Consider the following 237,717-nt stretch of genomic DNA (forward strand, 5'->3'; position numbering starts at 1 on the left):
ACTGTATATTGAAACTCAAGTGTGTTACAAGCTATGTGTTTACTGTTGTCGTGTTTTATTTTGTAATAACCCATAGCTTCTTATTCAATTGAACCTCATTTGCTAGATATTCAATCCTGTTAACTCGGCTCAGGAACATGGATTCAATTTGTGATTTTCTTTATTCAGATTCACCTGATCCATTTGTTTCATGGAGAAGGCCCAAATATTTTGGGTAACGTCATTCTGTACTGAAAACTTCTCAACTTACATGTTGATAGTGAAGTATTTTGCCCATGTTTACCTATATCTTAATTAATCAGCCGTTGCGTTAAAGTCCTTTAATGTGTATCATTAACGCCAGTACGATTCTTGAGATTTTTTTTAACATTTAGTGTCTTTTCAGGAAAGTTTTAGCACGTTAAGGTTGTGAAGTGTAGCTTCGTGATCAAATCATTCCAGAGTCGGTAAAATTATTGTGCTTTATTTTATCTTAATCAAAATGCCCACAAGTCTTTATTTTCTTGGAGAGTAGCAGAAAAAAAAAAGTTAAACCATATACTGTAAACATTCACATTATTTGTTTTTTTTAGAAATGTATTCTTCAGTAAACTCAGCGCAAAATAACACATTTCATATAGTAAACAGAAGAAAAAACAACATTTATAGGCATCACTCCAAACCATTGGCTTAGATTGTGTTTTGAGGTTGATCTGCACGGTGTATCCATCAGCTCAAATTGCACGTAGTAAGTGAAAATTAACTCTAAGACAAGAAGAAGTGCCACCTCAAAGCACACAGGTTGGCAAGAAGTTCCCATCAAACAGCCCTATCCATTGATCTCTTTAGCAAATAAAGACATGTGTTATCATCACCATCCACCAAAGTGTTTGGCAGTGTTACCGAAATGGACCGATAACTAAGAAATCAAGACAAAACACATGCGATAATTTAGCCAAAGAGGGACAATTTCCAGTAAACTGGCCTCCTGCTCCAGTAACCTCCCTTATGGCAAGAGTCTGAAAACATCTGTTGCCCATGAGAAAGATGTCATAAAATTGAATGTCAAGGCACTTCCCCATGTGAGGATCTTGTCTTTGAGTGACATGTTTGTGAGGCAACAAAGTAATCCAACTTAAAACACAATACATAAAAGTATTTAATACTTGGCAACTCCAATTTTAGCCAACAGAAACGTTCTCGTAAAACACAGTTTATGTGGTAGCTTTGGTGTTGCTGCTCACCTGGCAAGACCCCAGCACCTATTTCAATCTGAAGTTGATTTCATATTGCATGTGAGCTTTTTAAAGTAAAAAATCTTGAAGGATGATGCGCAGACAACTCTTCCTGCTGTCAAAAAAGATCACTCACAAATTACGGATTATTTTACCGGTCTGTAATTTGTAGAACAATCTCTTGACTGACCCCAAAATCAGGACCCAATTACCGAAACGTCCTAGAAATCATTAGGCAATTACAGACCGATAAAATAAAACCAAATGTCAGCATTTTCTCTAAATGGCTTAATACATCTTGACTTCACCAGAGAACTTCAATATAATCTGTACGTGTCAATTTTCTGTATTGGCAATAAATATCAATAAATAAAAAATACTTTATCTGGCAAATAGAAGGTTCTAATGTCACTCTGTTAAAACTATATTAGATATACGAGATGCATTGAGTAAATACATTATAAATAGTCTTCGATCATTAAATTTGAGTTTCTTGAGAACATAAATTGCACACCGTGACAAGAGCCATCTTCCCTTTCTGTTACGGCAGTTTCAACCACGCACACTTTTCTACACTAACTGGAGTTGCCAAGTCGCTGTCACAGGTACCAAAGTGTGAGGTTAGGTAACAAAACAGGGTAAAACCAAGGTAAAATCATTAATACCCCACAAAGCTGCCTGCAAGTAGAGCTAACACGTAGCCTTTGACTTGAGCTTTGATTTTCATACGCAGTAAATAGATCCAGGCGTCTCTACATAAAATACCCACAATTCCATTTTTACTATTTACAAACTCATAAATATATAGTCTACAGTAGGAATCATTTTCCCCCCAAAACAATCATACAAAAAAACAACAGACCATAAAAAACTCTGAACACAAATAAAATAGATTATTTCTATCAAAAGAAAGAAACGGAAACAAAATGTATTCATATTCCTTTGGAGTGTTTTGCTATGTTGATCTGTAGCAGTACTTGTGATGTCAAGCCCTCGGGAGATTTTGAGACCTGAGTGTCGTCGGTCAGGTGCAGATCACAATAGCGCTGAGTTCCCTGGGAGGGGCCAGGCCCGAGGCCCGGGTCATGTAATCCTACACTGAACATACAAAGAACATTTTTTAAAAGGGAATAAGGATCGGGGGGAATGAGGGGGGTAAAGAGAGTTAAAATATCACAGGTCATCACCACCCTAAGATTCGGGGGACTGCTCTGACAGAGTGTTGAGCAGGTTTTTGTAGGTTGGGGAGTTCATGTAGCGAGGATACGAGTCTCTTTGCATTAGGGTGTAGATCTGCAACTGGGCATCTTCAAACGTTTGCAAGTTGGGTTCCTGTATGTTCCTGTTGATCGTTTCACGCACACGGGAGTCAAGGCTCACCTGGGAGTCAAGAACAGAGGTGTAAATTAGAGAGAACTGCATGTGCACATCCTCAGTGGCAGTCTCTTAACGAGAACAATGGCATTTTAATGAATAGCTTATTTGTTCTCTTACTGAGACATTTATTAAATTGATATCACTATATCTGTCCAGTAAATATGAAGCTTCTGCCAACATGTGGTTAGCTTGGATAGCACATGGATAGAAAATGAAGTAAACAGCTAGGCTGACACTGTGTACAGATAACAAAATGCACCTACCGGCCCCTCTACACCTTAACACGTAATATCTCATCTGTTTTTGTCACTTCCAGTTGTCTATGCTGGTTTCCTGGAAACCCAGAAATAATCCAAGGCTTATTTAGCATAACATAGCATAGACTTTGGTTTTTGTACAGCTTAAGGAGTGCTGGTTGGTGGATATTATTAGCTGTGGAGAGAGCCATGCTAGCTATTCCCATATGTTTTCCTTCTTTATGCCAAGCTAAGACAACCATCTGTAGCTTCATATTTACCATAAAGACATGATAGTGGTTACAATCTTCAACATATTCAAAAAAGGTTAAATTGCCTTTTATCTATTTGTATGATTGTGCTTTAAATTCTCTTTTTATTTTACCTTTGCATGTTATTACTATAATTATTATTACGAGGCGTAGCTTTGTATATTACTGATAAGTATGTCACTAATCTATATTTATTTGAAAAGAAATTATGTGAGCTGGTGGACTCATGAATTCCCCCCAGAGGTGAATACAGTGTATTAAATCTTCTTTGAAATCAGCACATTTTTACCGTAACAGTGATATCAAGAGCTGCCATACCTCTTTAGGCGAAAGAATGGAGATGTAGTCATCATAGATGGCCTGAGCTCTTTCCTCTACTGGAGTCTTATTGGCATCTTTGCTGAACTCCTCACAGGCTAACCAGAAGAGCATGTTCTCCTCACTGAACTCGGTGCGAAGAAACTGTCGGAAGGAGTTCCTCCCCGCTGGGCAACACATTAGCTTGTCAAAGGACTGCCCCCACGAGCGCACTTCCTCCAGCGTGGGCATCGGGCTGCAGGGAGCATGGACAACGTGTGATCGTGAGTGAGGGATTTCAACATTTACTTACTTAGGCATTTTTTGTGCAGTGAAATCAACAGACCAGTCTTCACAGTCTGCGGTCCCCTCCTTGACGTCATAAGAAGTCTTTCGGTTCCTTTCATCACGGTCTTCATTCCTAATAGTGAGAAGGAAGAATGTTCATTTATTGGGTGACTTACCTAAGAATTATCTTAGTGTATGTGTAATATAAACATTCTATACATGCACATAAAACTACCTCTGTAAATAAAGTAATTTATATTTATCCCAGCAGTCTTGCTTAATTATTGCATTATTTTACGAATGCAGTAATGTTGAAAATGGAAATATCCAAAAATGGTTGCTGTTTTTAGTTTCTGAAATATCATTTTTTGCTAGATTACTTTAATGGTAAACTGTTGATCTCTAGGTTTTAGATTGTTGGTCAGATGTGATAATGAATATTTGTATTATATACTGTATATAAAGCAGATAGATACTGGTATTTCAAGGGCTCCCATTTCTCCCATTTGCTGCAGATAACTAACAGATTGCAGTGCAATAAGGTTACTGCAGGACCAGAGTCCACAGATGACATGCAAAAATATTGAGAAAATATAGACACAAGCCCGAGCCTGCTGCCGAGACACAGTTTATCAGGCTGTGATTTTCTGTGTGCAGGCATGTCGGCCATGCTGCACCACAACCAGTGAGTTCTCCGGTATGGAAGACCTACCAGGAGCAGCTACAGCAGCAGCACCAGCAGAAGCAACATGCATTTGATCCCCGTGGGTTAGCCTGGCCCGGCTGGCCTTGCTGGCCCTGCTGGCCCTGCTCGGCTGGTGCAGTTTCCCCCGCTGCCGACTCCTGCTGCACCGACATCTGCCTCTTTCGCATCTCCATCCGCTCTGATCCCATGGGCTACAGACACAGGGGAGAGGCGTTGTGTTAAAGGTTGAAAAATGTCAGGAACAGCATTAAACTGGGATTTTGTTCTATCAAATTTGATTTCTATGATACAAATCAGTGCCAGTGCAATAAGCAAGGACAGCGCAGTAGTAGTTGTAGGGTGGGACACTGATATCCATTTACCAGCATTTTGATCATTTTCAGCAGGTTAATTAGATTTATTTAATGTACCACTCACCAGTTGACACCTATGTATTTGTTATGCGTGCAGGAAGTGAAGTGCTGCTGACGCTCTCTAGCAGGAGCTTGTGCAGACATGCCCACAGGCCACACTGTTAAGGAATGCTCTAATCAGGGGGAAGGTATGGAAGAATAATTTGCCGATTTTGTCTTTCATGCTGCCAAATATGCACCGGCCAAGCCCATTTCAGTCCCACTAATCTCAAACCGGCTGTATGTTACCCGAAACACTCAAAATGCATGTGTAAAATGCAAAGCTTGTTGACCATTGGCTCAATGTTTGTAATCCAAAATTTGAATCATCCCATTTGTGAAAGCTTTGCAGCATTGCATTAAAGGATTTGCAGAGCTCACTGGGCCCAAGTGGAGAAATAAATTAAATACACTGTAAAATAATGTAAATATCTGTCCCTTTTCTCAGGATTACTTACTTGTCAAGTGTCAATGTGTCTTGCACCTTTAGGCTACCAGTTCCTTGGGAAACCACTGTGTTATAATTTTGACTCTGTAGCTATATCAACACAAACCCCATTAAGGGATGTAGGCCTATAGATACAGACAGGCTCACAGAATGACTTCTTGTCTGATTTTAACAAATGTGTCATCACCAGGTCACACCTGCCAAATCCTGTCAGATCATTTACGTAACAATGCTGTCGCTCCTAACACACGGCATCATCCAGCTACTACCTGACTCAAGAAACGATGGTTTAAAAAAAAAAAAAAAAAAATGTCAGGAGATTTTGTACATGGGAGGGGGGCCCGGAGGCGCAGCTTGCAAATCTATAACCGCAGCATCGCTCTATCACAGCCTTTCGGTGAATACAATACCATTTGGTCATTTCTAAAATGGATCCGCGCCGTTTCACTCAGATTCAGAGCAGGCTTCAGCTGCAGATTCCGTGCGTCCTGCCAAATGGCATATTTTACGCGTTGGGTACTTCAAAGCTGACACAATTGCAGTACGCTATGGCTTGACTATAGACGATGAAATGGGGGGTGGGGGTGGTTGTATCCATTCAAAAGCATAAATCATGATAACACAAAATACAGCGCTATTCCTTTTCAATCTTACCGTAGCAGACATTTGTACGACACTGGGACGTAATGGTTCCTGAACGATTTTATCTGCAGAAACCATTGCTTTAGCCGCTTGCACAACACATCAATGGAAAGTGCCACCATGAAGAACCGTAGAGCTTCTTCGCCCTGGACAACCACCGAAAAGACACTGCCTAGATCTGTTAAAAGCCCACTGTACAGCAAGATAGTGACATGCCATTTAAAATAACCGGGAAACGGACTCAAATGCTCCGCTTACGAAATATCCGTGCAATGATACACCAGTTTGCTACCAGTACTTACAATTTCACCATGTATGCACAGCGAGAAGAAGTAATTCTTTGCCTTGATTACATCCGATGGCACATAAGGCTTTTTTTCCCGACCGGCTGCTTCAAGTCAGTACGCATGCGTCTTCTCTCCAGCTCGTAGTAGCCCAGTGAAGAGCGTAAACCCCAACAGTATGGCATTGGTTTTTACAGTGCAGATCCTTTACCCTGCCTTGTACGCGAAATGATCTAAAACAGGACCATTTAAGCAACATAGCATAGTCAGTTTGTAATAAAGAAAAGGCGGTAAAACAAATAGAGGTAGAAAAGCACCAATTAACTTAATTTAATATTACATTAAAGATATTTACAAAACCAAACATATTCAGAAATACATGCACCATGCATGAAGTCGCTGTCTATGGTGCTGAACAGCCAGCAGCTGATAGACTGCAGCAGCACCTCTTTTAACTCAACCTGAAGGATAGCATGACTTTGGCAGCATGTTAGATCATTTGTGAAGTTTAGTCTTACATTTGTCCTGGGAGTTAAGTGCTTCCACATTATTGACTGATCCATCCACAAACAGTATCAAATATATTTTTATTTTTGAACAATGGCTTTTAATGTTTTAGATTGGATTTGTTTTAGTTCAAATGTACTTTATTGATCCGATAGGGGGAAATTGTTTTGTAAGAGCAGCATGTTCACAAGGCATTGCACATGAGATTAAAATAAAATTAAGCAAATGCAATGCAGTTTCCTTCTCTTGTTACATGCATACACTCACACACAACCGTTATGTTAATGCATACACAGTTGTGCATCATACAGACACATAGACACATGCATTTACACATTCACTCTTTTCATATATATGGTTTAATCCTAAATCTGCAACATCTGTTGTTTTCACCTCAGGAATGGCAGTTTCAATTTAGCTCAACGTTAGTACACATTACATCTGTGGCATTGCTGCAACCATGTTTATACAATTAATCATACGTTGCCATTTCCATGCAGGTTATACACAGCATGTCGCATTTAATCATTCAGTAATCAACTCTTTTACAGATGATTGCCTGGCTACTATGTGCCTTGTTTAATACAGAACAGGCCTAAAACCAGTAATGATGTAGAAGACAACACTGCCATCTGAAGGCAGCTGAAGCTGCAGCACCGACACAATATCCTCTATGCACATGATAGTAAAGCGCAGGCTGACTCATACAGCCTTGATGGTCATGTGAAAAAAAGGAAAGGCACGGAGACGTTTGCAACATTTTTCTCTTTCATGTTCCCTAACATTTTACATGCTTAACATTTTACTGTTGATGTCTATTATATATCTGATGCCAAACCAAGCTATAATGGATGTACAATTTTACAAATACATTGTATTAAAATCTACTCTATGCTTTTCATTTTGATGCACATCCTGATTTGCTTTGTACAAACACCAGATGGCACTCTGCCTATTCTGCAAATGTGAAGCATATCATATTTTATTTTATCTCATTATCTTAATTTACACCAACACCTTTGTGCTGGTTGGGTCACATTGTTAGTTAAGAGGCTCATTGATTGCATGGAAATGTATGTCATTTCCAAATAGTATCAAGAAGTGCTGCCAAATGTGAGCGTCCTGTAATACAAAACTGGGTGGAGAACTCACAGCATCCATGCAGACCTAGTACAGTTAGATACTGCCAATTGAACTAATTGACGATTAGGCATTCATCTGCTCGGTTATCGTGTTCAAAACAAGATAAAAATGGAAGAGATTTCCTATCTATCCAGAGTCATTTCTGTGCTGAACTGGGGCATGCCCTGAGCATCCACACATCTTTTATTCCCCTCTAGAGAAATGATCATGTGACTTTCTCCACAACACTTAATTTAACACCTTCCTCTGCATTCATGTTATGCAACACAGACCCACAAATAGCCATGATAGATTGATACATACACACGCAAGCAACGAATGATACAACACGCGGGTGAGATCTTGCCGAACGCACAGACTTTTCCCTCTGATGGCCCAAGGACAAATTCTGAACACACAAGGTCATATGCACTCCAGAGAGCTATTAGCAGTGCGAAAATACAATACAGGGACAAGGTGGAATCTAACTACAAGGGCTCCAACGCCAGAATGTGGTCTGGACTAAAAACTATAACAGACTACAAAAGGACAACGAGTGGTGCTGAGGAAGTGTCTGCATCTCTCCCAGATGAACTGAACACATTTTATGCACGCTTTGAGAAGCCCCCGGCTGTGGAGGCACAGAAGGCCCAGGATCCCTGCTCACTGGTTTTAACCAGTGCAGATGTGTGTAGATCTCTGAAAAGGATCAATGCACATCAGGGCTCCTGGACCTGATGGCATCCCTGGCCGTGCTCTCAAGGTGTGTGCAGTTCAGCTGGCAGATGTGTTCACAGACATTTTCAATAGGTCACTGCTCCAGTCTGTAGTCCCCACATGTTTTAAAGAGTCCATCATTGTCCCTGTCCCCAAAAAGACAAAACCCATCTGCCTCAATGACTACCGCCCAGTTGCACTCACCTCCATCATCATGAAGTGCTTTGAGCGGTTAGTCAAAACTTTTATCACCTCCTCCCTCCCTGACTCACTGACCCCCTGCAGTTTGCCTACAGAGCAAACAGGTCCACGGATGATGCCATCTCCCTCCCCCTCCACACTGCCCTCTCCCACCTGGACCAGAGGAACACTTATGTGAGAATGCTGTTCATTGACTACAGTTCAGCATTCAACACCATTGTGCCCTCCAAGCTCATCATTAAGCTCAGGGACCTTGGGCTCAACAGCGCCCTCTGTGACTGGATCATGAGCTTCCTAACGGGCAGATCCCAGGCAGTGCGGATGGGGAACATCACATCCTCCACCTTGACTCTCAACACCGGAGCCCCTCAGGGTTCTGTGCTCAGCCCTCTCCTCTACTCCCTGTTCACGCACGACTGCGTGGCCACACACAGCTCCAACACCATCATCAAGTTTGCTGACGACACGACCGTCATCGGCCTGATCACAGACGGCGACGAGACGGCGTACAGAGAGGAGGTCAGAGCCCTGACATCTTGGTGCCAGGACATCAACCTCCATCTCAACGTCAGCAAAACAAAGGAGCTGATTGTGGACTACAGGAAGAGGCAGAGAGAGGCACACACACCCATCACCATCGACGGGACTCCTGTGGAGAGAGTCAGCAGCTTCAGGTTCCTCGGGGTAAACATCAGTAAGGACCTGACATGGACACATCACACCAGGGTCATATCCAAGACGGCTCGACAGCGGCTTTTCTTCCTCCGCAGGCTGCGGAAGTTCAACATGGACTCTAGGATACTCTGCAACTTCTACAGGTGCACCATCGAGAGTATCCTGACTGGCTGCATCACCGCCTGGTATGGCAGTTGCACCGCCCTCAACCGTCAGACTCTACAGAGGGTGGTGAAAACTGCTCAGCACATCACCAGGACAGAGCTGCCATCCATGGAGGACCTCTACACCCAGCGGTGTAGGAAGAAGGCCAGTAGGATAATAAAGGACCCCCATCACCCCAGCAACAATCTGATCTGTCTGCTGCCGTCTGGCAGACGGTACCGCAGCATCCGGACCAAGACCACCAGACTCAGGGACAGTTTTATACCACAGGCTATAAGACTGCTGAACTCCTGAGCTCTGTGAATGTCTACTCACATCTGTTTATAGTACATACATATATATATATATATATATATATATATATATATATATATATATATATATATACAGTATATATATATTATACACATTTGCCATACATATCTGTTTATAATACACATATCTATATATTATACATATCTGCCATATACATCATAATGTATGCATCTGTCCATACCTCCTTATTCAACAGTGTAAAGTATTTAAATACTTTCAATGTATTCCACATATGTATATATTTCACATCCTTAAATCTTTATTGTTGTTATTGTAAATATTCTTCTCTCTTTTTGCACTATTTTATTTATCTTATTTGCACCATGTATGTTGAGTGGTTGGAGGAGCATGGGACATAAGATTTTCATTGCCAACATATACGTTGTATATGCTGTGCATATGACCAATAAAACCTTGAAACCTTGAATACAGTACATAGGATACTGGAGGGGGACAGGATGAATAAAGTCTTTTCAGGGTGTGTTTAAAAAGGATTTAAATGATTATAAAGCTTAGAGTGAAAACAATCTAACTGTAAATTCAATAACTGGAGCTACACATGCACTAGAGAGGAAGTGTGGTTATCAACTTGACACTTCAGGCGATCATGCATGGCATCTGCGAGCATTTTGAATGTGAAGATGAGTCTTCCAATTAGAAGTTGGCCACTGAATATAGGAAACACAAATTGTTTCCATTTAATTTTTATTTCCTGCTAACATTATTGTTCTTGTAATGAATTTACCCCAGGTGTTTCATCGAGTCGCTCTGGTACATCAAATGTCAGGATCAATTTAATAAAATGCAATCAGTTTGTTGATCCTCGTAACCAAGTTATGCTGTCATCTGTTCTTTTGTTTTTCACTTTACCATTACATTATCAACCTAACTCTAAGCGATATGTCTCCATGCAAGCTGATTGTCTAAATTACCACCCTCAGGTCCAGGTAAACACAATTATGTTGGGCTTATTTAGAGACATTTGTGAGCCTTACAGGAAGAAAACATGAATGTAGTTTTGTGCATCAAGTATGTTGCTGTGATTCTGACCTTTTCCTTTAAAGTCATCATTCCAAATGTTGAAGGAAGTCATTTGTGGTGTAATGCTATGTCATATAAAGTTTATCTATTTTTGGTCTGACAAAAGGAAATTCAGTTTGCAGCATGATAGTTGAAAAAAAAAATATAAATGAAATAATTAACTCAAATGATTTCTAATGGTGGCAACATCCAAAATGCCATCACTGGTCTCTGATTTAAGTTTCAAAAATAATAATAATTAGAGTTAATCATATCCCTTTCATTAGAAACACCTCTACACATAGGCAATTCAGCTGTCTGCTTCAAAAGTGCATCAGCTTTTGAGGCCTTCCCAAAGGGGAGGGAAACCTCAGTTGGCCATCCATCCATCCATCCATCTTCTCCCGCTTGTCCGTCAGGGTTGCGGAGGTAACAGCTCCAGCAGAGAGCCCCAAACTTTCCTTTCCCTGGCCACATCAACCAGCTCTGACTGGGGGATTCCAAGGCGCTCCCAGGCCAGCGAAGAGATATAATCCCTCCACCTGGTCCTAGGTCTACCCCTCGGTCTCTTCCCAGCTTGAAGTGCCTGGAACACTTCCCTAGGGAGGCGCCCAGGTGGCATCCTCACTAGTTGCCCAAACCACCTCAACTGGCTCCTTTCAACGCGAAGGAGCAGCGGTTCTACTCTGAGTCCCTCCCGGATGACTGAACTTCTCACCTTATCCCTAAGGGAGATGCCAGCCACCCTGCGGAGAAATCCCATTTCGGCCGCTTGTATCCGCGATCTCGTTCTTTCAGTCATGACACCTCAGTTGGCTCTTCTGACAAAAAACTCTCAAATTAAGAGAAATCTTCTTCATCAGGTTATCATTTCTGTTGTTTGTAAAGTATAATAACACATTGATCACATTAAAAAGGTCATAAAATTACAATTGGACCTCTTTTGCTACAATATATTCTCTATTGGCTATCAATATAATATGTCAGTTAGTCTAAACTCAGTTTCAGTTGTTTTCAAAATGAATATACGTAGGTTACATGGACCCAGAGGTAAATGATGCTGACCATGTTCCAAATAACTTCACAGCAAATGTTTAAAGAAATTCTAGAAACACTTCTGCTTTTGAGTAGCAGTCAAGATGAAAATATGTTGACTGTAAATTCAACAAAACACATCGAGGTTTGTGTAATGTATATGTGATGACCTGAACTGACACCATTCTCCTGTCTTACCACTCTCTTACACTTCCCTTCTCCTCTGTGGTATTTGTCATTCAAAATGTGTATGAATAAACTTGAGTTATTCTTACTACAGAGAGCCTTAAAGAATATCAATTCATCCATTTACCAAGCATGATTCGGTTGCCAAGCAATATAACGTTTTAAAACTATTGTTAGAAACAACTGCATGTATTCACAACTCACCTGACACAGCACTGGGATGTTTGTACTGTTTGTCTGTGAGTCTGTGTGTATGTGTGTCTGTGTGTCTGTGTGTCTGTCCAACTGTCTGTGTTCGGTGTGTGACTGACTTTGCAACTTAATTTAGATTTCCAATGACTAGTATCATACTATTTAAAGAAACACTATCTTCCTATAATCTTCTTAGCTTCTTTCAGACAGGAAGTGCTTCTCTAAATATAAGTCTTGGGCTCTTGATGCTCTGTGTAATCTAGTAACAGCAACAACAACAAACAACTACGAAACATGTTGAAGACTTATTTTGTTATTTGTGGCTGAACTGATAAGCAACACAACACACCCTTATTAGAATTGTTTCTAAAATATGTTCTCATGGAGCAGAAAAAAGCTCAACTTAATTTGACAGCTGCATGAATTTGCTCTATGAAAATTAGCTCCAAATGACCAATCAGTGGTGCGTTTGGGATAATGAGGCGTTCATCAAAAATGGGAATACTCATGAGGGTAAGGGTCATACCTCAAGGCAAACCATCTCCTGTTCCTCTGCTGCCGGGTCATTGTAGTTCACTGGGTATCTCCCACCATGCCGGAGGGACCGGACCAGTCCCTGTATCCGGAGCCACATGAGGGCCCTGGAGCGCCTGATCCCCCGCAGAGCAGACGTGGGTCTGATCTCCCACTGCCTCAACGCCCTAGCACATGGCATGCTCTGACCATGAGGCCTCACTCGCCACGTGAGGCACACGTCTCTTTGAGATCATAAGAAATCCAGACTCCTAACTTGTTTCCTCTATGCTTTCCTGCCGTCTGTTCTGAAGCAGCTTGTGACAGAGAGAACGAGAGAGAGAGGCAAAAAAAACATGAGCACGAGCAACCCGGACCAAGTAAAGAGTGTTTACAAAGGAGGGGCAGAAGGGGATTAGGAGAATGTCCTCACAGGATCCTGATTCCTCTGTGCTTTACTGTGTCTCACCAGCTTAGGTCAGATTAAGACAGGAGGTTTTAGTCTCTGAGTGAGATGGACGTAGAGGAAGAATAGTGACAGACGTGGATTCATTTGTGATTGTATATGTTCCTTGATGAACTCCCATGTAAGAGAATGGATTAAAACACATTGCACTTTGTAAATGAAACATATGGCCTTAGGGTACATGCAGCACAGTTTATATATTAGAGATATACACTCTTTGGTGCACATGTGTTTTACTGAGGAGCTTATGCCGTGTTGCAGTTGGACTTGTCGCTCATTACAGACTCACAACGATGAACACTGATCAAAGCTGTTGATCGTGAACAATCAATAGATTTCCGCTATCTGTCATCCTCACAAAGCCTCAAAGTTAAAGTCATAAACTGATAACAGCTGATTGTATTTGATTAGCTGGATTAACATTTGGTTGTCAATATAGCTTATTTTCCAGCCCCATCTGGATGTTGGATGTGATATGATTTGCTTTGATTTCAGGGGATGTTTGCAGCCCTGTCAGGGATTTGGTAGCAAGGGAATGAAAGTCCCTTTGGTTGTATCGATATCATATATCATTGCAGCAGCCTTCACTTTTTTTCTGTGTGTTTTTGTTCAAAGCTAGTGAATTTATTAAAAAACACAATCAGGGTGTAAAGTTTATGAATGACAAGCTAACCAGAAGCATATATATTAATTAAAAATAGACCCGCCTTTACCAGATGTTGCATTAAAATGATGTTTACACAACATATAAACAAACAAATTACTGGATTATAATTAGTGACACATTAATGTGTTCATTACTTTAAGGTTATTGCTAGGTGAAGCTAATCTGAATTACTGGAGTGCTATGAGTTCATCATAATTAATTAGTTGATTTAAAATGTAATAACTAAACATGCATAACAGCTTACTGACAGTGTCATACATGTAGAGAATTAATAAAACATGTTTTACCACTGAAATGTAGCCTACTAAAATAGAGGTATAAAGTAGCATTAAATGTAAATACCCAAGTAAACTACATGTAGGATACTGCAAAAATATATACAGTGCTTGTGCACATGTAGGCATACATAAAACATTATATCCCACCACTGTTTGTCAGAAACAGTTCTGCTGTCTAAATGGTATACTAAGGAATTATAGGGATGATCCCTGATATTAAGATTTCCACCTGCATTTAGTTGGATGTTAGTTCTGATGTTAAAGTAGAAAACTTCTCCTTCTTCTCTCATGCTGCTGGGTCACGTGGTCTGCGGTGCATGTGATTGTCACATGATAGAAGTGACGCCGTGTTGTAGTCAGTCAGCTGTTCGCACAAGACAGCAACTAGGTGAGTCAAATAAACACGTTATTCATTACCAGAAATATATTAAACTATTCTTTTTATGATTTGTCAGTTTTTTTTATTCCCAATGTTTTTACCTGTGTGCTATTGTCAGTCTGATATATTGACAGAATGGATGCGAAGCTACGTTAGCTAAGCTAGCTTTGGTTAGCATCCTCAGCTTATTTTGCTAGGTAACGCTTAGCTAACGCTGTCACCCGTGATGCCATTGACGGTACAATTACACTATTATATATATATATACGTACTCATTGTTTTACAACCGTGACATAGTTTAATGATGCAGAATATGTACCGCGTAGTTTATTTCGGAAACACACTCATGACATGTCGTGACATTGGGTTAAGCTAGTTATGTTGGATGACCTGCTAGCAGTTTTAGCTTCAGCTGATGGGTAGCTTGGTCTGACTTAGTCAAACTATGAAGATAAAATATGTTGGGTTAATGTCTGTGACACACCTCGAAACATTCACTGCGTTATTGGCGAATTATGTGCATCTCTAACACTCCGTACGTAATAGCCTTTTCCCTGGTAAGGTTCTGTAACACCTTACCAAACTAGCTCACTGATGTACCATCTTTAATTCACTGTCATCATCAGGTGGTGCCTGGCTATAAGTGCTTAATGTGCACTATCTGCAGTGTGCAAGTTGTACACACAACCAGGCCAACGCATCAACTCTGATGTTGAGTCACTGTGCTCAATATGAATTATTGTGTTTCCATCCAGGTGGAGCTGGATTTCTTTCTCTATATAGTGTAGTAGATAAATTCCAGGATGGATATCCGCGGGGCAGTGGATGCTGCAGTGCCCACCAACATCATCGCTGCAAAGGCAGCAGAGGTGCGGGCCAATCTGGTCAACTGGCAGTCCTACCTGCAGTAAGTACACACAGTACATCTTATTAATATACACTTACTGGATATTTACTACCTACTGATGCAGTTCAACCGAAACAGCTCTGCCACTAATTCTACTTTTCTACCGTGCTGACACATTTAGTTGTTTAATTCGTTTAATACATACATTAAATTAATGCTCCAGAGGGTTTCAGTGCTTTACTTGTTAGGACAGCAGACACATCTGTTTTCGGAATAATGTGTGCATTTATCTTATTTTGTTATTTCTTGAAGTCGCTTCATGGCAGTCCATTCTTAGACAAATTAAGATCTCCCCACATCAATCTTTGAGTGCCATTTGTCAATCCAAATTCAGCTCTAGTTCCTGTATTGTGATTCACTGTCTTGAATGATACTTCCTCTTTAATACGGTGCATTTTAATATGGCAGTTCCAACTTGTCGCACATTATAGTTTCTAAAAAAATGATCTGATGACTTGATTCCTTCTTTTATTTATCCTGGATATACAGTACTTTAATCATCGTTTTACTATGGCTACGTACATGTACAATCCATGCAGTGGGTTTTGGCTTAGCTAGAACATGTGGTATTTGTGGTTGATTGCCATTATTGTGCTAGCGGCTGCTCTAGCAATTAGAAGCTGCATGCTAGTGACAAAACAAAGCCCAATTCTTCAGTGAAAGGATCAGCAGCAACATGTACGTTGTATCTTACTCCGATGGTAAAGAAATGCTTTGAATGTCTCATGATTACTAAAACTATTAATTGTCCCGTGCATTTTATTGATTGCATCCTTTAGTAGCATTGTGCTAAAAGGGCCATGTCTTGATGAATTCTCTCCTAGGAGTCAGATGATCTCAGCGGAGGACTGTGAATTCATCAAGAAATTTGAGGTGGCCAACTCTGAGGAGAAACAGGTCATTCTGACCAATGAAGGACATCAGGTATTGAGCACTTTACATAATCTGGTTATAATGGTTTTGCAACAAGAGCACAGAGCTGGTGCCTATATGTAAAATTACTCATACTAAGGAAGAAGTGGTCATTTTGGGTATTGTAGTACAGGAGAGCAACATATTGTCTTATATGTGTGCTTATATGTTAAATTGTGTATTACGAGTGTTGTACAATTCTACTTAGCTTTTCCAACACGTTTAAACTGGACTTCCTGGTTAATATTTTATTTTCAGTACTCACATGCTGACCATATTGCAGCCTCCTAAATTGTTTTACTGTAGTACTGTTATTCTGAAACTAGTCCTATGCTGTATCATAAGCATGTTTTGTTAAGTTCTTCTCTGGGCTGTTTTAAGAGGTGTGAGGCAGAAATAAAGCAGTTTCAATTTGTGAATCGGTACATGGGTGGCATGTAATTCTGACTTTGTATGTTTCTATTTTGTTTTCCTTGCACAGTGTGCTAAGACCTTTCTGAACCTGATGGCACACATCTCCAAGGAGCAGACTGTCCAGTACATCCTGACTCTGATTGATGACACTCTGCAGGTACACAGACAGACCCACATACAGCCACAGGAAAAATTAAGAGACCACTTCAGCATTATCATTTTCTCTTGTTTTATTATTTATAGGTATGTCTTTGAGTTAAATGATTTTTTTATTATTGTATTCTATAAACTACTGACAATTTTTCTCTGTGTTGAAATTCAACAGACACTGGAATGACTGCAATACATGTAGAGACCAAGATTTAAGAAACATTTGGAGTGGTCTCTTAATTTCTTCCGGAGCTGTATGTAGATATTTTAAGAAGACAGTGGTCGGAAAATCATTTCTCTTTGGCTCAAATATTTAACCTGAAGTTCTTGCTTGTGTTTGAATTGTATGCACATCTGGGGGAGGGTTTAATAAGGATTGCACATATAAATCACGGCATGTCATTTTAAACATATTAATCATAAAGCGGTGGATTTGCAGACTTGCAAGATTTGGAGGAAACGTGGGATTTTCGTATCAATTAAGCCCTTTTTTTTGTTATTTTATCCTCCCATAAATAGAATATATAAAATGACAACAGTTTTTTACCTTGAACTATCATAAATAAACCATTTACAGTCATTTGAACTATATGGTTGACTTAATCTGTAATACTGCATTTTCCCAGCAGCTATTGCCGTAACAGATAAATAAATGGCACTAATGGACTTTAGTACAGATTACTAGTTACTGTCTGGAGCCAGAGGATGATTTATTTTAATTTATCTTTATTGATGAAGACATCAGACTCTGTCATCCCTGTTTGAACATCCTGTTTTATTTTGGAACCACTTCCATAATACCTTCTTATTCTCTTTGAAATCAAAATAATAATTTGTTGGTTACACACAGTGAGTAATAACAATCCAAGAGCTGATCTACGAACTTAATTGATTTGTGTCTCAGGAGAACCATCAACGGGTCAGCATCTTCTTTGACTACGCCAAAAAGACGAAGAACACCGCCTGGTCTTACTTTCTTCCCATGCTGAATCGTCAGGATCTTTTTACTGTCCACATGGTGAGTGAAGTCATGTTGATACGAAGGGTTTTTCAAGTCACAATTCAGGTTTCCCCTGCAAAATAAGGGGAGTTATTGTATATGTAGTGCAGAGTAGAAAAATCAGAGATTATTCAAATAAGATGATGGATTATATTTCCACAGACATGAATGTTCTACAGATGTGGCCGTGCTTCTTATCATAGCAAGGCATCAATCATTCCTGACCGAGCAACCTTCCGCTTTTCCACAAAAACAAGCAATTAATGTAATGATTTCTAGCTTCCACCCTTTCCACATAAAGGATGGCCAGCCAACGACAAACTGATTGCTATGATAGGGCACCCATATATTAATTATAAATAGCAGCCAGATGGCATACAGCAGGTGGGCTTAATGTGACCCCGAGTCTGCAGCACAGCACTTCAACTCAATTCCACTCTCTTGCTGACTCTTGCTTTTTAAATTAGAGCCACAATATTTCTACACCTTCTCTCCTGCCAAGAGGGAAATTGGAGAACAGAATTTGTAACTGTCTCATCACAGGGCTCAGGAAGCACTTTACAACCCGAAATTGTTTATTAGGTAGTAGATTTTCCCCTCAGTCATTTTCTTCATTTAGCGGTGGCTGTACATCATGTTTTGTGTTTAGTCATTATTTTGGGATTATAAATTAGAGTACTTGTTATCTCCAGCCTTCACCCAATCACTTTTCTTTATGTATCCCTGTTCCTGGAATTTGAATAAAAAATGCTCCAATGCATCATAGGAGACCTGATCCTGTAGCAGTTGTTGCATTTTTTGCACTCCTTTTTACCTGAGGACTAAACAAAAGCTGCAACATAATCATTATTGTTGCTGAAAGTATGTATTTACTGTATGTATACTTTATAAATGTTACATTAAAAGGAAGCATTGTCAAATACATGTTTTTCAAGTCTAAATGATTGCCATTTCTACCTTTTTTAGTAATGAGTAACAGCTTCTGTACAGAGATCTTGTGCAGTTTAATATGGCCTATGTTTCTGCAGCTGAATGAGTCTACGTTTCTTTCTCTTTCAGGCGGCGAGGATCATTGCTAAGCTGGCTGCCTGGGGCCGTGATCTGATGGAGGGAAGTGATCTGAACTACTACTTCAACTGGATCAAAAGCCAACTCAGTTCACAGGTATGCACATCAGAATACTAACATATCTTGTGATGTATAAAAGTCTCTCTATCTTAATATCGGGATTAGTGAGGTGGTTTCAATGCTTTTCATCATGGATTTTTCAGACGACCAAATAGTAATTAACTGCATGTGTTACCGAGATGTTGCCATATAAGCTTTTCACTTGTTTATTAACTTAGCTATTGTGACATTTAAGCTTCCAGAGACAGGCTTGTTATTTTCTCATGAAGATGTTCACATATTTTCACCTTTTTTTTCAAAGACTTGAATCGTCTTTTAAAGAGCTTGAATACTTTTGTTCGGCCTCACAGTGAAAACTTAGTCCGACTGAATGTGATGCCTTCATTCGTTCCGAGTTTGCGAAGGCCACTTAGACCTTGACACAGTTTGATGAAAGCTGCACTGTAGGGCCGGCTTTGCCTTAGCAGGTGTATGCACTAATGAGTGGGCTGACACAGTACCTCCATATTGATTCCCAGCTGCCTTTGTGCTTCTGAATTGCAGACCAGTATTTTCGAAAACATCCGTAGGTGTTGTTCAATTCAGAAATAGTCAGCTCTTTCAAAAGCTTTTCAATCTCTTTTGTTTTAAACAATGTGTGTATTTGCAAATGTGTCCGCTAACTATACTTGTTTCTTGAAACTGCATTAAATAATACACTTTTCTCCTCAGCAGCAAATCAACAAATGATCAAGCATCCACTGTCACTGAAAAGCAAATATGGTCAAGCGTGCATCATGTACTGCGTAGTCCAGTGCCACTGTCACTGGGCTCACTGCGATGGGTTATGAACAACTGTGCACCTGTTTTGTTTATCTCTCATTAGAACCTACATGGTACAGGTCCAGAATCAGGCTCTGGAGCAGGAACTATTTCCCCCAGTGAAGTGAGTATGAGTGAAGTGCATCTCCAATCAGGCGCTTCTCAAAAATAAAAATGGCAGGGCTTTTGCAAGCTGGCATCTGTCAGGTGTCACCGGACTCTCACATATTTTCTTCCTCCCTCTTTAACTCTCCCATCCTCTTATTGCATTCAAGTTTCTCATGAGTAATTGCAGATAGCTGGAGTCCTGACTCTCCATTCAGACGGCATGATGTTTGCTGCCACTGATTGGTTCTAACTTTAGACATTGCATGCACTCCTCTTTAATGCTGAAGTGCATGACAAACAGCTTTACATCAATATACAAATTGGGATAACATTTGCACAGCAGCAGCATCCTACCACTTAATACCCCGTACTGTGCAGAGCATAGTGTGATTATCCTGAGACGTGTGCTCAGAAATCAATTTACATGAGCACTTTTTAATAATCGAACGTCATATTTTCCTGTGCATTTTCAACCAGGTAACCTCCGCTCTTCTGTCCTCACTGCTGCCTGCTCCTCTTGCTGGACTTGTTTTCTTTTTCTTCAATCTTTGTCAATTAACAGATGTATTTTTCTCCACTCTAATCTCAATTTCCATTATTCTGCTCAGGTGTGATGGGACACCTTTCCCTGCTCTTGCTTTGTTCTGTACTATTGGGTGTGTGATCTGGCATGTGTTGATGTATAACACTATAGACTGCATGTGCAATGCCTCAGGGTTGACTGGTGGTGGTAATGCAAGTATTTGGACTGGCCTTCTTCTGTGTGTTGTATCTGCTTGTCAACTACTCCCATGTGTCAGAACTGCACTAATTGAACCTGAGCTTCTAACATGTTGTCGGTTTTCCTAACGACACAGCTGAGGCGCATACTTCCGTTTGAGTAAATGTTCGTTTCTGTCCTTTGCAGAGCTCTCAGTATGTCCAGTGTGTGGCTGGCTGCCTTCAGCTGATGCTGAGGGTGAATGAGTATAGGTTTGCATGGGTGGAGGCTGATGGAGTCAACTGGTGAGTGATAACTCCTCTTAATCTGGGTTCATCCAGTTTTTCACAATCTAGAAATGTAGTTTGTCTTTTAAAGGGGCCCTTTTGAGCTATTTTTCAGGTTCATATTTGCATTATGTGCCTCTACTGTGACAGGTTTACATGCTTTTATGTCCAAAAAGGTCTTTATTTTTCTCATTCTGCCTGTGCTGCAGCACCCTCTGTCTGACACCAGAGCCCAGTCTGCTCTGATTGGCTAGCTGGCTGGTTCCTTTGTGATTGGTCATCAACTTAGAGATGTCCGGCCTTTAGCCTATCAAGTACAATGTGATTCAACCTTAGTGTCATTGCACACAGTAGTGCAGTCTGCATCCAACCAGAAAGAGCAAAGAGTAGAAAAGGTGCAGATGAGGGTACAGTATGCAGTTTGTAGTGGATGTGATATATGTTTGTGTAGTTATTGACATCTTTTTAAATGTATACAAAAGCAAAGACGATGTGTTTGGTTGCCTGGATGGAGGCAGATGGAGTCAACTGCGTGATAACTCCTCTTCAACAAGGTTTCTCCAGTTGTTCACAGTCTAGAACAGTTTTCTTTTGAAGCTGTAGAAAGATGACAGAGAGAGCATCTTGGCTTAAAAGTAGCCGTCACTTTAGAATGGATTTCAATGAAAGAAATATGTAAAAGCAACGCCATTATTGTGATGATCATTACTCCTAAAACCCATCATTAGAAAGCAGCAAGAATAAGAGGACCATCCTGTCAGATCCGTAGCTATTAACAGTCTGACTTGCATGTTCTTTAAAAAGGCAATTACTGATAAGAGAAAAGACCTCTTGTGTCTGTGAGTGCCATCTCCAGAGGTGAATGTCTGCTGTGGTGGAAGCAAATTAAGCCTCTCCTTGTAAAGGGTGCCGGGAATCCAGCAGGATGAGTGGAGCTCTCTCTGTGGCTCTGATGTGACGCAGGTTGACCTTTGTGTGACGCTCTTAAGCTTCCTGCATGAATCTATTTGTATGACATTTTCAAAAGCCAACCTTTCAGCAAGTGTTTCATGTTTTTGACTTTGTGTCTCATTGTTGATGCAGCTGGAAAAATAAACCTTCCTAAAGAAGACCAAAAAAAATCATGGTGCTAGAGAGCTAAAGATTTTTTGCTAAGGTCCTTTTTTATTTTGCAATTCGGGGGGGAAAAAAAACCTGTGATGTTAATAGACAGGTTCATACAATATACTTAATCTGTGGGATTGATGCATTATATGCTAATAGCATACTTCTAAGGGGAGTATGATATAGTGAGTGAATAAAAAGTATGGTGCTAAACGCTGATTATTCCTATGTCAATATTTTCTATCGTACAAGTTAGAGATGCATTTTTTTCCTTTCATAACTGCATTGTAAAACCAGCCCAGCTGCTTCATACGTTTTCGACAATTATTGCTCACCTGTGAGCGCCACATCTATGCACTTACCGGCTATTTTGTCAGATGTACTTCTTTGCTGTAGACATAAGAACTCTGTATTTTTAAGCAATTCTTCCTAAAGACTGTCAGAACCTTTCACTTCCCTTTCCCGCTATTAAAAGAGATAATGGATGAGTAGCATACAGGCGCGCAGCTGTGAGAGCCCCTCTTTTAGTAAACAGATGGTAGATATACATGGGGTCCTTTCACCAGAGTGTTTTTTTGTTATCCATGTTATTTTTTTTATTCATTCATATTATGTTTTTCTTTTGCAGCATCACAGCGGTGCTGAGCAACAAGTGTGGCTTCCAGCTCCAGTACCAGATGATCTTCTGCGTCTGGCTCCTGGCCTTCAGCCCTCAGCTCTGTGAGCAGCTGAGACGCTACAACGTAGTGCCGGCCCTGTCCGACATCCTACAGGAGTCTGTCAAGGAGAAGGTCACTCGAATCATTCTGGCTGCTTTCAGGGTAAGTGGAGGGATCTAAAAAGCACACTAGCTGAATGTATTCCCCATGTCATGGTCTGCTAAATTGATTTTCTTTACCATGTTTTTACCGTAAGCTGAAACACTGATAAAGGGTTTTAATAGAGATGGAGTGGATGAGTACTTTGGCTGTTTATCAGATAACTTCAATCTTTGAAAATAATAATAAATTAAACTCTATCTGAATATAAGAAGCCAATATCTTTGGGATCTCAAAGTATAACATTTTCTATTCAACAAAAAAAGATAACAATAGCATTAGCTTCATTTCATTTTACATTGTCTCTGGTATCAAACTGATTAAATAACCAATGAGCGCGATTGTAATCCCCACATAAAGTCAGGATCAAATGTAAAATATTATTCTAAACATTGTTTTCAGCAGACATGTTTTTGTTTTTTTACCAATCTTTTTATTGCAAACAAGTCATAATCCAGACCATGACGAGAAGTAAGAACAGTAATAGTCAATACTAAACAGTACAGGTGCATACAAATGAGAAAATTAATACAAATGATAAAAAAAAGGAGTGTATCATTTCAAGGGACCTCATTGAAAATAAAACAAAAAGGCTTTATGCTCTATAATCACTTCAGGGTCTGTAGAGAGTCCTTGTTTGCAGTTTTATTTTTATGTTTTTAGCAGACGTGTTTTCCGGGTCCAGATCTTTCAGAGAAGGCACCTGTCAGAGCAGCTGATGGACATATCTGTCTGTTAAGGGACATGAAAGCAGGGCAATGTTTGATAAAGTTTTTACCACAGATGTCACGGTACTTTTAGTTTTTTAACTCAGCTTGGAGCTTTGAAATGTTTGTTTTTTTCAACTTAAATTGCTTGCAAAAGGTTTCAGGTCACAGTTTAGTGCCAGCCTTTTAATATTGATATAGAACAGCCTGTCTGCATTTTCCAACACAGCACTACACATGTTTAATCACAACAGGAGCAAACTTCCAATTTATCGTTGTGCAGTAAACGCTACAATCTGGACTTGCTCTGTTGTTTCTTGTTGGGTAATGAATTCCCCAAGCTAACTCTGACAAAATCAAATTAAACAGCAGAGGCTCCATTTATCTGCTGGAGGAACTCAGTGAGTCTGACACGGCACCGGCACGGGTCTGGACATTTGGGGATAATGCATTTAAATTCTGTGTGATAACCAGGGGTGGGAAGTAACTAAGTATATTTATTAAAGTATTGGACTACATACTTTTTTTGACACATTTGTACATTTCAGTGGCAAATATTACACTTTTTACTCGATTTAACACTCACAGTAGTACATATAAAAACACGTGATTTGTTCAAATGAAGCAATGTACCTCTCATCTACGCAGTATTTCAAGTATCTTCATTTGGTCCACATTGACAAACTACAATACTGAAATACTCTTAAGGGACAATATAATAACCATAATAATAAAATACTGGGAAAAGACGAGTACTTTTAATACTTAAGGTACATTTAGCTGACGATACTTCTGCACTTTATGTTCTGAAATGAGCTTTTGTGCAGAATGAGCACTTTGACTTTCTGTACATTTTGATGCTTTTGTACTTTTAAGTCACATTTCTAAATCTGGACTTTAACTTGTGGTGGAGTATTTTGACACCTTGCACTTTCACTTAAGGAAAGGATCTGAGTATTTCTTACCACACTCGGGATAACTTCCAGATCTTCAGATGGTTCAGTATTGGAGTATATCAACGTTTGCTTGGTTCCAAAGTCTAGATATTACAGATTACCATTCCTCTCTTACACATCTGACTGTATAAGTACTTTCATATTCTGTGAGCTGTGATTTATAGCCCTTCAATAGTGTTTTATTTGTCAGATAATGTACAGATTTACATCTTCACGGTCAACTTTTATATTTTCACTCTTTTAATTCTGCTTCATCTTTTATTTGGAGATGTTTATATTGTTTTGGGGTTTTTTTTTCTGATTATGTGCAATACTTTGTTTTACATGCTGCTGCAACAAAATGTCCCAATTTGGGATTAATAAAATAGATCTTATCTAACAGCCTGCTATACCTGGTCACCCTTTATCATATGGTACACCAAGTCAACAAATGACAGCACTTAAGAAAGGCTTTAACGATACTCTCGCTCTGTGCTACACCAGGCAGCTCAGTGACCTCGCTCACGGCAAAGTGGTGTAGCAAATGATGATTACATGATTCAAGGAGCTCACACACTCGCAGAGGAAAGTTCTAGCTCATTTTAAATACCATCTTCTGAGAAGGTATTTAAGGTTGCTTGTTTTTACTCAAGCCGTCATTGTAACCTCAGTAAATGGGCTTCTGTGATACTGATGGAATATCTTTCAAGTGTCTTTTGTTTACTCACAGAAATCGCTTTGAGACCAGATTTCCGAGTTGTACTGTATTATGTTCGCCCCAATGCGCCGCATATGTTCCTGCTCACATTCTTCCCCGAAGCTCATTCATCACACCTCCCGCTGCAGAGCTGTCACATCAGTCGTCTGTGAGTGCACCCATTAAAAACAAAGGGAGCTCGCTTTTTAATTGGTAGAAGAAGTTTGAAGTATAATTCGACTGATATATAATACAGCTAATTAAAAGCAATTCTGTGCATTGAAGGGAAACCCTGACACGTCTTGGAGTTGAGCGGGTTTTCCCGAGAGTCGTCAAATTTACCTTGCAGTGAGTGTGTGTGACATTACAACGTTATTCCTCACCAACAAACACATTTTGTTGAAGCTCGCTGATTATTTTAGATTATAACAGGCACTAGGAATTGTTTCTACAGAGTCCTTTCACAAACATTTTCCACATTTTTCTGCATTTAGCCGTTTTCCCTAATGTACTCATTATGCTAATTCCTCCTCCCACATGGGGACTATCAATGTGACTTAAATTATCCAAACCATCTGGGAGTCCTTGAACACAACTTTAGAGGCAGCACTGCTGTGTCTGTGATGTGTCCCCTTAACTTAACCATGGTGCTATTTTTGACAAACATCCTATAAGTGTTCCAGAAAACATAATCTTAGCCGTATGCAAATAGGCAACAGGCTCTATACAGTTGATGTGACTTTTGGACCTACCAGAGAGAGATGTTGTGAAATAAATCGCCATTTGTAGATGTGTCCTCAATGCTTGGTTAAGGGTTCAATGAAGTATGGTGTGGGTTTATGAGTCCAACAGCTGAAGCCACTTTTATTCTCTCCATGTAGCTGGAGTTTCTTTGACCAGATTTAGAAATATTTTTTTTACAAACAATGTGTTCTTGTTGCAGTGCAGCTCTGCAATCATCAGCTCCACCCCTCACTCAACAATACCTAGAATCAAATCCTTCTTTAAGAGGTTTCTGAATGCAGTGTCTAGATTGGTGGAAATTCATACCCAAAATCGTGTTATTTGATATGGTTGGTGATTTGGATGAAACCCTCCATCCCACTGTATTTAATATCATGAGCACTTCTTCCCACTGTTTTTTCTCTGACAGAATCTCCTGGAGAAGTCGGCAGAGAAGGAGACTCGTCAGGAGTACGCCCTGGCCATGATTCAGTGCAAAGTGCTTAAGCAGCTGGAGAACCTCGAGCAGCAGAAATACGACGATGAGGACATCACTGAGGACATTAAGTTCCTGCTGGAGAGGCTGGGAGAGAGCGTTCAGGATCTCAGGTATGCATTCATTAACAAGAACCCAGACATTTTCAGACATGAGAGGCTCAGCTGCACACCATCCGAAACCTCTCAAACCGCTGCTCTTCACAGCATGGGTTGAAAGAAAGCCGCTGATGGACAAATAAAAGGTGATCCTTGGCCTGTCCTCTTAACAAGCTTTTTTTATTTTCCACAGCTCGTTTGATGAGTACAGCTCTGAACTCAAGTCCGGCCGCCTGGAATGGAGTCCTGTCCACAAGTCTGAGAAGTTCTGGCGTGAGAACGCTGTCCGCCTGAACGAGAAAAACTACGAGCTCCTAAAGTAAGATGAAGCATGTGATATAGGGAAACGCACAATATGCACTCATACACTCAATCCCACAAATCCTGAGGTTAATAGTCCAAAGGTGTAGAACAAAGCGGTATAAAAACAGGCTCACGGCGAACAGATGCTTGGGAAGCAACGCCTATTGATTGATTTAATTGTTGGTGTGTGTTGAAGTGGTTTTCAATGTGTAAAACCATGGGGTACTCATTTACACGTTTGCCTGTTGTCTGTGTTGTTTGAAATGTGTGTCTTAATGGATACCTTGTCCTTTAACTGCAAACCAAATCGACCTAAATAAAAAAAATAAAGCCTTCAGTCACTATAAAATGTCCCCGGCCACATGTCCCGGTGTTCAGATGTTCAAAACACTTCACTGAAAGGTCGTTGTTTTAGCAGCTGCGGAAACGCCATGCACTCAGCATCATGTCTGATTATTACACAGCCTCTTAACATCGTTTTCCTTTCTTGTTGTGTTCGTGTCGAATGGAAGGACACAGATCACAAGAGATAAGACTTTAATTCATGTTCTTTGTTATTCAGTAGCACACTCTGGGACTGCTGATGTTCAGTACAGACCCTGATCTACACTTCTCATTGTCCTCTCCCTCTCTGTAATCAGCTCAGGCATCATCTTGGCTTAAATTACTCTCACCCTCTCTTTGTCTCACTCTGACCCCAGAGGTGTTCCTTATTCAGATGCCTTATGTCCTTGGGTTTAGATTGGAGGGTTTCTCGGTTTAACGGTTACATTAACCTTGGCTTTTCAGAGAAACCAGTTCTTTAATACGTGGAACACTTCCTCAGGGAAAATAATTTGAGCCAATTTATTTCTCTGAAAAGTCTTTGCCTAAAAGCATCTGAGGAGTGATTTAGGTGTGATGGAATTTGCCTTTTGAATGCAAGACAGTCCTTTCCTGACAAATACCTTTCCTTTTTTTCTGCCTTTCTTTAAAAGGATCTTAACAAGGCTGTTGGAGGTGTCTGATGATCCTCAAGTCATAGCAGTGGCAGCGCACGATGTCGGAGAGTACGTGCGGCATTACCCCCGCGGCAAACGGTAAGGCACATGCAATGCATATAAAAGCTTAAAGCCACTAAAACACTTTAAAGTAGCCAATGTGACTCATCATTACGTCTGTTTATTTCCAAACACACTGACTAGCCTGCTCACATTAAGCTCATCCCACCTCCTCACAACCTCCAGGAAATAAGTGTCAGATATTGAACAGGATGTTTATCATTTGTATCTTCTGAAATCCTCCGAAGTGTTAGCTTCCTAATCACATGATTGACAGATCAATAATGGGCTTTTTCTTGTCTCCCAGATTAACTTTATACTCTGTTGTCAGGTCTCAGCGTTGATACACTCCTTTTATAAATAGAGTATTCCGATACAGATTATTTAAGCATAAATTCAGATTGACATTCAATTCATTCCAAGTGGATATGTGCCAGAGTTTAGTTTCTTCCTGGTCACACCATGTACCGTTATCACATGCATTATGTCTGTTTTCCTCCCCCAAAAAACGACATCATTTTATAAGGCTGCCGACCTTTCATTAGATGCAGTGCAAATTCAGTGAGGCAGCGTTCAGTTACCTGGGGATGGACCTCTGAGCGACCTCAAACATTACCTGTAAAATTGCACCTGTTTTCAGTGTGGATAAAGCCTCTCTCCCATTATTCCCTTTTTTTCCTGCTATTTCAGGGTGATTGAGCAGCTGGGCGGGAAACAGCTGGTGATGAATCACATGCACCACGAGGACCAACTCGTCCGCTACAACGCCCTGCTAGCTGTGCAGAAGCTCATGGTCCACAACTGGTATGAACACATTCATAATAGCGTTCACATGTTATCATTTTGAAATTGAACAATTTCAATTGTATTGAAAACAGGCTTTCTGACTTGCAACACATTTGCATACAAATGATAAAAGGCCTTTCACACAATCAAAGGCCTTTTCTGCTTATGTTGAAGTTGGGCGGGGAAACACTGGGATAAGATGAGTACAACTATCATTTTCTCAAACAAAAGATGTCTCTCAAGCTCTGTCTGCACACGGCCGCTCAGTCCTAAAGGGAAAAAATCTAATCAAGATAAATAATGAAATCACCTGCGTTGGTGGGAAATGCCAAGGCCTTTAAAGATGATCTTGAAATCTAAGTTTTATTTCATCAGTGTTCATATGTTAGTCTTTATGTGTTGCTCTTGTTCAACAGGTTATGACCCACATCCTGGCTCATTCAAAGTGAAAAGCATAGAAGACAGAAAGTTGTTTATATAATGTTTTATTCTTCACATGCCAAGGGAAAGAAGATTTAAGCTGTAACCCGTAAATCTGATTTACAGATTTTCTGGATCTGCTGATCCATTTGTATGTTATTTTGGTGCCTGATTTATGTAGGCTTCAATCATTTTATATATATATATATATAGTAGTACAATGTTTTTGTTTCTGATAAAATGTATATAAAATACTTTAAAATAATGACTGTGCTGCGGAGATATCCCAGACTTAAAAAAACATGTGTTTTGGTACAGAGCTCTTAAAAAATGTGCATCTCAAGCATTTTAATATGTTATTTTAATGAACATAATAATGATGTAACAAGGAGCTAATATCAGTACTGTATCTTCATATTGCCATTGGAAAAGCAGCTCAAATAATCACAGAAATCGATCAGACCTTGTCAAGGTTTTCTCCTGCTCGATGCACATTCAACATTTAATGAAAAAATCTTGGAGAATATCGTTTTTCCAGATGAGAGCCCTACAGAGTATAAAAGATTAAACCTTTTTTTCTTTGTGATTCGGCATCATAACCGAGGCTTATTGTCAGTGTCAGAGTGGCAGCGTTTTAAAGCTGTATGAGCTGGCGGTCTTTAAAGGTTCCCTATTATACTCTTTTTCAACAATATATTATAGGTAGAGACGGCAGAGACCGCTTTGTTTTTACGGAGCTCTGAATAAATAGGGGATGGATGTCCGGTGGGTCTGCCGGTGGACGAGTGGCAGGCAGCAGCTTACACTGGAACTGTAATTTCTGAATAAGTTCCTTTTACTCAGTTTTTTCTGCAGACGAAGTAAAAAAAAGCATTACTCTGTATTTATTAGTTGTTTGAGGTGCAATATATGAATCAGCAGCCTTAAGACATGAAGGAACTATTATTTTCTGCTTGTGTACCAAGTATGTTAGCCAGAAAGTAAGCGGGGCCGGAATTTTGTCCAGAAGTGACGTTTGCACGAGCATAATCTATTATTTTATTTTACTTTTCCAATAGTGCTGATTCTGTGTCTGTAGCTGTAAATGCTAATGAGCTGCTGCTGGCCACGCCAAGTGATTGGTTTGAAAAAACACAATGGAGCTCTAGGAGGAGATTCAGGTGATGAGGTGGGGGGATTACCTCGGTTGGTTATTGTCTAATGGTTGACCAACCCAAGAAGACATTGTGACATCACTGAGTGACTAAAATCTGATCAGCACATTTTTTTTAAAGTTATTTTTTGGGGGCTTTTTGCCTTTAATCGGACAGGACAGTGGAGAGTGACAGGAAAGTGGGAGAGAGAGTCGGGGTGGGATCCGGAAAGGACCACGGGTCGCCGGCGTACGGTGCAGGTGCCCCAGCCAGTCGCGCCACGGCCGGGCCCTGATCAGCTCATTTTGAGACAGGATTTGATATAAATGGATCAGGACAAAAAGTTTCTGGAAACCTCCGAAGATTAGACATTTTAGCAGACTTTTTTTCTGTCTTATTCCCCCCCCCCCCATCAGATTCTTAAAAAAATCTGAATTCAAATTTCTCACCAGCAGCATTACAAACTCTATATGCTTTATTTTCCTTCACCATTCAAACACTCATCATGGCCATGTTTTCTCTACTGGATTGCTTGGAAACACTGAAAATGATCAAACAGCGAAGTGAAAATGTGTTTGTTTTGCAGCCGCTATCTGAAGCACATTGTGCTCCCAGAGTCACTGTGGACAGAGGTATTGTGTTTTTATATAAGAGCGCTGTTTTCCCATCTAAGTGACCCCTAATGTTTTAAGCACGCGGTTTGTTCCCTGAAGTGTAGCACAAAGGGTTTCAGTCTTGTTTCAGTAACCATGGAACAAAAGCAGATTCCCATTATCACATCTACAATTCAACGGGTGTTTTTTTCATCCTGAATACTATAGCTTTCAATGTAGGATAAAAAACATGTTGTAATTATATCTTAAAATCAGGTAACAATTTGCAGGAACCAATTCTTAATGACATGTTTTCAAAGTTTGGAGGAAGTTTTGTTTAATCCAAAAGCTCACATAGATAGAAAATTGGCTTTTTGTTGAATCCCCAGAAATCACATCTCATGTTCTTATGTTAATCTGCCATAAGGAGTAGAAGGAAAATAAAACCCTCCTATAGAAGTCCGTGTTCGCCCTCTGACGAATCCAGCTTCATATGGGAACGCAGCAGCACCATGATTGATAGCGTTTGAAGGGGACAATGGTGTGAATATTTCCTGCTTTGTTGTCGTGTCAGTTTTGTCGATTATGTGCATGCGGCTTTTCTCGACAGAACTTCTGTGATAGGGGGAGGTTTATATTTCAAGGTTGTTTCATCCCAATGGGTATAAGCTTGTGAATGCTGCTGCAGGGTGAGAGAAATACTGCGACTCCTGGAGAAGGTGAGATGTGCTGCAGGATATTTTCAAAGCAGCGCACCACACCTTGAGTGGGTTGCCTTGCCAGTGTTTCCACTAGAAGAGTTTCTCCTCCTTACTGAAGGTCCCTGCTGTCATGACAACAGCACAGTTGAATGTGTAAACTGGGAAAGAAAAAAACCCCCTCTTATTTATCATTTCGCCCTTCAAACTGCTTTGAAAAGTAATTTTATTTAACATGATTGTGGAACTTTCGTGAAATGTCATTGGTTTAAGTCTGTCGGCTATTGAGCGTGGCTTTGTCCTTGCGCTGTACTGCCTCCAGGATGAGTCACAGCTCCTTCTGTAGAAGTTTTCATGTGAATCTCAGGGTATTTTATTTGATGACAGATGCCATTAACCTGGCAGAATAGGGGCAGCAAAATATCCAGCTATCATTTCAAGACCACTGTGCACAAAATCAAAAAATCTGACCTTGGTGGGACTTTATCTCTCCAGTGTTACTGAAAACATCTCCGAACACAATCTGTCGATTTCTTTTGCAGTTAGTACATGTTTCATTTAACTTGTAGACCGGAGCATTGTCTGTCCCTCAATATCATTGTAATTCGATAGTCCAAACGTTGCATTTTGAGTTGTATTACCTTATAATATCGCCTTAGTATAAAGTATGACCATTGCGTCAGAATGGACCATTCACATTTACGCTAATTCACATTACGCTTCGGTCTTACAAAGCTCTGTGGATGCAGACAGATGAGCTTGTCGTTCACTCCCAGATGAGCTCTGCCTTTTTTTAACTCCCTGGAGATATTCTGGATATTTGACACCTTAGGTGTGGAGATTTCTCATGGTAGATTATTTATTTTCATCTTGCGAGTGAGTTCTTATAGGAAACTGGGGATGGTTCAGTGAAGCTCAGTGGATTTAAAACCTGTTGCTTTTGGTAGATTTTTGAATGAATATTTAGCAGCTGTGAACAAGGATCCTTGGAGAGTCCGCAGATTTTAATTAAATGCATTTTGAACTGCTAACTACCCGAGTGTAGAGGCAGATTTTTGGTCCCTTGAAACAGTGTATACCTTCTTGATTTGTTCAGAAGACACGTGAAGTGAAGTCAACAATGAGAGTAAACTTTGCAGACTATGTAAAATCCCAAAGTTCCACACACTGCTGGGACATCTCTAAGAGGTTTACCAACCACAACAGAGCTGGCCAGCTAACCAATCAGAGCAGACTGGGCTCTGGTTTCAGATAGAGGGTGAAAGAGTTGCTGCAGAACAATTATGATTAATAAAGACCCTTTAAAGCATGGAGACATGTCAACGTAGAGGCATGAAATACAAATGTATACCTGAAAATGAGCAGAATAGGGCCCCTTTAAAGCACAGGTAAGAATGCTTTGATTGTAGAAGAGATTTGTTTCACCTGAAACAAGCAAAAGGTTCTTGAAATCTCTAGGAATCATTAAGGCTTTATTATTTTAAAGTTTGTTGAAGACCATGAGGGGAAGGGGAATTAAAATACATTTTTTCTCCTTTAAGTTGGTTTGTGTTGGAAGCGCTGAGGTATAACGAATTGTCCTTTTTTTCACAGGGAGTACCTGGGAAGACAGCTGCAGTCGTCCGATCAGCAACAAACTCCAGCCGTGGCAGCCCGCTGAACACTTCCTGTGCACGTGTGCGCTTGTGTCTCACTGTGTGGATGAGTGTGTCCTGTATGTACGTTGTTCCATTCCATTTTAATATCCTGCTTTTCGTTTTGTGTAATGACTTCAAACGGTGTGGTCTCCTCCTTCGATCTGCACCCGGAATGATCCTCGATGTAACTTGATTTGACTGTTGTGCTGTGAGTGTCGTGAACTCTGTGACGTGTGGCGATTGAAGTCGCACTTTATGTCCGTGATAATGTACAAAACTGCAACTTATTTAAGTCTTACCTGTAAAACACATCGTCTGTATTCCAATAAAGATGCTATCTATAGTGATTCTGTGTTATTGTGTATTTCTTCTGCTTATTTACGCAGAGATTTGCTGTGATGAACTTGATAGGACCATATTCGAAAAGCTTTCGAATCGTGAAAGCATGCGAAGGCTGAGTTATGGTTTTGTTGTTGTATTTACTCATCAGGCTCAAGTGAAATGTAACCTTCAAACTTTTTCTGTAGTGAGTAAATACATGTGTTACAATATAGAATGAACCATTTGTACTGACACTGTAGGTGTGAAGTGAGTAAAGGAATAAATGCAAGGGTTTGCATCTCGTAAATTGCTATTCAGTGTTCTATTTTATTTTCATGTTCAACACCAGTGCTGTAAATTAGAAACGAAAATATAACACCCTATCTCCTGTTGGATGTACACAAACATTACTCCTGCGTGGAAATCAATGTGCATCCACCTATTCATTAAAATGTGCAGTTCTATAGGAAATAAGCACTTAATGGTCACTGTATTAGGTACACCCGTGTAGTCATACAATTCAATGCAACAGCTGTATTTTACGAGTTGGAATTATGATGTTTTTTCTGAAATCGAAGTATGTTATTGAAATAATGTATAATTCATCTGAGTTACAGTGCAAGCTGATGTAGTGGACTGCATTGCATACAATGAGTTGATCTATGTTTTGGTCCTATTGACTGCATAATATAATGCTGTCCAGTGCAATGCCATCATAAACTAAAACATATTTTCTTTGATTAACCGCTAAATGGCATTAGATCGGACATGTCTCTGTTTTGTTATTGCGGTGGCCGGCTCGAGCAAACTCGTTACAATGCCCAAAGCTTTATTCTCCCCGAAGGTCAACAAGCGCTCCATCCCCAGCTGTGTGCGCCATCTTTTATTGTCGCCATTTCCGTTGTGTCTTGAGCTTCTTGCAGTGTTTTGTTTTTGCGTCGCTGATCGCTTTTAGAAATTGGTGCGCATGTTTCGTGCTGTTGGTGAATGGTTTCTAAATGCTGCGCATGTGTTGTCAAAATAGTGACGATTAATTGGGTTTTTTTTTAATGTCAGCGCGTTTCTGAAATTCTTTGACATACTGTAGAGCTGCAACTCTGTACTTAAAGATATTTTGCAACCATTTTGACAGATTGATCACTTTAAGTCATAGGCTCCAGCTTCTCTACTCTGAGGATTTGCTTTGTTGATGCACTATTGGATTGCGCTATTAGATTTCGGACCGATTCACAGACCTTTTAAGGACTCGACCTCTGGCTTTGAAAAATTGTGATGGCCATCTATCACCATTTTCTGTTATTTGAAAACAGATTGATATCATCAGTGGCAGCCCTACTTTCATAAGCAGCAGCTTTTCCGAACAACGTTTTCTTCATCTATCAGTGCCGGAGGAAAATATGCCTTCCAATCATGGATCTCAGTGCAATCCTTCCATGATTGCAATGAAGCACATAAAACAATCTAAGTCTTTCACAGAATACCATCAACACGTCAGGGAATCTTCAGCCAAAAGTTTAGAAATATGCTCAGGTTATTAAATGGTGATTAAATATAGGATGCTTTTTATTTTTGGTTGTTATGCAAGCCTCCTGTGAAACATTCAAGACAGAACCATTTATAAAAACGTGTATCTTGCAGGAAATCTGTCTCACTGCAGAGCTTTCTCAAACCGTCTCGCAGAAAGGCCAACACCTTTTCTCCCGTGTAACCTTATACTCTGCTTCTATCTACAATCTCGCCTTAAATTACAATAACCCGTGTGTTGGCGGTGAGAGGCTCTTTAAAAAGGAAATATATTTGGGACAGTCTTATGCAGTAAGATAGGTTTTAGAGCCGGCTGTGAGATTCGGTGTTCTGCCGTCCAAATTTAGATTGAATCTGAGGCGTTTGACCTGTTTTCATACGACCTTGACTGCACACTGTTTTCAGAGGTGGTTTCAATCTGTTTTAACACAACATATTATTTCTATAGGGAGGAAGAGGCAGCTGTTTGAAAGTAATTTGCCTTTTATAATAGCATGTGTTGATAAGGGACTGAGTCTTGAGTTTTGATTATGACTAAGAAACAGCACCCAAGGCTTTTTGTTTTGTGAGTTCAAGGTCTCTATTTATTTTAATTTCTTAATTAATCCCTTAATGGCATTACCATTTAAACAACATAAACACATTTGTATGGAGAGCCAGTATAATATAACTCCAATAATTCTTTGTTAGCCTGACAAAACTAACTTGATTTTCCTTTTTCTCTCATATTTTTCTGATATTAGAAACAGTTTGCTGTGACATAAAAATGATCACAATTTGATTCCTTTGAAGAATAATGAAAATGCATATTGAATAACATCTCCACCCTATCTTTATTACCTGGATTTTGATACTGAATATGTACAAGTAATCATGAAAATGTCTTCTTTAGAAATTATTTGGGAGTATTTACAGCAGCTACTGTGTTCCACACCCATCTAATGTGCCTCCAGATGCCTTCAGTGATAAAGTGAGACTCTAGGAGGAGATTAAAGATGTTTTTCATCTCTGCAGAAATCATATTATCTTATTAAAGAAGTCTTTTCAGAATTTCCCACACACACCTCCACGTTCACCTCTAAGCTGCTTCTTTTACCTTGGTAGATAAAGACTCATTCAGTATTCCCACATGCAATGTTTGAAGCATCTAAATGTCCTTCAACTTCGTCAGCAAGCATTCAATTCAGGCTTCAGTCTTTCAAACTCTGATTCCCTCATCCCTCGTGCTTTGTGGTCTGAAAGGTGTGAGAGCGGGATGAACACAGAGTCAATATTTATGTAGAGGCTCAGTCTGCAGTGGCCTGGCCCGGCTTTGCTCTCCGAACACTATTTACAGTGGCTGGCACTCTGTGCTCCCTCTGCATGCTCACCTGCAACAACTGAATGAACTCTGGACCCTGAAACAGATGGTTGTTTCCCCCCCCCCCCAGCCCCACTGCATTATTTTTATTATGCTGCCCACATTTGTTGTTCTGGGTGAAGGCAGAGGGTGAATCTGGCTGTGTCTGTCTCTGGGGTCACGATTATATAATTATCCCCTGAGGAGGTGCTTGTTTTCTATCTTGTCTCTCCTTTCAAAGTCAGACTATTCCTTTAAACCCAGAAAGGTGTTTCATGCCAAGGTTTTACATTTGATGCATTCATGTTACAAAAATCTTGCTTCCAAATCGTGTGTGTTTGACATCTTTATGAAAATATTCTGAGGCAATGCTTGTTTCTATCTTCTCTTAACTTTCAAAATCAGTCGCTCACTCCCAGAAAGGTGTTTTACGCAGCGGTTTTTCATTTGATATATTCAAGGTATGAGTCCTGCTTCCAAATTGTTTGTTTTGGTCCTATTCATGTGTCGAGCCTGCACTGTGTTGTATTATCTCACTGAGAGAGGAGTGTTGCTACCCTGCTTCATCGATCTTCTGTAACCAGCAGTCAGAAACAGTCTGTTCCCATAGTGACCAATAAAACAAGCCTCTGCCGACAGACTCTGCATCTAAGGAAAAACACAAATACCAGAGTATTTACAGTTCGCTCTGACTCACAGAAAATGCTCCTGTGTTAACATTAAGATGTGTTATCTCGTGCTGTGAAGTCAACTGTGCTGCTTTCAGAGCTGGACCTCCTTTCAGCTCATACTAGAGTGCAGGTGCACGGAAATCTTTTTCCCACTGGGCCGTGTGCAGTCCCACCACGTTGTGCTGAACCGCCTTGGTAAAATAACAACGTGTTCTTAAGTGCCTGTTTAAACACAATCAGTCATGTTTTTATCATGCTCCAAGGATTTTGTTTCTGAGGTGCTACTGGATCTCTGTCTTTTGAAAGCAAATCCAAACCCATGTGGTACACAGTCATATATTTACTTAATGCTACACCTGACTGTTGGCACTGTTTTCATAGATAAGGTCTGCTCACTTCCCAATATGTATTATTTAACAAAACCAAACAGTAATTTCATTCTGAAATCCATAGTTATTATTTAAGAATGGGTAATTTACTTATATTGTATAAAAAATACAATGAAACTTGCTTATGTTTTTTTAAATTGTGTTCATACAGTGACATCTACCTATGTATATATGTGTATATGCCACAATATTGCTATTTTGGTTCACTTTCATCCACATTTTTCAAGCAGCTGATTTAATTAAAGAGAAATATAATATTTAAAGACTCTACCTGCTCATCTCAAAGCAGAAGTCAGACCAGTTTGTGTATCTATCTTCTGAACGTAGTGGAACATTTAGGGGCTAAGGAGAAATATATTTCCTCCCTGAGTTAGTAGAGACCGTAACAGGTAATATTAAACTCAAGATGTGTGCAGGGACGTGACTCAAATGACTAAAAATGTTGCCAACGTTTGCCGATGTAGCAGTTGTTTTTTAATATTTTAAAAGGTCATAATATATATTCAACTAATGTGTAGCTTGTTGTGTCCAGAAAAAAAGTGGATTAATGCAGCTATAATAAATACATGTAGTATAAATTACAAGTTAATGTTACAATAATGTGCCATTATTTAAAAACGACTAATAGATCCCTGGTTCAGAGGCTTATTGAGTTAAATGTATGTAAATGAGTAATGCAAGAAAACACCACGTTTGCAAACACAAACAGTGTTATCCTATGGTCGACACACAAAAAGATTTAGATTGCTTTTCTCGTGCAACATTTTGAAAAGAAAATGTTTCTGAAAACTGTGATTCAGGCACAAAGCCACTAAAAGACAAAGTAAGTCTTTCATTTACTGCTATACAATGTTCTATTGTCTTCACTGCTGTAATGTCACCACTAGTACTGCTTGTCTAAACAACTCCACCAAAAGCAGAGAACATTTTGTACCCAATCCTTGTCCTTGTTGTTGAGGAAATGGGACACCAGCGCCAAACTGCAGCTGAATCCTCTACAGGGGCGATACAACACAGGCCCATTATATTTACACAAACCAACTCATTTTCATCCAGAGCAGACACAGGCACACCTGAAGTGACCACGCCATCTGGATACCTGTGAAGAGGGTGATGATCTCTGAGAGGCAACACAGCGTCTGCATACAAAGCTAGGGTGTCATTATGCTGCTGAAGTGTTTATTTTGTTCATCTGATGGTCTCCACATGCATGATCTGACACACAAATAAGACGATGGCTGGGTATCGATCACAGATAGTCTTCTCTGTGATTCAAGCCTTTCACCGTTGTTCTTTTTTTCCAATTTCATACCGGGTAACCAATTCTAGAAGCTGCTTTTCTGGTTCAAAATCTGATATCAAATCAAAGTGTTTGAAAATAGTGAAATTATCGGATGTTAGACCAACTTATTTTACTGATGTAGACACGTTTTGTTTAAAGCTTATGGGAAAAGCCACCCTAACAAAGACACTCTTTTCAGTTTATTGAAAATAAAACAAATAAATCTACTCCTCCATGTATCTCCAAATGATGTACATTAAAAAAAACATAATTATTTCCCTCTCTCCTTATCCTCACACTTGAAATCAAACAAAGCTTGAAACAAGCCTTTTTTTCTTGGCTTATGAGAAGTTGACATTTTAAAGCTGTGTGGTGTTCACTGGACTGTGATGAACAAATAGCCATTTCACCTATTTTTTCTTCCCTCTCTCTGGAGATTTCTAAAAGGAGCTGTAAAATGTATAGAAATCTGGGGAAGGAGACATTGTTACGAGCTGCACAGTGATTACTTATGGATCTTCAGCTAGAGTAATATAATTAAAATGACACATCTCATCAATAGGGACAGATTACTAAATCCCCGACATTATGGTGATTTTAGATATCTCTTAAAAAATTATGCAAACAGCTCCGAACCCTTTAAAAAGTAGCGTTTAAAAATGAATAAATTATCAAAGATCGTTTGTCTGGTGCAGACTGTGATGAAAATGATGGTGGTTAACGCGTAACACTGCGTATCGTAACACTGCGTATCGTAACACTGCGTATCGTAACACTGCGTATCGTAACACTGCGTATCGTAACACTGCGTATCGTAACACTGCGTATCGTAACACTGCGTATCGTAACACTGCGTATCGTAACACTGCGTATCGTAACACTGCGTATCGTAACACTGCGTATCGTAACACTGCGTATCGTAACACTGCGTATCGTAACACTGCGTATCGTAACACTGCGTATCGTAACACTGCGTATCGTATGACTGCGTATCGTATGACTGCGTATCGTATGACTGCGTATCGTATGACTGCGTATCGTATGACTGCGTATCGTAACACTGCGTATCGTATGACTGCGTATCGTATGACTGCGTATCGTATGACTGCGTATCGTAACACTGCGTATCGTAACACTGCGTATCGTAACACTGCGTATCGTAACACTGCGTATCGTAACACTGCGTATCGTAACACTGCGTATCGTAACACTGCGTATCGTAACACTGAGTATTGTATCACATCATATCACTCTGTATCACTTTGAATATCGTATCACATCGTATGACTTTGAATCACTTTGTATCGTGTCACATCATATCACTTTGAATCACTTTGTATCGTGTCACATCGTATCACTTTGTATCACTTTGTATCGTATCACATCGTATGACTTTGAATCACTTTGTATCGTGTCACATCATATCACTTTGAATCACTTTGTATCGTGTCACATCATATCACTTGCATCATATCACATCGTATCACTTTGAATCACTTTGTATCGTATCACATCGTATCACTTTGCATCATATCACATCGTATCACTTTGTATCACTTTGTATCGTATCACATCGTATCACTTTGCATCATATCACATCGTATCACTTTGTATCACTTTGTATCGTATCACATCGTATCACTTTGCATCATATCACATCGTATCACTTTGTATCACTTTGTATCGTATCACATCGTATCACTTTGAATCACTTTGTATCATATCACATCGTATCACTTTGAATCACTTTGTATCGTATCACATCGTATCACTTTGTATCATATCACATCGTATCACTTTGCATCATATCACATCGTATCACTTTGTATCGTATCACATCGTATCACTTTGCATCATATCACATCGTATCACTTTGTATCACTTTGTATCGTATCACATCGTATCACTTTGCATCATATCACATCGTATCACTTTGCATCATATCACATCGTATCACTTTGAATCACTTTGTATCGTATCACATCGTGTCACATCATATCACTTGCATCATATCACATCGTATCACTTTGAATCACTTTGTATCGTATCACATCGTATCACTTTGCATCATATCACATCGTATCACTTTGTATCACTTTGTATCGTATCACTTTGCATCATATCACATCGTATCACTTTGCATCATATCACATCGTATCACTTTGAATGACTTTGTATCGTATAACATCATATCACTTTGCATCATATCACATCGTATCACTTTGAATCACTTTGTATCATATAACATCATATCACTTTGCATCATATCACATCGTATCACTTTGAATCGTATCACATCGTATCGTATCACATCCTATCAAAAGCAGGCTTTGATAGTGAGGGAATATAGATGTACTATAAAATGAAAAGGCTGCATATTGGTCCAGGGTCCTCTACCACTCCTGTTTTACAGTCAGAGTCAGGCTCCTTCCTGCTGTTGATTTTTATTTTATTATTTTCTCCCTGACTAACATGGACTAATATTTTCTGCCCACTTTTTCTTCCTTGTGTAACAGGTCCGTCTGAGCGTGGGAGGGGAGGCAGATATTTTGAGATGTAATCAATAGTATTGCAGCTTCAAAAGAGTATTGCATTGCGGATACAGAGGGGTTTCCGTCTGTGAAACGCACATGTTGCTGCTGTGGAGGAGAGCTTCCTTCATCGCTGAAATTGAGATGGCTCCTTCTGTTGTGGATGTAATAAGGCAATGGATTTCAGAGGAAGCTCACAATGCATGTAGAGTGCCGAGACAATTTTCAAGTCGTAAATGAAAACGACCAGAGTGATGTGCTGGTGAAGCACACTTGAAAACCCAGGCTTTTTAGAAAATCATTTGGGATGACTTCAACAAAAACATAGCTTCTTTCTTCATGGTTACTAATTATTCTTCCAAAGGTGAAGCTCTTCTGTGTTTGAGTTGAATACCTGAATTCATCATAAAACTATTAATTGAAGCATTTCACTGAATAGACATCCCCTTAGGGCATTATGAATAGGCCATTAAAATGCAAAAATGATTTCGTTTTTGACCTTGTCTACCGGATGTTATATAACAACGATTTTTTTCTCCTGCCCTGGATCTCAAATGAAACAACCTTTCAAGTGCCAGATGAAGAGGAGCAGATTGTATCTTGACACAAACGGACCTTCAGCTCCGAGTTATTAGGGTTAAAGATTAATGACGTTTCATTTGGCCGAAGCTTTTATCCAAAGCGACTCACAATAAGTGCAATCATCCATGGAGATACAAACTCAGAACAGCAATTATCCTACAAGTTCATTAGCTTTCATTAAACCAAACACATTTCAGTGCATTATACAGAAATGAGAGGCTGGCTTCAGTGTTGTTTGGAATTGGAATTTCTGATTTAAAATAGGGAGCGAGAGTTACTTTAAAAGGCTTGGGACTTACATACAAGTTATTTTACTCTGAAATGCACTTTATTTGCATTTGTTATGTTTAGACTGAGGAAATCAATGTTTTGGGATCATTCATTACTTAGGTTTTAATTAGTTTATATCTAAAGGTATTTGGCTAGGTGTTTTGTGGGTCGTAAACATTTCTGTTGAAACTCTTTCAATTCTAAATTTGAACTTATTCTGAAACTCTTTTGGATACCTTATCAGGGTGTCCCATTTCAAATGTCTCTATTATTTTTTTATGATTGTACTTTTAAAGGGGGCCTGTTATGCTCATTTCGAGATTCATATTTGTATTTCGTGCCTCTACAGTGACATGTTTACTTGCTTTAATGTTCAAAAAGGTCTTTATTTTGCTCATACTGACTGTGCTGCTGCATCTTTTTTGAACAAAATGAATTCAATTGTTTTTGTTTTAAGATTTGAATTGCCAGGGTGCCGTCAAAACATGTGGGTTTTTCTGTCTGAGATGGAGGTTACGTAGAATTTCTGCAGTCCTGATATCAATTAGGTAGTCCTTTTCAACATGTTGGAGCCAGGATAGCAGCCGGCTAATTTCAGTTAAGAGATAACTGGGTAATGCCATGACTATTTTTTTTCCATGATCAGAGCTCTATAAAGAGGGAAGATGTGATTCATACTTTAACAAAAGTCCAAGGCTGAGGAACTTGGTGAAGGTGTGCCTAATATTATATGCATCTCGCAGTCAGTCCTGCACAGTTAGTAACAATAGAAACTAACTTTGAAAAAGGCTCTGTCACTCATGACACCTGGCCCTGATGGGTCTCTAAGCAACAAGTGCAACAAATGAATGAAATGAAAGACAGGAAATAGCATACACTTAATTACTTGCAGGTGGAAATTTGCCTCCTATCTGTTGGGCGAAAAAAGAAAAAAGAGAGACTTGTTAGAGAAGATTAACCCATGATTTGTGTCAACACGTAATCTTTATTTGCTGCTACATTTCTGTTTGTTTTGAGCTCTCAGTGCTGCGTTTGTTTGTGTCTCTGTGCAGATGATTACTAGGTTCACATTTTATGGCAGTGGGAAAGATTTAATAGCAGAAATGATACACAGAGCTCCGAGATGCATTCATCTGAAGGTGTCTCTGACTTCATGCCTCTTCAACATCTGACAGGACTCTTCGTGTTTGCATCGCAGGCATTGTTCTCTCAGGAGTTGCTAGGGAACATCTAACAGCAGCAATGATGGGAATTTAAAACATTTTCAGAAAGATGTGCAAATCATATTGTAGTTTTACTTTTCCAACAGGCAACTTGTGAACTCATCAAAAATACTTTTAAAAAGATACATCTAGACATATGGTCAATTTGGCCGAAAGATGTAATGGTGACATCAGCTTTTGAGCATATAATAATTCTAGTAATAATAATAATAAAGCTGTATTTATATAGCACTTTTCATACACCAGGTGCAGCTCAAAGTACTCACATTACAAATTAAAAACTGAGAACAAGAAATTCACCTCAGATCAGATGGTAAGACCCTTTTGAAAACATGCAGCAGAGCCACATAATATAAAAGTTTAACAGTTTAAGCGACACAAGGAGGTAAACTATGGGTTAAACTAAGGCTACAAAACACAACAAATCTAAACACATCGTATGTTGGTGAATGCTAAATATATGTTCAGCTGGGTGTAATGCATGTTTTTCTGCTGGCTGGATGCTGTCTATCAGTTGGCTCATCCTCTGATGTCACTGAATGAGCAGTGCGGGCTTGCAGTGCGCACCTCCGGGGACGCAGCGGTGGCACAGGCAGTGGATTTTCTGCTCGTCCACACTTCTACCCAGAAACCTTTTGTTTCTGCCATATTCCCAGCATCCGGATTTCAATCAGTGTCTGAGCTTCTTATAAGAAAACTCTGTATAGTTGCATTTGCATTAACTTTATTTGGAGCAGAGATTAAGGTAAGGTGGTGTTTCACTTGTGCACTGATGTCCTTGAGCGCAGGCTGTTGCGCTCTGTTTCGTTGGAGATATTCTGTGCTAATAGAGAAATTTGCTCTCTTTTTTTTGGTAACGATCATCTGAAATTCAGCTTGTTTTCGAACAATTTCTGTTTAAGTAGATCAGCCCGGGTGCAGGCACCATGGAGAGCAGTGTGGTGCACATCTTCAAAGAGGACAGGTGTCCCTCCGAGGACTGTTTTCCAAACTTCACCGATCAACCCGGCTCCTCAGACGTCTTCAACTACACCCCCAACGGCACCTGGGACGCTGAACCCGAGCCAATGTCGCCAATCATCCCCATCATAGTCGCGGTGTACTCCGTGGTGTTTGTGGTGGGCTTGGCGGGCAATTGTTTGGTGATGTATGTCATAATTAGGTGAGTTTTTCTCTCTGAGATATGCCAGTTTTTCAAATCACGCCAAAAGCAATGCGAGTAATCTGGTGAAGTGTGAATTAGCGTGCGTTTCCGTGCCCTGCTCATATCGCAATTGGAAATTCAGTGTATTTATTTTTGAGCAGCAAAATAATAGCAGTGTGTGTGTTTTGAATTTTTGGATCACTTGCATCCTCTGAAGGGTGACCAATGGAAATGATCTGATATAAAAGGGAAGATATAGTTACATCTGTTTGAATGTATCGCCATATTTGTTTGTGTGCATTTAAATGGGGTTTTTTTTCTTTTCGAAAACTGATCTCATTTTGTTCTATTCACCAATGAAAACAATACCTTAAAGATTGTCAAAGCTTTCAGCAGTCAATATATCCTCTCACAGGTCTTCATCATTTTAAGTGTTCTTTGTCAACCTTTTAATGATTACAGTTCAAAGACTCAATTAGGCAAGACATGATGACCACCTTTAAGTTCCCTTTGTGTTGTATATTCAGCATTTTGAATGCAATCTGTTTTATAGGATAATGGCTGAGCACCAAACTCCATCTCAGAGATTGATTTAACTAACCTTGTTCACCGTTAAAGGGTTTAGCAACACAAGAATGAGCCAAACGACTACCAAATCCTTTCAACCTCTTCATGTTTCCCTCTCACAACAGATACACCAAAATGAAAACAGCCACCAACATCTACATCTTCAACCTGGCTGTGGCCGACGCTCTGGTCACCACCACCATGCCTTTCCAGAGCACCGACTACCTGCTCAGCTCATGGCCGTTTGGCGAAGTGGCGTGCAAAGTCTTCATCTCCATCGATTATTACAACATGTTCACCAGCATCTTCACCCTGACCATGATGAGCGTGGACCGCTACGTGGCAGTGTGCCACCCCGTCAAGGCCCTGGACTTCCGCACGCCCGTAAAGGCCAAGATCATCAACGTGATCATCTGGCTGCTGTCGTCCGCTGCCGGGATCCCCGCCATGATACTGGGCAGCACGAAGACCAATAACGGTACCTTGACCTTTCATACATTCACACTGGTAGCAATTCACCTTTGATGTTTTAAAGGTGGATCATTTCTTCATTCAAATGTCCAGAGAAGACTAGAGCCTTTCATGTATGATATTGAATTGTGTTCTTGCATTATAACAATAATTTTCAAACCTAAAGGTATCTAAACTCAGATTCAAGGTAGCAATTCAATGCATTTTGGTCGCATGTAATGGCGCCACATTCCCTATCCACGTGCATCATTGATGTATCGAGTTTAAATCAACATTTGTAAACTTTTTTAAGTCAACCTGGAAAAGCTATCAGAGGAACAAACTGCACAAATGTTAGCAATAGCCTAGCATAGCAAGGGAAGACACAGATGAAAGAGCTTGAAAGCTTATAACTGTTACTGATTTGAACCCGGTTACATTTGTTTCAGAGAGGAGACCTCTTTGGATAATTTGCTATTAATGTTAAAAAATCACAAATGTCCATATCTTAAATAATCAGAGGAACGAGCTGAGCAAACATAAGCGGTTTGCTAGCTGCCAATAGATCCAATGTGTGCAGTTCCATTATTAGGGGAATACTGATATTTAACATGAAACCGCTTTAAATTGTGTTGTAATGGTTACAATCATCATTCATCTTTGAACAAACGTATCTTCCTGTAAAAACCTCCCTGACTGCTATGGTGTGCTGATGCCTTTAAGATTACAAACCCTATGATCCCCAGCTACTTCACCATACCACCAATCCCCCTAGCCTCTTATGGGCAGATAATTACATAATGTGCGTTTATAGAAGATATAAGCCTTTCTGCTCATCTCTCTGGTTCAGTCCATCCCTGATAAGTAGACACAATATCTATCAGCTGCAAATGGGCTCTATCAGGCAATTTCAAATTTCAAGCCCTACTTCACAGCAGAAACTTATCCTTGAAATATTTCAATTAGCTGCAACAAGCGTCCGTCTTTCCTGAAGAAGATGTTCTGTAGGTTTAATGAGATCCTGCATTGCAGCTTTCCAGATAGATGAAGCTATTATAGACATAATGGGTCCTTCTAGTTGATAGAGATTAAAGGAGTCTTTCTTTTTCAACAAAAGTTCCATAGATTGTACACGATAATAACGTAAATGCACTATGAGACTAGCTGAGTACTCTTTGTCTTTTTGGTTTCCTCTGAATTTAGGGTTAGAGTAAGGTTAATTATGGCTTTTCCTTTTGTTTGACTGGTAAACTCTGTTATTCTGAAACAGGGACTACAGAGTGTGCCCTGCAGTTCCCTGAACCCTATAGCTACTGGGACACCCTGATGAAGATCTGCGTCTTCATCTTTGCCTTTGTGGCACCCGTCATCATCATCACCGTCTGTTACACGCTGATGGTATTGCGTCTGAAGAGCGTGCGCCTGCTGTCGGGCTCACGAGAGAAGGACCGTAACCTCCGCCGAATCACCCGCCTGGTTCTGGTGGTGGTCGCCGTCTTCGTGGTGTGCTGGACGCCCATCCACATTTTCATTTTGGTCAAAGCGCTGTCTGGCAACGTTCCCGAGACCACCGCCGTCATGGCCGCGTACTTCTTCTGCGTGGCGCTGGGCTACACCAACAGCAGCCTCAACCCCATCCTCTACGCCTTCCTGGATGAGAACTTCAAGAGGTGCTTCAGGGACTTTTGCTGCCCCGGAGCCAAAGGACACAGAGACCCTTATGGGGTGAGCCGGGTGAGGAGCACCCTGCGTGACCACTCATGTCCCACAGAAGCCCGGGGAGACGGGAGGCAGGCCAGGCCCGTATGACTAGCCATGGACAAGTCCTCCATGCCCTGTCAGGGCTGGGAGGACTCCAACGACCTGCTGACTCAAGTCACCACTGCCATCTGACGGAGGGGCTCAAGCGAGGGCTAGCTTTTATTTATTTATCCAGGATGCTTAGAGAATCCACAGCCAGGTTAACGTAAAGGTCCAGTGTGTATGTTTTAGTGTCATCTAGTGGGGGGGTTAAAACCATCTGAATAGATAAGTGCATGAATGAGTCCTTAAACCCAAAAATGGGTTAGTATTTTGGCACTTCTGGTTCCATCATCTTGTGGCTTCTTGCAATTGCATTTACGCTTCAACAAATGTGGCGTTACCGCAGGTCCACTGCTGATAGTTTATTACATTTACTGTTTACTACATGATAGCAATTCTTATTACTGTATATGTTACCTGTTTTTACAGGTCTGTGTATCTGATGTGCTTGGGGCTAAGGGCTACACACAGGGTGGAGGAGTGAGAACATATTGAGAAATTGTAGTTTGTAGAAGTTTGTTTTTCCATGGGATTTGTTGACATTTATAAAAACAGAAATTGTTGGAATAATCATTTAGAATGAACGTTAGGTTTAAGCCTATGAGACCATGATTGTGAAGTGTAAATATGCCTCTGGAGTCACAACCCAGCTACATAATAAATCAAATATTTTGAAATGTACAAAGCTGAAATCCTTCACAAAAAAAAAAGTGTTATTATTGTTCACATTGTTAGTATGAACAATGACAATATGATTAAGATGTCAAGAAGAGACAAACCAAAAATGAATTATTACCATGTAGCTTGACCAGATTTAGTCAACTCGTATTTTGTGAACAAAATGACAAGAAGAAATCAGCCCTAATTATTTCGGGAACAAACTGCATTATGAGCATTGTTTTTAACTGATTGTGTATTTTTGTGAATTGTATTTTTGATGCTGTAAAAAACGTGTGAATAGTCTATATCATTGGCATTAAACCTATGTAAAATATGTAGTAATCTCTCAGGGATCATCCTGTGTAATTCACCGCAAGAACGTACTACGTTTAGTATTTTTTTCTTAACCAGATGGCTGACTTTAATGAGGTTTTGTTGTCAAGACCGCGTGTGCAGTTTGTTCTTTGAAGCTGTTTTAAGAAACTATAAATACATCTGACATGGCTCCACACCTTTTATTTCAGGACGTAGGTGTTGGATTCTACACATTGTTTTGGCAACCTGCCATTTTTGCACCTTGTCTGAAATACTAGTTAATGTAAAGACTGGGTTACAGCGCTCACATGACAACATACAGTATCTATACAACATGCCTTTTTGGTGTTTAGTGCAATTCAATGTTAATACTGTAAATAACAATGAACTCATTTGTTTATTGTCTTGGAAATTGGGGTTTCCCATGTAACTGATTACTGTCTTTGTTTCCTGAATTATTTTAGCTTTCACAGGAGTCACCAGATCAAATCAAATCATGCTTGTGATGGTTCTTAATGTAGAGCAACCAGTTAATGTATTTATCCGTCTAAATCTGATACAGTAGTTATAGCAGAACATTTTTTGTTGTGCCTTCTTATGTGTGCCTTATCTTAATGGCCTATGAACTCAGCTATTTTGCTTATTTTAAAAGATCAGCAAATAGCCATATCCATTTTTGTGATGCCTTTCTTTCCCTTTAATGATATGAAAATATATGTGTGGTATAAACGTACTGCTTTTAATTATTGTAGATTTATCTTTAAGAAACTAGAAGTCCTACTGAGGACCCCTGTTGGTTACAGTATGTGTTTCTTGTGTATTCCTCAAATACTGTATTTTAAACAATGGAAAAGATTGTTCTCGTAATCAAATGATCAGCCCAGGTCTGAGCACCACATACTCGATGTATAATGTGCTGCTGCATTATAAATGTACTGTATCTGTTCGATATGTTGCTGTATCTTTTAGCTTTGAATATCAAAACATGCTTCATGTGTCACATTAAAGCGGTGAAAAGCGACTTTGCTTCATTTAAATATCAATATCAAAGTGGATGCTCTGTGTCCACTTCAATTCAAGTAAGTGTTTTCTTTTTTTTCATTGGTGGCCTTGTGTTAAATTGTGTTGTGACCAAGCAATGTGTATGACCTTATAGATGTGTTGCTTCCCATTTGGATTAATAATTGTTATTGCTGTGATTCAAGAATATTTTAATGATCCAGGCACAGGTTGCAATTAAGTCTATTCTGGTATAAAATGGGATATAATTACAACCATTGTCTCCTAATTAGGCTTTTATTGGTCCATGTTGATAGCATTAAATCTCCGGTTACAGAATAATTTGGTAGTAACGGAATCATAGCGTATAATTAAAGAATATTTTCAATCTAATACAGACATCGTGTTTGATTTCTAATTATTTTGTAACAGTTTCTAAAGTTTATTCTCCAGCTGAAATACTAATCATGCATTATATTTGACTCATACTGTATTTACAACACTTGTGCTAACCAGTAATGCTATCTTGCTTCTCCTGCTGCTACTTTCACTTTTTAATTGTGTATTTAATTTGCAAAAATGATGTTGAAAAAATAAATACCATTTCATGTTGACAATATGCAGACTAACGTCTCTTTCATGAAATGTTATAGGTTAAATAAAATACAGCAACATGTTTAAATTCACAGTTATAATTAGTGTAAGTTACATGTTAGTATATACTAATTTCAGCATAGCACTTTTAACTCAACTATAGAAAAGGTACTTTAAAGAGGTACAAATCCAATGAAATGTCTAACTGTACATTCACCAGGTGGCCAGGATCATAAGTGGAAAGGACAAAGGTTTTTCCTAATGTGGTGCGGGGATTCTCAAAGATTTGAGAGGCAAATTAATTCAGTCAGTTCCTGTGTGCATTGATTATGCTATTAGCCATAATGACCTAGAATGTTCTACTCTCTGTCTGTCCAGGTCTGTGTGCATTGACAAGCCATTACATACAGCCAGGTTCAGAAATAGACTTGTGTGCCTAATAAGGCTCTAATAGATGTCATTTTTCAGAGGGGAAACCGTCAATCACTGCAGCTGCATAAAGCACATGGTAAAAGAGCGATGGAGATTAAGATAATTTAAACATGCATGTGCTATTACCTTCATATTTATTTACTGGCTTTTAAAAAACATAAATTGAGAATGAGTCTAGGGTTGCCAGTTTGTGAAAAATCCCTTTAGCTTGTGTTAATACTTTTGCATTTCTAAATAGATTATTCATAAATAAATTAAATTATCCATAATACACAGTGAAGTCTATGCACAACCCTCTTCATCATGAAACTTTTTTTTTTTTTTTTAAAGCACTAGTACTTCTGTGATTACATTTGTTTGGTACCAAATATTTTTTACCTACAGATGGTTTTATATTTCTATAGATTTAAGAAGTACTCAGACCTTTCACTTAAAATGAACAGTACCGAAGTGTAGAAATATTGTCTTACACGTAAGAGTCCTGCGTTTAAATATCTTATTTAAACTTATTTAAACTACTTTGTACTTTAAAAGTACAAAGGTATTGGTATCAGTACATACTAGAGTACCAAAAGTAAATGAACTAATTATGTGCCCATTTCAGAATAATCTAAATCAAAGTACTGGATTATGAATATTGATGCATTATTGAGTTTATCACTGCTGGTAAATGGGGAGTTAATTTAAATTACTTTGTACACTGATGCTGGAAATAGTTACCAATAATGTTGTGTCAATGTTAATTCATCAGTTGATTTTATTATTTGTATTGCTAATAATCCAAGTCTATACAGTCACATAAGCTTTCAGATAAATGTAATGGAGTAGAAAGTACAATATTAGCTTCCAAAATGTGGTGAAAAAAGCATAAACCTTGCAGGGAGTCAAGTCAGAAAAATAAGTAAAAGTTGCATTCAATTCTACGGTTCAACAAAGACTGGAAATTAATGCATCTGCAGGGACAATAGGTTTTCACTACAGCTGCACTTCTTCTACTCGCCACACGGGGCAGGCATGTATTGAGAAAATACCTCATCTCATTGGCCACAACTGTTTACACCGACCAATAGGAACCGTTTGCGTCTGAACCGTTACTTCCGGGAGTCTCAATAAGCAAGTATTTTTTCATTCGATGTTTCTTTGTATTTCATTTAAACAAAGCTAACAAATAAAGCTACGTGGACACAAAACGTTTAGAAAATGAACCGTATATTTGGACGCGGAAAGCCCAAATCGCCTGCTCCAAATCTGTCGGACTGTATCGGAAATGTGAGTCTTTGTTTTGTTGTTTATGACCTAAAGGTGCCATTAATGAGCTAGCACTGCTAACAAGCAAAGGCAGTGCAAGGAACATTTATTTATATAATGCAAGCATATATAAAGACAACGAATAATAATAACAACAAATACAGTGAAATACATTTCAATCAATGGATAACCAAACAAGTGAATACAAATATTAGTTGTTACAATAAACGAGATAATAACATCAGTAAATAAATACATTAAAATAAATATATATGCATTTATTTTTTGGTCGTGGTAATGTCTAAAGTTAAGCAATAATGGTCTTGCCCACAACTTTGAGGTGTTTTCAAGGTATGTGTCATAATAAGCTACGGGTTGTAGGTGTTTGTATTATATTAACCTAGAGAAAAATACATTCAACATAAAAAATACAAATAAAACATTGCTGAAAACATACAACTCTTTGAAAGGTCTTCTTGATGTGCCAGATCAAAATATAATGCAGCTGGGGAAAATGCTGTTTATCTTTCTGTCCCCCTTACTGTTTTCCACATGCAGCACACACAGGCTGGGTTTTTAGGCCGTGCGTTTGGATCTGCAAGGAGGCTGAAAATCAATGCTCCTCTAATCAACCCCCTCTTTCACTGCAGGTGGATGCAAGATCAGAGTCCATAGAAAAGAAGATTGGCAGACTAGATTCTGAGCTTGTGAAGTACAAAGATCAGATGAAGAAGATGAGAGATGGGCCCTCGAAGGTATCACACTCACAACAAGTAAACCACAGGACTTGTGAAGATTACAAGATTGTGTTTGCAAATAATGCAACATTATTCTGTTTTTTTTATTGCAGAACATGGTCAAACAGAAGGCTTTGAGAGTCCTGAAGCAGAAGAGAATGTGAGTCCGCTTCATAATTTATACCTTTTAGATATACATATATATACTAAGTACTGTATCAAGATGTTTCTGTATGGAAATGCCATATGGTATTACATATATGTCAATAATATCATTAATAACAAGCTGTGCCACCATTACATATCTTGTGAATCAGAGAGCACTAACAGGTTTATTTATTTATGTTTTGATTCATGATTCATGATCAATACAATTTAGGGCTTCATACTTCATTGTGCATGTCTTACAAATATTAGTCAATGTATTGTCACTCAAATTACCATTTATGTCAGCCTTAACAAATCCTGTATTGGTATGGCTCTTCTTAGAACTGAGCTTTACAGAAAATATGAAGTGCTCGTTGTTTTAAATATCAACTGTATTTGTTTTACGCAGGTACGAAGGTCAAAGAGAGCAGCTGGCTCAGCAGTCTTTCAACATGGAGCAGACAAACTACACCATCCAGACATTAAAGGACACCAAAACCACTGTAAGAGCCACACCACTTCATAAGCAAACGTATTAATATGTGGTAATGTTAGTGAACGTTGTCAAAGGAGTGATTTCTTCAACGTACGAGATACAAGTAGCTGAGAATGGAAATCTTAACATATTCAGATTCAGACTCGTCTTTTTCCAACTGTCTCTACCTGAAAAATACACGTAACTGATTATTTTCCAGTGCTAATGGAGTCCTTTTTAACAATGACAAAATACAGTGGTATGCAAAAGTTTGGGCACCCCTCTGAGATTTCATGACAATTTGCTTTTCCTTTATAATAGAAGATCACAGCAACAACATTTGTTTTCCTACAAAGATGTAGACGTTTTAGTGTTTTCCAGACCAAAATTCTTAGGGTAGCATTACATAGTTTTATTATAATAAAATAAAATGCAAAAAATGGGATGTGCAAAAGTTTGGGCACCCTTATAAATAGCATTCATTTCAACACCTGTACGGATTTATAGCTGACAGGTTGCTGCCAAAATTGCTTTGATTAGCTCATTAGACCTTCAATTACAAAGACAGGTGGAACCAATCATGAAAAAGGCTATTTAACATAGGTAATAGCGGGCTGTGCCTGGCCTAGGTTCTTTCTTAGGGAGTGGCAAGATGGGGACCTCAAAACAACTCTCCACTGACCTGAAAGCTAAGATAATCCAACATTATAAATTAGGAGAAGGGTACAAAAAATTATCTGACAGGTTTAAAACTGTCTGTCTCCACAGTCGAAACGTTAGTTGTGAAATGGAAGGCCAAGAACATGTCCGTGGAAGTGAAAGAATGTGGTAGCCGACAAAATAGGTGGAAAGGCACGGCGTAGGTGTGAATATGTACAGAGAAAACAGACACTAGAAAATACAAATAAAACATTGCTGAAAACACTCTTGTAGTTTCGAGCCAGATCAAATATAGCAGCGGAAGTTATCTTTTGTCACCAGCTATGTAGTCCATGTAGCACAAAGGCTGTTTAGCCGTGGTTGGTATCAGCAAGGAGGCTGATAATCAATGCCCATCTGACAACCAACCATTTTATGCAGATGTGGTCAGATGAGATCCATAGAAGAAGATTGGCGATAATCTGACTGTGAAGTCAAGCAGAGAAAAGAAATGGCCCGAGTATCACTTCACAAAGTAAACAGGACTTGTGAATTACAAATTTGTGAAATCTAACATTATTTGTTTTGTATTGCAGACTGGTCAAACTGAAAGGCTTGAGAGCCTCTGAAGTCCTAAAGTAGAATGTGAGTCCGCTAATAATGTATCCTTAGATATACAAATATACTAAGTACCGTGTCAAGATGTTTTCGTATGGAAATGCCTATGGATTACGATATATTCACAATATTCATAATAACAAGCGTGACACCATTCTATTGGCATCAGCCAGACTTAACAGGTTATTTATTATGTTTGATTTCATGATTCATGATCAATACAATTCGAGGCTCAACTTCATGTGAATGTCTACAATATTTGTAAGTAATTGTCACTCCAAAATACCATTTGCAGCTTAAGAAACGTATTGGTTGGCTCATTGCTTGCACTGAGCCGTTTACAGCAAAATTGAGGCATCGTGTTAAATATCAATGTATTGTTTTACGCGTTACGAGGTAAAGGGCAGTGCTCAGAGTCTTCAACATGGAAGCAACTCATCTTTTCAGACATTAATGGCACCAAAACACTGTAAGGCACCCCTTCATAACAAAGTATTAATAGTGTATGTTATGAACTTGAGATGATTTCTTAAGTTACATACAAGTAGTGAGAAATGAAATTTAACATTGAGATTCGCTGTCTTTCCAATGTCTCTACTGAAAATACACTAACTGATTATTTTCCAGTGGTAATGGAGGCCATTTTACATGACCAACTGATATAAACTTTGTGGATGTATTTTGTGTTTGCAGGTGGAGGCCATGAAGATCGGTGCAAAGGAAATGAAAAGAGCTTACAAGGACGTCAAAGTTGATCAAATTGATGTATGTTTGTTTTATACCGCTACACTTTTTGTGTTATCATTTAGCAACTTTATGATTCCATGCATTAGGCTACACTGGACATCAATACTAACAGAGGATCATATATTATCTCTATTTGTGCCTCATATTAAGTGATCATTTATATTTGATATTTCAGGATTTACAGGATCAACTGGAGGACATGATGGAGGACGCCAACGAGGTACAAGAGGCGCTGAGCCGCAGCTACGGCACTCCAGATATAGACGAGGATGACCTTGAAGCAGGTATAAAATTGATCCTATTTAGCCTTTATCCAATATGTGCAGTATGGTGTTGACGGTGTGAATGTGTTTTAGAGCTGGACGCACTGGGGGACGAGCTGCTGCTGGACGACGACAGCTCGTACCTGGACGAGGCCTCAGCCTCCCCATCTATCCCCGAGGGAATCCCAAGCGACGCCAAGACAAACAAGGTAGCAGTATTCAGAGCAACGAGGTCACTGAAACCTTATAAGGAATAGTGAATTATCTACGTATTATTAGCTCTTATTAAAGAAGAAAAAGGATGCCTTTTTAATATCTCTTTCTTAAAAAACACGCATTAGAAGGAAATCCAGCCAATTATTTTTTACTATAACCCAATTTATGACTAGATGCATGCCACATTTTGACTTTGAGCAAACAAGGTGAACTTGCTTATTAGATTACCATATGGTTGGTCTTTTAAGCAGTTTATAAGCGACTCTGTTATCCTCTGTCTGAATCCGGACATTACCACTTAATTCAAAGAGTAATGACATGTTTAAGTGTGTTTTTAAGGGTGTGTTTGCTTGTGATTGCGGTCATTTAAGTGTTTTGTTTATGTTTTTTCAGGACGGCGTTTTGGTGGATGAGTTTGGCCTGCCACAGATCCCTGCCTCGTAAACAAGGGATGGATTCAAGCAACTGCACTTCAACTGAAAACACTTTTATAAGAGTAACATTTGTACATGCAAAACATTTGACCTGAGAACACTACAATTTTGAAGCTGTCCATGTGTTGGGTTGTGTATTGATACCACTACCGTGCTAGTATGCGGCTTTGTAACGTACAACACCTTTTTATTTATTCAACATGATTTCCTTTTCGTTCCTTTCCTTCCTCATGTCTAGCACTTCTCCATCAGTCTCGTCCATCGCCAGAATTACAAAGCTTGTATTTATTTGTCTTAATTGTGTTCTAGTTTTGTGTCTTGTTCGGTCATCACTGTTACGTTTTCTTTGGAGATTATTCTGAATCTGTAGGTAATTTTAAACATGCAAAAATAAATTATGTGTTTTAACTTACCACTGCATTCTTTGGTTCATTATTTTACACCCAGAACCAGATTCACCTGCCACTGTACTTAAGTTTTAGGAAGTTGTACTTAACCAAAGTATTTCAACTTTACGTTACTTCATTCTTCTACTCGACTACATTTAGGAAGCAAATGTTGTACATTTTACTCCACTATATTTCTTTTACAGATTTATAAATGATCTATCGATTAAGATTTTGACTTTTGCTTTGAAAATATTGTTCAATTATTTAAATAATTGTTTTAGTTTTTTCTGAAATGACTACTTACACTACTAACCCTTTAAATACATTTTTCAAATCATATTTAAGTATCATATTCTTACACTGGTGTTTCAGTAAAGAGTAGTTTTTACATCACTGACCACTGTTAATGTAAGACAGAACAACGTCATGTTTTAAGTGCAACACTTTCACGTAATACATGAAACTAAACCTAGAAATACAGTAAATGGCAAAATGAAAATAAGTTATGGAGTCCCAGGCTGATGTTTCTGGGCCGTTCTTCGTGAAACAGAATAAAAGAAATGTTGTTGTCAAAAGTGTCAAGCATCTTTCCACCAGTGTTTTATTTGGGAGGAAAGCTAATGATTTTTCAGAGAGAACTTGCATGTGGAGAGCAAGATGGCTAGCTTACTCCGCTATGTGGGAATTTGCAAACGCATACAAGCCTTTTTTTCTTTCTGTTTTGCGACTGAAAGCAACTTTTGTGAAAACAGTTTTGATTCCTTTCATTTGACATGATAACACTTCAAGCTAGAAGCATGAATGAATGTTTGACATATGCAGTACGACATGTATCATGGAAACCGTTCAGTCTGTATTGCTAATTAAGTGCTTTTAAAAACAATCATATAGCTGAAATAAAGTTCTACATGAACCACGGGACATTAGAAGGGCTGTTGGTTTCTCTAGCTTCTACCGCTTTGTCATTCGCTTGTTTTTTCTTTTCTTTCCACGTTGAGCTCAGATGTAGTTAGCTTTTTTATAAGAAGGAAATTAGGATTTTGTAGCTTTTCTCCTGCTGTGCAGCGTCTGCCTCACAGAGGAGACAGGGTGGCAGAGATGGGAGGTGTGAGGTAATTGGAAATACTAACACCTAATAATGACCCAGCACCAGCGTGTGATAGGTCAGCTATGCTAATCAAAGAAGAGTTAAAGAAAACCCCAGGAAAGATGAGAAACACCCAAATAGAGCAATGCATATTCTCCAGTGAGCAGTGACAACCCCTCTCTCATCTCGAGAAATTATGACCAAAGGCCGCTTATGTTCTCGTTCATTGACTAGTCCATTCATAACCTGGACATCTATGGGCGGCTCACGTGCAGCAGCAGTTTGCAGTCGCTCATAGCAATACATCCATCAGTGGCTCAGTCTGTAGGGACCACGACTTTGAACCGAAGGGTTGCCGGTTCGATTCCCGAGTGGAACAAAAAAATACGGAGCGTGGACTGGTGGTGGAGAGGTATCAGTTCACCTCCTGGGCCCTGCTGAGGTGCCCTTGAGCAAGGCACCAAACCCCCAACTGCTGTGCAACCTACAAAAGTCTATAGTGTGTCAAACTGTGTGTGTGCCCCTACCTGTGTGCTTAATGTATATATATGCATGTAAAACAGAGTGAAAACTGAATTTCCCCTAGGGGGATTGATAAAGGTTCATCTTCTATCTCGCTCCGTCAGTGACTGCAGGGGAGACTCTGACACCTTCTTATTTCTTCTCAGATCTCTGCAACTTGGCACACTAGGCTGTGGTCTGGTGTTATGTCTACGGTGTCATTTTAAAGTCAAATACCTGTTTTTAAAACAATGTGTTTACCTGTTACAGTAATAGACAGGGAAGTGAACGGCAGCTGCTGCTGGATCTTTGTGACCAAAAATGTAGACAGTCGCTTAAACGTGTTTCAAATTTCGCTCAAGAGAAAAATTGTTACTATTCAATGATATACTGTTTTTGGTTGTTTGATATAAGACTGCCTAATTTGACCAATTTGTTAAATATGTGTGCTTAACTGTTGGAAATGTCCATGTTTTTGTTTGATAACTAAATCTATTTACATGGACCTCAATTACTCACTACTTAACACTTCAAATCTGTTTCTGTTTTATTTCAAAAAGTTTGCTTTTTATTTTGAATGAGGTCATGAACCTTTCTTGGCCTACAAGCCAAGTGTTTCAAATTAGTTTGACTTTTACAAAAATGTGCCGTGAGACAATTATCCTTACATTTGGACCAACTTAAAATCTTGAAAAGTTGGGTATACTTTTGTTCAGGTCAATGCTTTTACACTGATTTCAAATGTAATGTACACGTGACTGAAATGCAATTCAAACTGTATGTTCAACATCAACCGACAAAAACACCTAACATGCTGTTTGCAATTTATTAATGCTGAAGGTTTTGCTCTGGCCTTATAGACCCAGCACAAACATTTGCAGGATTTTAGAATTAGAAGAAGCCCTTAAACCAGGGTTTCTCCTTCTTCTTCTTGGAGATCTGGCTTTGAAGGTCTGTCAGCTGGGACTTCAAGGAGGATTCTGCTCTCTGCCATTCCTGTTCTTTCATCTGAAGATGAGATTTCAGCATGTCTGTGGTCTGAAGCAGATGTAATTTCTCCTCTTGGCACTCTTGCTCCTTCTCCTGCATATGCCTTTCAAGCCTCAGTGAGGCCTGGAGGAGGGTTGACTTGCAGCTATCCCACTGCTGCTCTTTCTTTTGCAGGGTCTGCAATACGTGGTTTGAGGGCTGGGGGAGGGTTGTCCTGTCCTGCTGCCACTTGAACCAGTGCTTCTTTTGCTTCTTTGGGAGGACTTGGCTTTCAATCTGAGACTTTAGGTCACTCTCAGCTTTCTGCCACTCCTGCCTTTTTTTCAGCTGATCATATTTAAGCCTGTTTTTGTCCCGCAGGATGGTCAACCTTTCCTCGTCCAGCTGGGTGCAATAACTCTGCATATTCTGAACAGCCTCTTTCAGATTGTCCATACACTTTGTAGTAGCCTGTTTCTGCTCCTCGAGCTGAGCCATGTAGGAGGTCTTGGTTTTCACAGCCTTCTCCAGCAAGGATTCTTTCTCCTGCTGCCAAAGAAAACGATCACTCTTAAGCTGATCTTCAGCTTTCTTCTGAAGCGCAGAGATGATTGTCTCATTTTCAGATTCTTGAACCTTGAGCTGGGCAAGATGGATCACATGCGATACCTCCAGCTTTGCAGTGAGAAAAGTTTTCTCCTCCTGCCACTGGAGATTATTGGTCTGCAGATCCTGCTCAGCATCATTCAGAGCGTCCATGAGCTTAATAGATTTTGCTTCCAGTTGAGCCAGAGAGGTCAATTTAGACTTCTCGGTCTCCTGGAGGTCAGTGATCTCTCGCTCGAATCTGAGGCGCTCAGTCTGCAGGTTATCTTCTGCCTTTTTTTGAGCTGCTGAAATCTTCCTGGTCTCTGCGAGATGGCTCTCCAACTCTAACTCCAGGTTGGCTTTTGACAAAGCCAGCATAGGTTTAATAGCACTGAGCTCACATTGAAGGGCCTCTTTGTCTGCCTTCTGCTGGTCTCTGTTCATGGAGGTCTGCCGCACAAGATCCTGGAGGGTCTTGGTCTCTTTCTGGAATTTGAGGCGCTCAGTCGCCAGGAGATCTTCTGCCTTTTCAAGGGCTGTGGTTATCGTCCTGGTCTCTGTGAGATGGCTCTCCAACTCTAACTCCAGGTTGCTTTTTGACAAAGCCAGCAAAGGTTTAATAGCACTGAGCTCACATTGAAGGGCCTCTTTGTCTGCCTTCAGCTGGTCTCTGTTCATGGAGGTCTGCCGCACAAGATCCTGGAGGGTCGTGGTGTCTTTCTGGAATTTGAGGCATTCAGTTGCCAGGAGATCTTCTGCCTTTTCAAGGGCTGTGGTTATCTTCCTGGTCTCTGTGAGATGGCTCTCCAACTCTAACTCCAGGTTGCTTTTTGACAAAGCCAGCAAAGGTTTAATAGCACTGAGCTCACATTGAAGGGCCTCTTTGTCTGCCTTCAGCTGGTCGCTGTTCATGGAGGTCTGCCGCACAAGATCCTGGAGGGTCGTGGTGTCTTTCTGGAATTTGAGGCATTCAGTTGCCAGGAGATCTTCTGCCTTTTCAAGGGCTGTGGTTATCTTCCTGGTCTCTGTGAGATGGCTTTCCAACTCTAACTCCAGGTTGGTTTTGGACAGAGCCAGCATAGGTTTAATAGCACTGAGCTCACATTGAAGGGCCTCTTTGTCTGCCTTCTGCTGGTCTCTGTTCATGGAGGTCTGCCGCACAAGATCCTGGAGGGTCGTGGTGTCTTTCTCGAATTTGAAGCATTCAGTCAACAGGAGATCTTCTACCTTTTTCAGGGCTGTGGTTATCTTCCTGGTCTCGGCTCTCTCCGATTCAAGATGGCTCTCCAACTCCAGCTTGGTCTTTGATAAATAAGACAAGATAAGATACAGTACGGTTTCACACAGAAAAATACAATTAAATACAATGAAAATGATGTACAGGTAATTAACTGTTAAAACAAACTGTTAAGACGAAATACGTCATTAATGAACATATATATATATATATATATACCTTTTTGTGCATCTGTCTTAGAGCCTGGAGCTCCCTTTGAAGGGCATAATTTTCTGCCTTCTCTTGCTTCAATTTCAGTTGCTGGTCTCTCTTTATTGAGGACTGCTTCACGAGATCCTGGAGGGTGTTGATCTCTTGCTGGAATCTGAGGCGCTCATTCGCCAGGAGATCTTCCGCCTTTTTGAGGGCTGCTGAGATCTGCCCGGTATCCGCTCTCTCCAATTCAAGAAGACTCTCCAACTCCAACTCCACGTTCGTTTTGTACAAACCCACCATTGGTTTTATTATTTGGAGCTCACTTTGAAGGGCCTCTTTGTCTGCCTTCATGCTCTCAAATGCAATCTGCTGATTTGTGATGGTGGAGGTCTGCTCCACGAGATCTTTCTGTGCGTTACGCAACATTGGGCAGATCTTTGTCAGCTTGTTGTTGAGAAATTTCACCTCACTGACACTTGTAGTCAGCTGAGCCTTTAGGCTACATATCTCCTGCTGCAAGCGCTGATGCTCGGGTCTGCATTTGACATCCTCTCTACGCTCTTGAAGACCATCGAGGAAGTTTGCCAGCAAGTCCTCTTGTATTTCGAGGAGGACTCTGCCCTCAGACTTACTCTGGGTGAGCTTTGCATCGAGGTCCTTCAGTTCAACATGGATTTGCTCCTCAAGGGAACTCAGGAAGAAATTAACAGGAGGCTCGTCCTCACTAGAGTTGAAATCAATCAATTCCATATTTGTTTCTTGCTGGAAATGATGTTTTAACTGATGTTTTAACTGATGTTTTAACTGCTGTTGTTCTGTCTTGCTCTTTGAAAGGCTGGTTGGGAACTGGGATCAAAGCAGCTTCTGAGTGATTTATCTCTGTATTCTGAGGTTCTAGAATATCCATGTTTTCTTGGAAGTTCCACTGAAAATTCCGCTGAAAGTTCCTCCATTCCATTTATACATGCGCACGCACACATAATATTTGTATTAGTTTTTTCTTGATTTTCTTGATTAAACCCTGATCTTTTTCCTCATCATCCAACATTCGCCAACATGGTCCTTTTTATATCCATGCCACTAGAGCGCTGCAGGAATGAGACCTGCATTACCGTATAATGTTTTTTTCTTTTAACGGCACGAGAGGACAAGGACATAGCGCGTTGGTAATGTTACCATACTGCTGGGTAGGTTGTGAACAAAATAAATGGATCAAAAAAGTTCTTAACTAAAAATTCATAATTCATTCATTGTTTATATTATTATACTTTGTAACAGAATCAAAATCTTCAAAGTAACTCACGGTATCAAATCAAGGAAGTGAATTAAGAGTTTGAGAGTAATATTTGCCTCTGAAATGTAGTGAAGTTGAAGTGTTAAGGAGTATGCAATTAAGTACAAAATCGTACAGTACTTCTATAGATGTACTTAATATAGAATAGTAGCCTACTTAGTAATAATGAAAGTGAAATATAATGATGAAAAAACAAAACAGAAATATATATTTTTATACTTATTTTTATATTTAAAACAACAACAACAATTATTAAAATATTTATATTAAAGTTTCAAATTACAAACGGTGCAATAAACAGTGCAAAATATAACTCAATGAAAATGTAGTAAATAATTAACAAATATTATAAAGAAGTTAATACACAGAAACATTCACAACAAATGTATAACGACGACGACAACAACAACAACAACAACAACAACAACAACAACCGTGTTCCATAAATAACGTAAGGCATAACTAACTAAATAGTGCAATAAATTGTAAATAAATAAACTATAGGCTAGTAATTAAGAAAATGAACCCCCTCCCCCCACTCACAAAATGTTATCATTTAAGGGGCATCTCTTCTGTTGTTTTTCCCATACCTTCTTTGCTCCAGCATAGCCCTCCATTCCTCATAGGACTGGTTCTCTGATGCTTCACAGAGCCAGGTCCTAAATTGGGATTCGTGCACACTAAAAGAAATGTTCATGTTTTAAGCACAATGTGTAACTCCACAACTTACTTTAAGTTACATGTATTGATAGATCTTTAAATGTAGCACCAAAGATAGGTGGTTCAACATTTATTTTGGAAAACTCATAATGTGTTTTGTTTAATATCGGTATGCATGCGCTTAAATAATCAAAAATAAATAAGTCACAGTTTTTTAAAATGTATTTTATGTACACTTGTTGTCTGTATGTAAGCTATTATAACGTTGGCAAAAAAAAAAATAAACTAAAAAAACTAAAATAAAGAAATGAGATGAATTGTTTCCTGCCTCTACCGGAAGTAGTTATTTAGCGGCAGTTAGCAACAGCTAGTGGTGTGATTTATGTTGCGCTTATTTAAAGGACGCTAAAAACAACATGTCAGGGCAAACGTTAACAGTGACAGTTGCATACGGTAATACTATCTTTGCATGATGTTAATCTATGGTTATCAGGTGATAGATACGAGTATCTAAGTTTAATAACCCGCTAGTAAGTGGTAATATAATGTGCTAATGTAACGTTAGCTACAGTTAGCTCATACCATGCAATTGACTTTTGTAGCTTTAGATCCTGACTCAACAGTGCATGCAAATTAACCGTGTCTTTGTATGTCTTATATCTGAATAGTTGTTTCACAGCTACATAACATGGAGTACCAAAAAAGCGTTTATTTGTAAATGAATGCATTTTCTTCACACACACCAAACATTTGGGATATAAATAACAACAACATCACTTATCTCTGAAATGTGCGGGTTGAGTTATTGGTTTAATTAATACATGGTTATACTATAAATGATGTAAATCTGTAGTATGCTTTGCCATCGTAACTTCACAAGTCTTAAATGTATGTTAATACATGTGTTTATTGTTGGGTTTCTTTTAAATTACATTCAGTTTGACAATATTAAAGGTATATATATTTGGAAACCTTATTGTCTACTTGTGGAAAAGTGTATTTGTCCAGAGGTGGGAGAAGTACTCAGATTTTGTACTTTAGTAAAAGCAGAAATACCAAAGTGTAGGCATACTGTTGTAAGTAAAATTCCTATATTCAAAATGTTACTCAAGAACGAAAGTATGAGCACCAACATATACTTAAAGTACCAAAAGTAAAAGTGGCCGATTTCAGAATAATATATCAGGTGTATTGATTATAATTATTAATGAGGAGGAACCATAAGACAAATGTGCAAAAACGCAGTGAGGGATGACTCACTGACTGTAGTTAAAAATGTAACTGAGCTTGGGACAAATTATTTCTTGCAGACTCTTTTTTTGTGTTTCTGAGGGACGGTGGATGGCACTGCTTGCTTGTTATGTCAAAAGATTTCTTTAGAGGTCATTGTTCCAGAAAAGTAATCTCCCACAATTTAAATAATAATTGCTGCTCATGATTGTGCCAATTCTCCCACACTAGGATCTGCTAAGCACAGCATAACATTAACTGGCCAGGATGAGGGCAAAGGCCCCATTGTCAAAGACCTCTCAGATGCTCTTACCCAAGCCACTGGAGTTCCTCAAACGTCACAGAAGCTCATCTTCAAAGGTAGACTGTCAGTCTCTCTTTTCTTCCACATCCTTAATTATCTTATTTTTTGTCCAGCTCTAATGGTGCCTTTTTTCTTCTTTGTGAAATTCCAGGAAAATCCCTGAAGGATGTGGAGGAGAGTCTGTCCAGCTATGGAGTAAAAGAAGGCTGCAAACTCATGCTGATTGGAAAGCGGGTAGGGCCTTTACATGTGTGATTTCTCTAATGTTTGACTGTATCTTTTAATAAATACTGACAATGATCTACCAACAGAATAGTCCTGAGGAAGAATCTGAACTGAAGAAGCTGAAAGACATTGAGAAATCTGTAGAACAGACCGCTAAAAAGCTGGAGAAGGTAGACGGAGAGTTGACTGGACTCAAGAACGTAAGCAATCAATTTTGCTTTGTAAGATTCATCACTTTCCTGTGTTGGTTTATTCTGTTCTTTAATATATGTGTTGTAATTACTGTTCAAAATGTTGACTCTCTATTTCTCCCACAGGGCTTTCTTGCCAAAGACCTGCAGGCAGAGGCGTTGGGTAAACTAGACCACCGAGTGAAAATAGCAGCTGAACAATTCATGAAAATTCTCGAGCAGATTGATGCTATGGTGAACCATTTTATTGGTATTAATCTATAAGCATTTAGTTTCTGACAAATGTCACATAAAACCTAAAGTGTTTCTTCTGTTAACAGAATATCCCGGATAATTTCAATGACTGCAGACTGAAGAAAAAGGGACTTGTAAAGATCGTGCAGGTAAACCCTTTTTTTTTAGCATCACCAGAAGGTTGTACTGTAGTTGAAAATCACTGTCAATAAGTGTGATTATTTTCCGTCAAAAGGATTTCCTGGCACAGTGTGACAAGATCGAAGCTTGTATAGCGGACCACCTATCAAAGATTCAGTCGAAAAATCTCGCCCTGGCGGAGTAGAGCCGCAACGTGTCCCATATCATGTGCTAATCATTGCTCTGTGAGCAGCTGCAAAGTGTACAGAAAGCGTCACGTGTGGATGCTATCTTTGTCTATTTATTGTTGGGTTGATGTGTACGAGAGAGCTTTCATCACAGTGGGTCCTGTGAACAGAAGGAGGCTGATTATTGGCTCGATGCTAGGTGCCAGGGATATGTCCTCTGGATTAAAGACACATTAAGAGCTCCTCATGAAATTGTAAACACAGAACCACTGTGCAAGTGTTTTGATTTGTGGCATATGTTGTTGGTCAGAGGTTTTCTAAATGGCACACCAAACTATTAAAGAAAGCTTAATGAAAAATATAACATTAGTTGTTTTTAGATAAAAGACAATCGCATGGTTAAAGCATTTCCGGAATTGTGCTGTTCATTCCACTTTCCAACAGTCAGAAACAATATGTGGCCATGTCACCTCAATTGTTAAGTGGGTATTGTATGAAATATTATTAAGATTGGCATCCAGGATTTGAGCAAAACCAAGCTAATCAACAAAGCAAAGGAAGGGCCTTTCCCAAACTGTGACTTTGAAAACCTCTGATCCCTCTTTAAAGCCTCCAAAAAAAACTACCATGGCCAAATCAAATAAGTCCTTCACCATGATGTCAGAAATGTGTTTAAAAACGTCATCAGGTTATCATCAAGTATCTCAAACGGTCCATAAGACAGGGAACATGATTTTCTTCTCATTGTGGAGTGCAAACTTTGGCGTTTCTCGATGTATCAGTTTGTTCACACGTGGCCAAAAATATGTGGACATTAATGAGCATAAATATGCCTCAGTCTTTTGGAAAATGGGTCTTTCATCAACTTTTATCTTATCTACTTCTATATGGTAACTTGAAACTAAACGACTGCTCAAACCATTTGTAGGTCGAAAGCAGAGCAGCTATTTTGATCATAGACTTGCTGCTTTTCATCACGTGCTAGTACACTGAATATTTTTGAGCTTTCAGACAAAGGGAAAAATTTGACGGGCATTTTTCAAAACATTTTGAAGTTGCTACACTATTTTAATAAAAAGAACAAGAAGTACATACTGCTGTCCACCAACCTTTGGCCATGTTGTGTATTTATACTTCTACATTGATTCAGCCCCTTTAGTTCAATCCAGTGACTGATCCTGTGAACTTGCGTACCTTTGAATTTAAGTGTTCACTGTTGAATTGTTATCATCATTAAAACTGACACATCACATGTATTTTCCTTTGTTTTAAAATAAAATATTTGAAAATGTCATAGTGTCTTGATGATTCATCTCTGAACACAATCTTAAAACTTTGATTTCATACAAAAAAAAGACTCAAAAGACTTTTTTTATCAGTTTATTTCCAGCTTTATCCATGATGGTCTTTTAATACGTTTTGCTAGCTTATACAGACCCTTCAGTTTTCACAGATGTGCAAATGAGCTTTGAGAGTAGTGGTTGAGGAGTTAGCGGGGGGTCCAGAGGTACACTGTTTTCCCACAAGCAGCTTAAACAAATGACCTTCAGTGATCTATACAATAGTGATGCTTGTTATGAGCCAAGTAACAGGATCTAGCTGTTCAAACCCATAATAATAACAACCATGTACATCTGTCACTAATCATCTTTGTCCTTAGCGCCGTGCTTCAGTATGCGTGTGAATGCTACATAGTTGAAGTTGCCTTTCTTGTCAATGGGCGCCTCTCGGAAGAGCTCGTCCACGTCTTCATCCGTAAACCTGTCGCCCATGGTGGTGAGCAGCTCCCGCAGGTTGTCCTCTTGGATTATACCTGAGGGAGAAGTCGATCCATCTGTTAGTGGATTTACAAAAGAAATTAATCAACAAATAAAATACAGTCATATAGTTGGACATAAAACTGAAATAGCATTTTGCATCATCATTCACCAAATGTTATAGAAAGCATAAATACCAAACTCCAATTCCATTTATGGAGCTATAAAAATAAAACCTCTGTGTAATATTCATTATAAATGTGCCCTTAAATGCTTAGAATAAATGGATATATTCCTATTAAATGCTCAAATTAAAATGTCTCATTGCTGTAAAAAAATACAGATATTCCTTTAAAGGTTCCTTCCAATAGTGATGGCAAAGCTGTCATCACTATTGGACCATATACTGTATCCTACCCCACCGTTCTTCCTGCAGCAGTCAGGCTCTACAACCACCACGGCCCCTGGTAGACCCCCACACAATAGAGACCCTTGCAACCCTGTGCAATAAAACTACAATGTGTATAACACTATCTGCAATTTGTACGCATTACTGTACGTGTAATTATGTAAAGTAATTATCCTAGATAATGATTTAAAAAATGTTCAATTTGTGAATTTAGGTTACAGAAAAGTGTTGCTATTTTTCTACTGTTTTAACATTGGGACACAGAACAACTATTATGTATAGAAAAACTCACCAGTGGCCTCTTCATCAAAGCAGGCAAAAGCATTACGGATCACATCCTCGGGATCTGTGCCGTTCAGCTTCTCTCCGAACATGGTCAGAAACATGGTGAAGTTGATCGGTCCGGGCGCTTCGTTCATCATCGCCTCCAGGTACTCATCTGTGGGGTTCTTACCTGAGACACAATCAGAGTAAAGAGAATTTATCGTACATCTCACCCAGTACCCATTCTCAAAGCTTTACAAAAACACAGATGTTAACATATTTCTCTTTGCGGATGGAATTCCTTCATCTGTAATTTAAAAGGCTTATTGTAACTTGAACAAACAGAATTTAGGACAGCTATAAAAGCTGGACATGAATCTATGACATCTTTAACATCACTGTCTCAATGTGTTCAAGTACATTGTTAAGTTTACCTAAGGAGGCCAGCATGTCATGAAGGTCTTCTTTGTCAATAAAACCATCCCGGTTTTGGTCGATCATGTTGAAGGCCTCCTTGAACTCCTGAATTTGAGACTGGTCAAACATGGCAAACACATTGGAGGTGGCACGCTGAGGACGCTTCTTGGTGTTCTTTCCCTTGGCCCTTTTGCTCGACATGTTGGCGGTTGGTTAGTTTCGCCCTCCTGTAATACAGATCAAATGACTAGAGCTTGAATAGGATCTGATATGTATATCACTATTGTGACATTTGTCTAAAAAAAATACAAGTTACAACAGTATTTGTATTCTATCTTGTTCTCACTTGTGCATTTGCCTGGATACATTGCATTAAACGTATAGCCATGGCCCAATATTTATCCAGGACAGGATTATGTAAACAAGACAATCGTGTAATTCTAGCCAAACTTACTTTGTTCTGTGAATGCAGTTAAAAAGAAACATACTGACACATTTCCAGCAAAACTTCAGGAATTATTTACAGTATAAAGTTAATATTAGCTTTTCATTTGTGAAAATTACCAAAATTTCACTTAACCCACATGATTGTTTAAAACATGTATATAATTTTAGGACACAAATTCTGGTTTAAATCCAGGCTGACATGTTTTTCTGTGCACTATATCAACTCATTTCACTGGTTTTGAATCCAAATCAATGTCTGTTTTACCTTGTTGTCCAAAACACTAGCTAGTGCTAGCTATTACAGCTTTATTGCATGATTTATGTTTAAAGAATATGTACATAGCTCCTCAGTATGTGGTGTAAGTGCATGTTGATATGCGTGTACCTACTGTATATATGTAGTATTGTGTGTTATTTTCGGTTGTTTACTGGCATGTAAAGAGTAGAGAGACTCTGTTTAGTGTCCTCTTATAAACTGAGGTGGAAGGTCTTCTCATGTTATTAGGTGACAGCTAAAACATGTTTTGAAATGCACCTTAAAAAGGTATGAATTATGAATGAGCCTGCACTTTTACAGGTTTGACCAAAAGAAAAGGACAGATTCGAATAACCCTGTTTAAGATGTGGACCCCCGGATTGGCCCTTTTATTACATAATAGTTTAATGTTAGTTGGTATTCTCATTTGAGTTTAATAGGATTCTGATTTATTTGATCTGCGAGAAGGAAATTTAACATAGCAACAGAACCACAATGTTGGATTGAGTTCACTGTCTGATGATATACCGTAAACCCACCACACATTAGCCAACACAAATAATCGATTAGAGAAAGCAATTTCCTATGATTTATTTATAAGAATACATTTTTGCTACCTACGTACTTCAGAAATCCCATTTAATGTTGACTAAACATTTCATATATAAGCTAACAGCTAGCCCAATGTTGACCTAAATAACTGACCAGACGAGCATTAACGAGCGAACCGAAATCATTTCACAGGACAACAATAATAGCGTAATGTTGCCTTAATGTGCACAAGATTCAGAGGCTAAATGAAATCACCCACCTCAAAAAATACAAGCGTTATTGCCAAATGTCTGTAGACAGAGCTAGCAGTGCATCCACAGAATAATAAAGAGCAACCATCAATGTTTTATTTCCTGTCTCCCCGGCTGACCAATCAGAGCCGAGCTGGACGGAGCCAAATGACTGGATGATACCATGTTGTCCACATTTGACACGTTTGTTAATTTATGTTTCTCCTTTAGGTATTACAATATTGAGTTGATCATACTGAAAATCAATGTTAGATTGTTTTAGATTAGCTCGTATTTCGATAATGTCATTACATTTGTCTCAACGACAAATGCTGCAGTTTATATGTCCCACCACTAGATGGCAGCAGTTACAAATAAACTCCAACGTTTATTTAGCTGCGATTTTATGTCTCATTAATTTAATTTTGGTGAAAAATGGAGACGGTCTTTTATGTGATTTTGCAACACAGAGGAAATGCATATTGGTCAGACACGCTTAGGTTCGGAAAAGTAACGTGTCCATAGAGAAAAATAGACATTTAAAGCGCCTTGAGGTGACATTTTGCTGCAGACCAGCCATTAGAGGGTCGGTGAATACATGTGTTAAGAGAAAGTTTGGCAAGGTTTTAATATGGACTTTTCCTCTTGCTTAATAACGTTTATTGTTTGCAACAGATTATGACACCCCATTCAGCAGGTAGCAGCCACAAATGTACTGCAGCTTTTCGTCTATTTACTAATTTGTCACTAGGAGTTCCCACATACGGTATACAGTCTTTGGTTCCCACGTTTCCCTGAAGCAAAGCACACCGCAGAGGGCCAGGCGAACTGAGGAGCCTGTGCTCGACCGTCTCATGGCCTCATGGTCTAAATTTAAAGCTGTCGCAGCCTTAAAAGGTCCTGACGGTGTCTTGCACATTTTGCCAAGTGGCAGCATTATTTTTGTTCAGTGGACTGCCCGTCCTGTCCACCGCCCCTCACCCTGCTGCTTCCCCAGGATCTGGACTTGCTTTAGCTACTTTTGGAATTAGCACACCTTTTCTCTGATTTTCAACTATTGAGGATTGGTGAATCCTTAGTTGTGGTGAGTGACATATTTATTTCTTTGATTTTAGAACTATAATACTGGAGAATTGTTATTTCAGTCATCTGTCATTTTGGAAGCAGTGAGGCTCGAGGCCTCCAACTTTAGTAATGTTTTTTGTTTATGGATGTTTCAATTCATTTTCTATCATGCCTTTATAATAACAGTGCATTGTTAATCTGTATCTATTGTGTCCTTGTAGAATAGATTTGAATGTGTCATTGAAGTCACATTTCATCTTAAAAGTAATGCTAACCTTTTCCATTAACATTTTCTTAACTTTTAAAGTTTTTATAACCAATGATTTATCTTTGTGAACTCATCGCCCTCATGCTTTCAGTCAAGTTTACTGTGTGTATCTCTTACAAATAGATTCACTCTTAGCCTATACACTGCCTGTTGTAGTTTTTGGACATAGCTATCAGATAAACATCTTTTGAGTCTCTTGTCATAAATTGCAGATCTTATCTCTCTGATCTCTGGTTTCATGGTGATAGGCCCTGTGGGAGCTGATCATCGTGTTTTCAAGCTGTAACACTTCATCAGTGGTTACTAAAGCTGTAATGATTTGTCGTTTGATTGATTGGTGACTCCACAAAAAAGTTTTCTGCAACATTCTTGATAAGTTATTCATTTCCACAACATTCTAAAAGCAAAAATGCAAAAAGAAAGATGTGAATATTTGCTTCTTTTGAAAATGTGTCAACCAAAACAAAAAAGGCTTTCGGAAATATTGAAGTGCATTGTTTACTACAAATCAAATGATAACATGATAGTTTGACAAAATAATCAACCGCATTACCTAAAAGTGTGTAATATTGAATAATTCTACATGTATCTAGACTTTTATTGATTATAAGCTTTCAATTAAGAAATAACAACACCGCCATTTACTTTTCTTATCCTTCAACCCCAATGTGTCACTTTATATGTTCACAACTCTGAAACTGGTTTTCATTTAAGTTATCATGGTATTTCTGCACCGAAAAATAATCATACACTACCTGCTCTTGCTTCATTTAACAGACAAGCAGTTGATCTTAACCAACACTTTAACTGCTCAAAAACAATACATCATAACATCATTTTAACAATTTAACATCCCCTGTCTCCTGGCCTAACCTAACCTCAAAATTAACAAATCAATCTGTAATGATAACAATGAGATTGATTTCCAGAGCTGGTTAAGTAAAGAACAGTCAACATATCAGTTGGCGGAGTGGCCCTCAGGATGCAAGGATCAGTACAAGTAACACAGAAGCTGCAGCAGCGGCAGGAACTGCGGCAGGAACAGCAGCAGCATCACTTTGAGAGCAGCTTTCACCTGAGCTCCAAGTCGTCTGTTAGCCAACAATCGTTCGCCGCTTACAAGACCAGCAGCCGTCGGTAAGAGAATGGGAGTGCCGCTGGCATAAGGTCCAAAAATACTGAGATGGTTGATTTTTAAAAATATTTTGATAAAAAAGACAATAGGGTTCTCTGAATGTAACACTTCCATAACCTCACAAGTGGTGGAAGCATTCAAGCAGACCTCTCTCAAATATTCAACATTGTACTTTGGTATCTGGTCTGAAGTGGCTCAACAGTAGGGAAAACAAATACACAACTAAAGACTTGTTTTTATGTAGAGCAGATTCTGCCCTAATAAGCCCATAAAGTAGAATTTCATCCTATAATGAATTTAGGATTTACAAAGTGTTCTCCTTGACGCTGTTCAAGTCAAATCCCAGGTCTTTGGGGGTTAATAACAACATGGCATTCAAGTTACTCACCAATACCAGTATACTTTTCTTTCAAAGCTCTGTTTTTTGTGATTTTACAAAGGTTAAAAGCAGGAACTTCAATGCAAAGGGCCTAATAATTCAAATATTCCCAACTATTTAGGACTTGAAGGAGTCAAAACAATCTTTAGTTCTCAATATTGTTTTTGAGAACTAATATCAATTTATATTAGTAGGGACGTTTAAACAAGTCAAATTTCAAGGTTGTCAAATCAGATTTAAGTTTGAAGTGTTTATATGTACTGACGATGAGTTGTTGCAAAGTAATCCTGCTCACAACGAGAGGAATTACAGGTTCAGACATTTGGTTTATGTGTCTGGCTGAGGACCTGATGGTATTGTGCTCTTGTATTTGACAGAAAGCACATTATATGCATTTACTTAAATGCTGACCATCTTAAAAATGTCTCAAACTAAGTATCTCTAACTATTAGCATAACATTCAGTTATCCAAATCTCAGTGAAAGTACATTATATTGGATAAAGATGAAACAATTAGGCAGCTGTTTTCATAATGGATTAATATTAAGTTTGGCTGTTTTTTTTAACTTTTTTTAATGTGATAGTTACAACTATTTGGCTTTTGGACTGTTTATGGGACACAATAAGCTATTTTAGATGTCAACATGTACAGTTTGCAATATATTTTGTAATACTTTATGATATTTTAGAGACTCTTGTCAGGTTGATTGAGGAAATAGTTGACGGATAAATCAGTAATATAAATGGTTATAAAAATATAGATTTCCTGAATCTCTCCAGCCTTTATAACACAGGCCTGCTGAAGAAATGAAGCAGGAATGAATCTTGTAATTCCTAATCATACACAGGTGAGGTTAATGCACCTGCACATTTTAATTTAATTTTTCTTCCACTTAAAATTCTGTGTTAAATGGCAAAAATGATAACTGTCGGGTACAAGTGTTGTGTCAAAGGAGCACTGTTAGCGCCTTAGCCCTGTATAGATGATGGCAGCTATTGTCAACATGTAGGTTCAGATATTGCTCGTCCTTTAAGCTGCAGGGCTCTGTCAGTGTACATGTTGGAACCATGAGAGCTTTCTAAACGGTGTCAGGGAAAGAATTTCAGCTGCAGTGAACGGCTGCCAGAGATATTCATGGACAGAGAAGCTATTTCCGTAAGCAGGACATGAGACGCTGCCAATAGGCCAACTGTAAAGAAACTGTATGCAAGTCATGAAAATGTAAAGGCTTGTACTGTAAAGGTTTAATCATTCTTGGTTCAGTATCGACTATTTATCGAAAACATGGTATCTGTTAAAAGTAATTTATTGCCTTGAAAATGTTACATTTATTTCTTAAACTCTTAAGATTGTCGTGCACTGTAGTTTGTCAGACTGATTTAATAAGCCATAAAACTTTTTTACTTTCTTACACACTAAACTAAAGACACACCTGGTGAGTCAGCATTATAAATAACCTCTTGACACTGCAGAAATCTTTGGTAAGTCCCTCTCCATCTGTCTGTCTCAGCCCCTTTCATCGACTTGATCCCGCCTCGTCAGTATGGAGTATGGTTTATCAAAGCCACTTTATGCTGCAGTACTCCTCTAGGACTAATGGAGAGACTAAGACAGATATGGGAGAGATTGTAAGTGAATGCACAGCTTTAAAATGAACGTCTCAGCCCTGAAGGCATATCCACCAGTTACGGCTACATTTATAAACACAGCTGACAATAGGGAGGTCTGAGAGGTAATGAGTCACAGTGTTATATGGGTCAGGGTCCTGGAGGATGGACAGAAATACATCTTCCTTTTCTAAGACATATTTTGAACGTGTCTTTTTATAGATATCACACTTTAGTACTTAAATGCAAAGAGCCAGTATGGGTCGTGGTGAGTTTTTTTCTTTTAGATTTAACTGCAGCTTTGTCATTCTTTAGGTGTCTCATTTGTCGTCATTACGAGCAAATGTAAAAACTGTACATTTAAAATATCTGTTCTACTTCTAATTCAAATAACTGGAATGGAAGAGCTGTATGTATTACATTTACAGGTGACATTTATCCAATGGTTCATCGTTAATTAATGAGAATATTTTAAGTGCATTAGTAAAAGCATTACTAAAGTTAGCTAAAGAAATGTAAATTCAATTAATGGAATGAATAAAATGACGAAAAGGGTAATTATATTAGTCCCCGTGTATTAGGAAACAGATGAAGTACATCTTTGAAAATGGGTCACAATGGTTTAGTTTGTTTAAAAGAAGAGCTCGGCACACAAAGGTTACTTCAACAGAAATAAATAGTGTATTTGTTGGAAACTATTTACAGCCAGAGATAAATATGCGTTGGTATTTATAGCAGCAGGACCGTGTATGTCGGACTAGGTTCAAATAAACTAAAGTGCCCTTTTTTATGGTAATCACAACCCAGTGCAACATTATGGATTATTCGTCTTTTTTTTTTCATGGAAATGGATGGGAGAATTACATTTGAGACTTTGGCTCGACAGATTAAATCAATAGAAGGATTGATAGAAATCTAAACATTTACTGACAGTAGGTCACACATAGAATAATTAGGAAAGATTTAAGCTTTGTTTGTTTTTGCAGAAACAAATGTGGCCTTGTTTGTGCTTTGAAATACTTCATGATTTACTGTATGTTGTTGGTTTTTATGCCAGTGTTGTGATTGTTGTCTCCCTCGCCTCTAAGCCTGCAGACCACTGTGAAGACAGAGAAGGGGCAGGAGGTGGTTAAACTGAGCCCGCTACCTAAGAGAGCCAAACGCACCTACCTTGCAATGGACACGGACAAGGAAGTTATCGGCTATGTCATTCCTATATTTAGAGCCAAGTGAGTGAAAACACTACAAGACATAATTGAAATGCAAAGCAGTCAATACCACTGATGCAAGAAATTGATGAAATTACATATTTTCTAAAGTTTGAACTGCTCTCACATGTCTATGTTTTGATGTTCATCAGTCATGAATCTATTCGCGGTCTGATTGAGTCCCACGAGGAGGATGTCACAGAGGAGGGGATTAACTACGTGGCCATGAGGAACCTGTTTGTCAGGGAGGCCAGGGAGGCTAGGGAGGTCAAAGTGGAGAAGAAAACCAGAACCACGCATATCAGGGAAGTTGCCGGACGCGTGGAAATGGGCAAGACTGTAAATCCTTTTCATTCCTTTTACGAATTTGCAAAAAACATGTCCTTTTTTTCTAAGTCACACTAGCCTGCAAATGCTCATGAGCTTCATATGAGAAAACACCATCTCTTTTGCTATAGATGGAGGAGTGGTCAGAGTTCCGTAAGAAAATGAACCCAGACAGCCTGACACACCTTCCAGAGTTTATCGTCAAGCCCCGTGGACAAACTGTCTGGGAGGGGAAGACCGTGAAGCTGCACTGCACTGTGGCTGGATGGCCCAAACCCAGGATTGCCTGGTAAGACACACTCCAACTCCAAGTCACAAGACAAAGAGGCTGCTGAGTGTCGATCAGTCCTGTGTGTGTGTCATAGAAAAGTTTCCATCCAAAGCTCTCGTCATCTCACAAATCTGTTTTCCACCGTCGCAACATGAACACACGCACTCCTCTGTAATTACAGCCTCAGAAGACAACGGTAAAAATAAACCCGCTGTCTTTCTGCTGTCTTCAAGGTACAAAAACAATGTGCTCATCGATGCCAAGGCCAACCCCGAGAAGTACACAGTGGAGAGCAGTTACAACATGCACTCCCTGGAGATCAAGAAGTAGGTAATCATTTAGCCCCCACTGCAATAGAATTAATGAGATATACCCCAGAAAATGCACATCACCCCAAACTGAATGATTTAATGTTAAAAATAATTCTGCAGAGATATCTGAAAACAAGATGCCGGTTATTCACCATGTTTACATTTTCATTTCCAGCTGCGATTTCCTTGACACTGCTCAGTATTACGTCTCTGCCCTCAATGTGAAAGGAGAAGCTTCCTCTTTGGCTACTATTGTTGTCAAAAGTAAGTCACCGCTTTTTCTCATCTGTCTTCTCTGCAACTGCTCATGTCTCATACGGTAAGAGGTCAAAGTTCAAAGTAGTTTAAATCAGCACCACTGTAAACACACCATGATCTGGTATGAAAGGATCAATTGGGACTGAAATAAAGGTCCTTAATTACAAGCTCAAATTTAAAAAAAGTAGCATATTTTACTAATGTGTATTTCTGAAATCTGTTGTGACTAACACCACAAGGTTACTGAGTAATATATATTTCTCTGCAGGGTTCCAGGAGGGTGCAGAAGCAGGCCCACTCGATCCGAAGCCACGTGAGTCCCTTTAAATATTTTATTTTAGTTTTACAGGATGGCCGGTCAACTAAATTTGTATATTACAAATCACATTTAACATACACAATGTAAAAGTATTCTGTACGAAAGATAAAATAGTAGAAAATTGCTGCACACAATTCTATACTCACAATGAAAAAGGATGACTGTATACTGTGAAAGCTAATCATCCACATCAGGTCTGGCGTGTTTTAGCGTCTTTCAGCTTATTTTCTCCACAACCATGGCAGGTTAGCATTTAGCTGCTGAAGAGCCACATGTGTTTTGCTCAGGAGGTGGTGACCAAAACAGAGTTAAAAGGAGAGTAAAAGTTACGTTTTTCAGGTGCTCAACAACACACCTTCATATGAATCGATTACACTACTCAGTGTTTAAAATAGAAAACATGTCAAGTCAAAAAGTCAAAAGTCAAAATCCACTTTATTGTCAAAGTTTCCACATGTGTTATACATACAGAAAATGAAATACCGTTTCTGTTTACCATAACATATCATTGCTGTAATTCAAAAAGTAAATGAAAGCAGGTGAAATGTTTAAATTGTTGTGTTTTCAATTTCTTTCTTTTCTGCAGATGGTTTCTGCGCTGAGCACGGTGTCACCTTTAAAACCACCATCATTGATCATTTCGAAGTGGCCTTTGGCCGTGAAGGCGAGACTATGAGTCTTGGCTGCACTGTCATTGTTTATCCCACTGTAAAAAAATACCAGCCGGAGGTCGTGTGGTACAGAGACTGTAAGTACAAAAATTAAATGTGGATATTGCTTCCTTTTCCTCATTAAAAAGAATGCAAATTTCCCTTTAATGTATGCACCTTGTGTATCCATTCATTCAATTTTGAGTTTTAACTTCTCCCATCAGCTGTCCCATTGAAGCCCTCTAAATGGGTCCACACCCACTGGTCTGGGGAGCGTGCCACAATCACACTTGTCCACCTCAACAAGGAAGACGAGGGCATGTATACCGTTCGTGTCAACACCAAATCTGGCTTTGACACCTACTCTGCTTATGTGTTTGTGAGAGGTAAGATGCCCATAGATATTTCACCTGAAGCTGATTTCACGACAAATTGACAAAATGTTGAAAATCAGCTTCTTAGTTTTGTATTATATTTAAAATGGAGTTAAGCTCTGAAGCCAAGTATGCGATTATCGCACAGTCTTTAAAGTAAGTCATATGTGCAAAGTAAAGCAACATGTGTGATATCGCCACACACACAGATGTAGTGGGGAACCATTACTTCCTGCTGTGCCTTTAAGTGACATAACTCTCTGAGGTGTTTGGTTTCCTCAGAGGAATGTTGCTTCTATATCTGTCTGCATGTCACAGAGAGGGTGATCTAAAATAACAATCAACAGTTTATGCATGAGGGACTCTTCAGATTCCCCTTTTATGTTACCAACATGTAAACTAAGGTACTATAGCTACAGTGCTGCCTCACAGGCTGTACTGTAATGGCGTAATTAGGTCAGAAAATGAAAGCTGAGTATGTAATGGAGATCAGCCTGATTTAGAAACAGCACCACTCACAAGTGTGCCCTCTTGGATATGGTGTTGCTATTCCAGATGCTGATGTGGAGGTGGAGGGGCTTCCCGTGGCTCCCCTGGATGTGCGCTGTCATGATGCCAACAAGGACTATGTGGTGGTGACCTGGAAGCAGCCAGCGGTGGAGGGCAGCAGCTCCATCCTGGGATACTACATCGACAGGTTTGGATGCTCTATATTTATTTTATTACATTAATTATTTGCCAGATGATTAATAATTCAGTATCCTCAGATCACTTTGGCAATGTTACAGTCTACCATTCAGGATATTCTGTTCCTATCTATGCTGCTCATTGTAATGCTAACTCTGCAGGTGCAATGTCACTTTCTAGTAAACCACTTGGGTTAAGTCACGCGTTATAATTTCAATGTTTTTTTCTGTGCAGGTGCGAGGTGGGCACTCACCACTGGGCTCAGTGTAATGACGCCCCGGTGAAGTACGCCCGCTTCCCCGTCACAGGTCTGGTGGAGGGCCGTTCCTACGTCTTCAGAGTGCGCGCCCTGAACAAGGCAGGAGTCAGCAGTTCATCCCGTGTCTCCGAGGCGGTGGTTGCCATGGATCACTCAGACAGAGCCCGCCTCAGAGGTGAGCAATTATACATCATGGTTATTCTGTGAAGGGACTGCTGTATTGTACTTTATTTGTATTTTCGTCTTGTTGCTTTATCATGTGTCATTTTGTGTCAACATTCCCTTTTTTACTTTGTTTGTTTGGTTCTCAAGATACCGTAACATGCACGTTTCTCTGGTGTGGAATCAATAAAGTTTTAATGTTATCTTATATTATCTTTCCTAACAGCTGGCCCCTCAGCCCCTTGGACTGGGATTATCAAGTTCACAGAGGAGGATACCACCGGTATGGCAGCTTTAAACTCTATTTAGGTGTTGTTTGTTAAACATTTGTATGTTCAGATGTGGTGTGTGTTTGGTCAGATTTTTTGTGTTGTTTAATGATTTATAAAATTGATTTTCCTTGACTTATATAAAACAAAAGATTTTTATAATTTTAGACGGTACATAACGATAACCACTCGAAGAGACTTGTTTAAGTGACTTTCTCTCTGATCCTCAGTGGGCGTTGTCCCCGGGGAACCCTCTGATGTTGTGGTTACTGAGGCGACCAAGAGCTACGTGGTGCTCGCCTGGAAGCCTCCGATGCAGCGCGGTCATGAAGGAGTCATGTATTTCATCGAGAAGGTGAGGAGAGGTGGTGGAAACCTGCAAACAGAGATGAAGAGATGCAACATGAAAGATCACATTGCCTTATAATAAATCACTTGGCAGTGGTGGAATGTAACTAAATACACTGTTACTTTGAAAAGTACTTCTACCCCACTACCTTTAAGAGGCACATATTTTCTACTCTACATGTGTCTGACATCTGAAGTTTCTTCTCCGATTACAGTTTCTCATCCTCTTGCAGTGAAAACCGTACATATCGTGATTTTAAATGAAGATGATGCATTTCTGTAGACTAAACTACCCAACAATGTGCCAAGGAGTACAGCTTTAAACATTTACAGCAGTAAAATGCAACGTACATAACAATGCAACAAACGTTTATTGTATAGGAAGCCTTTCCTTTACAGTTATCTGCTTCTTTACTGACATGTCCTTGTCTCTCTGTTGCCTGCAGTGTGTTTCTGGGTCAGACGCCTGGCAGAGGGTGAACACCGGCATGCCCGTCAAGTCTCCTCGCTTCGCCCTGTTCGACCTGGCAGAGGGGAAATCCTACAGCTTCCGTGTTCGCTCCTGTAACTCCGCTGGTGTGAGCGAGCCCTCTGAATCCACAGGAGACATCACAGTCGGAGATAAACTGGGTGAGCGTATCCCTTCATTAGTTAGTTAAGCCACTGTTGTTCCCCTCTGCATTTATGTTCAGTCTGATCCAAAACATAACCTTATTTTCATACAAATCTCTCTCTTAACAGACCTGCCCTCAGCTCCTGGCAATCCAGTGGCCACCAGGAACACCAACACCTCCGTGGTAGTCTTCTGGGCTGCCTCTAAGGATGTCAAACACCTGGCCGGCTACTACATTGAATACAGTGCGGTGGGCACCGATGAATGGATACCTTGCAACAACAAACCTGTCAGGAAGACCAGGTAAGGACAATTAGAGATAAATTGAGGTTTATGAATTCACAAGTCATTCAGTGCTTAAAAAGGTGAATTGATTCCATTTAAAATGTTTTTTTGGTGTTCAAAGTGACCAAAAAGTGTGCAAATATAAAAAGAAGATCAAAGGGGATATAATGGGAATCAATGAAATGCTGGTTAAAGTGACATCACATTAATCTCTGTTTTATTGTCTTTGTTGTCTCCATTAACTTGCTGATGGATAGATTGTGAATAAACAGACGTTTATCTAAATGAAAATCTCTGATATAATTACTCTAAATAGATTAATTTACTACAAAAGTACACTACCACAATTTGTTGGTGGTTTTCGAATCCACATTTTTGTATGCTGTTGTTGTTGCTCCAGTGGATAAAATATATAAGTCTTAGAAGTAAGCTAAAATTAGTTAGTATCTTAGTCCTGCAGGAACATTTGCTAACGTTAGCAAAACGCTACTTGCGATAACAAACCAAGGATAGCTGTAGCTAACAACTTGCCTCCTGAGTGTAATATATTAAGAAGTTAGTGTATTTTATTTATGGCTTATGAACTTTTGTTCTCATTTTCGTCTCAAATTAAGAACTTTCATTTTTTTGTCTTTTTGAAAGCTTATATAGTCGTGGTTGCCGAGCTACTTTGAATAGCAAAATAGCAAAGGTGCTAATGCTAACAAAATCTTTCCCTTTTCTTTAGTATGACCCCAAGCCCATGTATTGAATGCAAATCTGGCTTATACTTGTTCTTACTCCTACTGTTGGTGAAATCAGAGTGTAAATATCATATGAATCTTTACACCTTTGACTGTTTTTAGGTTTGTGTGCCACGGCCTGACTACCGGGACAAACATTGTGTTTAGAGTGAAGGCAGTGAACGCTGCAGGATACAGCCTGAGCTCTGCCAACTCTGAAGCTGTGGTTGTGCAAGCTGCCATCGGTGAGTGTCCTCATCACATCCCTCATCTCCATTATTCACTTTGCCTGTAGCGTTCAAGCCATACTCTCCCCTTATGCTACTTCCTCTCAGCTATTTTTAAACATTTATTTATCCAGGGATTCCCGGCTAAGATTTTACACTTGTATTTCAACACATTCAGACACACCATCCTCATCTTTTTCATGAACCACGTTAACTTTCATCATTTATTACCAGAAATCGGTTATTTAATTTAAATCAGATTCTTTAAATGACTTGATAAAAGCTTCTAAGAGTTTGTTGTGATACAGTTGCCCATTTATCTCTCTCGTGCATGTTTTCCTGAGTTTGATGAATGCAAGAGGCATGATTTATTTGCATATGTGTGCCTGTCATCACTAACATTGCCTGTATTTATCATTGTTTGCTGTTTTCCATACCTTCATTTATTAATGACATGGTTAAATAACAAAGTAGACAATGATTTACAATGCTTTTGCTGTATGCAAGTATTGCTTTCTGAGTTTGTTTTGCTATTTTGTAAAGGTGAAGGCTAAAACATTTGTGTTCTTAAAGAGCATGAACATAATGAGTCTGGTGCGGCTTTCGGAGATTTTCGTAGGGTGAAAGTTGTCCTGCTTCTGGCCTTGAGTGTAAGTACATTATACATTACAATGATCCTAATACAGTGTTGTTGCTTGTGTCCAAAGCATGTAGCATGTTCAATTGTAAACTAATAAAAACTAAGATCTCTGTAATGTTTAGCTAATGCCAGGCCAAATAAGACTATGTAATTTATCATTAAAAGAAAAACCAAATGGGGTTTAAAAATCTAAATATGAGTTATTTCAACATACTTCTTTGCCTTTCTCATTAATAAATATTGACCACTTTATTAACTTTCTTTACAGCCATCTCTGGAAGCCCCACTGCTGTGACCCTGGTGAGGCTGTGAAGGATTACATGACGCTGGCCTGGACTGAGCCTGCTTTCAATGGAGGAGCCGATATCCGGGGATATTTTGTGGACCACAGGACCGTGAAGGGAGGCGTTGTTGGAAAATGGCATGAGATGAACCACAAGGCACTGACTACTACCTCCTATAAAGTAAGTGTGCTTATTTTTATTCACATTTTAATGAAACAATTCAATAAATAAAGAAGTCACAATGTTATTTTTAACTGTGCTTTTGAACTATTATGTCATGAAGCTCAAATAAGTTTACCTACATGCTAATTAATTTGTGTCCGGCACCCCAAAAGAGGTATTTTACTAATTTCTCATGACCTTCATTTCTGTTTTTAGGCTGAGAACCTGAAGGAGAACGTCTTCTACCAGTTCCAGGTGCGCGCTATGAACATGGCAGGTGTGAGTAAAGCCTCTCATCCCAGCTCAGCCATAGAGTGCAAGGAGTGGACCATTACTGTGCCAGGTATGAACACAAAGTAAAAGCTATATGTCAGTAAATATTAAAGAAGAAACTATTAGGTGATTCATAAACTGGCTGACTGACAGACAATGAATTTGCTCTTAATGATGATCAATTAGTCATTCAAACTTACTTAAGTTAAAGTTAAGTTAAAAGGCCTTACATCAACTGTTCTAGAGTATTATTTCCCTTGTCTTATGTGACTGACATTACTTTCTAACTATTTATCCACTTAAGGATTATTAGAAGAAGCATTGGTCCAATGTATCAATACTTAAAATATTTGTTAGTTGCAGTGATAAAATAATAACAGACTGAAACAAATAATGTTGAGACAATAGCCAATTACCAGTTTGTATTGGGCACAATGCATTTCAGATAGATTGTTTATTCAGGAGACCATTAACATACATTAAAATATGGATTTTAAAAATGTTAAATGTGTATATTTGTATAACGATGTGTGTTTCTTTAGAACACAACATAAAGAAGAAATTAATAAACCAAACTACTACTTACTTTTATATTTACATAGAATATGTATATGCATAACACAATGTGCACATGTATTGCAGTATACATATATTTCACTGGATGTGTATTGTTTTCTTGATATGCTCACTACTTAGTTTCTTTTTGTGTTAACCAGTTACAGTTGGTCTGAGGTGTTTCTGTATTCATGCTCCAAGGTGCTCCTGTGGGTCTTCATGCGCTGGAGGTCCGTGACACCTCGGCCGTGGTCCTGTGGGAGCCGCCTGCATTCAGTGGCCGCACTGCTGTCAATGGATACTATCTGGACCTGAAGCTGGCCTCTGCTGGAGAGGGAGGCTGGAAGGCTGCTCACGAGAAGGCCAACAAGGGGAAATACATGAAGGTTGAGAGTGGATCTTTGGATAAATTTTAAGTTTGAACAAAATGGCCTTCAGCTTGCATCTTCATGTGATCTCTTCATGTGAAATCAGGGCGACTGTTCTTTTAACTCTCTCTCCCTTGGACTGCTCACATAATGCTTCAGGTGACAGGGTTGAAGGCGGGTGCTTCCTACGTCTTCCGTGTGCGTGCTCAAAATCTGGCCGGCGTCGGAAAGTCCTCAGCAGCTTTAGGTCCAATCCTGTCCCAGACTCGCCCTGGTGAGTGTGATTGTTACATAACTCACACTTTCAGTCACATAGTGTTCCTACGCAGGTCTGGAAAGAAGGGAACATTTCTATTTCTTTATACTGATGTATGAATGTACTTCCTTTAAGTCAAAGCACACACACTGTAATCATTTTCTCTCATTTCCTCAGGCACCAATGAGATTTATGTGGATGTGGATGATGATGGTGTGATCTCTATGCTCTTTGAGTGCTCTGAGATGAAGGAGGGCTCTGAGTTTGTTTGGTCCAAGAACTACAAGACTATGTCAGATACCTCTCGCCTTACTGTTGTCACTGAAGGGAGCAAGTGAGTATAATTTATGTGACCAATTTCTCATGCAAAATCCAGGGACCATATTAACTCTCTTGCTCTTGTTCCAGGCTTATGTGCATATGCATATACATAATATAGGAAAACCTAACCTTTCTAAAGAACTGAAACCAAATGAAAACTAACAAAAACACTCAAAATAAAATCAAATTTCAGATTTAAAGCTATTATAACCTCGTCTGCAGGTCCAGAGCCATCTTCAACAGTCCCTCCCTGGAGGATCTGGGCACCTTCTCCTGCGTTGTCACCAACACTGAAGGTTTCTCCTCCAGCTACACTCTCACTGAGGAGGGTGAGTCCGCCCACAGGCCTGGCATCTCTGCTCCTGAAACTTGATTCTCTTGTTGTTTATTTTGGGTGACGTCAGTGCCAAAGGTGTGAGAAAGGCTTGAAGGACTGTGTATACTCGTGTCTCCGTTGTCATGTTTCAACAGCTGCGTCAAATTGACCTCTGTTACACTCTGTGTTTGTCTTGTTCCCTCAAATTGTTCAGTGTGTATGTGTCTGTCAAAGTTGTGTTTCACATCCAAGAGTGTACTTGACATGGAGTATTTTTAATGGCATAAATAATAAGAAAACTGTCAGATAGAAGTAAGACTCGTAGTTGATGGTGAAAGGTTTTGACACTAACCATTTTGCTGCTTTTGTTGTTGTTACTCGACAGCTCTCAAACGTCTTCTGGATATCAGCCATGACCACAAGTTCCCAGGTGAATATCCCACCATATCACAGATCCTTCTTATACCGTGTTTTCTGTCTGACTTACCCATCCATCACACTTACTCATAAAATACTAGGGGTCTGACGATAATTCAATTTGGATCAATATATATTGATTCAATGAGCAATGGTCAAACCTCATCAAAACTAATTGAAAACATCAATCATATCATCTTTTTTGAGATATGCCTTCATTTAGAAATTCTTAACTGATAATAAACATGTGCAAGCATTAAAAAATGGGGCACATTTAGTCTGAACAACAGCTGTATATTTTCTTTTGTGATTTGAAGGCGTTACAAATCAGGCTATAGACTTTGTGAGTATAGTAGTTACCAAGCCATTGTTACATGCATAACTTTTCTTTAAATGTGCTTCTCCACAGTTATTCCCTTCAAGAGTGAAATGGCCATGGATCTGCTCGAGAAGGGTTGCGTGCGTTTCTGGACTCAGGTGGAGAAATGCTCCTCCGCGTGCTCTGTGGAGTATGTCTTCAATGATGCCATCATTACTGACAACAAGGTACAAAGAAAAACACAACATGTTGTCCTGTGTCTTTTGGGACTGTGAATTTTCCTAAACCTGATCTTGATGGGGATTTTTATTTATATCTTTTGTTTCCAGAAATACACAGTGAACTTTGACAAGTCCACCGGCATCATTGAAATGTTCATGGACTCTCTGGAGGTCACTGACGAGGGAACGTTCACCTTCAACCTGGTGGACGGCAAAGCTAAGGGGACTACCAGTCTGGTGCTCATTGGAGATGGTAAAACTTGTGTTTTTCATTATTATCCTAAATTGTGGATATCAAATAGGCACCCGAACACACATAGCACTTTTGAAGGTTACACACTGAAAGCCTTCCTCTATTGCATCTGCTGCAGTTACAGTACGCGTCCACTGAGAGGCAGCAGAAGACAACCTTACTGTTGTGTCTGTCAGCTGATTTTCTGATGCACTTTTTGCTACCTAGAATTCAGGGAGCTTCAGAAGAAATCCGAGTTTGAGAGGGCAGAATGGGTCAGGAAACAAGGTAAGGATTTTTAACTTTTCCATTACGCAAGTTTAGCACAATTGCTGAAGTGCATTTTGATAAATATTTTACATTCAATATCAACAGGTCCTCACTTTGTCGAGTATCTTGGCTTTACTGTTACTGAAGAATGCAATGTGCTGTTGAAATGCAAGGTAAGAAAAGTAGCTGTTTTGTACTGTTCATGTTTTCTTTAAGGAAGATCCCAAATGTTTGCGTTTCAGGTGGCACAACTTAACCACATCTCTCTTCTTTCTCCGCACAGATAGGAAATGTCAAACCAGAGACTGAGATCACCTGGTCCAAGGACAAAATTGAGATTGCAGAGGATGATGAGGACGCTGTGAAAATCGAGAGACAGGACGGTCATCTGATCTTTAATATCGGAAAGGTCAGCCCGTTAGACAGAGGCCGTTCATTGTGAGGAGTCGTGAGCTCCTGAGTAAAGAGTAGAGAAAGTGCCGCTTGTGCTGCAGCTGTGCTTCCATCGTAGAGCTAGACTACACTAGATGCTTCACTGACAACCATCCCTCTCTGACACACAGAGTCATAAATGATAAAACACTAAAAATGTTCTTGTCCTCGAGGCCTGCTGTAATGCTGCTGGACTCGGCACGTCAGCATGTCGTACTAGGGAATTAAAATAGATACAATTGGCCCTATTTTGGATATTTAAATTCTTATTTGGGATTTATAGACTTATAGGACAAGCTCTACAACATGTATGCTCATATACAGTATATGGTGTATCTGTGTGATTCATTCATTCATTCATTTCATTACTAACACTATATTCAATTTGACTCCTCTGGCCAATAATCTCAAAGCATTTTTTAAAACTGGAAATCTGTCCTTTTTTGAGGATATTAATCTGGGGGCTATAATACAGAAACTTTTTATCTTGAGGATCCAATCTCAACTTTCTCGTAACCATGATACTGAGGGTGAAGACTGAATTCGGGAAAAAAGCCTTCAACATTTTCTAAATGAATGTTCCTTTCCTATCTACAGACCCGAAACTTTCTCGAACACTCTCATAAACTCAAATAAACTTTAAGGATTAATGTTAAGAAGTCCTGACTTTCACTTTCCACCAGAGAATATTTGTCCGCTCTTTGGTTGCTTAGACACAACGAACAAAATGTCAACAGGCGGATTTAATTAAGTAAGAGGCTTATGGCAGGCAGATCCTAACAGCAGTATTGCAGTTTGGTGACAAAACCCTCATTAGTTGTAAATCCACAATTTTCCCAACTTTTGGATTTCTCCAGAGATGTTACCAACACCTGTTACCCATCTGTCTTGAAGTAAAGGACAATTTTTGATGTTTTTAAAGTATTTCTTCAATGTAAAAACGTTTACAATGTTGTTTAACTGACAATAAGAGAAATGTTACATGGGTAGAAAGGTAACAGACATAAAAGAGATAACATACGATGCATTAAGGTAAGATAGAGTTCCTAAAGTTAGGTGACATTTGCTTCTTCAATCTTCTTCTTAACTTAAGACAAAAGATAGGCAGTTTCTGTAATACAGCCTCTTTTGTGTTTGTGCCAATTAAGTTTTATTGATGTTTCAAGGTACCTGTACATTGAAACTGTATAATCATCACTCATAAAGAGAGGGTTGATGTCATTGCATGAGCTCAGGAGAGGTGGCCCGTCCATCGCCACTCCTGTACATTGCACTTGCTTTAACTGGCTTATCTGTCTAATTCACAGTGGGTTATTAAGCAGGAGAAACCGAAAGGAAAAGAAGGAAAAAAGGCAACTGCAGAGGACGTGCCGCCACCGCCAAGAGCCAAAGTCTGGACATATTCTCTTTGCTGCCCTAAGTTCACGCCTATAAATGTCCTCCTCGTCTTACCTTATTCATGTTTTCCTTTTAATGCCTGAAGCATCCTGGGCAGAGGAAAAGCTTGGCTTTTCTGCTTAGTTGGTCTTTGTCCTGTTCTTATATCTGTCCCATGAATAATAGTTTGTTTCCCTCTGTTTGATTTAGAAGGAAATGTGTTGCTGCCTCAAGGATACTAAAGTTGTTTACTTTAAACTATAGATTTCCAAGGCGGACGCAGGTATTTACGATGTGGTCCTGAGAGACGAAAGAGGCAAAGATAAGAGCAACTTCAATCTGACAGATGCAGGTAAAGTGTTGTTCATGAATTATCAGAGTGAAACTCAGTCCCGTCAGTCTTGCTAAAAAAAGAAGTGAATAACTGTGGTTCTCATCTTTTTTTTCTCCAGGATACCAGGCTGTAATGAACGAGCTGTTCAGGGTTATTGGTGAGTCATTACACTCAAAACACCAAGCAGTAATTGAGCATCACACATGAGAAAGCCACACAAAAAAACGAATCCAAAGTATTTTCACTGCATAAACCATTAAAGGCCACCGACTTAAATATTAGTTTTTATAGACCACTAATAAAACTTGACTTTTATTTTTTTCCCTCCAGCGACCTCCTCTTCTGAAATCAAAATCGTCAGTACTGAACACGGCATCATCCTCTCCTCCTCGGTCACGTATTACAATGACGAACTGCGTGTTGGATGGCTTCATAAGTATGCCAAAGACTTTATTTACTTACATATATGAATTAAGTTTTTCATCTTGATAGCAAAAGCAGCAGGTTGTTCAGTCTCTTTCATATCAATCGGTCATGTTTTCAGCCATGTGATGTTTGAAAAGAAAAGCCTTTTATTTTTCAAAGCTTGCATGCAAATGAGGGTGATTCAACATGTCTGTGACCAATTAGTAAATGTAATACGAGGGAGGATTTTTGCACTCAAAAATATGTTTTCCTGCCATAGTTAATTAGTTTCTAATGCCTCTGAGCACTCTAAAAAAGTGTTCAAATTGGACTATTTTGACATAATTGTCCCTCTTAGCTCTCCTGCACAATCTTCCTATGAGTTGTGTAAAAAAACAGGTCACGTTTCTCATTTTGGTATAATACAGGGATGATTGTGCCTCTGCAATTACTGCTTTCCTGTCTGAATCCTGCTTTTCAGGGTACTCGATACTTTGAGACGACAGTCCAGCCTTAATTGATCTCTGTGTTTCCCTTTTTTCTCCATTAGAGATTCTAAGATTGCCGCCTCAGAGAGAGTTAAGTCTGGAGTCACAGGAGAGGAGCTTTGGCTTAAAATCAATGAGCCCACTGAGAAGGACAAGGGCAAATACACCATGGACATCTTTGATGGCAAGGATGGTGTAAAGAGAGTCTTTGATCTGAGTGGAAAGGGTAAGTGAAACGTTTAAAGTCAAATGGGGAAGATTTTGTGAAACGATCTTATTAACTTTGGCTATTTTTTAATACAATAATAATACATTTTTCTTGTGCAGCATGGGAAGAGGCATTTGAAGAATTCCAGAGGCTCAAGTAAGTAAAAAAAGCCATCTGACGCTGTTGTGTAACTCCGTTTGAAGAGGATATTTACACAAATAAATACTAACAGTCATCACAAACTAAAAATATACTTTTTTCCACTTTGCGATCCCTTTTCACAATCACTCAAAATATATTTCCTGCAATTGTTGAGCTAAGGAGAAAACAAATGTTGGTGACCCTTCTGACTTGTGATACTATTTAAGATGCTTCTAAATATGTCTGTGTCCTTCCTTCCGCAGGGCGGCAGCAATCGCAGAGAGAAGTAAGTCATTGTTAATTTGTTCTTTTCCCTAAAGCGACATAATCTATGACATGATGTCACATTCGGGTTGACGTGGAGGCTATTTTAATTTCGTTATCATTTGAAATGGTTTACTACGATTGAAGATAAGGGAGTGTTTTTTGGTCCTCTTCATATCAATTTATCAATAGTGGAAAACGCTTTTCACAAAGATTAAATGGCAATTCTTCTTTAACGTGGAACTGAAGAAAATAAACCTGCTTTTAAAAGTTATTTAAAACGTCATCTATGCAGTACGGTAAAGTCCAATATATTGAATGAGGATTGTTCAATAACCAGTTTTGAAAGTCAGTTTTGGTTAATATTGTGTTGTCAACAGGCAGATGTTCCACAAGTTGAATTGCTGAGGAATGATTAGCATTTGTTTATTGACTCACTTTTTCTTTTTTTTTCAGATCGCGCTCGTGTTGTTGGAGGCTTGCCAGATGTGGTTGCGATCCAAGAGGGCAAGGTAAATAAATTCAGTGCTAATATATTCAGGGAAAAGGGTTACTGTTTTTTATTAAGTAGTTTGGTTGCTTTGAAGAGAGCATAGATGGATATTACTACTTCAGTTCTCCTCAGGAAAGGGCTGTCTCAATATAGTATATATACTTAAACTGATAATCATTTTTTAAAGTGGCTAAAATACATTTTGTTGATGCCCCTGTCCACAGCAGTACTTGGTTTATCTTCCATGCTCGTACCTTTTGTTAGTTTCTTCAAACTTTGTTCATGGAAATCCATTACTGTAGGTAATAAACTAAAAATGGATAAGTACCTCACACAACCCCACTTTAAAACATTTAAACTACTATCCGTTTAAGCTCTCTGTCTCCCTTTCAAATTACTATGCCATTATCTCATTCCTAGGAGTGTCTCCTTCCCTCTAACATTTTTTTAAATCCAGACTTGTTAAACACACCAAACCCCTGCATTCCTCTTTTTCTCTTTAGTCCCTGAACCTGACTGGCAATGTCTGGGGCGAGCCCGTACCTGAGGTCAGCTGGACGAAGAACGACAAGGAGCTGCTGTCTGATGAGCGCTACCAGCTCAAGTTCGAGCACGGCAAATTTGCAAGCATCACGATCTCCTCCGTCACTACGGCTGACTCTGGCAAATATGCTCTCCTGGTGAAGAACAAGTACGGAAAAGAGGCTGGAGAGTTCACCGTCAGCGTGTACAACCAAGAGGAAGAGGAGAAGAAAGGCTAAAGGATGATGCAGTTTAATGAAATAAAGCAGAAAAAAGAGGAACGATTGGGCTTTCTCCAAAGCATTTTACCCCGGCACATGCCGGTGCACTGAGCAGTTTTAAATAAATGATTCATACAGCTGCTTCCTCCTGTGTCTTTCATGTGCTGGGCTAAAGAGCTTTGGGCATTGCTTATTGAGGAAGCAAACAATGGATGTGATACAGAGGGGATAATTGTGTGCTTTTAGTTGCTAACTAGTTTTCTGTCACTTGTGAGCCTTTCAGCAGTAAGTGTTATGTGTAATCTTGGGAGAATGTTGACATGTTATTAATCCTTGTTTTAGCAATAAAGGCCAGCAAAAGCACGACACAGTTTTCTTACGGTTTTACATTTGGAAAACCTTTGACCTCTGAATCCAACTCATGCCTGAGGTGTATACACTGTAAAAAAAATAAAGGAAAACACTGATGTCATGAACTTCCTTCCAACTTCTTGCTTTGTTTCGTGAGACAATGAAAATGTGTCAGTGAATGTCACATGCTCATGTTTGGTGTCTATTTGTAAACAGCTGCATGTCTAAGCTGTACTGTGTGCATGTATGTTGTGCCGTTAGTGTACTGTTGCAGGAGTTTGTAAGAGAGGTGGAACAGGTAAAACTGAACGTCTGTCAACACATCAGATCAATTGGATCATAAATTGTCTAAGCTGTATGCAATGTCGTAAAGGCATAACTTGCATACTTTTGGAGGTCTTTCCAAATGACTTCTTGTGTGAGTGTCAGACACTGTCGAAGAAATGTTTTGAAAGTCAAGGAATGTTGTATTTCAAGGAAACCTTAAAGGTAAACTGCCCTGCAGCATTTAGTATTAAAGTCAAACATAAGTCTGTTTTCTCTTCAAAGGCACTCCTAGTGATGGAGGTGCACACTCTATAGAGAGGTTTCCTTTTTGTCTTTACATAATGCCCCATAAACAGTTCATTCATTGAGAAAAATGCCTGAATTAGAACCACATAATGTGATTTTCAATGAGCTCAAGGGTTTTGGTGATTAATGATGGCCTTTTTAAAAAGCTGCTCTAATGGTGGCATCTGATTTCTGCCTACTTTCATCGCTGGAGCCATTCATCATGAGCTCTCAAAGTGTGGAGCTGCGTCCACTTTGGGTCAGTAACCCAAATGTGCCCGCAACTGATATTGTGAATTCAGAAGTGTTTTTGTTATACTATCTTTAATATCTATATATTTCCTTTTATTCTTGGAATAAACAGTAGTCCCATGTGCCCAAAGACTAAACATAGTATGGTAAGAAAATAGTTTTTTTCCCCCCTTGAAATTAAATGGAGCACAATCCTATTTGGTATCTAAATTTCATTTCAAGGATACACACACAGTATGTAGTGGGGGGTAAAAAAAAAAGTAAAGGACCACTGAAGATTAATGAAATAATTATTGTAATGTGATCTAAAAAATATCTTAGTTATTTTAGATATTTCCAAAAAGCTGCCTATACCAAATTTCATGACCAATCAGAACACATGCTGTGAACACATGCATTTTTCCACACTAAATAGTCTTTGGGCTCTAGTCAAGATCCTGAGTTTTGTCTTTCACCCACATAATCCTTTCTGAAATATCTGTCAATAAATGTCCTCTAAACAGTGCTCAGGGCAAAGTCTCTCTAAATAAAGCAAGGGAGTTGCAAATTGCCCTACGTAGTACACTATAATAATACTGTAACCCTGGACTGAACAGTGTCAGCAGCTGTGAGAGAGCGCCGCCACTGTGCGGCTCCCTGTCCCATCAACTTCCAGACAAACCAGTCAGCCACGGTGGTCCGACACGGACACGTCAGGAGGCTTCTAGGGAGTTTCACACAAACATGGGGACTCACTGAAGACACAACAACATCTTTCGTCGGCAGCATCCCGCTGGAGCAACTGAAAGGTAAACAGTTACGCATATGATGATGTATAACCGATTGATAGCCTCTGATAATGCATATTTCTGAATGTACCGTGCGCTAACGCTAGCTAACCGGCTAACATAGTTAAGCTACGATGGATGTATTTAACACTTAAACACATAGTTAAATGATTAGATATTAAGTCATAACCTAACAGGTTAACATGACCACTTCTCATTGAAACCAGCGACCTAGCAATAGCCGTGACTGTTACCGTTTTTCCCCGTCTGATTTTTAACGGTAACCCAACGATAACAGTGAAGCTAGCAGCGGGTGCAGCTAGCTGAGCCCCGTCTCCATTCATTTATTTTCCTCTCTACTATTCCCTTTACAGCTGTTTGTGCGTTTGATATTCACACTTGACAAGCACCACAGTACACAGTGAACATAATAGATGATTCCGTGTTTGGTTTCGGTTCGTTTGTTTCCGCATTTTATAACGTTAATGTTGCTGTTCAGTGGAGACATTTCAATCAAGCAATATGGCAGCTTTAATCTCCGAAATTAGCATTTTTAGCAGTGATGAAAAAGACGTACTCAGATCCAGTGGTGTGAAGTAACTAAGTATATTTACTCAAGTACTGTACTTAAACCCAGTTTTGAGGGAATGGTTCTTTACTTCATTGTTTTTGATACTTTGTACTTCTACCCCACTACAATTCAGAGGTAAACAGTGTACTTTAACTCCACTACATTTGTTTAATACCTTTTAGTTACTTTACAGAGTTGAATTAATAATGTGTAATATAAACAACATTTAAATAAGACTTTTGTCATACCTGGAGTAAATTCACAAGGTACCCTGCAGTATACAAAGTCATTCAAACTAGCTGTTCAATCTGCATAACAATTAGTTTACTTTTAGTATTTCAAGTTTATTTTGATGCCAATACTTTTGTGCTTTTACTTAAGTCAGATATTGAATGCAGGAATTTTACTTGTAAACTAAGGATTACTCTAAGTAATGCAGAGTAATCCTACACTGTGATAGTTCTACTTTAAGTACACAATCTTCTTTCCTCTGCTCAGAAATATGCCATTATTAATAACAGTATTGCAATATTTACCTGGCTGCCATATCTCACTACAGGATGTGTATTTTGTAAATTGTGTGTTTTTCATTTTCTTCATATTTTTTTAATTACACATTTGCTTTTGTAAAGCTGTCTTTGGCTCTGTTGCTGCTGTAGCAAATTTAAATTTCCCCTCTGTGGGACAAATAAAGGGATTTTGATTCTGATTTTACTTAAGTATAATACAGTACAGTATGTCAGTTCAACTTAAACATACTTCATTAGAGTTGGCCTTTTTAATTTGCTGTTATTTTGTACTTCTATTACTTTAAAGTTACATTTCAGAGAGAAATATTGTAATTTTGAACTAACCACCTTAACTTAATTACTAAAGTTCATTTCTTTTCAGGCACTTTATGTAAATGTCTAATGGGAGATAGTCCCGTGCTGATACTGTCACTTTACAGTCAATCAGTCTGACTGCCCTTAGGTAAACCCAAGTGCTATGACTCAGCTAATCATGCTCACTCATGGTGAGCCCTAAATTGGAACTAATTTGCACTCAGTATTTTGTGTTTACTAGCTGATACTGTTCTAATATAAAAATCTTACCTTCATTGTCACATTAGAGTTTGTCGTTTTTGTACTACAAACTTGTGGTATGCATACAAAATATAGAAAACGCCTTAACAGTTTGACTCTTTACAGTGAACTATATAGTAAAGCGTCCACATTTCTATCAAGTTGAATCAACAAATCTCTGGAATAGTTTCAATAAAGGTTGAACATTTATATCTCCAAAGGTTTATTGCAGGAGTGTTATTAAACATTGGTGTGTACCAATAACCTTAGCCAAAGCTAACTGACTTGCTTTCGCTTTTGGCTTTGAGTTTCTTTTTGACACTGTGAATTAAATCTCATTGAAGAATATTTACAGTTTAACAAACATGAAAAACATTTGTCCAGACTTCCCTTTTTTATACTTAATTGATGGATTTAAAAGTAAATAAGGACCACTTTATCGTGTTCTTGGCTTCTTATTTCTCTCAGGCTGTTTCCGCAGGATGTGTAAAAATGAAAACCAACACCATCTGTCTGAGGTTGTGGTTTTTCATGGTTTACGTTACACACATAATAAGCAGGCTCATTTCAGTGCAGTTTGCGGAAACCCTAATACTTGAGAGAGTGTAACATGAGCCCTGTGTTGTGTCTTGTTGGCCAGGCAGCTCAGTCACAGTCAGGACAGATTTTTTTGTCCCTCCCTCAAAACAAATTTGCTCTGTATCATTTTCAGATGAAGAGAGTCACTGGGACCATAATAGTCATGCCTGGTCTTGTAAATCTTAATGCTACAAGTACTTATTAAAAGAAAGGGCTTTCTAGACAGTTTTTTCTGTTACTGCTGAGTAATTTATGACACGGAACATTTCACCCCTTTAAAGGAAATTCTTAATCTATTTATGCATGACATGTCAAATATTCAAAGGGAATAGATCCTAACACAGGGGGAGGAGGAGCCCACAGTCCCGCACCGGTAGGCCCATGTGTTTTGTTTGATAGTGTTTACAAAAGGCTTAGCAGATGGGAGAGTGAGGCCTTTTTGGAAGAGCCTCATGCATGCATTATGTTTATCTCAGGCATTCACTTAGAAGCTAAACGAGGCAGACCGATGTTGGAAGTGGGACTAAAAAAAACCTCGAGATGACAAAAACATGTTTTGAATTCATCACTGCCTGGACTACAGTCTCCTCAGTGTACCAATTCCATCTGTGTAGTCAATATTGAGCACTTTGGCTAATTATAGCTTTATTGATATTTAATACAGTCTAACCCTCAGAGAGATTATCCCTTTGGTATTTATAGAACTTTCACCTGTTCGCTTTTTACAAAAAACATGCTGTAGATGTCAAAAACTTCAAGGGCAATGAGCAACAAAGGAAAGCATGTTAAAGTCCGATGTACAGATATCCTATTGGTTGCGGACTCTGTCATTTGATACGTCATGCTCAATAACAAGCACATGCAGTAAAGATCGTGCCGTACATGTGACTGACTGACAGTACATGAACGTGACACTGCGCAGTGCTGCTTGTTTTTTATCCTGAGCATGTTCTCTTATCACGGAAAAACATTGCTTAGCCGTTCACTGGAATTAGCTGTCCCTTATCAGCCATACGCTGCCACCTTAAAGAGGCCATCCTATTGGCTGAACCCTTTGTGTCCTGTCACCTGACTGGAAGAGCACAACCTGCAAAAAATAGCCCAGAAGAAAGATGTCAAAGTTTATAGCGGTGTTGCGTAATCACGTCAGATAGCGGTGAACTTATATTTACCCTTCGGTTACTCTAATGTGATTAGGTGGGCCACACATGAGATTGGATTTAGCATGGCAGGGAGGCATTGTGATCATAATCTGAGGGAGGAAAACATTGATCCCAATGGAGTGTCCTGAGTTGGGGAAAGTAAGAGCTGGTGCTCTACTCACTGTTATGAAGAGACAAAGATCCTGGGGGGACAGGGAGCTCCTGGGAGGGAACACAGACGAAAACACAGACTACGGTGAACAGGATGAGTCCTTGTCTCTGAGGTCGCCTTGGTCCCTGGTGAGTCAACTGACTGGTCATTTAGTCGGCTACAGCTTTGGCGTGATGCCGCAGGGCCTGCTGCTCCGCTATTTATTCTGTATTGTTTGGTTTGGCAAGTTGTTTGGAGTTATTGGTTTACTATTGTAGACAAGCCTATGGGTGTGATACCTGACCACAGTGAACCAGATGAATGATAGTTTCATTAAGCGCTACAATCAAGACTGTGTCCAAGAGCTGTGAAAGAATAGGTTGGTAGTGTTTGTATTTGATATGGTCTAAATTAAAAATGTGGTTATGGCATAGTCTGTCTAATCTGCTAGCAATTTATTCTCAAAAAAAGTCCAACCTGTCTTTTTAATAATTAGTTGTTAGGATGTAGCTTCTTGTTAGAAATGTAACTTTAGAGTAGAATTTAAATGAAGGAAAAGACAATGGCTAGCTAAAGCATGTCAGTCACACGTGAATGTGTTCTACATAACTCAATACTGGCACCTTTCCAGGTAGCTCCTGGGTAAGGGTCATTTTTGCTTTGAATGTAGCATATTCCCCATTATGTAACGATGACTTCACCAAGGGTTAGATGTTTGTTATGACAAATGCCGCCATGTTGCTATGTACTTGGGTTTTAAGTCCAGGAGGCTTTGCACCTGCAACGCAACTTTCTGTGGTGGCAAAGAAAAGTGAAAGTTGAATGCAGTAATCCCAAACCTTATGTGTTATGAGCTTGTCAGCGACCATTTTTGGTTTTAAGAGACAGATGAAATCCAGATAGATAAACAATAGAATTGACAAGCAACATGATACAATTGGACACTTGGTCAAAGAAACCATGTGGCTAGATGCACAAATAGTCCGGCTTTCGTAACACTTCTGTTAGTTTAGAACTTATTTTGGCCACACATGCAGTTGTAGTTAAAAAAAATACGTAGGAATAATAGATTTTGTTTGTGTTAAAGAAACGTTTTCCATTGTGACTGGTTACTTTGCTTCAGATCGTATTCACATGTTATCTTCCGGAGCAGTGTCATTGTAGGGAATGTCAACAAAGGGCCTCAACTTGGGCAAAACTTTTTAGATTTGATTTTTTCTGTTCCCCTTTTCACAATTGAGGGTTGATGTTCTTTGAGAGAGGTCATTGTTGGTGATAGGCCTCATATCAAGTGATCCAAACCTTTATTGCATTCTTTGCGCAGTCAGTGATGGCTATTAGATCTCGTAAATATTGTTCGTGGTTAAAGTGCTTTGAGATATGCGAGTGGGCTTTCACTTGTGAATATTTTATTGCTATCTAATCATTAGCTTACACTCTAGTAAAACACATCATGTCAGTTTGCCATGCTATGATGCCACCCTAGCATAAATGCCCCTATTCTCTACCCTACAACCCCCCCACCGTCACCCGCTGTACTCATGGCTTGACTCCGAACAAAAGGTCAGTGTGAGATAGGAGCATTTCAGGTTGCATAAACTCGATGAAGTCAGCAGGGGAACATGTTTACAAGCCCAAGTCGACTAGACCCTGACCTGAAAAACCCAAAATCATGTTTGCTAAAGTCACAGCGAAGTAATGACTGCAAATAGACTGAGTTCAGTAATGAGGCCACAGAGAGGAAGGAAAGTTTGTATGATTAACCGTGGCCTGTGTCATTTTCTCTGTGGTGAAGAGGCATCAACAGATTGCTTGTGAAGGAATTTACAGTCTTAGAACCTCATTCTCCGAAGCAACAAAAAGTGCTTTGAGAAAATGTTCCGGGTTAATCCAAGTCCATTTATAATTAGCCACAGAGCTTTTTTTAATAAACATAGCACAGAGGTACGAATGTAAACAGGAAGTCAGCTGCTTTCACTGCATCAGGGCAGGGGGATCTCTGTGATGTGGTTTTATCTTCACATTGTTTTAGCTCAGCAGTCACCCTCCCCTTCTGATGTTGCTCATGTTGGACAGCGGCCAGTAACAGGGTAGCAGTGGCTCTCTGGCAGTCTGTATCCAGGTTGGGAGATAACAGACACCACAGGGCAGAGAGGGCTGAGAAATGAAAGCTGAAGACAAATGAGACTGTCCAGAAAAATGATACTTTAAAGAAGAGACAACAGTGAGTAGACAGACTGTGAAACAGCTAAATCAAGTGGAAAACGATATGATTTTACAACTTGTGCGGGCAACACTCTCCTCTCCGGGATGCTTGCTGAGCAATCCTTCCTCTCATCCTGTCTTTGTCTTAACTCAGCTAATATTGTGTTGTTTTCCTCCTCCAGGCGGACACCATGAACTACGTGGGCCAGCTGGCAGGTCAGGTGCTGGTAACCGTCAAAGAACTGTACAAGGGCATTAATCAGGCCACATTATCGGGCTGCATTGATGTTGTGGTTGTCCGCCAGAGAGATGGCACCTACCAGTGCTCGCCATTCCACGTGCGCTTTGGCAAGCTGGGGGTTCTGCGCTCCAAAGAGAAAGTGGTGAGTTATGGATTCATTTTATTGTGTCTGTTTGTTTTGTTTTCTATCACTGATGGGTTGAAGTCATGTTATCATTTATATTATTGAACTCCAGATGCTTCCACACTTATAAACTTACAATTCAGGCAATGACAACTATTAAATGTTTTTACCTTTTTGAAGAAGCACTTCTATCACAATGGTTCATTTAAATAACAAGTTGAAGCCTCATGTCCAGCATTAACAGGAGAACATATAAAGGTCTCCTATTATTATGCTATATTTGAACAATATATTGTAGGGCAATATCTATTCAAAACTTATCTGTGAAGTTTTTGGCCCAAAATACCAAACAGATCACCCATTGTAGCCATGCCTCATACCCCTCTATTTCAGCCCTGTTCCTGAAGTGCTGATTCTGTGCCTGTTGCTTTAAAATTGAGCTGAGCTGAAGCTGGCCACGCCCTTTTGGAGCGCATGCAGCTCTATCTGTGAAGAGAGAAGTTTCTAACGGGAGATACTCAGCTAATTGCTGCCATGTTAAAACAACATATCATGTTCCACATGTATATTGGAGACAATAGGTTGAGACGTGTCACGTGGGGGGGACGTTACCAAGAGTTCAATGTAAAGCCAGCCCACATTTTGGTTATTACGTCATATCGGCAGCTAATCTGGATCAGCTTGTTTGTACCCACGCTTTTAGAGATGTGGGTAAGGAGGAAACGAGAGAGGGTTGTATTTTCTGACTCTTTGTGAGTCTCCTTACACACCGGGGACACATATTTATGTATAAAAGACAGCAAAAAGTGCATTTTGCATAATAGGGGACCTTTAACACTAGCCAGATCATTTTCAGTTTTGTTTTACATTTTAGGAAACTTGACACCTAATTTAAAGCCTGTACACCCTAAAAATATCTGTGTATCGTCACCTATTAAAAGAAAAAAAGGAAACCTAAGATGCTAAGACCACAGCATTGCGGCTGTTGTTGCTTAAATGAATTATTTGAAAACTGTTTTGACTCTGGCTGGATATTGTGAAATTCCATACTGGTCCACCACACGTGGTCTCTCCTATTTGCCTGATTGAATCAATTTTCAGGACAGTGTAGGCCTGTGCTTGACTGCTGTCTCACTGAGTCTCTTAAGTCTTCCCTTCAACAGGAATGTGATGAGCACAGTAAATATATATTAAGCGAAGAGATCACAAACAAGAAGGAATTATTTCGTGTTTTTGGTCTGGTAGGGTAACGCTGTGTTAAACAGGGTTATGGTTCTCTTATCATAGTTAATGCTATGTTGAGATTGATGACCTAACACAAAAAAATAGGTTTGTTTGTTTATGTTGGTTCAAAAACATGTAACCATGTTTGGAGATTTCCCTTCTGTTTTAGCAAGCTAGACTTCCGATTCATTTAGTTTTCTTCGTCTTTCTTTAACATTTCCAATTCAAGTTGTAGAAAACATCTTTATGCCTCACTGAAACAAGTTCACGGTATCCAGTCTCATGTCATAGGGTTTCTACCAACATGAATTGCTTCAATGGAGCATCAATAAACCATTCAGGGAAATGTTTGGCTCTGTATGAATAACACAGATGGAGTTGGATGTTCTCTTCTGTTCTCCCTCCTTAAAAGTATTTGTTACTATATGTTCTGGCCTTGAGATAAAAATCAAATTAATCATGGATCAGGAACAATGGTCCTATTTTTAGACCTTGATTCTCACTTGAGAAAACGACTCCTTTGTGTTGGCCTATTTGATGGGTAAGGTAGAGCAAGTTGAGCCGACGTTGGTAGTAAATGTAGTAAAGGTGTTAATAAATACACAATAAAAATGACAGCACACAACATCAACATTAGGATTATAGGGTGGACAATATTATTTGTGGTTACATTTTAAAATGACCCCAACCTTTTTGTGCATAAATACAATTAAGGTCATTCGGTTTAATCATCTTGTGTACAAAGACATCTTGGTAGTCGATGAGAAATTAGTGATTGCTTGAATTAAAGCGCATTTGAATTGAAACGTTTCTTCTTCCATCACATAAACGTTGAACTGTTCCACGACTTCTATTCTTAGCACAGTAACGGTGCGCCCCGACTTCATTAAAAGAAAGTCTGTTTACGTGGATGTGAGTGGGTGAAGATCTGCGGGGGGTTGAATCTCTCACCAACTACCCAGAATGCTGATGGGCTCATAGGGAGGAATGAATGGTTTCTATGGCAACTGCTCTACAACTTGAGTGTGTGGGAGGGGGAGGAAACGTGAAAAAGAAGAGCTTCGACAACAAGAGCTGTTGTGTAACAGTCGTGCACACGTTCCTGAGATAACGTATCAGATCCTCGAGGGCTGCTGCTGAATAAACATGTTTTGGAGAAGCTGCTGGACCAAGTGGCGTTATGATATTTGTCCCTGACATGCAGATATTTTTAAAATGACAGTGTGGGAATTAGGCTTTAGTTGCCAGCCAAATACTAATTACATTTTGGCCGGGGATGGTGTGTCTGTGCGTGTACATTAGTCACTTCGGTTGGCAACCAGTAATGTTTTTAAAGTGATTTTTGATTCCAGAAACATTTGGGACAAGAAGTAAAAAGAAAGTAGAACTTTAAAATAACAACATTGGCTTTCAGAGAAAAACAACTCGGTACCATGGGTTAATTTCCAACATCTGCCAGCAGCCATTGCCTCCAGTAAATCCAGTAATCCAGCATGGTGTTGGCAAATCCCCAGCTCAGCCGAGTGAATGTAACCTGTCCCCGGCTGTGAAAAGCTGAAGAGGACTGTCATTTATTCTGCCTCATTATTAATTGGGTGTTGAAATTTCCATCGTACATAAATTGCCCGTAGCAACCACGAGGATGCGAAATGAATTCTTGAGGCTGCTGAGAAACCACACTAGCAGTAAAGTGCGTCAGCAAAGATACAACACGACGGATCACTCGTGCAAAATGAAAAACAGGTGATGTCGGTAGGCGTTTGGTATTAATATTAATGATTTGGTTTCAGGTTGTCAGACCAGGTCGATCATTAGTGAGTCACATTATTCCTCCACGAGTCTCAGCCAGACGTGATCTGGTTATTGCTTTTGTGGTGTCAAGTTTCTGAATGGCCTCGGGTCAGCTGGGGGTTTGCCCGGCAAACATGAATGGCCCTGTTGGCAGGCTCAGAGCACCCATACAGTTACTGCGTTTTAGAAAGCACCCCCGGGAGAAGAATGGGGCTGTAAGCAGCTACAGGCTTTCTATGTGACCTGACATTGAATGCTGGAAGTATAATAAAACATGACCTGATTTATTTAACAACTCGATTTAAGAGGCAGAATCAACACCCTTTACAGTGTCCTTCAAAATATCTTTATATGCATTAGCTTGTCTTAAACAATTTTCACTCCTTTATCCTCAAATTATTCACCAAGAAGCTCTGATCTGATCCTCTGTATGGTCCCGTTGATGTTTCTGGCTCCTTCTGATGGTTCTTTGTCATTATTTAGCTTGTTAAAAGATGGTCCGTTACCTAATATTCTATGTTTTCAGTAAACTTATCATTGTTCTTTTTTTATATATTTGAGTTCGAACGTGTCTAGTCTACGGTTGTAACTTTTTTTTGTTTAACATGACTTCACTTGTGCTCGATTCTTCCAGATTGACATCGAAGTGAATGGAGAGCCAGTAGAGCTGCACATGAAGCTCGGTGACAATGGAGAGGCGTTTTTCGTACAGGAAGCTGAGGAACTGAATGTGAGCATACAATCAACAACACACATTAATCAACCCCATTCGGAAAATGAAATGAAATAGAAATGCTGTTGCAGGTTAACAACACTAAAATGAATTTGGATGCGTTTGTTCTGTATATTTCAGACATCATGGCATCTGTCTAAGTTTAGTTGAGTTGTTAAAGCAGACACCTTTTTAGTATGAGACTGTCTTGTGTTTAAGCCTATAAGCCAATCTCATTCTTTGACATATTATTCAGTGACATTTAATGGCAACACCTTACCAGATTACTTTAAGAGAAGTCAACACTTATAAAACAGCCCATCCAGTTGCAGCATGGTTTCAGACCTACTAAACAGAAGAGAATCTGAACACCTTCAGGGACGTGCGAGTGTGAGGAAGTGTTTTGTGCGGAAATAACTGCACCACTGTTTTGTAGTTGCTACATCAACAGACACTAGGAAACATAAATGCTGCTTTTGTTTACACTTGTTTACATCTATCTTGAGCCCCACGTTCCAGCCTTCTCATAATTCTCATCGATGCCTCAACAGATTGTCCCCGCCCACCTGGCCACCTCCCCGATCCCCACTGAGAGTCACCTGTTCTGGATCTCGGAGGTGGAGCACAGGGCCCCGAAAGATCTGGAGGATGACCCCGCAGACCCAGAAGACCCTCCCGAGCCTCCCGCTCCGAGCACCGGGTCCACAAAAAAGAAGAAGAAACGGAGGAAGAAGCACAAAGGAGACCCCCGAAGAGAGGAGCTGACCCCGCCAATGTCGGTCACTACTGGTAACGCTATTGCTGCTAACGCACCTGCTGCTATGACTGCTGCTATGTCCAGCGCTGGGCAAAACGAGGAGATCTTTGAGATGGACCTGAGCTCCGACGAGGGAGGTTCAGCACATGTCTCACGGTAGGTCAACACTCACTGTTATAGAAGAGTTAATTATTATATTTTTGCCTCACCTAGTTTAAAACATGTCAGATTTATTTGAATTTATTCAAATTCCTGTGACTTTTGTCTAATGTGTTAGTTATCATAGTCAACCTCATCCTGTTTTGTTTCTGTTTGGTCAAGCTGACCAAAATTGTATGCATTTCTTCTTAGTCAAAGAACACCCTAAGTATTTTTGGTATAGTTTTAGTCTATGATAAGGGTTGACATTTAAGTCATCAGATTATATCAGGCTCTGTTATCTAGGCAAATTATCTGCTTTTTTTTTTGTCTCTTAACTTAAGTAAGTTATTCTCAGTCTTGTGCCCATGGTGTGCTGCCGCTGTAGTCCTGATATAGCTTGGATAAAAATGTTATTCACATATTGTATTTGTTAACCAAATGAACACTGGTTTCCCCTGTATTCAGGTCCCCTTCAGTGTCCACGATGCGAGACATTGACCCCAAACTGCCTGCAGCCAGACACAACATCGATGATTATCCGCTGTCTGATGGCGACTGGCCGTCAAATGACAGGTATGCGTTGACGTGAAGCCAGGGTGTGGCCGAGAAACGTGAACAGACTCTATCTCACGGACTGTTTGCTTTTGTTCCTCTATCCCTTTAGTCATGGCTTGTCTCAGGCTTTTTCCCCAAAGAGCGACTCTGAGCTGATGGTGCGGCCCTCAGAGAGCCTGCTCAGAGCCGAGTCCCACATGCAGTGGACCTGGGGGGAGTTTCCAGAGACCACCCGGGTAAGCGTCTCCCTCCACTTATTACGGGTCTCATTCACCAGCCAGAAATGCTTTCTTAAGAACCCACTCAGGCAGTTTTCAGGATAGTTCAAGATCTTCACAAATGTTTTTTTTATCTGGAATTCTTTCTTGCACCCTCAAGAGCACAAAAATGTTATTCTACAATTGTATAATAGGTGTGAAATTTACATTCCACTACATTTTCTTACCATTTATATTCTTTTTTCTAATTATTTGACAAAGCGTTATGGTATTTTATAATATATTCACACTACAAAACAATCTGATTCACTTCAATTATATTAACTGGGAATTCCCCATCCCATTTCAATGATCAAACCTTTTGTATTTTACTTCATCTAATTGTGAATCTAATTTATTTTATTTTACTGCTGAGGCTATTACGTTTTCGTTCACATCCTGCAGAAGTATTGATGTGTTTTTAATTATGTTTGGAGACCAGTGCTCCCCCTCCCAACGGATCCTGTTTTGGCATTTCTTTCTGTGTGTGCAGACGGCCCTGCAGATTCCTGCCCTTTTTATATATGTATTTTTAGAGCTACCCTTTTTCTAATTATTATCACTCGAACTCTGCTTTCACTGGGATCATTATAAAAAGTCATGAATCTGACGTAGACTTTTATCCGGGACAAATGTAGGAAAAAGCATAGGAAGATATTGGTGAATGGGGCTCATTCAGAGGTACATATTTCTCTGTATCCCATCCTCTTAGTATCTTTCTTTCCCATATTATCCAAAATCCAGGTCCCCAAGAAGGAGAAAGCTGAACTACTAAAAACAGTGACGATCACCCCGTCAGAGAGCACCCACTTCCGGGTCATCCTCAGCTCTGAGGCCATGGAGGACGACTCGGAGATTGAAAGGGGAGATGCGTCATCCTCCTCAATGTGTACCATCGTCAAACCCGAGCCACGCACCCTCATCACCACTTTAACACCGGTGATTCCTCTGGCTTCCATCGGCGCCATAACCTCTGAGGGTCCGCTGACCTCCACAGATCCTCTGGATGTGCTACCACCCAATGTGGCCACCTCCACCCCTTTCAACAGCCAACAGAGCGAATCCCCCTCTAAGAAGAAAGGTACACATGGTGGTTAGCATCTGCTTTTTTTCAATTGCCTCCTGGTTAGTTCTGATCAACTGATAAATACTTCTGTTGTTGATCCAAGGTGTCCCAAAGAGGAGCCAGCATCAGGGTCCGGAGGATATCTACCTAGATGACCTGAATGTACTTGAACCCGATGTTGCTGCACGATATTTCCCTAAGAGGTGAGATTATTTTAGCAACACCTAATTAATGTCCCTGCATGACCTGTTTTTAATTAACGTGGTCTATTCTAAAATTAGAGTAAAAATGTAAAAAAAGAAACCAGATTGCATGTCTTTGTGGAAAGATGGGAAGAATGGGTGAAGTGTCGAACACTGTAATGAAGATTTATAGTTTTAATATTGTATCCATTCTTTTATTTGTATTATTAGTTATACTATTATTTAATCTCGGATTTGTCAACTGTTATGTAGTTAATTTATATACCTAGATGCGTTTATGTTGTTATGTATGCTTTGTGAATAATTTCATAAAATGCAAATAAATAATGTGTTATCAAAGCTGAAAAAAAAAAAATGTTGAGTAAAAATATCCCTCCCCTCGACCGGCACATTGACATTTGTTTTTACTCTTGTGTTGCTGCAGCGAGTCTGAGGCAGCGACAAAGCTGTGGATGGACTCGGAGATGCACTCCGGCTCTCAGTCTCCGCAGTCGGTGGGCAGTGCGGCGGCCGACAGCGGCACAGAGTGTCTTTCCGACTCAGCTGGTGACCTCCCCGACGTCACTCTTTCTCTGTGTGGAGGCCTCACAGAAAATGCTGAAATATCCAAAGGTACACCAGAATGGCGAAAGACGAAAGTGCACTTTGATGCAGGGCAGGAAGTTAACCTCAGAGAGTTACGCTAAATCCATTATGTAACATTGGAATTTCTCTGCTGTATTTGCGTCACTAGAATGACTCCAGCCTTTTGTTTGCGAAACATTAACAATGCTTGCACCAGCATTTCCCTTTGAGCCCACCAGTATTTATTTCACTGGGGTTGAATCCCAAAAGTACATTATCTCTCGAGTCTTATACCTCCTGCTGTGTTTCTTTGAAGCCCTCTGCTAATGTGGCTGATAGAGGAAAAAGCCTCTGACCTTTTTCTGTGGCTCTAAGTAAGATGATATGGCTCACCACCACTGACCTTTTCATCTGCTGTCTATAATTAATGTTCCTCTCCCTTCTGTGTTCTCAGAGAGGTTCATGGAGCATATCATCACCTATAGTGAATTTGCTGAAAATCCAGCAATTATCGATAACCCCAACCTGGTAGTGAAAATAGGAAATAGGTAAGAAAGTATTTCACACGGTAAATGTAATAAGGACATCTTAAGTATTGCTATAAATAATATCATAATAATAATATGAAGTGCATGTCTAATATAAATATTGAAGAAGCTTAATTGTCTCTGGGTTTTCAGGTATTATAACTGGACATTAGCTGCACCCTTGATTCTCAGTCTACAAGCATTTCAGAAGAACTTACCAAAGGTACTGTAATCTCTGTGTGGATTAATGAATCATTAAATCTGCAACTAGCTCATCGTTAACGGTCTTTATTGGTTTATCCCAGGCGACAGAGGAGGCCTGGATGAAGGAGAAAATGCCAAAGAAGTCAGGCCGCTGGTGGTTCTGGAGAAAAAGGGCAGATAGTTCAATCAAGCAGGTGTGTAATGCTTCTAAAAACCAAACGTGCACTGCAAAAAGACACATCCGTAAGTACAGTTTAATATTCACTATATATCCTCTGATATTTTCTTTTAATTCTTCCAGTCGGAGACTAAGCTTGAAACAAAGGAGGACTCTCATCTGGAGGAGGAAGGACCCTCCATGTGTCAGGAGAAACTGCCTCTGCCGTAAGTGAAACCAAATTTATTTTTACTGAGTTCAATGACTTGATGAACACTAGCATGAGATTGTAAAATAATCATCCAGTGCTTTATAAACATGCTGTTCTATTGCACGCCGTCATGATCAGCTTATATTGTGCGACATTTAATATAATCTTTTCAATCTGCTTCAAATCTTAAACAGTTTAGAAGTTGCAAAATAGTTGAGTAGGATCAAAGCTTACGCAAGCATACATTTAGTTTAGACTTAGAGTAGACTTAGAGTGGGTATTTCACCCACAGCCAACGTGTTTTCAAGCTACATATGCATGCAGTAATTTGATGTTTTTGTTTCCTGCAGGCCTAAAGCCGGAGACTCCTCCAGTGATGAAGAGGCCAAGGAGGTGAGCGCTGCATCCTGTCAGGAGAGACTGCAGCCAGTAGATGTTCAGCACCACCCAAGCCCACACACGTACAGGAAGTCACTACGCCTCTCCTCTGACCAAATAGTGAGTACATCCTTACACAAGTGTTTTCCTTCCTCAAAATCATCTCACCAACTTCTTTAAAAGTATAACACCCGACTGCTTAACAATTTTATAAAATTCTTATCAGTCTGGATCTCAACATCTCCCAGGGAGTTTGTTTTCATAACAAATCCAAAAGTACACCATTTTCCAGAAATGTTTAAATGATGTACAAATAACATTACATTTGTATCCTCAGAGCGCAACTGCTAGGCCTTGAATGACAGTCATGTGACACAAAATCAGTAAAACCTCTGAAATGTAGGCTATTTAATCAGAGGAGAGTTCAACAGTAATTGTAAAAACCAAAATAGTTCAATACCTATCGTATGTGGAGCAACAGCACTGTTAACACCTGTGGAAAAAAGTTATAATTAGATATTACATTTTTAGTAAAAGCAATTATTAAAATAAATTACATTTGTGTTCTTCTTTTACTTTTTATGTATGTGTGTGTAACTGTTTGAGTCTCCCATACTTCTAGCCATGATTGTTTTATTTCGGGGGGGGGCAGTATTAGAAAAAATTAGGCCACGGAGAGTAAAATGTGACAGGCGCCTCTGAAACGGCTTTGAGTTTAGCGGGTTAAATAGTTCTTTATATGTAATTCTTCTCCCCTTATCTGGTTTTCAGAAAAGGAGATTGATTTATTAACTGAAGTGCAGAGTACTGGAGGAGATGTGTACTATAAATGGTTTATTTTGAAGTCTAGAGCTCCCCCTGCTGACTCTGTTTGACCTGCAAAGTGTTGGTTGTGCTTACAGTCTGTAGGGGGCTCTAAAGACCTGTCAGCGTTGATTGTGCTGTGGCAACACAAATCATACTGGGGAGAAATGCCTGCACTGTTGGGACACACAGAAAGGAAATTGCCTCAAGATGCCTTTCACTGTCCTCCTTGTGTTTCCAGGCCAGCCTGAAGCTGAAGGAGGGACCCAACGATGTGACGTTCAGCATCACCACCCAATACCAGGGCACATGCCGCTGCGAGGGCACCATCTATCTGTGGAACTGGGACGATAAAGTCATTATCTCTGACATCGATGGCACCATCACCAAGTACGTGCCGCACAGCAACAGCTTCATAACTCCTCTAATCCGAGTAATAATGCTGCACTTCAATTAGGTGGTATTCATATTGTATGAACCTACATAGCACATGCATGTACATGTAATTACTGCAGAAGAATTTGAGACAAACTGGCTTTTAGTGAAATTAAATCTAACATCTCTCTGTTCTGATTTATGGTATGTACAGCTCAGTAATTTACTACGCTACACTGTCTGAGGCGTTTCTCTTTTCCTCTCCTTTCACATGCTCATACTGAAATATGATCTTAATGTTTACCACTAATTGATTAGCCATTTAACCGGGAGTACTACTTTTGTATCAGCCTTTCTACCAGTGCTGTTAAGCAACCAAGTAGATGTACTCAAGTACTGTACTTAAGTAACATTCTTAGATACTTAACTTGAGTATTTTCATTTTTTGCTACTTTGTACATTTACTCCACTACAATTCAGAGGTAAATTGTGTACTTTAATCCACTCAATCTATTAAATACCTTTAGTTACTTTGCAGATTTAGATTAATGATGTGAAATATAATCATCACTTCAATAAAACTTTAGTTACACCTGGAGTAAATTCACAATCTACCCTGCAGAGTCATTAAAACTAGCTGCATCTTTACCAGCTTTGATAAGCTTTATGCGTCAGTAATTATAATCAAAACATTTTATTCTGAAATAGGCCAATCTGCAAAATGAATACTTTTACTTTTGGTACTTTGAAGTATCTTTTGATGCTTATACTTTAGTAGTTTTACTTGAGTAACATTCTGAATGCATGACTTTTACTTAAGCATGAAAAAGATAACCGTGTAGGGCTCCATCTGTGGAGGTGTAATGCTGTAAAGGTGTAAAGACACATTTTTCAAGCTATTTTATTACCACTGACAAATTCAAATCCTTCTCAAACAGCCGTTATTAAGTCCAGCTCAATCTTCTGACGCAGGTCTGATATCGCCCACTCTGCCAGGTTCATAGGTGGTCAACATCAAACAGGTCCACATTGACCGGAGCTTATTATCTGTGTGACCCTTTAGGCCGACCAGTGACATGTGGCTTTCTTTGAGTAAGGGAAGAGCAAAGGGGTTATAATGAGACCATTTACATTTCAGTCTGTAAGCACACACGGCCATAAGCTGCGGTCGAGACAGTGCCTGCCCTATGGGCCAGTAATCCTCATTAGTGGGGAACAGTTCATAATGTTCTCTGTGTATGATGGGAAATATAAAGTAGTTATGTGACCTTCTTTAAACGGTCTTAAGCACCAATCTGCTATTCCTGTTCTGCTTTGTCACGCTCAAATCTGCAACGGTTTGCAGCCTTTCTCTCTGTGATGTTGGATGGGAATATCTCTGTTTATGTGACTAATCTCTAAATGTTTGTTTGAATATATAAGGTCAGACGTGTTTGGACAGATCCTGCCACAGTTGGGGAAGGACTGGACCCACCAGGGCATTGCCAAGCTCTACCACTCAGTAGCTGAGTAAGTGCGCAGCAACAACAACACTGATTAATCACAGAGGAGCGATGAGTGGTCGGTCAGTGGTTAGCACTGTCCGGCTTTGATCTTCTTATAGTCTCTGTCGAGATGATATTACCTCCCTGTGTTTGCGTGGGGGGGGGTTTTAAGGGTGATGACTCAGGAAGTTTAACTTTATGCCTCTCAGAGTTATTTTAAAAACTAGAAAGGCTGAACCGCCGCGTCAGTGTTTGACTTTTCTCATTGTAGTTTCTTTTGTGGCTTTGAAAAGAACTTGACCTTAACCTGTCCTCAGTGCTTGTCAAGTTCTTTTGGGTTTTTGGCCTATATTCGGGGTTTGCCCGAACTTGATAGGCTTGAGGGCAACAGAGGACGCATGGACAACTCATTGTTTCTTTTCTTTATTTCTGTTCACCTGTTTTTTATGAGACAAGCCAAAGGTGTCTCTGAAGCCTCCCACACACTGTCGCCAACTTCTCCCTCCGTGGCTTCAGGAACAAAGAGGGCGGCCTCTTTTGTTGCCATGTTACCGGAAACTGCATTTTATAACTATCTCGCCTATCATTACGCAAAAATAGATGATGCTATTCAAAATAAATCGAATACCCCATTTGGTATGGAACACCTAATAATCTAAAGGAAAATACATGAATATAATTAATTATTTTCGTATCCGTCTGTTTTTTTATCAGTTATTGTTATTGTTTTTATTTTAATATTGACTTTTGCCTTAACAGTGCTTGAGTCATGCAGTCAAAAGAAACTCAAAATACATAAAACAGCTCTTAGAAGTAAGAGTATAAAGACACAACTGTTTCATTGAATCGCTAATACTGCAGGGCGGCATGTGTGACGCCAGCTTGGTTAAGTTATTGAAGGAAAAGGTACAATGAAAGTTTAAGCCAATATTGCACTGTTTGCAAACTGATGGTTTAAAGAGAATACGTCATTTATAAAAGAAAGGCCTACTGGAAATGGATTATTTAAAACCCAGTTACCCTAATCAAGCGACATCCCACATTGTAACAGCGAATTGCAATAACTTACAGCCTGTGTTAAAAAAGAATAAACAATATCCTTTGCTCTAGGCTACTTTCTGCCAGAAGTATCATTGAAAATATATATATATATATTCATAATGAAAGCTTACATAAAAACATGTTGTCCTTAGGCCTCGGGCAGAGTGCTGAACATGTGATGTTAGATGCACTGTGCATGCAGAAGGCTGTTATTGAATTTCTTTTGCAGGAGCCATTTTATGTGTTATTTAATTTATATCTGTAACGCAATATTATTTTGAACACTTGGTGGCGGGGGTTAGCTGCAACCAAGGGTCATAGGCTATCGGAAACAGGAGAGGACACAGGAAGCGCGAGAGCACACCGATCCAACCTAAGATGACGGCAATGTTGATGCTTCCCATGTCCTATATTCCAGTTGCCATTATTTCACAGGTGAGGTGAGGGTGATCATACAAAGACACGTAACAGATGAGTTCCGGTCGTTAGTTGCAGTTTGGTTTGGTGTTTATTCAGAGGTTTGCATTACCAGGGTTGAATGATTCTATCGGGTCTGGTTGGATCGGCATGCTCTCGCTCTTCCTGTGTCGTGTGGCGCTCTTGGCTTTCAGTTTGACAAGCACATTGATCCTGGCACTCCTAAACCTATTCTGTGGGATGCTGGCAAATAATCTGCTCATATAACGGAGGAATGTCCTGCTGAATTGAATGGGCAAACTTTTAAAAAGAACATGCCATAAGTCCAGCTTTGTTTTAGAGAGAAAGTCCACTATTAAAACGCAAGATATTAAATTTCCCGATCTTGACTGTCCCTGAGATTTTACTGTAAGTAGTTGACTAATGGCATCAGCTGGTAAAGCTAATGGATCGTTGGTACAGTATGACATCAGCAGCACATTATGAAAGCATGTGGTCTTGTGGAAGTGCTGTTCTTACTCATGGCTAATGATGGTTGTTGTGATATTGAGCTGTATATGAGCCCCGCTCTCTCCATTGACAGGAACGGCTACAAGTTCCTGTACTGCTCAGCGCGAGCTATCGGCATGGCGGATATGACCCGAGGTTACCTGCAGTGGGTCAATGACGGGGGCACCATTCTTCCCCGGGGACCTCTCATGCTGTCTCCCAGCAGCCTCTTCTCGGCCTTCCACAGGTACGACAACATTCAATATTAACGACCACCAGTTTCAGTTTCATCAAGTCGAATCCGTCTTATCCTGAAGTCATCCCATACATTAAATCCCCCTTATTACAAATCCTCCTCCTGATTTCCAGCCCTCACACTTTCTCTTCCTTCAGAGTGCAATGCTTTTTGTCAGCCGGCTCAATTTCATATTAAATATCCCTAAGTTTCTCAGTCTCCAAATCCTTATTCATTATAATAAGCCGGGGGTGTTAAGGCCACAAAACTCAAACTGAATGTGAAACTCAAAAGGTGTTAACCGTGTCGGTAACCTTGCCATCAGCACCTAGTAAGATACCCGTGTTCAAAATCTTCACTTCTTTTTAAATCTCTATTTCTGGTTTCCCGGTCGACTTTAAAGCTGCCATGCAATGCCTTTTGATAGAGAATGGATAAGTTTATTAATTAGCTAGTTAGACTTAAAATAATGCCATCTTGCAGGTTTCCATCTAGCATTGATACAGAGGTACCTCAAAGAATCCTAGCAAGTGATGCTGACAATTAATTTGTATTAATAGCACACATTATCTAGGAAATTATGCCCAACACATCTCAGAATACGACAACATTTGATGTCATAAAATGTGTTCATGTCAATTGAATTAAAATACCATAACACTTCACATGAGGTGGCGGCTGTGCATGATTGTCATTCACTGAATAAATGTGCCCATCTGCTTTCCTCTGGCTCGAATACTGAATGCACACACACACACACACCCCTCACACATACACGCAGGAATAGACAGGCCTGGTTCTGGGCCCTTTCACAATATCATGCATGTAACCAAAGCCAGTGTGCTGTATTCGTGCTGTGTCAAAGGTCAGCAAAGTAAACAAACCTGTGTTTTTATCTGATATCGTACATCCTTTCAGTGGGACTCCTCTCTGACCTCTACCTTGTACATCATGGTTAATGGCAAACTACAGCATGTGGAGTTTTGTCTTATTTGCACTTTTCTGCATTATTGACATGCCCTCCTAATTTAATTTGCTTACAACAGAGACCTCTCTACCATCCCTGTATTTGGACCTCCACAAGTAAATGTTATTTGTGCATATGATAAATAATATGAAAGAATACAATTCACACATAAACCACAACTTCTCAAACAAATATTACACTTACAAATATTTGCACTGCTTTTTCCATGTACCATACCTCATTTACACAGTGCTGTATTCTATCAAGAGAAGTTTCTAAGATGTGTTTTTTTTTAATTCAGAGGCAAGGAGTAAATGCCAAGTGAAGCAGACAATCTGTTACATATAATTGGACGTCTGTCTGTGCCTGAGAGAAAACTGGCCAAGGCTAGTTTTGTAGAACATAAAAGATAAACAGATTGGGCGTAATAAAAGTGAATTAATCAAATGAATTATTCTAACTGATTTGTGTATTTCACGTGTATACCTACTCTTAAAGCAAATGTTAATCCAAAGATATCCAACAATGAAATTGTATGCCTTTAGCCCAATTTAACACGTCTCTCAGGGGGCTTTTCAGTATCTACAGCAAGCAACATCCTCTGCCCTTAACCCCTTGCAGCGTCCAAGAAAAAAACTGTGGCTGCGAGGGAGTGCGGTCGTCTTTCCACCATAAGGTTGAGGGGTTTGATCCCAGCCCGTGCAGTCAAGATGTGTATGTGTCCTTGGGCAAGATACTTAACCCTGAGCTGCTCCCGATGGCATGTCCAACGGTGTGTGAATGTGTGTGAATGTTAGCTCCCTAGAGCGAGTGGCACTGCTCTGTATGAATGAGGTGTGAATGGGTGAATCACTCATAGTATGGTAAAGCAATTTGAGGGGGTCGTAAGGAACTGATAAAGCGCAATACAAGTACAGTCCATTTTCCATTCAAAACACAGACAGTCCATCATTAAAGAAAGAGGATGGAGAAAAGCCTGACATGCCGTTGGCAAAGTTAAATCTCGTTCAGACTTGACCCGCAGTAAGGACGTGCGTATGTGAGTCGCTCTAATCAAACTGTCTGTCTCCTGCAGGGAGGTGATCGAGAAGAAACCAGAGATCTTCAAGATTGAATGCCTTACAGATATCAAGAACCTGTTCCAGCATAACAAGCAGCCATTCCACGCGGCCTTTGGGAATCGAGCTAATGTGAGTTAATGAGTGTTTGAAGATGTCAGACTCCCAGACATTAACGCCTTCACATGTCAGGGAGTTTTTTTTTTTTACCAGAAGTCGAGGCAGACGTGTTGTATTTGCAATATCAACATGACACGTTGGCAATCAATTAGAGACACAAACATATGAAATCAGTCCTGGGCTGAACCTGCGCTGAGGTCACTGGCGGAGATTGGTCCCGTGAGGCACCGTCTGTGGAAAGAGACCTCACGCCGGGCACAGCGACACATCTTCAGCTGCATAAACACCAACACCCAGATGAAGCACTAGGTCGGCCTTCGAACCCTCTGTCTGTTTCTAACGCTCGCCAAAGAAAAGAAAACAAAAAATGAACACAAACAAACACGCGGTCTTTCCCCTCAAAACATTCAGTCTAGAAATATTGCCATTACGTGTGTGAGGTGGAACACGAATCTGCTGTTCATGGTAATCACCTCACCTTTTTCCCCGGGCGCTGCACGGTAGCTGCCCACTGCTCCTAGTACTAGGATGGGTTAAATGCAGAGGACCAATTTCACTGTGTGTGCTCTGCTGTGTGCATGTATGTGACAATAAAGAGGGTTTCATCCTCCGATTCTTCTTCTTCTTCTTCTATGCACCCAGTTTGTGCTATAGGAGCGGCTTTTAAAGGCACAGTTGCTCCTTTTTTGACATATTCAAATGAGCGGTTTTCACATACATTCATACAAGAGAAAAATTCTGCAGTTTGTATGTTGTTCAACTAAACATAATTAGAAATGACTAAGTGTTTTTATCTACATTTTGTATTAGAGATCTAACATTCACTCTTTTTTTTCTGCTTCAGGATGTGTTTGCCTATAAGGAGGTGGGAGTCCCAGTGTGTCGGATCTTCACGGTCAACCCCAAGGGAGAGCTGATTCAGGAGCAGACCAAGGGCAACAAGTCCTCGTGAGTAACCTGACCTCATTAGTTAATAGTACAAATAAGACATCGGTACCATTTAGAATGAGTACTACAATTGTAAAAGTGATTGCATTAATTTAAGTTTATATATCTGACAAAAAATCAACCCAATGGAACATTTTGGGAGAAAGAAATGTGACATTGCTGCATTAATCAAGGGCTTTTTTGTAACTGTAGATTAAGTTACTGAGTGGCTTCCTCACTGTGATTTTCACATCACAAAGAAATGTATTCTCTCAGTTCTTCTGAGCTTTATTGAGCTTTTTTCAACCTAATATTTTGGTTTTACTCTCACCGCTTTTGTTTTTTTAAAGGAGACAAAAAAATAGAAACACCTTTTCAAGTCATTGCAAATGTAGCGTCTAATATATGTAAGCAACTGCTTGCTAATATAAAAAGCTTTTTCTCCAATACAGTCAGTGTTGTGCACAGCCAAAGAAGTGCAGGTTTCTTCATTCTTCTATTTATCAGCACATACACATGTTTTTAGAAAAAGCCTTAAGAGTTACCTATAAATGTGATTCAAATGATGTGTGTAGGTTGTCTGTATTTCAAGATGTTGATTACAGTAAACTCCAACAAAACGGAGGCTTTTAATTATTTATATTCTCTGTCTCCATCCTCACTTTTCGTGTCTCTCTTTCTGTTCCCCCCCACAGTTACAGCAGGCTGAGTGAGCTGGTGGAGCATGTGTTCCCTCTGCTGAGTAAAGAGCAGAACGAAGCCTTTGTGCTGCCGGAGTACAGCTCGTTCTGCTACTGGAGACAGCCCATAGCCGACATCGACCCTGAGGAACTGGACTAATCCAGCACATATGGAGACCCAGGTGCCCATATACATGCAAATCGACTGTGCACTTGAATGCATCTCCAGCAGACACATGGACTGAAACATAAACTCTCCTACATCCTACAGACACACAGTTAAAGGGTTTTGACCATTAACACAAACTAGCTGTTGAACAGTAATCACCCACTAGAGATGAGATCCTGATGAATAATCACTGAGAACTTTCATCCCTAGCAGACGAGAGACAAATCATGAGGGAAGATGATCATCTAATTGAAGGCATCCAAACCCAGTGAGAGCTCTGCATTCCCCGTTAGAGTCCTGGGATAAAGATCTGAGCATAATCTTCTTTCTCTGAAACTTCTATAAACAGGATGGTCTGCACTTCCCATCAGGGACGCGACTGAAGCCCTACACGAGTTTATTAGCCTTTAGCACTAGAGTCTGAGCGCTGCCGAAGGAAAACACATTTTTCTTGAATCAAGTTTTTTCACATTTCCTGATCGCCCTGAAGAAGTGATATGTTCAAATGGAAGAAGACGCACGGGGTCAGGAAACCGGCCACTAGTTATATGCTGGTAATATTTAGCTGTGGCTGCTAAGTGTGCATGGACACAGCTCTCCAGTCCTTCCTCTGCTCTAAAACATTCAGTAAAATATTGATTAGGGGCTGGTTGATCCCTGCTTCACCACTTATGAACCGAGCCTTCTCTCCAATGTGACGTTCCAGTATTAAAACTGCAATGTCGGTTATGTTGCCAAGTGCCACGTTTTTTTTTTGACTTGGCACCAAAATGCTTAAAATCTTTAGAAGTTTGCATATAAATGAATTGGTCAATCATAGGATTACCACTCAAGAGACTGCTGGTTGTGTCCCATGTGAAACTAAAAGTCTATGTTGACTTTTTCCTACTTTACGTCCCTAACTTCAATAATGTAAACCAATATTTTAAGCCAAACCGTGGTCTTTATTTAACAAAATCAAGTTAGTTTGTTATAATTTACAAAGTGAAAAATTGGCACTGAGGAAATAAGTAAATATAATTGGGAATGCAGTTTAATTGTACGGGAGTGTTATGTTGTAGGAGACACAATAAGGGTTGTGTGAGCCATACACAGCAGTTAATTCCCCAAAAACGTTTGGTTTGTCCCTGATCAACACTCTCCCCCCTGCAGAGCTTAACACGTTCATAGTTAATGAGTCGTGTTTGTTACCATTAATATTCAAGGTCATACCAGGAGTACATTTCTGCCAACAAGTATGTGAAGATACAACATTTAGATGTTGAGTTAAAAACAAAATGAAGGAACTCATTGTATTTTGTGTCGCTGTTATTTGAATATGATTATTCTGTTCTACAAGCTCTGGCGAAATCAAGTGTGTTTTGTTAACAATGCAGTCATTATTTATGATAATTGGTATGTTTAAGTTATTGATTTCTATCGTGATGCCTTTGCTTGTCTGAAAAAGTAATTTATTACCAATGCAATGTGGAAATACTTCAAATTGCTATTTTGTATGGTTGGTCATTGGTTAACATGCACTTAACTGCTAGCCTTGTATGGTTTCATTTTCTTTGCCTTGTATCCTATTTTCGCAACGATCTGTATTCCTTGTTTTACAGTGAAACTTCCAACATCCGAAGGTACATACACATTCCTCAAAGTCTCAGAATCCGCAGCTTTAGTGTTCAAATATGTGTGTTAGGAAGATAACGCTTGAGTTGAAGTATTTGGAGAGAGGGCTTAACATGTTCCCTTTGTCGGGGTCCTCTGTAGGATGACTATGGGAAGGTGTGTGTGTGTGTGTGTGTGTGTGTTCACTGAGTTGTGCTGCTGTTGGGGTGACTGACATGAGGCAATCCTCCTTTGTTCCCTCAGTGGCTTTACTAGGATTTACCCAACGCACTTTGTCTAAGCTGCACCCACAACTCTGACCCGCAAACACTTCACTGAAGGGCCTCTATGGACGGAGTTTCAGTTTTTCTGAATTATGTCAATATGAGGAATGTTTGAAAGGGGATTTGAAGGCTTCAAAGCAAGTAGCGGTGATGAAAAACAAAATAATGTTCAATTTGGGAGTTTGGCAAGGCGTGTATGTGTGTGTTGGAGCTGCAGCGATGGGTAAAAACGAGTACTTTTCTGATTATCGTGTACTTTTTTTCATTGATTAATCGTCAAAAATGTCAGAAACTGCTGGTTTCTGCCTCTCAAATATGGACATTTCTGGATTTTCTTAGTTTTATTTTAAATTAAATATGTTTAGGTTTCTGACTCGTAAGACAAGACATCACATCGGACTTTGAAAAAAAGTATAAAAAATCTATATTTTCTGACATTTAATAGTTATTAATCGAGAAAATATTGGGCCTATTCATCGATAATGAAAATGACTGTTGCAGCCCTAGTGTGTGTGTGTGTGTTTGTGTATGTGTGTGTAGGACTAAAGACTGATCCCGTGCCTCTGGTGAGCAGTAAGAACTTTCGGGTCTTGTTGGGGGATAAACAGGAAATACTTGAGGAAGCTTTCTGAAAGCGCTTCACTGGCATTATGTGTGTGTGTGTGTTGTAGGAACAGAGAGATGTGTGCAGCTCCACTGACATGCATCATACCTCCAACACAAGTGTAACAGTCACATGATTATATGTGCTCGTGAGGATTGAACATTTAAAAGAAGAGTCTGACTGAGACTTAACAAAAAGCACAACTTAGCATCATGGCTACATCCACTATTACCGTCATTATTTGGCTGAAGTGTGTTCACGCTGTGGCTCAGATTGTTTTTGTGATGATTTAAGATGCGTGTTTTGATTTGTTTACTTGTTCTCTTCGAAGTTTGGTGAAGTCAAATAGATATATATCTTATGATTAACGAAATGAATTCCATTCTTTCTATGAAAGTAATGCATCTTGTGTGGAAGAATCACACTTCATCCTCTATGATCCTGGGATACGTGGTATAAATACTATTGTTTGTTCTCACTCAACTGCTGTGGAAAAGTATCCAGTGTATATGCTGATCATCACATTCTTCTGTCTTCGATGCCTTTTGTTCGTTTTTATTATTTCTTATAAAGAGTATGATCTTTCTGTTTGAAGGTAACGCTTGCTATTCTGATTGTGTCTGACCAACAGAAATACCTTGTGTAAGTGTATGCTGTGTTTGATTTGTATAAAATGTGGTTAAAAGTATGTTTAAAGAACAAAATACATTGTAAGACGAAAAGATATTCAGGCCTAATGAAGCTAACAGAGTGTGGCTTGTGGTCATATTTGTATTAAATAAAGTTTCTAACTGAATGCTTTAATGACTGACCCACTTTCATTGTCTCTGAAAGGATCAACAGTAACCACAGGCTGGAGATGTTACTTTTAGCCTGGTGCTCATTTGTTAATATCAATGCATGAAAAAAGGTTATTTCCACTTCAATCCCTCAGGTAGTTCCACATTTGCTTTATTGAATAACACAACCAAATAACATTTCAATTCATTACTGTTTTTCTGTGGATAGAAATGAGTGTTTTTCTCCTTTAAAGGTTAACTGAGGCTGATCTGAACTGCTGCTGCTTACAGCTCGCTGCTGGAATATTTTAAGTCTCAGGAGTGAGGTGAGGGGAAATGTATTTTTCATCCACACCCACTTTACATAATGACCCAAATGGGGGTTGCCTTCTAACCTCGTTTTTCTCAGTGCTGATTCTGAAGCCAGCAACGTTTCTTAGATTAAATAGGACATATTCTGCTCTTTTCCAGGTTCATATTTCCATTTTGTGCCTTTGCTGTGACATGTTTGCATCCTTTCATGTTCAAAAAGTGCTTATTTTCTCATACTGCCTGTGCTGCATCACCTCTTTTTACCCTCCGTCTGAAACCAGAGCCCAGACCGCTCTGATTGGTTAGCTTGCCGGCTCTGTTGTGATTGATCTTGAGATGTCCCGCCCCTTAGCCTATCACGTACAATTTGTTGGAGCGCTAGCAAAAAGAAGCATGAGTGTTATATGATGATGTCAGTATGGCGCAGAAGTAAACAAAGGACACCAATGGAGGCCATTCAGGGGGGAACTGGGATTTTAGCCGTTGCAGACCATTTACATGCACAAAAACCTATACAACTCACTAGAGGAAAGGGAAAACCCCAAAAAGCATAATAGGGCCTCTATAATAAAAGTTTGTTGTGTTGGAACATTTTGTGAGCTCATACTCTGACTTGTCATGGTTTATTATCTTTGAGCATAAAGTGGCCATAGAATGCAACTATCTGGTATTTCTCTGATGTCTAAAAAGAAGGTATATAGCTTTAGTTGATCCAAAAAATGTCCAGATGCGGTTTTACAGGCCCATTTACAGCCCTATGATTTGGTCCTAGAATGGAACAAGCTGAATTGCCTTATTTGGGGGCTCATTTAAATATTTATGATGAGCTCTGCTCTGATTGGCTGGTTTACAAGGAGCAATCCATGGCTGCCTCAGAGCCCACAGAAGTAAGTGAAGTTTGCGAAACTATGAGAGATGAACCATGGAGGCTATTGGCATCCAACCTTACATATTTGAGCCTTTATCGGAGGAGGGAACCGATGAATTTGAAGAACAGCCAGTTGGTCGGAGATTGGAGAGCAACGTTACAGAGTGGTAAGTGTTAGTGTTAGTGTTTCCAGCAGCTGGTGTATACAAATGTTGGGGCTGGACTACCGTGTGTGACGTAACACACAGGGATTGTTGTAATTCGCCCGTTTTACCAATGTGATATGCATATTCATGATTTGCCCGTGATAAGGTAAATACAGATTTCCATTCTATGGCACCTTTAAGACTGAGTTGGTTTTGTTAAAATAACGTTTTATTAATTTTTATGTTAATTTATAAACACTTATTTACACAAGACATTCACAATAGGTACAAAAAGGCAACGTGATAATCAAATATATTAGAAACAAATCCTGCTTCTTGTTTTCAGATATATTTGGCAAATGGCTTACGAAATGCAATGCAATGACTTCCTAACTGAATTTATAAGTGAGGATCTTCACACAGCGGCCCTGCGTGGTAAATCACAGCAAATCAGTAAAAACTCTGCCTCCTCTCATCATTTCCTCCAGTCCTTTTTCTCTGGGATCAAACTGGTCCTTGCTGTTTCTGCCCAGCTGAGCTGCAGCTATGACTTGTCCTGCGGTGCGTACAGGAAGATGGCGCTGTAGGTGGAGAGGATCTCCCGGGCCCCGGTTGTGGCCAGCCGGCCCCCGGTCCTCACCAAACCAACACGGTCTCCTTTCCTCAGAGGGAAGATGACACTGAAGGACACGGACCCCCCGCAGCCACAGTCTCCCGCCGCTGGGGCCCCATGTTGGCCGGCTCCAGGCCCCGAGGAGCTCTGCAGCCTCTGCACGCTGCGGTTAGACACGGACAGCACGGCCTCCACCCGGTCCCCCTGCTGGGCTGTCAGCAGGCCTGAGATCAGGTATCGGCCGTCCAAAGGGACAGTGAAGATCCCTGCAGAGGAGAAAAGGGACGAGTGGGTAAGATCAATGGATGACTCAGATGTTTACTAAAGTTTGTTGTTGCTGTGCGTCCTGCTTTTCAGCATGAACTGAAGGAGGTTAAAGCATAGGTCCACAGTTTGTCAAATGTTTCTTAAAACAATGGTCAGGTGCACATGAACATTGAAACAGATGTTGGTTTGTGTCATCATTTGTCATCTTCATGTGTCCAAAGAGTATGTTTAGTATGGTAAAGATAATAAATCTGGTACCCATAAACACCTCGGGTTATATGTACACCAATTTATTTATGTGAAAAATCGCACTTTTAACAAGAATTTCAAATCAGGGTTTTTTTAATCGTTGCAGCACTAAACAAGCAATTTTACTATAGTCTTTGGGGCAATTGTGGGCACAAACTAATGCCCTTCACATTGAATATATGGAAAACAAATCCATAATGCTTATTCCTTAAAGAGATGTACTCAAAGATTTATCTCAGGCTTTTTTAGGATGACTCAAATCAAGTGGACGTCTTCCAAAGTTACGTTTTGTATGAGCACATTTTCTTGACATCCAACTCAAAAGATGTGCTCTTGTTTTTTTTAACTCAGACTGCTGAATGTCGTTTAACTCAATTACAGAAAGTACACTTTATCAGACAAACACTCAACAAGATATCCAGTCCAAAAGACAATTAAACTGAAGCCTGGTGAAATTAAGAGCTGTGTATCTGAAGAAAATCTCTTAATCATAAACTCAAGAGGCCACAATTTTTGAAGACAAAGCATCAGGAATGATGTCATAGGCAATTTGTCTGTTTGTTTTTATGAGGGACAAGTCTATTACAATGACCCTGCAACACATTCTGTTTGTTGTTGATGTTGTGTACCTGTGTGTGGATTGTAGTGTCCTCCATCATTGACGATGACTCTGTTGAAGCGGATGAAACCAAACTCTCCAATGAGCGGCTGCTGTGTGAGGCCGGCAGAGAAGGAGAAGGGCTCGTCAAAGCCACTGCTGGGGGCCGAAACTGATACAAAAAACAAGCATGTAAGTCAGTCAGCGTCTCATTACAAAGGTACATTACATTTCTCACTTGTTAGTCAGTAACTGAAAACAAAGACGTGATACTATCTGTTTATTGCAGGGGTAAAAAGAGTAAGGTAGGCAAAACAACAAAAACATGAGGGCTTCAAATGTTGTTATTCGGACATGGGTACAGAGAATAAACACTGTATCATACAATCAGACAAGAAAAGACAATACATCAAACAAATAACTGAAAGAGAAATACTATAAATGGTTAATGTTCATATAATTGGTTAATTGTTGACTGGACTTATAACTTTTCTCTGTACATTTGTACAATTATATTTCATTTAATATGCCATTCATGCACATTAAATGTAAATAATATCCCGCTTTTATATTCTGTCAGCTGTAATGTTAGCCCTTCAATAGTGTTTTATCTGTCAGATGGATAACATATTCTTTATATATTCCATCTTTTTATTTTATCTGCTATTTTGAGAGGTTTATCTTGGATAATTGTTGATTTTCCACTATTTTTTATTTCTAATTATGTGCAATACTTCATTATTTTTTTCACAATTTAGGATTAATAAAGTATATATTATCTTATATTAATTAACAGTTTGAATTTAAGTTGTTCACAAATCCTTTATTCAAGCTAATGATTTGTTTTCTTTTTCTTTATCCATGCAGTGGCTTAAGCGGAGAGGAGTGTATTTTACCTGGTGAAACCACAGGAGTGTGATGCATCGGGTTCCAGGGCATCTTTGCAGCTACAGGAACTACAAGGAATAAAAAGAAGAGTGTTAATTATGTCTTGCCTCCCACAGTCACAGATGTGAGCAGCCACTTCTATCTTTATATATATGTTTCATTAATATGTGTCTCTTATTAGGTTTATTGAAGTAGAATCAATGTTTTAAATTGAGTGTTTTTGTTTGCCTTTCTGGGTAAGTCATGCAGCGCTGCAGAAGAAGACGAGTTAAAATCCTTCCTCAGTCCGCCCACATGTCCTTAAACTTAACACATCCAGTTCCCACTCACCCACACTCTCAGGCTACATATTATTCACAACAACCTTTTCCAATTTTACTTGCACTGATGTAGTAGAAAGGCAGAGGGTTGTAACTTAATGATTAACTGCTACAGCACATTACCTTGGCGGCTGTTTGATTGAGGTTTGAAAGATGCAGGCTGCAGAGGAAGATAGCCTGCAAAAGAAATAAACGACAAACACATCATGTTTTATCATCAACTGAGGAGAAAAGTCATGGAGTGCTGGCCAGAGGGAGTTGTTTGGTTTTCCATCCGAACATTAAAGAGAAAACACTTTGGCATAGTGTAGCAGAGGTGTAAATTAGAACAAAACAGGTTGTAAGCTCGACTGCTTTTATTTGTGGCTTTAAGAATAATTTTGATTACAGTTTCTTCCAAATCTTGAAATGGATGTGCTGTTCGAGGTCCAAATACAACCAACAACCATTAATCAGACATAAAACAAACCAATCATACATATTTACAGCCCTGTAAAGAACAGATTGTGTGAAAACCTGCCTTTCAATGCTGAAGAAGTCAGTTGAAATGTTCATGACTCATGACGATTTGCATGAAATTTTAAAGAAAAGTTCACCTCTCCGGTTAAGATTCTTGACCAAAACATTTTTAAAGTGTGTATTTAAAACCTTTTACTTTCAAAACATGCCAAACCGACGATAAAACAAAGGCGGCGTTCCATTGTTTGATATTATCTCCTAATTATTATCTGCACTTCTGTTAATTCAAACCAGATTTGGCTCTGTGAGTATCAGTTGTCCCCTATGTTGAGTTGGCCCATGTTAAAAGCCTTTAGCTTTCCTCTGCATGGATGACACCAAAACAAAAAGAGTACACGGATAATTAAACCTCTTATAAGTTCCATATGTGAAAAATGGCCCGAATCCAATTTCTGTCATTGCCGACGCAGATTAGTATATCTGATGTGACTGTGAAGTGACAGCACTGTTGACAAGAGGAAGAGACGTATATTATGTCACACATGTGGGAATGCTGGCTGAGACTCAAACTCCATGGTGCCAGAATTATCACACAGCCATAAAATATCCTCCATGTCATGGCAGTAATCACAGATTCTAGTTTCAGCATTCATTTGTAGAGTAGAGATCAGATCTGGATTGAAGCTTTAGATTGCAGACTTTGGACATTAACATAAGTATGGGTTGAAGGGTGTACCTCTGTAGCCGTCACCGACACACAGCCTAAAGACAGTGGCTAAATGACAGTTGATATTAACGAGGCCATTTTAAGCTTTTTCGGCTTGTCTCCTAGCTGTAATGTGTGTTATAGGTTTGTGTGCATGTAACTGGTCCGCAAAAGGCTAAAATCGAAAAACCTTTTTGAATAGTAAAGCATGGAAACATGTAAGAGTAGAGGCACAAAAAATAAACCTGTGCATAATAGGGCCCCTTTAATATAAGATATGTCCTTTTCTCCAGGTGTAATATTTTCCCTTACTCCTTTTGCCACATTTTAATAGTAGACACTTTTTCAGGTAACCAGGATTGCAGGTAATGATAACTTTAATTCTGTAACCTTATGTCTAACAATGTCTTTAGCCTCACTCTTAACCTTCAAGCTACCTGGTTCCACAGTCCTAAAACCATGCCCTAAAGTGTGCTTGGTAATCAGACATGAGCCCCAGAGTTATTGAGACTGATGACGCAGTGAGAACCATTCTCTGTTGTCTGAAAGGGAAGTCGGTGAACGACCTTGAGTTGTATCAAAGTATGTCTTGCATTGATTGAATATCTTGAATATTCTCACTATAAGCCTCCAGACTCACTATAAGCATACACATCTCGTCTGTGATTTCAGCTCTCAATCCTTTCTCCCAGGCCTCCCTAAATAAATCTGGAGATGTATCATTATGGTCCTGAAACATACTGCAAAAACAAATCGCCCAACTTGGGAATGGTTTCAGTGTTACACAGAAGATGTAATGCTGCATGCTGCAGGTTTAAGTTTTTATATGATGATAAAATGAGTTTTGAGACCTAAGGTAAGACCCATCCGACAATGACAACAGATGTACCAAAACAATCTGGAACGGATTTTCTTAGACCTTCTTCACTCACAAAAATCACTGTATGAATATTAGTGTGGCTGGGTTTCCTCCCTTTGTGAAAGTATGCATTACAAAAGTCGATACATTACATTTAATATTTATGAAGTAAATGTTTTAGTAAGTGTTAGCAGTTTGGCTTCTTTTCACGACATTGCTATTGTGAAAGGGCGTAAAGGGTAAGCCTGTTATTATTATTATTATGAAGTGCTGTATTTATTTTGTGACCCCTTATCCTCTGTACTTTTTCCCGTGTACATACCATTAGGTACTGGGTGTCTTCATTTTTATATGCACTGTAAATTCATTTAAAGCATTACTAAATCAGGTTTTCTGCCATTGATTCATTAGGTCTTGAGTGGAACTAAAATCACACTTGATTCATATTTATATAACTCATAAACACACATCCAAATCAAGCTGCAGATAATCCCCAACCTCAGTCCTCACCTGGTGCTCCAGCAAATCCTTTGACAGGCATGTTGTTCGAGTCCTCGGAGCCTCTCCGGACAGTCACCCTGCGGCTGTACCCAGGAGGTCCGGCCTCGCCCGTCTCCACCACCGGCCTGACGGGGAGCAGGGGGGGGGTGGGTTGTCTGCCGGACTGCCGGGGGCTGGACGGCTGGCTTGGCGGGCTGATGTTTATCCTATGCGTGTTTGGCTGCCTGGGGTTGGATGGCGGCGGCGGGATGATGAGAGGGATGTGGATTTGTTGGATTCTGGTTCTGGTTGAATCTGGCACAAGTGCGGGCCTTTCTGGTCTTAAGGTCATTCCTTAGAAAGAAAAAAAGAAAATGACAGAGTGGCAAGATGGTAAAAATGTAGAAAGGCACTGGGAGACCGGAGACCTGTGCAAAGGGACTTAAAAAAATATTTGTTATCTTCTTCAGGATTTACATCGGTTCCACAATTCAATGGGAAGTTCTTACTTGGCACACAATACACCCTTTCGCCAAGTTTCATGAAAATCAGGCCTATAGTTTTGACGTTATCCTACTGACAAGCAGACAAACAAACCAACAAACTGGCTAAAAACAACATCGCCTCCTTGGTGGAGGTCATAATTACAGTTCACATTCTGACCATAACCAGTGCTTTTACTACCATCTGGTCACAAGAATTGAGAGTTATAGAAAGTGCTGTAACTGCACAAGCACTAGCCTCAAATTAGCTTTGGTTGTTTACAATCCCACTTCCTCTCTCACATCCCTCCCTTCTCTTGTGAATTCTCCTTTAACGACTTGAATTCTGATGACAGACCAAATTAGACCTGGCTTTCACGGCACCTCTGAGCTTCTTTTTTTAGCCGGTATCATTATTACCCTTCATAAAAGCAAAGCAGGCGGGCTGTGTGAGTTTTAAGCAACGAGAACCATCTGAACGGAAACCGGTTGGCTGCTTGCCAGACCCCCCGAGGGCGCAGACATCACCTGGGCCTCCGAGGGGAGCGAGAGACGCTGTGAGACTGTCCTGGGGACAAATAACAATAATAATTACAGTACCCGCTTTGTGTCTAAACCCAGGTGTCAGACAGATTTTGTCCAGCAATATTTAGAATTCAGTCATGGGGTTTCTACATAAAATGGCTTGTTTGATGTAGCTGTGTCTGCAGTTCTGTGTGAACCCAGTGGGGGAGGTTGGAGTACACGCAACAGGATTACTGTAATGTCACTCAGCCAAAGTGCTTACATTAAGGAAATTACCACTTAACCCAAATGGTTATACAGCGAAATTTGGCGGAAAAGGCTCTAATCTTTGAGGAAATGCTCAAAGCATACAAACAACACTGATTCTTCAAAGAGTACAAGTAAATGAACTACTATATACAACATTTAGAGATAACTGTTGAACCTAAGAAAATCCCAAAATATCCAAAGCTATTATAGAGGTGTCACATATAAAGTCAATTTTGACATCTGCGTGATTATTATTGGATGTTGTTGGTCAGCTGTATGTGATCAGCTGTTTTTAGAAAAGGCCAATAGATGCTGAAGCATGAGCGAATGTAGTCGCCTCTAAAGTTGACTTTTATGAGGAACCCTTTTTATCAACTTAGTTGGCCCTCAAGGATAATGTATAGATATGTTAATGAGAAACACTTAATGTAAAAAAAACATTCTCGGCATACACATTAATCTTAAGGTCCATTTGAATACTTCTTCATGGAGGTTTCAACTTTCTACTGATAAAGACAACTAAACCGAGGATTCTTTGAGGTGGGGGGGATATATCAAGTCAGTGTATTAACTAAAGTAGATACCGGTTGGCCGAACCCCAGTTTGGAGAAACAGATGAGAGAAAAGGCAAAAAGCTGGTAAAAATATACAAACCATAGCGTACACTTATACAGATATAAATGTTGGCCTTGGACATGGCCATTCTCCCTGTCTTTGCTCCCTGTCTTTATTTCCGAACCATGGTTTTCGGATTTCTATATACCCCCACTTTAAACTATCCAAGCTTTCCCATTAATAAAGACATAGTACTGTTCCCAAGCTCATGAATGAACCTTCACACTCAAACCCTAAGGGTATTTTTTTTATTACTTTACTTTTAAAATTATAATTATGTGTGTGAGTTCTGCCACAGCTAATAACATAACCATTAATAAAAGTTAACTCCACATTCAGCCTTGTACTGGGCCGAAGTGATCAATCGCAGTACCTGAGAGCGATGGTATTACATTAGTGTCTACCTATTACTCCGGATTATGAAAGCTGCTCTGTTCTTATCAAATGAAACATCATCAACCATCAACCAAATGACTCCTTCTTACTGAAAATGATACCACAAGCCACTCAGAAACCACATGTATAATCAAAAACAAATTAAACCCAGCAATCATGTTGTACTGAGATAATCAGAAATCTCTTCCTCATTTCCTCCCCACGCCTCCTTCAGGACCTCGGTTGCCTGAGTGCATATTTCCCATGAGCTCTTAGCCTGTGTCTCACTAAGGGGGCAACCACAAAAACACACAGGCAGGGGGGGGGGCACATGCGAAAACCAGTGCTGGTGAAACCAAGAGCCTCACCAAAACCAGATGTTGTTGCTCAAAACCAAATTGAGACACAGCTGGGGGAGGGATGCTGTAGTCACTGTTGCCTTTGCAGATTCGGGTGACAGTGCGTGAGTGTTCAAAAGTGTCGGAAAGAGTGGAGGAATATTGCAGCAGACAGGCTGATCATGCGATGGAAAATGGTGTCAAGGGGCACAGGGCAGGGTGTGGTTACACTAATGCATCACTCACACTCTGAACATACTACTTTTTTCCTACACACATGGACACAATTTCATCCTCCACCTCATTTTGCCGCAGTGATATTAATGATGGGAGGTGGAAATTGTGCACCGCCTGGCAGACTTTGGGGACTCCCATTGTGTATCTGGGTCCTTTCTCCTCTGAAGACTTCCAGATGGGCTCAAGGGTTAGAGATGGAGACACCTCACGTCGAGGCTTTACAGATCTCTCTGGAGACACCGTAGCAGCTCCTCAAAATCCTGGTGCGGACTATACGTGTGTTTGTGGCGGTGTCAAGTTCAATTTTTTCATTGTTTCCCAGCAGACAGCCTTTGACTTTGAAAAGTCTTTGATGTCTTGTTTTTCTTGTACTCCCTGATCACGGTGGACAGTTAATCTTACTGCCTGTCTTTTCTATATAAAGCCAGAATGATCAATCGCAAAGCATTGATCCATGAAATCAAAGCCTTTATTTTATCCTCGAGTTATTACAACAGCTTTTTTTGTCTCCTTTCCTGAAGGCCGCGTGTGTTGATAGACATTTGCAGAACAAGATGGAGGGAGAGGAGGAAAAGGAGTCCTCTGGCATTCTTGGAAGGACGAATTGGACAGAAGAGCAACGAGGGAGTTAAAGGAGAGCACGTTCAGAGATAAGCGGGAGAGAGGAAGAAACAGGGAAGTTATTTGAGCTAGACTGGGATCAACTCCAAAACAAGGAGGAGTAGAGAAAAAACAACATCTTGAGAATCAAATACGAAAATTGAGCACAAGAAAGTTAATAGGTTCCCACCTGAATGAGGAACAGCATGCTCAAACTCTTTGAAAAACACAGCATTTCCTAGTTTATTATTAGGATTTAACATATGAGGACTTTTCTTAATAACCCCTATTAATCCTGTACACTTTAATGCCTTAAAGCCACACCTGCAGGGTAATAAAGTCACTTTAATGTATCCGTGTTATAGTCTTCAACAATGCAATTAGTCCCTGCTGCTTAACCACAACTCCCTTTTCTAAGGAAAACAAGCAGAAACAAACACGCAAGCTGTAGCGCCAGACCTCCGCTGCAGCAGCTGCTTTGGGCTAAGCACTGCCAACAATTTTGCCACTAAAGTCACACACTTCCATTCAGCATTCACATTGAGTAAGGGTAAAGCTATTCCTGTTAATCTTTCAATGATGTTATTACGACACCTCGTCTGTTCGCTGCCTCCTCGGGGTCTTCATATGACTTCAATATGAGCTCAAACGGAGAGGAAACATTTCAGTAGGCGTTCCACCACCACCAGACCCACAGAGCTGGAAACCTTTTTATCTGCATTAAGACTTCCCTTCCCAAACTTGAGTTAACAATAAATCATCATGCTACCTCAGCCACATCATTTAACTCCCTCTCTCCTGGGATTTAGGATACAGACTATTCGCTCAATGAGAGCGAACCTCATGATCGTGCCCTTAAAGGAAGAGATTGACAGTTTGAGGACTGTGCAGACATCTTCTCATCTTGGCCAAGATGAGAAGATGTCTGTACAGTGAAACCCTGTAAACTAACCTGTCTCTTTCCAAATGTAACATAACGTAATCCAAAAAACTAAGTTTAAAAGTGCATTTGTTGGGGGAAATGTGACAGAATGGTTGCTTGACAAAAAAGACATCACATGTTCATCAGTAAATTTAAAGGAATACTCACATTATAAAACATTTATCATTTGTAATTAAGTAAATCATCCTGTGTTTCTATAAACTATGAAATAAAATGCTGTTTGCAAGCAAGCCACCCCAGTACTACTTTGATTAATGGAAGTAAACAGGGTCATTGTTTTTCAGGAAAGACAAATCAAACATCAGTTTGGAAACCATACTTCCCTTAATGACTTGCATTTTGGCTAAAAAGTTCCTATTTTTACACCCGTCAACATAAAGAGTACTCACACAGACAAGTACCTGACTAAGCAAGTATACTATTTAAGTGGGAGTGTTTTTGATGGTATGGTTTTAGAATAAATGCATATCATTTTGGGGTTGAAAGAGCCCAGCCTTAACCTAAGTTAAGTTAGCTGGCTCCTTGTAGTAGCTTCACTTATACTTAGTAAACAGAAATGTGATCCGTCCACTCATCCAACTCTCAGCGAGAAAGAAAATTAGCACACGACTTAAAATATCCAAGTTTTGAATATGCTCACTCGAATGAATATCTGGACTAATTGTGGGCAGATGTGCGGTGTAATGTTACATGTCCAGGAATTAAAACAAACATAGTTGCAAAGAGCACAAAGAAATACAAAATGCCTCAAGATCTGCGTCTCTCTTCACCACATTTGTTAACCTCTCCACCCTCTTTTTTTTCTCCTCAGGTCCTTGTCATGCCATTGTTTTGGACTATGGTTACGGAAAGAGAGGCTCAAGTGATAGGGCCCCAGTCATGACATCACAGCTAAGGGGTAGACTTGAGCATCTGGTCCTGGGTGTGGAGCTCTACTTCTCCATCAAGACTAGCTCCAGCAGTGAGTCAGGGCCCTTAATGAGGACCAGACTCCACTCATGAGGCTGAGGTCACCCTACGGGAATCTCTGGAGACTGGTATGTGTACATGCGTAAGTAGAAAGAAAGGGAGGCGGGTGTATAGTGTGCCTGTGTTTGTGTGTGCGTGTAATTGTGTACAAAGCGACTGGGAGTTTGAGCTCTGCAGTTTTGTGGTATGAGTAAAAAAGCGATGTCACGGTGCATGAGAGGAGCCCTCACAGCTCAAATTAGGGAGTGGATAAATCAGTCTGGTGTTCTGACATTTATATAAAACAGCAATGAGGCTCAAAACAGTGCCTGTAAATCATCACAGCAGTTAGGAGGGGTTGACCTCGACATTTAAGAATTTAATTCCTCATATAAAAACTGGGGAATTCTTAGGACAACATGAGTCTAAGTCGCAGGAAGTTTCCAATGTGGGCCTCTGCCTCTTGGTGCTGGGACATATTGAATGACATATTCAAGGAGGCCCAATGAACCCGTGTCCTCCCTCTCCGGGAAATACCCTGTGGCCATTCATGGGATCTGATCCTCCTGTCCAAGCCTCCATGTGAGCCAAGCTAGCAGACCGCATTATATGGAGGATTATCTTCAGGAAAAGTTTGTGTTTACACAGATGTTAATCACACTTGATAAACTCGGTGGAAGATACAGAGGAAGCTGCAATGGAGTGTGTGTATTTACTTATTTTAGTGACTAGCTGCCCTAATGTGGGAGTCTATAGACTTCTTAGTGGTGAAGCAATAACCCATATCTAATTATTGTCAAATCCTTTTTCAACCATACTGAAAAGTTATAGGCAGTAGTAATAAATATCATTGTTTGCTTTCTTGCTGGGAGTCGGACGAAATTCAATATGAAGCCACAGCCAGGAGCAGGTTGGTTTAGCTTAGAGAAAGATTAGAAATGGCAGAAATGTCTAGCCTGTCTCTATAGAAGAAACTTTTTAAAAGTTGTGCACATAAACCCCTTTTAAACCCCAACTTTATGCTTTTATACTTAGTTTTTTTGGACAGATTAAACCAACACGTACAGAATACACATAACGTATTAACAGGTCACATGCCTGTGGTCCGGTTGTTGTTATCTTTGGATAAAGCAAGGCTATCTGCTTGCCTCTGTTTTCACACTTTATACTAAGCTAAACTAACTAGGCGTGGGCTGTAGCTTCATATTGAATGAACAATGTGGTATCTGTCTGCTCATCTAACTCTCAACAACAGGGTGAATCATTCATTTGATTAAGTGACGCCTGCGACATAGTTCAGGATCAGACCAGGAGGCAAATTCTCCAAACATAATTGAATTGTGTAAACTATGAAAAATGGTGCAAATAAAAGTAAACCTTGTGATTACTCCCTGGGAAGAGAAGGAGAAATGTATCTTTAGTATCTTATTTCTTAGAATTATGTGTGGATGTAAAGGATGGATGCATATATAATTTAAAGTCCTTCAGACATGGATTTATGTTTATTGGGAATTTAAAGGATGATCCTCTTCTGTGCCAAATGAATGAGATCAGCTGTTTTGTGTACTGTGGCTACAGTGTGTATGCCAATGCTAATCCTAATAAAGAAAGAAAGTATCTTTGTCATACTCTTCGCGTTGCAACATAGACCTACATGCAACAAGCTCCTTTCAGTGGGTTTCCTGAGGCTCTGCTCACTCCCTTAGCTACCATGTCTGTAGTCCCACTGGTCACCTGAAAGCTAGCTGTCTATGGTTCTGCTGCCGCAAACACACAACTGCTGCACTCATATATATTTGCTATATCGCTAACTGTTATTGGTACTGGATGTGTAATTTGTATATTGTGTAATTTCTAGTTTTTGTTATGCATGCTTCTTGAGTGATTTTAAGTTGTATTTGGCTCTTTGCTGTAACTTTTTTTAAATATCCCCTGCGCAGGACTTATAAAGGCCTTCTGAATCTGATTTTCAGCTCCACCTTAACATCCAACTGTAGGCCTTGAGTCTACATTCTGAACGCTATTGTCTAACCCCCTACTCTCTGCCCAAAAGAGAATAACAGCTAAATACCAATGCTGTATATATTCAACATTCACATAATAACCCAATCATTTGTGCCGGCTGACTGTAATAGACTCCAAACTCATTCAATATATATATATATATGAATAGAATCACACTGTGACTTTATGTGGCTTTCATTTGCTTTAACTGGTTTATGTCACTTAAAGCCAACAAGGCCCTTTCGATCATTCTTGTCACTTCCTTCTCAAGCGATTACCACACCCAACGATTACATAAAACCTGCTCACCTGGCTCTTTGGCAGTGACGTCTTTCAACACATGTTTGGCCATCGAGGACAGCTGTGCCTGGAGCCTCTGCACGGAGTTCTGCAGTACGATGATCTCTCCTCTGTGATTTCCACAGGTGGCGTTCATCCTGCTCAAACAGTCCCGCAGACCACCAACATTTCTCTCCAGTCCCTCCTTCAGCTCTCTGATGTTGGCGGTTACCCCATCTAGCCTTCCACACACCTTTTCAAGTCTGGTCACACGTCCATTGACAGCAGAGATACCATTGGAAATACCCTGTGTGTTCTGTTTACATTGACTAAGCTCAGATGACACCTGCCTACTGAGCGCATCAAGCCTGTTCTTCAGCTCTTCCACCTGACGTCTGGTGTTGTCTGTTTGGACGCTGGGTACTGTAACGACCGAGGCCCAGTTGTCCTGTGCTCGACCCCCTGCATGGCAGCATGTCGAGTTTATTTGTTGCATGTCCTGGTTGTATTTGCTTAAGGAGTCACTTAACCCTGTAACAGCACCAGCCAGACCACGCACGTTATCTTGAAGATTTTTCAATCCCTTCTGGAAATCCTCCATTGTCTTCACATGACCTTCATTTGTGACCGAATGTCTTCCAACAAGATCTTCTAGTTGCCTGAGCTTTCCCGTGTTGGAATTGACATCTGTGTGAAGAACATCCAAATCATTCCTGTACAGATTCAGATCCTTCAATATGTTTTCTAGACCTTTAGGTGTTGGCGATGAACTCACTGCACCAACATTTATTCCTGATCCTGAACATCCTGCAGAGCACAACTCTCCAACAGCATTGACCTTATCATCCAAACCTTGGAGTAGGAACTTATTGTTGTTGACTTCTGTCTGGATAGCATCCATGGAGTCACCAAACATCCCAGGGAAGGAGCTGTTGCTCATTTCCACCAGCATGTTCGTAAACTGATCCTCCATGCCGTTCAGACGCTCCCCCAGAAGCTGCCGGATTGCTGCCACTTCTTCCGTAATTGTACGTGTCAGCTTCTCTTCAATATAGAAACAATGAGTCTCTGCATTTTGCTCCGTGATATTAATGCGTGCCTCCATCTCTTCAAGCATTAAACTGAAATCATTGTCTTCCAGAGGTGCAGACAGGTGTGCCAGTTCGTTGTCAATTCGAACATTCAAAATGCGATGAGCCTCTGCAATACGGTCAATCTCACGCCACAGGTCTTTATGGTTACTGCGATCTTCTGCCTCTTTGGATGGATCAATCTGTCTTTGAGTCTGTATTGGTCCATCTGCAGCAGCCATGTCCAGACGAAGTGCCCGGATCTCCTTTTTCAGATCAGTCTCCTTAGCATCCAACAGCTTGGTCAGCTTGAGCAAACCTTGATCACGGCTGTCTTCACAGATCTGGACCTTGTCATTGCATGAGCCCTGAAGCTTGGCCATCTGTTCCTCCACATTCTGGTCCAGCTCCTTCTTTAGCTTCTCAAATTTTCCATCAACATAACTCTGGATAACATCAAACTCCGCTATGGCTGGAGCCTGAGCTTGAGAGGCTTCCATCAGGACGCGGATCTGTCCCTCGTGACTTGTCATGGATCCTCTTAGGTCCTCCAAAGCGTCATCTTTGATTTTCAGTTCATTGTTAATATCATCCAACCGGGTCACTATTTTATCTATTGCGTTGTCTCCAACAATTCCTCCTCTAGTAGCCTGGTGACCATCAAGCACTGCCGGGCTCTCCTCAGTGTCTGCAGCTGTAGAGATGTCTGGCGGACGCATGTTGTTGAGAAGCGTCACCAATATCTTCTTTGTGTCTTCTTGCAGATCTGTGCGGAGGTTGGTGGTTAACCCTGCCAAAGCGGACTGGAGATCCTGGACTGTCTGAGAGAGGCGCTGAACTTCACCTTCCAGAAGATGCACCTTATCCCCCCCATCACGCCTCGTTTCATGGTGCGCTGTCTCTCTCCGCTCTGGCCCTGTGATTACAAAAAGTACAAACAAATGAAGCTCTCCTCCTTGACCACAATGACATTTTGAAAGTTTGAAAAATATTTAGATATTTGGCATCAATAGAGAAAAACTCTAAAAGTGAAACAGAAATGTCTTTACTCTGCGTATGTCTGGGTGTATATCCAGAATTCTGTGGGTAGTAAGGCCATGTTCCCTGAACTGTTTGTCGGTCCGGGGGTGGTTTTAAATCTTTGCAGTCCAGACCTTGGTAACCAGGACAGCATCTCCACTCCAACTCTGTGACTGTCTTGAAGGCAATCTTGTACGTGGGCCGAAACCGATTGTGGTATCTGTAAAACAGGACGGAACCTTTTTATCAAGATCTCAAACAAATATAAATATAACATTAGGAACATTGCTTTATTCTTAGGATAAAATCAAGACCCTTTTGGAGTGTTATTCCTGTATTTTTGCTTGTTGTGCTACACCTAAAAAAACGCTTCCAAGTATTTGAATTGGGAACTGTGGCGTCCTGCAATCAACCAAAGGATTTGCTTTGTTTGGATATTCTTTGAATCTGTCTCTGGTCATGAACATTTCAACTTTCTAGTCAAGGCAGCCAATGAAACAATAGATGAAATCACTTCCCTGAAGTAGGGGTCATGACATCCAGAACATCTGGAAAGTTGACTGAAACAATCATCCCTGCACATTTCCTAACAGACACCATCAAAGATAACACTATTGCAGCTTGACAAATGGAAGAAAGGAAACTGAAAGCATTTAACATTATGGCTGTTTTCAACTGTGTGCCTTAATCTCTTCTTCACAAGAGATTAAGCCAGTATATAATGTCATAACTTAGAAATGGAAAAAGCCAGAGGTGTCTTTTTTTTCTCACTGCCAAGTTTCCACGCATAAACGTGGAAACTTGGTCTCCTGTGACCTGGGAATTGTCTGTTTCCAGGAATCCTTTCCTCATCACAGTCTCTTGTGAATGTGTTTGTGCACATCACAAAGCTCAACCACGAATAGCATGTGTTGTTTCACAACTGATAAATATAAATAATTGCAACATGTTCCAGTTAAGATGTTATTGACTGTCGCTCAATAATTGCTGGTGTGGACACTCCAAATTACAACAAGCAATTACCCCATGAGGGGAACAGATTGCTGTTAATCTAAGTTTTCCGTTTCAGATTTTCTGATAATAAATCTTCTGCACTGCTCACAACTATTTATCTGCAGGAACGTTAATTCATTCCATGTGAAAGCTGGCGGATGAGATTCCTTCTGATGATGTTTCCATATAAATTGATAGGTACTATTGTTGTTATTATGTTGAAAAAGACTACAGAAAATTGAGATGTATTTTATTGAGGACCACCTGCATGACAATTCAACAGCTGTGAAGCATCTGTAAATGTGATAATAACACATGTTTGACCACTAGATGAAACTTGATGCAGAAATGTGCAGATTTATGAAAACATATGTGCTGCTCGAAACATGTTCCATGGAAAACAAGTTAGAGTTGTAGTAAATCACAAAGACAAAAAGGAAACTCTCCCAATAAAATTCAATGTCTAACTTTTTTCATTTATTTTGACCAACCTTGGAAGGTCAGCTGTCTCATATAGCAAACTGAGACTGTAGTTATAGTCTGATATCATAAGATTTAGTGCTGTTGTCTGTTCTAAGTGCACAAACTGAATTTGGAAAGAAAGCGCCCTGCTCCCCTCACTTGAATACCCTTAAAAAACTAGTGTATGTGAATTGGTTTGCTTGTTTTAAAAGTCCTATAAGTAATAGATGAGCAAAATGGGCAGGTCTACCTTGCAAAATAAATTGTTGATCTCAACGGGTTGAATATAAAACGTTTTTTTAATCTTGACCTAAAAAATCTAATAGAACGGTGCCCAGATTATTGTGGATTTTTATTCAATGCATGCTTGGCAAGCACATTAGACACTGTATACTGTATATCTTTTTTTAAGGATAGGTAAACATAATGTAAGTCATCATACGTATCATTGAAGCTAATTTTAAAAAAAAAATTCATTGAACTGATAACCCAACGTAATAGTTTTGAATGTTGTCAGCATTTGGAAGAATACTATAGTAGGTAAGTTGTCCTAAAGTGATACTGGCCCCAGGTGATCACAATTGGCTATATGTTTGTAACTTGAAAGGTTATTTAAGGCAAGTAACCATTTGCAGTTCCTTTCAGCTATATAACAGAGACAGGCTTAATTGTCTTCATTAGCTTAAAGGCTACATTTCCTGTTTAACCCTTTGTCGTTTTGGTGGGATTTAACTTGGTATAAAATGCTGTGAGTTTAGATCAGCCAACAGAGTTTTTCTTTGGCTAATAAGAATATTTACCCTCAAGGTCTCTCCAAGAGAAACATTTTGTATCACAGTATATCTCCTACTTTTAAATATGCACCCTCAACCCCTCCCTGGATGCTCACGTCACTTGTTGCTGGCAGTCGGGCTGGTATGCTGGGCAGGGGGCCATCACAGGCTCCTGGAAACTCTCCACGCTCCCCTGCACCGCGCAGCTCACGTTTTTACGCACCACATAAGCACACCAGTTCCTGAAAAGAGAGGCAGAAATAAACAAGAACTTCAAGCTGTACACCAAGAGCTATCAAAACATGTTGTAAAATGACTGTGTAAATACCATAAAATGAGATATTGGATGTTATATGATTTTGAATGACAAAAAACATCCCAATTCCGGGCATTAGTATAACATTGCTTTGATTAGATGTTGTTGTTTTTGTCTAGACTGATAGATTTGCTCTTCTACTGTTCAATGTTGTGTTTAATATACATCTTACTTGATGCGATGTGATGTTCTGTTTCTATGTCTGTCAAGCACTTTGTCATATTGTTGTTGAAAAGGGCTATGCAGTCTATAACGATTGTTATTATTGCCATTTTGTTGACGCTTTACTGAGCTTTCCCTAAAGGGTTCGGTCATTTGAGTGATTTAAAAAAAATAATGTTTAGTCTCTTTTAGTTCATCTCTTGAGTTGAGTAGCAAATTAACAAATGGTCTCTTGAATCTAAACGATAAGAGTAATCACTGACATTCCTGCCTTTATCTGGATGTTATCACCTTTAAGTAGTACTGGTAAACTCGAGCCAAATTTAGCCACAGGGTGATAAAAGCCCAGTGAACGTTAACAGGCTACAGATGACCATAAGAGGTTAAATCTTCACCGGCCTGAGGTCATTCCGATCAATAAGGAGTTTGGACTTCATCTCATTGTTATTGGCAACTACGCAACAACAACGTTTACCTTCAGGGACAGTGGGGTTTAAGAAACGCCCGCGTTGAACTTGTTTGTTGGATTTGAACAAAAAAAAGAGAAGTTCAAATGTCGTCCACAAAAGAACAAAAACCCCGCAACTTACCTGTTTCTGTGTCTGTGTACCATTCCAGTGTATGCAGCTCCTTGGAACAAGTCATAAGAGGGGGGAAACCCGTAAGTGAAGTGAAAGTTCATAAACAGTGAGAAAACTATCCACCGCCAGTCCATCTCTCCACTCCTGGAAGTCATACTTAAAAGGCGCCTCAAAATAAATAATCCTAACCTCGAAAAAGAGGGCTACCCTGTCAGTTTAATTTGCGAGGATCCCAAACACCACAGTCACATTGCCCCAGTAACTGACCAAACTCCAAGTTTGGGGAAGTCCACTTTCACTGCAACTCCTTTGGAATGACGCGTTTGGGGCCAACACCCTCCTACCAAAAAATCACGAGAAAAAAAAACTCCCCCCAGTTTTTAGAAGAAAGTTTTATCAAGGTGCTTTTGGTTTATAGTTCAAATGCTTTTGTTTTGTGTTGATCTTTTTTCTTTAATTAAGTTATGCTTTTGTAGAGGATGCTGGCTACAGAGAGGATTTAGTATACAAGTTGATTACTTCTTTGTCTGCCCTCTGCCCACAAATTCACACCTCACTGATGAACATAACAGGATAATGTGTTTTGAATGCAACCTCAAGAGTTGAAAGAGGTGTGTGCAGTGGTATTGTGATATTCATGACCAGGGATAACAGAAGTAATCTACATCGTGTCTGCTCTGTTGCTTATATGGAGGGATATAAAGTGTTCAATCTGTTCCTATTGCATTGAGCTTATCTTTTTTTCATGCCAAACTGAGCAATTTCCTGAGCAAAATCTTACTGAGGTGGGAGACAGAAAGTAGCACGTTAGTTACAGAAGAGTTTCACTTCACAGCACTCTGGGCAGGATCTCATTGTCAGTGCTTTAGTGATGTGTGAATGTGTGAGGAGGATGAGTTTCCAAGCATACAAAGTGGTGCTGTGAAAAATATTTTTGTGAGGTGGCCTTAGGCTGTTTCCTCCAGCTCTCGATTCTGTCAGTCAACATTAAAAAAATAATATTTGGGGAACGATTAGGAAAAACAAAAAAGACGATTGAAGAAGAGACAGAAAGGGAGATTAAGACTTGTAAAACACAGGGCGTAAATTCACATTGTAATGTTTATTCAGAGGGCATCTGTTAAGCATCATGGAAGGAAGAAATGTAAAAACAAACATTTGGCTTCCTCTTAAAAAATAACCTTTCACCACTGACCAATCTTTTTTTCTGAACCTGACCAGCGATAACCCTTCAAAAAATAAGATTCCACTATTTCATCAGGCTGCCTGCAGAAGGCCAGCCAAGTGGGAGACGCTGGACTTATGCAAGGTAATGACGTCCGCAGGGATTTCATTTTATCAACATGAGCATCAGACGCACTTGGTTTGTCATATAATATACTTCAATGAGATATTGACTATTTCATTGATTTGTCTTTGTTCATTTCCTCTCCCTGTCTTATATTGACACATATGTCTGACCTGTACATTAATCTGAACATTTGGCAAACCCCAACATCTACTGCAGGCTATTTAAACAAGAAAATGAAGGTTGTTAAAAAGTTGCAAATGAGTCAGATTTGTATACTGTATGGCTGTTTGTTTGTTCACCAGAAGAGGGCAGCAGAGCAGCAGTAAAGAAAGCAAAAACTCCTTCCTGTAGTCATGGCGATTTCTTTCCAAAAGCGAGAAAAGAACATTTTATTATTGAGGAAGTATTGAGTGTCTACATTTTTCCGGCTCCTTCACCTTGCCATGCTATGTTCATGTCAGTTCCCTGTGCTGCTGTTATGCTCTCTGAATTCACCATCCTTTAATATTAATATACATTGTAAGTGGAACCCTGCTTTCACTCAGACTAAGTCACAATCATCAGACTATCTAAGTGTATGTCTATCATACAAACCTTTCTTTCTTTCGTTATTTGTAAGTGATACCGTAACCATTAATATGAACAATTATTGTCGACAGGTGATCCTTTAGATTTTTCCCTCCATGACGGAAATTCACCATCAATTGCAGCTGGAAAAAGCCCTTAGCTACTAATAGATTCACTTTACCTATTTTCCATAATGACCTTATGCAGCAACACACCTCATACTATATGTCCGGCTCCAGTTAAATATAGTCTATAACTATATATATGCATCCTGACATTCTTGCAAAATGGGTAGTGAAATGAGTCTTGAATGAAGGAAAAAAAAAAAAACACTGTTTGGTTTCATCAATAAATTCAGGGGACATTTCCTCTCTCGATCTCTCTTGGATCGATTTGTTATTTTTTGACTTTGCAGAATTTGGAAGCTGACTGAAATTGGAATTGCTTTGAATCAGGGTGGGTCCTTTGCAGCAGCAACCAATGCATTCGTCATTGAGACATGGAATTTGCAAGGCCGCCCTTCACTAATACTGCTTAAGCATCCTTTAAATGTGGTAATGCTCTGAAGCAGTGACCTTGATCTTTATGGTTACCTCTAACAAATGTGCAGAATCACCTTCGAGATGGGTATTCAAGGCTGCCATAGCAAGGCAATACGGAGCAGGTTTTTCTTCGAAAGGACCAGTTTTATTCTGTATTGTACAACCTTTAGATAACAAAGGTTCTGGGACACAATGGTTCATATCGTGAACTATCTGAACCACTCAGGTAAAGTTAATATGCTCTTGTCAACATTTTCTTCCTTTTTCAAGGCTCTGGCTTTGAAACCCAGGTAGAGTGAGATGTGCTGCAGGGATTGCTTGCTTTTGGCAAGCAACAGCTCTGCACCACAAGCATCACAACAGGCTACTGCTGCACTTACACGGTGACTCAGTGGGGGAACCAAGGCATGCACACACTGACAGCCCACACAGGTATAGCTTTCAAAGTGGGGTCAAGCAGCTGAATAAAGGGGATTGTTACCTCAGTTAAACCTCTTTCCTTTTTTATCCCCACCCACCGAAACAGAGAGCATGATACATAGTGTTTTGATCACATATTACCCTTTTATTAACTCATTGGAAGACATTTTTGAGCAGAAATAAAATAGAGAAAATGTTCTTTTGAAGCTCTGGGACTGAATAGCTTGGTTATTACAGATTTTTCTTACAGATGCTGGATTATTTGTGCTTTTTAGACACACACTACATGAACACACACATTTCATAGCACCATGAAGCAGTTAAAGACTCCTTGGTCTTATTTCATGCTGTTACACCCACTCTCAGAGGCTTTTTGAATATGTGGCGTAAAAGAAAGCGAAATGATGATACCTCAGAGAATCGGCTCTACCAGATTGTCTTTTACCATTATTTCAGATTTATCCCTCCTGCTTCCTCATCTCTCCTCTCCCTTCTTGTTTCTTTTGCTTCCAACAGAAAAAGAGACTTGTATCGCTGTCACTTTGTAATGGTCTACTGATCGAAAATAGCACCCTAATTAGTCAACATTTCCATTATGGAAGGCACTCGCTTTGTGGGATTTATGTTTTTATGTCATTAATTGGCATAACGCTGTGAATGACTTCAGGTTCGATTTTTCTTGTCCTGATCAAAAAAGCATACATGTATGATTCACTACACTGTTATGATCAAAACATAAGATTAAGAGAAAGTTCAAACAAATGACATACTCAGAGATGGATAGGGACACAGACATGGAGACAAAGGGAGACATGATGCTATATGTTACACACCCACACACTAACAAAGTGTTCCCTGTGAGTCACTCATACATGCTGAAACACATGGGGCTGCATGCAGACACACAGCAGATTAGGAAAGCTGATTTATTGGTTGTAAAATGTTAATGTAGCTATAAGCCCTTTCTCATGAATTGTTAATTAAGGCCATGACAGACTCGTCACCTAAAATGTTAATGAGGAGAGATTGGGTCTGGGCTGAGAGGTCTCAATGAGCAAATACAACAGATGAGCTGAATCCACGAGACCCCCCACGCGCTCTAATAAGAAACGCTGAAGGCACCTGAGATGGGTCGTGCCCATTCACTCATAGCGTATTAAATTAATGAAAGACGGGTTGCAAATTAACCATTGTGAAACTGAAAGGGAGTGATGAATATAATCCATTTTTAGCCTCAGCCAGTCTATATCTGGACTGTCTTTTTTTTAAATGACTCATCAGGGGTGAAGCAAGTATTCTTATTTATATATCTTAGATCAAATAAGATAAAGAGTTTATAATAATACTGCACTAAAAATAATTCCTAAATAATTCTTAATTAAGTGTCCAGCACTGAGAGAACACAGACTAATGATCTCCTGTGGCGTTCAGGTGCACTTCGGTGAGAGATTAATGGTAATGTCGATTCCAATGCCATCTATCCACTTTAATGATGATGGCATTTTTATTTTAGCAATTTCAACGATAGTTTACTTCTTTTCTTTTTTTGACTTGCCCCAGTTGAGGACCTCAGGTGTACATAATGACATTAACGATGTCTGGTTTCCATGAACATGAGCCAGTTAGTTCTTAATTATACACACCTGTCAAGAGTGTACTGTAAAAAAGGTCCAGCTAAAATGGGTATTAATCTATGGTGGTGTTGGTCAAGTTGGAGCTATTTTTAACTCTTGCTCTCAATTCTGACTTATCTAGAAAAACACTTCATTTTAAGCTCATAACATTTTCTGTATATACATTTTTTGACATGCAGTTGTTACAGAATGTGGTAAGACTATCAAATTAAGACCTCAGTGAATTCAGAATCAGAATCAGAATCAGAAATACTTTATTCATCCGAAACTGGGACATTTTTTTCATTTCAGCAGCGAAATGCAAAATGAAGCAAAACAAATAATTAGAAATAAAAATAAGAAATATACAGATGTACAAATATTGCAATGAAATGGAATATTAAATAACATATAATATACATGTAAATGTACAATGTTAAGTGTAAAGTGTGCATGTTATGTCCATTTCACAAGAGAGGCTATGGAGCAGTGAGTTGTCTGCCAGCCAGAGGTGAGTTGTTATACAGGGTTATTGCAGTATACAGGAATGTTCTCTGAATCGGTCCTTGTGACAGCAGAGCTGGAGCATTCTGTTGGAGAAGGAGCTCCGCTGTCCTTCCAGCTGCAGGTGGAGAAGGTCGGTGGGGTTATCCATGATGGACAACAGTTTGTTCAGAGTTCTTCACTCCACCACAGCTTCAAAAGGGTCCAGTTTGATGCCGATGACAGAGCTAGCTTTTTTAATTAGTTTGTTAAGTCTGCTGGTGTCACCGGCCCTGATGCTGCCCCCCCAGCAAACCGCAACAAAGAAGAGTGGACTAGCAACAGACTGGTAGAAAATCTCCAACATCTTGCTTCACACGTTGAAGGATTGCAGCCTCCTCAGGAAATAGAGTCGGCTCATCCCCTTCTTGTACACAGCGTCAGTGTTGGCCCTCCAGTTCAGTCCGTTTTCCAGGTCTACTCCCAAGTACTTGTAGTCTTCTACCACAGCCACATCCTCTCCCAGAATGCACAGGGGCTGTGGAGACGTCCTCTTCCTCCTGAAGTCAGTGACCATCTCTCTGGTCTTGGCCACATTCAGAAAAGGATGGTTTCTTTCTGTCCACTCCACAAAATCCTCCACCAGCGCTCTGTCCTCCTGTCCATCCTTTATACACCCTACCACTGCAGAGTCATCCGAAAATGTCTGCAGGTGGCATGACTCTGAGTTGTATTTAAAGTCAGTGGTGTATAACAATGACAATACGTGTTCATTTGCTTTATTATTTAATTCCAAAGCAAATGAAAGAGAATAAAGCATTTCATAAAAATAGCCAGAGTCCCAATTCCATGAATACTTTAGCTACTTTATCTTTTGTTGCATAAATTTCTGTTTGCAAAAGAGTTGCATGAAATCCACAGACTACTTTTTTTATAGAAAAGTTCCTCAAATAATTAATATTCAATTTATTTGTGAGTTCTCTCTGGAGCAGTCTCTCAACCACCTGCAACTTATTTTAATGACTTGCAGCTGTGAGTTTGTGTATCGCTGCATAGTACAATAAACTATCTGCAAAATCCAGTGACCGCTAGCATTAGGAACTTTTTGAGTATTGTATTACATTTTTCACAGTTTTATTGTGAAGTTTTTACTCACAGTGTCCTTAGAATTAGTTCCGGAAAAGTATTCAGACCTTTTACATGCTTAGAATTATTAGGCTATGTTGAATGGTATAGTTGTTGGGCATGGGTGGAAGAAGTACTTAGATCTAGTACTTAAATACTAATATGACTACCACAGTGTAGGAACACTCTGTTACAAGAAAAAGCCATGCAATCAAAAAGTAAAAGCTTTTTAAGTATTAGGTCCATTTCAGAAAAATATGTTTTGATTAAAATGATTGATGCATTATAGTGATATAAGCAGGTTAAGGTGCAGCTAATTTGAATTACATTGTATACTGCAGTTTAGCTTGTGAATTTTACTCCAGGTGTAACTTAAGTTATATTTAAGTGACTACATTTCATATAATTAAAAATAAATAAATGTGCAAAGTAACTGACTGTAGTAAATGGAGTAGAAGTACAAAGAAGCAAAACATTTGAATACTCAAGTGAAGAACAAGTCCCTCAAAATTGTATTTAAGTACAGTCAGTACTGGAGTAAATATTCTTAGTAACTTTACACCACTGGAGATCGGACAGAGGCCCACTGTGCGGGCTGTAACATGCCATATATCTAACGCACTCTTTTCAATATGGCTAGTTTCAATCCAGATGTAAAGTGCGGCTTCTTCAAGATGTTTGTTATGCTAGGTAACTCGTGTGGCTAATGTGACATATCATAAGCAAGCTAAACTGCATAAAGGTAAGTCATTATTGCTTAGGCGGGGCTTTGTGGTGGCACAACTGTCAAACCGGAGACTTTTCAATGCTGCTTTTGACTTCTGCAACCTGTTGGAAAGGACCCGGTTGAGCGCTTCACTTCAGCTAAAGTGAGTGTTTGCTGTTTATGCTAATCTGATGCTAACATGCATAATGTGAGTGAAATGTTGGCTGTGTTTTGTCAGTGTTTGTTGGCTTCTCAATGGCCGGCTAAGAGGCCAAAGAGCTGTTTTGTTTTTGTTTTTGTCTGTGGTTTATGATGTTTGTTGTTTATTTTTCGCTGTGCCTTTTCATGTGTTAATCAACGAACAGCATTTGCATGGTTGTTCATGTAGAATCCCTGCTGTGGACTGGCTATGTTTTTAAATTCTTTTGGTTGTTGTTGTTGTTGTTGTTGTTGTTGTTGTTGTTGTTGTTGTTGTTGTAGCTTGCATTTGATGTTGTTTATATAATATACATGCCTGTTTGAATTACATTTTGATCCAGTTGTTGATTTGGTGTCGAGACGAGCTGCAATCCATTCAATCCATTCATTGTTTGGTCTGTAAAATGTCAGACAATTGTGAACAAATCGATCTCAGTTTCTCAATGGCCAAGAGTCTATCTGTTTTCAGTCCATAGCTTCAAAAGTTCAGTTTAATAAGCAGGAAATGTAATCAAATGTGAGTGTCTTGTAGAGCTTTATTTTGTATATTGGCTTAACATGACTATTGTCTTCCACACTGTCCATTCACATAATGATTTCTACGTACTGCATGATTTGCTACATTGAAAACTTAACATGGCATTTGTAACTCAAGTCAAAAATGTTCTCTTCGCTCTACACATTCATCTACAATATTTTCATTCAGAGCAATGGAGTTATTTGACTTATTTCGGCTTATCTCACGATTACATCAACGTCTTGTTCACTCAGGTTTTTCTCAGTAGCAGCATTAAGCTTTAATCATGTTCTGATGGTCAACTGGTGCTTATCAATTCTACATAAGCTTTCATAACAAGTCATTGTACGCTTCGTGCCATGATTTTGTGATTGTGTGATATGTGTGAATAATCTGCTGCATAGCTGACGTGTCTTTGCCTGCTGCTGAGTATCAGGTTGATTTTCTGCGTTTCAATATATTCAACTATTCAGAAAATAGTATTTTCCCCACAGTAGTTGAAGGAATGGAAACAGATCTGCTGCTGAAGGCTAAAGACAGACAAAAGACAGGCACTGTGTACAGGTAAATTCAAATAAATACTTTTTATGAAACAAAGATCTTTAAAATATACAGGAATAATCAAATAATGCAATAAAAACAGGTATGTCAAGAACTGGTCAAACTTAGCAAGATCAAACCAAATGTAAAAGAAAAATGTAGCCATGCTCAGTAAACATGGAGCTGAACAAGTAATATATGGACATACATCACTGTGTAGGATCTGCATGATTGAGAGTAGACTGGATAATCACTCAAAGACACAGTATGCTGACACTTACAATTGAAAAGACAATAACTTCCGCTTCAACATCTTTAAGAATTTGCTTTTGTTGTCTGGAAGTTTTGTCAACAGGTTATATATATTTTCCCACCAAGACGGAAAGTCACAAACAATGCGATACCATCTGTTTGCATTTCTTATTTTGATAAAAGCCTTTACTACTTATTTACTTGACCTATTTTCCATCATGCCTTTATGAAGCCTCACACATACAGTAGGCCTATCAGTCCTGCTCATTTAAAAAAAATAGTCATCTCTGGTAGTTTAAAAAAAGACCAGGGGACCTTTTCCTCTTTTTCGCCTCTGTCGGATCAATTACTTATTTTTGACTCGACCTGAATTTGGAATAAGCTGCTTTGAATCAGGATGGGTCCTTTACAGCAGCAACCAATGCATTTGTCATTGAGACATGGACTTTGTGATGCCGCCCCTCACTAATACTGCTTCAGAATCCATAAAATGCACTGAATCAAGGACCTTGATCTTTATGTTAACTTGCATATATTACATTTAATGTGTAGAATCACCTTGGGGATGGGTATACATGACAAAGCCATACAAAACAGATTTTTCTTCTGCAGGGACAGTTTTATTCTATATTGTAGAACCATAACATTTACCTCTCTGCATGATAAAGAGTGTCAGACTAACTCTAGCAAGGAAAAAACACGCTAACACTTCTGCTTTTCATCAATCCACACGAGTTGCTGACTCTGACCTGCTCCCTTAAATACCCCAGGCAGACTCGGACCCCACCCATTGAAAAGTGCACAACATAAATTATTAAATGGTGGCGGTGTCTACGTAGACTGTCGGTCATTAATGGGAAACACTGGATTAGTCATGGAAAATGACTATTACTGTATTTCCAGGTATTGCAGACATTGCACTTACTGCAAATATTGTGCATATTCCACAGAAGCTGAACAGGCATACAGTAATTTGCAGCCCTGGTTAGGATTAGGGTTAACATAAATGAATAATAATATAATCAAAATGTCCCTCAACTAAGCTCATCAAAGAAAAACTGTTGTTAGAAAGTTTTTAAATGCATAACTAGAAGTACTTTGATTTGTCTTTGTTGTGATGCATGATCTTTAGGGCCAGTAGGAGGGATAATAACAGCGACCAACACCTTTTTTAAAATACAAATATGGACGGCTTTCATAATTCTTTTGAAAAGTAGAAATCAAATGGAGGTTATAAAGTGATGTTTTCTGATTATTAACTTGACCTTTTCTCACAGTAGAGAGGTGACGCTTGCCTCCTCTCACATGGAATCTGTTTTGTCTCGTAGACTTTTCACCAACAAGAAGCTTTTATTAATCAAAGAAGCACTTAATTAGTCAACCTTTGATGTGTGATCCTTTTTAGATTTTTCTTCTTCTCATTTCATTTTTTAAATCTTTCTATTCAGTCCTTTGTCAACAGATTGCATGCCTGCGTTCAAACATCATTTAGTCAAGGACTACTCTGAATAACATAGCAGTGATGTAAGCCTATTGAAGATTTAATTTGGAAAAAAAGAAACACCTCTTTGTCTGTGCTTTGTGTGAAAAGTGTGAAGAAAAATGTAACCCTGAGCTTTGGCTTGAATGCCTCAGCATTTCTCGTAAAAAGGAAAAAAGGATCTCTGACGCACTTTCTCAAGTTTCATTTCACCTCGAAGTTTAGCAGAGTGTCGAGACAGCTAAACAATAGCTATTGTGATTTCAACGTTTAAGTTTGTCATTCTGACTGATATCAGTAGATATTTGATTAAAACTTTATGCTGCAGTATGACTCAGAATCATTGTACGTTCATTACATCAGTTATTTTTTGCGTTGTTTGTGTGGCGGGTGGGGCCGGGGTGATGGTGTCTGCATGACATCAGAAGGCACCAGTAATGCAATGATTCAACTGACCCACTTTGTAAAGCCCCTCTCCCGTTTACTGTCCCCTCAGTGTCCCGACTCTTCCTCCCACATTCAGCACACCCCCGTTGTGTGCAGTGTTTCAATCTGTGCAAAAGCGCGCAGCAGGGATTCTCACAAAAGTAGTCATCTCTTTCAAAACCCTATCTCTGTTCTAAAGCAAGACACAGAGCGAAGAAAAGAAATGCAGATCACCAATGACCTCCGATCCATATTTGTGTGAACCTAATTGATTTCCCACTGTGTGGAATCTGTCCGTCAGAATCCCAGTACAAACACTGACTGAATAGTTGAAAGGCAAGAGAAAATCTGGGCTCCATCCCACAGCTCTGTCTACATCTGTTTTATCCCCGTCAAATGCACAGGCACACATGGCTCTCTTATGGCTGTTTAACAGCTTTTCTGTGGTTAAACTAAGGTAACTTATGTGAATAATTAAAGTTTATAGGGGCAAGTAAATAGTGCCTGGCGATTATGGAAACAAATGAATATTTTTGACCAAATACCCATCTTATTGTTGGGTGCTTTCGTAAATTATTTAAACTGTATTTTGATAAATAATCATCAGTAATGCTGATAAAAAGAGATGTAGTGGGGCATGCAGTACTGACCATTCTTGGTCAACCATAGATTGGTTGACTACTCTTTACTCATAGCCACTGACTGTGCCATGGAATCGGCCTATGCGTAAACCATGTATTATTTTTAAGCAAGGCAAAAGTTTCCAGCAATTTAGTTTTTATTAGGTTTTGATAAGGGGAGAAGGTAGCCACCTACATTTGCGGTGAAGATGCCTCACCTGTTGTTGTTGTTGTTTCTACTGCTACTCGAAAACCGCAGTATCTTTTAGAGTTGTCCCTCAGCCAGGAATTTGGCTAGACGTGGTGATTAGAGAGGGGGAATCAATAATACGTGGTAAGGGACGCCTAATGTACCACAGGGACTGACAGAGAGACAGCGACGTCTCCGATGCCCAGCCCACTATCTCACATCCACTGGTTTGGACACACAAAACCAGACTGAGCAACCACGATAGGTATGAGAAGCAACAGGGGAAATAAAAGCTGGGGGAGGGAAAAGGTTAGACAAATGGAGATAAAGGAGTTTGAAAGCACAGAGAAAGAACATAAAGTACTAAAGTAAAATGTGAAATAAGTAAAGCAAAAAGGAACATTAGAGTGAAGAAAATCAAAAATCAGATAATTATTTATTTGAATCCCCAAATCATGATCATTATTTGAGGATTTAAAGAAATCTACTGATAAATGTTTAGAAAGGGATTACTTTCTGCAGACACAAACATCAAGCTTATTACAAACCCCTTTGGTCAGAAAAGGGCCCTTTGTCCTCGCACCAACATGATGTTACAAAATTCAATACGGGGCTGTGAAACAGGCCAAAATGAAATAAGTGTGCAAGCAATCCGGGAAATAAGATTGGCAGGCAGACAGAAGCATGCCACCGGTCTCAGGGGACGGAGGCTGGCCAAGTGATCTCTCATCCACTGAGATTGGGGTTAATGCCACTTCTGCATTAGCGCACTAGCACCATGTCGGCTACAGAAAAACTAGATGAACACACACACACACACACACACACACACACACACACACACACACACACACACACACACACACACACACACACACACACACACACACACACACATACGAGGAGTATGATGATCTAATTAATCAGTGATTGGAACAACTGCACACTTCCTCTTTTACCCACCCACCCACCCACACACACAGTCCTGCCCCCACCTATCTCCCTCTTCATTACACCCCCACCTCTGCTCCTCATTTCCAGGACGGCTCATCATCACAAACACACAAACATAGTTTACAGATTCAGACAAAGATATTTTAATCCGCACAAAGGGGCCGATACCCTGACACAGCTTCTGCCTGAATGAAACCTCATTACCGAACAGATTGTGCAGAAGCAGACTCACGACACCATAGGTGGCTTGTTACTGCTCGACTTTGTCTCCGCAGCTTGAACCGTGACAACGCTGACCGGGCCCCGTTAGCTCTCCCATTCAACACCGCTGACTGTGACCTACACCACGTAGCAATGCTTCACAAACATCGCACTTTCTTTAGTGTTATAATAAAGACTGTATCTGAGGAACATCTCCATTGTATCATGAAGGATGCAGACATCGACATTGAGCGTTATGATAAGGTAAAGGCAAAAGCGTTACCATGGAGACACTGAAATGGTTTTGACTCTTAACCTCAACTCCGATGAAGCAAAGATGCTCAAGAGAGCGTTCAGGGTCTATTGAGAAAGAGTCGAGCTTACAGCGTTTTGTGTTATTCAACGAGTTCAGCCCATTAAAAACCCTCAATGAAGAGTGAAGGGAATTTCACATACGAGGGTTTGATGTGGAGGCTGAAATAAACAAATATTCATTGAGTGATTCATATCTCTTCTGTAAAATGTCAGAAAATATTGACATCACAAAGCCAGAGGTTAATTATTTTGATGACTATTTTGAAAGAGACATCTACATATTGCGTATTCTGTTCAGCCAACTCTCTAAAATCCAAAGATTTCTGTATTGAAAAACAATTTATACAAGCCATGATCAAAATATTTGAAATAGTGTTGATGTCTTGTCACTTTTTAAACTCTTCAGCTTGACATATAAAACCCATATAGTTACACAAATGTGCACTATAGTTTTGTAGTTAGATATAAGTGATCTGTGTGCAATATGTCTGTCAATATTAGCGTGTTAGCTACGCAAATATTCAGAAAAACGTAGCTTAAAAGATTTAAATTGAGATAGCAAATTGAGCAAACCAGCTTTTCTGTTCTGAGGTGTGTATATTTAACAATCTATATCATAATCTGATTATTTAAAGTGACAAATATATAGCAATATCAGCCCTTAGATCAGTATTTGTCAGCAAAATATTTGAAACTGACCCACCAGCGACCTGCCAGTGAGATTTTAAAGGTTCAATGGATTAATCTTCTGTCTATTCACGGAGGTTTCCTGTCGAACCACCAATTAAACAATCAGACCAGCCATTTTTCCCTTTGCGAAATGCATTGCACTTTTTTCTCAATTGATCAAAACCAATATGCACAGGAGCAAGTGTGACAAGCCCGAGCATTATTCCCTGGCTTAAAGTGATTATGGCCTGAGAGTAACACCACAGGAAATGTGTAAGGTTGTCATAAACGGGCTGACTGGCAACTCGTCAAACACTCATTCACCCCGCTGTCACCGTGCACGCTCTGCGCTGGGTTTTATGATTCATCATCTGCGAGGCGAATGAGGTTAAACTGTTAAGGGACATTTGTCTGTGTCGGAGAGGACTCCCTCCTGCACAGCCTCTGCTGAGCCTGTGATGACATTTTCATATGACACCGTGGCCAAGATCTCTGTAATGAGAAGCCATCCAAAAGCCATCTCCAAAAATAGAAAGGGATTTCAATTTGGAGACGCCTACATTGATATGCAAAATATGTCAAAAAAAGCCTCTCTGTTATATCAGGTGGATACATTGGGAGACAGTGGCAGAAATATGATGATGCCATGGATTGGTTTGATCTGCGAATGCCAGAATAGAATTATGCTAATGTGTATGCACTGAGAGAGGACATCTTAAAAGGAGGAAAAATAATTCATCTGCCATTCATTCTTATTGAAGATATGGATGAAATTGATTTCTCCTCCAGGGTGTTTTCTGAAGTAAGTCAGCATACATTTCCAATAATTTATCCATAAGAAACCAGAGTGCACTGTGACTCTATGAGTGTTTTAACTAAAACAAATGTAAGATATATAAGTTGTGTCTCCTGGCTTGCTGGTCCCTTCAATTGGAAAAGCTGCAATATTTATAATTTGATTATTCTGCCGATTATTTTCCTGATTCACGGCCTTAATGTATATCAAAATAATGCATGTAAATATTTCCAGCATTAGTGACTTCTTAAAATGTCTTGTTTTGTTCAAGTAACAGTCACAAAACCCACACATATTTCGTTTTCTATCAGTACACCAAAGTGGAAATACCTCGGCTTGTCTGTCCTCCTCTGCACTGGTAGCTTGCCATTATCTCATCTGATCTTGTTCTTTCTCCAGTGGTATAATGACCGTCCCCTCACCAGTCAGGATTGCTCTGTAAGACACGTTTTCATGTATCATTAAAAAGTGATTTGGTCAAGAAGAACTGCATCTTGCTCTGATCTCGGAAACTGTCAAAACTCCAGTGTGAATGAATGATTTCATAAAAAAAATAGAGAAGATAAAACATATTTATTAAAAATGTGTTTACTGTTTTGTTTTTATCTGCTCATTACCCTGTGTAAATACCGAGAAGAATCTGTTGTAATGAGCGGTCAAAAATAATTGTATAATATTCTTTGTATTAAAATAGGCTAAAATTAGATTTTCATTTCCTTCTGTTAAAAAAAAATAACGTGAGGCTGATGTGCTCATTAAAACAAATTCATACATATATCAGTGTGTTTTCTCGCCAGGTTTGCTTGCGGCTCGTAATAATTTGAATGTGTTTTTGTTTTATTAACCTGCTGCTGCTCAACCAAGTCAGACATTGGAGGACACCACTTACGGTTTTGTGAACTTGAGATGGAATACTTGCAGACATATTATTGAGTAATTGGATCTAGTTAATTAATTCATCTATCAAAAAAGACAAAGATAATAAAAACGTTTGTGGTTGCAGCCCTACAGAAGCTATTCTATCATAAATAATCAGCATACAGGCTTTGTGACCCTTTAATCAGCCAGCCGTTAGGATAATAAACCATTTTGTAAATGTTTTATTGATTTACTAGTCTTTTATTTTACCGAAATGTCAAAGTTTTCAGAAGAAATTACTGAAAGCTTCTCAGTGGAGCTTGATTTCTGAAGCTGAACTTCATTACTCAGACTACAGTGATGTATTGACATGGCTCAAAGTGCAACAGGTAGAAGCGATGCAAAACAAAAGCAGAATTACTCCATCGACTGCATCTGTTGTGAAGGAAACAATCGCTAGAAGAGTGGGAGAAAGACAAAACAAACGTGCAACAGTAATTTTCATTTAATTTTCGTCAATGGGTGGAACCATATGAAAGCATTACATGCTCTAATGTCATCTGAAGGTTTCATTTTCTCCTGAGCCTCGGATGAAATCTACCTTATTGCCGCTTTCCTCCTCCCCCACACTGGGCGTAATGAGAGTATATTTCCCCGGAGTGTGAAAGCAGATCCAAGCTTTACTTTTGGAAACTTTATTCAGCCAACCTTACCAATTATTTCTGTTTGCCTTCCTTCTGACTAGTGACGATCCATTTTAATAAGGCTGGTAAATGTTAATGTAAAATGAAGCTTCTGTCGAGCTGCAGATCACTTATACCTTTTTGGCCAACAGCGCTGCCAACGGTAGTTTCATACCTTCCTGCAGGGTTGGTTTAGCTGAATGGGCTGTGAAAGGTATCGGAGCAAAAACGACCGCTTACCTCTGACTCAGAGGGATTGCATTTTAATACAAAACTCTGGCAAGACTCCAGCTGGGGCAAAATCTTTTTTTATTGAATCGCCCAGTTAGCCTGTGATCACACACTTGGCTGACATTTATCTATTTATCTTTTGAGAGAAAAATAGTAGAAGAAAAATCAATCGGGCTTTAGAAATGAGACATCGTTGGCTGATGGATGTCTTGTCGCTCGCTGTTAGCAAGAAACTCAACGCTCAGACTGAAAATATGCCTAAGATTCCCTCACAAGATGTTTAGCTGCGCAACACTTTGGAGTGGATGAACAGGTGATAGGATGACTGGATTTGTGATCCCCCCCCCATTAAAAAATGACAAGCTGGTACAGATTGAGGTGTGAGAAGCTGCTATTACCTTCCAAAAACCACTTGATGTCACGGTTTCATACATTTATTTTTGCTCTGGCTGTCACACAAGAAATGTTTGTTGGTTGGTACTTCAGTTTATTATGTGGTGGCATCACGAGGTATTTCACAACCCGCTTTTGTAATTACTTGAATCTCCCCTACAACCTTCATTATCACTAAGAGCATTAAGAGATGATGTTGCTTGCTTTCAGGTCCTATAGTTGTATTACAGAGTAGATCTATCTCTGTTCAGCGTGTCGATGGTATCTTTTGAAACTGTGAGGGAGGGAAGGAGTGTACGTATGATAATTTAATGTCTCTGGAGATAAAAGCCACATTGTAGACTCAAACCTTCTGATATAGTGGAGCAGTATGTCAAAGCAGCAATTTCTCATTCAAAAGATATCTTTCATTTTTACTGGGCAATCGACCGACTGTAATGATTCACGCTGTTACAAAGGCTCATAAGAGGGAGTTTCCATATGACAAGTTGCAGTGGGATGAAAGATTTTATCTGAAGTTACCTTACTTGCATTTAAATGGGCAATGAATCCTCCAGAGAGGCACTATGTGGATCAGGGGTGACAAACATACTGTCCATGAGCCCCAACCAGCCCACCAAAGGCTAATATGTGGCTCACTTTTTTTATTCAAGATTTTCCATAAAATGTCTATATACCTGATATTGATGATCTTGTGAAGACTAAGGTCAAGGTTTCAGTAGCAAGTTAAACTGTGAGTAGTAAAAATGGTTTGCAAGCAAGGGACAACATTTCCTGCTTTCTCACTAGCTTTCACTTTAGTCCGTGTGGTATGCCTGCAATACAAATTAATCAAAAATGTAAAGAACTTCAGGATCTCAACAATTACTAAAACATTACATGTGACTAACTTTAGCTTAGTTTGTAGATCCACTGTGATCAGAACAAAGACAGGATATGGAGAAACTGAGACAATTGAAATTGAGCTTATTTTCTAAAGACATCTCTGGCTGTTCGTCATCCCTCGTTAAAATGGATATTCAATAATTGTAAAGTTTCAGAATATACTTCTTTACCTTAAAAGAAACTGCAACATATGGAAGTATTGGTATTTAAAATTGATTTTGCAATGGTTTAACTGGTCAGGCCAACTTAAGTTTATATTGTGCTGTAAATTAGCCAAAAAAATGAGCTAGCTTTTAAAAAAGTCAATTAAAAATGCTAACTGCAACCAAAAGTGGCCCGGCCAGACTAAAGCAACAATCCAGAGTAAACCCATGTTTAATGTTGGCTGAGGTTTCTTTCATGGCTTTAGCATGTGTGTAAATCTAAAGTAGATGTATCAGTTTAATGTTCTCAAACTCTGAAGAAGACATAGCTTTTTGCAAAATATGTAATTGTAATGTAAATTCTGGATTTCTCATTAGCTTACACTATACACAGTATGTGCGTAAGAGGTGTTGTTTTTTCTTCTTGTCGACCAGATTGACGGCTCTTAAAATGTATTTGTTGGTTGGCTTGTTGCTTTAACTTTGATGTTGTACCTTTTTTCTAAGACAGTTTAGAAGATAACTGACAAGAAATAAGGGTAGTCGGAAACAAAGGGGAAGGACAGGCAACAAAGGTCCCAGCTGGGTACAAACCTTAGATGTTGAAATGTAATGGGCAGTTTCTTAAAACCATCCCAGCAGGGGCCATTGTTGTTGTCTAAATGCAAGTTTCACAACTAGCTTTTCAAAAGGATTCTTTTAACTGGTCCTTTGAAGATCAAAAGCAAACATTTATTATTAGTATTCACTGATGCGTACATTAGCTGCCAATACGTTTAGTTGGTCATCTCGGGTAACAAGTTGAGCAGAAGAGCTTGAAAATTGTGTTTATGTTAAGGCTTGTTGCTTTGAATTAGATTTTAAGCCTGCTGTCCGCTTCGAGAGTCCTTTAATTACTTTACAAAATAAAGTTAGGCAGACACAACATCAGCAACGATGTAAACTTGCTGTCTTTCCAATATTGTTCAATTTTGTTGCGCTATGCAGGATCTTAGTTTGAACCAGAACTTTACATCTTGTTCCACACACCATGACACCGCTCATAAATTGTAAAGCAAATTCAATTCAGCTGTAAGTCTACATCCATCAAGCTGTCACTTTGGGAATTGGTAGAGAAGCTCCTGTGGATCCACGAAACCTTCAAACTAAAACAACAACAGAGAGCAACATTACACAGAAAGGAGGACGCTGTTACCCGGCATCACAATAAGGACCTTTACACGTATGTAAATTAATAACAAACGTTTTTAAAAGTCTCCAAAAATTGTTACGCAAAAGTCAAACGCAGATTGAAATAAAGGAAAAGGATAAATAGTCTGTCAAGATGTTGTCGAAATATTTTCAAGCTCACAAACAATCAGTTAAATGAAACGCAGTGTATTCTTAATGCACGATAACTAAAAACAAGATTTTATGTAAAACAATTGTTGCAGTTATTTTGACCATAAGCATTTTCTGGGATAAATACAAATACAAAGAATTGCCAATCTGTTTGCAAGAGTTGGTGTTCAGGGTTTAAGGTGTTCATGATGAATTGCACTGTGAATTTCAAGGGCCAGTAAATTGCCTTTGTGCTAAAAGTCTTGGTTAAGAGTGCCACTGTTCATACTGTTGAAATGTCAAATGAATAGGTACTTTTTTTTAAGGAAATGGAAGAATGGTCACTGTAAATCTATCAATGAAATGTCTATTTAATGTATTTAAGTGACTAATTAAAATAAAGGGAAAAGTAATGATATAAAAAAACGTGGAACATGATGTGCTGGATGTCATGATGGCATTTTAAGGCTCCAGAGAGCTAACAATAAAAACTACCCATCCTTATTTTCTCATTAGCAACTGTTGCATCAAAAAACTCAATTCGCACCTTCTCTGGACTCCGCGGCACAACCTGCTGTTACCAAGGTAACCGTGGGTGTCATCATAGTGCACTGCACCATAAAGGAGCCCGAAACAAACGATGAGCTGCCTGCACGTCTTTGAAGTTGATCACATAACTGTCTCAGAGTTTCAGCCTCGTATTGACAAAAGCTGCACATGTGGAAAGTTGAGGGGGAGGGAATTTTCTTTTTTATGAAGGTATTTTCACCTGCTCGCTGTAGGAACGCTATACAGCTGATGTGAGCTTGGGAAATGGAGGCTGGGAACATTAGCCGTGCATTTCCCGAGGGAAATGATGAACTGAGATGTATGGAGATAATTATTTCCTCCAATTTTCCGGCCGTCCTCTGCCCTGGTTGTCCGCGTCCCATCTGTGACTGACCTCTGCTCCCCAGGGACCTGTGTGTGTGTGTGTGTGTGTGTGTGTGAGAGGATGTCTAAATATATTTGCTCAGTAATTAATCGTTACTGATTATTTTCTCGATTTAATTTTCCCTTAACAGAATTAGGATGTATAAAGCAAAAATACAAAGTGTGGAATTAAATTCAGAGCAGATTTTGTGATGATACTGTTACAAAAAAATAATGAGAGGTTATTTTAACCTGTATATTAATAATTCCACTTTGCTTGTATTATGTATAATACAATGATACAATAGAACCAAAAGTCATGACTAAATACATTTCAACATGGTTATTTAAGTAGTAAATTAAGCTTTTAATTACTCATATTAGTTTATTTTCAATTCACTCAAGTCATAAGGGAAAAAACACAGGCCTCCAGGGGCCATTGAGGTTCTGTACTGCAATGTGGATTAGACCTTTAGTCTTTTTTCTGAAGAAGAATTATAGAAAAGCTTTAGCTCCACAAACTTATTGTGAGATTGAAAATCATGAAAAAACTGAGAAAATGTGAAATGGCTTTTCCACAATATCATCCATATACAGTATATGTATGCATTTATAAGTATATCAGTTTCAAAATGGTAAATGTAATGATTTAAGTACTAAATCACTATATATGTCTTTCAAATGTTCAGCTTTGCCCTTGCTACATGATGAATAATTGAAAGTTCATAACTTCCAGACTGGGTGAAATTACAGCGAACGTCAGAACCCGCTCCCTAATTCAGTCCAAACAAGTTGTGAAGGGATGAGAGTCAGGGATGACGATGGGCTTCTCGTGTCACGGCAGCACTGAATATTTCCTCCCGAGGCGGGTTGAAGGGTCATCCATCTTTCTGTGGAGACAGAAAGACAAATAGGCTGACACTCTCCTGTGAGGGGCTGTCATACATCTATCTCATCATTATTGAGCTGCTGGGGAGCGGCACCCCATCAGCCAGTGTCACAATGACGGCTTTTTCATTCAACCGTGGTATGCTGGATCAGACAACGACAATAGAAGAAGCCTCTTCAGTGTGTGTGTGTGTGTGTGTGTGTGTCGAATCCCAACAAGAGGTTTGTCCCCCAGGTTTGGACTTCAGCAGCACTGGAAAGTTTTTGCACGTGCAGGTTTATGTCGGTTAAAATCGATCTCCCTTGGGGAAGTTAGAAGAGCCTTTGTGTAATAATTGAAGGACATTATTGAAAGGAATTTTGTCGCTTATGAATCTTACCAGATTATGTACAAGTGTTCAAAAGAGTTTCATAGCAATTAAACAATCATGAACATCAATGAACAAACCGTAACTTAATAACCTGAAAGATGCTATACAAGTAAACTGGCTTTGGCTTGTAAATTACATATATTTTAATTTAGACTTTTGGTTGGTTGGACAAGACCATTTACACTTTAATAGAAGAGTAAATAAACATCAAAATATCTTGTTGATTTCAGCTTTGACATCAATGTGATTTAAACATTCTCATTTGAACTTTTGATTTTGACTTTTGGTCGGCTAAAAGTTGTAACTCATCGTCATGGTCTTTGCAAACTTGAGTTGCATTTTTTGACTCTGTATCGCCAAACGAATAATTGGATAATCTGAAAATCAATCAACAGGTTGTTCAATAATAACAATTAGGATTGGTCGATGCCCTCCTTTTTTAGACTACTTGTTAATTGTTCAGTGTGTCTAAAAAAAACACCAACCTTTGGACTTCTGTGATATAACCTAACAACCCTGACCCGGGAGGAAATGACAGGCAGAACGTGTCTAAGAATAGAAAGAGGCTGCGAGGGTCGATTCAAGCGATAGAACCATCAGTGGGCATATCCTGCCGTCCTGTTCTGGTTTGTTTCTGCCAGGCTGCTCGGTGTAATCACCAGGTGCAAAGAAATCTCATTACCCTGGGTCCTGATCCTGGGGAAACACACTGAATAGCAACTATGTTTGGCTAGTGTATTAAAACTTTGACCCTGCCATTAATTGGGCATGGCTTGGTGGATGCCTGCACTGGGAGTGGGGCGAGGGGGTTTCAATGTGAGGATGTTCTTTCCCTCAACAGCTGCTGGGCTGAGGGGTGAGGGTTCATGGATACAGTTTGGGTCAAGGGTGAAACATCCTCTCTCTTAGGAAGAAGTATACACCTTTTTTATGTTGAAGCATTGATACTGATATTTGGTAAACTAATCTAAATAAAATGCCAATGTATTATCCAATAATACCGACTTGACTTTTAAAGGCCAATAAAATTCATTAAGACAAAGCAGGCAATAACAATGCTTAACTATTAAATGAGAGCCTTTGGAGGAACCGAACATTGGAATTACTACTGTGTGTGTGTGTGTGTGTGTGTGTGTGTGTGTGTGTGTGTGTGTGTGTGTGTGTGTGTGTGTGTGTGTGTGTGTGTGTGTGTGTGTGTGTGTGTATGTGTGTATGTGTGTATGTGTGTATGTGTGTATGTGTGTATGTGTGTATGTGTGTGTGTGTGTGTGTGTGTGTGTGTGTGTGTGTACGCTGCAAAGCCGAAGGAGCAGACACGGTCGCCCCTTGAGATTAGAGTGCAATAAAGGAGGATGAACGCATCCGGAAAGCTCCAGTATGCGCTCCAGACACCGCCTTACTGGAAATCAATCCGCTCGGTCAGGCCTCCTGCGTACTGGGTTTAAGTGGGAGTGATGGCAGGAGAGAATGAGCCAAGTAAAGAAGTGGAGAGGGGGAGAGGTGGAAGTCACAAGGGAAGGGATGATAATGAGTAGAGAGAGAGAGAGAGAGAGAGAGAGAGACGGCCAATTGAAAGGATTATGGTCAGCTCTATTAGCAGGCTAGCTCTCAGCACCTCTGAGGAGAGGTCGGTGAGAGGTCAAAGAGACAAGAGGGCTTGAAGGGTGCAGCTTGGTTTTGTTTGTTTTTTAACACTCATCTGTTGATGCTGAGATTCATTGAATGGCCGGGCTCAAAACGCCAATATCTCTGCTAGTTTAATAGCGCCTACACACACAGAGGTGAGTCCACTCACTCGACTAGAGCCAAACAAAAGGAGAGAAGGAAGGATAAAATGATTTTTACATTTCAGTTTCATTTAATCTTACTGTGAAACTTCTTTCTAGTCTCTGATTTTTATGGCAATATTAGGAGAGCTGATGGACACCATCACATTGGTAGTTCTGAAGTGTAACCTGGCAAGCATAAAGGTTGACTGAAGAGTAATCTGCTCTCACTTCAAATCAGAACAATGGTCTTTGTTCTTTGCCGTGAATGTGTCAGAGGTGTCAAATGTGAAAATTACAAACTGATCCTGCCTACGCTGTCACTGTGAAGAGTAAAGTTCCCACACCAATCGCAAAGTGAAGAAACACTGAGAAGTTGTGGGTGCTTTTTTCTAAAGTAGAAGTCTGCAGTGGAGGTGTCAAACACACGTAATGTACAAACAGACATGAGAGTGGACAGAGACTAATTATTTCTTAGCCTTTATTGATGGGTGTTAATCACCAAGAGGAAATCAGTATTGACAACCTGATGAGTTTCACGCTGCATACTGATAACCTAAACATCGTACAAGGACAACAGCAAAGGGCGTTTGCATACAGAAGATAATAGTGCTGATAAGTTATTATTTATCTCCCTTTTTTGAACAATTAATCAGTTAATTTTTAGAAAATATTTCCTGTCTCTCATCATAAGTCCAAAAGTACTGACTGAACTTGGGGTTGGTAAATGGTATCGCCAGCAGTATCCTTACATCAGTATCCTTACATCAGTATTTAAAAATAGTGTAATTGCCCATTTCATGCTCCCAAAACCCAATGCGATGTGTTAATGTATTAAATTCACCATGACATATAGTATCAGTAAAAATCCAAACATCCAAAAACTGGACTCTGTACATGTATATGTTTTTATATATTTGATTTATAAATTATTTAAAGCTAAGAAATGTTCTGCCAACTGAAAGTTAAACTAATCAGGTGAAATAAATCGGTACATTTGATTTTGATCTGTATTCCAGTAACTCAAATATCTACTATATACTCTATAGGGTTTTGTCTGAACAAGGTTTCGGTGTGCACCCTCATACCAAAATGTGGATTTTCCCCGTAACATTTTAAAGTCATGCCAGAAAACAGTATTTCTGTTCGTCATAAACTGTATAATAACTCCAAAAATATGAAATTCGTGTCAACTTGACCGTCGGATGGCAGAGACAGCTTTGTTTTGACGCTGCGCTGTTGTTTGCGTCCGCGTCATCATCTTGTATACAGGCGTCATGTTCAATTATATCTTATATACAAGATGAGTGCCACAGTAGTGCCCTCATACTATATTTATCTAGAAACAATCCCTGCTATTAAGCTGACATATTCCACACACCTAGAAAAAGATATTTTCCCAATGCACTGATATCAAAGTTTACTTTCCTGCTTTCAAATGGCTTGTCGACAACAAAACAACTCCCTTTGTGTTACCTTTGTGTCTCCTGCAAACCCTCTGAGCTTCAGTAAACATAAAGGATTGCGGTATTTGTTGTTTTTTAATTAAATTCCACAAGGCTTCTTCCCTACAATGTTATTGTCCCTAATGGATGATGAAATGTCAGCCTCGGCATTATGACAAATCGAAGTAATCAGATCAATTGCCATACAAGAACATTTCCACCTATGATGACAACTCGCCTTTCAGGCCATTTTCAAGTCTATTGCCATTTCAGTGCCCTCCAGAGTTTACAATGAAATCAATTAAATAGCGAGAGCGGCAAGCTAATATTTTGAGTGTCAAGTATGTCATCGTTTTGTGGAAATCTGTAAATAAATGTATGTGGTGGCAATATTGATTATGTCAAAGAAAATACCAGAAGAGTTGTGCATGTTGTGTAGACATAAAGTGATCAAAGATCCTCACATGCACCACACTGAGGTGTATTCATAAGCCAAACTGCTGCTTGTCATTTGGCCAGGGCCACTTAGAGCCCCCGGGAAAGAAATGATCCATGTCTATGTCTGAGTAGCGGACCACATGTTGTCGAGTCAATACTTTACTATTGAAATCGCAGACAAAGACTTCCTTGTAAGGCGAGAAAGCTTGACCTTCAACAAATCACAACTCTTTCAGCGTTCTGTAAAGAGCTCCATCTGGATGTCTGTCTGCTCAAAAGTGCAGGAAATATATTTTGTATATAACCAAGGTCTCATTCTGGTGAGTGAAAAGCAAACAGAGTAGTGGTGGAAGAAGTATTCCTTCAAAGTCCCATTCAAAATGTTTAAGTATTATTAGCTGAATGAAGATTAAAAGTATGAAAAGAAGAAGGATGTTTTTTATGAATTTTGAGCAAACTTTTATAAGTCCTCCCAGAGAGTTAATCGATAAAATCTGAACATTTAACATTCCAATCAAATCTTTTTTAGCAGACTAAAGCATACCTTTTACAGGCTTGCTGTTTTACTCAAAACCTACTGCATTACATTAATACTGTTATATTTTATTTTATTAGCAACTATTGATTAGGCAGAGATTTGTACCATGGCAAAAGGGCAGCAGATGAGCACTTACTGCATCCAGACAGGTTAAAGAGCTGACTCTCCTTTTTTCTTAAGCATTTCTGCTTTATTTGATATTTAAAGAGCGTCAGAGAAGGAGGGAAAGAGACGAGGAGTAGATCAACAAAGGCCCCTGAGCCGGACTCACACCCGGGCTGCTGTGGTTAGAACGCCGCCTTAATGGCTCACGCTCTGCCGCTGAGCTACTAGGTTGCCGGGAACAATCTCTTTAGCAGTGAAAGAATCCCTAGATTTATCCTCACTCTGCTGTGGCTGATCCTAGTGCTGTGATCCCTTGCCTCTGCCTTCAGCTGGTTCAATCACACATTCTAGACCTTTCTGAAGTACCAGAACATAATCGCTATGCCCAGTGTCTTGTATTGCATCTGGTGGTTTTTATTTCAGGCTCCCCTTTTAGCCAGCTGGGACGATGAGAAGATTTTCTTGAGGCGAGCGCTTGGGGAAGGGCCTGGGGCGGGGCTGAGACATCAAACATGTGAAGAAACACTGATGGAGAGAAAAGCACGAGAGGAGAGCCTGTCATCAATCATCACTCGACCAGAATGCACTGCTGGAATCTAGAGTGTTTCACGACTACTGATTATATTGCACAGAGAACCCATGATCAGTGGTTCGATGATGAAAAGTGATTATGAAATAAGAAATAAGTACATGTACTGGGGCTTGATCCCGGTGCAGAGTACCCTGGGACCTTTTGCCGGAGGTCGTCCCCCTCTGTTCAACGCTGTCACCTAAATAAAGTCTAAATGGGCAGGTCTTTTTTACATTCACACAAACAGCATTTTAAAACAGCCTAAAGGATATAAAACATTTTAAGTGGACCTGAGGAACCGCACAAATAAGAGTGTGATGGTTGGTTTGTGTCTCGATGAGGTTGGCCAAAGTAAAAACAGCCGTGTTCTGACGCCCTGCCATGGCCTCTTCTTGACAGGCCACCCACGTGTAGATTGGTTACCACAAATGAGCTCATTTAAAAGGGACTGTAGCCGCCACAAGGCTTGGAGTCAGACAGACAACTCTGACAGGTGTCAGAGGCCCCGAATGCATCCTGAACGAGGGCCATGTGCTGCACTCCTTTATGCATTCTGGTGCAATAAGGAACAATTATAGGGGGACGTTTTTGTCGCAGGAAAGGAAAGATTTATGTGGTTTCTTTTTTCATCAGTGAAATATTGCCGTTGTATAATAGTCAAAATAAAGTTGTGACTGAAAACACCATTTCATAATTGAAAGAACATTTGCTGTTGTAACAGATGGCTGTCTATTCATTATTATTTTTATGGATAAAAATCCCACAACGACCGTGTTCAATTGCCAACATTGCATTGAAATTCAAACGATAAAGGGAAGCAGCATAAAAGTTTCTCTGCAATGCAGTCATTTGATCTCACAGGTTTTTAAGGCATTTTGATTCACATTTCTGCTTTTTCAGCAATGCTTTTTATTAATTCAAACCCTCAGTTTCTTAGGTTTCACTTAGGTTCATTACCCCTTTGTGACATACATTGTCAATGTTACCAGGACAGTGTTTTTCATCAACATTGGCAAACGGCCACTAGATAAATCCAAACACAGCATGTGTAGTCACTGAGTGAAAGTGTGAGAGGAACCTTTTACCTTTCAAATGTTTTCATGCCTGTCTGCTCACTACAAAACAAAAACACCCACAACGAGTCAACTCATGAGTCTAATTAGAGCCCCAAAGTGCTCTGTTAGATACCACGGATGTTTTGGCAGCCATGGCATGATATTTATATTAATTTATTTACCTATTTATTTATTTATTTATCCCTCTCTTTTTCTTCCCTGAGTACACCATCGCAAAGTTTCAGGAAACAAGAAACCTGAAAATGAGACAGGTATTCCTTCCAGTAAATTACCAGCCAGTGCGAGCAGAAGGTTACAAAGGGTATCCAATTAAAAGTACGAACATGATCATGATGATATGGCTGAATGGAAAGTAAACACTTACCACTGCTTTGAATAAATACAGGCCTCATCCTTGGGATTGCAAACTCGGTATGTCAAAAATAATAACGCTCAGTATCTTTTTCTGTGAGTTTTACTTGGCTAATTCAATCCGACAAATGTGATGATTGTTGTTTTCCTTTTGTAACTGATTATTAAAACTTAGTCTTAAGAGTTAGAAGTCATTTGCCAGTATAAATATATCACAAAAATATCAAGTCTGAGACTGTGAGGCAGAACGTTTCTTCAGAAATGATAAGAACTTTCCTAACAGTGTGTGTTTGGTTATTTGTCTCCAAAACATGCCAAACTGGAACACACATTGAGGCTGTGTGTTTGTGTGTGTGCATATATATGTGTGTACTCTTTGGCTCCCCTGCTGACAGTATGTGGGTGATCGATGGCAGTGTGTAAACCGCCTGTTATGTCACACTGACACAGACAAACACACACACAAAAACACACACTTTTGGCTAGCAGTTTGAATAGCTTTATTACACAGACATCGCCAGGATGACAATGCTCTCTAATGGAGCATGCTAACCCTGTGTCACACTCACTTCTTCTGCATATTCCCACTAATCCGGACATGTCCGTCTACAATCAAGTTGATTTGTTGCTAATGAGACAAGCTTATCCTGCTTTGCTTTAGACAAGTAAACATCTCAGCAGTACAAATTAATATACTTTGTCATCTCTCTTTTACAGACCTAGATTCTAGGATAACATTTCTAAAGAAGTTTTTGAATCAATTGATAAAACAAAGCAACCAATCTTCATCCATTATTTGAGAAACACTTTTTGCAGGCCTTGTGTCCTTTGCTATCTTGAGATGTTGTACACAGCTTCTTCCCCCTGTATCATCTAAACTTTGAAAGATGGAGCACGGACTTGCAGACTTAATAACTCTAGAAACAAGAGGAGTGACGAACAAAAAGGTGAAAAAGAATCAAGCCTAGAATATTTTCCATTGAAACTGTTCTTACTTTCTGCGATGCGAATTTGGGAAAATAAAAGGTTTGAATACACTAGAGCATGCAGCGGACCAAACACCATGATCCCGGCCATCTGGGGTAGCGTGTTGGATTCAGTTAGATGTTTATTGTTGTACAGCCTCAACTACTAATAGCTTCTATTGAAATGTCTTTTATCGAAACTATTGAATTTGCTTTTAGCTAAATGCTCTAAAATATATATGTATTGCTTTTATTGTAAATGTTAAAAAGAGAAGTGGATGTTGTATTTTTTGCTTCTGTAAGGTCACTTATTTGGCTTGCGTGTCCTATGGCAAGGATCATGGAACTGTTTTAAGTACAGTAATACACACAGAATAGTGTTTTAAATGTTTTAATATCAGCAGTTTTTCATGTTCACGTCTTCATCTATTAGTTGTAAGAACGTGTTATTTGACTGACCTTGTTTGCTGTAGAAACATTTGATGTTTTGCTGATTAGGGGTTGAAAATACAGTAGAAGTAGAATCATTAAGTGTGAAGAGTATTTTCAATTTTTCTGAATAAATTAGACATAAAAAAATAGAAATTTGTACATAACAAAAAAACAGTGCGTCATAAAGTTGAAGTTTGTGGCAAACTGGGCAAGACATAGTTTGAGTTTCCCACATCCACTAACGCCACCCAACTTGTTTCCAGGATAATTGAAATCCTAGCTTTTGCAGCTCCTAAAGTTTGTCTTCACCTGTTGCTATGGCTCACTCCTTTTACTACTTCCATCTTCAGCTCCGGAAAAAATGTCCTTGAGACAATCGGGCAATTAATGTCGAGCCCTGCACAGTGAACTTGAGTAAGACCCCGGAACTTGTGTCCCCATTATCTATTGAATAATTGATCCAGGTAAACAAGTGTGACATGAAATTAAATCAATGACTGTTGATCTAGAATTGAAGACGTTTAATTTCCTATCCAAGACTTCATTCTCCTGTTTGGTATCGAGAGTCAAAAAGCCATTTAAAGACCATGATGTCACATGAGAGTGGTGGAAGTCACATGTGAAACGTGAAGATAACACCACAGTCATGAGAGTGTTTAAGGTGTGAATGGGCATGAAACACCCAGGGAAGGGGCTTCGTGATGGGGTTATAACTATAATATCCTGTAATATCTACAATTCTGCAACAATACTGCAGTTGAAAGTTCAATTTTGACTTAAATTAAAGGAATTATGCATTCTCTTCATCAAAATATTTTATTGAAAAAATCCTTCTAGATTAAACATTTTATTATTCTCTTCCAGTACAGAGAAGATGCTTTCAGTAACATATAAAACGATACAAGTAGGAGAGGATAAATGTGTGAAATGTGATGGGAATACCTCCTCATTTACTGGCATCTTTAAAAAGCAATTTAAACCACAGCCGAGTGCGAATGTGCTCCTTTTTTTACGTTAAGTGTTGTATTCTTGTGTGTGCAGCTTTTATGCTTTATTTTTATTTGAGCATTAGTGTGTATGTTGACACCGACCTGCTTTTATGTTATGGTGTGTAAATGTTGCTGGGTATCATTTGATAGAGTGACTCGAAATAGAAGCTGACCTTAAAAATGTGATGGATGACTGGGTTGAATGCTGCATACTAACGCTGCCAGTGTCAGGCACCGGGCCCCTGTGGCTTATAGCTTAAGGTCATCACGCGGTGACAGTAACGGGGAGCAAAAAAACAAGACAATTCATTTCACCGTGGCCCCGAACCCCTGATCCCTCATCACAACTCTGTCTCAGTCTTCTTGTGTTTTTGTGCAGCCAGACATGTCACAGCGAATTAGGCGTACTCACTTGCCAGTAATTGGTTTCTGGGGAAAGGTTTTTAGGCTGACATTAGGAAAGGGTGGCTTCCTTCTCTTGTTAATTGAGTCTGTGGTTGGAGTCAAAGAACATAGTAGAGATGTTCCTCCACAGTGAACAACGGCATTAAGAGTATCTGTGCCTTCAAAGTTTCTACTTCACTTTGTCAGGTCATTGAAAAGCTGTCCAGCCTGCCACGTTGTTCTGTGAGGATTAGTATGTATCATTACCAAGGAGATAAAGGGATAATGGCTGGGATGAAAGCTGCTCTAGTTCCTGATGTGATTGCCGGCAATTTGCTCAGAATGATGTCAAGCAGTAGTGTCATGCCTGATGGGTCTGCTGGGTATGCTCGATGCATTTTTGATGCCATGACGGTTCAATCGGGAGACGAGCTGTTGGTAAGGGAAGGCAAAGAGGATGCCTGTGCTAATGCGTTTGTCCATTATCGATTCATTATGTGGAGCAAGTTCACAGATATGACTCTAAATAGAATTCTAATCATAAAATGAATTTACTGAAGGCAGGTCTCAAAAGGCTTCTGTGAGTGTCTATCTTGTGGGTGTGCTTCAGCATATCAGTGCAATGTGTGAGTGTCTACATTACACTTATCATCACACTGCTGGTATTTATCAGAGGCAATGCACACAATTGATGTACTCTTTTAGCACACTATGCTCTTTCTAATTAAACGTGTCATATAAAACTCTATCTTACAATAAATAAGGTATTCAAGATAATAATCCACACCACTTAATGAGTGTTTAGCTGTATGTGTGTGGGAACTCAGAATAAAGTACAATTTGTTTATAAAACATGTTTCTTTACAGATGTTCCATGACTTACATTCATACATAACTTTACATTCACAAGCAAAGACATGTTCTAAAAATAAGGGGGTACTACTGGTACCAAATCAGCCTGAAAAGAAAGTACAGTTTTTAAGGTCAGTAAGGGTAGCACACCTTCACAGTACAGGTGTGATCCATCCACCCACCATCAGACAGACTTCCAAAAATAATTTATAGTGCCTTTTGAAGTATAGTTAATGATTGGGGAAAGTTAGCTTTAGGGTTCGAACACAGGGAGGCACAGACCATTATGAGTTTCAGTACCAATTCATCAAAACTGAACATGTCTCCTCTTCACGCTTTCTATCTGGCCTTTATCAGGCAGGTAAGAATTAGTGTTGGATGATAGTATCACACTTGAACGGTATAGCAGCACTCTGCCATTACAAAGGTACACTACCCCATTTTATTAGCATCAGTTCTATAATAATCATAATGTTTTAATGAGCAACAAGTGTCTTTGCAGCAACAACGCCAATCTTTGTCCCGCAACTTTTAATTGAACATTCAAGGCTACAAACTTGGTGTTTCTAAAAAAACTCTCTTGACCTCTGACGGATGTTGTGTCACTCAAGACGATGATGACCCATGGATGTATAAAGGGCACTGGATACAGCGTTGGATAGGGACTCCATTCTTATGAAAGTTGCTCATTGGCGCATGAAGCTAAAACTTGTCTCGGGAGCAAAAGTACCTGTATCTGGGCCTATAGAGCGTGCCCCAAGCCCCCCAAGAAGTGCTCCGGACTTTGAGAAAAAATATTCGTAGTGGCCAAACAGCAGGTACTACAACTTCCGTATCAGTCCGTGACGTCACCCGGCCCAGAAATACTTTTCCCCATTGACTTACATTGGGTAAGACACTTCTGTAAATCGTTGGATATTTTTTTTAACTAAATAAACCAGCCAGTATTAACCCTTTATAGCCCTTATTAAAAACATTAGGTCCTTAAAGTTATAAAATGCACTGAAAGTTGAATCCAGATTTATTTTCTTTCTCTATTCAGTCTACTGAGCCGAGAGCGGGAGATCGGGAGCGGGGCTTAAGGGGAAACTCAACTGCGCATGCTCTATGCTCTCTACAGCCAGGCATGATGGGTAATTTGTTACGTTTTGCTCTCGAGAATCTCAGGCCATTTTGTTTCATGCGCTAATGATAAGCTCTCATAGGAATGAGCCATGTCCCGCCTCCAACGCTGTATCCAGTTCTTATTATACATCCATGGCATGCCCAAGTGTGTTTTGCTTAAGCCCTACCTCCGAATCACAGAGTCACGACCGATCAAGGCACAGACAGATGAAAAGAGCCCAATAATGTCAAAGACTGTCACATAAGTTGTAGTACCGCTGTTTGGCCAACTATGAACATTTGCTTTAACGCCTGGCACACTTCCTCGGGATTGTGATGACCAAATGATGCTTCACCGTCCAGGGGATGATTAATCTTTTGGATTCTGACTCAGTTAATTTTCCTATTCCATCACAGGGGATTATTATTACATTCTGTTATTAAAGTTTACTTTGCTTATTTTTTTTTTACACAACAATCTGTTAAAAAGCACATTTTGTTGAGGACACACACATATGACGCAGTGACTCACGACATAGTAAGCCTAAGGACATCACTGCATACATACAGTAACTGTACTTTTGTGGGTGAGAATTGCATGGGAACTTTTGGGAAAGCTTTTAAATGTGTGAAGGTGTGTGGTTGTACTTTTAGGTGTTACTCTGAAACATTACAAAGACAACATTTGAGTTCACACATATTCTCAGCATGAGCAAGTTCCAGACTGAAAAGATAAAAAAGCAGAACCTTGATGGTGATGCTTATTGTCCGTAGTCGAGTGCTATTAAATAACCCTTTCCCCTCTCTATTTCAAAGACACTTTATTTGCCAATTTTCACACATCATCATGCTCAACATCTGGGAAATGGTAAAGCCACAGTCGCCCTTGAGATCATCAGTGTAAAATAGACATCGACCATATCATCATGACACCATCTCATTTCCTGCCAGCGGAGTGGTTGGAAAGTGATCGGATCAAACCTTTGTTGGCGAGCCTCGGAGATAGAGACATAATGCCGTTTGATAACCAGACAGGAGGAAAAGAAACCGGCAGATGAAGGAATGATCGGTGGATCAGTCCTCAGATTCAGACGAAGGCTAGTAAGACATAGTACTTGTCAGGAATTACAGCCTCTCTTTTTGTTCTGGGTGGGCTGATGTGCCGTGAATTGTAATCGAAGCTAGGAACGCTAGCTGTGGGTCTGGCAGTAAAACATGAGCATTTAGTGTATCATGAAATCTATGTGAAAGAAAATGAAATCACTCCCCTGCAAGAGGATCATTTTAAAAGTCTTACAGTTTTCGCTCTGACTTTAGGTGGGATTTACTCACACACTCACTAACCATGACCTGTGTTCACATTTTCAATTAGTTTCTTACTGAATAGATTCACATTACACGTTCCACTAGGAAATGACTGTAAGCTGGATGAAGTGAGTGGGTGTGAAATGTAGCTTCCTGGTTTTTTGAGTGGGAGAAGTGAGAGGGGGCATTGTTATTAAACCATAGTGCATACAGGGTCAGCTCATTTGCCCAGGTTATTTTGAGATCCCAGGCTGCGGCACGATTGGTCAAGTGTGGGTTATAGCTATAGCTGGAGCCATATCTTTGACAGCACTATTTTCCTTTCAAAGCCGTAATGCTGTTATCGCTGCCATATCTTCTCTGATGGTGATGACATTGACCTGGATGACAGTGGTGGCGATAGACTCGCTAGAATAAGTTTTTTTTCCATGATACCTGGCAGAGGTTGCTCACAAGTTATCTCTGAAGCATTCATGGGAATTTGATAGTTTATAATGGTTATGCTATCTCTGTTAACGCAGTAAATATGGAAATATATTAGTTTTGCCCTGCCCAAAGGTAACAGATCTGGGTACCGCCATCCCTTAACCTGAAGTCAGTGTTCCAGGGCAGAGAAATACGAGTATAACTTTGCTAATGCATGAATTTGTAGCGTATCTCAAACTATTACTGAAGAACAGTATGTTGAAACTTATTTCATTTGAACTCACCATGTCTATAGAAATGGTTTTGCATCGTCATACCTTAAGTCACAGGATGTTGTCACACTGCAGTATTGTGAAGGTCAGAGTTCAGAATGTTCAAGGGTCATCCAACATTATTCAAGCTTTTTCTAAAATAGTGTATGCAATCCTTTTAAATAAACAGAACATCTACTGGTTTATTAATTTGTACGCATGGATATATTGAGTTTGCAGATAAAGAAAAAGGTGTCCATTATAACGGCATTTTCAAAACACAGACGGCCGACAAATCTATATTTGTATGCATTTTCTTGAGAAACCATTTGTTTATTCAGTGACCTAACGTAGGGTTTGACCCCAAGGTTAGGGTTGAGTTAAGTGTAGTGAAGTCTCCACTTACTGGCATTCCCAGTAAGACGGATGATTAGAACATTTACCAAACCTTCATCAGTCCAAGTCATTAGGCTCTCTCTTTGTCTATATTTGGAAATATTCAGATCTAATGACCTCATGCATGAGATTATTCATTAAGGACAGACTTCTCGTAATCTTTGTCAGAATGAAATATGTCTCTGTGTTTTGGTTCGTTGTTAGCAGGGCTACTTTTGGTTATGTCTGGATTTCAAACTGGGCATTGACTCTCTCGTACTGTTGCATCTCATCAAAAACCTACAGCTTAGTATCAGCATTAGGGTGTTTCGAATTGAGGCTGTAGAACATAAAGAAATGAAAAGTTTGCAGAGCTGGTTGACCATAAAACATGACACAGATGTTCGCTGTATGTTCAGAAACACTGATGGGATTTTACAGGATAATGGCACACACCTGCCTGTGTGTTATTTTATGATCTCTTCATGCGTAATGTCAGAACCCAGGAATTAAACCCTCAATAGGTTTTTAATAGGAAAGGAAGTCGTTGCGAGGTAATTATCCCCAATCTCAGTAGATTTGTGATCACTGCAGTATTACTCGCCTTTCTCTTCCCTCTGCTGTTCTCAATAATAACCGCGTCTGAGAAGCCAGAGCCCATGGTGTTAAGAAAACACATGAACTGAAATGGGGATCTGACACTTCCCAGAACTGATGTGTGTGTGTGTGTGTGTGTGTGTGTGTGTGTGTGTGTGTGTGTGTGTGTGTGTGTGTGTGTGTGTGTGTGTGTGTGTGTGTGTGTGTGTGTGTGTGTGTGGTGTGTGTGTGTGTGTGTGTGTGTGTGTGTGTGCCTTTCTACGACCACACAACAACGTGGTTGGCTGTGTTGAACTAAGTGGGATCCGTTTCAGTGTTGACGGTAAAACTGGGTTTCATGTAACAACTCTAAATTGCTGCCAGTCCATCCATGAAACTGGTAGCAAACAGAAGACATGGTGTGATGATAAACATGAATAATAAACAGGGTGTTTGCAGAGGCAGTGTTGAGAGACACACGGGCAGTGAGAGAGCCGAGCATCTACAGAGATTTGTATGTGGGGAAGGACCATCCTCTGAAGGTGAACAAGTGATGGGAAACATCTGCTTTTTAATTAGGATGTGTACAGCATCGTATCGAGACAGCAGATCGACAGGAGATCTTCTGAATTGCTTACAATCAGAGTTACCTATAGCAAAGCTTCAAATTATCATAGCCAAGAGACAACAGCCTCCCAAAGTAACAGTGTAAACTTTGAATTCTGTTTTATTTCCAATCAAAAGTTTGCTTTCAGTCAGAACTCCCACCTCCAAGTGTCTTATTGGAAGGAATAAAACAAACAGACAGCATCTCTTGTTACACTTATTTCCTTTATGTTTTTCATCATCAAGTATTGTCCCTGAGTCCGTCTTTGAACAAACGGTGCAGATTTTCATACTAACTTCTGTCACGTTTAGTCATTGAATCCACAATGTTTGCCAAGTGAAAGCCATTAAAGGGCTTTCAGCTGCGACTGCAATATAAGTCGATAGTTTATCTCACTCTCTCTCCTCATTAAGGGAACCTCCAGGCTCTTCGCTGCTGATTATTGTTTTGTTTTGGAAAATTGTGATTTCTTAAGCACTTAAAGCCATTAAAGGGCTATTTCCTTTGCCAGAATCTCGCTACTAGATGTTTCGAATGAGTGTCTTGTGGATATGGAAGGTCTTTTTTATCTTTCTTGTCAGAGAATGAAGTGCTTGCTTTGGTGATTAAAGAGGTTGTAAATGTTCATTTTTATGTGTGGAATCTCAATATAAGCAACCATAACACTTCAAAACAATTATTAAAGTCATACATCTAGTTTTAGAAAAAGTAGATCCAGCAGTCTCCTGGGGAAGAATGATTATTATAGTCTCTGTTCTCTTATCCCTTAACACTCACATTGACCAATGTGCCAATATCTGCAATGTGTTTTATAAAGGGAAAGTACACCTGCGCCATTATATCAACACAAAGTCATCAATGATTTATAACAATGGGGTTTATTACAATTTGGAGCTAATGTGGTGGTATGCAGTTCGAAGTTGGAAATACAGAGCCTGGCACTTCTTTTGTGTTGCCACTAGAGCTCACTCTTAAGCAGAACAATCGTCTGCTTGGCGAGTGTCATCTTATTCTTTCCCATCTCTGTATCAGTACTACACCCTGTTTCCTTTACATATCTGCTTACACATGGATAAGCATTTATACTTTTGGGAACCTGATGCCTCCTGACTATATTTAGATCCATTTAATAGCATTCCTGCTGCTAATGTACCTTTCAAGTTTAGTGCTTTTGTAACCCTTTACTGCCCATGTTTGGCTGCAGTGTCCAAGCAGAAACATTTGGATTTAATCTGCCTTTCATGAAAAGTTGAAACCCCAAAAAGTTGTTTTGGGTCCTCTGTCATCTTTACAAATCTAGTCCAATCTGCCTGAGTCACGGCTCTGCAAATGACTTACTAAAGCCTTTTAAGTTTCATTCTCAGCATTGAACTTAAAGTATAGAAAATCTTTTCCAATCCAGTCGTGCTGATAATACCGCTCCAAAACAATGAATATATTGCTATCCTTTGCCTTGTCTCTCCAGGACACGCTGTTGCTTTTCGTGTGTGCAGCTGTTTGTGAATTCAGGTGCCATCTTTGGAGTTGGAGGGGTACACCATGGGAAACTGAACAAAGACAAGGAAGCCTCGGCACTTCTGAGCCGAAAAGAGCCACTCTGTCACAAAAGTAATAAGACAAGCGTTGCTGTCACGAGACCCTGGGAAACGGTCCCTTGTTACTAGGCGGTGGCAAGTTCAGGCAACAGAAGACAGGTAAATTGACAGGACAGTGGATGGAGAACGAGTTGAAAGCAGTTTAGAGAGAGTTGGCGAAGAACACCCCAGGGGAGAGTGTGGGTAGCGGGAGAGGAAGAGGGTGAGAGATAGACTTAGAGAGGAGTAATAATGAAGAACGAGAGCAAGTAGGAGGGAGCTGTCAAAACAGAAAGAAAGTGATCAAGTAGGTGTGAGGCTCCCAGGGAGGTATGGGAATGAAGGGACAAGGTTTGTGAGAAATAGGCGAGGAGCGACTGTTTTAATAACTTCAACTTACCACAGGTCAATTGAGACGAGATCTCCCCAAACACACAGGTGCCTTAATAAAAGCCTGGCACTTCGCTTTCAATAACTCACTATGAAAAAACCAATGAAAGCGGCTAAGGCTGTGACAGACATATGAACACATATATGGATCCACCCACCTCCCTCAGAGCTGACTGTACAGTCACCTAGAGGAGCAAAAAAAACAGAGGAATCAATAGCAAACAATGGCGGAGCAACTTTATTGGTTCTTATCAGACCTGGTTAATGAATCCCACCGCACTTACAAAACACAGGGACATGAGGCTGTGCGTGGATTTCCCCCCCTTCAACATTTCCATCACTACACCTGAGTGTTTTTTATCTCATTGTTAACGTTGACTACCACAGCGGTCACAATCCTCTATTGCTCTCGAGTGAATTAGGCTCTGTTGGATAGGCTTTACGGCATATGCTTTTTTTCCCCACTATGAGATGCTTGCGTAAATGGTGACATATCATAGTAACCACAAGCACTAAGGATTAGAAGCTGTCAATCACAGGAAGAAAAAACATCTTCCAGAGATCAATGTGTTCATCCATCTTCTATTTTTAAAAGCTAAGACCGAAACGTAAAGTACTAGCAAATACAGGAATTCATACCTGTTGCTCTTGTTGACAAACTACTTGGTTTTCTTTGGGGAAATGACACCTATACCTAGAGAGGAGGCCAGTGTTTAAATAGCAGCCTTCACAAGCTCCCTTGCTGTTTTGGTCCAATAACCTGGGAAGCAAGGAAGAAATGATTCCCCATGGCGTTTGGTCTCATGTTCAAACACGCAGAGAGAGACGCGTCACAGGAACTACCCTTCCCCCGACTCCAATGTTTTTACTATTCCATCAACCCACCTTTAATTACAGATGAAAAGCCTTTTCCTCACTCCTGCCAGCACTCTGTATCACCTTGAAAATCTGTTCAGTGGGCCAGATCGTGATGAGCCCTGCTGGCAGGATCAGTCCCCGTCTTTTAGAAATGTGGTTTCAGATTTGTTTCTCAGGAACACAGTTGTGAAATTACACATTACTTAAGTAAAGCAGGACAACAAACGTAAAACTTGCCTACATTTTATGCCACAGTTGTGCTCTCACCGTCATGATTCTGACTAATACTGTGTAGGCTATGTGTTTCAATTAACATAAATTGCATTCTCACAAGGCATGACGCAGCCTGGATAGGTTTCAGTTTAGTAAATTACAAACATTTGTCTTATATGATATTAAATATGTTTTCGGTTGTTTGCAGTGAACAATTCAGTGTAAGTTTAAGAAAATATTAAATGGCCTTTTTCTCAATTTTTTTTGAACCTGTATTAACCAAACAATTATTCAATGAATCATGAAAACATCAGCAGATAACTGACGATGAATAATTAAAAATATTAATAAACAATTGGTTGGCACTGGGGACGGAAAATCAAATATCACACTTTTTTTTTACATCCATATCGTTGCTGGGAGAATTTTGTAAATTTTGATTAGTATTCATTAGTAGTGATATAATGACCAAGTGTGTAAAGGCAAAGAATAGATAACATTTTAGGTATTTCACCTTGGACAATATCTAGTTTCTTAAGACCATATGTATTGCCTCGGCCTTATAAAAGCTGTTTATGTTGATGGAACTTGCCAGAAAAGTACCTTAATGCGTATCCACAACTTAAAGGTATCCGGTAGTGGCAGAAATGTCTTAAGGTGCTACAAATGTCGCTATGGAAACACACTGAGATTTACTGACCTGCGTTCATGTTATTTTCTCAGCTGGTAGCGATATAAAGTTATCTCAACCTTTGTTTTCCAGGCTTCTTATTTATGTGAAAGCCACCACGATTGAAGAGGTGAGCCAACCCTCCATTTTCCAATGAAACGTAATTACAGTGTTCCTGCTGCAAGGTTTAACTTAACATAATGTGAAGTCGCTGTGATTGAACTGGATTTCTGTAAAATATGCTTAAAGCTTAGGTCACACATCAAGCTTTAACTAAAGCAAGTGTGTTAATTAAGCAAGGCATCCAACAACCCTACGCACACACTCCTGTGCCTCTCTATCAAACTCATTGTGGTTGTCTCTTGTTAACCACAGCATCACACTTAACAACAATTTGATCTCGCCTTCTTTTAACAACACTTAATTATAACATTGAATGCAGTTTGTGTGTATACATAGGTGGAAAGGTGATTCAAAAGCTGAATTCCTAGAGCTTTCAGCAGAGCTAGCGATGCTGTTTGTGATGATCGGTCAAGGGACTGTGTTGTGAAATCAGTAAACATGAGCCGTCCTCATTAGCTGGGAGCACTGCTACACGAACCGTCTTTAAAAGCCACTGTAGGAAAATAATGGAAATGGCAAACGAAGAAAAACAGTTTTAATAAGGATAGTTTTCTTTTTTTGGATACCATTATTATGTTGGTTTGGTTAAAAACATACAGTATATGTAACTTGAAAACGTTCCCCTGTAGTCAAGCCATAGTCAGGAGTCGGGACTCGGGACCAGATCTTTTGTGATCCATTGTAAGTTAATCTCAGGCACATCATGACCTCTTTGTTCAACTCTAAAGAAGGAGGGCAGGAAGAGCTCACCGTTAAGCAAATGCTGGAGTTTGTGTGTGTAGTTCATTGTAAAAGTCAATGAAATGACACTTTTCCCGTCCGTTGATGTTATTGCAAATATTAAAGAAACAGGTGTCAGAAAATCGGATGACATTCGTGGTGGTCGGTCGTATTGACTCTTAATGTTGTCAAAGGGAGTGAAAAAGACGAGTGAAAAGTTGTGAAGGCAACATTTTCTCATTGTTGTAATGTTTGTCTTTGTCATAGCACAACCACCTGTGTTTATTGCTCCGTGTTTGTCCATGAGTGGCTGAGCTAATAGAAGAGAACTGGCGGATCCACTGAAGGGAAGGAAGGCATGGCTGATCAAAGGAGTGTGGAAACCCTGCTGATTTTATTGAAACAGTTGACTGACTGGACAAGCTAAACCAAACTTTGTTGTTTGTTGTTTCTCCTTTGTTAATACATATTGCAGTTTGTATTTGTTATTGAAATGATTATTTTGTAGCCTAGAACCTGGTGTTGGCAATTAACATTATATGGGTCTTTTTTTATTTTACCGGGAGAAAATGGCTTTTATTGTTTCTTTGTTTTTAATTTAAGAAATCAAATATATTCACAAAACACTTCCAGCCATTTAGAACAGTAGTTGTAATTGGGATAGTGGAAACTAACAAGACAGCACAATATCACTCATTTTCTCTGTGGAAATATTGTTTGTATACACGGACCACTAGTCTTATGTATTATAATATAATAGCATAATAGGGAACAGTAATAAATATTGCAAATACAACGTTTTGAAAACAGTTGCATTTTCAGTCCCCTACATTGTGCAGTTTGAATTTGTATCTGATTTGATCAGCAGGTTTAGTACGAAGTTTGTCAGAACAAAGAAAAAAAATCTGAAATGCGCCAAAAGCATTATCTTCTTAGACTAAACAGATGTGCACGAACTGCATAATATATTCAGGTGAAAAAGGTCATTAACAGTGACATATTATATAGGTCATGCAATAATATCATATTGTGACTTGAGTTTCATGAACATATCGAGCGATCTCTCTCCAAGCTTCTGTGTATGTTGTAGCTGCTGCAAAATACAGAATAACCCTGCAGGGTCATTTCGCCAGAGGCAGAGGGTTATTCCGCCCTATGGAGAGATTCTTCCTGTGAGCAGGTTGTTTTGCCAGAGGTGGGTTGATACCTCTGTCTGTGTGGCAGCTTTACCAGGTCCACTGGTCGTGCTCCACATACTCAAAAACAAGCTTGAACATAACATGTTTTTTTTGTTGTCATAAAATGTTACACAAACATAGGTGGTGGATAGATTTTTTCGGCATTCCATTAATTTGCTTCTGCACCATCATTCATTGAGTATTATTGGACGGATGAACATACTAAATATCTCCAAGCATTCATTCAAATTTTTCACATCTTCCCTGAGAGACTCAATCCATTGAGGTTTAAGCAACCCAAGAAAGTGGTTTGTCAATGTGTTGACAAAATGTTGGCGCAGAGCTTTTTATTAATTGCATTCAGACACAGAATGACTGCAATATGGTGCCAGAAACAAGCTCATTGGAACTATGGGGCACCGTGTGCCAATGTATTTATTTTTAATTACTCTTTATGAACTTGTTTTTTCACATTACGTTGGCACCCACTGCATCCTGCCAATGATTCTGGCACTGACCCCATTAGCAGTAACTCATTCAGGCATTCGATGGATACAATCCAAAAAACTCCCTCCAGGCCATCCTATAAACTTCAACTCAAAACAACACTAACTTAAATCTAAATATGGATGCTATGCTTTGAAGAACAGTTGAAAGTATTGTAAAGTATATAGAATATGTGGAGAATGGTCTTAAATGACACATACACTGTTTCTTATTGAATGTAGAGGGCTGCAGGGATGATGTATTTCCGCAGGCATAAGGTAGCATCACACTGGTTCCCTGGACAAAAAGCCAACAGGAGTTTTCATTGGATTTTGGATCATTGCTGAGCTTCTCTCTGAGCCCACACATAAAGCAAGCTGCTTATGGTTACAATTTTGTGGCCAAATGCAACTCACCTCTTGGCATCATTGTGTGTTTTGTAGAAGCAGCAAGAAAAAACAAATAACTACTGGTGCAAAAGTAGTTTACATGTGTATTCTTGATGTGTATGTTCCCTTTGTAGTTAGGATTGGATAAAACTAATTTGAGATGTATACCAAAAAAGGGAGATTTTTTACTAGAAGGATGCCCTGAAATGTGATAGTCTGATGGACTGGCAACCTGCCCAGGGTGAGCCCTTCATCCCAATGCATGCTGGGACTGGCTCCTGCCCACTGTGACCCTGGATAAGTGGGCACAGAGGATAAATGAGACGCATTGAACCATATGCCCTTTAAAAATGCTATTAGTTGGCAATCGTGCATTGCAGAAAGAAGGTGCATATTTCATGTGAATGCTGAATAGGTCAGACTTTCTTTTTGACAGCACACAAGACCTTGTGTCACACATAGACTAACAAAATTAGTTTCTGTTCCGGGTTGCATATAAAAGATCAACACTGCAAATTGGAGCTTGCTGGAACAAAATGTCACCTATACTTTTCAATTTTAACTTTAGTTTAAAGGCTTGTGTTTTGACCTTGCCAGAAACCAGTTCTCCTTGACTGTTACAACATATTTCCCGCCAGTGAAATGGAAAAGTGTCAGTGAACTTTAACATTTTATAAATGTATGTGAATATACAATTTTCATTATTTTCACACCTTGTACGCCTCACTCTTTAGTTCTCAGTGTTGATTTTCATCAATAGCAAAAGTCACAGTTTACCGAATCAACTTTCTGAATCAGACAAAAAGATTATGTGGGTGACGAGCGCAATTCATCCGAGCTTTTGAAAAGGTTCGTAATGATCCTTGGCTGTGATTTTCACTTTAATGTCATTACTAATACTGAAAGAGCTGAATGCCACGGTGCAGAAGAATGGCATGTCCTTGGTGTTGCCTGACAACCAGAGCTGTTTTGTACTAATTGAATTGCAGTTCTTCTCAGTGATGAGGCTCACAGCTTTTATATCTCACTCAGCCAAGGCATGCAGGTGTGACTGAATACACAAATCTCACACCGTATATTTGTGTGTAGATATGCCCTGCTTTATTATGATAATTGTAGAGAAAAAGTGTCTCTAAACGACTCAACTTTTACTAGTTTATTTGGAAAGTAGGCTCAGCATTGGTCTTTTTAAACCCTCACAGCACACCTGTGTGGCACAGCAACATGCCACTTTAAACGTGAATATATTTTTATATGAATCCTCTGGGAACCATGATCGTACAATGACAGTGTCAATGTGTGATCACTTATTATTATGCTAACATCAGTGATACATCAAGAGTAAATATTTTTTTATTCACATTGAACTGCTTCAAATATCCAAGTCAACTTTTCATAAACTCAATATGTTATTTACCAACCTTAAAGAACTCCGCCCAATCCAATCTAGCGTTGTTGAGATACACTTGAGTAGCTACGAAAGGCTTCATATACTGTCGAGTGCTGCTATTCTCAGCAATTTAACCTCTATATAAACTCCTTTCTATTTTCAGCTTTAGCCCACTCACAGTCTTGGCAACACACAGAAACAGATATCACATTTCAGATCGCTCCTGTCTGCTGTGACACCAACACACTGCTGCCTCATCCAGAGAGGCTCACGAGCCGGACGGCCCAGAATATTCTCAGAGTGAGAGTGGGAGTCCTCACAGCCACCAAGTAACCACAAGAATCCCCCCTTTCTGTCTGTCTGCCCTGTACTGTCTAATAAATGCAAAAAAAGCACCAAAAACCTTAAACACACGTTTGAAAATGTACAAATAAATAGGGGTGTAAAGGCAATTTCATAAAGATACAACATTATTAAGATTGTTTGGACTTAAATATAACAAAGCGTGTCATAATACATCTTTTTATATTTTCTATTTCAACTCAGGGACCTGCGAGACCATATAATGTCCCCATATAACACTTAACAGATCTGATTTGTCAATTTTAGTGGCTCTTCAGACATTTCGATGAAAGTCAATCTATTCTTCTTATTAAAAAGCATAAAATAGACCTCCTGTTGCTGGAGGTATAGTGAAAGCGGGAGAACAGCTTTTCACTGAAATTAGATCAACAGGTCCTCTTTAATTTAGCCGGATCTTAAGTTGTGTCTAAAGCTGCGACCAAGACGGGGGAAACTTAGTTTAGCTTTAGTCTTGAGGAGTTGTTGACAAAACAGAACAACACACACACTGTACTGCTACGTTCATCATACTTCTATCTCTATCGTAACGGCACTAGTACTGTTAGCTAATTGGTCATTCAGAAAGGTGATGCGCTTAGACAGAAGCGTTGAAACAGACCTGTCAATCAAAGTTTCAAAAATAAAAGCATATCTAAGAATCGTGGCATTGATAGAAATAGTTCAAACTGAATTAATCTGAGGCGTGGCTTGGTGTCGATGCATTCTGTGTATGTTTTGAAGGAACGATAGAAAAGATGGTGTGTAGTTGGTGATAAGACGTATTTTATTCCTCTCCAGCTTACCACTCAGCAAGTGGCTCCCATGAGGAATCTCACCTTGCCTGCTCACAAACTTCTAAAGCCGGCTGGAATCTGCGGTGTCGCATGGATTTTGTTTCCATGGCGTTCGATTGCCCCATGTGAGTTTGTTTCCATGGTTTTTGATTTCCCAGCGAGAGTCACCCGCCATTGATCTCCACCGCTGTACTTCAACTTGTCTCCACTGTGTTTTGTAGTATCAAATGGATTCCTAACAACTCGGGCATGAATAGTGGCTGCAATAGAGGAGGGTATGTTACAGGGATTTGGAAGGTGGGCTAAAATACCATTGGATCTGTAGGTATAGCACAGAAATGTTCGTTCAAAAAGACATATATATGAGACAATAACATAATGAAAATAGCTAAATAAAATCACATGTGCATGAAAATAATTTTAAAAATCAGCATACATATGAATTTCAACAACTACAGAAGAAATTATCGTCAGTGTTTGTTTGTGATAACAATGGATCAAACAACAATTTGCAATGTGCAGGTACAAGACATTGATTATTTAACTTGGTTCATTCACACCTCATAGCATCATTGTCTCCAGAGGATGTGCAGACAGCTGTTTTAAAAAAAATTAAAGAGTCAAAGGGAATGCTGCACGTATTGTCAGGTGTAAATAGGCAACTGTTTGGCCATATGAACCCAAAAGGGGGTAATATTGGAATGAGACATTGTTTCCACAGCCTCAGAAACCCGTGAACATCAGTTAATACAGGTTCAAGCAATAATAAACTAAAGGAATAATGTTGCATAATAGATTTTTACCCACCTTATGTATCATGTTGTTTCATCATACAACTAGTGCTGTAACAATCGGCTGAAGTTGATCTATTGAAAATGTGTTTTCCACTAAGCTTATGTTAGTATATGTTTCCGTAGGAATTTTCATATGAATGTTTTTATGAATTTAAATCTTGTCCTGGACTTACATTTGTGCATCTAGATTATCATGTGTACAGGAGAAACAGCAACATTTTTATTCCAAAACATCTAAATGTCAGGACAGTGAGGAAGCGTCCTTTGATGTTAAATATTAAAAAACAAAACACAAAAGGGCTTCCAGGCAGATTTGTAATTCAAATTGGACAATGAGTATGTATTTTATCCTTTGGTGAAACTGTAAGGCAAACAATTCGGTTTTAATATTTGTGTAACTTTAACATCAATAGTGACAGATGTATGTTTTTAGCCGGTTATTTTTTTGCTGTCCTTACATTGCACAACCCTGAAAGTAACCTCAGCTCAACCCAATTACTCTGAAGCTCTTTTTTATGGCTGAATATGCTGCAAACCCCCGCCTTGTGTCCCAGGTTAGTTCACTCTCATGTTTTATTAATGCCTTGTTGTTATTTGTTTTTTCCTTGCTGGTTCCCCTTGCCTCTGTGGCAAACACGACACACTCCCTATGCAACAAACCTCATGGAAGACAGCTGCTCCCGTAGATAGATAGAGGACAGCTGAGAGCACATTGTACTTTAGTTCAGGTTGTTAGTTACAGTAGTACATTGCACAGCTACAGTTTTTTTTAGATGTGTGGCTTCTTAATTTGCACCTGCCTGGTTGAGTTAGAGCCACTGGAAGTAATGAATTTGGCACAACATGTATCCCTATGTGATATGTGTTGAAAAAGTAGAGATTACTGTATAAATCATCTTTATTCAACACTAAAATAAGATGTTTCAGACATGTTCAGCATAGCATTTTAATAATATCCTAAATAAAGGAGATGTGAAGACCTGCAGAGACAATCTGAAGATGATGGTTGAGATGGGGGGAGGTGGAGAGTTGCACAATACTCTGAAAGCTAGACTGAAAGATACAATATGTGGTATTTAAAGATCACCGTCCGGTAACACTTTTTTTTTGTGAATAAGAGAAGCTTTAAGAGTGTGTGAAAACGGGAAATGCCTCAAAATGTAATTAAGTTGAAAAAGCTTCGGAAATTGAATAAAGGAAGTAGGAGACAGATAGCAGGGAATGTGAAAGAGTAGATCCTCCACACTGAGCTACATTAGCAGCACACTTTTTTTCCAAAAGGTTTTCCTGGGGTTTATTCAGGGAAACAGCAGGTTCTGCACTGTCTTCTTCACAACTCTGTCACCTTTGTCAAAGCTGTAATTGTATATCGGGTAATTCTCACTGCTGGTAAAGGTGACAGTGTGTGGAAGGTAACCAATTTAAGTTTTGACCTTTTGAAATGTTCCTGTCCGACATGTTATAGAAATAGACAGTTAGAGCGTCCGTCACATATATCTAGGAAATGTAAAACTGACTCAAAATAGTTTTACAATTTGGATGAAACTGTAAGCAGAACAAATCCATCAAACTGTAAGTGATTATCAATAAGGCCGCCATTAAGAACCATTAGTTTGAGATGTTCATCTTAGCATCATGAGATTGATATATTATAAATATATAAATGCAACAAAGTGTATTTGAATCAATAACTCAATTAAAAGTTTGACAATTTTTAATAATGTATGAATTTATCATTTGCAAAAACTGCAAACGTTCAGTTGTTTTAGCTTCTTAAATGTTCTTAAATACTTTTCTGCTTTTAACTCTATGACAAAATATTTAAGATTCATTTTAACCAGACAAAGAGTTACATTTAAAAAAAGTAATAGAGATAACACAACAACAGAAAACAGTATCTGTATGCCCAACCAAAACATATAAGGTCTAGATGATACTTTCTTATTCAAATAATTGTGTTGGTTAGTAATTGTATACGAGAACAGTTATCATCCCACTGGCTCTATTCTGGTGTGTGGCTCTAACATCCAGCCTCTGTGTTTCAGTGCGTTGAAACAGGCTGTGACAGCAGAGTGACAGAAAAAACTAATTGGTCCAAGTGACGTTGTCAGAGCAGCGCTAGGCTCAGCTGTGAAGGGGCTACAGGTAGCAGCTCCTGCCGCTCTCCTCCACCTGCTGGACCGGTAATGGGAACCGCCATAGCACAAGTCAAATGCAGTTCAGTGAGGCGAAATAAATCTGCAGAGCTGTAGGAGATCACCTCATGAGCTCCAGAAGGACACACAAGGCCAGATAGCAGGGCGGTCTAAGGTTAAGAAAGTACGTGTTCAGCCTGTGATGGCAAACAGAGGCGTAAAAGGAACCTCAGGGGTCTGGAGTTTACAACTTTTCTGTTTTGAAAAAGTTAGCTTTCTTCATAAAATACAACTTCAAATTCTTGATGCATCTGTGTCCGCCGACTGGGGCTGAGAGAGAGGCACAATATATATTCTTACCCATGTAACAAACACACAAGCATATCCACAGTGTGGAATAGGGAAACGTCAGTATACATTGACATTACTTAAAGGTGCCATAGAATGGAAAACTGTATTTACCTTGGCATAGTTGAATAAGGAGAGTTCGGTACATTGAACTGACATACCGTGAACCTCAAACACCATGGTTTCCTCCTTCACGTGCAAATCTTGAATATGCATATCACATTGGTAAAACGGGCAAATTACAACACTCCCTGTGTGTTACGTAACACACGGTAGTCCAGCCTCAACATTTTCTACACCGGCTGCTGGAAACACTAACACTTACCACTCTGTAACGTTGCTCTCCAATCTCCCACCAACTGGCTGTTCTTCAAATTCATCGGTTCCCTCCTCTGATAAAGGCTCAAACATGTAAGGTTGGATGCCAATAGCCTCCATGGTTCATCTCTCACAGTTTCGCGAACTTCACTTACTTCTGTGGGCTCTGAGGCAGCCATGGATTGCTCCTTGTAAACCAGCCAGTCAGAGCAGAGCTCGTCAAAATTATTTAAATGAGCCCCCAAATAAGGCAATTCAGCTTGTTTCATTCTAGGACCAAATCAAAGGGTTATAAATGGGTCTGTAAAACCACATCTGGACATTTTTTGATTAACTAAAGTTATATACCTTCTTTGTAGACATCAGAGAACAATTAAATACCAGATAGATGCATTTGATGGCCACTTTAACAGTGCAAACATATCCAAGGTTGGTTGAGTTATCTAGTTATCTGTGAAGCGGGTAACCAACCAGAAAGAGTGGGTAACTGTCGTATAGGGACGCATACCCCAAACAGTCCTAACATACCTACTGTACATCTCTTTTTGTCAATAGTTATTTGATCATTTCATTATTGAAAATTGCACCAATAAAGTACAACATTAATTGAGGATGTTTGGCGTAAAACAATAAGATGATCAAAAGATACCAAATATATTATTAGGAGTTTTATTAACAAAAGAAAAGACTCTTCAGGGAGGTTCAAAGTGTGCAGCAAAGACGTCTGTAATTCCTCGTGCTGGATCCAGTCTTTTTGATACACTTGCAAAAAGTTGCAGGCAGTTGTAAAACTGACAAAGCATTCTTATTTTTAAGGCCATCTTTTGCTTTTGTAAGACATTAACATATGGGGACACTATACCTTAAGTACCACTGATCTAGAAAGCTGTGCAATGCAGTATTTTTCCAAAACAGAAGACGTAGATCCGAAGATCTCTTTATTACTTACACATTTTACCTTTTAATATAGAGATTCATTCTTTGCGACGTCATCATCACAACTTTTCGTGTAATTTCAGTACACGGAGTACAGAAGGGTTTTTGTTTATTTAATAATGTTGCCAGGTGCAAACATTTGTTTAAAACATTAGGGAAATAACTATTGTTTGAGCCATATTGCATCGTGTGTTTGTTTTATCTGCATAAGTTCATGTTAATCTGCAGTTCTGACATTTGACCACAAGATAGAGCATCCATTGCAAAGTGCATAAATGAAATCACCTGGTAATCAGAGTCAGCTGTGAGTAACCCGTGTCGTGTTGAGACAGTGTCGTGGAGTAGAGCCGAACCGTTTGTAAAATGTATGTACCAGACATATCGTTCGATAATTGGATATAGTCATCACTGTAAATAAATGGATCGAGAGATTCAAAGATATCTGCTGATTGGAGATTGTTTTATTAGAGTGGAGCACACGTCCGAAGAAGTTCTCCCGTTCGCAAAGTAGAGAGATGCTTAAAAGGCACTACAATCATCAATAATCAAACTCAGTTAAATCAAACTTTTGTCTTACTCTGATTAGATATATATAATTATTAAGATAAGAAATGGCTTTTATCAGGATAGTGCTAATACATTTATCTGCTAATAAGTGAAAGAAGATTATGATTAAGATCTTTATGCTGCTCTATTCCGGCTACAAACACTTCAAGCGTGAGTGCTTGGGAGTTTTGTATTCTGACATTCATGCCTGCGTCTGCTGCTGCCTCTGAGTGGCAGCTGGATATAAAGCCTGGCTCAAGGACAGCTCTGACTTTTCCAGCCAGTCAAAGGATTTGAAAAGAAAAACACGGCTTTACAAGCTTCCTGCTCCAACCATCACTTGTAACCTTTGACCCCGAAACTCTGAAAGTATGAATCACGCTGTAGAAATAACTTTAACAGCCCTGCTATAACTTAATGTATGCATCAAATATATCCTGTAGAAACCACTTCACAGCAGCATATCTGATCTTCTGGGTCAATTCAGACAAAAGTGTAACTATTTATAGACGTGTGATTGATCTTGACTTGTCAGTTTTTTGTATTCTGACGTGTCCCAGATTGACTTGAATTTCTTTGGTAGCAATATCTTTTTATAATCTTTGTTGTATTTTCCCACGAGGCTATCTTTGATGGATGTTTTTGTCCTTGAAGCCAGCACTGTTTTCCTCTCAATGAAGACTCATCTGAATTAATGTCTTCATTTATAAAACAATACATATTAATAACTTTACAGGAACTGAGAATAAAATGCAAATCTTGTATCAATGTTCCCATAAAAAGACAAGACATCTTTTTTTTCAGCATTTAACTTTCTCCTGTTTTACATTTTTGGGACAAAACATTGAAAATAGCCGACCCTCAATTTCCTCTGTGTTCTTTTTCCCACAGTATCATCTTTATCTTCGGTTCTCCCCACCTCCACCAGACATGTTTATTTATAACAACGCCTCTTGTGCAAACAAGCTATTGGCGGGTTGAACATGAGTAGTTGAGAAGCAGCAGCATCAGACACAGCAAAGCCTTAAAAAGCACTGCTTGTGGTAGCTCTTTAGATCCCAACCAACCACTGGAAGGCTTGGCTAATAAAGAACTGCCCAGCGCTGCGCCTCTGGGGAAGGGCCGGGGCCTGTGTGACTCATCCTCCGAGGCTGATCTCTTCCTGGTTCTTCCATTAATAACCATCTGAGTCCATCTGAACTCTGGTTTCTAATAGCTTCACTCCCTCTACTTGGCCCAGAAAAGGATCTTAAATGCTGTATAGCCCAGAGGCATGAAAATGAATTCTGCCTTTCTTTACAGTTTTATGTAAATGTTTTAGACTAGCTACAGAACTTCTTTCTAAAGCATCTAAAGCACGTCTTTTTGAAAAAAAATGTTTAAACCCATAAGGTCCTCAGGAAAATGTCTTGCATTTTTTACAAACGGTATGTAAAACGTGCATAAAGTAACACATACTGCAAACTGATGAAATATTTAATACACACATATATAAATATGTATACAGACAACATTCATGCACAGAATGCAATGTGGCTGCAACAGTATAACAACTTTAAAAGCCAAATGTGGTTCACAAAATGAATTATGCCAAAAGTATGATTCATAAAGAACATTCTGTTCCTGAAAAACCTGCAGTGAAGCCCACTTGTTTACACTGTAAAATGTAAACAAAACCCTCATTCAAGGTGCCATGAAATAGCGGTTTCTTTCTTTCTTTCTTTCCTGTATTGTTTTGCCGCCAATATAAAACCCGAGGGAGAGCAGGAAAGGATTTTCCCACATTCGCCGATGATGCTCATGGTGGCTATTTGTGTGTCTTGTGTGGGCACATTTGTTGATGCTTTGATGAAATATTACCAGTGTTACAGTTTTCAATCCCATCGGACCCACTAATATAATCTCTAGATGTTTAATTATACCGACTGGAGGAAGTGCACAGGAGGCTTTCAGGAGGTTGGGTATTTAAACAAAACTTGCTCAAAGATGTCAGCACTTGCTGAAGTCATGACTATTCTTTTTGAAGAAAAATCATCATCAACATGTTGTTATTATTACCTTTTTAAAACCTTTGTTCTCAGCTGGGTTTTCTTATTTTCCACATTGCTAGTATGTTAATCTTTAAGTAAACGTATATTAAAATACAGATGATGCTGACTGGTGAACTTTTTGAACGAAACGTATCAATAGTCACAGAATGTTGACACTGTCTTCAAAATGGGAAACCAAAAACTACTTCTGTTCAGCTAGTGCAGAGCCGAAGGAACTGCTAGTCTAAATACAGTAACGGGGTAACCTACAGAATAAAGGTCAGTGAATGTACTCTGTGTCTATTCCATACACAGGAAGTTTTATTATTTGTTATCTCCATAAACTCTTTTGTTCATTGACTATAAACTTGTGTCTGCTCCTCATTGAGGCTTTGCGCCAGTCGTAACACATTAATTACATTATTTCATTACAAAGGGAAATTGACACCTCCAGCATCGGATAGTTAGTGAGAGAAAAGGAAAACCTTGAATATTGATGTTAGCAAAAACTCATTGTCTGAGCCGAGTAGAACAACAACTGTTTTAACAGGGGGCATGTCTCTCCCAGCTATTGTTTTAATATGATGCCAGGTCACAAACTAAAAGAAAGACAAATATTTTACTGGAGGCACAGTTATGAAAATGCACATGAAATTAACACAACATTAACAATGCTTGGTTTGTTTTCCCTATGAAATATGTAAAACAAGGTATATATGTTTTTTAATAGACTAGATTCAAGACCTAAACATTATTTAAAGGCTCAACAGTAAACTGAAAATCGAATTTAAAAAAACCTATTAGCCGTCATGACAATATGGAAACATGACGGTCATTAACACTTCTCTTTGGGAGCCACACCCTCACATGGTACTATTTATTTATCTATAATTAAACAATATTCACACATGAACATACAGTATATGATCATCTCAAATTGTTAGCTAGTCCCTTTGGTACTGGCATCCACTGAATATGAATGGAAAACGTATTTCTCACCAGACTTTTCAAAAGGAGCTGCCCATGCTTAGAGGGAGGAATATGCTCAGAAGACCAGTGTTAGTTTATTTACTCCAGGCGGTCATGATTCGGAGCATCGCAGGACAAATAATTTGGTTCAAATATGGAGATTGAACGTCAGGTGTCAGTGAGACTCTTTCATGTATTAAACTTGTCCTTTTGAGTTGATTGCAAATAACAAATAACTAACTTGTTGAATTTAAGAAAGTGGAAGATTGGGTGTCACAAAATGTTCACGGACTATTTGGTTGCGTACAAAAAAACACAATACATCTTTAAACAAGTATATGAACAATGTTTTATATTATCCTAGACATAATAGTAAATAATGCGGAGGTAGAGGAGAGAATTACTTTCTCCGTCATGAAATTTTTTTTAAATGGAAATGCGACATGGAAACATTGAGTTTGTGTTGTCTCTCAGATCCAGGAACGAACTGCAAAACCTTAAAAAAATCTGAATAAGAAACGTGTAAAGCATTTGTTCCACAGGAATGTTGTGCACCAGCTTTGGGCTAATGTCATTATGTATGACTGACACTTGGGCTACTTTCACTTAATGTTTAGTTTTCAGGCTTTTAAATGCTATAACCAGCCTTTTCAAAGAGATGCCTGAGGTGTGTTTTCTGCTGGCAAATGAACGTAGAAAAATCTGTGCTCCTTTTATAAAGTCAGAACAAGGCTGTTATTTTTTTCTTATAGACGTTCATTCTATTCTAGGTTCATTCTGGACTGGTATCCTCTATCGTTCCTGATTATAGCTCTTTATTATGGTTGCCGTCACACTATTACCACCACAGTTCAGCTACTGTAACTCAACAGGCTGTTGTTTGGGTAAACTTATTTTAGTTTGATTACAGATTAAGTGTGATATAGCCTGACATAAAAGAATGTATTCGTAAATGGAAGGTACCGATATGGCGCTTTATCCAGTCTTTACGACCCCTTGAAGCGCTTTACATGCTACAAGTCATTCTCCAGTTCACACCCATTCATACAGAGCAGTACATCTTGCTCTAGAAACTAACGTTCATACACATTTATACACTGTTGGCCATGTGGAGCAGCTCAGGGTTAAGTATCTTGCCCAAGGATACATCGACATGTTGACTGCACAGGCTGAGATCGAACCCACAAACCTTATAGTTGAAAGATGACTGCACTCCCTGGCCGCCACAGTCGCCCTCATGGTTGAAAAAGAGCAGTTATACCGATCTTGGAAAGTCTTAAGTATGAGTCAGCTTTAGGAATCAGCTTGAGTTCCATCGTACAGTAAAAATGGCATACTTTCAATCAGCCGGCCTAAGGAAAAACTTGACAGCAGTCATCCGCTGTGGAAATGCTGTGGATGGTTTTATGTTTATTTTGACCTTGTTGGGAGCAAAACAGAAACTCTGAGGGTGGTTCCCAAGACAGGAAATGTTTGGAAAATCCTGACAGTCACCTTTCTCCTGTTGTGTTTGTAGTTTTGCCTCAGGAAAGGTATGAAAAAGATTATTCAGCTCTCTGTCAGGGAATCCCAGCATAGATATAAAATCCCCTTCTGGAAAAACAGTTTCTCCTGTAGCTTAGCACAAGTACCAGAGCGTGTACCTGATGTGCTGTGGGATCACTTAGAAAACCTTTGCAAACAAATTCAGTTTCTTCCAACTGCCTGACCTGTTGTTCGAGTGACTTATTAAACAAACATCTGTTCGTTTTTCCTAAAGGATGCAACAAGCGATTTGTAAGTGCAAAGTCTACTGAGATCCCTTTTAGGTTCTCTAATATTTCTGTCAATACTGACCATGCCAGAGAGGTGACCGAGCCTCTAATTGCTATTGATCCTCCTGTGACTGCAGCCTTCAACAAATTATTTCTATAGGCAAGTCTAAATCGTTCTCCGTTGAGCGTGCTGTTACTGATTAAAGCGGTTTCTTGTCTGGCACCTCGAAGGACGAACGCCGCTTTACTCGGAGTTCATATGCAGCTCACTTTAACTTTTAATCAAATTTATTAGCGTTAATTCAAAAGTCAATAAGTTACACAGGTAGCTGCCCATTACTCTCCGTTATCTCACCTGGCTGATAGACAGAGGGAAATATAGTGTTTGTCACTCTAATATCATTCTCGTTACCTTCAGGGATCACAATTACGGGATTGAAGTGTCAGGAAGAATAACAGCGCAGATGAATCAAAGAGAGAGAGACGTGAGAATCAGCATTAGTGAGGAGCACACTATTGGTCCCACTAATGAGTCCCGTTCTCGGCTCAAAGATTAGTTTAATAGACACGTGTGTGGGCGTTTTCCATGGATGGACCTGCAGCGGTCGCGGTGTGTTTTCTCTTTGATGCGGAATAGTAAATGAGCTACAGCAAATGAAGCTGTCCTCACAGCGGGTCACCAGCACCGAGCATGTCCTGCAGCGGCCAGGGCCTTGACCTGTGTGATAAATGACACTGCTTCTATATTAAATTAGAGTATATTATACTGTATTCGTCACAATTTGTTTGTCACAGCAGCATTTTAACAAGGCATTGCACATGAGTTTAATCAAAAGAATGTATATTTACATAGAAAGTAAATATATATCAACAAAAGAAAGATATCATAAAGAATGCACAATATAAATTAAACAGAATAATTTAGAAGTTACCAATGTACTCCTTAATAAAATATAAACATGGGGTATTTTAATCAAAGCAGACAGGAAAGGCAGTAACATTTAGACAGACAGTATCTTCTGCTCAAGAAGATAATTATGTGTTTTTTTTGCAGAATAAATTAAAGGAAGTGATTCATAAAAAAATAATTGATTCACCACCCAACTCCCATTTGCATCAACACCACATAGATAGAGCTGTAAATCTCTCTGAGAGGAAGCTTCCTTGTTTCTTTTTTGAGATGTAGGAATAGGATGGAAGCAAGACTGCAGGATGCTTTTATCAAAGATGCTCAATAATTGCCGTCTAAAAACAGGATTTATTGCAGCTAAAAATAGATCTACAAGCACTGAGGCTCTCCTCCACTCCCCGGAATCCTCATTATCCAATACATACACATCTGTAGCTCAGGGGAGCCAGAATTTCATGGTTACCCCAGAAGTCATTTGTAGTTGGCAAAGCTCCAGTGTAAAAAAAGAAAAGAAAAAAAAATGCATTTCACATGAAGACGCTTCTGTCGCTTGAGACAAAATCCAAGTGAAATTCTTTGATTTCCGCGGGAGATGACTTGCAGATAAAGATGGGGATCCTGGCAAATCTTTTGCATTTTGCAATGTCCTCCACCCTCTATTCCCCCAACATGGGAGGAAATTGGAGGGCCTCGCTTGAGCTGTATGGATTTGCATACATATGTGTTTAAAAAAAAAATTGCTCTGTTTAGTTCGTCCTTTTTTGTTTTACTGGTGTTTCATCCTTCTTCCATAAACACTTGCATTTCTGTTAAATGACTCATAAAGATATTCACCCATCTAGCTGTCATAATGTTGTATAAGCTCTCCTCATTGCCGTTGTGGATGACATTCAGATGATAGTCATATACACAAGTTTAGTGGAGGAAGGTATATATAGGAAACCCTAGAGAAGCCAAGCAACACATACGTAGATCTGTCAGTGAGATTTAAACTGCAGGGCTTGTTTTTGTACCAAATCACAGAAACCAGTAATTAACCGTTGCAGAGAAAAACTTACTCCGGTTCTAAATAACTTAACCAGTCACCTCAGGCAACAGATTTGATTAACAACTTGTCTTTTTGACTCATAATTAAAATTCTCATGCTTTCTTGAAGTTTGACTAGCAGTCCTCCAACTTTACACCACCATATTTATCTGGTGGTATTTTAAACCGGACCGTCTGCTATTCTTCTTGTTTAGTCACAAACATTTAAAGCTGTGAGAACTTGACCTTTTTAACTATATAAACACACCGCCCATTGCTTGAACCCTGACCATGGTATCAAAGAAAATTACAAGCATGTTACCTCAATCTGATATACCGAACCCTGATATCAATAACTTACTTCCCACTCCTACATGGCTCATATACCAATAAAGGAAGCTGCATAGTTCATGCCCGTCGCTCTACACCCACATCTGCAGAAATGCTATAAATAGGCTTAGTACTGCATGTGTTCTTCCTCCTATACATCTTTAACACCTCAGTGATAGTTTTAGAAAGAAAAGGCAATTATACGACAGTTTCACTGACAGCTCCGGTACACTGTTTTGAGTTGCTGTGTGTGGAAAGACAGACAGAAAGGGAGAGTTAACACAAAGACAACATTTAAGAAAGCAAGTTTCACACAAGATGGGAAAGCATGGCAGACGAAAACCCAGAGTAATGAGCCGCTATTAGCTTGTGGAGCCTCTCAGTGCCCCCGTGTCTATAGATATTGGTAAACTATTATATGATATAACATTATCTCAACTAAGAGAAGAAAACAGCATTAAATGATGGGATTGATTCTGTTACCGCCTTTCTCTTTCACAAAAAGTGTCATGGGCATAAACTCAATTTCAGCTGCCATAGGATTGTTTTTATAATATTACCACAGACAAATGCCCAGTTTCAAGCTGGGGGAGAATATTGGCCGAAATGTAATTATGGTGGAGTGATTGACCATTCAACATAATGCTTCTCTAGGTATGGGAAATTTGGACGGCTTAATGCACCGATATGACAGGAGATCCATATTACATCTGCGTAATGAAAATGGGATATTAGAGACATAAAACATATGATATTGGTGGTTCTGTTTAACAAAATCACAGAAAACTGAGTTAAAGGAACAAGGATGTAACAGAGCCCAGATAAAAAACATTTTTTTGTACAATATAATATTCAATCAGGGTGTCTTTGAGACTTCATTAGCTTTCACACCTGCTCACCACTGGAACTCCTGACACCTTGACCTTCATCAGCACACAGCGCTGCAGGAATTCATTAGCTGACAGCTGACGAGACATAAATTGCACTTGTGGAATACATGTTACGATTGAATTAAAATGACTTCCACACTTTCACATATGATACACCGCTTAATTCTTGCTATTTCTTTAGATGTTTTCCATGTGTTCTGTTCCTTTATGATCATCAGAGATGCAACAGATTGGAATTAGTTATTTGAGTGTAGAATCAGCGACCGTGACTTCCTGTATTAATGTTTGCACGGTGTGTAATATATATGTTCCACCAGTGTGACAAAGGTAAATAGATCAGCCTCATCAATGTGTCGGTGTATTTGAGAGGTGTTTTATTTTTATGTTCTGTTGAGTGGTGCGGTGATGACGTGTTTTGAAGGCTGTGCTTGAAGTTAGATGGTTGCAGAAAACAAGGTCTAAGGCGTCACAGGGTTATGATACCTACGCATTTTGTACAGCAGGATAATCTCCACATATTATTACAACACAAAAAGAACAGATAAACGAATGCTGGTCACAGAGATAAATAACCTGAGGCTGAAAGCTTTGACAAACAGATGTGTTTTCAGTGCTTTTTTGAATATGTCAACAGAGTCGGCGGGCCTGATTTCTACGGGGAGTCCTAAAACATAGGAAAGACTTCCAGTCTCAAAGTCAATGGTTCTTTGAACGTGTTTGTGGTTAGAAGCCTGAATTAAGGTCTCCAGCGTATGTGTTTTTCGACTTTTTATCCTAATACATAAAATACGTCAGTAACTAACTACCCTACTCATGAATGTCCGGAACTTCAATGTATCATAAGAAATGGCAAGTGACTAAACTACTCAACGTCATCAAGCCAAAGTCCGCCATTAGCTAAGCGTTGGTAAGACGAAGCCAGGAGATTGTGATATATTTAGTTTATACTTTAGCTTTGTATTTTCTGTCAATTGCATTCGCGCTTTTAAAATCAAAAAGTTCTGTTGACATGTAGAGATTATCCTGATGAACAAAAGAATGTTAAATATCATAAACCTGTGTTGGTTGTGGGACCACTTACGATGCTTACTTCTGGGTCCTCACTGCACCCTCTATTACTGATATATGTGATGTAGCTACCTGTAAGCAGTAAAATGCTAACTAACATCATAGTTTTAAGACTGATTTCTGCACCACTCTTTTACAGATTAAACTCTAATCACATGTTGTCTATCTAGTTTATCTACAAAATAACCCAATATAATATTGTGCTTGCATGTTCGCAATGTTTAATCCATGGTATCGGTTTGAAAAACATATTAATGTAAATAGTAATATGGCTAATAAACTCCGTTAGATGATCAACAACCAGTTCTTCTAATCCTTTTGTTTCTCTGCTCCAGTTTGATGTTTTTTACACCAAGAAAAAAAACAATTCTTTCATGAGACCCGCAGCTGCTTGTTAGTGTTGCTTTTTAAGACTAAGTAAGCTGCGGAGGGGGAAATGGACGGAATACCAAGCCGCACTAATGAGCTTCATTATCTGTCAATGATTTTAAGAGGCTTTGTGAAGAGATCCACTAGGGAAATGTATTAGCAACATTTTCGATTAGGACACACTGGTGATTCATATCAAATACCCTTTGATGCATAAAATTATTGAGTATCAGAAGATGCGTGAAAACAGGGAGAAAGGGAGAGTGCGATGAACCAGGATACAACACTAAGTGAAAATCTGGTTGTATCCATTAATGGACCGATTATCATAAACCTTTCATAACGCAAACACTTACGTCAAAGCTGATCCGATCAACATAAAGAGAAACGTGGTAGAATGCTAATTTCTTAAGCATGAAAGATAACTTTGTGTATCTTAAGTGGCTGTGTTGGTCTGTGAGTCATACTCCTGTTCTTGCAGTCCTCCCTCCTCTCCCGCCTTCTCAGATCCGTTGCCCCTCCCTTCCACACGGCCTCCCCCCTCCATTCCTCACCGCGGCAGTAGGTAGGGAGCTGTGGATCACTGCTGCATTACCGGAGGCTTCTGATCTAATTGTTTTGTAATGCAGGGATTTTGCTCGGGATGACTCATCACTCGAGGAAGGGGGGTGGGGAGTGCAGATGTCACCAAAAATTGAATGAATGCAAAAATAACAAACAACAAACTCAAGGCAAATTACAATCCCCCCTTACAGAGCTGTCTCTTCGAACTAATAGTGAATCCCCCGAATGTTCCTCTATACCTCAGTATTGTTTTTCACTTTTTAAAATTAGAATAATTCCTTCAGATTTCATAAATTTCTGCTACTCTCAGCTGACTGTAGCTAACATATGGAAAAAATGTCTTGCCGTATTAAAAACCTCACTATTTCAGCTTTTATAAGTCCATCAAATCAAAGTTAGTTTGATGTCTTCATGAAATCTTAAACATTCTGCACTGCTCATATAACTACCACTGGAAGAAATGCTCGGAAGAAATTATAGTCCATTTATTTTCCACAAAACCACACAGAAGTGATATTGGTTTTGTAAGGCATTTAATGGGTCTTAACTCAATTGAGAATAACTTATCTTTCCTGTTGCAACATAACAGCATTAGGCCTGGCCATATCCAGAAACTGCTCTCATTTAAAGCTGTGCAAAGTCAACACATTGCCTAAATTGGCTTTACAGATACAAACCTCATCATTCCCACAGATGTCTTATATAAAAACAGTTAACATTTCAGCACACTGCACATACGTACCAGCTTTTGGGGTATTTTGAATCCAATGCAATCCATGTGCTAATTGCAAAAGATATGCCCTTAGAAAATAACGCTTCACAACAAGAAGTGAGAATAAGTCTATTTTCTGTTTGGGGGAGAAAACATTTCCTACACCTTTTGGATCACAACAACTTCTAAATCTACTGCAGATAATAAATAAATATAGACATGCCAATATCCTTTCAGGTGGGTTTGCAAAACCAACCATTTTCCAACCTGTTTCCCAACACCAGCTAAGAATCCTGTTTTCACCTTGAGTGTGCTCTCCCCTTTTGTGCAGTGATGTAGACATGTACTCAAGGGTGTGTCAGTACACTGTGACATCACTGTTAGGTGTGGTTCCAACCAATGAGCAGAGTGCTTTTAGTCTTTAGATTAAGAGTAAACCAGTCTTCCAGAGTCGTTCAATCAATCGTGTCTAACATCTTTCGTCCCATGTAGCTGAAATCACGATCAAGAAATAATTTTTAAAGCCTTGTTGTCGTCAATTTATGAAAATAAATGACAGAATAATTACCCCCAAATAATAACTACCAAAGATCCAGGACTGTAAGAAAAAAGACACATAAATCAGGGTTGATACATTACACTGTACAATAGCAGTAGGTTATTGCATTAAAATATAAAAGAAATAAGCTTTTGCTGATGCTCACAGCCCTTATTCCCTCCCTCCACAATACGATGACACATTGCAAGATGATGGGATCTAAAACGATGAGCCCTTCGTCCGAGCACTTTTCTCCCCTGGACATCTAATTATGCTAAATATCTCACTTAGTGTGTGAGTGCTCCTTTCACAGGCTCCTATTCTAATCAGGATGTGGGCTGCTGGCTACTTGTTAGCTGACCTGCTCATTATTCTTTGGCGTTAACTTGTCTCATGTTGAGATGCGCCTAATTATTAGCAGCCATCGGGGGACTTGCCCACCATGCAAACTCAGGTTAACGTATCCTTTCATGCAGTGTTTGCCTGTCAGGCTATTCCATAATATTACACATGAAACACCCTTATTAGGGAAATACACACACCTTCAATAGCTGCACTTGTGTCCAAGCTACAGTACATTGAATGTGTTAATGACATTTTTGTTGTGTGAAAGGAGATTTCTGTGTCAAATACAGGATGTTTTTTGTCAGCAAAAGTCAATTGATGGTGAATCAGCAGAGCTTGCCGGTTCAAAACAGAACACTTAACCCTACCTGTTGATCATCAAGCAGAAGACAGGAAACTGAACATTTTTTTCAATCTCTGCATTCAACCACTCCAGATAGAGTATGTGCCATTTGGGTGTTTGTTTAGTACAGCTTCTTCTGCTTCTATTACATGAAAATAAATACCATATACGTCACATGCACCCCTCACCAGAGATTAATCTTACTTAGAACATTCCTGCGTGTGACAGGCCAGATTGAGAAAAATGTGTGTTAGCAAGAAAGCATGTGTGACCGCAGCCCGGCTAAACGTCCTGCCTCCATCTCTCCATCTTCCTCTCCTCCCCTCCCCCCATCATCAATTGCCCAGTAGGCTTGTTCGGCTCGTCCTCAAGACCAGATGTTAGCAGAGACCATGATTTATAGGCCCACGCTGGGCTGTGAGGTATGTGGGTATTTGTGAGCATAATTGAGCGGTGGAGTTTTATTAGGGACTGTGTGTGTATGTGTATGTGTATGTGTATGTGTATGTGTATGTGTATGTGTGTGTGTGCACAGGAAGTGGAGGAAACTGTGTGTGCAGGCAAGGAGATTGAAATATGCCTGCTGTCTTATTTGTCATTGCTGCAGCGTCCACTTAAATAATTCTGTGCCTCATTAGGTGTTTTAAATGAAGGACCCAGGTTATGAAGCTGCATTGAGGAAGATAAATGTCTGCTTGCAGCCAAATTACTTGACAAAGATACTGGGAGAGAGATGGATTATTTATCCAAAACGTCCTCTTGTTTTTAACCATTCGATAAACAAACATATTTGCAAACACACACATTTTATAAGAATGTGGATGTTTGCATAACCAGCATAAATAGGCATTTCTACAAGCAGATGTACAAATACCAGCGGAGACCTTACCGATTTAACATCCTGCTAATTTGCTCGGATGTTTACTAACACTGTCTGAATTTCAAAGCCCTACAGATCTTTCATTCAGATGCATCAGCTCCAGCAATGCATGCCCACTGATGGCTAATTACACAACATATGAAAGGGAGCAGAGCTGCTCTTTGACATCCACACAGCACACAGCGACCAGCAGGAAGCTGAAGGCTGTTAGTGAGGATGCCGTCAGTGAGGGTCTGGATACGCTCAGCGGGCATCGTATGTCTCCAAGACGCTCTCGTGTGTGAACCCCCTCTGATATCTGCTCTACTCTCGCTCTGTCCTTAAGTTTGAGAGGAGTTTGCAAAAGCAGCACCTGTCAGCCACAACACTCCTGCTAACATGCTTGCAATAACATTTAAAATACTTAATTAGGTTGAGGTTATAGTAGTAATAATATATTGATACGGTATCGTAGCACTATAAAATATGATTTAATATAAGATAATAAACATTTAATGATCCTGTAGCGAAGATCAGGTGTTAAAGCAGCAACAGAGTGAGGGAAGAGTTCACACAAGGATAGAAAAAAGACCAAGAATGAAATCATTAGTGTATAATATATTTAAAACAATAGCAATATGTGAAACTAATATATCCAGATATGAATAATGATTCATATAAATGTCTGTGTGTAAGGGTAAAGTAGGTACAGGGTGTCAGTCATATCTACCTGTTGTCTAACACTGATTTGTTTCTTAAAATATGCTGCGTGGATTTAATATAATAGTTGACATTCAATACTTTGATTTGCAAAGTTTTATTCTCTCTCCGTTTATGTGCCATTTCAAAGTAGTGCAATTATTCTTTCTGTCATGGGGACTCTAATAGAAGCAATTCAGATTCATTTTTACTGATTAAATAAGAAAAGTTCACTTTTTAAACTTTAGATCTTATGCAGATGACGGTGTCTTCTTTATACTCATGACAATTTTTCCTATGATGTCATATTTCCAATACATCACCTTGCTTTCTGTTTACACTAAAATGCCATACATTGAAGTATAAACCCTGTAATGTGAAGTGTTTTGCATCGCCAAATTCTTGCCATTACACCCTCTAGCAGAGGCATGTGTGTATTCTATTCACCCATAGGCTTCATGGGCTTTGATCAACTAACTTTAAACTTCAATAAAGCTGGAGATCAAGTAGAGTAGTACACGGTTGCAGTCACTCCTACGTCTCTTAGTTTCCCTTGAAGTCTCTGATAGTGAAGACACAGGTGCTTTAATAGTTTCAGATTGTCATCAAAGAGACCCTGTGATCTCAGCCTTTTCATTTATTCTGACAGTCTGGCTGCTGTAATGAATATTTTAGTTCATTTCACACTTGACATGTGAAGAAATATCTGGTTCTATTTCCATGAACTGCTACAACATTGCTCGCTCTGCTTCTAAATGTTGAGTCCAATTATAGCTCAATAATTTAACTCATGATGGGTGCAACCTTTATTTTTTCTAGAATTAGTCATGTTAGTGTGGGCAAAGGAGAACATCTTTCATCAGTGTGTATTTTGGATCGTTGGAGAGTAAAAGAATCAGTTGGTTATCCCAAATGTTCCCGTTGCACCCCCATCAGGTAAAGATGTCCGCCCGTTCCCAGTCAGGCTGGCTCTAAAACTAATGAATAAAATCTATTCAGCTTCAGCTGTCTGCACCACCAGACACCAAATCAAATTCATTGTACGGTATATGTCAATGTAACTGGCAATGAACTTGATTCTGATTCTGTTCTTGGAGAATAAGAGACATGAAGACATGCCAGAGCTCTGCACACCTCTGCTCATTGCAGGTTTCATTATTAATTTTATTTACACCTTGCCTTACCTGCTGTGAAAAAGTTCTATTTATAGGCTGCTTGTATCACTCCCATCCTGAATTCCAGTTGCCTTATTATCACATATAGAATTAATCATGAAGAGAAAATGGCCCCTTTGACTTATTCTACTATTCCTTATTAGCATTCAATTATTTTTGGTGGGACTGCAACTAATCTGCTGATTGTTTTAATAGATTGATTGATTGTTGGATTGGACAGATTTGGTGCTGCAAAGTGTAATAGAGACGCTCTTATTGTGTATCCGCCACACACAGTTGCCTTGTTTCCTAATTGGTGAAGTCGTGCCTCACTCCTTTTGGCTCCTGCTCTGTTTGGCTGCAGTGGTATGCGGCCGCTGCTTTCTGGCCACCCCAGTTGTTCATCCACTGCCAGATGAGACTGGCTTGGAGGCAGTGATAGAGACAAGGTCAGCCAGAACACTACGTAACTATCGCCAAACGCAAGCCAAACACACAATCCACAAGCTTAATAAAGCATGATTAAAAGATTATTTTTGCTGCAATCATACAAGCTTGGGTTTATTGGGTGTAAAAGTAATCAAAAGCGTCTCTTGTTTTTTTGTGATTAATGGAAAATCATAATTAGTTTTGGACTCTTGAGCAGATTACTCTCCAGCACATATCTAATAAGAATTTGAAAGTGACAAATGTTTGGCTAATAAGAATATCTGATTTAGATGAATGCATCAGAAACCAAGTGATGGTGTCGCTCTTTGGTGCTCTCAGACGGTTCGAAAAAGAGATACCATCACAGCATAATAACACCTTTGGCATTGGTGCTCTCTCTCCTGGACTCCCAACATTTCAGTTTCAAACCGGCAGACTTATCCAGACACAGCCAATATATCAGTGAGAACAACATCACTATGTTTCTTTAGACCCTGAATTTGAACCCAAGATGAAATACACCTTAAAACAACAAGTGAATCTTGAGGACACAAAGGGCCAGCCCATTCAGCTCCTGGATCCAATGTGAAATACAGACGAAGAAAAATAATTATATTAAAAAAAAAATAGTTACACCTTGGCTTTAGTGGAGTCCCTCAGGCCCAAACTCAATTGTGAGCAAGGTTGGCTGAAATTGGACGTAGGATTGTTGGAAAACCCACGGATATGAGAGTGTAAACAATTCCACAGCTGTGTCGGGCATGAAAAATAGATATAATAACTGTAAAACATCCCTTTATGTTTTATTTAGCATAGAGATGAAGGACTCCCTGCACAGTGTCTTTTATGTACACTGTCTTTGTGGCTAGTATTAAACTGTTGAATACAAACTGCAACTGTTGATCTGTTTACACAATACAGTATATGATATTTGCTCATTTTGTAGTTTTAATTTTAGTTTTGTTGGTTATTGCTTTCGACTCTCTTCCGTTACTTCTGCCATGAGTGTGATGAATGTGCTGCAGGATACATAGCCTATAAAGAAATCTTTGTGATGTGCAGCTTTTTCGATCCATCACTGACTAAATCAGTATGGAGCGCACTACTTTGACCTTTTCATGTTTTATCCCAGCAACAGAGTCAAGATATGTATTGATATCGTCTAACTGCGGCCTCCATGGCGCATTGGGTTGTCTTTTGTGACACACAGCACGACTGATCTTTAAAAACAAACCTGTTGGCGATTCAGCATGAAGTGTAGACACATACTAACAGTTCAGCCATGGAATAGATGAGCTGTGTTGGTGGCTATCCCTTTCTCTGCCAGAGATTTCTCCTATGAAGTTTTCGTCTCAGTGATTCTTCTCAGCCACAGCCGACCTGTTTGATGTTGAGGTTTCCAGCAAATACGCTGAGCTGTGAGCGAATGACCTTCAGCGTGGTTCAGTGAAGGCAGCAGTCATTACTACGTGCCTTCTGCAATAAATAAAGATGCTTTACATTGCAAAAACACTTGTATAACACTCTACAAGAAAGGGACAATTCCAAAAAGCAAGGTAGGGCTTTTTTAAAGAGTAGTTCATACAACAATATGCCTTTGAGACAGTCACTTGAGCGAAAGCTTGGCTGCAGTTGTATTGTAAAAGTCTCCAGAAACCTTCCATTCTCCCAAGTGTTTGGTCATCGGTGTTCCCCAAATAATTTCTTACTTCACTGCAGATATACAAGTGTTACTATTCATTGAATCTTAGTCATCTTACTGAAGCCAATGGATTAAGGTTACATATATCGTTTTTTTTATTCATGGACTGAAGTATTACAAATATCTTTCTCTTAAGCATATAATAGCTCTCAGCCAGGTTACTTAAAAAACTAGTTTTTGTCTGCAGGCTAAAAAAAGGTTTGTCACGCACAGTCGTTGAGGGAGGACTCAACATAATTGTTTAGATACGGGGTTAAAAAACACACTTGAAGGCAGTCTTTTCTCAAAGGCATTCAGAGTGTTGATGTAAATGTGAATAGTGATACAGAAAGGTCGTGTAAAGAAAGGAAAAAAGGAAGCTTGTGAGAGAAGTTCATGACCAACCACTGTGTAAAACGGGTGTGAAAGTTGGATTGTCAGTTTCGTAAAGTTACAGAATTTGTCCGACACACAGCGGGTTTTACCCGACACTCAGGGTAGGACCTTCACAAAACTTATTTTTGGAAAGCCTACAAACAGTTGATAGAGAATAGAGAGAATCATGTGAGTGTCTTATAATTAACATTTCAGAGCTGCAGTGTGCTGTTGGCCAGCTGATATATTAATAAATGTTGATGCACACCAAAGCTTGTGAACTACACGAATACTAAACAGCGCGTCCTGCAATCATAAAATAACAGCAACATCTGTTATTGCTTTAAAATTTTCCATAAAAACAACATTAAATCGTTGCAGTAGACACACATGAATAATATATTGACTGCAATTGAAATTCCAGCTTGGTGGTGAAGTGAAGCTAAACATGTATTTCCTCCTCTTTTTCGTTTAGCAAATGTAATAAAGGAGCCCCTTAATTTAGCTAATGGAAACATGCCTTTTGTCATGTTTACCCTGGCATTAGTGCTGAATTATCATTTGATTAATGTAGCTGCTGTGCTCCGTTGATTAGAGTCGAAATGGCAACCTGCATGTGTTGAATCTCAAAATGAAGAACAGTCTCCAAGAAGGACAGATGCACAGCCCCTTCTGATTCGGGGACTTGGCCCAACCCGTGTGCCAACATGGCCGACAGTCTGCGGGTACAGCTATGAGTCACTCTCCCACTGCTGCATTGCACAATCACGCACCTTTGCAGCACGCAGCAGGACTCACTATGGCTTCAGCTACAGCGGACCATAGTCACCAGCCAGTGGAGCAACAAGAAGGAAGACATGATGAGGGTCTTTAGGGGTGTTATTCCTTTTTAGTTCTTGAAAATATTTCATTTTTTCTCACAATAGAAGATGTATGATTTGTATTTTTTATTGGAAATGTCGTGAAAGTGTCAGCATGATCTAAGTACAGTAAAAAGCACATATTTTGTCAAAGTTTTCACATTGAAATCAGGACTTTCATCATTTATTTTTTACTCTCCAGGGTTGCTCTGACACACACACCCTGAGGCACTGGGTAAAGAATAAGCACATATAACAGACCCTCCCTTGATAATTGCCTACTCAGAAAATGATGAAGTCGGTATAATAACTTCCAAATACATTTCGAGACTGACACGCAGATAATTCACTACAGCTCCCACAAAACAGACAAACTCCCCAAGGACAGAATGAGCTGCCATCGTCAACAGGTTTTATTTTACTACTTCTCTCGGTAACTTCACAAAAGAGAGATGAGAAATAATATTAAAAAAGCAGCTGGACTAAAATGGAATTCATGTACCTTTTATTTTGTGCGACTGTAACTGATGACTTTTTCCGCTTAAAATGTAGCAGCGGATTGTATCCCCCTCATTTTGAAAATAAAATGGAAAGGAAATGGAAAAATGTTACCTTCAGAAGATGTTCTATCCGACCAGTATTTTTATTTTTATTAAAAAGCATAGAAGAGAGAAAAGCATCACATCTTTGTATTTTGAGAACCTTGAATCGGAGAACATTAACGGACATAAAAATGACAGATGATTTAAGATAATTTCTTGTAAAAATCTTCACGTGTTACAGAAGTCAAAGAAAACAAACAGAGAACGAAAGGGATGCAAGCAGCGATGAGGGGGCCAAGCAGTCCAGAAGCCCAGATTGCCATGGGAACTTGAGGTTATCATGTGAAGGGCAAGGCCGTAAGCACTCACAACAAGTTTCACGTCAGTTGATGAGAGATTGGCTGAAAAATGATTTGACTTCCTGTCTTGGCGGCTTTGGTGTTGAATTTCATAGGCTGTGACGGACAAACGCTTACGGAAATATAAAAGCAAATGTGGTGTAAATTGGACAGAATGTGTGGCCTGTGGAAAAATGTTAAGCCTTTCGATTAAATCCAATATGGCGGCCGCATCAATTAGGCTGACATGACAAGTTGCCATGTGTCGGACTTAGGACCTCCCACAGTATAAACAGACATGATTTTTTGTTTTAAGGCAAACATATTAAAAGTTATCAGGCAGAACATATTTGTGCTTATTGCAGCGCCTCCAAGTGGTCAAATGATGCACAAATGTTTGGAGTTGCCAAGAACTGGGAGACAGTTCATATACCAAGTTTGGTTTTGATACATCAAAGCGCTGCTGAGATACAGTATGTGCACACTTCCTGTTCGGCGACTTCGATTGGCTGTGACAGGGCAAACGCTTTCGCAAATCAAAACGCCATATAGATAGATTTGTGAGGCTTGGTCTGAAGATCATCTGTGCCAGTTTTATGAACATTGGACAACATTTGTGGCCTGTGAAAACGTTTTTACGTTTTTGTCAAAATCGCATATAGCGCAAAATCCACTATGGCGGAAATTGTCGTCATAGGGTGCGTTGAACCCTGGATCCAATGCATCCAACCGGTACCTCATTTGTGAAAATCAGGCATACGGTTCAAAAGTTACATGCGTAAATGCAACTCCAGCTTTGCCCCGTTGTTGGCGCTAAAGCGTCCAAAGCACTGACATGAAACTTGGTGAAAAGCATCATGGGACCTTCCCCAATCAGTGTGCCAAATTTCATAACTTTTTACCACACGGTTCTAGGGGCTGTCATAGACACCCTAGCCAGAAGAAGAAGAAGGAGGGGAATAATAACAAAAGGTAGAAACACTCAGGGTGCCTATGTTAATGCTATTATGGTATGGTGTAGTGTTTGTTGTAATTTAAAAACAAATGCTTGGCCCCCAAAAAACATATATACAATTGTAGGCTGTGATTATTTGATAAACAGTATCAGCGTTTTTAATTCAAACAAACAACACAATTCAGATTTGTGTGTATAAACTTGTTAGTTTCAGTGCCTGCTCGGAGCTACGTAGCACTCAATGGCAATAAAAACATGCTGGTGGTTGATAGGAAATGGGAAAAGCCCTCCATCATTTCACCAGCGCAGTAAGAGGGGACCCGCGGCCCGCAGTCACAATTCTGCTGGCCCCGAGACCTCCAACAAGACTTCCCTTATATCAGCCCCTCCCAGGAGGGAAGCAGCCGCCAAAACCTTTAGTCCTGGTCTGCCCTCGCAGACACAATCACAGCATGAGACAACTTTTAAATGAAGACAGATCTGCCTCTCTGCCTCACTGTGCACTCACAATATTGTGTTTGCCTCTTGGTTTACCCTCTCCTCCCCCTTTATGTTTCAATATTGCCATCCTCTCAAAATGGATTAGCTCAGTGTCAAAGAGTATACACTCGAGTTGCCTTCGGGCAATTTGTTGAGATTTACCAGGATATATATACATTGGCGGGAAAGAGAGAGTGTGCTATGTCTTATTTCTTGTCTAAGGGTGCCCTTCATCAATTTTGCAAAGCAGGTGGATGACTCCCCTCGATTTGACCCCCTGTTCACACAACCAAAGCAGTATCATATGTCGATGTCAGCCTGGGTAATCTGTTCTTAATGAGCAGCTTTGCATCCATAATTTCCAGGAATTTAAAAGTTTTGTAACATAGTTATTGATTGAAGCAATAATTGTTCCACATTTTATTTCCATTTCATGAGTCAGGGTGGTAGAATAATGACAGTAAGTCAGTTTACAGGCATGAGGACATCAAATCATTTCCATTTTTATAGCTCTGTGTGTAAGGTGTTTAACAGGCTCTGTAAAACAAAATGGCTGCAAAGGGTTTCACAGGGTCGTGATCAATGTCAATGACAACAAGTGTTGTCGGTTTATTTAGCTGGTGTTTTCTGGTTGTTTTCCAGAAAGTATATCTATTAGTTAAACCATCAGGACCTTATCAGACTAAATTGCCATCTTGTTTTTGTGATTCACATTCTGCTGGAAGTGTTTCACTAAACGTTAGACCACTGAATTCAAGTGAGGCTATTTATCCAATTTCAGGCAGTCATCCCAGAACGCTATTTTTTCATGTGCAGTGGCACTGTTGTGAAAATGGACTTTTTGTAAAATCAGCTTTAATGATCTTGGATATATGCCAATGTATGACTTTTAATTTATATATAACAACAACAACAGCACATAAAGGTGTGAGTCTTACCCATTGTTGTTGTTGTTGTTGTTCCCATTTATGTTGCCATTTTGTCTTGCAATTTTTTTTGTACAGTAAGATGATTTCCCAACTCTTGATTCTGCATACAATGCTTGGATTTCTCGATTGTTTTTCAAGCGGTAGTAGTTGAGATCAGCAGACAACTAGATTAAACACGACAGAAACTCTCCAAAACAACTTTTCAGTGATACCTGCACATATTTACCAATGCAGGTTACTCTATAAATAAGAAGCTGCCATGATGCCAGGATGACTTTGGAGAAAAACAGACCATTTCTTCTCACGCTGATGCAGATTCCTATGTTCTCCCACTAAACAGTCCATTATGTCGGTTCAGTTGCACAGGTTAGCGATGGGATGTGTGCATAAATAATTGAATACGTGATGGGCAGAGTGATGGAAACGTATCACTGGTGGAAAGCAGCTGACATCCATTGATTAGTCACTGTGTGAAAAGATTGACTGTCCAGATGAGGTGCTTTATCCACGTCAGTGTGGCTCATGGGAAGAAAGTAGTGGCCCACATGACCTTTCAACATGCCATTGCTGTTACTCCTTCAAGATTAGATCTCACCCCAGCTCTTTTCTTACATGTGTGGATCCTCTGCTCATGCGTCATGGTCCTGGCATCCAATAAACTTAAAGCTCCATGGGTTACTTCGTCAATATGTCTTTAAAGAGTGCACTCAAACAACGAAGTGGTGTCATGAACACACAAGTTGGCAGAGCGTGCTAGCATTAACAATTCAAATACGGCATCATCCTCACATCCTTCTCCATATGCCTCTGCCTTAACCCGTCTGGAAGAACCAGATGGTGAACGAGCTGAATAACACTTGAGTCCTCATCTGTCCCTCGGCCCCACTCTGTGCTTTGTATCTGGGCTTCCTCTCCTCTTTGTACTGAACCCTACAAAAGGATTCTCTCCTTATATGATTCATTTTCTCTCTTTTGTATCTACGGACTGACCCCAGAATAACCAGATCATGAGACACTTTAGCTAAATTCACACCTGTGCTATCTTCATGGAGAAAGAAGATGCACATGCACTATATGCTGTCAAGACCCGGCATCTCCGAGCCGTCACATGGTTTCCCAGAGATGAAGAGCTATTCAAAAACGGGGGCTTTCTTATGCCCTTTCTCTGAGAGGTCATCCGTTACAAGGCTCTTATGTTTTTTTCATTACCACCCCCATTCCTTGATTTATCTTGCTATAACCCTGGCATCAAACGATTGACATTATCACAGTCCCGGGGGAACGGGGACATTACACATTTATGTGGCCTATTGACTCTGCGCTGCATCCGAACAACCACCTGCAGACACAGAGCAGTTCACAAACAAGTTTGCAAACCTAAGTACTTTTTAATGAGATGCAGAGAAGTTAAGAATTTTAGGACCTTTAGTCGACACGATGTGGATGACAATAACGATAATGGTGGTGATGTCGAAAGTCATGGGAAATAATAAGCACCTTCATTACGCGCCAGAAATATGGGGATTTTCTCTTGAGCATTAATGGTGAACACCTATAAGTCAAGAGATGCATTTGTGTGAGATTTTCTAAATAATTACAAGAAATGTCGCTTTGAGTATGTGTATGAGCTTAGTCCAATAGAAAATACATTTAAGGACTACTAATTTATTTTTGCAAGTGACATTTCTGTGACATCCTTCGAGACAGGATGTACATACGTCATAGTGAGGCAGTCGGAGTTGTTGGTTTAACTTTAGACTTGTGAGGTTCACATGGGCCACGTGGATGGGTAGGTTAAGGATTGAAAAATAAAACAAAGTCTTTTGACTTTTAATGAAAATCTTTCTCTGACCTTAACCAAGTTCAGTGAATGTCCAAACAACCCAAAAGAAATATACCATCAGATTTTTATCTGTTAAAAAAAGATGTGTTTCCTTCCTATATTGAGAAACGTAGTTCAGATGAAGTCATGTTTTGATCAGTTTTTTTAAATTTAAGCTTCCCTGATCCTCATTCCTCACTCAGACTCAGGTAAAACGGATTGTCTATGTGATTTATCTTCACTCAAGACAGCTCTGCATAGTCGCACTCAAGACAGAAGCCATTTTTACAAGTAATCAATGAAACATAGGAATTCATTGAAAAAAAACAGTCTACCATCTCTTCGGCTGATTAAAATGCCAGACTGTCTCCAGCTAGAGCCATCTGATAGACATAACCTTTAAGTGGGCCATTAGGGATATATTAAAAAAAAAAGTCTTATTTCCGGGGGACATGTCACCGATGAATTATTAAAACATCTAAAACTGGGAAAACCATTCCTCTTCTTCTAACACCAAAAAAGATCACCATTAATGAGGAGTTAACCCCTTAAACGTCCTTAAATCTAGGCTTGTGAAATTACATTTAAATTCCACCTGTAGGATATGGAGACAGCCACAAACCAGCAAACAAAGCAACATCTCACTAAGCAACATCTCTGATATCGTTTCTATATTAATTTTGAGTCTGGCCCTGCTGATTTTGCTGCCCTGAACCTCTGCTCTCGCTGATCAGTATGCATTTAAAATCAATGGGCCGAGCAGACACTCAAGGGTAAATCCGGACCTTTAATTGTGCAACTGCATAAATTCTTTGGTTTAGAAAGGCATTAAAAGTCACTGCTTGATTCAGAAAATGCAAAACAGCCAGCTCTTTGAAAACTATTTTGAGGATTGCAGCTTGAGGCTGAATTACAAAGTGATGTAAAATGGGATGAGGGATGAGTCATGACGGTCGACAGGCAGAAGGTCCCATGCAAAGGAGGTAACATTATGCAGATGAAATGCAATTTCATTTGGTCAAGTTTGAAGATTTGCAGTTGCTTTGTCATCTGACACATCTGACATATCTAGCTCTGAATTGTTAACACTTAATCAGAAATATATTACTTCGGATTTATTGATTTGAAGCAACATTATAAAATAAAGTGTGAGAGAAAGTGTAGTCAAAAAGTGTTTTTCTTTAACAAATGTTCAAATACAAATGCAGCATACTTTTAAATGGCTGCTTCAAGAATATGTTTGATTCCTAATGAGCACACAACCTTATGCAATGCCACAGCATGTTCACTTCGTAGCGTGATAGCTGCACAGCTCAAATGAGCTTCCCCCCTTTCCTCTTTCTCAGCTTGTAGCAGAAGCCCATATATGCAGCTCACACTGTGCTTTCTCCTTCAGTTCCTATCTCACACTGTCATTCACGTGCTCTGAGGTGCACAGAGTTAGACAGGTGCGTGTTTTCCTCCAAATGTTAGCGCTGCAGGGGCTCGGTTTGCGTGGGCCTGCTATGGAGTTAACTGATGTCTGTCCATGCCGGGATTTCCAGGCTCGGGATCCAGGCATGCAGAGATGGCTGCCTGAGCCGGCAGGGGAAGGATTATGACTGAAGCACGGTGCCTGAGCAGCTTGGGCTGAAGGAGCGTGAGAGAGGCCAGCAGCTGGCCCATGGGGCCCACAGATGGAGCCTCTGGATGGGGAGTGGAGAAGCTTGGTCAGGCATTTCAGATGGACCAGTGGATGACTCACAAGCCCTCAGCACCTCTTACACCTACTCAGAGTCCTGAAGCATGCCGTTAATACACTTGTTTACTGGTGCAGGAAAACAGGAAATGGAAGTTGACGGTTCCTCTGACTTTCTGCAAGAAACACTTTCACAGGATCACACTGACATATGATGGTCTTTTTATCCAGGTTAATAGTGTTAGGGTTGGGGTAAGTTTTGACATCGGAAGCGTTCAGCTTTTCATTTGTAGTCGGGTGTTTTCTAACCGCGTTTTGGCGGGCTTTGGTTCAATACAGGTGTTCCAAAATGCCACCTTAAACCCAACGACTTTTGTCTGATGATGATTTAGGGTCAACTGAGTGTTAACTATCCATTTGTAGACGTTGTCTTTCACTTCCAACTCTTATCCCAACTGTATTGCAGTAGCCAAGGACCATGGAAAAGGAGTTCTTGGCCCAGATATCTTTTGGCTAAACTGAAACCCCAAACCAATTTTCCCTCTGAAATATAGCCATCGTCAGATTGGTTGAGAAATTGATAATGTGATGTGTACAGAGATTGGCCAAATAGCAGTATCGGATTGTACCGCATCAGACTATATCCTGTTTAACTCGGGTGTACCACAGGGAGGTATCTGTATCTACACCCTGGTATAGCATATATAGTGTGTTACTTTGATTGACAAGCCCAATATTTTACGTTACATTAAGATTTTCTGATAAAACTTCAATGAAATATTTCTGTTTGTATCAAAATATATATTTTTTAGAAATCTTTTGTATACATTCTTAACGGTCGTTGAAAATTTGAAAAAAACAACACAAATTCAATGTACGAAAAACAGGTTCATTAAGTAACAATCTTCCTCCATGCAGCGAGGGCCCCATGTGTGACAAAATCACTTGGAATATTAATACACACTGTAGGAGGGTGAGAGTTTACTGCACACAGTAAGGAGTTATTATTGCTGAGGAAGTGAGAAAAGCTTTACAGTGAAGTGGAGATGTTAAATTGATCTTAACATCACAAGTGGTATTAAGTGGTCATTGCTGTGGTATTTTTCTGCAACACATTCGCAATATATCACTCACCATATCACTGTGACATGTAGTGTGAAAACGTGTTGTGGTCAAATGAGGATACATGAAGTAAGTTTAGAGTTTTGGAGAGATTTTCGACTGATAAATGAAGTTGTTTTTCCCTTTTCTTTGTTTGTTTAGACATTTTTAATATTGCCTAGCATAGTAACTAGCCTGTTCTCATTTTCATAGCAACCATTTGCTGCTTAAATTTTAATCTGCAACGCCCTTTGAAGCACATATCTCTCCATGTTGTATAAAAGTATTAACTTGTTCAAAAAAAAAAATTCACTGAGGAAATGTTCTTCATAAAAGCCAGAGAGCCAAAAATGGCCTGACAACTTCTCTCTTGTAGGGTTTACGATAATAAGATCAGAGACACGCTGTTCTTCACATGAAATAGGACTTTATACACTGCTTTTATGTCCTACATTTTTCTTTACAACATGATGATGGTGTGATGTGAAACTTTAAAGATGCCACGATAGGAAAATAATTCAGAACAGCTGAAATATTGTTGTTTTCTCATCAACGTCTTTTTAGGGAAATACATTTTATCACCCCTCCATGGCCAAGCAGCTGCCGAAAGCGTTCATAAACTAGGTACGTGATGAATCATTTGTGTGTTTTAGAGAGTAACAAAATTATAATCTGTTTATAAAATTAAGTAAGGGCTTCATGGATTGTTGACAAGGCTACAGTGTGATGAAACAAAACATAACATTTTGTTTTTAATAAAGGAGTTAAAGGTGCAGGAATTAATTATCATGCTAAAAATAGAAAAAAAAAAGCACTTTTTCACAAGGCTCTTTTTAACCCTGGATATAACTGTGTTAAAGACTGCATTAAAGTACCCTCTTTTTTTTCCCACTCTTGGAACGTATGTGACACCCAGCTGGTTTAGTTCAGGTTCCTGCACTCTAGCTGCTTTTTCTGAACATTACGGACCCCGTCTGCAGCGTTAGCTCCATCAGCACACGGTGCTCCGAGCGGGTCACGCAAGCCACGACACTTCCTCCACAAATAAACCAAGACCCTGACACACAGACCTCACTCTTGTCTTGTGCTATTTGTGTTTTCTTGCCCATCGCGATCTGCTGTCACAGGATTCTTCCACTCAAACAGAAGCAGAGGAGACATCAAATCCTTTATAGACACATCATGCATATTTGAAGATGGCATTCGGCCCATAAATAGCACTACGGTTAAATAATTGAAGCGCTTGCTGAAAATATATGAATAGGGCTGTGCATTCAGCATGGTGGCCAGATGTCTCCTGTGTGGGATCAACTGTACTGTATGAGCAATATTTGAAGGTGGAAGACAAGCATGTACGCAGATGCTTGTGTTCACGTCTCTGCCTTATATTATCTTGTATATGTTGCATCAACACAGCAGGTCTGAGGAGAGATAAAGGCTGACAATTGGCTCAGCAATTTCTAATTATTTTTGCAATGAAGTGATGATTCTCGAGGCAGATATAGTTCAAATATTCTATCAGGATATATGTAGCTACCTGTATTTGTTTTTTATATAAAGTATGAACACATTTCTGTAGTGGCTCATCTACTGCTACACACACATTGGCTGCATTGTCTAAATAAAACCAGAGTTAAAGTAGTGTCTATATTTAACTCAGACTTCCGTCTTTCTAAAGTGCGCGTTACCCAGAGAGAATCTTTTTCTCAAGGAAAAAAATATGTGTTTTTCAGCCTGGCTGGATTTGAAAGTGTCAACATAGACTGATCCAAAATTATTTCAGAGTAAAGTCACCGGCATTAAGGCAGCGTAAAGGGTATAAAAGAGAAGGCTCCATGTGGGAAAGGCTCTAGATATATGAGTAAATCGGTCTATTTAAAGCACTATAAGTAAGCAAGAGGATTTTGGAATCAGCTCTTGCATGAACCGAGAGTGAATGAAGACACATCAGTACCGGTGTTATGTGATCCAACACATAATGCAGTTAAATGGGGCCTTTAATGCTCATTTTCAGGTTAATATATGTATGTTGAGCCTCTACTGCCACATGTTTACATGCTTTAATGTTCAAGAAGCTCTTTATTTTTCTCATACTTTCTGTGCTGCACCCTGTGTCTGGAACCAGAGCCCAGTCTTCTCTGATTGGTTAGCTGTCCGGTCAAGTTTTTTTCATCATCCACTTAGAGATGTTTTAATCAACTAAGATTTTAAATGTATTTCTACAACTTTTTACATGTTGTTGAGTACTTTTAGATGTGGTTTTGCTTCCTGCTTTTAGGTAAGCAAGTATTCTACTTATGCCTCTTCTGCTACTGACCACCAGGCAGCATTTTGCAGAGGCAGCTACTCTAAGCAATCAACCATTTTTTCAAAGGCACGCCAGAGCTCAGAAATTTAAAAAAGCATTACACTTTTCCTGCAAACACTTTCCTCACCAGTTCAGGAATTTAAACTTGCAACTTTTTGGTCAGATGTTCTCTTCTCTAACGTCTCAGCTGTTGCCAACTCAATGTGTCATATTACATTCCCACCTCTCTGTTGGTTGTTTGAAATCCTGCAGAAGATACATGTTCACGGTGAAAAGGTGATTGCAGTTATAGAAGGCATGATTTTACATGCGCTGTGGTTCAGCACACAGGGGCCAGATGAGGTGCATGTCTGTTTCTAATACATTGGGAGAATAAATCCAACGGTGGAATGAATCTTTTACTGCAGAAACGAGAGTAGAATTGCAGCCCCGATGCTCCTTCACCTTTCAATTTCTCACCGTCTCTTTTCTTTCTCCTCTCCACACGCAGATGTACGCGTGCCTATAGTGGATGCTCATACAAATACACAAGAAGCAAGCATAGATGCACATGTACACACATATGGATTGAGCCGACGGTGCTGAATAATTGAGAGGCTGCTATAAAACGAGTGGCTCACTTTAGAATGAAAGATGGTTGTGGAAATGGAGAGGAAGCTCAGTGGGTGCCTGCAGGTGAGAGTTAACATGTAAATCATCATGTAGGGACGTGAGGAGGAGAACACCACATATGTTTGGTCTCATGTGACAGCTGGATTCATTATTGTCTATCTTTTTCCTTTCTTTTCTGTGAGTCTCTTTAGCGCTCACACGCACTCAGCATAGTTCAGAGCACAGCAAACAAGTCAAATGAACTGGAACAAATTTAACTTGAGGGCCTTTTCCACTGAATCGGAGCTTACAAGGTTATAAAATATAAATAGACAAATATTGAATTAATATGAAACAAAAAATGACTCTGACATTTTTTGCTGATTTGTACAATATGTCGTAGTGGGGAGTAGAAAGGATTATGCAACCGAGAAAATGGGACCAAACGATGTTTATCTCGGAGCAGGTTCCTTGCCCTGTGTGAAAACAAACGGGAAACAGGTCAATATATTCTGCTTGTCTTTTTAATCACACTGCATTAAGCACCGGTTGTTGGCTTGATTCACAGTAAATACTTAAGCAATAACTCACGACAAGCTGTGGGTGGGTATTTGTCATTACATTGTATCACACCAACAAAGACTTACAAACAAAATGTAGACCCCCCCCCCCCGTTTTTTCAGCGCACTTTGTCAACAGAATTTGTATCCCTAAAGAACAAATGACTCTCAATGCATGACCGTGTTACAGGCCATGTTTTGTTTGTCTTTTTGTCTTTTTTTCTATTGTTTTTGCCACTACGGAGGTATAAGCAAATCCTCCTCATTCAATTCAATAATACCTTTCAGTAATTTGATTTGGCAAAGCTGGCAAAAGAGTAAAGCTTGATTAGACAATGAGACCTGTGATGCAACAATACAATGTGTTGAGGTGCCGTTGAGCCATTATTCATGACACTTACTCATGTTAAACTGTAATTGATGAGTGACCAAAAATGAAAAGACTTATTAAATGTTAAAAGTCAGAACTCGTTGCTACTAAAAAAATTAAATTATGAGCACACAGTAATAATTTAAAGTGACTCAAATGTGCATATCATCATTTTCATTATCCCTTATTCTCTTATCTGGAGTTTGAAAGCTAGACTGTCATCAGAGGCTAGATGTTAGAAGATATTTTTTATCAAAGCTTGGTCAAATCTCAGTGATGGAGAACCAACAGTGCATCTAACTAATGACAAGGGGAGGAGCTGTAGGTTTGGGTCTGTGAGGAAACAGAAGAAAGACATGAAGTGGTGCACAGGTGAAGTGTAAAGATAAGAGCTGCAGGAATAACAAAGCTTTTGCTACATCAGTATAAAAAAAAAAACACTCCCTTAATATAACATCATACAGCAACACACTGCATTAGATGCTAGTGGGAACACTTCTGGTTCATTTGTTGTAACATGAGTTCTTCGCAATGAAAAGCTGTGTCTGATAGGGTTTTAACTTCTGAATCACTAAAATGTGACTCTGCTAGCTGGTACCTATGGCAACATCTCCAAACCAATTTTAGTTTTTCTTTTTACAGCAGTGTTGTTTTCTGTTTGGACATGACCTAAATATTAACATGCTGTTGTTGGTCAGGGTTACTCGTAGCCCGTGTGAAGTAGTTTATTTGCCAACTTTATTTTCTCTCAGCCTCCAAGTGATACTCAGTTTCACATTAAATCGTACGTCATAACTGTTGGTTATTATCCCTCTGGTGCACTGGAGTAATCTGCTTCATAGCCAGGACTGTACACAAAGAGATGAATGAATATAACCTGCATGTATTGGCATCTACTTGAGAGTGGTGCGAGACCAAAAGGGCCCCAAAGTAATCTGGAGGTTGAGTTTTACTCGACTTATTTCCCAATTGAGGAGTTTGAGCTGAGAGAGAAATGCAAAGTGAACACTACAAGACTAACCGCCCTCATTTGGTTTATACAAATAAAGAAACAACACATCTTTTAAAAGGGAAGAAAAGAAGAGCCCTAACAGATGAACATATCGACCGTATAAAAACCTGGTCATATGGAACCTCTTTTGAAGGCTTTATTTGGATTTTTCTTACCCCTATCGAACAGAAATACCTCCTGTCTGCCTGTCAGGTTATACATCATACAGTAACAGTGAATGATGATTCATATCTGAACTTTACAGTCTCTTTATCTTTGATCGTAGCTGCCATGACAATAGTGTGCCACGTTGTGATGTGCTACTATTTCTGAGAGCTATATCTCTGAATAAGTAAATGAGCTAGAATAAGACTGCAGTAAAGGTCAACTTGGTGTGACCCAGCCTAATTTAGACAGAAGTTTTGAGTTGCAATGACCCCTTTAACACATTTAACAACCAGAAACCAGCTGATCTTGCAGATATAATAGTGATACGTTTGGCAGAGACATTCATCAAGTTCTTCAAGATTCCAATTAAAGTGTGCTGTAGATGTTTCAGTCAAGGTTGCTCAGTGAAATGTGGATTTGTGACACTTGGACTGACCTTTGAGTCACAGCAGGCTTGTCTCATGCATTACAGATCTATTGTGTTAGTCAAAGAGGTGGTGGCTTTTCATGTGCTCTCCGTCTTCTGATCGTTTGCATGCCATCAAACACTCTGCGGAAATGTTTGAGAGAGGCAAAGGTGAGAGGTGGTTGCTTTTAAGTATAACAGAGAAAAACTGAGTTCATAACTGGCACAAACAAACACAGAGGAAGTCATTTCTCTTTGTGATGTCAACATGAGAGTTTCATTTTGCCCACAGTTTTATCATTCAATGAAAAATTACCTTTTCAGTCAGCAGATTAAAGCCTTGAGAAAAAACACTGAGGGGGAGATGCTTTTGTAAAATTTAGTTTTCAAATTCTGTCTCAGATGTTAAGCTCCATTATAAGTGGAATCTTCGGCTTTGGTTTGTTATCCGAAACCCTGAGAAAAACATTTGTGTTGTTCACAGAGGTTGCATACTTTCTGAACTATTTTGAACATTTTCACCCCTGTTTTTCTGTACCTTGTTTCTCTGTCGTTTTATGTAGGGAATGTAAAGGCACCTTTCTGAGCTTGTGAATGCCTCTTTGTCTTAAAGCAATGAACAGTTTTGTGGGCTGTAAAATCACAGCATTGGTCTAAAAGTGGCACACAGATGCATCCATTTAGATTTAGAGAAATACAGCTAAATGTGACTTTAATGTTATCAGTTTAATGAAAGCTTTGCAAATTGGAAGTAATAATCTAAAACCATGTGTCGGGATGATATGATTATAAAGCTGCCTAAGTCAAATCGACAATTACATGCAGCATGAATAGATTGTTTTATTCATTACAGATGGTTTGGTTCCACTAAACTGCACTGTGGACTTTCAACAAGTGGCAATTAGCTTAACACCCAACACAGAGTGCTCCACCACTGATGCCTCTGAGAGAATACATAATGAAGAAACCAAAAACTGTAGGCCAGAGCTTTACTGTTGTCTGTGCTCACCTAGCTGCAGGTCATGTTTTATCAGTGCAGGTCTAAAGCAGCTCCTCGCAGTCTCTTTGGCTGATACCGGGTGACTAATAGACTGTTTCAATGATGCCATTGAAAAGAAGTCACGCTTAAGTGAGTACAAACTGCTCCTGGCGTTTACAGAGTATCTCCTACCTCACCAGCTTGTTTCCGAGAAAGTTTGATTAGCAGCGTGTTGTGCCTTCACATCCTGCAGCACTGAGTCTGACGAGGGCGTCTGTCAGGGGAAATGTCCCTCCTGTTTTGGCAAGAGAAGCTTCATTATACCTGAGGAAGGATTAAACCCTTCACTTAAGAGTTTGGATAGTTTCGTTCTATTTAAGTCTTTATAAACCCAGTTTTTTTCTGTAGTAGAGCTTGGCTGTGATAGCTATTAGTTGTGAAGTGTGCAATTGAAGAAAAACATGAGTTTGTTTTGATGTCATATGAATAAATAAAAATGCTGAAATTCAATATCGAATATTACAGAATCCGGCATCCTGAAAAATGTGTTTGATTATTAAAATATTAACATTTTATGATATTTTAAATTATTATAGCATAAATTTAACTACCATGAAAATGTGCAACTTAAATGCAGTCACGGGACATGATGCATGTCAACTGTGAAGCAGAAGAGCTGAGGGTGAATTACATCTACATTTATTTATTTGTCAGACACTCGTGTGCAAAGCAATGTGCCAATGACGTACCATCGAACCCACAGCGGATCAAAGAGAAACCTTGCTTACAAGGTTTGCTGCTGCATTAGAGTTATATAAATGTAGAGAGAGATATGGAGAGATTGACAATTTGTTAACGCTGATAAAAGTTGATACTCTCCCGTTTATAATATGACATCAGATGTGACAAGCAAACACTACTTCAACAGTACTTTTCCTCAAACTGTTTTTTAATGAATAGAGAGGGATGGTCTTCAATGCATCCTCAGAGGACAGCTAACTTTAATTATCTCTCCTGGCCGATTTCAACACCAATTTAAGTTCTCAGGGAAAAAATACTGGATGCATCAGTAGTGAGTTAACTGATTGATTTAAAACAGACTTGTGTGCGTTGGGAATTGATAAGCAAAAGCGCATATCTTTTCACTTCATTTAGGAAATCCTTGAACTTAATTGTCTGCAAGGGCTAAAATCCCAAAGTTCATGCCAGAGGGAGTTTCTTTCCCACACACCTCAAATGTGGTCCTTTGTTTACTTCAGCGACATAGTGGCATTATTGCATTACACTCACGCTTCTATTGTATAATGTTCCAACACATTGTACGTATAGGCAAAGGGGCGGGACATCTCTAAGCGGTTGATCAATCACTACAGAGCACGCCAGCTAACCAATCAGAGCAGACTGGGCTCTGGTTTCAGACAGGGTGAAACACAGGCAGTATGAGAAAAATAAAGACCTTTTTGAACCTTAAAGCATGTAAACATGGCACAACATACAATTAAGAACTGGAAAATTAGCACAATAGGGCCCCTTTAATACCCAACCCTAGATTACCAGTAGTATACACCCCTCTAGGTTATACATACCTTTATTTAATAACTCATGTTTGTTATTTCTTGATGTGCTGCTTTGCTTTCTCTTCACACTTTTTGCTGGTATAACAACCTCTTTGTCCCTATTATGATGGGAGCCTTACCCAAAACCTTTGTTCCCGTGTTGGGAGCTAGTAGTGCACTGTGCTTGCCTCTGGCGCTTCTACACATCCTGCTGATCACTATGGGTGTGTGCCTTGGCACAGAGGTGGAGTACACTGTGCCAACACACAAACACACAACAAACTGCAAGGACCCACACTCAAACACATTCACTCTTATGTCCCGTTCTGTGCTTGTCTCTGAATGGAAGAAGCTACTGGGACTTTGGCAAGCTTATTTTTAGCTGCTGCAGTCCTTTTCTGTGTAGTGATGTCTCTCACGGTCTCCCCCAGCTGTTTTTATCAAGTCACTCTGTCAGGCAGGAAACCCCGCACTGCTTCATTATTCATCCCCTGCTATTGAGACAGGGGAATCGGAAGTCCCGACCACCACTTTGATGACATGCAGAGAAGGGGGGAAAGACTCTGCGCCGCTTACATCTGCTGTCACCTATGCGTTCGCAGATGCTGTGATGTTCAAGTTGAACAGAAGAATCATAAATGAGACTGTTGAAGTGTGTGGCTGGGGCCGTTACATTGGAGGGGGGGCGGGGATTTCTGTGTGTAAATGTGTGCACGGGTATTTTCTCTGCATGAAATTATGCATGCATGTGTGTGCTAAATCTTCTGTTCTCGTTTGCAAAAGAAGATCAAATTTAGCTTAATGTGATTTTCACCCACTTTTCCCGCCGGTATTGCATTTGTGCAATGCGCTCATTAAAGCCATCCATCATCTTCATAGCTGTGGGTTTCCCCTTGTACAAGCACACTTCTGAACTATAAATATCCTTCATGGAGGAACACCCTCCCAAGGCTTTGTCAGAGACAAATCTAACCACCAGCTTGGATAAAATATGTCCACGTACATTATTGGGTAATTACATAATCTCAACATTCTGACAAGGCAACGGATGTGTTGGAAAAATGGAAACCGTGTGTCCCTCGTACATCATATTCCTCAAAGTCTGTGAGCCGCTTAGGTTTGATCGAGATTGTTGCTGTAAGGAATATGGCTGATCCTCCATCATAGACATTATTTTTCTCAGTCTAACGTCATAACAGAAATACAGCAAAGATGAATGGAATCAAAGTATTACACACACACACACACACACACACACACACACACACACACACACACACACACACACACACACACACACACACACACACACACACACACACACACACAGGTAGTACTCCAAGAATTAACGGATTTGTATATACAATCTGATGTGAAAGTAGGCAGTGTGACTGGGTATGACGATATCTGTCAATATTCCCATGTTTGCATAAATGTACGATCCTGATTGACAGTACGACTTCCTGTGTTGACTCAGTCTGATTGAGTTGGAGATAGAAGTGCACTCTGCTGCCAGTGTTCTCCATTTGTCACCATCTTGAGCTGTGAGATGGGACGGCAGGCGCCCGTCGGACTGGGAGAGCTCCTGTCTGCCTCTCTGTAATCCCATGCTTAGCATGTACAGGCACGTCTACGGCCCCCAAGAACACCCATCTCATGGAAACTAATCCATTGATCCCTCTTCGTGTGTCAGTCACAAAAGCAGTTAGAGCTATGAGCTACAGAGCTATGCTATGTCAAGTGTGGCCCTTAAAGCTCAGGAATCGATAGTGTGCAAGTAATTTGGGATGCAAATGGTCAAATGATGGCTGTGTGTGTGAGCGGGAGGCAGAGTGAGAGGATGTGTGATTGGGAGAGACGCTTTTGTAATTAAGATTGACCCCTTTTTAACATGAATATCATGTATGATCAAAGCACGTTTTAATTAAAGATATGTGAGTCTGTGTTGAAGGTCTGAGCAATAAAGCCACCAGGAAGCTTCATTTATCATCCTGTTTTTCTAAAGTCTGAGGACACTCCCCCCCCCCCCCCCCCCCCTCCTTCTGTTTGTATCGCGTCTAGAAATAAAACCCAAATATAAAGTGATATAAAATGATTCATGAAAGAAGCTCATTGGAGAGCAGGGCAATGAAAATGCCATCCGCCTGAAAATCTAATAAGCATCCTCTCTGAATTGAGGAATAAGTCGGTGGCATGTACAGGAAGCCTTCCACAGGGTGATCATGTATTAAACAGACTTCCCCTCGTTAAATATTCATGGACAGAGATATACTCATTAATCTTTCATTAGCTGCTATCTCTCTATTTTGCATACATCAGGAGCTTGGAGATATAACTCGTTACAATCACCTTCATTTCACATTTTCCGGTTTGGGGATGTTCGCAATTTCTAGCTGATTGTTTTGTGGGTCAGATAATGAGTCATCTCTTTATTTGAGGTGGGTTTTTTTGGAGTCTGTAATGCAAGTGTTTGTTATGAAAGGGTCAGACGGCTCCTTTTCTGGATTCTAGCTCAAGGGCTTAAGGGGATGACCACACAGTGCTGACGCTTAACAGGACCTAGCAACATCACCACACACGTTTGTGCTACACACTTGACACAAGTCAATATGGCTGCACCAGCACACATGAAGAAAAAAGTGGTGAAAGAAAAAATCTTATTAGAGTATTATCTGTTGAATGTGCAGAAAGAAGTGTGTCTAATGTACTGAAAAAACCCCACAATATTTGGTTTATTCTGATGCATCAATGTTTGATAAGCTATTTAAAATTGTTCTGGTTGAGTTGTAGCTTATTTGAACTTGAGGGTCAGGCTTCCTCCCTAGCATAACAACTTTGAGTATTCTCTATTGTAATTCAAGCCTTCTTTTGTAAAGAAATTGAATAATCCATGACAGTTACTTAAACAAACCATCTGAGAAGTTTAGTAGGGATTTTTGTCCAAGGCCAAATAGATTGGGATCCACTGGTTCAATCCGCAATGCATTGCAATTTATTTGATTAACTTTTTTAAGCAAAAGTAGAAGTATAAAGTAGCAGGAAATGGAAATACTAAAATACAGTAGCACAAGGGGCTTAAGATTGTACTGTATTCCATTATAAAAGTTTATTATCATTATTTCTTATTATCTAATCATGTGAATTAAACATTTACTATGTCTTTTAAGGTTAGTTATTTATTATAACTTATTATTTTTTTACTGATGCTTCTTGTTATTGCACAATCCCCTGTGCTACTGTAACACTGCAGATTCCCCCGCTGTGGGGCTAAAACGTGATTATCTTGTGTTGGTCCCTTTCTACCACTGCTAACAGGGACAGTAGTAGATCAAATCTGTACCTTCTGTACAACTATATAAAGGCATAAAGAAAACAGGATATATGTTTGCTTTATAGTTGCCCTCGTATGAGCCGCTTACATCACACAGGTCTTTGAAATCGTGTGACGTGAACAATTTAAATTAGATTTTTTGGGGGAGAAGAAGTTCAAACTGTTGCTCTGAGATGAAAGAAGTTGGTAGACGCAGAGGTCAGTAGTTCACTGACTGTGTACTCTGCTTCCTAGAACCGCCTACAGTATGATTAAGGATGTGCTGTGATGTGATCCCAGTGATTACCGCGGATGACTATAGGAGGGCAACGCTGGGAGATGGTGTGTAGGGGGGACACTGGTGGGCAGGGACTTTATCGACCTGCTCTCTCGGATTCCTGTTAATAATATACAGGGACTTATCACGCCTCCACATGTGGACAATGTGCAAAACTGAAATGCATATCTGAAAAGCACACACTAAGATGCCTGAGAAAAAAAGAACAAAAAAGGCTTTAAATATTTCACACACGAGCACAAAAATCTGAGAAAAGTTATGAACTCAGTAACACCATAAATCTGTGTTTTTCTGCATGTGATGAAAAAGCTGATAATTGGCAAAAACCAACGCGTTGTCCCTGCCGTCATCTTCACTATCTGAGTAGTGCAGACCTTGTTAGCATGTACACTCGCTTTCTTTATATTCTTACTGAAAACAATGCAGCTCTGGGTGGACTCTCTGGCTAAACATACTTTATGTTCTTCCACTGAAAAGTTATTTCTTACTTCAACCCTAGTATAACCTTGACTGGAAGCAAACATACAGTTTCTTTTTTCATACATTTTCTGTCTTTTCTTGGTATTCAAACTGTATCTCTAACAGGACTCGAAACAACACTGTAAGTTGCTCTGGATATTTATCTCAACAATATTTCAAGCCTTCTTGCTATTCCTGCAGTCAACTGATATGACTAATGTAATAGTGAATCAGTGTTGTGCAGAAGCCAGTCAGGCTCATGCTGTTCCCAGTGGTCATCCGGCTTTGAGGAGGTATGCATGTCTTCCATCTGTTGTTATTTGGACACCCGCTGGCACCATACAATGATACGTTGATTCATAACTATTGGAAGGTTGTCAGACTTTTATTCAGCTTTTATTCAAAAGAAATGTATTACAGACTAGAATGGGTTGTTTATTACATCCCTAGCCAAATATCAGTTGGTGAAGTTAATTTTAGAACAATGTCTGAACTTGGTTATTAAAGTTGGAGCCAATCTGATATCAGCAAATATTGCTGTAGCTTATGAGAGATATATCGGTATGTGTCTTGGCTGATGATAAACACTAAACATGCAGTATGCTATTGCATCAGTTAAAGAGGCCCTGTTATGCTTTTTGGGGTTTTCCCTTTCCCGTAGTGTGTTGTATAGGTTTCTCTGCATGTTAATCGTCTGCAAAGCGTCTGTTTGATGCAGTTTATCCGATCAACGAGCTAAGAGAACTTAATTTCTCCATTCAGTAGAAGTTTACCACTCCTCAAAACTAAATATCTATATTGTTATGGACCTTGAACGAAAGCATCTAATAAAGACCAGAAGAGAACGGATATATACAAAAAGGAGGATGCCACGTGAGGCAGCATATAAAAAGCATGGCTGGATGTAGGGAGGGGCTAATGTCATGTAAAACATGTGATAAAGTAATCAAACATTAATCGGTTGACCCCACCTAAATCAATTCCCAGCGTCCCTCGACACTAAAATTGCACCGTGTCATCGTAATCACTACTGACACGCCCCTTATTGTGCCTCTCCTCCCCCTTCAATACACCTCACGTTCACAGTGACTCTGCAAAATACAGAACAAAAAAAACCCACTGCTGCCACAGCCCCATAATATGCACCAGATGCTGTCATGAAATTAGTAACTTGTCTCTATTATGTGCATCTTCAAAGACCCGTTAGATGTGGAACCTGATTGCTAGAGTAAACTTTAAAAAGGTCACATAAACATCCTGGAAGTTTACTTGCCGACGCTGTATTCATTGAGGCAATCATGACTCGACTGACAAGATATAATGGCGAGTCCCGGGATTCAAAGGGAGAACAATGAATCAGATTCAAACGGCACAATACAGCAGAGTCACAGTGGCAGCCCAAACAGATGGGCGGCAGAACAGCTGCGTGTCTATGATGAGCAGCATCCAGCTGACAGCCCGTCTCAGTGGACATTGAGTTAGGTACCGTCTAAAACCGTTACCAGATTACCAATAATTTAGAAAAAAGGTAATTGATGTCTTTTTGAATTAATTAACACGTTTAGAAGGAATTTAAAGTGAAAGATTGCACAGTAATTTGTCCTTCGTTTTTCCAGTTAATTGAGCATTTTGGGTGCTTTTAGTTAGAGGTTAATCTAGAGACATAATTTGTTTATCTGGGAGCGTTTAGTAGTGTCTGAAACAGGAATGTTTAACATCCTCATTTATTTGCTAGCCTAAACAAGCATGATATGTCACTGAGCCTTTAAAACTGTACTGATTTAGTCCATAAAAGATAGTTATGCCTCTAAAAAACACTAAAGTATTTACAAATGAGACCCTAACACATTATTAGCATTCATTAGGAGTAGTGTTTCAAACAAAAATCCAATATTCACTCCAGTTTAACATGAACCTGAAAGATGCTTTGTAGAGCTTAAAAGGTGAGCGTAGTTCAAATGACACGTTAAACATCACACATGGTCATTGTATATCCTTCATATGAAAGTATTGATTAGTGCAACACTCAAGTACAACCATCAATAATGCTTGCTAGTTTTACTTCAGCGACCTCAACCTTATAATAAATTTGAAGTGTATCTCAAATGCTTTCCAGTGTGCTAACTGTGGAGCTGTCTTCAAATGATAATCTTTTATTTCCTTTCACACTTTCTTTGCCTCACCTGGGAACCTTGCAACATATATTATATCTTGTGTATTCAAGATCCTGGTATCGGGTCTGGTTGTGATTTCCATTAGGCTATGGCTCCCTGCTTTCCTCACTCTCATCTCTCTGGGAGAAGATAATTAGGTGTGTGTGTATTTTTTAGGCTGAAGTTACTAACTGTAATATTACAAAGCATGTCCGGATAAACAAAAATACACATTTAAAGAAACTTGGTCTTTTAAGAGGAACAAGGAGGTTGGATGGTGCAGCCTACATTCTAGTTCAAGACATTGACCAACACCTAAACAGCATAATGCAATGGTGTTTAATTAGCATTTAAAATGCATGCACCTTTCGAGTGATCAATCAAATCAAAGTTTATTTATATAGCCACATATCACACATTTTACATTTGTCTCAGTGGACTTTACAGTTTGTACAGAATATGACACCCTCTGTCTTTGGACCCTCACATCAGACAAGGAAAAACTTCCAAAGAAATCCCACAGTTAAGTGGGGAAAATGGAAGAAACCTTGGGAATTGAGCCACAGAGCAGGGATCCCTCTCCCAGGACGGACAGACGTGCAATAGATATCATGTCTAAATAAAAATATAGTACATTCACAACATAGGTAGTCCAAATGCTGGAAAATGCCTATAAATAAGAAGATGAATCCAAGTGGATGTTAACAATCCTGTGGGAACCATCACTGAAGTAGTAAGGTGAGCATCGGGCCATACAACAGCGACAGGCACAGTCACGACTCAGGATCCCGGAGTAGACTGACACCAAAAAGACATTTTGTGGAAGTTGGGTTATTTGGAACATCACACAAAAGGAACATTAAATATAATAAGAATATGGGTTTTCATGCCGGATTAGTGTTTGACTCATCTGTCTGAACTTCTCTGGTTGAAATGGACCCTTACTTATTCATAGGTACTTTAAGATTGAAACATTTTCTTCAGAGGTGGCCACCCACATCTACCCACTGATGTTCCCTTATGTGAGACACACTTTACTGCTCTGTCAGTCAGTATCATCTCAGACTGCTTTGTACCAGCTGCCATGAGACGCCTGCAGCACTGTGACCTTCCTGCCTCTGCATCTTGCTGGCTATTTTTTTTTTTTATTCATTAGATTTGCTGTTTATGATGGGGATGGAAACAGTACCAGAGAAACTGTGAGCTTCACAAAAAGTTCATAACATTTTAACATCTCCCCTTTTTCAAGGGTTTTTAATGTGTGATTTATAAGCAGTATCAACGGGTTGAGGAGACAGTTTGTTTTCATCTTGTTTTTTTAATCCAAAGTTTCAGTGCGGTTTGAAACTCTTGGTCCATGAAAGAAGGTGGATGGGGACTGGATGTGTCACCAGGTTGATGACGTGCTGCCACTGGGAAACGTCTCTAAAGGCACAAACATCTGACATGCGGGGTTTCTACCGTCTAATGGTTTCTGATGAGAATGAAATCATCCTGAGACAACTTCCCACAACTATTCTAAGGAGAGAGGAAATAAAAACGGATCTAATTTTCTAAGCTCCAGCTGTGCAGAGGACAAAAACAAGGGTGTTAGACATTATTTAACCACAAGTACTTAAATGTATTTTATACAACAGAGGAGACATAGTTTTTTATCATTTGAAAAGATAAACCTACTGAGCTCGATTGAAATGATACTCCATGACTGTACATTTGTTTGGGTCATTCCTTGGTAGTAGTAGTTCCTTTATTTTTAACGGTATTGATAATCTGATTCTGCAGGTTACTCATGTACACTTACATACATGAAACAAGCGATAACGAATCAACATGCAACGTGTTACCAACGTCCCATGTTCAATTCTGGGTTCAGTAAGATTTTTTGTGGTCAAAAACAATAGTTGTTACTTAAAACTATGTAATGGTAAATATTGTTTTCTTATTGCACGTTTGAAACACACTTTGCTCTGTCGGCTACTTAAAACTCCCTATTCCTTTTAGTTTGGTTCTGAAAGCCACATATTTGCAATTTCACAGATTATTTTAGGCACAATTAAACATATTCAAGCAGGAAACAATTATGTTTTTCAGAGGGAAACTTTAGCCCATTATTTTCCCCTGTTCATAAAACCTCCATATCTTAAGGAAATATACTGAGCACAGTTAAGTGAATAAGCCTAATAAGCCGACCTGGCTGTCCGAAACTCTGGCAGGTAGATGTGTGATGCCTAAGCTAATCCCACTCCTTAGAGACCCAAGAGCTTTTCCCTCTGTCCAAAGACAATAATACAACATTAACTGTCTATTCTTTGCAGTCTAAATGAGCCTAAATGTCAATACTGTTGGACATAAGGCTGCAATTTGCACTGAAACTACGAGCAGTGCTTTTGCATACCATTAAAGTCAGGAAAGTCATGTAAGTCTGAATTGATTTCGATCAGATCGAGTTGTGCATTGAAAAAGATGACCCTTCCTAGAGAGTAAGTGCTACTTAGGAAGTGAGACTTTTCAGGAGGAGTTTTCTGGCTGAGGAACTTAACGTCAAAGCTTTAATGCTCTGGTTATATACCTTGCGTGTGTGTGCTCTGCTTTGGCTTTGTTTTCTTATTTCAATGCACATTCGCACAAGTCTCTAAGGAGGTTCACTCTGTGCTCACCCACTTTCATTCAAGCAATTTCTTATTTCACAGCGAGACAACTTTAGAGGATTGAAGACTGCTCAATATTTCATTATAACTCTTATTTGAACCTGTCAGAACATGCTTATTTTATGGATGTAGAATCAAGGTGTTAAGTTATCCGCTAGGATCAGAAAGTGTATGGGCGCTGTAGGCAGTGTAGGCGCTGTTTCAAACATCGTTAATAGTTTACAAATAAAAGTTTTTACTTTTGTTATTCTCCCCAATTTATGGCACCCCCCATGGATGGATGCGCCCTTAGTATTCGCCTATACTGCCTATGCCCAGGGCCAGCCCTGTGTATGAGTCACAAAAAGCTGGAAATGATTAGTAATCGGTATCAGCTGAAAAAATCCATGTCAGGAATCCCTATGTTTTTTTAATACTGGTTGTGGGGTTACTTTGTTGGACTGAATGCAAATGTGACTATTATCATTGTGTGCCTGCTATGCATGTGGTTGTTGTATATATTGTGTCCGTGTGTGCATACTGTATGTGGACTGTTGATGAGTGCGTATGCAGACTAGCATTTGCATATGCACCTACTTGTGTGTTCACATATACCTCCTCTTCCCCTCGTCACAAATGATTCATCTGTCTGCTGTTTTTACAGGAGATAAAAAGAGAACAGAGGGTTGAGGAATACCATTTGTGTTTATTTTTAGTCAAAAGAGAAAATAACACATCAAATGTGGCTTATCGAACAATCAGCATCAACACGGACAATCGGCAGGTATATTTTTCCTTCTGGTTAGTCTGTCTTCTCTTTGGATCTATTTCTGAACTCACCTGGGAAATGTTATATCAGCTCTGATCTGTCCCGCTAACTAAGGGCACAGTCTGCAGCACTGCAGCATCACAGGAGGCTTAACTGCTCCTGCACCAGTGCTGGAAAAATCAACAAATTTGCTCTCTGAAAGAAACTCTGGTGCAAAATCAGTCAACATCTGGCGACTGCTGTGCTTGCCAATCTTCTGGCATTTAGGCTCCAGCTCTCCTGTGTTTTTGCTTTATATTAATTCTGGGCTTTAGAAAAAGTGACCCGACCCTCAAATCTCAAAAATTAAACCGTTAAATCACGTAAACTCATTGCACATATATGGCCTTTGTTTGCTGTGGATAGGGGTTCATCAAAAGGTAAAAGTATACTGTTTGCACAATCCTTGTATCACATTATATATATTTCATTTTAGTATCAATAATTGATGTGTCTTTGGGTCTTATAAGACACAAAACGCTTCAACATTTACAAGCCCACGAGTGGGAATAGAAAGATAAAAGCAAATTTTATTTCTCTTGATTTGCCGAGATTCAAAGCCGAGTCCATTGCTTTAAAGAAGTCGCCAAAAGCAAATATATCTGTCAAAATACCGTTTTGAAATAAGTATTGCAGCGCCGAAGATCCTCAAAACAACATCATGATCACAATGTTATATTTTTAATAATTAGAACAATGATTCTGAAATATTAGATGTATTCAGATCTAGAACAAACCAAGTCAAAAACCAATCATTTATTGAATGAAAAAAGGATATGTACAGTACTGATACAACTTCAGATTAACAAAGTCACTTTAAGCCAAGAAGTATCATATTTTTTCAGCTGATGAACTTCCATTTTTTCTTTTCTTTGCAAAGCTTTAATAAAACAAACCAACATATCACAGCCTTCAACAACTCCCCCATTGTTTTGAAAACCTTTCACCACTGTAGGGATCAACACAGTGTGGGAAGTTGTGAAAAACACCTTTACAAGAACACTGGTGCCTTTATTTCATCTTAACCTTGATTTTATTGTGTTTTGCATGATGTTTGTTAGACCTCAAGGCAATCGACCAGAATGTATAGAAGTATTAGCATGTAGGCAAAAAAGAAAATGGTGCCAGTGATGACGAAGCATCCTCACCTTCAGTGTGAATTTACCCACAAACACAGTGGATATGTCTTTATTGTTATTCCGTGTGGCTGTTAGGCAGACAGTCAATCATTTGTCTTCACAACCTTGAACACACACGACCACATCCTGTGTAGAGCCCACCGCCAGGTCTATATCCAACTCCGAGGGCAATGAAATATCTACCGACCAAAATAAGCACGAGAAATCTTGCCATCTGAATAACAAAAGACTTCACCCTGCTTTTAATAAACCTCAGATTCCCAAATCAATCTGATTTAAAGTATTTGATTACCAGTTTCCTAGCAACCCAAGACCACGGCCATCTGTTGCTTCTGCAGACAGACGAGTCGGCGGGCGCTGCAGCCAACAGGGAGGAATTCCTCCACGCTTCCCTTCTCTAAAGCTCATGCAGGTGTCTCTAGACAAGGATAGAATTTGCGATATCTGAGAAGTACCTCACAACAACTGTTTTCCAGAGTGCATTTTGTTCAATAATTAAGCATTGGACTGAAGGAAAAAATGTAATATTCATACTGACAAATGTCCCACTCTATTCCGTTCAGGCCCCTTGGAGGACCGAGAGGATGCCACACACACACTTCCTCTGACTACGAGACAGAAGAGTACACAAGGTATCAGTTAGAGTTCAGCTGGAGACAACTCCTGCCAGAGGACAAGGTAAACCCACACCAAGCATGTTAGGAGTACATCACATTGAAGCACACTCCAATTGTTTATATAAAACATGAATAAAATTGGGATATAGTTAGATTACAATTACCATAGAGCCTCATGGTTGCCTTAGGGTTAGAACTATTCAACTATTTTTGTCTGTCCAGGAAATAAACAGATGTGATGGGACAGTTTTGGGTTCCTGGCAAATTCAAAAAAACAAGAGATGGTTGCACCTGAAGAGGAAAAATAATGAGAAACCAAAAAGAAAAGAGAAGACAAAAAAACAACAACAACACAGTGTCACGTTTAGGTACTGTTGGCTTCTCTTTGTGTCCGTTTTCTTTGTTGTGTAGATTGCACTGCTGCTTTTATTATTCCTTAAGCTGTTGACCTTGAAGCCAATTGTGTTGCAAACAAGATGGTGCTCTTGGGAAATATAGTTTGCTCATATGCATTTTAAATGTACTGAATGTTGTTAGACGATAAAAGAATCAATAGTTTTATTTGTACAGCACTTTTCAAGGACGTGCTTTCTACTGAAGGCCAGGGGGATTCAAACAACATGAGAAAAGACAATCCTGTACAGGACACTACAACACCAATGATGAAGGTAAAAAGCAAAACTGTATTATGCAATCAAATAAATATATAGTCTCCAAATCGAAGCCTAAACACCCCTAATGGCATTTCTTGACAAATCTCCTCTAGAGCCACAAAGGACATTATACTCCCGCTTTCACAGGCTGGTTAGTAAGTAACCTCATTTGTAAAATCACTTGTGTTCCCAATAGAGACGTGATTTAAAAGCAGTTCTCGCAGACCAAATACTAACTGAGGCACCAGCAGAGCCAAAGCTCCATTACCCCTTGACTTTGTTTTGGACTCTGAGCAGCTTGCCAAACAAACGATCTAACCCCAGTAGATACGAGAGGCCTTTCAGGACACGGGGTAAGATGTTCACTTATGCATCACGCCTTGCATGTAACAAGATCTATTTTTAAATTGATTCCTTAAGAAAGTGGGAGCAAGGGGCTAAACATGCGATGATGATGAATTCATGCCTCTGGATGAAACTGATTAGTGTACATGTTCCCTTACTCATCATCCTTCATTCTTGCAGTTACATTACCTTTTATTTTCCATCATGTTGTTTTGGGATTGATTTGTTATCTTGTAGCTTGCCGGGGCATTTGCTTACCCTCCAGACAACGCATCGCACTCTTCTATTACCACATAAATGAATGATATTTTATGAAATATTATATCAGAGAGCCTCAATTAAAGCTCATGATAAAAGTAATAGGCGATAGTATCTACCCTTTGTCTAGACGCTGTTTTATTTTTAGCGAGTGACTTGGAAAATGAATTCCTCTAAATCTAGAATCTGAAGATCATGTTGGCGCTGGGAAAGTGTTGGGTTGCGAAATAGTATTTCTTATATAATGAGATGACAGGATATCAATAATATTGAATCATCCAACAACCACTTGGCTACTGCTGTTATCTACACTAAGCCCGCCGCTCACTGGGACACACAAGAATATTCAGCTTTTTTCATGATTCATATTTTATTTTACAATATAAACAAATACGCTGACTATCCAACAAACACAGGACAAACTATAAAACTGTTCTTAAATCAAGTTTACTTAAGACTCCTTTCTGGAATATACTCTGTCAGAAGTGCTTTTTGAACTGTCGATTATCCGACAAGCTCGGCAACTCGCTCTAAACAGACCTTCCAATTATGTTGTGTCCAACCATTTCTGTGATTTTTGGAAAGCTGGTTTTCACGTAGCCTTCAAGCTTGGCCATTTGTAACAGCTATAAACACTTCTGATTTTGGGAGGAAACATGTGCTATGAACAAGTTCTGATTGAGCACAACCTTAATTAGTATTTTGCTTTGAATAGTAATTAGGTGAAAAACACAGATTTCAGTATCTATGATTTAAACTCTTTAAGTACAAGTTCAAGTTTTATTAATACAGCTTATTTGTATTTCATTAAAAAAGTTGATTTTGCTCTCTGTTTCATATGTATAGTTTTCACTTGTCACGTGCCTTTTCAAACTACTGATTTTTTATTTGTGGTGGGGGAGGTTTGGATTTTACCACACATTTTTCCTCCTTTTTGACAAAATCCCATGTAACTGTTTGTAGCTTCTTTGTGTTGCTGCCAGCCAGAGCAGCCAGCATTCAGTTTCCCTGTGTAGCTTTGTTTCTTTTACTTTCTTCTGAGACAGTTTAGGTGTCTTTCATTTTGGCTTGTGTTGTGAGTTGATACAGGAATCATGATAATAACTTTGCCCAACTGAGAGTTTGTGGCAGTTCTGGCAGTGGGACACCAACACTTTTTAAAAGATCCTCTCATATCTTCTCCTCCTGTTTCCTCTCTTTCCCTTCCCTGCCTCAGAGACATAGATTTGACTCCAGGCTGTGTTTGCTATACACTGCACCATCACCGAGACATTCAATAATCTCTTTCTATAATTAGAAGCTGTAGTAGCGCACTCATTTCCCCTCTTTATTACTTTCTGGTTGCTGTTGGCTTGTGTCCCTGTTTTGATGATATGAGCTATATTTACCCACCATATGGCTACCTGAGACAAACCCTATAACATCCACGTTTTTATTACGGCATATTAATTTCCCTCATGATTCTGTGAGAAATGACTCCGAAATATAATATCAGAGTTGCTGAACTTTTCTTTATAACTTAGTTAGAAGCCGCATTTCATAAAACCCATCCATGTTTTGGTGACTTCAGCAGTCAGCATACAACAAACACTTCATGAATTCAAAAGGAAGCACTTAAACATTCACAGAGTAAATCTTTGCTTGCCTTAGCTGTTGTCTTTTTTACTCGTAGGGTCCTCCCATTTCCCTCCCTTGGCCACGACTTGCATCATTACACCATTCAGCCTTGGCGCTGGTGTAAAGGGGGTAAACCAGCCCCTTTGGAATCCTTCAATGGCCATTATTATTATTCCGTTGGGAAATGAAAGGACCCATCTGTGGAGGTGGTGATGAGGGGGTGACAGGAGGACAGAGGGGAGGACGGAGGGGAAGAGAGGGATGGTGGGGCGTCCCTTGAGAGACGGAGGGATTAACTACTGACACATGGAGCCTGCTAATAAGGCGGTGTCGAGAACCCAATCTATAGGATCGGTACATGCATGTGCAACAAACACCAGACACACAACCAACATACTGTTTAGTTTCCTATAAGCAGACTAGTTTCTCACACACTCAAGCAGAGACTCACTCACACACAGACACACACACACACACACACACACACACACACACACACACACACACACACACACACACACACACACACACACACAGGCAGACACACAGAGTTGCATCCCTGCGTCTTTATTAAATTTGTAGTAGGGCCACATCTGGTCACATACACCCAGAGAACAAAGGGGAGAGGTGGAAGAGGGGGGGAAAAGCCCAGTGTCAGATATGGAGATTTCATTCCCTGCGCAGAGTATTAATGTGCGTGTGCACGCGCCAAGCATCTGTCACATATAATTGGAGGGTGTCAGGTGCGGACACGAGACCAGATTGAGTCCACCCACAACATGAATTGTCTGCTCCTGCGACTGGTAGAATCTGTGTGTCAACATCTATATTTATTATGAGGCTGACCCAGGGGTTTGGGAACGATGACTGCCTGATGGGGGATGAATGACTCGGGATTGTCATGAATCATGCTGCATCGCCCGGAAGAACGGGAGCGTCGTTCGCAGCGTCTTCAACGTCGCTGTTATCTTTTTAATCAGAATTCATTGATTGTCCAGAGCCTTGCTCCAGACACGTGATATTTTGACCACGTCCTCCTAAATCATTATTGTTGACAATTGGCGCATTTATGATCATTT

The 237,717-nt window shown here is 39.6% G+C and overlaps 9 protein-coding genes and 1 long non-coding RNA gene across 19 annotated transcripts; 7 read left to right on the forward strand and 3 right to left on the reverse strand.

Annotated features, from left to right (window-relative positions):
- Positions 1-466: 466 nt before the first annotated feature.
- rgs20 (regulator of G protein signaling 20) lies at positions 467-13,139 on the reverse strand. Of its 3 annotated transcripts, none has more exons than XM_063886297.1 (5): positions 12,818-13,139; positions 4,397-4,581; positions 3,743-3,817; positions 3,418-3,652; positions 467-2,594 (listed from the first exon to the last, which is right to left on the reverse strand). In XM_063886297.1, the coding sequence occupies exons 1-5, from the start codon at positions 13,004-13,006 to the stop codon at positions 2,406-2,408; spliced, it is 873 nt and encodes a 290-aa protein (XP_063742367.1). In that variant the 5' UTR covers positions 13,007-13,139; the 3' UTR covers positions 467-2,405. The 3 variants fall into 3 exon arrangements, with proteins under 3 accessions (XP_063742367.1, XP_063742369.1, XP_063742368.1); XM_063886299.1 differs by lacking the exon at positions 12,818-13,139 and adding an exon at positions 6,175-6,269; XM_063886298.1 differs by lacking the exon at positions 12,818-13,139 and adding an exon at positions 5,885-6,127.
- Positions 13,140-14,511: 1,372 nt separating this feature from the next.
- Positions 14,512-33,536, forward strand: atp6v1h (ATPase H+ transporting V1 subunit H). Of its 2 annotated transcripts, XM_063886209.1 has the most exons (14): positions 14,512-14,603; positions 15,350-15,501; positions 16,326-16,425; positions 16,895-16,984; positions 17,882-17,995; positions 19,037-19,141; positions 19,971-20,030; positions 20,922-21,019; positions 22,734-22,926; positions 26,416-26,594; positions 26,773-26,898; positions 27,860-27,961; positions 28,613-28,726; positions 33,146-33,536. In XM_063886209.1, exons 2-14 carry the CDS (start codon positions 15,398-15,400, stop codon positions 33,210-33,212), a joined length of 1,452 nt encoding a protein of 483 aa, XP_063742279.1. In that variant the 5' UTR covers positions 14,512-14,603; positions 15,350-15,397; the 3' UTR covers positions 33,213-33,536. The 2 variants fall into 2 exon arrangements, with proteins under 2 accessions (XP_063742279.1, XP_063742281.1); XM_063886211.1 differs by lacking the exon at positions 19,971-20,030.
- A 10,361-nt stretch (positions 33,537-43,897) lies between these two features.
- Positions 43,898-49,792, forward strand: oprk1 (opioid receptor, kappa 1). Of its 4 annotated transcripts, none has more exons than XM_063885157.1 (4): positions 43,898-44,066; positions 44,224-44,483; positions 45,158-45,510; positions 46,753-49,792. In XM_063885157.1, exons 2-4 carry the CDS (start codon positions 44,248-44,250, stop codon positions 47,289-47,291), a joined length of 1,128 nt encoding a protein of 375 aa, XP_063741227.1. In that variant the 5' UTR covers positions 43,898-44,066; positions 44,224-44,247; the 3' UTR covers positions 47,292-49,792. The 4 variants fall into 4 exon arrangements, with proteins under 4 accessions (XP_063741227.1, XP_063741226.1, XP_063741228.1 ...); XM_063885156.1 differs by having other exon boundaries at positions 43,921-44,066; positions 44,197-44,483; XM_063885158.1 differs by having other exon boundaries at positions 43,927-44,066; positions 44,227-44,483.
- A 1,551-nt stretch (positions 49,793-51,343) lies between these two features.
- chmp5a (charged multivesicular body protein 5a) lies at positions 51,344-56,221 on the forward strand. Its single transcript, XM_063886164.1, has 8 exons — positions 51,344-51,554; positions 52,184-52,288; positions 52,384-52,430; positions 52,827-52,920; positions 54,843-54,914; positions 55,072-55,180; positions 55,253-55,368; positions 55,769-56,221. The coding sequence occupies exons 1-8, from the start codon at positions 51,486-51,488 to the stop codon at positions 55,817-55,819; spliced, it is 663 nt and encodes a 220-aa protein (XP_063742234.1). The 5' UTR covers positions 51,344-51,485; the 3' UTR covers positions 55,820-56,221.
- Positions 56,222-63,059: 6,838 nt separating this feature from the next.
- Positions 63,060-66,513, forward strand: bag1 (BCL2 associated athanogene 1). Its single transcript, XM_063885934.1, has 7 exons — positions 63,060-63,182; positions 64,191-64,319; positions 64,415-64,497; positions 64,575-64,688; positions 64,806-64,913; positions 65,000-65,062; positions 65,149-66,513. Exons 1-7 carry the CDS (start codon positions 63,146-63,148, stop codon positions 65,236-65,238), a joined length of 624 nt encoding a protein of 207 aa, XP_063742004.1. The 5' UTR covers positions 63,060-63,145; the 3' UTR covers positions 65,239-66,513.
- A 72-nt stretch (positions 66,514-66,585) lies between these two features.
- myl12.2 (myosin, light chain 12, genome duplicate 2) lies at positions 66,586-69,704 on the reverse strand. 2 transcript variants are annotated; one of them, XM_063885936.1, is made up of 4 exons: positions 69,583-69,704; positions 68,086-68,295; positions 67,680-67,841; positions 66,586-67,034 (listed from the first exon to the last, which is right to left on the reverse strand). In XM_063885936.1, the coding sequence occupies exons 2-4, from the start codon at positions 68,267-68,269 to the stop codon at positions 66,862-66,864; spliced, it is 519 nt and encodes a 172-aa protein (XP_063742006.1). In that variant the 5' UTR covers positions 68,270-68,295; positions 69,583-69,704; the 3' UTR covers positions 66,586-66,861. The 2 variants fall into 2 exon arrangements, with proteins under 2 accessions (XP_063742006.1, XP_063742005.1); XM_063885935.1 differs by having other exon boundaries at positions 66,586-67,055.
- Positions 69,705-70,454: 750 nt separating this feature from the next.
- Positions 70,455-91,293, forward strand: myom1a (myomesin 1a (skelemin)). Its single transcript, XM_063886515.1, is given in 39 exon segments — positions 70,455-70,637; positions 71,816-72,023; positions 75,097-75,237; positions 75,369-75,555; positions 75,675-75,832; positions 76,048-76,140; positions 76,301-76,389; positions 76,652-76,696; positions 77,289-77,450; positions 77,577-77,738; positions 78,282-78,423; positions 78,648-78,847; positions 79,061-79,117; positions 79,334-79,458; positions 79,898-80,081; positions 80,193-80,367; positions 81,195-81,316; positions 82,207-82,236; positions 82,239-82,402; positions 82,601-82,727; positions 83,414-83,598; positions 83,740-83,854; positions 84,014-84,170; positions 84,380-84,486; positions 84,859-84,903; positions 85,300-85,436; positions 85,539-85,683; positions 85,891-85,950; positions 86,038-86,105; positions 86,216-86,341; positions 87,672-87,755; positions 88,006-88,093; positions 88,194-88,232; positions 88,406-88,511; positions 89,031-89,194; positions 89,296-89,332; positions 89,581-89,603; positions 90,038-90,093; positions 90,578-91,293. Coding segments are annotated over 38 exon segments (4,518 nt in total). The 5' UTR covers positions 70,455-70,637; positions 71,816-71,868; the 3' UTR covers positions 90,836-91,293.
- A 1,299-nt stretch (positions 91,294-92,592) lies between these two features.
- On the forward strand, positions 92,593-119,614 carry lpin2 (lipin 2). 3 transcript variants are annotated; one of them, XM_063885590.1, is made up of 20 exons: positions 92,593-92,760; positions 98,634-98,834; positions 102,466-102,561; positions 103,095-103,456; positions 103,907-104,014; positions 104,106-104,232; positions 104,998-105,334; positions 105,423-105,522; positions 105,947-106,134; positions 106,541-106,634; positions 106,767-106,836; positions 106,919-107,011; positions 107,119-107,201; positions 107,536-107,683; positions 108,609-108,757; positions 110,165-110,251; positions 112,268-112,420; positions 114,451-114,565; positions 115,398-115,501; positions 116,176-119,614. In XM_063885590.1, exons 2-20 carry the CDS (start codon positions 98,643-98,645, stop codon positions 116,318-116,320), a joined length of 2,751 nt encoding a protein of 916 aa, XP_063741660.1. In that variant the 5' UTR covers positions 92,593-92,760; positions 98,634-98,642; the 3' UTR covers positions 116,321-119,614. The 3 variants fall into 3 exon arrangements, with proteins under 3 accessions (XP_063741660.1, XP_063741659.1, XP_063741661.1); XM_063885589.1 differs by lacking the exon at positions 92,593-92,760 and adding an exon at positions 96,066-96,395; XM_063885591.1 differs by lacking the exon at positions 92,593-92,760 and adding an exon at positions 98,279-98,470.
- Positions 119,615-119,740: 126 nt separating this feature from the next.
- emilin2a (elastin microfibril interfacer 2a) lies at positions 119,741-139,621 on the reverse strand. Its single transcript, XM_063886174.1, has 9 exons — positions 139,336-139,621; positions 138,384-138,509; positions 136,069-136,259; positions 133,980-135,935; positions 126,385-126,708; positions 123,974-124,027; positions 123,539-123,598; positions 122,674-122,814; positions 119,741-121,794 (listed from the first exon to the last, which is right to left on the reverse strand). The coding sequence occupies exons 1-9, from the start codon at positions 139,479-139,481 to the stop codon at positions 121,460-121,462; spliced, it is 3,333 nt and encodes a 1,110-aa protein (XP_063742244.1). The 5' UTR covers positions 139,482-139,621; the 3' UTR covers positions 119,741-121,459.
- Positions 139,622-146,075: 6,454 nt separating this feature from the next.
- LOC134866634 (uncharacterized) lies at positions 146,076-234,765 on the forward strand. Its single transcript, XR_010166062.1, has 5 exons — positions 146,076-146,236; positions 233,712-233,826; positions 233,988-234,133; positions 234,336-234,433; positions 234,615-234,765. It is a non-coding gene; the product is annotated as an uncharacterized LOC134866634 (long non-coding RNA).
- Positions 234,766-237,717: the final 2,952 nt, after the last annotated feature.

The sequence above is a fragment of the Eleginops maclovinus genome, chromosome 6, assembly GCF_036324505.1.
Source record: "Eleginops maclovinus isolate JMC-PN-2008 ecotype Puerto Natales chromosome 6, JC_Emac_rtc_rv5, whole genome shotgun sequence".
NCBI lineage: Eukaryota > Metazoa > Chordata > Actinopteri > Perciformes > Eleginopidae > Eleginops > Eleginops maclovinus.

What these genes read in the sequence shown, in the direction of transcription:
- emilin2a (XM_063886174.1), bottom strand. Translation starts at nt 139,481, where the DNA reads ATGACTTCCAGGAGTGGAGAGATGGACTGGCGGTGGATAGTTTTCTCA. An exon ending in TCAATCAAACAGCCGCCAAG is followed by an intron (nt 123,599 to 123,973) that starts GTAATGTGCTGT and finishes TATTCCTTGTAG; the next exon opens with TTCCTGTAGCTGCAAAGATG. An exon ending in ACACTACAATCCACACACAG is followed by an intron (nt 121,795 to 122,673) that starts GTACACAACATC and finishes TCTCCTCTGCAG; the next exon opens with GGATCTTCACTGTCCCTTTG.
- oprk1 (XM_063885157.1), top strand. Translation starts at nt 44,248, where the DNA reads ATGGAGAGCAGTGTGGTGCACATCTTCAAAGAGGACAGGTGTCCCTCC. An exon ending in GTGATGTATGTCATAATTAG is followed by an intron (nt 44,484 to 45,157) that starts GTGAGTTTTTCT and finishes CTCTCACAACAG; the next exon opens with ATACACCAAAATGAAAACAG. An exon ending in CAGCACGAAGACCAATAACG is followed by an intron (nt 45,511 to 46,752) that starts GTACCTTGACCT and finishes ATTCTGAAACAG; the next exon opens with GGACTACAGAGTGTGCCCTG.
- bag1 (XM_063885934.1), top strand. Translation starts at nt 63,146, where the DNA reads ATGTCAGGGCAAACGTTAACAGTGACAGTTGCATACG. An exon ending in TCATGCTGATTGGAAAGCGG is followed by an intron (nt 64,498 to 64,574) that starts GTAGGGCCTTTA and finishes ATCTACCAACAG; the next exon opens with AATAGTCCTGAGGAAGAATC. An exon ending in TCGAGCAGATTGATGCTATG is followed by an intron (nt 64,914 to 64,999) that starts GTGAACCATTTT and finishes TTCTGTTAACAG; the next exon opens with AATATCCCGGATAATTTCAA.
- atp6v1h (XM_063886209.1), top strand. Translation starts at nt 15,398, where the DNA reads ATGGATATCCGCGGGGCAGTGGATGCTGCAGTGCCCACCAACATCATC. An exon ending in AAAGCCAACTCAGTTCACAG is followed by an intron (nt 19,142 to 19,970) that starts GTATGCACATCA and finishes ATCTCTCATTAG; the next exon opens with AACCTACATGGTACAGGTCC. An exon ending in TCATTCTGGCTGCTTTCAGG is followed by an intron (nt 22,927 to 26,415) that starts GTAAGTGGAGGG and finishes TTTCTCTGACAG; the next exon opens with AATCTCCTGGAGAAGTCGGC.
- myl12.2 (XM_063885935.1), bottom strand. Translation starts at nt 68,269, where the DNA reads ATGTCGAGCAAAAGGGCCAAGGGAAAGAACACCAAGAAGCGTCCTCAG. An exon ending in TGACATGCTGGCCTCCTTAG is followed by an intron (nt 67,842 to 68,085) that starts GTAAACTTAACA and finishes ATTGTGTCTCAG; the next exon opens with GTAAGAACCCCACAGATGAG. An exon ending in CTTTGATGAAGAGGCCACTG is followed by an intron (nt 67,056 to 67,679) that starts GTGAGTTTTTCT and finishes ATCCACTAACAG; the next exon opens with ATGGATCGACTTCTCCCTCA.
- chmp5a (XM_063886164.1), top strand. Translation starts at nt 51,486, where the DNA reads ATGAACCGTATATTTGGACGCGGAAAGCCCAAATCGCCTGCTCCAAAT. An exon ending in TAAAGGACACCAAAACCACT is followed by an intron (nt 52,921 to 54,842) that starts GTAAGAGCCACA and finishes TTGTGTTTGCAG; the next exon opens with GTGGAGGCCATGAAGATCGG. An exon ending in CGAGGATGACCTTGAAGCAG is followed by an intron (nt 55,181 to 55,252) that starts GTATAAAATTGA and finishes AATGTGTTTTAG; the next exon opens with AGCTGGACGCACTGGGGGAC.
- rgs20 (XM_063886297.1), bottom strand. Translation starts at nt 13,006, where the DNA reads ATGCCATGTGCTAGGGCGTTGAGGCAGTGGGAGATCAGACCCACGTCT. An exon ending in TGCTGCTGTAGCTGCTCCTG is followed by an intron (nt 3,818 to 4,396) that starts GTAGGTCTTCCA and finishes TCTCACTATTAG; the next exon opens with GAATGAAGACCGTGATGAAA. An exon ending in CCATTCTTTCGCCTAAAGAG is followed by an intron (nt 2,595 to 3,417) that starts GTATGGCAGCTC and finishes CTTGACTCCCAG; the next exon opens with GTGAGCCTTGACTCCCGTGT.
- lpin2 (XM_063885589.1), top strand. Translation starts at nt 96,231, where the DNA reads ATGGAGTGTCCTGAGTTGGGGAAAGTAAGAGCTGGTGCTCTACTCACT. An exon ending in TGCGCTCCAAAGAGAAAGTG is followed by an intron (nt 98,835 to 102,465) that starts GTGAGTTATGGA and finishes CGATTCTTCCAG; the next exon opens with ATTGACATCGAAGTGAATGG. An exon ending in GCACGATATTTCCCTAAGAG is followed by an intron (nt 105,523 to 105,946) that starts GTGAGATTATTT and finishes GTGTTGCTGCAG; the next exon opens with CGAGTCTGAGGCAGCGACAA.